Here is a 288,358-nt window from a genome sequence, read left to right on the forward strand (position 1 = left end):
CACCCCAAGGAATATCCCTATATCTAAATTTAACGGATCACCTCTTCTACGGAGTTGGCCGTTATTTTTGTTTTTGTAACATATTTGAGGCAATAATTAATCTTTTGCCTCCCAAAGAAGATCTTCAGAAGAATGTGGAATTATCTGTTGTACTTATTTACAGGAGGAAATTTGTCACATCACGGCTCAGCAGGATCTCTAATAATATTTTGGATGAGGGAACATGTATCCTAACCTAGATAAATGAAAGACCAAAAGCTCTCATATACACCTAATTCCGAGCTGTGTAAGTTGCAGGAACAGAGCAATCTCCATCTCTGGTATTGGGCCCACCAATGTACACTAATTCTACAAAAGAAGGTAAGAGTTAATCTTCTGCCTCGACCTACCATGATAAGCCGTGACAAGTGTTGGAAGTCTCACTGTGAACGACTGTCATCGAAAGTTAGCACATATTAATTAAAGTGTGGGCACTAAACCCCTTTCATGCCTGTGGCAGATAATATACCATCATTTTGAGTGCATTTGACAGTAGAAATTTCAGAAAACGCTGCTGCCTTGGAGAGGTGACCTATAAATGTGTTAAGTTTTCCACCATAGGTGTGTGGGAGAGCCTCGATCTACGTCAATTTCCACCAGAAAAACTCTACAGTGGCCTATTGGCCTAGTTTCTCCCAACTTCATTCAAGATATTTCCACTAAAGTTGTGGGGTCCGCTTAACAAGTCACTTTTCATGCCGACCAGGTTTCTAAAGCATGAAATAGCTGAACTTGTAAAATAGCCAACTTGATTCCAAATTGAAGATTCAGCTATCGCGTGCGCCATGGGACATGCCAAACTATTTGCATTACCCATAAAAATGTATTTAAAAGAGGTCGGATATCTTATTATTAGTGAGCGCAGGCTTATGTTAACTAATAACTGTGAGAATAAAGAAACGTCCAAAGTAGAAGATATCTCCATCAGTAATTAACTGATTGCAGATGCTGCTCACTAACGATGCAACTATTACACTACAAAAGCAAAAGCTTTCGAAAATAAACATGCTGACTTTGCCCAAATTGCAGAATGTTAGCACAAATGTACAGAAGCATGTTCATATTGTGACATTCATAAACATTTTGTATTCTGTTTGGCTTGCTTTATTTCTATTCAGCATGTTTTGAAGTATATTGGTCAAATCCTTTCTACCTTGTAATATGGAATGTGCCCTTGTGCAAATTTGATAAATTATCTTTTGTTCTTTATTAGTTTTGTGCTCAGATCTAATAATTTAAATAACTTCATTGTATGCAAGATTGTTTTTGAGCAGCACCTTGTGAAACAGTAAGTGCAGAATACAAGAAACTATCGACTTCTGGGTTGTATAATGTAGACCGTGCCTGGATCTGTTAAAGAGAAACACTGACTGGAGCAAATTGATGCTTCCGTAGTTTTGCTGTGTTGGTCACGTTCTCAAACACTGAAGTAATACATATATTTCTCTTTCTTATTTTAAACCACTTTGCTAGAACTAATATGTTTTTTTGGATGTGGTTTTGTAGTAAATAAAATGAATACGTTGTTGTATAGTACTGCTACAGTCCAATCATAACTGGCCAGCTGATTCTTCCTCCTAAATTCCATCCATGTTCTTGACATCCGGTAATGGGAACCACCTAGTTTTTGCTATTCACAATATCACGCACTCATTGAACTAAGAAGAATAGACACTAAAGTAATTCCTTAAAGCATGGAGAACCTGTTTCTCATCACTTCTAAATATAACTACACAGGATATAAAAACAGCAAGAAGGCACATTAGTTAGTTAGGCGGAGTTTATATATCCCATGGCTACCCAACGGTGGGTGTCTCGGTACTGAAGAAACCCACATAATTATTGATAAGCATTAATCTAGATATGTTTTAAGTAACTTTCTAAGGGTTGACTCTGACTGTTCCTGCCTAATATGTTGGGGAAGCTCATGCCATTACTTTGGGGCCAAGTATTTAAAGGAGCTGACTCCTCGTCTCACTCTAATGAACCTGGTAACTGTGAGCAGGTATTGACCCTGAGATCGTAATGCCTGTTTCGGATTATAGGGAAAAAGCATTCATTGGATCGGCCATGGTCATTTAGTCTGTCACGATTTATGAATTAGGCATACGGTCTTTAAATAAATCCTTTTCTGAACTGGCAGTCAGTGCAGGGCGGCTAGAGCAGGGGCTGCTGAAGCACCTTTTGAGATTTTACAGAGTGTGCGTCCACCAGCGTTTTGAATTATGACGTACTTAGACTGCCTAGCTAAAGAAAGTTACCATAGTCCAGACACGAGGTGATAAGAGATTGAACTACAACTCTACGCAAAGTGCCTGGAAGCCAACAGAGAAATCTTCTTAATACACGCAAGAGTCCAAAGCAAGTTCCTGCTAATCTACTACCTTGTATTTCCATTGTGAGCTTTTCATCAATCCAAAATCCTAGAATCTTTGCAGTTACTAACAGGATGGTTTAAAATGTAATTTAAAATGTAATCACCATAAAATCTACTTCTATGCCTACATTAGGAGAGCACTGGAAGTAGAACAACTTGCATTCTAGAGTTTCTTAGGTTACGAAATGCACTGCATAACTTGTTGACAGCAAAAGCTGTCATTATCAGTAGAGGCATGAAGGCCGTATCCCCTGTGAAGGGCAAACACATGCTGCAGTAGCCGTCTAACCCCCAGGAGTCAGCTTTTATCAGCATTAAATGAGATTCAGCATCTTTGAAGCTCTCTAGCAGTAGGCGAGACGATCTCTGGCAGAATCTTGTGCAATAATACAGGTGATGGACTTCTCCTGACAAGTGGTCAAGTGACAGTCCTTATATACTTAATCTTATCAGGTTTTAACTTTAACATACGTTCAGGAGTGTCTGACATAGATCTTGTGCATTCAAGTGAACGTTCCAAATATTTCCATATGAATATAAGGTTCAGGGACATCATTTTAGACTACACTATTTTGGCTATCTGTCTGTATTTGTTCCTGTTTGAACTTGACATGGGGATAAGTAGACACTTTTCCCAGACTGATATTGTATCAGGTATCATAGCTGTGCCCTTAGCCGAATTACTTGACACTCACATTTCTTAGAAAGGTAAGGTCAGGCAGCATCTGCAACAGTGGCAGACATGTTGATATAGGAATATGGGGAATCCTGTTGCCAAAGATTGTGTCTGGGTCCACTCAAAATGGAGTTGGACCTCATGAGCTTTGCATCAAGATGGCATAGTGAGAAAAAGAATGGTGGGTTGAAAGGCTACTCCTAGAAATTGACAATGGTTAGACCTAATGCAACCATTCCTCCCATCACCTTTTGTGTATTTGTTGTCACACACATCAGGTAACCTCCTAAATTTACCTTTTACCTTCACCATTGAGGTACCGCTAAATGTCATTGTTAGAAATGGGGTCTTTGGTTGGCAGTCGGGCTACCTAGTTTAGAAGCAAGGACCTTCACTCTAGTCAGGGTAAAAGAGAATCACACCCAGCTAACCCCTGCTTACCCCCTTGGTAGCTTGGCATGAACAGTAGGCTTAACTTCAGAGTACTAGGTGTAAAGTATTTGTACCAACACACACAGTAACTTAATGAAAAGTCTACAAAATGACAGAACACAGGTTTAGAAAAATAGAAAATATTTATCTAAACAAAACAGACCAAAACGACAAAAATCCACAATACACAAGTCTTCAATTAAAAAGCAAAGAGTCTTCATGTAATTTTAAACACAACGCTAATGCTGTTAGCGTGAAAATGTACCTTGGGTGCGTCAAACATAACCCTGCATGGGCGAGTGTGTGTCAAAAAGGGTTTGCGATGAATCGAAATTACTTATGAGTGAGACCTTGTCTCAATTCTCCTTTAGTCGGGATGGCGTGCATCATTTCGTCGATCCGGTCAGCACTCTCGGGTCAGGGCAGGCCTTGCGCCATTTTTACATGCCCAGCGGTGTTTGCGTAGGATATCCAGCCTCACGATGATCCGAAAACCACATAGCGCAGGTTGCGATCTTACCAGCCTCCATCAGCAATGCTGCACACCAGGCATCAATCTTCTGCTCGCGTTGCAGGCGAGCATCGATTTTCAGCCGCATGGCAGTCGGTGCATGGATTTTTCACTCTTGGGCTGCCAACTTCTCCTTTCAGGGTCCCAGGAACTGGATGGGCACCACTTGGCCCAGTAGGAGTCTCAGCAGAGGCTCCAGGTGCTGGCAGAGAGAACTCGTTGCTGTCCCTGAGACTTCAAACAACAGGAGGCAAGCTCTAAATCAAGCCCCTGGAGAGTTCTTCACAAGAAGGAGGGCGAACAAAGTCCAGTCTTTGTCCTCTAGCACAGGCAGAAGCAGCAACTGCAAGATAGCTCCACAAATCACAGTCACAGGCAGGGCAGCTCTTCAGCTCTTCTCCAGGCAGAAGTTTCTCTTGGTTTACAGAAGTGTTCTGAGGTCTGTGGTTTTGGGTGCCCTTTTTATACCCATTTTGCCCTTTGAAGTACGCCTACTTCAAAGAAAAGTCTCTCTTGTTTGTGAAAACCTGCCTTGCCCAGGCCAGGCCCCAGACACATACCAGGGGGTTGGAGACTGCATTGTGTGAGGGCAGGCACTGCCCTTTCAGGTGTGAGTGGCCACTCCTCCCCTCCCTCCTAGCTCAGATGGCTCATCAGGAAATGCAGACTGCACACCAGCTCCCTTTGTGTCACTCTCTAGTGAGAGGTGCAACCAGCCCAACTGTCAAACTGACCCAGACAGGGAATCCACAAACAGGCAGAGTCACAGAAATGGTTTCAGCAAGAAAATGCTCACTTTCTAAAAGTGGCATTTTCAAACACACAATCTTAAAATCAACTTTACTAAAAGATGTATTTTAAAATTGAGAGCTCAGAGACCCCAAACTCTACATGTCTATCTGCTCCCAAAGGGAATCTACACTTTAATCAGATTTAAAGGTAGCCCCCATGTTAACCTATGAGAGGGACAGGCCTTGCAACAGTGAAAAACGAATTTAGCAATATTTTTACTGTCAGGACATATAAACACATGACTATGGTGGTCATTAAAACCCTGGCGGTCAGTGTTAAACCCCCACCCTCACCCACTACAACACACACGCAAATACATCATGATACATCACAGTTACACCCCCCAACCCCCCCTGGAAGAATGCAAGGATAAAAGGAAATGAGTCGAAAAATTGTGATATATTCAATTACATACATCCAAAATATTTACAAATATATACATTTATACTATATACAATTAAATACACCAAGAACACACGTCCAAGGGAGTCCACCATCATAGTCCGTGGGTAACTGTGCCCAAAAGGAATGGGCGAGGCCCACACAAGATACCCGAACAAGACGGAGAGAACACTGCAGGGGCATCAGATAGAAATAAAACAGGCACCTCAGGGGGAAGGGAAAGGGTGGGCACCTCAGCCGGTTGAATGCTCGATGCCAAATCCACGAGGGGGTCCCATGCCCACTGTTCAATCCTAGGGAGTGCAAAGCCACAGTCTCTCAAGTCTCTATAGTGGGTGGTTTGCCCACTGACATATCCTGGGGATTGCAAAGCCACAGTCTCTCAAGTCTCTACAGTGGGTGGGTTGCCCACTGTTCATTCCTGGGGAGTGCAAAGGCACAGTCTTTCAAGTCTCTACAGTGGTTGATTTGCCCAATGCTATATCCAGGGGAGTGCAAAGCCACAGTCTCTCAAGTCTCTACAGTGGGTAGTTTGCCCACTGATATATCCTGAGGAGTGCAAAGCCACAGTCTCTGAAGTCTCTACAGTGGGTGGGTTGCCCACTGCTTTATCCTGGGGAGTGCAAAGCCACAGTCTCTCAAGTGGATGTCAATATCCACTGGTTCTGGAGGGAGCTTAGTGCCCAGAGTGCTTCCTCCTGCCAAGGACAGTGGTAGTGGATAACAGTCTCCACTGGTGCTGGAGGGGTCTTTGTGCCCAGAGTGCTTCATCCTGCCAAGGACTGAGGTAGTGGATGTCAATCTCCACTGGTTCTGGAGGGGGCTTTGTGCCCAGAGTGCTTCATCCTGCCAAGGACTGAGGTAGTGGATGTGATACTCCACTGGTTTTGGAGGGGGCTTTGTGCCCAGAGTGCTTCATCCTGCCAAGGACTGAGGTAGTGGATGACAGTCTCCACTGGTTCTGGAGGGGGCTTTGTGCCCAGAGTGCTTCATTCTGCTCGTGGCGGCCTCAGTAGCGTCAGAGCTTTTGGCGCTCATGGGCCTGCGGTGCTTGTGGAGGCGGTGCCCTTGGCAGCGGTGCTTGTGGTGGCGGTGTCCTTGGCAGCGGTTCAGCTGCTGGCGGTCCAGTCTGTGGCAGTGCGGCTGCTGGTGGTCGCCTCCTGGGCAACGGGGCTGCTGCTGGCGGTCCAGTCTGGGGCACTGGGGCTGCTGGCGGTCACCTTCTGGGCAGCGGGGATGCTGCTGGCAGTCCTGTCTGGGGCAGTGTGGCTGCTGGCGGTCACCTCCTGGGCAGCGGGGCTGCTGCTGGCAGTCCTGTCTGGGGCAGTGTGGCTGCTGGCGGTCGCCTCCTGGGCAATGGGGCTGCTGCTGGCGGTCCTGTCTGGGGTAGTGTGGCTGCTGGCAGTCACCTCCTGGGCAGCGGGGCTGATGGCGGTCTTCTCCGCCGTGCTGATCTTCCCAGACTTGCCGGTTTTCTTGTGCCCCTTCCCCACCTTGGAAGGTGTTGCAGCTGACTCCACAATCCCAACTGTACCCCTGGGAGCGGCTTTGGTGGCTGGGGTCCTCTCCCGCCGGGCACTGGGCAACTTTTGATGCTTGACAGGTGGGGGACTGTCAGTGCTGTGGCTCCTTGCCACACTGCCTGCCCTGCTGCCTGGTGCAGTCCATAATCCGGTGTCTACTGGCACCACTGGTCCCGCCGATGTTGTGGCTGAGGTGCTAGGTTGGGACCTGAAGAGTCGGGCCCTAGGAGACTTATGGGGTGGGGGAGGTGAGGGAAAGAGGTCAAGGGTGGCCAGGAAAAGTTTCTTAGGAACACTGGGACGGGTAGATGGAGGGGGTTTAAGAGTGGAGGAAGAGCTAGTGGTCTTAGGAGGTGTACGTTTGCTGACTTTGGGTGAAGGTGCATGGGCTGGAGGTTGTCGTGAGGTGGATGGCTTTTGGGTGGGTGTGTGGCTGTGTTTGTGTACCTTGGGAGGTGGCCTCACAGACACACTGGGAGAGGACACAGGGGATGTGTGAATGGTAGTGGGGGTGGTGACTGCACATGAGTGGGGTGCGGTGGTGGGTGTGCTGGTGATGTACGTAGTGGCTGAAGATGTAGTGCATGCAGGTGTGAGTGGAGACGAAACAGGGAGGGATGAGGGAGACGAGGAGGAGGGGGACACAGTGGAGGCAGTGGATGTTGGTATGTCTGCATGTGTGTGATGCTTGCGTGAGTGCCTGTGGGATGTGTGGTGCTTATGTTTGCCTGAGCTTCCTTTGTGTGTTGAGGTGTGTGCATGCTGGTCTGATGGTGTGCTTGGGATAGGCTGAGGTACAGGGGTGTGGGTCTGGGTGGAGGAAGTTGGAGGGAGGAGGCTAGAGACAGGGACAATGGCTGCCATCAGTGCTGAGGCCAGAGTCTGAAAAGCTTGCTGAAGGGCTGCCTGACCAGAATGAATGCCCTCCAAGAATGCATTGGTTTGTTGCAACTGCCTCTCTACACCCTGGATGGCATTCAAAATGGTAGACTGCCCAACAGTGAGGGACCTGAGGAGGTCAATGGCCTCCTCACTGAGGGCAGCAGGGGTGACAGGGGCAGGGGCTGAGGTGCCTGGGGCAAAGGTGATACCCACCCTCCTGGGTGAGCGGGCACGGGGCAAAGGCTGAGGGGCTGCTGGGAGGGCAGTGCTGGAGGGGGGGTGGCGGAATGCTGGGGGCACAGATGGGCCCACCACCGCAAGGGAGCTCCCATTAGAGGAAGAGTCCGTATCACTGGTGGCAGCTCCTGTACCCGCCGTGGAGCTCCCCTCGTCCTCCGTCCCACTGGTAAATTCGGAGTCCATAGTCTCGCCCTCCAGGGCCATCTGGGATGCATCTCCCTCCTGCTCCGGTGCCACTGCTCCTCCGCCTGATGAGGCTAATGCACACAAGTACAGGGAGACCACAAAAAGGGGTGGGGAAGACAGAAGAAAGACATGTTGAGTGCATACAATACCGCTACTGTTGGCGGACACGACAGACACAGAAGCCCCCTGCACTAAGCCATGCACTTGGGGTCCACTATTCAATCCCTGGGACATGGCTTACAAGGCTATGGCCGATTTCTGCATACATGGATGTCACAGGAGCCTGTCTAGGTGTAGTTGGCACTGTACCCAGGTGGGGTGGGGTGCCACAGGGTCTGCCTGAATAAGGGGACTTAACTAGCAAACTCACCCTGGCCTATGGGAACCCACAGACCACCCTCCCACCCAGACACCTACAATGCGCGCTGAATCAGCTGAATGAAAGTGTACTCACCCCCTTGTTGCTGCTGTGATTCCCCCAAGCGCCCATCCAACTCCGGGTACGCCACCGCCAGGATCCTGAACATCAGGGGGGTCATGGTAGACGGGCACCCCTCCCATGTTGGGAGGCCATCCACAGCTGGATCTCCGATGTCTTCTTGGTCCAGCAGCGAATGTCCTCCCATCTTTTCCGGCAGTGGGTGCTCCATCTGTGGTAGACCCCCATGGTCCGGACGTCCTTAGCGATGGCACGCCAAATATCCTTCTTCTGGTGGGCGCTGACCTACAGGAATGGTACAGGGGAAAAAGAGAAGTTATTACCAACTGCACCGTCACAGTCATTGGCCCGCATCCCTACCCTTGCCATGTGGCATATGCACTCACCGTCGTTTCATGCACGCCTCATTCTCCACCCCATCTTTCATCCACACCACTCCACACAGGCATTGCCCATACAGCATGCTCCCAGTGTACTTACCTGTTTGTCTGGAGGACTGTAGTGTAGCGTGTACTGGGGGAGGACCCCATCCACGAGTTTCTCCAACTCCTCCGTGCTGAAGGCAATAGGCCTTTCCCCAGACGCACGAGCCATTGTCTCTTCCAGACTGAGGTCACAGCAGCACTTGTTATGTAGGTCCCCTCCTGTCGAAGATCAGGTATCGAGTGATTGAACAGATAGAAAATGTTAGTCACGTCCGCGGCAGTGCGTACCGTCAGTGCCGGCGTACATCATCATTGGCTCCTGGGACCCATAGGGTCCAATGTTAACCAATGTAGAATAGCGTTGCAGTCTTCGACCGCCTACCGCAACGGTGTACAACGCCAGCGCAGTTACCTCATATCCCATTGTCCCTTTTTACAGGTCAGGCAGCTGCCATTTCAGAGGCCCACATGGCCTTATTTTTAACTGCGTCACACATACCTAGGCCTTGACTCAACACTCATACAGGCAAATTTCGGTTTATGAATAGTTTTCTGAGTAAGCTGTGTTTACGTACCTCAGAGTTGGTTGACTCTGTGCTCGCTGTTCCCCTCCATAGGCACCATCCGCTGGGGCATGTGAGGAGATGGCAGCATCCTCCGGTGTACAGACTGCTGGTGGACCTGTCGACAATGGAGGAAAGACATGTGATCATCACCTATAGGCTTGATCGTGCCACAATCCTGGAACTGTGTGCCCAGTTGGAGCCAGACCTTATGTCAGCTATCCGCCATCCCACAGGAATCCCCCTCAAGTGCAGGTGCTGTCAGTACTCCATTTCCTTGCAAGTGGGTCATTTCCAACAACAGTGACAATAGCATCAGGGATGTCCCAGCCTATGTTTTCCATCGTGTTGTCCAGAGTGTTGTCTGCTCTGCTGAAACACATGCGGAGCTACATCGTTTTCCCTCAGGTGGAGGATTTGCTCACAGTGAAAGGTGACTTCTATGCCCTGGGACATATCCCCAACATCACAGGTCCCATTAATGGGACACAGGTGGCCCCCGCAGGAGTGAACAGGTGTACAGAAACCGGAAGAGTTACCATTCGATGAGTGTGCAGATGGTGTGTTTGGCAGACCAGTACATCTCCCATGTTAATGCCAAATTCTCTGGCTCAGTGCATGATGCTTACATCCTGCGGAATAGCAGCATCCCTTATGTGATGGGGCAACTCCAGAGGCACCGTGTGTGGCTAATAGGTGAGCACCTGGAACTAAATCAGTGGGAATAGTTGTTTGGGGATTTCTCTAAGAGTTAGTGTGTCTAACAGTTGTCCCTCGCCATTTGCAGGTGACTCTGGTTACCCCAACCTGTCATGGCTACTGACCCCAGTGAGGATCCCCAGGACAAGGGCAGAGGGATGCTACAATGAGGCCCATGGGCGAACTAGGAGGATTATAGAGCGGACCTCCGGCCTCCGGGAAATGTGGTTCCCTATTCTACTCAGCAAAGAAGGTGTGCTAGATCATCATGGCCTGCTGTATGCTTCACAACTTGGCTTTGCGACGACAGGTGCCTTTTCTGCAGGAGGATGGTCCAGATAGAGGTGTTGTGGCAGCTGTGGAGCCTGTGGACAGTGAAGACGAGGAAGCAGAAGAAGAGGACATCGACAACAGGAACTCGGTGATCCTGCAATACTTCCAGTGAGACACAGGTAAGAAGACAAACCTGCCTGCTACATGTACCTTAACACTACTACCTCTCTACTGTCTGTCCTTTTCACCCAGTGTATGGTCACTGAGTTTTCACTTACCCTTACGATTTCACAGATGTGGGTCCCACTGTGTGACATCTGCTTTGTTTCCTCATGGACTAGAGCTGTGTGACATAGGTATGTTGACATTACATTTGAAAGAGCATTTTGTCACTGTAATTGCTAATACACTAATTCGAAATCACAGACAGATTGTTTTGTGCTTTAAGGGTTTTTATCTAAGTGCTCAATATTGGAGGGGGTTGTAAAATGGTGAGGGGTGATGGTGGAGTAATGTCCATGGCAGAGTCCAAGCTATTAGTCTCACAGGTGCATTGTCCAAAGGGGCATAGGAAGTGGAGCTGGGGCAGTTTGAGGATGGACAGGATGGCAAGGTGGGACAGAAGGATGACAATCAGGGTGGTCTCATTTCTTGGCAGGGGTCTTGGCATCGTTCTCTGTCTTTGTCCTGGATCTCAGGGACCGTTTGAAGGGTGGTTCTCCATCTGCAGGGGGGTGGGGTGATGGTGTGGTGGTCCTGTGACGGTGCCTCCTGTCCACTAGCGCCGGCGGAGGTGGTTAGAAGTTCATCGTCCAGGCTAGTGTCAGGGGCCCCTTGTTGTGCCACAGTGTCCCTCCTGGTGTTAAGAACTTCCTTCAGCACCCCTACAATGGTGCCCAGGGTGGAATTGATGGACTTCAGTTCCTCCCTGAAGCCCAAATACTGTTCCTCCTGCAGCCGCTTGGCCTCCTGAAACTTGGCCAGTACCGTTACCATCGTCTCCTGGGAATGATGGTAGACTCCCATGATGTTGGAGAGGGCCTCTTGGAGAGTGGGTTCCCTGGGCCTGTAATCCCTCTGTCACAGAGCAGCCCTCCCAGTTCCCCTGTTTCCCTGGGCCTCTGTCCCCTGAACCGTGTGCCCACTGCCACTGCCCCCAGGTCCCTGTTGTTGTTGAGATGGTGGGTTAGCCTGGGTTCCCTGTAGTGGTGGACACACTGCTGATTGACGTGTCCTGGGGAGAGAGGTATGGGCCCGCTGGGTGGGTGCTGTGCTGGTGTTTCCAGAGGGGGGAAGCTCTGTGGTGGCCTGTGACTGTGTCAGGGGAACAGACTGTCCCGAGGTCCCAGATGGGCCGGGCTGGTCATCTAGATTCAGTCGGACAGAGCTGCTGTCATCACTGTGGGCCTCTTCTGTTGGTGGTGTGGACATGTCTAGACCCTCCTGTCCGGTGACGTTGGGTAGGGGTCCTGCAGGGGTGTAAAAGCATGATTATTGCATCTGTGTGTGCCATGGTGTGCAATGGGTGGGTGACCGTGTACCCCAGTACTTGCATTCCTGTGTGGGACCTTGTGTGATGATGGTTTAGGGGGGTGTATGGGTATGTGCAGTTGCCATGCTTTGGTGATGGGTGTTCATGCTTTGTTGTTGCATGCAGGGCTTGGTGTTGGGATGGGTGGTTTGTGATATTGGGACATTTGTGAGGAGTTGGAGTGATGGGGGTGAGGGTGGGGGTAAGTGATGGCATGCAGGTAGGGTGGGGGATATAGTATTAAAGATTTGACTTACCAGAGTCCATTCCTCCAGCTACTCCTGTGAGGCCCTCAGGATGCAGAATAGCCAAGACTTGTGGGGGTCCACCGCCAGTCCTCTGAACCGCAAGGTGGTGTCTTGAGACCAGGGAACGCACCTTCCCTCGTAGGTCATTCCACCTCTTCCTGATGTCATCCCTATTTCTTGGGTGCTGTCCCACTGCATTGACCCATTCAACTATTCTTCGCCATAGCTCCATCTTCCTAGCTATGGATGTGTGCTGCATCTGTGCTCCGAATAGCTGTGGCTCTACCCGGATGATTTCCTCCACCATGACCCTGAGCTCCTCCTCAGAAAACCGGGGTGCCTTTGCCGTGCCATGGGGTGGTGTGGGTGATATGTGGGTTGGTGTGTGTTGTGATGTGTGGGGTGATATTTAGTGGTGTGTTGTGTGAGGTGCGTGGATGTTATGTGGGTGATGGTGTTGAGTGCCTGCGGATGCTTGTTTGTAGATTGCGGTGACTCTCTCTGGCCTTCTTTCGGAATTTTGGGTAGTAGGGTTTTGTGGGTGATGTGGGTGTGTGTTTTATATTGTATTGGGTGTGTGGGAGTGGTGTGTGTATGTGTATCAGGTGTGTGTATTTCAAATTGTCCAATGTGGTAGTGTTTTGTAAATGTGTGTGTATTTTGAGCGCGGCGGTGTGTACCGCCGATGGAATACTGCGGTTGAAAGACCGCCGCGTGGATTCGTGGGTCGTGATAGTGTGGGCATATTCCTGTTGGCGTGATGGTGGAGGTTTTGTTTTTGCCAGTTTATCACTGACCTTTGGTGTGGCGGACTTGTATGGGTGTCTTAAATTTGGCGGATTCTGAGCTGTGGGTCATAATGACCGTGGCTGAATTCCGCGGCCGTGGCAGTATGTTGGAGGTCTTCTGCACGGCGGTAAGTGGATTTTACAGCCAATGTTGTAATGACCCCCTATATGTTCTACCTTAACCACATATTGCACCCTGCCATGGGGGCTACCTAGGGACTACCTTAGGGGTGTCTTACATTTAGGAAAATTGAAGTTTTAGGCCTGGCAAGTGGGTTCACTGGGGGTTGGGAATATTTGGGATTCAGTTTGGGACCCTTTAGAGAACTCCCCCTGTTTACCCTTAACCCCCCTTTCTTCTGAGAGGGACCCTGCCTACCCTTGGCATGGTCTCCCCCATACCTCTTTTGGACCCTGGTGTTCTCCCAGTTGTCCGCTTCTTGTGCAAGCTTCCTGGTATTAGTCAGCTTGCTGTCAATCAGGTGCTGGCGCAGCTCTGGAAAACATAAACTGTATAATTGCTCCCAAGCAATCAGGTTGTAAAGCCCCTCATACGTAGTTACCTTACTGCCCTTCACCCAACCATCCAGTGACCTGCAATAAGAATCAACACATTTTAACCATGTTTGAGATTGCTTCTTCTTATACGACCTAAACTTGTCCTTATACTTCACAGGGGTGAGACCACATCTTGTGAGTAGGGCATCCATCATGATAGTGTAGGTGAGATTCTGAGCATCCCCTAAGACTGCCAGTGTATCCCTCCCCTCTACATAAAAGGGCTTCACACACCCGTCCCCCAATGAGCTTCAGGACCAGATTCATGTGGAAAGCAGCCTCATACCCCCTAAACCATAAGTATATGTTGTCCTCTGTTTTGTAATCCTTCACAAGATCTTTAGGAATGTGGACCCTCCTCTCAGTCTGCATTGTGATGTGGCTGCCACCATCCCTACTAGACTGGATCCTCTGATCCAGCTCCCTTAAGCTAAGCTCATGAGCCAACAACAACATTTTCTCCTCTATGGCCATCCTCATTTTCTCCAACTCCCTCTGGTGCTCCCTCTCCGCCTGTCTGTCCTGCAATGCTTCAGGGGTCAGACTCTTAGATGAGACACTGCTACTTGCCCTAGAGACCTTCTCCCTGGACATAACAGGCCCCCCACAATACCGTTGTGTATGGAAGCTCTTCCTCCTCCTCGTCCTCCTCCTCTGTGTACCCATCTGTGCACTTGGCTGCCACCCAGGCCCTCAGCGCCTTTTGCAGCTCTTCCTTCTTGGATGAGCTCTTAATGGGACAGTCAAAACTTTTACAGAACTGCTTTAACTGAGCCTTTGTATAGTTCTCTAATTTCTCTAGGTCAAAAGCAACTTCAACTGATGCATCTCCAGATTGAGACATGATGAAAAGTCAACAAAAGGTCAAAATTCCAAAAGGCAGACAACAAGTTCTCAATGAAGTTCAGAAGTCAATCAAAGATTACCACAAAAATGGATGTAGGGAAAAATCTAAGAAAAAGAGAAAAAAACAATAATCACAAGACAAGTATATTGTGGTCACGTAGTGGTCTGCACTCAGAACAGTAGTGTACACTTAATCACTGGATGTCAAGTACAAATACAAGTCCAATCCCAACCGCTGATCACCAATGTTAGAAATGAGGTCTTTGGTTGGCAGTCAGGTTACCCCCTGTCCAAGCAAGGACCCTCACTCTAGTCAGGGTAAAAGAGAATCACCCTCAGCTAACCCCTGCTTACCCCCTTGACAGCTTGGCACGAGCAGTAGGCTTACCTTCAGAGTGCTAGGTGTAAAGTATTTGTACCAAAACACACAGTAACTTAAAGAAAACACTAAAAAAAAGACACAACACAGGTTTAGAAAAATAGAAAATATTTATCTAACAAAACAAGACCAAAACGACAAAAATCACAATACACAAGTCATCAATTAAAAAGCTAAAAGAGTCCTCACGTAATTTTAAACACAACGCTAATGCTGTTAGTCATTTCTTCTCTCCATAGGAGAGTGATGCGTCGATCCGCTCAGCACTCTCAGGTCCGGGCAGCAGTGTTTGCATCGGAAATCCAGCCACACTATGATCCGAAAACCACGTGGCACGGGTTACGATGTCACCAGCCTCCGTCAGGGAAGCTGCACATTGTTTCTATAGCCACGGGCATCGATCTTCCGGTTGTGTTGCAGGCGAGTGTAGATTTTCAGCCACGAAGCTGGTGGCGCGTCAATTTTTCAGCAACAGATCGGAGTTGCGTCGATCTTTTCGGTGCATGGATTTCTCATTCTTGGGCTGCCAGCTTCTTCTTTCAGGGTCCCAGGAACTGGATGGGCACCACTTGGCAGAGTAGGAGTCTCAGCAGAGGCTCCAGGTGCTGGCACAGAGAACTCCTTGCTGTCCCTGAGACTTCAACCAACAGGTTGCAAGCTCTAACTCAAGCCCTTGGAGATTTCTTCACAAGATGGAAGGCACACAAAGTCCAGTCTTTGCACTCTTATTCTGGCAGAAGCAGCACTACAGGAAAGCTCCACAAAGCACAGTCACAGGCAGGGCAGCCCTTCTTCCTCAGCTCTTCAGCTCTTCTCCAGGCAGAGGTTCCTCTTGGTTTCCAGAAGTGTTCTAAAGTCTGTGGTTTTGGGTGCCCTTCTTATACCCATTTTCCCTTTGAAGTGGACCTACTTCAAAGAAAAGACTCTCTTTTTTTTAAAAACCTGCCATGCCCAGACCATGCCCCAGACACACGCCAGGGGGTAGGAGACTGCACTGTGTGAAGGCAGGCACAGCCCTTTCAGGTGTGAGTCACCACTCCTTCCGTCCCTCCTAGCACAGATGGCTCATCAGGAAATGCAGACTACACCTCAGCTCCCTTTGTGTCACTGTCTAGTGTGAGGTGCAACCAGCCCAACTGTCAAACTGACCCAGACAGGGAGTCCACAAACAGGCAGAGTCACAGAAATGGTATAAGCAAGAAAATGGTCACTGTCTAAAAGTGACACTTTCAAACACACAATCTTAAAATCAACTTTACTACAAGATGTATTTTTAAATTGTGAGCCAAGAGACCCCAAACTCCACATTTCTTATCAATCCCAAAGGGAATCTACACTCAGATTTAAAGGTAATGTTAACCTATGAGAGGGACAGGCCTTGTAATAGTGAAAAACAAATTTAGCAATATTTCACTGTCAGGACATATAAACACATTACTATGGGGGTCATTCTGACCCCGGCGGGTGGGGGGCGCCGCCCGCCGGACGGAGACCGCCAAAAGACCGTACCGCGGTCAAATGACCGCAGCGGTCATTTTGACTTTCCCGCTGGGCAGGCGGGCGACCGCCAAAAGGCCACCCGCCCGCCCAGTGGGAAAGCCCCAGCAACGATGAAGCCGGCTCCGAACGGAGCCGGCGGAGTTGCTGGTGTGCGACGGGTGCAGTGGCACCCGTCGCGATTTTCAGTGTCTGCTTTGCAGACACTGAAAATCTTAATGGGGCCCCACGACACCCGTTCCCGCCAGCCTCTTCCTGGCGGTGTAAACCACCAGGAACAGGCTGGCGGGAAGGGGGTCGGAATCCCCATGGCGGCGCTGCTTGCAGCGCCGCCGTGGAGGATTCCCTGGAGCAGGGGAAAACCGCCAGTTTCCCTTTTCTGACCACGGCTTTACCGCCACGGTCAGAATTGCCCCTGAAGCACAGCCAGCCTGTTGGCGGTGCTTCCTCTGTCCCCGGCCCTGGCGATCCATGACCGCCAGGGTCGGAATGACCCCCTATATCTCCTACCTTACCCATACACTGACCCTGCCCTTGGGTCTACCTAGGGCCTACCTTAGGGGTGTCTTACATTTAGGAAAATTGAAGTTTTAGGCCTGGCAAGTGGGTACACTTGCAAAGTCGAATTTAGAGTTAAAACTGCACACAGAGCCACTGCAGTGGCAGGTCTGAGACATGATTACAGAGCTACTAATGTGGGTGGCACAACCAGTGCTGGAGGCCCACTAATAGCATTTGATTTACAGGCCCTGGACGTCTCTAGTGCACTTCACTAGGTACTTCCTAATAAATCAAATATGCCAATAATGGATAAACCATTTACATACACATTTTGTATAGGAGCACTTGCACTTTAGCACTGGTTAGCAGTGATAAAGTGCACAGAGTAACAAAAATAGCAAAAAGAGAGTCCAGCACACATCAACCACCTGGGAAACAGAGGCAAAAAGTTTAGCGAGACCACGCGAAGGATGAAAACAAGTAAACCCTGAAACCTAACACCATACCCCATAACACAAGAAAGTAACTACTGGTAACACAAGTCAGGGCTACTTGTTTTGTCAGTATGGCACCAAAATAGATAAAGTCAACATTTTAAAGTCAAAACTAAACACAATAAACATTAAAATATGTCAGGTGGTACCAATTTTTACTAAAATTCAATATGTGCAATAATTCTCTGATAATGCTGGTATTATTAATCAGAAGTTACATAATCAGTATTGTGCAGGGTATGAGACTTTATGAAGTCATAACATTTTCTGTAGAGAAGCACAGTGACTAGAAACAAAAGAGCCTGCACCCCAGATCCAAATACCTAAAAGTCTTATGTCCAAGAGTGCATGAAAGAACACTAAATTATTCTGGGCTCACTGTTTTCGAAGCACCAAAATGTAATAGACCTTTCTGGGTAGGACTCTTTCACTTGATGTTCCCCCAAAACTAGTTATGATACTTTGTGGTGCTCCTGCCCCTTTGAAGTCACCATATAAACATGCACATTTTTGCAGCAATGAATTATGGCACCTGACTTAGCTACGGCTATTCTTTATTTATTGTTTTCTTTTTAGCAGCCCAACACCACAAACATTATTTTTTTCAAAAGTGTTCTTGTGCACAGCTTTTACATTTTTGGTTCTGGCACCCCTTCCTCTTATTTGGGACACCAGGGTTGCAGCGGGAACAGTGACTGTGCAGGAGCTGAAGCCACTGCAAACAGGCAGTTCCTTGCCTGGCCAGCACAGCTCAGTGAGTGCAGGAGTAAGAGATGTCACACTTTAATATCCTGTCTGCATGTACACAAGCTGGGTCTGCTGTGTGGGGTGGCATGGTGAATCGAAAGAGAGCTTGCAGAGGTTTGTGATACACCCAAGGCAATGGCGTCCTGCAAAAAGATCAATAGGATGGAGCTCTAGGCACTTTAAATGACTGCATCAATGCCTGGGACCCAACTCTCTCCAACTGTATTAATCATAAGAGTAGGTTGGACACCAAGCATCCCTGAGGGGTATTAATTAGGATTTGTGGAAACTTTTAGCAAGCATAGGGTCACTGTTGGCCCGTCCATCAATTATCCCAATTTGGGGAACCAACAAAGGGTGATTTCTCTTGCTACATTTGAATGTTTTGCATGATGTTTTCTGCTTAGAAACTCTAGCGGAATGCTCCAGCCACACGGAATTGATTGTAGGCTTTCTGATCTCAAAATGTTTTAGAACATTTAGGGCCTGTTTCCCCACTGCTCTGATTAAGTACAGCTTAGGGTTTGCCCTCTTGCCCTTTAGATCTTCACAGCATGTTGGTAAGACATCTCCTGCAGCTCCAGCACAAAGCTACCTCTCACTAGCAGCAGTTTCTCCCCCATATGCAGGGATTTTAAGTGAAGGTGGAAAGCTGTAAAAAACTGCATACCTTTTTCCAAGCCAATTAAACATCATAATGTCACCCTGTCCCATCCCTCCTGCACAGTATCTTGGTACTTTTCAAGATGGCAACTTTAAAGGGCCAGTGGTCACAACAACTTGAAATACTTTAAGCTCTAATAGAGCAGCAGCTTAGTCTCTTATCTCCAAAACTGCAAAGAGAGCACCTTCTGTCAGTGGTGCCAGAGGTCTGGCTACCTCCCTTAGTTTTGCAGGACATGCCCAGGTTTGTCAGTCAGTGTGAATGTCATTAACGTGTAAAGATTCTGCTCCCATCCCCTTCCTTGCCTAGGAACATTATAATCCTCACTAGCTGGGCTGTTGTATGAGGAAAGCTTAGATCTACTTGCTGGGCAGCAAAGTATTTAACTTGGCCCAGCAGGGAAGTTCAAAAGCCCAGATCTAACTGAGACTTTATTTGAAGTGATATGACCACACTCAAGGAACGTGAAAAAGTAAAAATATGGCCAAATTAATAATATGTGTGCATTCAGGATTTTTTGTATTGAGGGAAGCACTTCACTCTTGGTCCAACCAAATAAAAAGTAGTTATGTTGATGCACCTTTTCCCTACAGTGTCAAAGCAGTAAAAATCTACAAATTTTCACTAAAAATCTCAGACTCAAACTATATTCAAGAAGAATGGGAATAATTTGTTTTTTATAACTCAAATATATCAATGACTTACACAGGCTACAGACAATTAATTAAATACCACCTTCGCAACAGGCATGCTGTGCACAGATATTGAGCTGAGTTAGACAGTCACCCCACTTGCTGTCCCTCACATGTTTGCCTAAGCTTATGTCCATGTGATCCTGTTGAACCAAATGAGAGCCTCTTGTCCCACCTGCATAGCAGTAGACCTTAGTTTAAAAGGCATGCACTGTCGGTTTAGCTCTCAAATCCATATTACCAAACGTTACACTTAGTGAGACTCACAGGTTCAAAACAATTTTTTACAAATATTTACTGTTAAGTACCATAAATGGGACTTAACTCAACTGTTAATTACAAATCAGAGAGATGTCAGAAGCTGTTTCAAAACAAATATTTTGCACCATGTTCTGAAGAAAGTATTCTGCTCATGGTGCAATTAATGTGCATAGCTGGATCTTTTAGAACTTATTTCACAAGCTGCTACTCTCTCAGAATGTGCCATAGGCACCTCTCTGATGGAATGTCAGGTAGAATGACGGTAGAAAGCACTTAGGCATACAATTTCCAAGTTGCTGCACCTTAGTTTCCACTAGGCCTGGTGGCTATTTAAAACACCACAAGACAAACCAAACTCCTAATTTTTTGTTCTGCAATCCAGAGGAAGGTCAAAGAGCTCAGAGTAAGGCAACTTAAGTTAGATTACATAAACACAGCAACAATAACAATACTAGTGATAGTGTCATTTTAAAAAGGTAACTTGTCTATGCCTAAGGAGGGCAAAATAGTTTGTCATATTTACTGTTAAGATTTGTCCTTCATGGACCAGGTTATTGCATATGCAGCAAAGAGTACCATTATGTGTACGTTGAGTGAAGCTTGGAAACGGCTGACAGCAAGCAAGTAGAAATTGAACTTCTTTGTACTTATTTGTTGCAATTGGGTTCCGTCCATTCAGCACGCCTAGATTTGTTTACTTTTTGGATCATCCAGTTTGGACTTTTTTCTGTGGATGAGTCTCACTACATGTGTCTCTACCACAGTAATCAATGGCAAATAGACTGTGGGGGTTTACCAACACTGTCTGCCTTGTACGATACAGCCGCTGAGATGCAGCAAGCTGGTTACACGTGAACATGTGAACATGTGTACACACGTGTGTGCAAATGTGTGCAGGCTGCAGGTGGGAGACTACTGTCATCCGCAGCCCAGTAATTGTGCACAGGTAGCCTGGCACAGTGGGGACTCCTCAGGATTAGATATTGGCCTGAAGTAGGTTTTATAATGTTAGTACACACTAATTGGGAAAGTTTACTGCTTTGTCTGTAGTTACACTTTTGTATACACATAAAGAGAGAACTGCCATAGAGTGCAGTTTCACTTCCCTTTGGGCTACAGAGACCGACGATGTATCAAAATGGAGTGTAACCTGTGTAGGAAAATCAAATCCGCAAGTTCCACTTAGATATATGCAATTTATGAGTCATTCAGACTTGTCCTATTTGTTTGGCTCAGCTCAGGATCAGAGCCCAAGTCTTTTGTCATCCTGCTGTGCCAAGTTAATTACATTTCTCTCCAGCAACAGGAACAAACACCTCCGCATAAAAGGGCAAAAGGGAGAAATACACAGTGCTTCACTCAGCTCCTTTCGAAGAAAGGGGTGGGAATGAAGGATCTGCATCAATCAATCATCTGTCACACTGTACAATGGATGGGCCTGCCCAAGCCCACTGTACAAAGGATGGAGGCCAGACCTCTGGGGCAAACATGGAAGGGGCCACTTTTGAAGAATTAGTGAGAAATTCCTTGGTAGCGATGTCAGCGAGGGGCAGAGCTGAGACCTTCAGGAGCAGGCGTGACCAGTGACCCCTGGATGACAACATTTTGCGCTGTCCCAGCATGCTCTGCAGGAGGGCTGGGACAGGGGTCGAGAGGTGATGTTCCACCCGAGGATTGGCCAGGGCTAGAACCTCTCTCTCTCCTTTAAAAACTCTTGCACAAGGGGGGTTATCTTGATTTTTTATTTCTCTGCACTGCACTGAGCGGGGCAGCCACTGCAAAAGGCTTCTGGAACGAGCTGGGAGAAATAACGCTACCATATACGGATGGCGCACACAGAGGTGCAGTACACATGGAAACCAGTGCGGTAGTGTGGGATGGGCTCCCTCGACTGCCCCAATGAATGGAGGCATGGGGATGACCAGGTTGGACCTGGCACCATCCAGCAAAAAAAAGGAAAAAGATATATTGAATTTTTCAGAGGAGGCTTCTTTATTAATCCTGCTGTATTTATTACATTACCAGAAAAGCACAACCTAAAATCTGAAAACATGTGAGACAGTAGAAGACAAGGCTAAGTCATTGTATAAATATTGTGAATCCTTGACAAATTTTCAAAAGTATAGGCTTTCTTTATTTTGCATTCTGGTCGGAATGTGATTAATAACTTCAAAAGGGATATTGATACTAACTTCATAAATCTACTCTGGTTAGGACAAAACACATCTCTGAGAGGATTACTGTAATCTCTTAATAGCTATGGCACAAGCGTCATTCCCCCCTGGAGAACTGCATGTTGAGTTCAAACATGACCACAATCTTAAAGTAAAGAAGACAACACCATAACGTTTTCATCCTCATTTTAATGATAGCAAAAATGTAATGAACAATGAGGTACCAAGATCATTCAGCTAGGTTAAATGAAAGCAGATATATGAATTTTTAAAGTGTTAAGTTAAAAGCACTATTCAAAGGTCGCTGTTTGTTGCTGACCAGGACTGAGATGTGATTTCAGACCGACAGTGATGAAGAGAAGATTGAATATACCAATATGGTCATCTTGGTCAAAGTTTTTACCTTTGATCTTAGGCTCTAGATTGAAAGTCAAAATCTTTCAGTGGTTCAAGGTCCAAGGAAATGGCAGTGAGAGTTCCTTGAAGTTGGATACATTGTTGTCAAGCTCCCCTGAAGCTAGTTGAAGCTATTGGTTTTACCAGCAAAAGCGCTGAGTAGATTTCTATCCACCAAGGTTATTTTGGTTGGATGCATAGAGTTGCCACCCGGCCCAGTCCAAGGTTTTCAGCGAATCAAACCTTCTTAGTGGGAAGAACCTGTTTTTGTTGCCCACCAGGGACGTGATTTCCTTGGGCAACTCCAAGCACAAATGACTAAGAGGCATATTTATGAGCCCATAGTGCCACCGGATTGTCAGTTTTTATGAAGCTATTGTGGCACAATGCCCTGCGCCGTATTTAGAAGGTGGCGTTAACCCCACCTTGTAAATACGAACTCTTCACACGCAGCCCTTTGCGTGGAAGGAGTGTGCAATGGGTGTTGCTGTGGGCGTGCCACAGCAACACCCAATGCATTTTGATGATGTCTCAAATTTACGTTTTTTTGTAAACCTGAGGCAGCGCCAAAATCTAACGAAACCCCAGGGGTGGCATTAGCAAGGCACATTGAGGAGGAATACTTTTATTCCTGATCTTTTTTTGCTTTTTCTATGTGTGCTGCATTCTGCAACACAGACATCATTGCACAATGGTGCAAGGATACCTGTGTTGGCACTAGGCAGTTCAATTTAGCGCCAGAGCATGGGACAACACAGGGGTGCTCTGGATTTAATTAAATATGGAGCATCTCTGTATTGAGAAAATGACGTAGCGTGGCACTGCCAATTTAGGCACAGAGTCGCTCTCCGTCTTTTCCCTTCAAATATGGGCCTAAGTTCTCACTTTTTTCAAAGTGCTGGAAAAGCTTTTTGACCGTGGATCCCCTAGCTTTCCAGAGCAGACTTCTAGGCAGTAGGATTGTCTCCAGCCAGGTCTGCTGCGGGACCCAGTGTTGTGTGACACTTTTGGAGTCAGGAGTACGTCAACTTTATTTTTTTTAAAGCAGTCAAACAGGATGTCAACCACTTGACCCTTTGAGATCAATTCCAGTCCGTGAGTGCCAGCAGAACGAATGAATCTCAGATATGTGAGTGAGCTCTGTGAGAAAGTCATACTTTTGGCCCTGATCATCCCCAAATTTGTGGCTGATACTGATGGTTACTAGGTCTGACTGTGCCCTGGGCACTGCTAACCAGTCACAGAAGCTAGTGCTCTGTTTAAAATTTAAATGATATATGCAACTTAGGCATAATTATAATTGAATCTGACAACCAATCTGTAAGTCACTACTATATGGTAGGGCATGTAGGTTTAGGGACCCCACAGTAGTTAGGGCACCTATGGGTGCACTGCTGTGGGACCTTGTGTCATTTTAAAGCTAGGTGCCCTACGGGTTGGATGGAGTGTAAATATAAGCATGAATTTTATAAAATATGTTTTATAAGCCCAGGTGTGGGAAAAACAGCCAATTTAGTTCTTCCCCATTGTAGTTCTTTAGCTCCATAGACTAACTTTGAGATGCTTTATTTAAAAATAATAAAGTCTCATTTCCGCTAGAAAAGAGCTAACAATGTCATGTTTTATATCGAATTAAAAGTTAGAATAAATCCCAAAACCTTCCAATGTTGGATTCATTATAACTAATACAGGGACATGGTTTTACCACTCTTTCTGAAAGTTACCAAAATCAGCCCTATTGTGCCCTTTCTTGATTGGTAGATATCTGGCAGCCTGAACTGAGCTACCTTAATGAGGTGTGAAGTGATCTGGGCTGAAACAAAGGAAGCATCTAGTGGGAGGAGAACTGCTGCAGCAGCTGGCAGAACGGGAAGAAGGGTAGAGTGGACAAGCCATTTTTGAAAGGAGAGAAAACCACCCAAGACAGAAACTAGACCTCCCTCATTTTCTGCTCTCCCAGCCTGATGGGAGTCCCAGTAATTAGATTAAGAGAGGGACTGGAAGGGGTGTGTTAATGCAACTTAGCCACACCAGTGGGTGGGCTCAGCCAGATGAATCCATTTTGGATTTTTAAAGAATGTTGTTTTGTGGGATTTATTTTTGCTACACTTTGCAGGAAGTAGTCACCCCAGAGTGTGGTACCCTATTCCCCATTGGCAGAGGTTCCCCACTGCTTGCCAACCCAGGAGCAAAGTTAAATATGGTGGAGCTGCCAAGCAATTCATATTCCTGCTGGAAGAAAACATTGGAGAAAAAGGACTGCCCTTCTGCACCCCTGTTCTGCACCTGAAGGACTGCACCCACAAGGAGTGCACCAGCTGCACAAACCAGGCTTCACCAAGAAAATTACTTTGGCTTGCTTCTATAGAACCAGGAGTGGACTCCCTGTAAGCAACCTGTACAAAGGCACTAACCTTAGTCCCCTGCAAGAAGTCCTGCAAGAGGAGCCCAGCTGACCAGCCTCCAGTGGCCATTTGAGGATTCTGATGAGGCGCATTGTGGAAATTGTAGTCCCACGTTTCAAGGAGCAACTCAGAGCCTTTGAAACCTTTGATCAAGTTTGTGTTAGAAATTGGGTCTCTAGCTGGCAAAGGTATACACCAAATGTCCAAGTAGCGACCACAATCCTTGTCAGGGTACACAACCTAAATTATCCTGTGCTCATCCTCTGGTAGTTCTCTACAGATCAGACAGGCTTAACTTAGAAGGCAATGTGTGAAGTATTGTGCAATACCTCATAGAGTAACACAGTGAAAACACCACAAAAGGTACACCACACCAGTTTAGGAAACTAGATAGTATTTATCTGAATAAAATAAGAGCAAAACAACAAAAATCCAATATGCACAATTCAAGATATCACTTTTTAAATGTTTAAATGTGTCTCAATCCTTAAAAATCCGTGGTTGTATCCTTTTTACACACAGTACCTGGGATGTGTCAAAAAAAATGATGCATGTGGGTCACAGAGGGGGAGATGTTTTGAAAAATAAGGCGCTGGATCAGATTTTCTGGTACAGAAGCGTTGTTTCTTTCCACGCTCCAAGGTCATGCGTCAATTTCCAGGAGAACAGTCTTGGTCCCTCACTGTAATGCAGGGATATGTTGATACCCAGGGATGATGTGTTGAAACTCCTTGGCTCTCTGGTAAGAAGGAGCAGGTGCTGTTTCAATCAGGTAGGTGATGTGGTGATTTGTCAGGCAGGCACTGTGTCGATTTCTCCAGGCATGTCGTTGATTTTCTGACTCACAGGGATATTCTTCTGTCTTTGTGGCCCTGAGACTTCAGAACAGGAGGCAAGCTCAATCCAAGCCCTTGACGAGCACTTGTGGGGAAGGCATAGTCCTTCTAGTCAGGGGACAGCATGCAGCAGGGCAGCAAACAGTACAGCAGTCCTTCCAACAAATCAGTCCAGAAGAGTCCTTTTGGCAGCCAGGCAGTGCCTTTGACAGAGTTCAGTTGAAGATCCAGAAGTGTCTGATTTTGGAGGTTCAGAGACCCAGTATATATTCTCAAAAATGCATTTGAAGTGTGGGAAACTTCAAAGAGTTGTTTTAAAGTGCACAAGGTCCCCTTTAAATCCGGCCCTGTCTTGCCAGGATGCCTGTTTGAGGTTATCAGTCCTTTGTGTGGGGTCAGGCCAATGGGCTTTGAAGTGCATGTGAGAGCCCCTCCACCTCTCCTGCCCAGGGAGACCCATTCAATATGCAGATGAATTCAGATGTGGCTGAGCGTCCTGTGTTCATGGCTGTGTGGGTGTAATGCACAAGGGGAGCTGTCAGCCAGCACTGTCAAGATGTGGATAGGAGACAGGCTGTAAGACACAGATGGCGGTAAATGCAGTGAAATGCCCATTTTCTAAAAGTGGCATTTCTAAAATCGTAATATTACATCCAACTTCACCAGTAAGTAGGATTTTCTAAGTGTTTTTTAAAAGTGGCATTTCTAAAATAGTAATATTAAATCCATCTTCACCACAAAGTAGGAATTTCTACTATCACTTTGGCCATACTAAACATGAGAGGGCTACTCCTTCAGGATCAGAATCTACCACTTAAAAGTATATAATTGCAGTTCTAATGCTTGCCTATAAGGGGACCAGGCCTCATAGGGCTGGAGTTTTTCACTACCAGAATATGTAAAACACATAAGTACATGTCCTGCCTTTTAATTACATATCACCCTGCCTTAGGGGTTACGTATTGCCTACCTTAGGGGTGACTGATATGTAGAAAAAGGTGAGTTTAAGGCTTCCCAGGAAGGGTTCACACAATGTCAGACCTGCATACCTCAACAACCGCCTCTTCTTCTATACCCCCTCCAGACACCTTCGCTCAGCGCAACTGGCCCTCTCCACCATCCCCAGGATCCAGATGAACACGGCAGGAGGAATATCCTTCTCCTTCCTCACCGCACAGACCTGGAACATGATGCAGCTCTACCTCAGGCAGTCCTCATTGCCGGCTCAGTTCAGGAAGGACCTCAAGACCTGGCACAAGAATGGCGGAAATCCAGCTGTGGCCATGTGGCCATACCGGCAGATGGCGTTAAAGTGGCTCTGCTGCCACCAGCAGCGCCACTCCAGTAGACCGCCGCCAGCCATAATATGACCAATAATATGGCCTGGCGGTGTTCTGCTGGTGGGTGCTGCTGGTGGCAGCAGTCCCCGTCCCATCTCCTGCCGGAGGACCCCCTGGTTCCAGGTAAGTCGGGTCTCTGACAGGGGAGGGGGGTGTTGTGTGTGTGTGCATGTATGTGTGTGTGGGAATGTGGGTGTGTGTTGCGTGTTGAATGCGTGTGTGCATGCATGGAGGTGTGAGTGTGTGCATGTTATGATATGTGAATGCGTGTCTGCGTGTCTGTGTGAAAGTGTGTGCGGATGTGTGTGTGAATGGATGTATGCATGCGTGGAAGCATGTGGGAATGGGTGTGTGTATGCGTGTGTGTGTGTGAAGGGGGTTGTGACTGTATGGGGGTGGGGGGCTTTGGAGAGGTCAGGGTGGGGGGCACCTGGAGAGGAAGGGGTGGAGACCCCTATCGGTGACAGGGAAGGAATTCCCTGTTACTGATATGGCCTACCACCATGGTTTTCGTGGCGTTACGAACACAATGGAAACCATGGCGGTAGGCGGGGTCCTAATCCTGCATGTGAAATAGTCTGGAATATCTCCAGCCCGGCGGCTGTTACCACCATGGTGGTCGGAGTGGTACATCGCCATATTTGAGCCGACCGCCGGGGTCGTAATGACCTCCTTAATCTTTCAAAAATCTTATCTCCTGTTCCCTATTATTGGATTTTTATTGTTTTTGGTGTTTTACTTATTTACTGTTTTGTTGATATTAAATGCTACTAAATTAATCCTAACTGCTCGAAGCCAAGCTACCAAGGGTTGAGCTAGGATTAATTTACTGAGACCTTGACTGGACCTATTGGGGGTTTGTGGTCTGTTGCTAAGTGTAGGAATTTACCTGCCCTTGCCAAGGGGGCATGGTTAGCTGCCAAAGATGTCAGACTCTTAGGGGAGAGTGCTCCAGACTCAGGCCCCAAATATCTGTGCAATACCCCTGACTTTCTCTCCATCCGACCCTGTGGAGCGTGGGGACAGATCCCTGCACTGCCTGTCCCCCAAGGGTGGTTGCAGGGAGCTGCTATTCCGGGCATCCGGACCTGACAGACAAGCGGTGCCATTGAGGCCTAGGGTATCCTGATGCCCTGCAACCCGGGAGTGGCAGAAAGAGGTGTCATTGTGACACAGACCAGAGCGAGCAGTCGATGCCAGTGGGATATCACTGTATTGAATGCTTTACCGCTCTAACTGCTGGGGATCGGGCACACCTGATGAGTACCTTGGAGAAGCAGTGGATACTGCATGCCACAGGGGCCTCTGTCCTCCCCCTTCCCCTGTGATCGGTATGGGGGAGCTGCGGAGAGATGGAATGTCAACCTGGAGAGGGGGCAAGCGGTGCTTCAGAGAGCAGCCTAGCGCAGCATGGAGGCCTTGGGCCACGACAGACTGCAGCTCTGGCTGGCGCGGCCTCAGGGCTACGCTGGCTGTCAGTTCACCTTTTCAGCATTGCTTGAGGAAGGAAGCCTCAAGTCAGCACGGACTGCTGCAGAGGACCCTGGGGTGAGTGAAGCATCAGCCTGCGCACAACCGGGAACAATGAGCACCCCTCTGCCCCCACAATAAATTGATTTGCGTAGTGGGACAGGTGGAAGACTGACTATTCTCTTCCCCTGTTCCTATCTTTGAATTCTGCCATGGCTGGCATGAATGGATTGGGGATTGGAGGAGTACACCTGACTCCCCCCCACTGTTTTTTTAAAGACTTGCACAACCCTTGGCACGGACACCACCAGAGGGTCTCTTTCACCAAAAAAACAATGTTAATGAAGTAGGGGAAAGGATACCGGGCTGGGTCCTGGTGGGGGCCATGGACTGAGGCCCGCGCGGGAGCCTGGCCAACTTGCAAGGACTTGGTAGAATGAGACCCCCGCTGCATCGGCAAGTGAAGCACTGGGATCAACAGCTGGGGCTGGGCGACCGAGGCTGAGGCGATGTGGTCAGAAGTCTTCCTCCGTGGCCTGATGAGGCCGGGTGCTGCGGACGCAGCATAGCGCAGGTGGATCGCGCCATGAGACTCTGCAGGGGTGACTGCTGTTTTTTCTTACCTTCCTCATTAGCGCAATCAGACCAACAACATGGGGTGGAGAAAATCATTAGCAAATGCCAAAAAGTCCCTGTTAAGCACCCATTTTACCTTCTCGGAGGGCTTGTTACCCCAGCGCCAGAGGGCTGTATCCCCCTTCTGACATTAACCACAAATAAATAAACTAGACCTTATACTGCAGGAAATCCGTGAATCGAGGATCTCACTTGAGGTGGGAGCAGTCACAGCACATATGACTTTACTAAAAGATGACCAACACAAACTCTCCGAGAGTGTCAAGTCAACTGAGCACCAATTGGCAGCTATCACCCCGGTGCAGTCCAAGCATGTAGAGTGGATAACGCGCCTGCAGCATCAGGTGGAATACCTCCAGGATCGGGTAGAAGACGCTGAAGGACAGTCCTGCAGGAACAATATTCGTATTATAGGTGTGCTGGAGGGTACGGAGTGCCCCAACCCCACACAGTTTATTGAGAACTAGCTCAAATCATTATTGGTGCCATTGGGACTTTCACCTCTGTTTATTGTGGAGAGAGCCCACAAGTTCCTACGAGGAGACCACTGCCGGGGGCCAATGGTCACCAGGCTCCTGAATTTAATATATATATATATATACATATATATATATATATATATATATATATATATATATATATATATATATATATATATATATGTTAGACTTTTCATCCTTGGTGTGGTCTCCCTCAACTTTTTTCCTGTTTCCCAGGTTGTTGATGTGTGCTAGGCTCTGATTTTGTGGTTTCTGTTAGTCTGGGCACTTTACCACTGCTAAAGTTCTCCTTTACAAAATGTCTACGTAATTGGCTTATCCATGAGTGGCATATTTGATGTATTAGTAAGTCCCTAGTACAGTGCACTAGAGATGCCAAGGGCCTGTAAATCAAATGCTACTAGTGGGCCTGCAGCACTGGTTGTGCCACCCACACAAGTAGCTCTGTAATCATGTCTCAGACCTGCAGTGTCATGTGTGTAGTTTTTAACTGTAAATTCGACTTGGCAAGGGTACCCACTTGCCAGGCCTAAACCTATCATTTTCGTACATGTAAGACACCCCTAAGGTAGGCCTGAGTTAGCCTCAAGGGCAGGGTGCAGTGCATGGCTAAGGTAGGACATATGGTAGTGTGTTTTATATGTCCTAACAGTGAAATATTGATACATTTGTTTTCACTGTTGCAAGGCCTGTCCCTCTCATAGGTTAACATGGAGGCTACCCTTAAATCTGTTTAAAGGGTAGATTCCCTTTGGGAGCGGATGCGCATGTGGAGTTTGAGGACTCTGAGCTCACAATTTAAAAATACATCTTTTAGTAAAGTTGTTTTTAAGATTGTGTGTTTGAAAATGACACTTTTAGAAAGTGAACATTTTCTTATTATACCATTTCTGTGACTTTGCCTGTCTGTGGATTCCCTGTCTGGGTCAGTTTTACAGTTGGGATGGTTGCACCTCACACTAGACAGTGACACAAAGGGAGATAGGGTGAAGCCTGCATTTCCTAATGAGCAATCTGTGCTAGGAGGGAGGGGAGGAGTGGTCACTCACACCTGAAAGGGCTGTGCCTGCCCTCACACAATGCAGTCTCTAACCCCCTGGTGTGTGTTTGGGGCCTGGCATGGGCAAGGCAGAATTTCACTTTCAAGAGAGATTTTGCTTTTAAGTAGACCTACTACAAAGGAGAAATTGGGTATAAAAAGGGCACCAAAACCACAGACTTTAGAACACTTCTGGAAAGCAAGAGGAACCTCTGACTGGAGAAGAGCTGAAGAGCTGGGGAAGAAGAGCTGCCCTGCCTGTGACTGTGCTTTGTAGAGCTATCCTGCAGTAGCTGCGTCTGCCAGAGTAAGAGGGCAAAGGCTGGACTTTGTGTGCCTTCCATCTTGTGAAGATTTCCAAGGGCTTGATTTAGAGCTTGCCTCCTGTTGTTTGAAGTCTCAGGGACAGCAAAGACTTCTCTCTGCTAGCACCTGGAGTCTCTGGAGAGACTCGTACTCTGCCCTGTGGTACCCATCCAGTTCCTAGGACCCTGAAAGTAGAAGCTGGCAGCCTAAGAGGAAGAAATCCACGCACAGAACGCCATGCGGGGAAAAGATTGACAAGGCTCCGATCTTCGGCTGATTTGCGGCTGAAAATTGACGCTCGCCTGTAACGCGACCAAAGAATCGACGCACAGAGCTGGAGAAAAAACACGCAGCATCGCTGATGGAGGCTGGTGAGATTGCAACCAGCGCTGCCTGGTTTTCAGATCATTGTGCAGCTGGATTTCTGATGCAAGTACTGCTGGGCGTGTATATACAACACAAGTCCTGCCCAGGCCTGAGAGTGCTGACCAGATCGACGCATCGCTCTCCTGTGTGGCTTGACCCTACGGAAGGAGAAACAACGCAACGTCTCGCTGATGAGTGGAATTGACGCATTGCAAGCCCTTTTTGACACACACACTCGCCCATGCGGGGTTATATATATATATATATAGAGAGAGAGAGAGAGACTGTGACACACTTTTACGCCTGGCATGGAAAAAATCACACCTCCCAGAGGCTAACTCCTGGGTGTCTTTATTTCCAGACTGCACTCTGGAGGAACAGCGTAGATGCTTTGGGCACCAAGATTTCAAAAAATTACTCCGAGCTTGCAGTCTGAAGTACGCCTTACTGTTTCCTGACAGAATGAAAATTATCAACAACCAGAAGTCCTTGTTTTTTGATATGCTTGAAAAGGCCTGTTCTGGTGGACTTGCTTTGCAAAAAAAATCATCTTTATTCAGGTCACTCAAAACCTTCTGGAAGCTCAGAATGCAGCGAACACAGGTGAATCAGAATTGGACTGCACCTACACTGCATCAGGCCCTGGAGGCACACAGTAAGCAATCCGCTCAGGCTTTCCCAGAAACCCATCATTTCGAGCTCTTCAAATGACGGAGGTTTGGAATCTGACTCAGGTGGGAGTATGGCTCTGTTCTCTCCCATTACTCCGCAACTATCACATGAGCAGATAGCTGAAGGAGGCTAAGGGCATCATTATGACACTGACGGTCAGGGGACCGCCACGCCGGCGATGGTGGTAGTACCATCGCCAGGCTGGCGGTAATGACCGCCAAATTATGACCATGGCGGTGATACATCTCATAGACAGCCAATGTACCACCCCAACCGCCAGTGCGATACGGCCAATGACCCCGGTGGTAGCCACCTCTCGGGCTGGAGGCAGACAAGGATCCGCCCACCATATTATGACATAGCAGATCGCCAGAATTAGCATTAGCATCGCCACCAAAAGCCCGGTGGAAACACATCATATAAAAGGAGACACTTACCTCCAGGGACACAGAGGAGTCTGCGGCCGCCATGGAACTCAAACTGGAAGTCTTCTCGATGCTGTACCAACGCCGGTGAAGACGACGACGGTGAGTACAGCTGCCTAGCACACAGGGGAGGGAGGGGAGAGTGACACACAAACACATGAAACACACATGCCACACACCCAGAGCAATCTCCGGAGTAAATCAACAGCAACATAACCCAGGAGCAAAGAAAGCCAGGACAAATACCTGTTGTCCAACCACTGTAATTAGGTGGGAACAGCGACCTCAATGGTTAAAATCAAATCAAATCAAATCATTAACATTTATAAAGTGCGCTTCTCACCCGTGCGGGTCTCAAGGCGCTAGGGGAAAGGGGGGGTTACTGCTGCTCGAAAAGCCAGGTTTTTAGGAGTCTCCGGAATGCGGAGTGGTCCTGGGTGGCCCTGAGGCTGGAGGGGAGGGAGTTCCAGGTCTTGGCTGCCAGGAAGGAGAAAGACCTCCCACCCGCCGTGGAGCAGCGGATGCGAGGGACGGCAGCGAGCGCGAGGCCAGAGGAACGGAGGAGGCGGGTGGGGGCGTAGAAGCTGAGGCGTCGGTTGAGGTATTCCGGTGCCTTGTTGTGGAGGGCTTTGTGTGCGTGGGTGAGAAGTCGAAAGGTGATCCTTTTGCTGACTGGGAGCCAATGCAGGTGTCTCAGGTGTGCGGAGATGTGGCTGTTGCGGGGTACGTCGAGGATGAGGCGGGCCGAGGCGTTTTGAATGCGTTGCAGGCGATTTTGGAGTTTGGCAGTGGTCCCAGCGTAGAGGGTGTTGCCGTAGTCCAGTGATATATACATATGTACAGAATGGCTCATTGGCCAGTCAAAAGTTATTAAAGGCCACAGGGCAACGTCCAAGGCCCATCTTGACTCCTGACAGCCTATGCACTCCACTGGGCAGGGGCATCATGTAAATGACAGGCAGGCACCTCAAGGGGCAGGGAGAGTGGGAGGGGGTGTTTTTTTTCTTGGGATGGGAGTCCTTGGGCTTGGGTTTGGGAGTGGGTGGGTCCTTGCCATTCTGGGTAAGGGATAGAGGAGTGGCCTTGGGATGGGGTGCTGGAGTGCCACTTTGTTCCCCTTAGTGGCGGGGGAACTCTTAGGGGGAGGAACAGGAGTTGAATGGGAGCTGGAGGGACAGGGTTGGGGTGACTTTCCTCTTACGGGCAGGATAAGGGGTGGGGTAGGGAAGAGGTCAAGGCGAGAAAGGAAAAGTTTCATAGAACCAGTGATGCGGGGTGTGGGAGGATGAATGGGAGTGGAGGTAGAAGGAGAGGTTGGAGGAGGAGGAGGTGTGCTGGACTTGGGGGCAGGTGCATGGACAGTGTGCATTTGTGAAGTGGATGGCTGTTGGGTGTCTGAGTGGGAGAGTTTATGTGTCTTTGGAGGGTTGCAGACAGGGTGGGGGAGTACAAATACGACGTGTGGATGTATGTTGTAGTGGTGTCTGAAAGTGAGGTGGGTGTGCTGCATGAGGTGGTGATGGTAGTGGTGGTGACTGCGCATGTGGTATGTGGGGTGCATGTCTGTATGTCTGCTGTTGTGGTGACTGTGGTCAAGGCTGTACAGTTGGCAGGTTCTGGGACTGATGATCCAGTGCATGCAGGTGTGAGTGCTGATGTGATTGTGAGGTAGGAGGTGGAGGGGGAGACAGTGGAGGCAGAGGCTGTTACTGTATGTGCACCTGGGTGTTGGCTGTGTGTGTGCTTGTGAGTGAAGTGTGGTGCCTGTGTTTGTCTGTGGGAGTCATGTCTGTTGTTCTGTGTTCGTGCTTGTCAGATTGTGTGCATGGGATGGGTTGGGGGAGAGGGCTATGGATCTGGGAACAGGTAGTTGGAGTGGGGACGGAAGAAACAGGGACACTGGCTGCCGTCAAAGAGTAGGCCAGAGCCTGAAATGATCTCTGTAGGACCACCAAGCCACTGTGATTACCCTCCAGGTAGGCATTGCATTGCTGCATCTGGGATGCTAGCCCCTGGATGGCATTCACTATGGTTGACTGCCCTACAGAGATGGATCTCAGGAGGTCAATAACCTCCTGACTAAGGGCAGCAGGGGTGACTGGGGCAGGGCCTGAGATGCCTGGGACAAAGGAGACGCCCACCCTCCTGGAGGAGCGGGCAGGGGCAACTGGGTGAGGGGTTACTGGGAGAGCAGAGCTGGTACGGGGTGGCGGAAGATCTTGTAGCTAGGGTGATCCCAGACGGGTCCACCACCACCAGGGAGCTTCCATCCGGGGAGGAATTAGAGACTGTAGTTGTTGCTCCAGGCCTCCCCCGTGGTGCTCCCCTCACCCTCCAAACCACTGGTCTTCTCGGCATCAGTTGACTCTGCCTCCTGGGTTCCGTGGGCTGCAGCTCCCTCACTCACCGGTGCCCCTGCTCCTTCGCCAGATGATGCTGAAGCACACATGGACAGGATGGCAAAAGGAGGGAGGGTGGGGAAGAAAGAGAGGGAGCACAGGGTCAATCACAGCACCAACAGCACAGATGGAATACACATCACAATCACTCCCTGGGACTTAGATTGGGCTGTATAGACCACTGTGAAAATCCATTGCCTAGGTACTACAGCAGCAAGAACCCCAACTGCACACCTACTGGAACCAACTAAGCCCTGTCTGCCATGGTATGCTGGCTACCTAGCAATACCAAAAATGCATACCACCCTACATAGCTAAGCAGGACCACTCAGGAATTGCTAAACTGGCATATTCGGGAATCCACTGATTAGAACCATGCCCCCAAAACCCATGGCAGGCAACATATACAAAATACCACTCAGTCAGTACTCACCCCCTTGTGACTGTTGTGCTGCCCTCAAACGCCCATCCAACTCAGGATTGGCCACCTCCAGTAAGCTGTCAATTAGGGAGGTCAGGCACTGATGGGCACCCCTCCCTCATATGGAGGCCGTCCCCAGCTGGGCCTCCACGGTTTTTCAGGCCCAGCCTCTCAGGTCCTTCCACAGTTTCCTGCAGTGGGTGCTCTGCCAGCTATGGACCCACAGGGTCCGCACGTCCTTGGGGATGACATGCCACAACCCCTTCTTCTGATGGGTGCTGACCTGCAGAGGTAACACAGACAGAAGGGCACCATGAACCATAGAATCAAGCCTGTCACACAAATAGCTTACACACTGCATTTGCCCCTCATCAAGCTCACACATGACCCGTACCTCTGCATTCAAATTGCCTGCAGCCATACCCCCAATTGACACACTGCTAGCACACACATACATCTACATGTAGCCAAGTTGCATGCAATGTACCCATGATGTACTCACCTGTTGGTCTGGAGGCCCACACAACTGCTCATACAGGGGTAGGACCCCAGCCATGAGCTTCTCCAGCTCCTCCGACGTGAAGGCTGGGGCCCTTTCTCTTGTAGAATGGGCCATGGCAGATTCCAGACACAGGTCAGATCAGCATTGATTGGAAAGCCAGGAAGCAAGTGAAGTGGTAGAAAGAAAATGGCGGTCAAATCTGCGGCGGTGAACACCATCACCGCCTGGGTTGATCATCATTGGTTCCTGTACTCCATAGAGCACATGTTAGCCAATGAGGAAAAGAACGGCCGTACAGACTGCCTTCCGCCATAATGCCTAACCCCGGCAGAGTGAGGTCACTTCCACCTGTCCCTGCATACAGGACAGCCAGTAGCCATTTCCTGCGGCTAGTACTCATGTTCTGAATTTATATGTGCATCGTTGGTGTTCACTGTATACACCTAGACAATTCTAGTGTCCTACATGCATACATGCTCTCTTTACTATGGTGTTGTGTGTCCATAGGTCCTGTTGTTACACCCATTTTACTTTTGGCTCACTTAGATACCAACCACTGTGGAGGAAGAGGAGGAGGAGGCAAGCACCCATGTACAGGCACCTTGTGGACTTGGTTACACTCGAGGACCGACACATCATACTCACCTATCATCTGGACAGGGCCACAATCACACAGCTGTGTGCACAATTGGGCCCTGATTTGCTACCTCCTATCCATAGCACCACAGTAATTCCCCCTCTTGTGCAGGTACTGTCAGTGGTCCATTTCCTCGCTACTGGTTCTTTCCAGGTGACTGTGGGCTTGGCGGCAGGAATGTCACAGCCAGTGTTCTTGATTGTGCTTGGAAGGGTTTTGGCTACCTTGCTCAAATACATGAGCAGCTACATTGCATTCCCCCAGGTTGATGATTTGCCCACTGTGAAGGGTGGATTCTATGCAATGGGACACATACAACATGTGATTGGGGCCATTGATGGTACCCATTTTGCCTTAGTCCTTCCCAGGGCAATGAGCAGGTGTACAGGAATAGTAAGAGTTTCCACTCTTTCAATGTCCAGATGGTGTGCCTTGCGTACCAGTATATCTCCCACGTCACTGCCAAAATTCCTGGATATGTGCAAGCTGCCTATGTCTTGAGAAATAGCAGCATCCCACAGGTGATGGCACGACTAAAGAGGCACAGATTGTGGCTTGTAGGTGAGCTTGAGTCCCCACCAAATGTATGTCAGTGTGTGTCTACTGGAGTCATATCCCATGGCTAATGTGTGTCTCTCACTTCTTCCAGGTGACTCTGGCTACCCAAACCTGTCCTGGCTCTTGACCCCTGTTGGGAATCTGAGAACAGGGGCTGAAAATCCGTAAAATGATGCACATGGGCATACCAGGAGGATTGTGGAACGCACTTTCGGTCTCCTGAAAGCCAGGTTCAAGTGCCTCCATTTAACAGGTGGATCCCTATGCTACTCCCCTGAGAAGTTCTGCCAGATTGTGGTGGTCTGCTGCATGCTGGACAATTTGGCCCTCAGACGCCATGTGTTGGCTGGCTGCTGGGGTGCTTGAGTCTGAGGGTGGGCCCTGTGGTAGACTGGCTGTGGGATGTGGTAGCTAACTGACCTGTGGTCCCAAATTGGCCAGGGGGTCTATCCAGATCAAGACCTCCAGAGTTGCTGTCATCACTGAGGGCTTCTGTTGGGGGACTGGGTTGCTGTGACACCTCCTTGCTGCTGACATTGACTGGGGCACCTGTGGGGATGTAAGTGATTTGTTATGGTAATTGTCAGTCACATATTCCACATTCCTACCTTTCCCAATGATTTTGGTGTTATCCTCACACCTTTGGTTGCGTATGGTGATGGACTGTGGGATTTGTAGTTCTACATGCTGGCCATGCATGCAGAGCTGGGAGGGATGTGCTTGCAGTGGGTATGGCTGGCAAAGGTAGACATTTAAGTGTGGTAATTGGGGTAGTGCAATGTGTGTGATGGAGTGGGGTGAAGGGAGTCAGGGTGAGGGGGTGACATGGCATGCAGGTATGGGTGGTGGTAGGTTGGTAATGGTTACTCACCAGTGTTCAGTCCTCCCGCTACTCAAGTGAGGCCCTCAGGATGCAGTATTGACAAGACTTGCTCCTCCCATACCGTCAACTGTGGGTGAGGAGGTGGGGGTCCACCGCCAGTCCTCCTGATGGCGAGCTGGTGCCGTGCTGCAATGGAACGCACCTTCACCCATAGATCATTCTACCTCTTCCAAATGTCGCCCTTGTGCTTGGGTCTTGTCCCATGCCATTCACCCTGTCCACGATCATCCGCCATAGCTCCATCTTCCTGGCAATGGAGATCTGCTGTACCTTTGCTCCAAATAGCTGTGGCTCTAGCCTAACTATTTCCTCCACCATCACCTGCAACTCCTCATCAGTGAAACAGGGGTGCCTTTGTGGGGACATTGGTTTTGTGTGGTGTGTGTGTGTTGCACAGAGTGTGTTGAGTGATGTGGTGGGGTGTGTGGTGACAGATGAATGGGTGGTTGTGGTCTGTGTGCAGTTATCTCTGGGATTGGCCTGGCAAGGTATAGCAGTCTTCTTGTGTTTGCAAAGGATTGTGGGTGATGTGGAGGTGGGTTTTATCATGCTGTTGGTGGGAGTGTGTGGTGAGTGTATTTGTGTCATGTTCCCCCAAGTCTCCCGATAAAAATGATACCTCACTTGTGTGGGTAGGCCTAGCGCCCGTGACAGGAAATGCCCCAAAACACAACGTGGACACATCACATTTTTTTAAAGAAAACAGAGGTGTTTTTTGCAAAGTGCCTACCTGTAGATTTTGGCCTCTAGCTCAGCCGGCTCCTAGGGAAACCTACCACACCTGTGCATTTTTAAAAACTAGAGACCTAGGGGAATCCAAGATGGGGTGACTTGTGCAGCTCTGACCAGGTTTTGTTACCCAGAATCCTTTGCAAACCTAAAAATTTGGCAAAAAAAAATAAGTTTTCCTCACATTTCGGTTACAGAAAGTTCTGGAATCAGAGAGGAGCCACAAATTGTCTTCCACCCAGCGTTCCGCAAAGTCTCCCGATAAAAATGATTCCTCTCTTGTGTGGGTAGGCCTAGCGCCCATGACAGGAAATGCCCCAAAACACAACGTGGACACATCACATTTTTTTAAAGAAAACAGAGGTGTTTTTTGCAAAGTGCCTACCTGTAGATTTTGGCCTCTAGCTCAGCCGGCTCCTAGGGAAACCTACCAAACCTGTGCATTTTTAAAAACTAGAGACCTAGGGGAATCCAAGATGGGGTGACTTGTGCAGCTCTGACCAGGTTTTGTTACCCAGAATCCTTTGCAAACCTAAAAATTTGGCAAAAAAAAATACGTTTTCCTCACATTTCGGTGACAGAAAGTTCTGGAATCGGAGAGGAGCCACAAATTTTCTTCCACCCAGCGTTCCGCAAAGTCTCCCGATAAAAATGATTCCTCACTTGTGTGGGTAGGCCTAGCGCCCATGACAGGAAATGCCCCAAAACACAACTTGGACACATCACATTTTTTGAAAGAAAACAGAGGTGTTTTTTGCAAAGTGCCTACCTGTAGATTTTGGCCTCTAGCTCAGCCGGCACCTAGGGAAACCTACCAAACCTGTACATTTTTAAAAACTAGAGACCTAGGGAAATCCAAGATGTGGTGACTTGTGGGGCTCTGACCAGGTTCTGTTACCCAGAATCCTTTGCAAACCACACAATTTGGCTAAAAAACATGTTTTCCTCACATTTCGGTGACAGAAAGTTCTGGAATCTGAGAGGAGCCACAAATGTCCTTGCACCCAGCGTTCCCCCAAGTCTCCCGATAAAAATGATACCTCACTTGTGTGGGTAGGCCGGCGCCCGTGACTGGAAATGCCCCACAACACAACGTGGACACATCACATTTTTTGAAAGAAAACAGAGGTGTTTTTTGCAAAGTGCCTACCTGTAGATTTTGGCCTCTAGCTCAGCCGGCACCTAGGGAAACCTACCAAACCTGTAAATTTTTGAAAACTAGAGACCTAGGGAAATCCAAGATGTGGTGACTTGTGGGGCTCTGACCAGGTTCTGTTACCCAGAATCCTTTGCAAACCACACAATTTGGCTAAAAAACATGTTTTCCTCACATTTCGGTGACAGAAAGTTCTGGAATCTGAGAGGAGCCACAAATGTCCTTGCACCCAGCGTTCCCCCAAGTCTCCCGATAAAAATGATACCTCACTTGTGTGGGTAGGCCGGCGCCCGTGACTGGAAATGCCCCACAACACAACGTGGACACATCACATTTTTTGAAAGAAAACAGAGGTGTTTTTTGCAAAGTGCCTACCTGTAGATTTTGGCCTCTAGCTCAGCCGGCACCTGGGGTAACCTACCAAACCTGTGCCTTTTTGAAAACTAGAGACCTAGGGGAATCCAAGATGGGGTGACTTGTGGGGCTCTGACCAGGTTCTGTTACCCAGAATCCTTTGCAAACCTCAAAATTTGGCTAAAAAAACACGTTTTCCTTACATTTCGCTGACAGAAAGTTCTGGAATCTGAGAGGAGCAACAAATTTCCTTCCACCCAGCGTTCCCCCAAGTCTCCCGATAAAAATGATACCTCACTTGTGTGGGTAGGCCTAGCGCCTGTGACAGGAAATGCCCCAAAACACAACGTGGACACATCACATTTTTTGAAAGAAAACAGAGGTGCTTTTTCCAAGTGCCTACCTATAGATTTTGGCCTCTAGCTCAGCCGCCACCTAGGGTAATCTACCAAACCTGTGCATATTTGAAAACTAGAGACCTAGGGGAATCCAAGATGGGGTGACTTGTGGGGCTCTGGCCAGGTTCTGTTACCCAGAATCCTTTGCAAACCTCAAAATTTGGCTAAAAAAACACATTTCGGTGACAGAAAGTTCTGGAATCGGAGAGGAGCCACAAATTTCCTTCCACCCAGCGTTCCGCCAAGTTTCCTGATAAAAATGCTACCTCACTTGTGTGGGTAGGCCTAGCGCCCGTGACAGGAAATGCCCCAAAACACAACGTGGACACGTCAAATTGTTTGACAGAAAACAGAGGTGTTTTTTGCAAAGTGCCTACCTGTAGGTTTTGACCTCTAGCTCAGCCGGCACCTAGGGAAAGCTACCAAACCTGTGCATTTTTGTAAACTAGAGACCTAGGGGAATCCAAGATGGGGTGACTTGTGGGGCTCTGACCAGGTTCTGTTACCCAGAATCCTTTGCAAACCTCAAAATTTGGCTAAAAAAACAAATGTTCCACTCATTTCGATGACAGAAAGTTCTGGAATCTGAGAGAAGCCACAAATTTCCTTCCAACCAGCCTTCCCTCAAGTCTCCCGATAAAAATGCTACCTCACTTGTGTGGGTAGGCCTAGCGCCCACGAAAGGAAATGGCCCAAAACACAATGTGGACACATCACATTTTTTTACAGAAAACAGTGCCTACCCGTGGATTTTGGCCTCTAGCTCAGCCAGTACCTGGGGAAACCTAGCAAACCAGTGCATTTTTTAAAACTAGAAACCTAGGGGAATCCAAGATGGGGTGACTTGTGGGGCTCTGACCAGGTTCTGTTACCCAGAATCCTTTGCAAACCTCAAAATGTGGCTAACAAAACACGTTTTCCTCTCATTTCGGTGACAGAAAGCTCTAGAATCTGAGAGGAGCCACAAATTTCCTTCCACCCAGCGTTCCCCCAAGTCTCCCGATAAAAATTGTACCTCACTTGTGTGGGTAGGCCTTGCGCCCACGAAAGGAAATGGCCTAAAACACAACATGGACACATCACATTTTTTCACAGAAAACAGAGGTGTTTTTTGCAAAGTGCCTACCTGTGGATTTTGGCCTCTAGCTCAGCTGGCCCAAGGGGGCCAGAAATGGCCTAAAATAAATTTGCCCCCCAACCCCTCCCCGGGATCGACCCTTGCCTACGGGGTCGCTCCCCCTGCGTGACATTGGGGCAAAAAAAAAATCCCAGGTGCCTAGTGGTTTCTGCCCCCCTTTGGGGCAAATTGGCGAAGCAAAAATCAGCCGATATGCCCCCAAAGGGGGCAGAAATGGCCTAAATACAATTTTCCCCTCCAGGGGAGCGACCCTTGTCCAAGGGGTCGCTCCCCATCTGTAAAAAATAAAAAAAGAAAATCCCCGGTGCCTAGTGGTTTCTGCCCCCTGGGGCAGATCGGCCTAATCAAAATAGGCTGATCTGCCCCCCAGGGGGGCAGAAATGGCCTAAAATAAATTTGCCCCCCCCGGGGAACGACCCTTGCCTAAGGGGTCGCTCCCCTTGCGTGAAATTCACGTAAAAAAAAAAAACTCCCTGGTGTCTAGTGGTTTCTGTCCCCCTTGGGGACAGATTGGCCTCATAAAAATAGGCCAATCTGCCCCCACGGGGGCAGAAATGGCCTAAATATAATTTGCCCCCTAGGGGAGCGACCTTGCCTAAGGGGTCGCTCCCCACGTCCTAAAAAACAGACCAAAACAAAAAGGAAAAAAAGAAAAAAATGATCCCTGGTGCCTAGAGGTTTCTGCCCCCCCCAGGGGGCAGATCGGCCTAATAATAGGCCGATCTGCCTCCTGGGGGGGGCAGAAAAGGCCTTCCAAAAAAATGCCCCCGCCTGGAAGCGACCCTTGCCCAAGGGGTCGCTCCCTTATGCCACTTTCAGAAATAAAAAATATAATCCCTGGTGTCTAGTGGGCGTTTTGATAGCCGAATTGCTTTCAATCCGGCTGCCAAAACGCAGACAGAGACTTCAATGGGAAGGAAATAGCTTTCCTTCCCTTTGAAGTTTCTCTCGGCCTCCCCCACGTGATCGGAAGAGAAATGCAAAGCATTTCTCTTCTGATCGCACTGGAAGCTGAGCTTCCAGAGCGATGGGAGGAGGCCCTGTGATAAATCAGCGCGCGATCGTGCGGTGACGTCACAGGGGGGGTGGGGGGTGGGGGTTGGAAGGAGAAGGGCTTCCCCTTCCATCCCTGCCTTGGTGGGGTGGGTGGGGTGCACATGGGGGGAGCGCTAGCGCTCCCCCCAGTTCCCGGGTTTAGGACGAGGTGACCTCGTTCAAGGCACCCTAGGGGTTAATGTGCATAAATCCTGCGCCTTCTTTTTTCCCCAGTAAAAGAGCAATCCACATTGCATTTCCTCAGGTTGCGCCAAATACGTTTAAATACTTGGGCGGGTACAAATATTTTGAGAACCCATGGATTTGCTGGAGGGAAACCTAATGCATTCCATTAGTTTTCTAAAAGCGCACGTAGTCTATTGGACAACCTTGCCGCTGTTGATGGCAGGACGTGTGTCCATAGCTAAGATGCTTATGCTGCCACAGCTCCTTTATTTCTTTACAAACCTCCAAGTGATATGGCTGCTGTAGAATTCTGGATGTTAAACAGCATGCTGGGGAAATTGATCTGGGGGCCAGGGCACCATAGAATTAGCCTCCCTAGGCTGCAACTACCATCGAACAATGGAGGACTAAGCGCTCTCGATTTTAAAGTTTATTGCCTGGTGGTACAGCTGCAGTGATTATCTTATTGGTTGGCTAGGCAATCCTCTTGGAGACAGACTATACGGTATCACAGCTGCCTAGGGAAAACTGCATTGTCTGTTATGCCTGGGGAGTGAATGGCCCGCAATCCGCCCATGCTATTGCGAGTGGCCATAACTTATTAGAGAATGTCACTAAAATACACCGATCCTATGCTCCTTTATGCCTCCTTGAGAGGCCTTCCAATGGCACTCAGAACGCTGACAAAGCAACATCTAGCTGCTTGGGGCAGGGACGATGAATTAACCCTAGGGGACTTCTGTCATGATGAGACGCTGATGCCCCATGTGGACATTGTGAGGGCTCACAAGCTTCCCTCCTCCCTCTTCCTACTGCATGCGAGCATAGTTCACTATGTATGTATGTTTTTTGCTCTACATGGTAGCGAACCCCCTACTCAAGACCTGTTGAACACACACTGCACATAATGGGGAATGGTAGACACTTTCACCCTCATTATGTCCTTGGTGGTCTTTTTGCAAGACCTCCAAAGCCACGGGTGCCAGAAGACCACCAGTGCTGGCGGTCTTCCGCCCACCATATTATGAGTACTACAAGATTTGTGGCACATTTTGGGCTAAAATACTTCAGTAGTCGTGCTGGCAGGCGGAGGCGCTAGGGCGGTACCACCACCGGCCCCGCCCCACCAAAACGACTCCACTAGCCATAATATGACCTGTAATATGGCTTGGCGGTGTCCTGATGGCAGACACTGCCAGAGGAGGAAGCACTCGTTCCCTTCCAGACGCCCTCCTCCCCAGTCCAGGTAAGTCGGATGTAAGACAGGGGATGTGGAAGGGTGGGTGGTGTTGTGTGTGCATGTGCGAATCGGTGTAGTCTGCGTGTGTACATGTATGTGTGTATGCCTGGTTGAATGGATGTATGGGAGTGAATGCATGTATGTCAGTGTTGATGAATGAGTGTGTGCTTGCAGGGGGGCTGTACCTGGAGGAGGGGCGTGGGAGGGGGGTTGGAGGGTGTGACCTGGCATCCTTCAGGTGGTCACCCCTAACTTTTTTCCTGCCTCCTTCCACTTTTTGACACTGTTTTTGCTTGTTTTAGGGCTCTGCGCACTTTACCACTGCTAACCAGTGCAAAAGTGCATATGCTCACTCCCTTAAAACATGGTAACATTAGTTCATACCCAATTGGCATATTTGATCTACTGGTAATTCCCAAGTAAAGTGCACTACATGTTCCCAGGGCCTATAGCTTGAATGCCACTAGTGGGCATGCAGCACTGGTTGTGCCACCCACATAAGTAGCCCCTTAACCATGTCTCAGGTCTGCCATTGCAAGACCAGTGCGTGCAGATTCACTGCCACTTTGACTTGGCATTTAAAAGTACTTGCCTTCCCTTAAACTCTCCTTTTTCTACACATGTGACCACTAAAGGAAGGCCCTAGGTACCCAGAGGGCAGGGTGCTGTGTAGGTAACAGGCAGGGCACACATCTGTGTGTCTTCTAGGTCCTCGTATTGAAAAAACCCTAAATTCATTTTTCACTGCTGTGAGGTCTGCTCCTTTCTTAGGCTAACATTAGGGATACCCTCATAAACTGTGTGAGTGGTAGATTCAGATTAGAAAGGGGTAAACAGGTCACATATGGAGTGGCCAGAATGGTAATACAAAATCCTGCTGACTGGTGAAGTTGGATTTTAAATTACTATTTTAGAAATGCTACTTTTAGAAAGTGAGCATTTCTCTGCACTTAAATCCTTCTGTGCCTTACAGCCTGTCTCCAATCCACATCGGGGCTGGGCTGGTTGACAGTTCCCTTGTGCACTTCATACAGACAACTACAAACACAGGATGCTTGGTCACACTTGCACACATCTGCATAATGAATGGGTCTTCCTGGGCTGGAAGGGTGGAGGACACATTTCAAAGGACAGTGGCCTGCCCTGACCACAAAGGACTGCCAACCCCCTACTGGGATCCTGGCAGACAGGGTTGTACTGAAAGGGTACCTTGTGCACTTCAAAACCACTCTTTAAAGTCTCCCCCACTTTTGACAAAACCAGGTACTTTGTGCTTGCAAGAGACAATTGTTGCTTTTAAGAACTTAAGACTCGTGTTATCATTACGAAAGTGATATTTCAACTTGTGATTATCAGATCTTGATAGTTTTGACCTTAATTTAATCAAATAAATATCCTATATTTTTCTAAACCTGTGTGGTGTCTTTTTGTGGTATTCTCACTGTGCTATTGCATGATTTATTGTACAAATACTTTGAACATTGCCTTCTAAGTTAAGCCTGACTGCTCAGTGCCAAGCTATCAGAGGGTTGGCACAGATTAATTTGGATTGTGTGTAATTTACCCTGACTAGGATTGTTATCCCTATTTGGATAAGGGTGTATACCTCTGCCAACTAGAGATCCCATTTCTAACAGTGGTGATCAGCGGTGAGGATAGAACTTGTATTTGTGTTCTAACATTCAATAACTACATGTACACTACCTACCCACAGTTGAAGGTCAACTTGATTTTTTGTCTTTTTCTGCAATTTCGTTTTTCTGCTTGCCAGTTTAATCAAATCTTCATACAACATGTCTCTGGCTGGATCTCAAGAAAGAGATGGAGAGTTTGACCTAGCCAAGCTGGAGTCATTCACTATCAGCCAGATGAAAGGGTTCTGCAAGGGGATGGGAGTACCTCCCAGGGGTGCTTCCAGGAACCAGGGAGGAGGAGTACCAAAAGGCGATGAGGGCCTGGGAAGTAGCCTGTTAACAAGAGAATGTTGAGATTGAAGAGCCAGAGGATGGCCCCTCAGAGGATTTTCCACCAGGAGTGGGGAATGTTACCCCTGGAACTGCGCCCGCTGGTAAACCAGGGAGCAGAGTCTCTAGCCATGGCCTGACTGAAGAGGAAAGGTGGGAGGAGAGAGAATTCCATCTGCAATTGGCAAGATTAAGGTTAGAGGAAAAAAAGCAGAAAGAGAAGCAGAAGCCAAACAAGCTGAAGCTGAACGGGCTTTGGGTGAGAAGAAACTTCTGTTTACTCATGAACTGAGTCTCAAAGAGCTGGATATCAAGGCTAGGCAGTCTGAGTCCAGCAGTGATGGTGGCAGCATACATGCAAGACCTACTGGGGACAAGAAGGTTTGTATACCCAAAAATCTGGTGCCAAGTTATGTCACATTAGATCTACAGGATCAGATCACATACTCACACATGAAAACTGCTTTGTTTGCCAAGTTTGGGCTCACCCCTGAGAAGTGCCGTCAGAGGTTCAGAGACAGCAACAAGCTCTCCACACAAACTTGGGTAGACTTTTTTGGTTTGTCAAGTAAGCCACTGAATGGATGGGTGTGGGGCAGTAATGTAGATGACTATTTGGGATTGTATAATTTGATCCTGAGAGAGCGTATGCTCAGTGCTTGCTTTACAGAGTTGCTCCAGCACCTATTTGACAGTAAGCTGACTGACCCTAGGAAGCTTGCTGAGGAGGCGGAACTCTGGGCTAGCACCAGAGTGTCCAAAACGGGATCTGGGGGGATACCTACAAAGGTGGTCAGGGTTCCCATCAGAGGAAAGAGGGGGGAGAAAAACTTAAAAATAAGGAGTTCTCAAAGGGGCCTCAAAACAATTCCCATGGGGGTGGTGGTAACAAGTCCAAACCTGATTCTGAAAAAAGGACAAGGTTCTTTGATAGAAAGGAAAGTTTGTACTCAAATGCTTCGAGTGCACCAAGTCTGGTCACAACAAGGGTGACTCCCCGTGTCCAATGCGGGCACAGCATACCATTACAGGGCAGAACCTTGGGTTGGCTAGCGTAGCGCTCAGGGAGGAGGTAGTCCCAAATAATTTTGGGAAACGGATAAAGGCAACCCTAGTGTCCCTAGGAGACAAGGGAATGGTGCCAAAAGCCCACCTGCCTGCCAATGCTTCCAAGTATAGGCAGTAGGTCACCATTAATGGGCAAAAGGTGGAGGCTCTGCATGACACAGGAGCCAGCATGACTACTGTCAGGAGTCAGCTGGGGTCAGCAGAGCAGGTCATCCCCAATGCATTCCACCAGGCAATAGTCCTCCTTGTCACCGGTAGCCTTTCTGCCAGGATTTTTGTGGATGTGCTACCGTTGTAGAAACCTTGGTGGAAAGGCGGCTCCTAATACTGCAGACGGTCTTCTGTGGACCACCAGGTCAGAGATGCTCGTCTCCGGCCCAGCTGGTCCGACCACATCATAATGTGACATTCTTCACCGCCAGCCCATTGGCGGTAATACCGCCACTGTTCCCTTACTTGTCAGTAGACTGCCAGGGTCATATTGAGGGCCTTAGTCTGCTGGCTCTATCGAGGGATTCAGACACAGACTGGGGCACCCATTCATTCCCTTAAAACTAGATGTACGTATGTATGTATGTCGTATTTATAAAGTGCATTCCGACTCACGAAGAGCATCGAATCGCCAATGTAGAAGGTGAGAGATGAGGGAAAAAGCAAGATCCAAGGAACCCATCCAAAAACAACAGATAATAGAAAGGAGGAAAATTACTGTACGAACCGGAGTCCAAAGTAGATGCTATCTGGGGAAGAGCCATGTTTTAACCAGTTTCCTGAACCTTAGGTAACAGGGTTCTTGCCTGATATTCAAGGGAAGCGAGTTCCAACCTTTGGCAGCAGCCACGGTGAAAGTTTTATCCCCCCATTTGGCTTTATAAGTACGGGGGACCTGAATGCGATAGGCTTTGGAAGACCTCAGGTTTCTCTTAGGAGCATGCCAGCAGAGCCTGGTGATGAGGTAGCGAGGACTAATCTCGTGAGTAGCTTTATACATTAAACAGAGCGATTTGAAAGTGATACGCTGAGCCACCGGAAGCCAGTGTAATTGTTTAAGGCTCTCTCTGACTGATACCCACCGGGGGAGGTTGAGAACCACTCTAGCAGCTGCGTTCTGAACCAATTGCAGTTTATTAATCAAGGCCTTATACACATAAGGAATAAGGCATTGCAACAATCTACATTAGACATCACCAATGCTAAAATAGCAGAGACTCTTCATTCATGCTGGAGATAAGGAAAACTTTTCCTGAGCATTTTAATGAACCAGAGACATGTCTTTAAGGTGTGGTTTATCTTACTTTTAAAGGATAAGCGATCGTCAAAGAGAATGCCCAAATTCCTACTGACAGTGGTGAGAACAGGAAGCATGCCACAATCTGAAGGCCACCAGCGTGAGCTCCATAACTATTTTCCTGATCCAAAACAGAGAATTTCGTTTTTGATGGCATTCATTTTAAGCCAGTTGTTCTTCATCCAATTACTAACTGCTTGCATACAGTTATTGAACCTGTCTGCAACCTCCTCCCAAGGCTTTTTTATTGGGATGATAAGCTGAGTATGGGAGCAAGAGTTAAACCTTCAGTTTTCACGCCAAGACTGGGCTCGGCTGCTGCAATTCCCTAGAGAGGTTACCCTGATTCCGATCAGGTAGCTACAACTGTCTCATCTAGAGGATACTGTTTTTAGGGAATAGTTGGCTGCAGCTATTGATTCATACTTTAATAACAATGACGGCATAGCTTCATCTCCTCTGATAGAGTGGGATGCTTTCAAAGTATTCTTTAGAGGTGCCTCAATAGTGTGGGGGCATGACAGGAGATCAATCGGGAGTTTACACAATTGGAGGGTAGGTTGGATATCCTGGAGGCCACAGCGTCTGAGTCCATAGAGGCCTTGTCTAGATTACAAGAGGCCTGCATAACACGTACAGAACTTTTGGAACACCTCTGAGTCATTGATTATCAAGCCTACACACATACCCCACATTCGAAATCAGGGGTCCTATTGGAATGCATTATTTGTCGTCCTCCCGCCTCTACTCCGATCCTCTCCATTATTAGCCCATCACAGGAGATGTTCCAAACATAGCCTTTCAAGGCTATTATGCTGAATTGTTTACAGCCTCACATCCTCCGGACCCAGTAGAAGTAGAAATGTTTTTGGACTAGGTCTGGCTGCCTAGGATAACAGTAGCGGTCAGGGTGGCTCCGGAAGCTCCTATCACAACTACTGAAATCTGGGGCACTATAAACGATCTAGCTAAAAATAAGACCCCTGGATCCAACGGGTTACCCACTGAGTTTTACCGGCATTTATAGCAAAACTGGCCTCTAGAGTGGAGAAACTCTATGACACACTGCTTGCCACTGTTGTGCTACCCCAAACTACCAGAAAGGCAATAGTTACTTTATTACTAAAACCTAGTAAACCCACAATAGATCTCTCTTCATATAGACCCCTGTCCATTCTTAATAGTAAATATAAAATTCTAAGCAAAATAATGGCCTGTAGATAGCTCCCCTTTCTTCCATGCCTGTTGCATGCTGATCAGTGTGGCTTTGTCCCGCAACGCAGTAAGTCATTGAATATATGCCGGCTTTTTAGTGTGATGGAGGCTACATGTCCAACCTGTCCACATGCAGGCTGCATCTCCCTAGATATATTTCAAGCCTTTGATACCCTTGGATAGGACTTCATTTTAGCAGCGTTGACTCAACATGAAATACCCCAGAATTACATACAATGGATACGCCTGATTTACGCACAACCTATGGCGAGGGCCAAAAGTAGAGCCCTTATTTCACACTCCTTTAATATATACCATGGAACCAGGCAGGGCTGGCCGCTTTTTCCGCTATTGTTTGTCCTAGTGATAGAACCCTTAGCACTCCATCTCAGAATGAGCTCACCAAAGTGGGGCATCTATATAGGCCACAGGATGCATGCTATACCCTATATGTGGATGATATCATACTGAATGTTAGGGAACTCCGCCTGGGGCTGGATGAGATCACACAGAACGTGGGTGCTTTTAGTAGCCTGGCTGGACTACATATTAATGTGCATAAATCCTGCGCCTTCTTTTTTCCCCAGTAAAAGAGCAATCCACATTGCATTTCCTCAGGTCACGCCAAATACATTTAAATACTTGGGGGGGTACAAATATTTTGAGAACCCATGGATTTGCTGGAGGGAAACCTAATGCATTCCATTAGTTCTCTAAAAGCGCAAGTCGTCTATTGGACAACCTTGCCGCTGTTGATGGCAGGACGTCTGTCCATAGTTAAGATGCTTATGCTGCCACAGCTCCTTTATTTCTTTACAAACCTTCAAGTGATAGTGCTGCTGTAGAATTCTGGGTGTTAAACTGCATGCTGGGAAAATTGATCTGGGGGCCAGGGCGCTGTAGAATTAGCCTCCCTAGGCTGCAACTAACATTGAACAATGGAGGACTAAGCTCTCTCGATTTTAAAGTGTATTGCCTGGTGGTACAGCTGCAGTGGCTATCTTATTGGTTGGCTGGGCAATCCTCTTGGAGACTGACTATACAGTATCACAGCTGGCCTAGGGAAAACTGCATGGTCTGTTATGCCTGGGGAGTGAATGGCCCACAATGCGCCCATTCTATTGCGAGTGGCCATAACTTATTAGAGAATGTCAGTAAAATACACTGATCCTATGCTCCTTTATACCTCTAGTGCCTCCTTGAGAGGCCTTCCAATGGCACTCAGAACGCTGACAAAGCAACGTCTAGATGATTGGGACAGGGACGATGAATTAACACTAGGAGACTTGTTTCATTATGGGACGCTGATGCCCCATGTGAACTTTGTGAGGGCTCACGAGCTTCCCTCCTCCCTCTTCCTACGGCATGCGAGCATAGTTCACTATGTATGTATGTTTTTTGCTCCAGATGGTAGGGACCCCCTACTCAAGAACTGATGAACACACACTGCACATAACGGGGAATGGTAGACACTTTCACCCTCATTATGTCCTTGGTGGTGTTTTTGCAAGACAGCCAATGCCACGGGTGCCAGAAGCCCACCAGTGCTGGCGGTCTTCTGCCCACCATATTATGAGTACTACAAGATTTCCGGCACATTTTGGGCTGAAATACAGCAGTAGTCGTGCTGGCAGGCGGAGGCGTTGGGGCGGTACCACCACCTGCCCCGCCCCACCAAAACGACTCCGCTAGCCATATTATGACCTGTAATGTGGGTTGGTGGTGTCCTGATGGCGGGACACTGCCAGAGGAGGAAGCACTCGTTCCCTGCCAGACGACCTCCTCCCCGGAACAGGTAAGTCGAATGTCTGACAGGGGATGTGGGAGGGTGGGTGGTGTTGTGTGTGCGTTTGCGAATCGGTGTTGTCTGCATGTGTGCATGTATGTGTGTATGCCTGGTTGAATGGATGCATGGGAGTGAATGCACGTATATCAGTGTTGATGAATGAGTGTGTGCGGGGTGTGTGTGGGTGTCTGTGTGCGTGTGCATGTATGCGGGAAGAGGGATGGGGCACTGTACTTGCAGGGGGGCTGTACCTGGAGGAGGGGTGTGGGAGGGGGGTTGGAGGGTGTGACCTGACAGCCTTAAGGTGGTCACCCCTAACTTTTTGCCTGCCTCTCTCCACTTCTTGACACTGTTTTTGCTGGTTTTAGGGCTTTGCACACTTTACCAGGCCTAACCAGTGCAAAAGTGCATATGCTCACTCCCTTAAAACATGGTAACATTAGTTCATACCCAATTGGCATATTTGATCTACTGGTAATTCCCTAGTAAAGTGCACTACATGTGCCCAGGGCCTATAGATTGAATGCCACTAGTGGGCATGCAGCACTGGTTGTGCCACCCACATAAGTAGCCCCTTAACCATGTCTCAGGTCTGCCATTGCATGACCAGTGTGTGCAGTTTCTCTGCCACTTTGACTTGGCATTTAAAAGTACTTGCCAAGCATTAAACTCTCCTTTTTCTACACATGTGACCACTAAGGTAGGCCCTAGGTAACCCAGAGGGCAGGGTGCTGTGTAGGTAATAGGCAGGACATATATCTGTGTGTCTTCTAGGTCCTCGTATTGGAAAACCCCTAAATTCATTTTTCACTGCTGTGAGGTCTGCTCTTTCTTAGGCTAACATTAGGGCTACCCTCATAAACTGTGAAACTGTGTGAGTGGTAGACACTTCTTGGGGAGGAATCTCTGCACCAGACCCTGCAACCTGCCAGGAGAATCTGCCTGGCTGCCCAAACGACTGCTTTGCTGTGACGGGCTGCTACCTTGCTGTTGCCCTGCTGCCTTGCTGGCCTCTGGCTCTGCTGAGAAGTGCTCTCCAAGGGCTTGGATTCAGCGTGCCTCCTGTTTCCTGAAGTCTAAAGGCCAAAAAGACTTCATCTTCGCAAATAAACTCCTTGTGCGGCGATAATCGATGTACAGCCTGTCAGAATCTATGCAGAGCTTGTCCAGTGGTGAGAAAATCACTGCATCTCCAAACCGGAACTACACAACCCCACTCCCCGAGTGGAGATCGACAAAGCCCCAATGTTTCGACCGGAACTTCGATGCACAGTCCACCAGATCTACGCATCGCCGAACCTGGATGATGCAGCCCGACTTCCTGTAAGAGGAATCAACACAGCAGCTGCTGTGCAGCAGAAATCCTGCGGCATCACCCGCCAGATCGACTCAACAGCTGTGACTTCGCCTGCACGCCCTGGATTTCCACGCATCATCCCTGGCCATCAAAAGGCCCCGCATCACAAAGAGTATTCAAGCCTGTGTGCTGGAAATCAATGCAAAGCGCTTGCCGCATGGAAAATAATTGACCCATCATCTGTGTGCACCTGGAAAACCTACTCACACCTACTGTTTTCCACGCATCTCCTCTGCTGCAGTTCTTTTGGATGTAATTGTGACGCAACCAGGTACTTTGTGCTTGCAAGAGACAATTGTTGCTTTTAAGAACTTAAGACTCGTTTTATCATTACGAAAGTGATATTTCAACTTGTGAATATCAGATCGTGATCATTTTGACCTTAATTTAATCAAATAAATAACCCATATTTTTCTTAACCTGTGTGGTGTCTTTTTTTGGTGTTCTCACTGTGTTATTGCATGATTTATTGTACAAATACTTTACACATTGCCTTCTAAGTTAAGTCTGACTGCTCAGTGCCAAGCTATCAGAGGGTCGGCACAGATTAATTTGGATTGTGTGTAATTTACGCTGACTAGGATTGTTATCCCTATTTGGACAAGGGTGTACACCTCTGCCAACTAGAGATCAGATTTCTAACATGGTGATCAGCGGTGAGGATAGGACTTGTATTTGTGTTGTAACATTCAATAGCTACGTGTACACTACCTACCCACAGTTGAAGGTCAACTTGATTTTTTTCTTTTTCTGCAATTTGGTTTTTCTGCTTGCCAGTTTAATCAAATCTTCATACAACATGTCTCTGGCTGGATCTCAAGCAGGAGTTGGAGAGTTTGACCTAGCCAAGCACCTCCCAGGGGTGCTTCCAGGAACCAGGGAGGAGGAGTACCAAGTCGATGAGGGCCTGGGAAGTAGCCTGTTCACAAGAGAATGTTGAGATTGAGGAGCCAGAGGATGGCCCCTCAGAGGATTTGCCACCAGGAGTGGGGAATGTTACCCCTGGAACTGCGCCCCCTGGTAAACCAGGGAGCAGAGTCTCTAGCCATGGCCTGACTGCAGAGGAAAGGAGGGAGGAGAGAGAACTGTAACTGCAATTGGCAAGATTAAGGCTGGAGGAAAAAAAAGCAGAAAGAGAAGCAGAAGCCAAACAAGCTGAAGCTGAACGGGCTTTGGGTGAGAAGAAACTTCTGTTGACTCATGAACGGAGTCTCAAAGAGATGGATATCAAGGCTAGGCAGTCTAAGTCCAGCAGTGTTGGTGGCAGCATACATGCAAGACCTACTGGGGACAAGAAGGTTCGTATACCCAAAAATCTGGTGCCAAGTTATGTGGTGGGAGACGACATTGATAAGTGGTTGGCTGATTATGAAGTTGCACTAAGGGCTCATGGGGTTCCTGAAGAGCAATAGGGGGCGGGCTTGTGGAGATATGTACCAGTTGTTGGGAGGGACTCACTTCTCACATTAGATCTAAAGGATCGGAGCACATACTCACACATGAAAACTGCTTTGTTTGCCAAGTGTGGGCTCACCCCTGAGAAGTACCATCAGAGGTTCAGAGATAGCAACAAGCTCTCCACACAAACTTGGGTAGACTTTTTTGGTTTGTCACGTAAGCCACTGAATGGATGGGTGTGGGGCAGTAAAGTAGATGACTATGTGGGATTGTATAATTTGATCCTGAGAGAGCGTATGCTCAGTGTTGGCTTTACAGAGTTGCGCCAGCACCTATTTGACAGTAAGCTGACTGACCCTAGGAAGCTTGCTGAGGAGGCGGAACTCTGGGCTAGCACCAGAGTGTCCAAAACGGGATCTGGGGGGATACCCACAAAAGTGGTCAGGGTTCCCATCAGAGGAAAGAGGGGGGAGAAAAACTTAAAAATAAGGAGTTCTCAAAGGGCCCTCTAAACAATTCCCATGGGGGTGGTGGTAACCAGTCCAAACCTGATTCTGAAAAAAGGACAGGGTTTTTTGATAGAAAGGAAAGTTTGTACCCAAATGCTTAGAGTGCACCAAGTCTGGTCACAACAAGGGTGACTCCCCGTGTCTAATGCGGGCCAGCATACCATTACAGGGCAGAACCCTGGGTTGGCTAGTGTAGCGCTCAGGGAGGAGGTAGTCCCAGATAGTTTTGGGAAACGGATAGAGGTAACCCTAGTGTCCCTGGGAGAAGAGCGAATGGTGCCAAAAGCCCACCTGCCTGCCAAGGCTTACAATTATAGGCAGTGGGTCACCATTAATTAGCAAAAGGTAGAGGCTCTGCATGACACATGGAGCCATCATGACTACTGTCAGGAGTCAGCTGGGGTCAGCAGAGCAGGTCATCACAATGCATTCCACCAGGCAATAGTCCTCCTTGTCACCGGTAGCCTCTCTGCCAGGATTTTTGTGGTTGTGCTACCGTTGCAGAAACCTTGGTGGAAAGGTGGCTCCTAATACTGCAGATGGTCTTCTGTGGACCACCGGGTCAGAGATGCTCGTCTCCGGCCCAGCTGGTCCGACCACACTCATAATGTGACATTCTTCACCGCTAGCCCATTGGCGCTAATATCGTCACTGTGGCCTTGCTTGTCAGTAGAATGCCAAGGTCATATTGAGGGCCTTAGTCTGCTGGCTCTATCGAAGGATTCAGACACAGACTGAGGCACCCATTCATTCCCTTAAAACTAGATGTATGTGTGTCGTATTTATAAAGCGCATTCCGACTCACGAAGAGCATCGAAGTGCTAATGTAGAAGGTGAGAAAGGAGGGAAAAAGCAAGATCCAAGGAACCCATCCAAAAACAACAGATAATAGAAAGGAGGAAAATTACTTAACTGTACGAACCTGAGTCCAAAGTAGATGCTATCGGGGAAAGAGCCATGTTTTAACCAGTTTCCTGAACCTTAGGTAACAGGGTTCTTGCCTGATATTCAAGGGAAGCAAGTTCCAACCTTTTGCAGCAGCCACGGTGAAATCTTTATCCCCCCATTTGGCTTTATAAGTACGGGGGACCTGAATTCGATAGGCTTTGGAAGACCTCAGGTTTCTCTTAGGAGCATGCCAGCAGAGCCTGGTGGTAAGGTAGCGAAGATCAATCCCATGAGTAGCTTTATACCTTAAACAGAACGATTTGAAAGTGATACGCTGAGCCACCGGAAGCCAGTGTAATTGTTTAAGGCTCTCTCTGACTGATACCCATCGTGGGAGGTTGAGAATCGCTCTAGCGGCTGCGTTCTGAACCAATTGCAGTTTATTAATCAAGGCCTTATACACATAAGGAATAAGGCACTGCAACAATCTACATTAGACATCACCAATGCTAAAATAGCAGAGACTCTTCATTCATGCTGGAGATAAGGAAAACTTTTCCTGAGCATTTTAATGAACCAGAGACATGTCTTTAAGGTGTGGTTTATCTGACTTTTAAAGGATAAGCGATCGTCTAAGAGAATGCCCAAATTCCTACTGACAGTGGTGAGAACAGGAAGAGTGCCACAATCTGAAGGACACCAGCTTGAGCTTCATAACTCTTTTCCTGATCCAAACCAGTGAATTTCGGTTTTGATGGTATTCATTTTAAGCCAGTTGGTCTTCATCCAGTTACTAACTGCTTGCATACAGTTATTGAACCTGTCTGCAACCTCCTCCCAAGGCTTTTTTATTGGGATGATAAGCTGAGTATGGGAGCGAGAGTTAAACCTTAAGTTTTCACGCCAAGATTGGGCTTGACTGCTGCAATTCCCTAGAGAGGTTTCACAGAATGCAAGCTTTAACTTATACAGTTTCATATACTTTACAGAGCGTACATGACACCACATCAACTCAATACAATATTCACCATTACTACACTGCTCTGCCCCTGATTTAAAAGACAGGATGCTATTTTAATGCACATGCTATGGGCCTGCCCCAGGCTCATCCCAAATTGGAGAGACATAGCTGCAGTATTGAAATTTCATAATGGAATGCCCCAGAACAATGTCTTTTGGGGCCACACCCTACGGCCAGGGACCCCAAGGTGGTGTTTAGGTGTGCCAATAGTGGCCTGTTACTGGCAAAGCAATTGTTGAAAAGAAACTGGAACTCTCCGAGGGCTCCCCAGTTATCAACATGGCAGGAGGGGTAAAGCACTGGGGTCTGGCTAAAATTATGGCACTGCGTAGAGAGGAAAACAGGGGCCTCCCTGGCGCCCTATCTCCATGGCATGAGATTTGCTTTTGGAAGCCTTTAAGACATGTGATTCAGATTCTGACACAGAAACTTATGCACCTCCTGGGCTATCGCTAGGCAGTGCTGAAGCCCTACCCTATTCTCAGGCTCTGATGAAGTTTGTATCTGCATATGTATCACACTGCAGTCTCCCGCTTCCATCTCTGAACAGTACCATAGTTAATGCACTATGTTTCTTTTGGTGACAAGTTTTCAAAGTACAATGGGGAAGGGAGAGTTCCAAGTTTCAATCAGGAATTTTAACGTAATATGTAATGTACCAACACTATGCAAAATGTTATTTAATGTTTAATGGAACATTTTGACTACTATGTACCTTAAGGATGATCATCTTACTGTAGTGATAATACAAAAATCCTAAGTGTAAAACCATCTTTCAAGCTCAATAAAACTTAATAAAATAAAATAACTGCCCTTACCAATAATGCACTTTCCAACATTTTTGGTTTTGAGTGAAGCAAGTTAAACAATGTGAACAAAGAGATGGTGGCAGCAACATAGAGGTTCAGGTGTCCTGGGGTGGTGGGTGGGCCCCAAACTACCCAGGGGGGCTGTTCCTATTTATAAAAAGGGGGATGACATATACAAGTGGCTGACAGTCTTTGAGAAGGCTCTCATGATGAGGAGGGTTAGACCTCAGTACTGGGGTTCACTCCTATGGGAGGTGATCCCAGTATCTGGGAGGGATAGGGTTCTGACCCTAGGTGAAGATGCAACAGAGTCCTATCCCAATATGAAGAAGTGCCTCATCCAAAAGTTTGGTCTCACCACAGAGCAGTACAGGATAAAGCTTAGGAACAACCAGAACGTCAATACCAGTCCGTGGTTGACTTTGTGGACATCTCAGTTAAGGCACTAGAGTGCTGGATACAGAGTAACAAACTAAGTACTCATGAGGGGCTATACAATTATATCATGAGGGAGCACATATTGACCAATTGTATCTCCTAGAAGTTACGTCAGTATCTAGTGGACTCTAAGCTGTCCAGAGAGGAAACTGATTAGTGGTTGAGAATCAGATTATCAAGTCCCAGGAGGAGCACTTGAGGGGGAGGCGGGGTCAGGTCCACAGAAGCCTAAGGCAGGAGATGGCAAGCACACCACAAAGACTCCCTCTGTACCCAAGAACCCTAAGAAGGAGGACAGTAAATCCCACACCCGCTCTGACAAGCAGAGGCGGTGGGGCAGGATTATAAAAGCTCTTGGATAACAGAGCCTGCTTTGACTGTCAGCAGACAGGTCACTTAAGGGGAGATGTAGCCTGTTCCAAGAAGGTGGTTAGCACTGGGCCTCACTCCTCTGATGATGAGGTCCTCATACCATTGGGCTGAGACACAGGTCCAGATGGTAAGCTGGTGACTCCCTGAGGGTGGGAGTAGGCATTTTCACCCCATTGAAGTGAATGGGATCCCTGTCACTGGCCTAAGAGACACATGTGCCACTCACACCATGATGAGTGACCAGTTGGTGTCACCAGATATGTATGTCCCAGGGGAGACAAAAAAAGTCAGGTTAGCAACAGGTGAGGTCACCGCCAAACCTGTAGCCATAGTGCCCCTTGAGAGGGAGGGTACCCTAGACTGGCATAAGGTTGTAGTCAGTGCTGACCTCCCCTTAGATTGTATCATGGGCAATGACCACCCAGAATTTGATTCTAGATGCGGCAGTGACCCAGGGTGCCCCCCCCTAAACCAAAGTCCTGGGGAGCCTGTCCTTGCAGTTAGGAGACAGGGATCCCCAAGAAAAGGGAAAAAGAAGAGGAAGGACAGGCCACTTTTAAAGAGAGGTCCAGTGAACTCAAGGCTTCTGTCCCCGTTGGGGGGCATAATTGGCACTGGTAATGCCTCACTTGACACCAAGGAAGCCCTGAGTAGTCAGGAAACTGTCAAGATGGGAGAGTGGAGGAAGAATGTCTGCCACATGATATGGTAACCCCCACTCTAAACAGCAAGAGAGGTGCCAGGATCCCACAGTTACCCCTAAAGCAGCTCAGCCACCTGTCAGTGGAGAGTTTAAGGTATGTTATGGATTCTGATAGCTGTCAGTAGCCTCTGGGTTCTGGCCTTCATGGCAGCACTGCACTTGGCATGGGAGGCTGATCCCATGGCCAAAAGCAAAGAAGGCCTCCTGACCCTGTTTGCCATGGTGGGGTTGTTCAAGTGCTGGGTAACCTCTGTGGGTAAACTAGGTGTTGCCCTAGCAAAGTTAGGGATGGGGGCACCTCACTACCCAAGCTAGCAGAGAGAGGGGAGGAAGATCAGTTTAAAATGGGTCCCTTTACTGTTGGGATGGGTTTACTTCCCCGATGGAGTGACCTTGACAGGAGGATGTAAGGCAGAATAGGTAAGGCAAAAGGACAGCCAGTTTTCATCACTGTCTTCCATTCAGCTGAGTCTCCTGTGTGTGTTGGCTGAGGGAAATGGCTGTCTGTGAAAACTGGGCTGATTGCAGAAGCCCCCTCTCTTTTGTGGCCCCATTTGTCACTCATATTGGTGCTTTTTATACTCTGATGGTGCCTCGAGCACTGCTAAACAGTCCCAGGACCTGTGCTCTGATTAAAATGGTATATGCAAATTAAGTTAATTATAATTGGCTGTACCAACCTACCTATAAGTCCCTACCATATGGTAGGGTATGCAGGTTCAGGGACCCCAGCATAGGTAGCACACCCATAGGGGCACTGCTGTGGTGCCTAGTGTTGTTTTAAAAGAAGGCCTGCCATGCTGCTGGCTTTGGAGTTAAAGTTAACCCCAAATTCTACTTTGGAACTAAAAGTACTACCAAAGTCCTAATTTATCTTATTTTTACAGATAAGTCACGCCTAGGGGTATGCCCTGAGTGCCCCCAGGGTTGGGTGCAGTTTAACTATAAGCAGGGAATTTATAAAATATGTTTTATAATCCCTGGTGAGGGAACAATGGCTAAATTCATGTTTCCCCATTGTAGTGAATGGCTGTATAGGTTAAGATGGAGAGACTTTGGCCCTCATTACGACCCTGTCGGTGAGTGATAACGTGGCAGTAATACCGCCAACAGGCTGGCGGTAATTAACGCCAAATTGTGACCATGGCGGTGATAACTCCCATAGACAGCCAATGTACCACACATACGGCAAAGACAGAACCATCCCTCACCACGGTAGTAGCCACCAACACCCAGGAGGGAGACAAAGTACCACCCACCATATTAAGACACTGCAAACCACCACCTGTTCCGGGCGGTACCAATGCCATCAAAAGCCTTGCGGAAACACATCACTGAAGAGAACTGACTCACAATCGGATACACAGGGAAGAAGAACGCTGCCACGGAACCCGAACTGCAAGCTTTTCCGATGATCTACGTTATGCTTCACCTGGAACACCAATGCCGACGATGACGATGACGGTGAGTACAGCCGCCTAGCACACAAGGGAGGGAGGGAGGGAGGAAAATGAGAGTGACACACACACGCATGACATACACCCGATACACACACACCATACACACAACCAGCTGCACATGAAAAACTATTTGCCTCCGATACATAAGGCAAGTACAACAGGAATGGATGAAAGTGATTGTATTCAACTCAACATCTAAAAAATGATTGATTTGTCAATTAAAGAGATATGTACACAAAGGGACACTGCCCCGTCCAATGTTTAAAGGGCCCACATGGCCACAGATCACAGTCTAAGGCCCAACTCGAATCCTGACTTCATCCGGATATAACTCTGCAGGGGCATCAGTTTGCAAGTGGACAGGCACGTCAGGGGGAGGGGGGCACTTCAGCCAGATGCGGGAACAAGCCCACTGGTTCTGGATGGTGCTCCATGTCCATTGCTCTGTCCTGGGGAGGGCAAGGCCACAGTCTCTCAGGTGGGTAACTTCCCCACTGGTTCTGGATGGGGCAACATGCCCATTGCTTGTCCTGGGTAGTGCAAGCCAGAGTCTCTCAGGTGGGTGACTTCCCCACTGGTTCTGGAGGGGGACCCTCCTACAGCAGCCCCTGGAGGGTGGCCTACATGACATCTGCTGGTGGTGATGACTGAAGTGTGGTGGCGGATGGAGGTGCGTTATGGGCAGCCTCTGCAGTTGGTGGTGGCTGCAGTGCAGTGGTGGATGGAGGTGCCCCCTGTACAGCCTCTGCTGGTGGTGAGGGCTGAACTGTGGTGCTGGATGGAGGTGCTCCTGGGCAGCCTCTGCAGCTGGTGATCGCTGCACTTCATCAGCTGGTGGTGGGGGCCTGTGACTGCTGGTGGTGGTGTCACCCTGACAGCCTCCGCTGCAGAAGAGGGCTTTGTCTCCTCCATTACATGGGGGGTGGAATCCTTACCCTTCCTTGCAGGGGTGGATGGCTTCTTCTCCTTCTTGGATGGAGGTGCAGATTCCTTCCCCTTCTTGCCTGGAGGTGCAGGCTCCTTCCCCTTCTTGGATGTAGGTGCAGGCTCCTTCCCCTTCTTGCTTGGAGGTGCAGGCTCCTTCCCCTTCTTGCCTGGACATGTGGTATCCTTACCACCACGAGTTGGTGGTGCCACTGTTGTCCCAGTGGACTGTTTGGCTGAGGTGCTGGACTTGGTCTTTGGTACCCTGCTCATACAGGCAGGACAGGGGAGAGGGAGGGAAGAGGTCAGCTAATGGAAGCCTGAGCCAGACTGCCTAGATGAGGTGTGAAGTGGCCTAGGCTGAAACTAACCATCTGGTGGAAGGAGATCTGCCTCAGCAGAAGGTAGAACAGGATGGGTAGAGAGAAGCCCAACTGGACTGCAAAGGAGGAATGGACATTTGGGACAGCAACTTGACGTCCCCCATTTCCTGCAAACCCAGACAATCAGGTGCACTCTGATCAGATTAATAGAGGGCTGGAAAGTGGTGGTTTAAGGAAAACTTAGCCACACAAGTGTGTGGGCTCAGCCAGATCTAAACTCTAAGAGTGAGTTTTTGCCATCTTGGATTTTGGAGGAATGTTACCCCCTAGGAGTGATTTTTGCCACACTTCCCAGGAAGTGGTCACTCAAGAGGGTGGTGGCTTGAACGAGATTGGACGGAGGCACCCCCCTGCTTGCCATCCCAGGAGTAAGTATCAATATGGCAGAGCTGCCCCACACTTCAGATCCCTACTGGAACACGACAAGAAGAAGGACTGCCCTGCTGGATCCTTGCCTGCACCTGGACACTGCACTCAGAAGGACAAACCAGCTCCAAACTTTGGGCTTCACCAAGAAAAGGACTTTGGGTTGTTTCTACTTCTCCAAAAAGGGACTCCCTGTAAGCTACAGGTAGAAAAGAGTTGACCAGAGTCTCTTGCTCTAAGCCCTGCAAAAATAGACCAGCTGCCTAGTGACCAGTGGTCATTTAAGGATTTGAACCAGGTGCATTCTGGGAGATGAACTCCTAACCCCCAATGAACAACTCAGAGCTTCTGGAACCATGGTGTGAATTGTAGACATGTGAAGGACACTAAAAGTATTTCTGTAAGAAAATCCAGTTTGGAAAAATTTGATGCAGCTTTCAAAAAAAGTTTCATGAGCCGACCGACCCGACGTTGTGAGTCAAGCTAGCTGACGTCAACCGCGACCCCGCCTGACCTGCCAGTTCGCCCTACTACAAAGCTCTGGAGACCCAGACTCCAGAATTTGACCTGGGGCTGGTGGAAAGGTAATCTGATGACATTGCATCCAAATCGGCTTGCTGTGGAGGGTTGTCCGACATCAGTGAAGAAAAGCTCCATAAAAGTTCCTAAGTCTGAAGGTAAAAGTTTGACCGAAACCTCCCACGCAGTGTATCCGAGTAGGGCTCCCGCAATGCCGGCTTCAACTTTCGACTTTGTCCCGAACGAAGATATCCGTTCTGAAAAAGTTTCTTCTAAGTCCAAGCATAGAACACTTGACCAAGACCTCTCACGACGCGTATCTGAAGAGGGCTCCAGTGAGGTCGGCCTCAAATTGTGACTTCATCCCAGTCGGTGAGAAATCTTCAAATTATTTTCCAAATGTGAAAGTAAAACTTCAGCGAGGCCTCCCGCGCAGTGTAGCCGAGCATGCCTCCATCGCGTTTGGCCTCAACTTTTGATTTTGCTCAGGTTGAGTGCAACCAGATGCCCAGAAGGCGCTTTTGATTTTTAAACACTAGAAAACATTTAGGCCCAGATGTATGCTATGTTGTTTTGCGACTCGCAATTTGCAATTTTTTTGGGAATCGCAAATTGCTAGTCGCAATACAAAATGTACAACAGTAGAAAGCATACTATTTGTGATTCCCAAGGGTGTCGCACATGACCTACTTCATCAATATTCTTGAGTTATGTCGTAATTTGAGCCCCCATTGGGAATAGCCACAATCACAGGGATGGTGGCCTGCTGGGGACAGTCGACCACCATGTCTGTGACTGCTTTTAAATCAAGCTTTATTTTTAATGCAGCCCGTTTCCTCAAAGGAAGATGGGATGCATTTCAAACAAAAAAATGAAATGTTTTCTTTTCAGTTTTTCAGAGTAGGCAGTGGTAAGGGGGACCACTACCTGCTCAGAAAAAATATTTGTGCTTCCATTAGTAGTAACTGTGAATATTTTGCGACCACATTCACATTCATATCTCTGGTTCCCTTTATTGGATTTTTGTCATTTTGGTGTCATTTGAAAGATAAAAATATGATCTATGTTTAGAAATTGGTGTTGGATTTTTATTGTGTTTGGTATTTTACTTATTTACTGTTTTGTTGATATTAAATGCTTTGCACACCTGTCTCCTAAGTTAGTCCTAACAGCTTGTTGCCAAGATACCTAGGGTTGAGCCAAGATTAATTTATTGAGACTTTGACTGGACTTAGTATTTATTTTGTGCCTATTACTAAGTGTAGGTACTTACCTGCCCTTACCAATAATCCACTTTTCAACAGGTATTAGCCAATGTTACCATGCTTTAGGGAGAGAGTGCATGCACTGGTTAGCAGTGTTACAGTGCCCAGAGTCTTAAAGACAACAAAAGGAAGTTCCGAAAAAGAGGAAAAGAGGAGGACGAGGAAGGCAAAATGTTTTGGGTGACCCCTCAGAGAGGGCCATTTTCCAACACAACCCCTTCCAGCCTAAAGCCAGGGTAGACTAATCAACACCTTGATGGACTTCTGAGCTTAGGGCTATGGAACGTGGACAACGACCCACTACTGCAGGGGTACTTGCCCATTCTGTGCCTTTCTGAACTCAGTTGGATCCCTCTGTCTTTACACTCCGGGGCCACTGAACTTACCCATAGGGATCCTTTCTCCTCATCTGTGGACCCCATCTGTGAAGCACCTAACCTTTGTTTGCTCACAGATGCATCCCAGTAGGCAGACAGTACAACCATGGCCAACAAAGTGATGTGTCCCATTCCACTCCTTGGGTCTGACTTCTGTCCCCAACCACAGAAACCAACAGAGGCCACTGACAGCTGTCAAAGTCAAGAGCCAGGTCCCAGGCCATCCACTGCTAAGTGGAGGGCCTAAGTGGGGCGATTGGGTAAGCTTCTCCTCCAGCCTTGGGGCTGGCAGGGAGATCCCAATGGGCTCCTGAGGTTTCCCTGACCTCTGAGGCATCTCAGAGTTGGAGGCAGTAGTTTGAGAGGTTTTGCACCACTTCTCCACTCTACCTCACATCAGTTCAGGGGTGGTATCCTGACACAGGCCAATCAACCCAAGGTCTGTGCCCTGAGGCTGAACTGGGGGCAAGGGTGAGTCCTCTCTCTCCTTGCCCCTATATCTGGGCTATCATACCCTCCTCTGGGAAATGGCACTTCCAGACAACTGAACCATCAGGGTGTCCTTAGGGGTCTCCCATTCCAGTTCTCCTGACGCCGGGGTTAACTCATTCCCCAGAATGTAGTTTATGGGCATCTGGGGGCTAACTATTACCCTTCTCTGGGTCACCTCCCCAACCCACTCCAGAGATACCAGGGCCATAGGGTGGGAAAAAACCTCCCTATGGGCTGGAGTCCCCCTACATACCTGGCCAGCGTACTGCTCCGGGGAAACTAGTCTCTCTAGCATCATGGTGTGACTAGTCAAGGTGTCCCTCAGAGTACTGACTGGGACCCCATTCACTTCCACCTGGTGAAAGTGATGGCTTCCACCCTCAGGGATCACCAGCTGACCCTCTGAGTCTATCTCCCAACTGAGGGAGATTATGGCATGGTCTGTGACCTTCCCCTGGAGACTACTTTTCCCTAAGGCTGCATTGGCAACCCCTGTAGAGGTCCCACCAGTGGATGGTTTCTTTTGATAGTCAGAGCCCCCTGCCTGTGTCTTAGCTGGGAGCACTCAAAGAAGTGGGGTTGGAAATGTGGTGCCACCGACCACCAGAACCACCACCCTGTTTCTCAGAGGGGGAGATGTGAACCCTCTTACTCTGGGACTTGTCTGGGCCATCTTTAACCTCCCAACACTCTGCTAGGGGGAACCTGAAGCACCGTCCATGGAATCACTCCCAGGTACCTTATTGGACATTTTTGTGCTAGCCCAGAGGTCCGCCTCCTCATCAAGCTTCCAGGGATCAGTCAGCTTACTGTCAATTAGGTGCTGGTACAATTCTGTAAAGCAAATACTGAGCATGTGTTCTTTCAGGATTAAGTTGTACAACCCAACATAGGCCCTCATTATGACACTGGTGGTATTTTCAGAAGAACGTTGTGGTGACAGTCACCAAAAGACTGCAGCGGAGGCTGCAATCCACCCTCTAGATAATGGCTCACAAACACAAAACTGCCAGAAAGCAGCCAAAACAACAATTCGCCAGACCTAACGAAAACAGCAGGTCCCACTACCCTCCCTGCCAGACCTGCAACACACCAACCTCCAAATAATGACCCACGAATCACCACAACGGTCACTCAATGGCAGTTACCCATTGGTGGTGCGGACCGGAGGGGTCGATTGAACCATTCCGCACCAACAGAAGACATCAGCTAGTTTAAAAAACCTGCACCTGATACCTATACACACACCGTACACACCCACCAACAGCACTATAAAACGCATCCCCACACAACCCACAATCATTTATAAATGCAAAAACCTAGCTACACGTTTCCAGCCCAAACATTTTCAGAACTGCACACACAAACCACAACCACCTATACACTTGTCATGCATCACACACCACACACCATACCTCAACACCTAACACACAACAACTCTGGACACAATCACTACTCCACAGTATCCCACATACACACACACCCTGCATCCTGACAAAACATTCCCCCCTCTGCACAACACACACACTACACCCACTACACAATAGGCATGTCCCTACAAAAGAACCTCCATTTCACTGATAAGGAGTTGCGGGTGATGGCTGATGAAATCGTAAGAGTTGAGTCACAGCTGTTCAGTGCACAGGTCCAGCAGATATCCATTGCCAGGAAGATGGAGCTGTGGCAGAGGATCGTGGACAAGGTGAACTCTGTGGGAACCTATCCATGCACAAGGGATGACATAAGAAAGAGATGTAATGACCTATAGGGGAAGGTGCGTGCAATGGCATCCAGGTACCACATTGCCGTCATGGAGCCTGGGGGTGGACCCCCTACCTCCTCCCCCACAGTTGGCAACATGGGAGGAGAAAGTCACGGCTATCCTGCATCCAGACAGAGGGTCTCACTGGAATCACTGGAGGGCTGGACACTAGTAAGCCACCATTACTACCCCACCACCACCGATACCTGCATGGCATGTCACCCCATCACCCTGACTCCCTTTACCCCAATACATCTCAAACAGAGAGCCACTCCCATAACCACCCTCAACTGTGTATCCCTGCATGCCCTACCCACTGCAAGTACACCCCTCTAAACTCAGCATGCACACACAACAGTAATGCACTGGCAGCATGTAGCACTACCAATCCCACAATCCATCACCATACACAAACCAAAGGTGGAAGAACAACACCCATCCCATAGGGAAAGCCAGAGATGCTGAATATGTAACTGACAATGACTGTAACAAATCTCATACATGTCCAAAGGTACCCCAGCCAATGTCATCATCCAGCATGTGCCATGTCAGCCCAGACCTCCACCAGAAGAAGGCTGCAGTGATGACAGCAACTTTGGATGTCTGGATCTGGATGACCTTCCTGGACCATCTGGGACCACTGGTCAGTCAAACACCACAACAAAACCCAGCCCAACACAGGGCACCCCACATCAGGCTCCAATACCACAGAAGCCACCCAATGTCCCAAACCTCTGTCCCCAGGACACGTCAATCAACAGTGTGCCCACCTGCACAGGGACCCAAGTCGACACCATACAGGCAACACAATGAAGGTCCTGGTGTGAGTGGGTGTGGGCACAGAGTTCACGGGGCACTGGCATAGGGGACCAGGACCAGTGGGAGGATACCTGTGTGCCAAGGGGAGGGCCAAACCAGGCACTCCTGTATATCCTAGGAGTGTACTAGAAATACCAGGACAGGATGGACCAGGTACTTACCATCTTGCAGGAGAACCAAAGGCTGCAGGGGGAACACCACCAGGAGGTCATGTAGCAGTTGCAGTCCGTAAATGCCAACATGGCCTCCATTGCAGGGGTGCTGAGTAATATGACTACCTTCATGCATGAGTACACAACACACCAGCGGGCCCCTTCCACTAGCCAGTGTACTGAGCAGCCCTTCACATCTGCTGCAGCTAATGGACAGGAGGACCTGCCACAGAATTCAAAGGCCACCAACACCCCTCCCCCTGCAGCAGAAGAACCACCCTGCAAACATTCCCTGTGACCCAGACAGACACCAGAGACTGTAGTCAAGACCCAAACCACTGCCAGGATGTGAACCCCTCCTAAAAGTCTCCTTTGTGTGACACTGAGACACCTTGTTTACTTTTGACTGCCATTGTTCCTTTTCCTATGGCCCCATGGATACTGAACCTGTGCTACAAACCAACTGGGACACTACAATGAAGATTTTGTCCAGCATGACCCCACTCTATTGAACTATCCCTTCCTTTATGTCAATTCAATAAACACACTTAAACACAACTGAAGGTTTTGCGCTTTAATTACAATATGCAATGTCTTGATCCATCCAATGGACAGTCAGTTTGGGGTACCCTTAACCAGTGTGAGAGTATACCACAAGTCACCATCTACCAATTTGTGTGAAAGCAATCTGTAGGCATCCTATGAGTTCACAGTAGTGACTACACCAGCATCTGCAAAAAGGGAAATCATGAGTGACATTTAAATGAGAAGTAAAGAAAGTAGAGCAACATGAGCCCTTGTAACATAACAAACTACATTTAGCTGGTCACTTCAACTCAGAAATTTGCACAGCAATTGACTCCAACCACCACATGTGAGGATACACAACTCATTTCAGGCCCTCACACAAGATACCACAGTAGTAGTTATGCCATGTTGTCAGTATGCCAATCCCTCCACTGACCACGTAGTATGGGCCACACTGTCAGGGAAATAGAAGTCACAGAGCAGTTGTGTAAGCACATTGTAACTCGCATAACATTCCCAGCAAGAAATGTTAAGTACTGTATAGAATGAGGACACAGTTTGCAGTGGGCATGTATTTGAAAATGCTAAACTACTGATTCATTGCATGGGCTGAATGAGCTTGATTACTATCACCAAAACACTGGCACGACTGACACAGATGGAACAGTGTCAGGTCACATAATGTACATATTTGTTCTTGACTCAATACAACAGCCACACGGTACTTAATTGTAATGGAGGTATGAACAGAAGTACAGTCTTACCTGAATGTCATTGGAAGTACTGCTGTATCAGACGTGTTCTGTTGGCCACATCCTCCTCCTCTATATCCTCATCACTGTCTTCAGTGTCCTCTGCTTCCATAGGTGCAGTGTCTCCCCCTTCCTCCTGCAGAAATAGCACATGGCATCTGAGGGCCAAATTGTGCAGCATGCAGCAGGCCACCACTGTCTGTCAGGCATTCCCAGGGGCCTAGAGTAGGGATACACTAGAAATATGGAAGCACGTGATCCTGGCTTTCAGTAGCCCAAAAGTCCTTTTGATTACTTTTCTGGTCTGACCATGTGCTTCATTGTAATGATTCTCTGGCCCTGTCCTCGGATTCCTCACTGGTGTCAACAGCCAAGATAGGTTTGGGTAGCCGGAGTCACCAGGAAGTAGTGAGAGACACACATTACTCATGTACAATAGCACAGGGGACAACTCCAGGTGGCATTCAGTGACATACAGTGTGTGAAACTTCAAGCTCACCTATGAGCCAGACTCTATCTCTCTGTACTTGTGCCATCATCTGTCAGACGCTGTTGTTCCTCAATACATAGGCATCATGCACATGTCCTGGAAACATGGCAGTAGCATGGGAAATGTACTGATCAGCAAGGCACACCATCAGGACATTTATTGATTGGTAATTTTTTCTGCACACCTGCTCATTTGTCCTGGGAGGGATCAAGGCAATGTGGGTCTCGTCAATGGTCCCAATCACATATGGAATGTGTCCCATTGGGTAGAATGCAGCCTTCACAGTGGGCAATTCATCACTGTTGGGGAATATGAAATAGCTACTCATGTGTCTCAGCAAGGCAGCTAAAACTCTACTCAGCACATTGGAAAACATTGGCTGTGACATACCTGCAGCCAAGACAACAGTCACCTGGCCAGGAAGTAGAGCACTGACAGCGCCTTTACTAAAGGGGTATTGCTGTAGGACTACGAATAGCAGGAATGAGATCTGGCTCAAAATGTTGACACAGTTCATTGATTGTGGCCCTGTCCAGACCATAGGTGAGTATAATATGGCGTTCCTCCAGTGTAGCCAAGTCAACTAGGGTGCATGCCTCCTCCTCTTCCACAGTGGTTGGTATCTAAATAAACCAAACATCAGAAATGTGTGACAACAGGAAGGATAGACACACAACATCACAGTATACAGAGCAGTGTCATCCAATTCACACATCAAATTAATGTAATTTGCACTGGTATCCTCTACATGCAAACTGACTTCTTCAAAAATACATACTATTCATTTGCTATTGTGTCTCACAGATGTAGGTGGAGTCGGTGTCGTGATTTGTAACATCCCATTTTACATGTTCTGTCAACTACTTATCTGCAAGCAGTGCACTGATATGAGATCAAATTTGAGTGCCAGTGTCTACAACCAAACCAAAGTATGTAGCAGATTGGAATTGCCTTCGTGTATACCATTGGTACCTATGACCGTCATGAGTACCAGCATCAGGAAATGGCAACCGCCTGTCCTGCATGCAGGAACAGGTGAAAGTGACCTCACTCTGTTGGCGTTTGGCATCATGGTGGACGGCAGTCTGTACTGCAGTGCAACTCCTCATTGGTTAACATGGAAGTCTATGGAGCACATGGGCCACTGATAATTATCACCGGCGGTGACAGTGTTCACCAGTGTGGACATGTCCGCCATTTTCTGAATCCCATTACACTTGATTCCTGACTCTCACCAATTGGAGGACATTGCAGCCTCCACCACAGACCACAGACCCGTGGCAGTGAGGACCCCCAATACCGCCCCCCAGCCCAGGCTGCTGGCATTGGTCAGGAGGACCAGAGGTGTCAGAGACCAAAGAGGAAAACCATGGTCTAGGGAAGGAGGATGCAACCACCAGAGGAGATCCTGACGAATAGGAGTGGAAACAAGAATGAGAGCCTCCAAGTTGTCGCCAGCCGGAGTCCAATGAAACAGGATATGGTGAACCACGGGCCCAAATGAAGGCGAGTCCATGGACTATCCAAAGTCGCCGCCTGAAAAAGGAAAAAGGAGGTAGCACCAAAACATCCAACAACTTTGACAAGCAAGACAATGGTAAGGAAGGGGGAGAAACTCAGTAAACAAGCCCAACTTACCACCAGACCTTGAAGACCCAGCCACTCTCTCGCAGAAGCGGACTGAACCTACAGAAGGCACCGAAGAAACTGACGGAGTAGGGCACACCCACTCTCTCTATCAAAAAAGACACCAATATACTCCAGACGCTGAGAGGGAGTCAGACAAGACTTGGAGGGAAGCACCAAGAAACCGAAATCCCCCAACATGGAGACAGTGGAGGATGTGTCCACCAGAGATTGGTTCAGAGAGGGCGCATGGATCAGAAGGTTGTTGTTGAGGTACGGGTGGACCAGAACAGCCCTGGAATGCAGGAAACCCATCAAAGGGGCCAGAACCTTGGTGAAAATTCTGGGGGAGGACTTGAGTCCAAAAGGGAGTTCTAAAGCCAACAAAAAGGCGGTCAAAAAAGAGAAAGCAGAAGGCAAAAGATTTGGGTGAACCCTCGAGAGAGGGCCTTTTTCCAACAACACTTCAAGGACCCAAAAAGCACTTCTGGAAGAGGATCCAGAAGTTTGGAGCAACTTTGGGAAAAAGCTCCATAAGGTGACTGACCTGTTGACATCCAACTGTGACCCGGACTGAATTTCAGGTTCGTACTGCTGAAGCTCGGGAGCTTTTCCCCATCAACAAGACTCCCAGGAGTTCACTGGGACCTCACGTTGAGCCAAGCCGCCTACATTGTATCGTAAACCAGTCTGAAGAGGATCCTTGACCGATGATGAGAGTAAAACTTTAAAAAAGAGACTATGGCCCTCATTTCAACTTTGGCGGGCGGCAAGCGCCGTCCGCCAAGTTGAATCCGCTGTGCGTCTGCCAGTGCGGCCGCACTCCCGCCAATGCGGCCGCACTCCAGCAGTGGCTATTTGGAGATCCCCGGTGGCCCGGCGGGTGGAAACCTAGTTTCCGTCTGCCGGCCCAGCGGGGATCTCGGCCGCAACACGAGAGCCAGCTCCAAATGGAGCCGGTGGTGTTGTGGCGGTGCAAGGGGTGCAGATGCATCCGTTGCGTTTTTCACTTTCTGCCATGCAGACAGTGAAAAGCTCCATGGGGCCGTGGCAGGGGGCCCCTGCGACTCCCCTTTCCGCCAGCCTTTTCATGGCGGTTCATACCGCCATGAAAAGGCTGGTGGGAGGAGGACTCATAATCCACTGGGCAGCGCTTCAAGCAGCGCTGCCCTGGGGGATTACAACCGCTGGGACCAATGTGGCGGGAAACCGCCGCTCACGGTGGTGCGACCGCGGCACTTCCGCCGCGGTCATAATCCCATGGAAGCACAGCCAGCCTGTTGGTGGTGCTTCCGTCAAAACAGCCCCGGCGGTCTTTTACCGCCAGGGTTGCAATGAGGGCCTATGTTCAAAGGTTACATTTTGACCGAGGCCTACTGCTCAGTGTATCCGACTTGGGCTCCTTTGCAGTTGGCCTCAACCTTTGACTATGCCCTGGTTAAGTGCGACCAGATGTCCGCAATTGGTGCTTTTGCTTTTAGGCACTAGAAAGCACATTTTTACCTTTAATCTTTAAAAAATCATTTTTCCGGTTCCCTACATTGGATTTTTGTCATTTTGGTGCCATTTTAACCCCTTCGCTGCCAGGCCTTTTCCCCCTCCTGTGCCAGGCCTTTTTTTGCCTATTTGGAATAGTTCTCCCTTAGGCCCTCATAACTTTTTCTCCACATAAGGTACCCCTGCCAAATTTGCATCCTTTTTTCCCAACATCCTAGGGATTTTAGAGGTACCCAGAATTTGTGGGTTCCCCTAAAGGAGGCCAAGAAATTAGCCAAAATGCAGTGAAAATGTTTTTTTTTTTTAAACAAATGGGAAAAAGGGGCTGCAGAAGAAGGCTTGTGTTTTTTTCCCTGAAAATGGCATCAACAAAGGGTTTGCGGTGCTAAAATCACCAGCGTCCCAGCTTTTAGGAACAGGCAGACTCGAATCAGAAAACCCAATTTTTCAGCACAATTTTGGCATTTTACTGGGACATACCCCATTTTAACGATTTTTTGTGCTTTCATCCTCCTTCCAGTCAGTGACAGAAATGGGCATTAAACCAATGCTGGATCCCACGTTTTCGGTGACAGAAAGTTCTGAAATCTGAGAGGAGCCACAAACATTTCTGAAAAGTAGACAAAATTCTGAATTCAGCAAGGGGTAATTTGTGTAGATCCTACAAGGGTTTCCTACAAAAAATAACAACTGAAATAAAAAAAATATTGAAATTGAGGTAAAAAAAACAGCAATTCTTCTCTAAGTTTTACTCTGTAACTTTTTCCTGCAATGTCAAATTTGTGAAAGCAATATACTGTTACGTGTGCTGGACTCTTCTGGTTGCGGGGGTATATATGGCTTGTAGGTTCATCAAGAACCCTAGGTACCCAGAGCCAATAAATGAGCTGCACCCTGCATTGGTTTTCATTCTATACCGGGTAAACAGCAATTCATTTGCTGAAATATAAAGAGTGAAAAATAGCTATCAAGAAAACCTTTCTATTTCCAAAATGGGCACAAGATAAGGTGTTGAGGAGCAGTGCACATCTCTGAATTCTGGGGTGCGCATACTAGCATGTGAATTACAGGGCATTTCTCAAATAGACGTCTTTTTTACACACTCTTTTATATTTGGAAGGCAAAAATGTAGATAAAGACAAGGGGAAATAACAATTGTTTTGCTATTCCATGTTCCCCCAAGTCACCCGATAAAAATGGTACCTTACTTGCGTGGGTAGGCCTCATGCTTGCGACAGGAAATGCCCCAAAACACAACGTGGACACATCACATTTTTCTACAGAAAACAGAGGTGTTTTTTGCAAAGTGCCTACCTGTAGATTTTGGCCTCTAGCTCAGCCGGCACCTAGGGAAACCAACCAAACCTGTGCATTATTGCAAACTAGAGACCTAGGGGAATCCAAGATGGGGTGACTTGTGGGGCTCTCCCAAGGTTCTGTTACCCAGAATCTGTTGCAAACCTCAAAAAATGGCTAAAAAAACACGTTTTCGGTGACAGAAAGTTCTGGAATCTGAGAGGAGCCACAAATTTCCTTCCACCCGACGTTTCCCCAAGTCTCCCGATAAAAATGATACCTCACTTGCGTGGGTAGGCCTAGTGCCCGCGACAGGAAATGCCCCAAAACACAATGTGTACATATTACATTTTTTTTTAAAAAACAGAGGTGTTTTTTGCAAAGTGCCTACCTGTAGATTTTGGCCTCCAGCTCAGCCGGCACCTAGGGAAACCTACCAAACCTGTGCATTTTTGAAAACTAGAGACCTAGAGGAATTCAAGATGGGGTGACTTGTGGGGCTCTCACCAGGTCTGTTACCCAGAATCCTTTTCAAACCTCAAAATTTGGCTAAAAAACACTTTTTCCTCACATTTCGGTCACAGAAAGGTCTGGAATCTGAGAGGAGCCACAAATTTCCTTCCACCCAGCGTTCCCCCAAGTCTCCCAATAAAAATGATACCTCACTTGTGTGGGTAGGCTTAGCGCCTGTGACAGGAAATGCCCCAAAACACAACGTGTACCCATCTCATTTTTCTACAGAAAACAGAGGTGTTTTTTACAAAGTGCCTACCTGTAGACTTTGGCCTCTAGCTCAGCCGGCACCTAGGGAAACCTACCAAACCTGTGCATTTGTAAAAACTAGAGACCTAGGGGAATCCAATATGGGGTGACTTGTGGGACTCTCACCAGGTTCTGTTACCCAGAATCCTTTGCAAACCTCAAAATTTGGCTGAAGAAACACCTTTTCCTCACATTTCCGTAACAGAAAGTTCTGGAATCTGAGAGGAGGGACAAATTTTCTTCCACCCAGCGTTCGGCCAAGTCTTCTGATAAAAATGATACCTCACTTGTGTGGGTGGGCCAGGTGCCTGCAACGGAAAAAGGCCACAAACTTGTAGAGATTATGGGGATAGCACAGCGAGTTGATAAGCACATATTCTTCTTTTATACATCTTTAGGCTGACTCTGCTTTGGGGACCCACACAAGTGAGGTGTCATTTTACTTGGGAGACTGAGGGGAACGCTGGGTAGTAGGAATTTTGTGCTGGAGCAGTGATCGTACGAAGAAAAGTCAGGAAAATATACATTTTAAAACAAATTTTGAGGTTTGCAGAGGGGTCTGGGTAAGAAAATGTTGGGGGATCCACACAAGCCACACCTTCCTTGACTCCTTGGGGTTTCTAGTTTAAAAAAATGTCTGGGTTTGGTAGGTTTCCCTACATGAAGGCTGCACCCAAGACCAAAAACATAGGTGCCCCCTGCCCCCCAAACACAGGTAGATTTGTAATATATCATTTTGATGTGTCCACATACGTCTGTGATGTGCCAAACACTAAAATTGTGAAAAGAAACACACTTAGGTTATGTGAAAAAGACCCCTCACCCATCAACCAAGTTGGTGGCATGCTTTATCATCGGGGTCCCATCTGAGACACCTAGCGTGTCACAAGTGTGCTGCGATGCCTGATTACAGCGAAGCAGGTTTTTTAATTTTTACCACACATACTGGTTGGATTTGGCACGAGGGTGAGTGATAGTTCAGTAGACAAAAGTGAAATACACTGTTAATAACTGAAAGGCCAAAAAACTGAACCAATGACTCAGCTCGTGAGCTGTAAAGCCACGGCAAGGCACCAACCGCTTTACAGTCCTTTCACACACCTTTCATACATGACATGCACAAGAACATTCACACCGCCAGCCCCCAGCACATTACAACACTTGCATCAACAGACAGCGCCAGTCAAGGGCCCATCACTTTCATACGCCCACATGCCTGATACAGCAACCACACCAGCTGATGAGTGTGTGGACTGCCGTTTGGCTGGCACCGCTAGCCAAGCGCCACCCCACGCACACCGCCAGCCAAGTGCCACCCCAAGCACACCGCCAGTCAAGCACCACCCCACGCAAACCGCCAGCCAAGAGCCACCCCACGCACACCGCCAGCCAAGCGCCACCCCACGCACACTGCCATGACTTGTTTTTTTTTGTTTATTAATAAAAAAGAAACCACTAACTAATTATAAAATAAGTACAAAATTACAAACACAAAACCTCTAACTAAATACATGACAATAATGCCAACTGTGAAACTGAACATACTGTATGAAAATATAAAATAGGCAGTTTACGCTCACTGTATTTCCCAAAAGGTTTTCCTGGTGTGGTAACTTCTAAAACAGCCGGGCACACACAGCCCAGGCTTTGAAGGGCAATCGGGGCAGTACATCCGGCTCTCCCTCCGTATTTCTCTCTGGGCACATACTCTACATTTCTTTGTGGGCAAGTCTTTTTTGGGAGTGGGAGAAATGTGATCTGGAAAGAACCGATCTTTCAATCTAGCCACATCCTCCACCACTTCTACTCTAGAAACTCTTGCCTGTTCCACCACAATAAGGCTCTCTATCACTGACTCCTGAAATTTAACAAATGTCATCCTTGACTCAGGTGATCAATCCCTGAACACAATAAAAGCATTAAAAGTTGCCAAATGAAATAAATCTAGGGCCAACCTTTTATACCACACGTAAAACTTACGAAGAACTGTGTAAGGTTTGAACCTCTGATCTACTCTATCAACACCACCCATGTGCCTATTGTAGTCCAAAATGCACGCAGGTTTGCGCACTTCCGCAACCTGACCCCAAACAGTCACAGAGGAAGTACTCTCATCATGCATGGTAGATAACATGTACACATCCCTCCTGCCTGAAAATTTCAGAGCGAGCAGCTCATTATTCCGCAAGGCACTGCAATCTCCCCTCTAAAGTTTTTTACAGACAAGCTCCCCTGGATAGCCTTTCCGGTTAGGACGGATTGTGCCACAAGCAACAGTGTCCACTCTAAACAACTCCTTGAACAACTGCACTCCAGTGTAGAAATTATCTACGTACAAATGGTGACCTTTGTTAAACAGTCGTCTACCAAGTTCCCACTCAATTTTTTCGCTAACTCCAAAAGTGGCCGGACAACCAGGAGGGTCAATACTGGAATCCCTACCAGTGCAGACCTGGAAATTATACACATATCCTGTACTGCTTTCTGACAGCATATACAATTTAATCCCATACCGTGCCCTCTTAATAGGAATGTGCTGCTTAAAAACTAAACGCCCCTTGAAAAGGACCAAAGACTCGTCCACACTTATCTCTTTGCCTGGAACATAGACCTCTGAAAACCGAGCTACAAAATGATCAAGGACAGGCCTAATCTTAAAAAGACGGTCACAATCAGGGTGATCTCGTGGCAAGGCTAAAGCACTGTCTCAAAATGCACCATACGAATAAGAAGCAAATAGCGATTACGTGTCATAGTTGCAGGAAATATAGCCGTTGCCATCAAGGGACTAGTAGACCAATAACAAGCCAGTGACGGCTTCCTGATCAACCCCATCAAAAAAGTCAAACCTAAAAACTTTTTCATCTCTTCCAGATATGTGGGAACCCACTGAGTAGCTCCAGACTGAGGCCTAAGTCTGGCAGCGTTGTCCCTCAAATATTGCTCTGCATACAAATTAGTCTGCTCCACAATCTCTTCCAACAATACATCGTCCATAAACAAGTGAAAGAAATGGACAGGCAAAAAGTTTTCCGTATTGACTATACACCCTGGGAGACCAGTAAATGCAGGTAACTGTGGCTGCTCCATGTTTGGGACAATCCAAGTGTCAGGTCTTCTAATGGGAAACCCTTCAGCCCCATGCTGCTGCACTCTTGGCACATCAATGTCCTCCTCTAAAACAGGCCCTTTATCTGCACTGAGAGTAGCTTCCTCATCAGAAGAATACTCTCTGACAGAATCTCTCACTTCCTCCTCTTCCTCAGATGCAGAGTCAGTCTCGTAATCATGGTCTGAAGATGACTCAAAGAGCATGCCAACAACCTGCTGAGCGGTCACTCTGCGGCTAGCCATGATCCTCACTAACAACAAATGGATTGCCAACAACAACTGGCACTAAAATAAGTAATAAACAAAGTGTAGCTTTATCACAAAGAGTTATTTACAAAAAATGTATCCCACTCACTTGCCTGAAAAAGCTACTCACCAGCAACTACTCTGCACAGACACAGCAATCACCAATGATATCCCACTAAAAAGAAAAAAGTAAATTAGACATATGACAACACAAATATCATTTTGCTCAAATCTAAGGACAATTTCACACACAATACTGCATTTAGTACACCACCTACAAACATGTCATTCATGCATATCAACAATACTCCTTTGGAGTAAATTGCTTTCACTTACCTAAAACATGCAACTATGCAAACCGCAGGACAACTACTGCCAAAACAGCAAGGATCCACAGCAAAAGCTTTGAACTAGAACTAAAAGAAGAAATAAACTGCTATACTCACAAATACAAATACTTCGCCAGTTGACAAACACCCTGCCACCAAAAACTTAGAAATTGTCCCTGGTGCCTAAGTGGCTTCTGCCCCACTAGGAGGCAGATCAGCCTAAAAAAAATAGGCTGATCTGCCCACAAGTGGGGCAGAAATGGCCAACAGCTCTGTACCCTGTTTGGGGGGGACGGCCCTTGCCAAAGGGAGTAAATGGGGGTACCCCAGCACAAAAAAAACAAAGGGAAGCAAAAAACAATCTCTGACATCTTGGTGCCTTCTGCCCCCCTAAAAAGAATAGGCTGATCTGCCTCCAAGGTGGGCAGAAATGGCCATCACTAACGTGCCCCCATTGGAGGGTGACCATTGCCAAATGATCCACCCCCCACCACAAAAAACACACACACACACACACAGGATCCCTGGTGCCTAAGTGGATTGTGCCCCCCGGGGGGCAGATGGGCGTAAATTTTTTTTGCCCGATCTGCCCCCAAGGGGGGCAGAAATGGCCAACAGCTCTGTGCCCCCTTTGGGGGGTGACCCTTGCCAAAGGGTGCAAAAGTGGGCACCCCCAGTGCTAAACCAAAAAAGGGGGGAAAAAAATCCCTGCCGTATTGGTGGTCTCTGCCCTCCTTAGCGGCAGATGGGCCTACAAAAATAGGCCCATATGCCCCCAGGGGGGCAGAGATGGCCAATACAAAATTTCCCCCCTTTTGGGGGGTGACCCTTTTCCAAGGGGTGCCCCCAAACACACAAAACACACACACACCACACAATCCCTGGTGCCTAGTGGGTTTCGACCCCCCCGGGGGCCAGATCGGCCAAAAACATGCCCGATCTAGCCACAGGGGGGCGAAACATATAAAAAATGATTGCCCCAGGGGCAGCGACCCTTGCTTAAGGGGTCGCTGTCCAAAAACATAAAGAAAATAAATTCCCTGGTGTCTTGTGGTTTACGGCCCCCGGGGAGGGCGAAATAGGAAAAAAATAGCCCCCAATGGGACCGACCCTTGCCCAAGGGGTCGCTCCCCTAAATCCCATTAGAAAGAATCCCTGGTGCCTAGTGGGGATTCCTGCTCCACGATCGCGGGTCCCGCCCGCGATCGTGGAGCAGGAATCCACTGAAAACAGGCACAGGGGGAAGGAAAAACCCTTTCCTTTCCCCTGTGTCTGTTTCCCCCCCCCCCAAAACCCCCAAAAAGGGAAGGACACACCTATTTAGAGTCATCTCCCTCGACGCGCTGGAAGCAAATGGCTTCCAGCACGTCCTCGGCAATACTTGATGACGTTGGCGCGCGATGTGAGTGCGCTGACGTCATCAGACTGCTGGGGGGGGTCGGGTGGAAGGGGAAGGGGAAGGGATTTTTCTGGCTTAACGGCAACTTATAAATATGTTCCCTTCACAAGTAGCCCTTTGTGTGGAAAGGGCGTGCAATGGGTGTTGCTGTGAGCGTGCCACAGCAGTACCCATTGCATTTTAATGCTTCCTCAGATTTCCGAGCTTTTGTAAACCTGAGGCAACGCCAAAATCTAACACCACCCCAGTAGTGGTTTTAGCAAGGCACAACGAGGAGAAATGCTTTTATTTCTCCTCGTTTTTTGCTCTTTCCACGTGTGCTGCATTCTTAGAAAGAGCAAAATGCCAGACATGATTGTTTATGTGCAGGAGGGTGTCCCTTCCTGCACATGAACAATCATTTCAAAATAACGCTTTGGCACTTCTGTGTGTGCTGCATTCTGCGCCATTAGTGATTGCTTATGTGCAGGAAGGGACACCCTGCACGATGGTGCAAGGATGCCTGTTTTGTCACTAGGCAGCTCAATTTAGTGCCAGCGCAGGAGACAACACAGGGTTGTGCTATATTATATTAAATATGGCGCATCCCTGCATTGTGACAATGATGGAGCGCAGTGCTTCCAATTTTGGCACAGCGTCACGCTCCATCATTTTCTGTTAAATATGAGACTAAATGCTTTACACACCTGTCTACAAAGTTAAGCGTAACTGTTTGTGGGCCAAGCTGCCAAGGGTTGAGCAACTTTGCTGAGACCTTGACTGACAACCTTCCTAATATGCCACTTTCTAACAAGCTCCCTTCTTCAGCAGGAGTCAGGAGTCTTATTCCTGCACTTGGTGTTTTTCCAGTTACAGGAATGTTCTGAGGAAGTGGTGGTTGTGGTGATAGAGTTATTTTGTGCACTAGCAACTAATTACAGAAATTCTCCACCCAACCCAAACAATTTTTTTCACATTTCCTGCCTTCTCTTGCAGCCTTTCCTCTTTGATTTACTATAAAATGTCACCCGAGTACCTTTTGCAGAAGTTAGCTACTAATAGAGAGGCCTGTTTTCAACTTCTTAGCTACTCTCCTATCTTAGCTCTCCTCCCATCTGATAGGAAACTGGCTTGCTCCCTTACTATGACTGGAGACTGGCTGTCTGGGAAGGTCCTGGATATGAATAGGAGAAGCACTATCAACTGACTACTGAAATTCTACCACCTATGCCAAACTATTATTCTCACATTCTCCACCTTCTCTTGCAGCATTTCCTCTTTGATTCACAGTACAAGGTCACCTGAGTACCCTTGGAAGAACTTAGCTGCCGACAGGCATGCCTGTTTTCAGCTCCTTAGCTACTCTCCTTTCTAGATGACCTGCCCTCCCATCTGATAGGAAACTGGCCCGCTCCCTTAATGTCACTGGAGCCTGGCTGTCTAGCATGGTCGTGGATATGAATAGGAGAAGCACTTCCAGGAGTCTTGAAGTCCAAATAGGTAGTGCAAAAAACAGCTTTTTCTGTCAAGTGTTCCTGCCCATTCCCATAGACCTATTCATAGCTACATAGTTAGAGGTTACAACCCATCTGCTTTTCCTGCCTTCCGAGGCAGGCTATTGCCCTCTGAACCAGGATGGTTAGGTAATGATGATTTTATTAGATGGTAAAAATTAAGTATGAAATAGTTTGAAAGCATTTTTTAACATTTCCCAAGTTTAGATAGGAATACTGGTTGTAATCCAATCAGGGAAAAGCCGATTGCCCTCATTACAACCCTGGCGGTAAATCCTGCTTTCCGCTGAGCAGAAGACCGCCAACATACTGCAGCGGCCGTGGAATTCCGCTACAGGTATTACGACCCACAGCTCGGAATCTGCCACAATACAGACACCCTTACAAGTCTGCCACACCAAAGGTCAGTGATAAACTGGCGATAACAAAACCGACACCGTCACGCCAACAGGAATACGCCCAGAGTATCACGACCCACGAATCAATGCGTCGGTCTTTCAACCGCGGTATTCCACTGGCGGTACACACCGCCGCGCTCAAAATACACACACACTTACAAAACATAACCACATTGGACAATTCGAAATACACACACCTGATACACATACACACACCACTCCCACACACCCAATCCAATATAAAACACACACCCACATCACCCACAAACCCTTACTACCAAATTTTTGAAAGAAGGCCAGAGAGAGACACTACCTAAAACAACACCAGCACCCACAGACACACAACACCATCACTTACACAACATCCACGCACCTCAAACAACACACACCAACACATCCTCTCACACATCACAACCAACACCACCTCACACATCACCCACACCACATCATGGCACCTCAACGACACCCCAGGTTTTCTGAGGAGGAGCTCAGTGTCATGGTGGAGGAAATCATCCGGGTAGAGTCACAGCTATTGGGATCACAGGTGCAGCAGACATCCATTGCTAGGAAGATGGAGCTATGGCAGAGAATCGTCGACAGGGTCAACGCAGTGGGACAGCATCCAAGAACACTGGATGACATCAGGAAGAGGTGGAACGACCTACGGGGGAAGGTACGTTCCGTGGTATCCAGACACCAGATTGCCGTACAGAGGACTGGCGGTGGATCCCCACCTCCTCCCCCACAACTAACAACATGGGAGGAGCAAGTCTTGGCAATTATGCATCCTGAGTGCCTCGCAGGAGTAGCAGGAGGACTGTACTCTGGTAAGACATATCTTTACTACTTTATCCCCGCACCCCACCTGCAAGCCATCACATACCCCCACCCTTACCCTCACACCCATCACCCCAACAACCCACAGATACCCCACTAACACAACCCATACATCCTAATACCAAGCCCTGCATGTAACACCAATGCGTGGACACCCATCACCAAAGCATGTCCACTACAGAAACTCACCCATGCCCCAAAATCACCAATCACACAAGGACCAAGCCAATAAAGCAAGCACAGGAGTAGAGGGTCACTCACCCATTGCACAAGATGGCACACACAGATACAATAACTATGCATTTACACCACAACAGGACCCATACCCAACGTCACCGGACAGGAGGTGCAAGCAACATCCAGTCCCCCCACAGAAGAGACCCCAGTGATGACAGCAGCTCGGCACGCCTGGATCAAGATGACCAGAGCGGCCCTTCAGGGACCTTGGGACAGTCGGTTCCCCTGACACAGTCACAAACCACCACAGAGCCTCCCCCCTCAGGAAACACCAGCACAGCACCCACCCAGCGGGCCCATAACTCTGTCGCCAGGACACGTCAATCAGCAGTGTGTCCACCACTACAGGGAACCCAGGCAAACCCACAAACACAGGACGGTCAGGGACCTGAGGGCAGTGGGTACAGGGTTCAGGAGACAGAGGCACAGGATAATAGGGAAGCTGGGAGGACTGCTGTACGACAGGGGAAAGACAGGCCCACGGAACCCACTCTCCACGAGGCACTCTCCAACATCATGGGAGCTTACCACCATTCCCAGGAGACCATGGGCACGGTACTGGCCAAGTTTCAGGAGACCCAGCGGCTGCAGGAGGAACACTACCTGGGGATCAGGGAGGACTTGAAGTGCATCAACACCACCCTGGTCACCATTGCAGGGGTGCTGGCAGACCTTGTCAACACCATGAGGGACACAGTGGCACACCAACAGGCCCCTGACACTAGCCTGGATGATGAACAGCCCTCCACCTCCGCCGGCGCTAGTGGCAGGAGGCACCACCACAGGAACAACAGGACACCAGCACCCCACCCCCTGCAGATGGAGAACCACCCCACAAACGGTCCCTGAGATCCAGGAACAAGACAGAGAACATTGCCTAGACCCCTACCAGGATATAAGACTCTCCTGAATGTCACCCTTCTGTCCCACTATGTAACCCTGCCCATCCTTAAACTGCCATTGCTCCACTTCCTATGCCCCTTTGGACAATGCACCTGTGAAACAAATAGACTGGACTCTGCCATGGACATACCTCCACCATCACCCCAGCCCATTTTACAACCCCCTCCACTTATTTGCACGGGAATAAACACACTTCAATCACAAAACAATCTGGAGTCAGTCTATGCTTTCACAAATGTGTAATTGCAATAGCAATGGAACATAGCAATGTCAATTTACTTGTTCACATACCAATGTAACACAGCTGTTGGCCAGGAGTAAACATAGCAGAGGGCACAAAGTGGGACCCAGATCTATGAAATGGAAAGTCAAAGTGACAAGTCAGTGTCCATACACTGAGTGAAAATGACAGACTTATGCTAGCTCCAACAATAGTATGAGATGTGGGAAGCAGTAACATCTTCTTACCTGTGTCTCACTGGAAGTATTGCATGATGATGTTGTTTCGGTTGTCCATATCCTCTTCTTCTGCCTCCTCTTCTTCACTGTCCACAGGCTCCGCAGCTGCCACAAGGCCACCATCCGGCCCATCCTCCTGCAGAAAAGGCACCTGGCGTCGCAAAGCCAGGTTGTGCAGCATACAGCAGGCCACGATTATCTGGAACACCTTCTTTGCTGAGTAGCATAGGGAACCACATGTCAGATGGAGGCACCGGAATCTGGCCTTCAGGAGGCTGAAGGTGCGTTCGATTATCCTCCTAGTTCGCCATATGCCTCATCGAATTGTTCCTCTGCCCTTGTCCTGGGATTCCTCACTGGGGTCAGCAACCATGACAGGTTGTGGTAACCAGAGTCACCTGCAAATATCGAGGGACAACTGTTAGACACACACTAACCCTTAGGGACAACCCCAGACACCTATGTCAACTGTATTGGGACCTTGGCCTCAACTATTAGCCACACACAGTGCCTCTGGAGTTGCCCCATCACATAAGGGATGCTGCTATTTCTCAAAATGTAAGCATCATGCACAGAGCCAGGATACTTGGCATTGACATGGGAGATGTACTAGTCTGCCCAACACAGCATCTGCACATTATCGAATGGTAGCTCTTCCGGTTTCTGTACACCTGTTCTTTCCTACAAATGCCACATGTGTACCATCAAAGGCACCAATGATGTTGGGGATATGTCCTAGGGCATAGAACTCACCTTTCACTGTGGGCAAATCCTCCACCTGAGGGAAAATGATGTAGCTGCGCATGTGTTTCAGCAGGGCAGATAACACTCTGGACAACACGTTAGAGAACATTGTCTGGAACATCCCTGATGCCATGGCCACTGTTGTTTGAAAAGACCCATTGGCCAGGAAATGGAGTACAGACAGGACCTGCACTAGAGGGGGTATCACTGTTGGATGGCGGATAGCTGACATCAGGTCAGGCTCCAACTGGGCACATAGTTCCTGGATTGTTGCACGATCGAGGTTGTATGTGATAATGATGTGTCTCTCTTCTATTGTCGACAGGTCCACCAGGGGTCTGTACACTGGAGGATGCCACCATCTCATCACCTGCCCTAGCAGACGTGCCCTATGGAGGAGAACAGCGAGCAGAGAGTCATCCAACACTGAGGTATCACAATGTATTATTTGCAGAAACGTTAGTAATCCGCTATGTGCTGGTATCTGTCTGTATTCCCAGCCCAGATAGGTATGACGCAGTTTATTTCCATGCCATGTGGCCCCCTGAAATGGCGGCTGCCTGACCTGTAAGGTGGGACAGGGGGATATGAGGTAACTGTGCTGGCGTTGTACACTGTCGCAGTGAGCGGTCAACGACCGCGGCGCAATTCTGCATTGGTTAACATTGGGCCCTATGGATTTCAGGAGCCAATGACGATGTACGCCGGTGGTGACGGTACGCACTGTCGCAGACGTGACCGCCATTTTCTGTCTGTTCACTCACTTGATACCTGACCTTCAACAGGAGAGGACCTACACTGCAAGTGCTGCTGTGACCTGTGTCTGGAAACAACGATGGCTACAGTGTCTGGTGAAAGGGCCCCTGCCTTCACTTCGGAGGAGTTGGAGAAACTAGTGGTTGGGGTCCTCCCCCAGTACACGCAACTGTACGGTCCTCCAGACAAACAGGTGAGTACACTGTGATCATGCTGCATGGGCAATGCCTGCTTTGAGTGGTGTGGATGGAAGAAAAATGGGTGGGCCGAGGCCTGCATGTGCGGATGGTGAGTGTATGTGCGTCAGGGCATGGGTGGGAACTGGTGGGCAATGAGTATGACGGTCCAGAGGGGTGACTAATTTCCTTTCCCCTGTACCATTCCTCTAGGTCAGCGCCCACCAGGAAGAAGGGTATTTGGTGTGCCATTGTCAAGGATGTCCGGACCCTGGGGGTCTACCATAGACAGAGCACCCACTGCCGTAAAAGATGGGAGGACCTGCGCTGCAGGAGCAAGAAGATGGCAGAGGCCCAGCTGGTGATTGCCTCCCAACGTGGAAGGGGTGCCGGTCGCACCATGACCCTCCTGATGTCCCGGATCCTGGCGGTGGCGTATCCGGAGTTGGATGGGCACTTGAGGGAATCACAGCAGCCACAAGGGGGTGAGTACACTCTCCTTCAGCTGACTCTGCACGCATAACAAGGTGTCTGGGTGGGGGAGGTGGGCAGTGGGATTCCCTAGGCCAGGGCGAACTTAGTAGGCAAGGTCCCTTGTGAGGCAGGCTATGTGGCACCCCAACCACACTAGTGGTAAGAGCCATCTACACCTAGTCAGGCTCCTGTGACTTCCAGGTGTGCAGCAATTGGGCTTAGGCCTCGTACCCCATGGGCATGTGAAATTTCTAGGAACTGTTAGTGCATGGCGTAGTGCAGAGGGCTGCTCCCTGTGTGTTGTGTCTGCCAATGGTAGTGGTGTTGCATGCACTGAACATGTTTTTCTTTTGTCTCCCCCCCCCTTTTTGTGGTCTCCCTGTTCTTGTGTGCAATAGCATCATCAGGCGGAGCAGTGGCACCGGAGCAGGAGGGAGCTGCAACCTACTTGGCCCTGGAGGGTGAAGCAATGGAGTCTGTAGCCACCAGTGGGACGGAGGGCGAGGGGAGCTCCAGGGTGGGGACAGGAGCATACACCAGTGACAGCGACTCCTCCTCTGATGGGAGCTCCCTTGCGGTTGCGGGCACATCTGTGCCCACCGCATCAACAGGTATAGCAGCCACCCCCCTAACAGCACCGCCCTCCCAGCAGCCCCTCAGCGTGTGTCCCATGCCCGCTCACCCAGGAGGGTGGACCTCTCCTTCGCCCCAGGCACCTCAGGCCCTGCCCCAGTCAGCCCTGCTGCCCTCGGTGAGGAGGCTATTGGCCTCCTGAGATCTCTCACTGTTGGGCAATCTACCATTTTGAATGCCATCCAGGGTGTTGAGAGGCATTTGCAACTAATAAATGCATACATTGGGGGCATTCATTCTGGGCAGGCGGCCCAACAGAGAGCATTTCAGGCTCTGGCCTCAGCACTGATGGCAGCCATTGTCCCTGTGTCCAGCCTCCCCCCTCCAACTTCCTCCACCCAGACCCAATCCCCTGTACATAAGCCTATCCCAACTGCACCATCAGACCAGCATGCACCCACATCAACACACAAGAGTGGCTCATGCAAACATAAGCACCACACATCCCACAGGCACTCACACAAGCACCATCCCCATGCAGACACACCAACATCAACTGTCTCCACTGTGTCCCCCCTCCATGTCCTCCTCCTCCTTCCCTGTCTCGTTTCCACTCACACCTGCATGCACTACATCCTCAGCCAATACCTCCATCACCAGCACACCCATCACCACACACCACTCATGTGCAATCACCACCCTCACTACCATTCACATATCCCCTGTGTCCTCTCCCAGTGTGTCTGTGAGCCCTCCTCCCAAACTACACAAACGCAGGCACACACCCACCCAACAGCCATCCACCTCACATCAGCCTCCGGCCCATGCACCTTCACCAAAATTCAGCAGACGTACATCTCCTTCAACCACTACCTCTTCCTCCACTCCCAAACCCCCTCCATCTTCTTGTCCTAGTGTGTCTAAAAAACTTTTCTTTGAAAACTTTGACCTCTTCCCTTCACCTTCCCCCGTCCTTCCCCTAGGGCCAGGCTTTCCAGGTCCCAGCCCAGCACCTCTGCCACCAAATCCTCAGGCACAGTGGTGCCAGGAACTGCGGGGTCATTGAGTGCGCCACCCATCAGGGCTGCCAGTGTGCCATGTAGTGAGGGCAAGGACATTCCGCCACCTGCCAAGGTGAAAAAGGTGCCCACATCTCGGAGGCAGAAGCCGAAACAACCAGCCACCAAGGCCTCAGCAAAAATAAAAGGGGAAAGTGGCAAGACAACTGCAGCACCATCAAAGATGGGGAAGATCCAAAAGCAGAAGAGCAGGTCAGGAGAGGGCATGGTGGCACCAACTGAGGGCCCAGTGTCACACCTCTATCCACGACCACACCAACCTGTACGGCGATGAACACTGCTAGCTGCCTCGCCACCACAACCGCCACCTGCACCACCAGCGACACGTCTACAGCCTCAGCGACAGTCCCCAGTCTCTTCCCCAGTGGGGAGCCATCCTAGGCTGCAGGAGATGTCCTGCTGTGTCCCTCAGCAGGTGCTGACCCATGCACCGCTGCCATAACCACCGCCACAGACACCGCCGCAAGCACCGCCGCCACAGACACCGCCACAAGCACCGCCACCAGCCCCGCAATGGGCTTGGACAGTGGCACCACCGCTGACATGGCTACCATCCCCAGTGGCCAGTTGTCTGATGCTGGAGGAGAGTTCCTGAACCCTGGGCAGCTTCCATGAGGCATGACTTTCATCACTTTTTGCACCTGCAGGTGGAAGGCGAAGCCACAGCAGTGTGGGGTATGTCTCTGCCTCCATGGTGTATCATGCCAGTACCTGTACCTCAGCAATCTTGTGGCACACACACCCAGGTAAGGGAATTGTACCGGCCACACAGCACGTCGAGCACTCTGGGCACGAAGCCCCCTCCAGAACCAGTGGAGAGATACATCCACTACCTCAGTCCTTGGCAGGATGAAGCACTCTGGGCACAAAGCCCCCTCCAGAGATACATCCACTACCTCAGTCCTTGGCAGGATGAAGCACTCTGGGCAAAAAGCCCCCTCCAGAACCAGTGGAGACTGTTATCCATTTGAAAGACTGTGGCTTTTCACTCCCCAGGACCAATCAGTGGGCAAACCACACACTGGAAAGACTTGAGAGACTGTGGCTTTGCACTTCCCAGGATACAGCAATGGGCATGGAGCCCTATCGTGCAGCAGTGGCGTTGTGATTTCATCTGGCTGAGGTGTCCCTCCTGCCCCTCCCCCTGAGGTGCCTGTATATTTTCGTTGTGATGCCCCAGCTGTGTTCTCTCCGTTTCGAGTCAGGTATCATATGTGGGCTTCGCCCATGCATTTTGGGCCCAGTGGTCCACGGACAATGATTGGCACACTATCCTGACTTGTGTAGCTGGTGTACATATTTGTATATACTGAATTTTGAATCTGATTTTTCATGATTACAATCATTACAATAATTTCCTTTTGTCCTTGTGTTCTTCCAGGGAGTGGGGTGGTGTATATGTAATGTTGCTGCACGTATTTGTGTGTATGTTGTGTGGGTGAGGGTGGGGGTATTGCGTGTTGCGTGTGTGTGTCACTCTCTTCCCCCGTGTTGTAGGTGCAGTACTCACCGTGGTCGCCGCCGCCGCCGTTCATACTCCTGGTAGAGGAGAAGATACACCAGTACGGGCAGTACGTGTAACTCGGGCTCCATGGCGTCCTGGTTCCTCTTTGGGTGTTGAGAGGTGAGTGTTTTCCCTCCTGTGTACTGTTTCCGCCGTGCTTTTGATCACGTTGGCACCGCCCGGAAAAGGTGGCGGATAGGAGTCCTGAAATACAATGGGAGGTACTTTGTCTTCCGCCTGACTGTTGGCAGTGACTGCCGCTATGTTTGTTTCTACCGCCGTGGCGGTCTGAGTGTTAAAGTGGCTGTCATTGTTGGCGGTTTCCGCTATGGTCTTGATTCAATTTTTTTCTGCCGGCCTGTTGGTGGTATTACCGCCGCTTTAACACCAACCACCATGGTTGTAATGAGGGCCGATGTATTCTTCCATATGGGCATAAAAGGCATACTTTAGGTTTTGTCTTATAACTATGTAAAAATAGGCTTCTCCTACATAGCAAAGGCATTTTCCTTGCCCTGTGTTCCTGCCGTTATATGAAAAATAGATCTCATGAACAATACAATCTTTACATATACAGCTAAATCACTATGAGCGTTGAATGCAATGAAAAGAATGTTTAGATACTGATAGAGTTGCCCCTTTATACACTGATAACTACATTGCTAAGGTGATTCGTGGTACCTCACTTTTTACTATTACAACTTCTACACTAATAAAATCCTAAACAGAACTCCCTAGACAATTTGGAAAAAGCTAAATAATGCATCTATGCACTGCCCACCTGCCATAATTATGACTGCAGGTCTGGGATGTTGCTTGAATCATTCATGAAGATAAAAAGCTTTTTATCAGCCACACTGTCAAATCGTGCTCACAACACTGGATGGTGCTGGGCATAGAGACAGCATTAGAGCACAGTGAAAAAGAGCTGAAAGAAACTGCAGAATAGGAATAGGAATTTCTTGACATCGATAGTGTGGCTGAAGCAAAAACAGCTTTAGAAAAATTAAACAAAATGATTGTGGATTTCAGTGCACTAAAACTGAAGAAAAAAGGATATTACATTTCTAAAGAAATTAGGAACTTAGCTAAATAAAAAGCTTATCCCTAGCTGCAAGACTCTTAGAACACACAGAAACAGCCATACGACAAATCACACAAGTAGGGAAGAGACAAGAACCAAAGAAATAGTCTCATTCTCTGAGTCCTCTGCTGGGTCTGACAACTCTGATCCACAGGAACAATCTATTGCTCATAACATTTTTGTTCACAGACCTGCAGGGTAAGGGGTGGAAAGGGAAACAATGGAATCAGAACCCAGGACACCCTAAAACCCAATTGATGTATTACAGGTGGGGCGTGGAAGGACCATGAAAATAATTCCCAATATCAACAAAAACACAGTAATTAACCTGACCATTCCAATTTTCAGTCTGCCAAACATAATTTCTAATCACACAGGATCTTCCTCTTAAGTACTGGTTTTCCTACGTGCGCGCTTAAAAACATTTTTTTTTCATTTACAAACAGAACTGCAAAGATTTATATGTAGGCTAAGATTGAAATGTTTTTGAACAATGAGCTGAATTATTCTAGCTTCTTGACCACCTAAAATAGTAAGTCATTCACCCCCTACAATAGTAACTTATGTTAACATAGACCTTTGAACGACTTAAAGAACTATGATGCAATTGTTATCAATGGTCATCAGACAAAGTAGGTGGGATTGTGGTGCAGGATTGTGAAGACTATGACTCAAAAATTCGCAGACAATTGAATAACATAGATTATTGTCAAACTTCCACACAATCATTAACCTGCAATTAGAGTAAAGCTTCTTAGACTTTTCATATGAAACAAAGAAGGGTTCCATACTTGGCATTAATTAAATTTTCTACATAAAAAATGCCCAAGGACACTGCTATTCTATACTTTGCCTAAAATACATATGGAAACCCACAGTCACCAGGAATATTGATAATTTTGGGATGTGGTTTGTTACTTGAACTTTTGGGTGAATATATCAATATCTTTATCGAAGTTTTTGTACCACAGACTAAATATATGTAAGAGATTGCACATTTATGATTAACCTTCTGAGTGTATGGACTTTAAGCCCTCTTTGGACCTGTTGGTAACACTAGACATAGAAGCTTTGAATAACAACATAACTCAAAAGGAAAGCATTGAGCTCATTAAACTGGTTCTTCAAAAACAACCTACCACCTTTCAAGTACCAACCATATTTATTATAGGACTTCTAAATGTTCTTCTGACATCTAACAATGTTGTGGTATATACAAATGAGCCATCTCTGCTTCAACCTGGTGATTTTTTATGTTGATGCCTTTGAGCAAACATTTGAACTCCATGAGAATAATACATACAAAGCATCCATAAAATGCTGGAAGACATAGATAGATGATAAATTTATGATCAAGACTAACTCCAAATTGAGCTCAGGAATGTCTGTTGAATAGCGCACCAAGGATAACCTAAGGTTCACTTATTAAGGTAAACATGACTGCATACCATTTTCAGACTTATTGATTCAATTTGATAACAATAAACTTAGTACATCCCTTTTTTGTCAACCAGTGGCACTCTTCTGCAGTATCAAGCCCTTCACTTGCATGTGTTGACGGATGGCCTAACATATTGGCAGTTCCTCAGATTATGTCTCAGTTGCGCCCACAAAGCTGACGATTTTAGTAAAGCCAATATATTACTGCTAGAAAGACAGTCTCCACAAAATGTGGACAGAATACCTACGAACAGAACCTGGTTCTGTCCCAGAGAGGAAATCCAACAACCAAGGGATAAACAATCCTCACACAAACGTGTGTTTCGCCACATTCTGTTACAACAAAAATAGCTTGCTTAAGTCATTGAAGAAACACTGGCATATTCTTAAGCACATGAATGCCTCTTTTGGTCTACTTATTTTTGCATACAAAAGGAACAAAAACATTAGAGATCACTTAGAGTTAGCATCACCATTAAAAATAGTTGGGGCATGGCACCAGTACTAGGCCACTATAAATGTGGGGATTTTGTGGTATACCAATTCACCTTTAACACTAAGCATTTCATTCATGGCAACGTACAGACAGAATTTAAGTGCCTTGACAACTGCAACTCCACAAATGTAGTTTATTGCATCTGTGGTCATTGCAATCTTATTTATAGGACAAAAAGTGCAACAACTGAATACAGGAATTGCGCAACAGTGACTGTATAAGATACAAAGGGGCAGATTTATGGAAAGCGGTGCTGCACCCAGTGCAGTGCTTCTTTTCATGTGCCCCTTAGCGCCCTTCTACCGCCACCATGTGTGCACTGTAATTAAAATACGGCACACCATGGCTCAGGGTTGGAGGCAATAGCGTAATTTTATGTGACGCTATTGATGTACTATGCAGGTGTAGTGCCAAAATGTGGGCGCTACTCCTGCAGAGTACATAGGGGCCCATTCTGAATAATGGTATGCCCCCTTTTAATGCCTGCTCTGAGCAGGCGGTAAAAGTGCCAAAAAAATGGCGCAAGGAAATCTCATAGATTTCCTTTCGCCATTTTTTTAGCCCCCCTAATGGGGTAACGCCCTTCTTGCATACATTATGCCTGGCACAGGCATAATGTGGGGCAAGGGTTTAGAAAGTGGTGCAATGCAAGCATTGCACCACTTTGTAAACATGGTGCATGTGAAATTCCACCTTAACGCCACATTTGTGTTGTAATAATTGCCGCAAATGTGGCGAAACATAGTGCTAGGGGCTTCTAAATATGCCCAAAAGTACCTAATACTGCGTTGGTTTCACTTCATCAACCACAACCACTCAGTGGATGAAATTAGAAGGCAGATGATTGACATGGCAGTACCACTACTCTCACACAGTACAGAAGGACTGAACACCAAGGAAGAATTTCAGACTTCCATATCACAAATAGATGGATAAAAGTCCTATTTTGCGGCATCCACTATCTACAATACTGCAGATATTGATTATGAGACTAGTTTTATGTGTGTTGTACTGACATACACCTTGCGTACATAATCCTTGCCTACGTACATACTTACTTTTCGTGTTCAAAAGTTATTTAAATACATGCTTGCAAGATATATATGTTGTTCTGATTATGCATAGTAAGTAACCCAGGTTTTGTCTTGAACACACTTTTCTCTATTATGTCCTTTAGGCTTGTTGCACATACTGCACAAATGTTTCGAAGTGTAGATTTACGATAGTTTCAATAAAAATGTATTTTAAAATTAATTTATTAGCATATATATATATTTTTTTATTTATTTGTTATTTACTTTTCAATATTTATATTTTGAAAATTTGCCCCAGATTATGTGCTAGTGACACTGGAACCAGAGGTCCACACCTTTGCCAATTCCCATTTTTTGACTCTGGCTGACGTTATTTCCATTATGCTTTGTGACTCCATCCACATCCCGATATCGAGCTGAAACACTTCTGTGATTTTCTCCTTGTTCTCACCAGAATGAGGTACCTTTTCTGAAATACTATTGCATTCTTTTGCACAAGCCACCATCCTTAAAATGGGTGTGCTTGTATCCTTCAGAACAGTGATGGGTTTTTTGCTGCACTGATCCGTCAATGCCTCTCATTACAAGAGCCCCCAGTGCTTAATTTGAGCCAGTGGTTTCTGGCACTGGCACTTATTTTTGAGGGCCGGAACTTATACTTGTGCCTCAAGTATTTACGATGAGCAACAAACACATATGGGCAAGACGGAGGTAAAGAAAAATGAAAAAGCGTCACAAAGGGAGTAAGCAGAAAGCTGCAGGAGTGAGCTGAAGGGGTAGGGAGTGGCTGTAAATATATTAAAGAGGCCTGAGTCGGCTTCAGGATTATGCTGCCTCAGTATTCTGTGCTCGCACATTTAATTGCATGTATTATTTAATGTAATTTAATGTATTTCAGAGGAGAGCTTTGGGCACCAGCACATTTTTATTTATAACTAAGCACTGGAGATCCCACACACTGGGGTCATCCTTCAGATTTCTGATCCCCCTTATTTACCATTTATTGCTCATTAAGTAGCGAGTTCCATGTCCCTTAGTTCCACACAGTTCCTGACATGACATTGTTTGGACAAACACAGGTGAGAACAAACTATGTGCATATTTATGCAACAAACAAAGGTGATTTCTTGATACGTATTGACATTTGCCTTATTTCCTTATTACTGCTACTACTTCACTGTATGCCTGAGTCTAACTTTTTGTACACTGAAGTGATCCACTCTGGTGACTCATTGCATGCTGTATTATGGAGCCTTGCAGTCTAGGCCTCAGAAGAAAAACTATGGGCCAGATTTACAAGAAACTGGCACAGAGCTGTGCTGCGCCAAAATTGTCAGTGATGCACCAGTTTTGAAATGCAGGGATGTGCCGTATTTACTAGAATACAGCACACCCCTGCATTTCCCCCTGCTCTGGTGCTAAATTAAGCAGCCTGCGCCAATGTAGGCATCCTTGCTCCATAGTACAATGGTGTCTCTGTTGAGGGGTGTGATAGTTTATGTGCAGGAAGGTGTGCCTTCCTGCACATAAACAGTCATCCATGTCTGGGGCAACGTCAAAACCAATGGGTGTTGCGGTGGAACTCCCGCTAGAATTCCTACTACAACGCCCATTGCACACCACCCTGATGAAGAAAACTGCGTCAGATGGGCCCATATTTACAAGGAGGCTTAAAGCCACAAAAAGTGGCATTACACCTCTTTGTAAATATGGAGAAGTGGTTAGTGCCACCGGAGCATCGCAAAAAGTGACGCTCCGGTGGCGCTACAGTCTTTTAAATCTGGCCCTATGTTCCTTCACTCCTTAATATTGTGATTTTTTCTGCATATCTTCTCATCTCTGCCTTGTAATATTCTGTAGGCATCCTCCAGGTATACTTATGTCCCAATAAGACCTCCGTATAAGGTGTGGAGGTGAAACAGTGTGAAATTTTCTATATAAGCAAACCTGTTGCCATCCTGGGATTTACGTGGACACAGGCAAGTGTGGGCCTTTTATATGAATTAGGAATACTTTGTTTGTTTTCAACACACACCTATTTACTCAAACTCACTAAGCTGTGTTTCTGGTTCTTCCACTAGGTTAACTTTACACTTATGGTTTCACATTATTTTAATATCTGTGAATAAACCATATTTTGCTATTAGAAACTGAAAACTGTTTCCATTACATTCATTGCTCACAGTAATTTTGATGTATATGTAAAGATATTATTGTTAAGGAGACCCAGGCTAACACATTTTTTTTATAGCTAAATACTCAGTTTCACATAGACATTTGATTTGTTTATGAATATGTTAATGCAGGACATATCGATTGCAACCCAGTCAGAGTGCACTAGTGTTACTGGAAGACACATACTTTTCTTTTGTCCTATGTTTGGGCTGTGTAAATACACACTGGAGCCCAGATATGACATAACCTTCCACACAATAAGTGCATTTTAGTTGTCCTTTACAGTGGACTTACAGTAAAGTTGAACAGGACAAAAAAGAGTTTCAATGAAGAGTGCATATTTTAGGGGGAAGCATATTCACTTTCCTGCTGTTCAACAGTGGTAACGTTTGCAAAGTCATAAAGCCAACTGTACCAGACAAGAAAAAACTAGGGGGACCAGGACAAAAACTTAGGGCATGTGTCACACGACAGTGGAATGCACGACAGGTGCTGCTGCATCCGCCGCACTGCCACATTGCCGAAGGCTCGATTACAAGCCGGCTGCAATGTTAAGGTCCTGAAACTCTGTTTCTGCCCACCGGCCCTGCGGTGAACTCCAAAGAGGGCCGGCTGTGTTTGGACCACACAGGAAGTCTCTTGGCATTGTGAGTTTGGTGGGCTGCCTCCACTGCCCTCCAACTCATAATGAGGGCCTTAATCTTTACAAGTTCATAACTCAGGTTCCCTTTATTGGATTTTTGGCATTTTTGTGTCTTCTTAAAGATACAAATATTTTCTATTTTTATAAATTGGTGTTGGATTTTTATTGTGTTCTGTGTTCTATGTATTTACTGTTCAGTTGATATCAAGGGGCATATTTATACTTTTTTTCGCCTGATTTGCATAATTTTTTTAACAGAAATTCAGTGCAAAACTAACTCCACATTTATACTTTGACGCTAGACCCGTCTAGCGCCAAATTTATAAAGTTAAAGTCCTTTTTTGGATGTGGAAACCTACTTTGCATCAATGAAATGCAAAATAGGCGTTCCCATGCAAAAAAATGACTCTATGACCTTAGCGCCATATTTATCCACCGTGCTAAAATCACGCACAGGAGGGAGGAGGGGTCAAAAGCTTTGCACCATTTTTTAATGCCTGGTTCAGGGCAGGTGTTAGGGAACCTGAGGGCCTATTTCCATGGTGTTCCACCATGGAATAAGCCCACTGGTGCCCTCCCCATGCCCCAGGGACACCCCCACGCACACCAGAGGGACAGCGGAGGATGGGGAACCGCATCCAAGGTAAGTATAGGTAACTACAAGTACTTTTTTTTTTTAAGTGCCATTGGGGGCCCTGAAATGGGCCCCCTACATTGCACTTGGTGCAATGGCCATGCCCAGGGGACCCTGGTCCCCTGTGCTGGCCATTGGGGTGGTGGGGATGACTCCTGTCTTTTCTAAGACAGAAGCCATGTGGTATGGATGGTTTTGTATCAGAAAATAACTCTAGGCAGGCTAGAGTCATTTTTTTTTACTCTATCCTGCCTAGGGTCATTTTTTGGTGCAAAACTCCCTTCTTCCATACCGCCAGCCCCACCTGACTAACGTCATTTTTATTACGCTAGCCTACCCTTTGCACCGGCTTGAACCATTCCATAAATATGGTGCCCGGGTGGTGCACAGAAATGGTGCAAGTCTGTGCTAAACTTTTTGGTGCAAATCTGCGTTAGTGCAATGCAGTATAAATCAGGGCCTAAATGCTTTACACACCTGTCTCCTCATTTAAGCCTAACTGCTCGTTGACAAGCTAGCAAGGGTTAAGCCAGGAATAATTTATTGAGATCTTGACTGGACCTAGTCGGGGCTTGTGGCCTACTGCTAAGTGTAGGTACTTACCAGCCCTTACCAATAATCCACTTTCCAACAGATTAACTGAAAGCTTTACCAGAAGTTACTTCCTTCTTACTTCATAAAAGTAGACCATTATGGAAAATAAATATAATACACGCATTCAAGCACAAAACAGTGTAGCAACTTCCCCCTGATATTAAAAATCACAAACATTATAATTAAAAAGAAAAAAGAAAGGAGAAAACCCCAACAAGCAGAAAGAAGCGATAAAAGGCCTCTGAATAATTATAATACCCATCATCAACACTTTACCAATGACAGGCAGTACAAGTGGCACCTTCCTCTCATGTATTAGAGTTTGAGAGGGGTACGCTCCAGGTAAAACTCAAATGAAATTGTCCTGTATTCTAGTTAGTATTCTGCTCCATCATCTAATTTGCCAGAGTGATCAGTCTAGCAATCTTAGTGCATTTTTCAAAAGGCCTTGGTAGCTTGGCACAAGCAGTCAGGCTTATCTCATGGGCAATGTGTAAAGTATTTGTACCAGCACACACAGTAACACAGTGAAAACACCAGACCAGTTAGAAAAATAGCCAATATTTATCTAAATCAAAAAAGACCAAAACAACAAAAATTATACATACAGAAGCAAAGATATGAATTTTTAAAGTAAAAAGAGTCTTAATCCATAGAAATCAATGGATATGTTGTTTTAGTAGAAAATTATTGGTATGCGTCAAAAATAAAGCCTTACAGGTGAGCGTGCATCGGAAAAGCAAGTGATGCATCGATTCCTTACTCGCAAGTGCGGCCGTGCGTCAAATCTTTCTCCAACGGGCAAGCGATGCGACGGTTCTTTCCATGCAGGGAAGAGATGCGTCGACTGCTGGACAAGCAGCCTCAGGTCCGTGTGATGATGTTGCAGGTTTTGACACCCAGGGATGATGCTTGAAAAATCCGGATGCACGGCAGCGATGAATCTGCACTGATGATACGTCGATTTGGCCGGTGATGCATCCATTTTTCAGCCATGGTGGGGGCGCTGTTGATTTTTCTATCGCTCGGCTCTGATGCGTGGATTTTCACCCTAGGTTCACCAGCTTCTTCTTTAAAGGGCCCAGGGACTGGATGTGACACCACTTAGCAGGGTAGGAGAGCCCAGATGCTGGCAGATGAAGTCTTGGATGGCCCTGAGACTTTAGAACAGGGGGTAAGCTCAGTCCAAGCCCTTGGTGAATCTTCACAAGCAGGATACACAGCATAGTCTAGTCTTAGTCCTCTATGAAGCAGAAGCAGCAACTGCAGGCCAACCCAGCAAAGCACACACAGCAAAGGGGCAGTACTCCTTCTCCAACTCTTCACCTCTTCTCCTTGTCAGAGGTTCCTCTTGATCCAGAAGTATTCTAAAAGTCTGGGGTCTTGGGTCCACTACTTGTACTCATTTCTGCCTTTCAAGTAGGCAAACTTCAAAAGAAAGTCTTTGTTGTTCACAAGATCCTGCCTTGCCCACGCCTGGCCCCAGATACACTCCAGGGGGTTGGAACCTGCATTGTGGGAGGACAGAAACAGCCCTTTCCGGTACAGGTGTCCGCTCCTTCCTCCCCACTCTAGCCCAGGAGACTCATTGTGATGTGCATGACATACTTCAGCTCCCTTTGTGTCACTGTCTAGAGGGAATTCACAAACAGTCCAACTGTTAGTCTGACCCAGATGTGCATTCTACAGGCAGAAAGAGGCGCAGAATGATTAAGCAATAAAATGCCCACTTTCTAAAAGTGGCATTTTCAAATAGACAATCTAAAAACCAACTCTACCAAAAGAAGTATTTTTAAATTGTGAGTTCAGAGAGTCCAAACTCCAGATCTCCATCTGCTCCTAATGGGAAACTGCACGTAATTTTTTTTTAAAGGCAGTCCCCATGTTAACCTATCGGAGAGTCTGGCCTTGCAATAGTGAAAAATGAATTTGGCAGTATTTCACTATCAGGATATGTACAACACCCCAGTACATGTCCTACCTTTTAAATACACTGCACCCTGCCCATGGGCTACCTAGCACCTACCTTAGAGTTGACCTACATGTAGTAAAAAGGATGGTTTTGGTCTGACAAATGGGTACACTTGCCAGGTCAAGTTGGCAGTACAGAATGCAGACTCAGATACTGCAGTGGCAGATCTGAGACATGTTTACAGGGCTACTCATGCGAGTGGCACAATCAGTGCTGCAGGCCCACTAGTAGTATTTCATTTACAGGCCCTGGGCACCTCTAGTGCACTTTACTAGGGACTTACTAGTAAATCAATGATGCCATTCATGGATAATCAATCATAAACGCACTTTACACAGGGAGCACTTGCACTTTAGCGCTGTTCAGCAGTGGTAAAGTGCCCAGAGTACCAAAAAAACAGCAAAAACAAAGACCAGCACACAGTCAAAAATATAGGAAGCAGAGGTAAAAAAACAGGGGAGACCACACCAAGGATGCCATGTGTAACAAGCACAACCTATTTTTCCTAATCAGACTTTAACCTAGACGATGATTGAAAAGGACACAAAGGGAGTAACGGATGAGAAAGAGAAAGACATAAAAACAGAAACAAAGGGAGGAAACAGGGATGAAACACAGTATTCAAGAGTGATATAAAAGGGCAGAGAGTTAGCGCAAGGTGGTGGAATAAAGAAGCCTGAGGTGGAATCATGACTGTCCAGCCTTGGTATTCTGCAAAGCAGACACTTGTTAGCATGGGCTCCTGAGCAAAAAGTTGAGCCCTGGCATTTACTATTTTACAAATGAAGCACTGTTTAACACTATTAAATTTTCTGCATAAACAGCTCTTGACTTGCCCTAGCATTATTGGCCCTACCTTAAAAATATATTTTTCTGGTTTCTAAAATATGCCATTTTCAAAGGTTGTTAAGATTCTCGATCTTCCCCTTGCCTTGTTCAACCTTTTCCTGCCCTATGATCAAGAGGCCTGATTGTTGCCTGAATGTTTGTTAGGGTCAAAATGAAGCAACCTTTTTGTAATAATGAAAGTGCCTCTTAAACCATTTTGACTCATTGTTTAAACCCTTCGCTGGTCCCCTCACTTTCTTGGTTACTCAGACATTGTTTGCACTTATCACTTATATATCATCAAGCACTACCTTGTAAAATAAGGCAACTTTATGCCAATTTGTTTTCATGGATCTACCAAACAATAAATAAATAGAAAAAAATTGTGATGAGTGAACCTGAATAAAATATGCAATAAAAAATGAAATCGACACTGAAGCATACATATCTCTTAACAAAGGAGTAGCCAGGAAAATAAAATACCCCTCTTGGAACCAAAGCTCTTATGGCACCAATCAAGCAAGCATTTGAGCCTCAATCTCCCTAGAAGAGCTCGCTTTTCTCTTTTATCCAAGCACCTATCCATTCATCCTTTCATCTTCCATCTATCCATTGATATTCATCATTTTACCTTTACATTCTACCATCCATTCATTCATTCATCAAGTGTAGCAAAAATCAATCCCAGGGAGCAACATTCTTCAAAAATCCAGGATGGAAAAAATTCAATCTTAGAGTTTAGATCTGGCTGAGTCCACCCACTGGTGCTGCTAAGTTTCCCATAACACAACCCTTTCTAGACCTCTCTTAATCTAATCAGGGGGCACTGGGTGTTTGGGTTTGCAGGAAATGGGGGAGGGACAGTTGCTGTCCCACATGTCCTTCTCTCCTTTGAAGTCCAGTTTGGCTGCTCTCCCTTCATCCTGTTCGACCATCTGCAGAGGCAGCTCTCCTCCCACCAGATACTTCCTTTGTTTCAGCCCGGGCCACTTCACACCTCATCAAGGCATCCTGGCTCAGGCTACCAGAGGCTGACCAATCAGAGAATCGAAAACTCTTTCCTGATACACCTTATGTTAGATTCAACAGTAGCAAGTTGTTGGATTTATCATAACTTTTAATTTGATACTAAACTTGCTATATTTAACTCCTTCCTATGGAAAATAAGATTTTATTATTTTTAAATAAAGTCTCTCAATGTTAACCTTTGGCCTCATTCACTACAATGAGAAAAAAACAAATGTGGCTATTTTTCCCTCACCCGGGCTTATAAAACATATTTTATAAAGTCCCTGCTTATAGTTACACTGCACCCGAACCCGGGGGCACTTAGGGCATACCTTAGGGATGCCATATATAAAGATTAGGTAGCTAAGGACTATGGAAGTACTTTTGATTCCAAAGTCGCATTCGGGGTTAACTTTAACTCAAAAGCAGGCCTGCCTTTAAAATGACACTGGGCACCACAGCAGTGCACTTATGGGTGTACTGTCTATGCTGGGTTTCCTAAACCTATATGCCCTACCATATACTAGGGACGTATAGGTAGATTGGTACAGCCAATCATAATCAGCCTTTTTTGCATATTTCCTTTTAAACAGAGCACTGGCCCAGGGACTGGTAGCAGTGCCCAGGGCACAGTCAGAGTCAGTAACCACCAGTATCAATCAAAAGGTTTGTGGGAGACCAGGGGAGAAAAAGGAGGACTTTCCTACATAATCATACAATACAAATGTTTTACTTCTTCTAGAATGCATAGACATGCAGTTTTCTTGGTAAAACTATATGGTGCACAAACAGTGATGCGTGGAAATCTGGTTTCAGTAAATATTTATTATTTGCACCAAGTAAAGGGTCTTGATTTGCTCCTAATAAAATTCTTGCTTCCATCAGAATTACAAGAAAAATGTGCTTTGTGCTTTCCTAAATGCTGATATATTTTGAAAATGTGTACAGTTCATTTACAGTTATTTAAATGTTTGTTATTAGAAATAAAAACTGACTTCCTACAGCCTGTCCTTTCCCTTCCTATACCCCAGTAAGATTGTTAATGAGGTCCCTTTTACCAACTCCTCTCACATTGCAGTTGGCAAAATAACGCAGTTTCCAAATAAGCAGGGATTTGTCAGAAGGCACAGTCAGACATTTGACCCTTGTCTTTGAACACCCAGCAAATTTGACATAATAAAAACCAAAATCCAAAGGCATATTTATTGCTTATTTATCTTTTGAACATCAGCATGGTTATTTTTGGGGTGCTACTACAGCCCCTGCATTCCTACTTCTAACACAGATTGTTCTGGTAGCCTCACCGGCAACACCAGCTCAAATTAAGTGCTGGTGTAGTAATTTGTAAATTCAAAAGCTCAACCAGGTGACACCTGACATACAGAAAACGTCTATAATATTTAGTAGACAAATTGAAATTGTGGGTATAAGCACAGAGAAGCTGCTGTAGTTCAGAAGCAGAGAGATAGGTGAGTATAAGTTCAAAAAATATTTGGCGACAAATGCTCGAGAGTGTAGACAAAGGAAAAATATAGGATGAAAGCAGTGTATTGTTTTATAGACCAAACTGTAAGTAGCAAAACATCGGAGCTCACAAGAGTAAACAGGGTGGAGGCACAAATGTGATCAATCATGCAACAGACAAACAACAGGTCAGTGTAGAAGAATATAGAGTGTCCTAAGAGGACATAAAGGTGATGGGATGCTTTGGGGTGGCGGGTGAAAGAAGAATAAAGCACTAATAAGGTGTAAGGCTATGCACATGAGCCACGCAGTTCTTGAAAAGTGAGTGATAACTAGAAGACATTCAAGATGAAAACAGCAGGAGTAATGTAGTGTTATTTTTGGAAGTTATCAGCTTGCATTCGCTACAAAAGAAGCAGCATAGCAGCCATTTTTTACGTAATGCTTGGGTCATCTGAAGTACAGAGAGGAGATCAGTTGTGGGGGATTCACGGTGTGTTTCTTTCCATGAGAAGTACTGAGGGAAGCTACAAAATGAGCCAGTAATTTATAATTCAGAGGCATTTAAATAAAGAGAGGTGGTCAATTCAGAAGCATCAGTCACAAAGCAAACCAGATCGACTTAAACTTAGATGCTCAATATGAAACACTATGGTGCTGATTTATACTTTTGACACTAAATTGCGCTAACGCAGTTTAGCGTCAAAAAGTATACCACCAGCTAGAGCCATCCGAAGACGCCGGCCGGGCATCATAGTTGAGGCATGACTTTAGCCGGCGGTAAGGCCCGGTTAGCATCAAAATATTTGATGCTAACCGGGTGGGGGAGGTGTAGGGAAAACTGGAGGTTGTGCATCAAAGAATGGCGCTAGTCAGGTTAGAGTCAAGAAAATGACTCTAACCTGATTAGCGTCATATTTCAGGGCACAACCCCCATGGACATGACTCCTGTCTAAGTAACGGCAGGAGTCATGCCCCCAACCCAATGGCCATGCCCAGGGGACATATGTCCTATGGGCGTGGCAATTGGGCACAGTGCCATATAGAGGGGCCGAAGTTAGGTCCCCCTATGGCACTACAAAAAAAAAAAAAAACTCACCTCTACTTACCTCTACTTACCTGGGATGGCGTCCCGCCATCCTAAGGTATCTTCCTGGTGTGGGTGGTGGTGGGTGGGGTGTCGGTGGGGCCAGGGTAGGGCACCTGGGGGCTCTTTCCATGGTCTCTGACCATAGAAATATTCCCACAGGTCCCCTAATGCCTGCCCATACCCAGGTGTTAAATAATGGCGTTAAGCAAGCTTAGCACCATTATTTAAGGCCCCCATCCCCCTGTGCATGATTTTAGCATGGGGATAAATATGCCACAAACGCTATAATGTTTCTGCACTGGAATGCCTACCTCGCATCTCATTGAAGCAAGGTACGTTTCCGCATCGAGAAAATGGCGTTAACTCCATAACTTTACAAAGTATTAATATGGAGTCAGGTTTGCGCTGAATTAGCGTTCGAAAATGCTGCTAATTTGGCGCAAACCGAGTATAAATATGCCCCTATGTTTACTGGGAAATGAGACTAGGGGCACACGCTTACTGTTTCATTAGAAGTACATAACTCTCTTTTTTCTTAGACATTATTTTTCTTTACTTTAGAAGTGCTTCAATTAAAGCTTGACTGTTCAAGGATCAACTATAAATAAACATATTCTCAAATTATAGACACAAGTTTCATAAGTAAAAACGCAATTGAGGCTTACATGATATATAGTTGTGCTAAAACAAATTTCCAAGTATTATTTTTTATATGATGACTTCCAATTTATTTTTCATAGGTCTTTCCTGTAAAATGCAATATTTTTTAATTATTGTTATTTACCAGCTGTTAGAAAAGGGGTCTTTGGGTGGCAGTAAGGTTACCCCCGTCCAAGCAAGGACCCTCACTCTAGTCAGGGGGAAGGAGAATCACCCTCAGTTAACCCCGCTCACCCTCTTGGTAGCTTGGCACGAGCAGGCAGGCTTAACTTCAAAAGCAAGGTGTAAAGTATTTGTACCAACACACACAGTAACTCAGTGAAAACACTACAACATGACACAGCACAGGTCTAGAAAAATAAATATTATTTATCTAAACAAAACAAGACCAAAACGACAAAGCTCCAACATACACAAGTCAAGTTATAAATTTTCAAAGCAAAAGAGTATTAAATCCTTTAGAAAACAGTGAGAATGTTGTTAGCGTACAAACGTACCTGGTTAGCATAAAAAATAAAGCCGCACTGGCGAGCATGCATCAGAAAAGGCCAGACATGTGTCAATTTGTCACTCGCAATCGAGAATGTGCGTCGTTCCTCCTCCAGTCGGATCAGCATGCGTCATTTCTTCTCTCCTGCAAAAGAGCGATGCATCGATTCCGGACGGGCACCTCGGACCCGTGTAGGCTTTGCTTTGCATTGATTTTCTGCGTCCAATGATGTTGCATCGAAATCCAGTTGCACGGTGTCAGGAAACCACAATGCGTGGGAGTTTGCATTGTTAACAGCAGCTGCTGCGGGTGTTGTGTGTCATTTCTCCAGCTGTGTTGCGTTGATCTCCCAGCCGCGATGCAGGTGAAGCATTGATCTTAGCCGCAAGGCCGGCGGAGCACCGTTTTTCAGCCATGAGGCGGGTGGTGCATCAAAGGTTTCCCCGCACACCAGATTTTGCATGGATTTCTGTCTTTTTCCACCAGCTGCACCTTTCAAAGGCCCAGAGGCAGGTTAGGAAACCACTTGGCAGGCTGGACTCTCAGCAGAAAGCCCAAGTTTTGGCAGGGAGAAGTCTTTGTTGTCCCTGAGACTTCAACAACAGGAGGCAAGCTCAGTTCAAGCCGTTGGAGATTCTTCACCAGTGGGAAGTCACACAAAATGCAGCCTTCGTCCTCTTGCAGGCAACTACTGCAGGCCAACCCAGCAAAGCACAGTCACAGGCAAAGGGGCAGTACTTCTCCTCCAGCTCTTCTGCTCTTCTCCTTGGGAGAGGTTCCTCTTGGTTCCAGAAGTAATCTGATTTTCATGGGTTCTGGGTGCTCTTCATATGCCCCTTTCTGCCTTTGAAGTAGGCCTACTTCAAGGAGAAGTCTCTGCTGTTTTTAAGATCCTGTCTTGCTCAGGCCAGGCCCCAGACACACACCAGGGGGTGGGAAACTGCATTGTGTGAGGGCAGGTACAGCCCTTTCAAGTGTAAGTGACCACTCCTCCCCTCCCCTCAGCCAAGATGGCCCATCAGGATATACAGGCTACATCCCAGTTCCCTTTGTCTCACTGTCTAGAGGAGAGATGCAAACAGCCCAACTCTCAAACTGACCAAGACCGGGAATCCACAAACAAGCAGAGTCACAGAATGGTTTAAGCAAGAAAATGACTACTTTCTAAAAGTGGCATTTTCAAACACACAGTCTAAAAACCAACTTTACTAAAATATGCATTTTTAAATTGTGAGTTCAGAGACCCCAAACTCCTGTTGTCTCCCTGCTCCCAAAGGGAATCTGAGCTTTAATAGTATTTAAAAGGCAGCCCCCGTGTTAACCTATGAGAGAGATAGGCCTTGAAACAGTGAAAAACGAATTTGGCAGTATTTCACTGTCACCTAGGGCCTACCTTAGGGGTGCCTTACATGTATTAAAAGGGAAGGTTTAGGCCTGGCAAGTGGGTATGTTTGCCAACTCGAATTGGCAGTTTAAAACTGTATTCACAGACACTGCAGTGGCAGGTCTTATCCATGTTAACAGGGCTACTAATGTGGGTGGCACAACCAGTGCTTCAGGCTCACTAGCATCATTTGATTTACAGGCCCTGGGCCCCTCTAGTGCATGTTACTAGGGACTTACTAGTGAAACAAATATGCCAATCATGGATAAGCCAATTTACAAAACACTTTACACAGAGAGCATATACCTTTAGCACTGGTTAGCAATGGTAAAGAGTCCAGAGTCCTAAAGCCAACAACAACAGGTCAGAAAAAATAGGAGGAAGGAGGCAAAAAGATTGGAGATGACCCTGCAAAAGGGAAAAAGTCCAGCACCAGCTAACATTGTTCATGTACAATTAAAGACGGACATAGAATCGTAAAAATTGCATTTGTCATTTCTATATTTCTATATTTCTATCTTCTGTAGCTTTCTATAATTTAAATGTGCTTTATGTGCCCTAAATAAAAAAAGCATAAACAATGGACATGGCAACAAAAGTTTCCTGCATCCTCTTTAATTAAATTTAGAGTCCACGATTTATGAACATTTTTAACGAGCCACAGGCAGTAGAAATATACCACAGCCTACATGTGCAAGTTTTACAACTTTTGAGAAACTTTAATCTAATGTAACTAGATTGGAGGATTTGATTTTGTGAAGAAACTTTTCAGCTCTGTTACGACAAAACTAGCTAAGATTAATGAATGTCTAGTAAATCTGTCTAATTTGCATAAATCCTGAAAACATATTTATATAAAGTTAACCAGGGGCGGCTCCTCTGCAGTGGGAGAGGAGCGTCGCCCCTGCCAGCAGCAAGAGCTGCAAAACTTTTATAGTAAAAACATAATAAACTATGTTTTTTGTGTCTTTACTATAAAAGTGGGTGGGGCCACAGGCGTGATGGGGATAGAGCGAGAGTGCAAAGCACTCCCCCTCAGTGTGCATGCATGTTTAGCCGGCGGCCTCAGGCCGGCCAAGCATACGTGCACACCAGGCTCTCTCCATCCCGTCACTGTGTTGCTGGGTTGGAGATAGCAGGCAGAGGCTCCCAATCTGCATGGTAGCACCCTGGCTGGGCACTCTGTCCAATCGTATGGCTGCTTTCATGCTGCCAGCAGCATGAAAAAAGCAGTATGACTGGATGCAGGGCAGCTGGGAGCCTGTGTCTGCAATGACGGAGCAGAGCAGAGCAGATGGGGCAGCACGGAGTGGAAAAAATGTATATATATTTTTTTTTATTATTATTATTTTTTTGGGGATCCCCTCCACCCTCCCTTCTGCATGCCATGGTGCCCTTCCCCTTTTTACCTCACGCGAGCCATGCCTGAGGTTACCTCTAGTACTCACATGGAACACAATATATTACAGCACTGTCCAGCAAACACTGCACACAAGCATGGCCAATGGCCTCAGGGGGGGTATAGGAAACAGCCAAGGTTCTGTCAACAAGGAGTGTGAATGCTTTTCGAAACATGGTCTGGAATATTTCTACTCCTGCTGCCGAATTCCTGCAATTGCCACCTGGAGCAACTCCTTAAGTGATCAGTCTTAAAGATGTCCCCTCATTATGCTCCCTTCACTGTTTAAGAATGAGGTCACTCACCGGTTGTACAAGCAGCTTGGTAACGTGTGCCATAGGTTAATGAAAATATAATGACAAGAAAAGTATTGTGGTTGGGTATGTAAACAGGGGACATTTTGAGATATTTAAAGTATTTTACCCCCTTGTGTAGCAAAATGAAGGCACTTCCATTTGGGCTCTTTCATAGACCTCTTGTCTATATCCTCCCATTTATAGAACATAAGGTGGGATTTCATCCCAACATTCCCACTCATACAATGTGTCAACGCACAACAGATTAATGCCACATGATTCATTATATCAGATAGACTGATTTAATAATGTCATGATTCATAAAGAGCTACTTCCATGTAAGCAGGGTCAATTATCCCTGCTATCTACTTCATGTCCTACTGTAAGCATTGTTGAAATAGAGCATACTAATGATATAATGAATGGTGAGGGGGAAAGGTCAAGGAAGGGTATGGTTACATTTATGTCATTGAATATTGCTGGGCTGAAAAAGTACACTAGTCAACCCAGTCTAGATTAGCTATGTTAAACATTACAATTGAATTAGTTTGCAACTAGCTTGAATACTTAACACTCATCATATTGATGGACATATTTTCCATTTCACACAAGCAATTAGATCTAATTCTGGGTGAGCTAAGGGTGGGCTGATAAATTTGATATCTTTGTTACTACCCTATAAAGTAGTGCAGACCTGAATAGACTCACCCCATTTTCAAATGTTATGGTTAAAGGGTAGAGGTTGGAAGCAAATTCTAGGGACAAATTCCCATAACAATGTCTTCAGTAAACCGAACCTGGAACACATAATCAATAGAGGAAACAATATAGAAAATCCTTAGAGGCATGACATGAATTAAATAATGGTAATAATCAATGCTATGGGCAGGTGATGTTTAATGTTCATCTTTGTCAGGTATCTGTTGACACTGCCTGTGGGATACAATGACCACACTGTGAAGACACATCACATTTCAGACACAATCGGCTTAAATGGCATGTCAATGACATATAATATGTCCTTTACCTTTGCTTTTTGCTCACATGCCTCCATTGTAGTGCATACTTCCACTGGGAGAGGTTTAAACTACAATATTGATTTTCTACTGCTGATTGATGACATTAAGCAGGTGATCTCCAGTTTTGTGGTCCTCAAAATAATTTCTGATCACAACCCACGTGTGCTAACCTTTCAATTTGGGAAAGACCATTTATGCCCCTCCTGGGAGAACCTTACAAATCGAAGCTAATAACAATTAAGAAAAAATTCTCAAATAGGAGCGGGTTAATCCTAGTCTTTTGATAATTCATAATTCATAAAGACAAAAATGCCTGACTTTTTATATAATTCAGATATTTTTGCAGCTCCATCTTTAATATTGAAATCATTTGATTCTCTAGGTGGGACTATAAAATATACTACATTTAAAGGTTGGTTTTATTAACTCATGTTCACATCATGGGCCTCAATTCACCAAAATGCTACGGATAGCAGAAGTGACATCACTTGTACCTTGACCTCCACTTTCACTCACAGATACACACTTACACATAAACTCACACATGCACACACACTCTCACATAAACACACTCTCTCCCACACGCATGCCCACAACATACATTTAAAAGCCTGTTGACTTACCTCAGCTGCCATGGGAGGGCATATTCATATTTTTTTATACTAACAGTGAATAATATTTTATTAATCACTATTAGTGTAATAACAAATTGACAAAAAAAGAGAGAGCGGAGCCGCAACTGACATCCATAAGGAAGAGCTTCCACTGTTTTCCTAAAACTGAATTTGCCACCTCTGAAGACAGGAGTCACAAAGACAGTACCAGGGGTCGCAAAGGGCAAGACAAGGGTCGCAGCTACGACCCCTAGCAACCCCTAAATGACATCCATGGTTCACATGTGCATTCAAATTTGATGGTCACTTTGAATAACAAACAATAAAATATCGAAAATGATAGATGTGATAGATTCAACTATAAAAAGGCCTTCAGATATAGGTAACACAATATCAAACAGCAAGCATGGAAAAATCACTGGGTAGTGAGTATCAATAAAGACAGTTGCACATTCTAGAAGGTTATCAATTTATAGTTTTTCAAAGACACATGCAAGTACAAAAATGGGTGTCTCATCATGACAAAATGTATTCCTCCTTTAATTATGGGAAAGTAGGGGGCATATTTAAGAGAAGTGGTGCTGCACCCAGTGCAGCACCACTTTCTTTGCGCCCCTTAGTGCCCCTCCTACTGCCACCATGTGTGTGCCGTATTTAAAATACAGCACACCATGGCGCAAGGTAGGGGGCGATAGCATCAGAATTTTTTACACTATTGATGTAATGTTCAGGATTAGCGCCTGAATTTTGGACCCAGGCTCAGTCCAAACCCGGGTTGCATGGTGAGTAAAAGAACAATGGATTAAACCCAGATCTGTGCCTGGGGGTGAGTGGTGAAAAAGTTTCAGCACTCCGTCCATCATCCTTTTGTTTTGCTAAAGTTGCCCTAAGTGGGAAGGGTATGCCCAGAGATGGGTCCCTTGCTCACTGTGCCACTGGAGTCAAGCTAGCCTGGCTGATGAAGAGTGATATCCTGAAACCGTTCCAGGGTGCTTGTTTCCGGTCCATGAAGGACTTGGCCTGCCAGTTTGGGCTGGACTGTTCCCATGCGTCCAAACTGGGGTGGCATGGGGAGAAAAAAAACAATGGATTCAACCCAGATCTGTGCCTGGGGGTGATTGATGGAAAAGTTCAGCACTCCATCTATCAGCCTTTTGTGTTGCTAAAATTGCCCTAAGTGGGAAGGGTGTGCCCAGATGTGAGTCCCTTGCTCACTGTGCCACTGGATTCAAACTAGCCTGGCTGATGAAGAGTGATACTCTAAAACTGGTTCCAGGATGCTTGTTTCCAGTCCAGGGAGGACCTGACCTGGCAGTTCAGATGGGACTGTTCCCATGGTGAACAGGGTCAAGACTGATTTTCACAGGGCTGGGTTCAAACTGGGTGGCACGGTGAACAAAAGAACGATGGATGAAACCCAGATCTGTGACTGGGGGTGAGGGGTTGAAAAGTTTCAGCACTCTGTATATCATCCTGTATATTTGAAGCAAAGTAGGCAACCTCTCTTATACCATCAGTTGTTACCCTCACACTACGTTTGTAGAAGAAGATTTTTTTTATAAAGTGTTATCTTTGCTCGGAAAACACTATAAAAATCTCATATAGGAGATGAGAGTTTGACTAAATTACATGTACATAAAGTTCATAATGAACTCTATAAATGTTATCTTTTCATAATATTGTTTGAAACAAACTGTCTTTTTATTGTAATGCATGATTATAGTTGATATGTTAACCGAATAAAGGGGGGATTGACTGAATGACTGAATAAACTGTCCTAGAAACTCGAGCTTGGTTCAGCTTTCCAGGGATACCACTGTAAATAGTTGTGCATTCCAAAAGGAATGCCCTCGTTGCTAGGAGGGTAGATTTACTATTTTTTTGTGAACTGCCTCATAGGAGTTGAAACATTCATTTCATTCTTAGCTATGTGGTATTTTCTTTTAAACCAACACGTATTTCACACCAAGATTAAACTATAAACCCAATTTTACATCTGTCCATATACGTCTGTTTCATGGGAAAAGGAGACAGAGCGCCTGTGCTAAGCCTAACAACATTTCTACTGCTGATGGTTACTAAACCATATATGCCTTACTTTGGTGTTGACCAGGACTAGTAATGCATGCACCATTTTTAATTCGTACGTGTATTGTGCATTCATGGAATGTGTTGTAAAACATTGGGCTATGAATTGTGTTCATTAGCCTACTCTGTCTGCTACATTTGATTAAATATATATGAAATTGAACTATTTATCTCATGTTCATAATAATAAAGCATTTCACATTGCCTAAATGTAACGGAGATCAAAATCTTAGGCGGGTCACATTTGCGGGGATGAGTCAAAATCAACATTTAAAGCTGTGTGCAAACTTTACACTGAAACAGAGGTGTTTATCCTCAGAACTTTCACCAGCTTATTCCTCTGGAAAACTTCAGGAGTTCACGTTTTACAGCTTGTTAGAAATGGGGTTTTTGGTTGGCAGTCAGGTTACCCTCTGTCCAAGCAAGAACCCTCACTCTAGTCAGGGTAAGTCACACACAATCCAAAATTAGCCTGTGCCCACCCTCTGGCAGCTTGGCACGAGCAGTCAGGCTTAACTTAGAAGGCAATGTGTAAAGTATTTGTGCAATAAATCATACAATAACACCATATAACACCACAAAAATACACCACACAGTGTTTAGAAAAATATATAATATTTATCTGGATAATTGCAGGTCAAAATGAATAAAGATGCAATGTGAAATTGTAGAGATATCACTGAAAAGTGATATGAAGTGTCTTAAGTCTTTAAAAAGGAAACAAAGGCGGTCATTCTGACCCTGGCGGTCAAAGACCGCCAGGGCGGAGGACCGCGGGAGCACCGCCGACAGGCCGGCGGTGCTCCAATGGGGATTCCGACCGCGGCGGTAAAGCCGCGGTCGGACCGGCACCACTGGCGGGCTCCCGGCAGTGTACCGCCGCCCCATTGAATCCTCCAAGGCGGCGCAGCTTGCTGCGCCGCCGAGGGGATTCCGACCCCCCCTACCGCCATCCAGATCCCGGCGGTCCGACCGCCGGGATCCGGATGGCGGTAGGGGGGGTCGCGGGGCCCCTGGGGGCCCCTGCAGTGCCCATGCCACTGGCATGGGCATTGCAGGGGCCCCCGTAAGAGGGCCCCTAAATGTATTTCAAATACGCGACGGGTGCAACTGCACCCGTCGCACAGCTTCCACTCCGCCGGCTCGATTCCGAGCCGGCTTCATCGTGGAAGCCTCTTTCCCGCTGGGCTGGCGGGCGGTCTGAAGGCGACCGCCCGCCAGCCCAGCGGGAAAGTCAGAATTACCGCCGCGGTCTTTCGACCGCGGAACGGTAACCTGACGGCGGGACTTTGGCGGGCGGCCTCCGCCGCCCGCCAAGGTCAGAATGAGGGCCAAAGTCTCTTTCAAGCACAAAGTACCTGGTTTGGAGTGGAAAATCTCCGCAAAGGGCCACAGAAGAAGAGTTACGTGGAAAAATGGTGTGTGCATCGATTTCTCCCCAGCACACACGGACTTGCGTCGTTATTTTTCACGCGGGGAAGTCGTGCGTCGTTTTCCGGCAATCGGACAGTCTCTTTCTGTGGGTCGCAGGATTACCAGATGACCCGGGGTCTGTGCGTGGATTCTCCTGCTTGTTTTCCAGCTGCACGTCGTTCCACGGGGCTGTGCGTCGAAGTTTCGCTCTCACGTCAGCCGTCGCGTCAATTTCCCCTCTGGAAGTCGGGCGGCGTTGTCCTTGCGAGGCCGTGCGTCGAAGTTCCGGTCGCCCCGAAGGCGTCGCGTCGATCAGCGTCGGTGTGCGGCGATTTTCTCGCCGTGGAGCAAGCTGTGCGTCAAAATTTTCGGCGCACGAAGAGTCCAAATGAAAAAGAGAAGCCTTTTTGGTCCTGAGACTTCAGGGAACAGGAGGCAAGCTCTATCCAAGCCCTTGGAGAGCACTTTCACAGCCAGACAAGAGTTCAGCAAGGCAGCAGTCCTTTGTAGAAAGCAGTCAAGTGAGTCCTTTAGGCAGCCAGGCAGTTCTTCTTGGCAGGATGCAGGTTCTGGTTCAGGTTCCTTCTCCAGCAAGTGTCTGATGAGGTAGGGCAGAGGCCCTGTTTTATACCCAAATGTGCCTTTGATGTGGGGGAGACTTCAAAGAGTGGCTAAGAAGTGCACCAGGTCCTCTTTCAGTTCAATCCTGTCTGCCATGGTCCCAGTAGGGGGTGTGGCAGTCCTTTGTGGGAGAGCAGGCCCTCCACCCTCCCAGCCCAGGAAGACTCATTCAAAATGCAGATGTATGCAAGTGAGGCTGAGTACCCTGTGTTTGGGGTGTGTCTGAGTGAATGCACAAGGAGCTGTCAACTAAGCCCAGCCAGACGTGGATTGTAAGGCACAGAAAGATTTAAGTGCAAAGAAATGCTCACTTTCTAAAAGTGGCATTTCAAGAATAGTAATATTAAATCCAACTTCACCAGTCAGCAGGATTTGGTACTACCATTCTGGCCATACTAAATATGACCTTCCTACTCCTTTCAGATCAGCAGCTACCACTTCAATACTGTATGAGGGCAGCCCCAATGTTAGCCTATGAAGGAAGCAGGCCTCACAGTAGTGCAACACAAATTTAGGAGTTTTACACTACCAGGACATGTAAACTACACAGGTACATGTCCTGCCTTTCACCCACACAGCACCCTGCTCTAGGGTTTACCTAGGGCACACAGTAGGGGTGACTTATATGTGGAGAAAGGGGAGGTTTAAGCTTGGCAAGTACTTTTAAATGCCAAGTCAAGGTAACAGTGAAACTGCACACACAGGCCTTGCAATGGGAGGCCTGAGACAAGGTAAAGGGGCTACTTGAGTAGGTGGAACAACCAGTGCTGCAGGCCCACTAGTAGCATTTAATCTACAGGCCCTAGGCACATATAGTGCACATTACTAGGGACTTATAAGTAAATTAAATAGTCCAATCAGGTATGATCCAAGGTTATCATGTTTAAAGGGAGAGAGCATATGCACTTTTGCACTGGTTAGCAGTGATACAGTGTGCAGAGTCTAAAAGCCAGCAAAAACAGTGTCTAAAAAGTGGAGGGAGGCAGGCAAAAAGTTAGGGGTGACCACCCTAGGGCTGTCAGGTCTAACACAGCTCATAATGTGAGAAAATGTGTGGCAGTAGCACATTATCCCCTTTTCTGACAAACACACCCTCCCAACATTACCACACTCATATACCCGCCAACACTGATTGCCAGTTCTAAATGTCTGACTTCAAATAAATGAAGCTCTGTGTCTGTGACTGTGACTCCGTCTGCCTTTGTCATTTCTATGATCTGATCTTTGAAGAGTCCTGGTGCCACATATTACCATTAATAATGTTTGTAGAGATCTGTGCTCCTGAAGATGCTTAACCATGGATGTTTTGGAGTGGTATTTATTTCTTGGAGGCATGGAAGACCATTTTCATGTGCCGCTGTTTATTTTTTGTTAATGTCTTATATCTTTTTTTTTTTCCCGTCTGGTTCCATGATGTGCTTTGTGGTTGCAGTTACTTCCTGGTCATTTCTATTGTGATAGCCAGAACTTACAGTTGTCTGTTCCTGACCTCTATTGTGGGAGTCACCGGCTATATCGATATGGGAATACACAGTGGGCGAGTCTACAGTTTTTTTGGTCATTGAAAGTTTTTTGCTACTCCTCACTCTCAGTGTCCAATTCTGAATTGGGGCTGCACGACTTTGGTGTATTTGGAACAATTGGCGAATTCAGTCCATCAATGACGTCCTCTCATGGATGGGGTTATTGGTGCTGGCGACATGAGTATGCTAAACATGATGGAGTTCATGTGTGTGGCTTTCTTTATATGGTTGTGATATATGGAAGAGATATTGATTTGCAGTCTGAGTCATACATCAGTCAGAATCTTACTTCCGAGTCAAAGCCCAGTGGTCGACTGTTTAAATACTGGCATGTGAAAGCGTGAAATCGAGTAAGCAATCCTGTTAGGATTCATTTGGGAAATGCTTCCATCTATGTTGGCTCTTCTTGAACCGGCTGTATTGTATTGGGATGGTTTTGTGGTTTGTGAATGTGTAGGTTAAATGCTGTGCTATGTTCATTTTTATGTTACTTTTGTTACTTTGTTCTGTAAAACGTCTGCATTTGTATAGAAGTTGTTTGCTGAAGCTTCACCTGACAGATACAATGTTCATATCGGTGTAGCAGATAGGTGATGATCATAAGTTATACACTTTCAGAAGATATTAATGTGACGGGTTACCAGGCATTTGTACAGTGCCCCCCTAATGTGTGGTCTGGGGCTGGTGCCATTATAAGCATTGTCTTTGCTTTTAACCTGCTGCTCGTGTTTGTGTGTACGTTTGCGTGTGTGTATGTGTGTGTGTGTGTGTAGGGGTGTGTTGTGTGGGGTGTGAGTGGGTTGTGGCTTATGTGTTTGATTTTGCAGTGGTTGGACATGTATATATCAAAGAGAAACTGTAACTTGAATGCCGGGGCATCCTATTTCAAAGTGACTTTGCAATCTCTTTCTGATGTGCAATGAAATGTGCAATGAAATTTGACAATTGTATTTCCTGGTGTTTCTGTAGTTTTTTGATACTCTATGTGGCAACTTTTATGCGGGGATCCTAATGTATGCTGGGGGTTGAATGCCTGTAACATTTTTATTATTATTCCTTTTGTTTCGCTGACTTGTCAGCATCAGCACTTTGATTTTGTGTTCTTTGCTTGTGCGATGCATTCTTTGTACTATATGCTTTGACTTAATTCTCCATCTGTTCGCTGATTGATATAAGCGGCAATCTTATCTGTAGTTTGTTTAGAATGAAATATATGGTTTAGTAACTGAGCCTGGAGTTCAATCTAAACCATTTTATACTCTAAAGTACGTAAACTCTAGGAAACCTAAATGCATATGTTCATGTTTAGACCATTTATTTAGCATAAATGGAGGTGTAGTATGCCCATAGAATGTGGACCATTCAGTGGGCAAGACCTACCTCTTTGGTTTAGGTGCTGCACCTCCTACTGATGAGGGCCCGAGTCGCCTTAAACCCCACTGGGTGCATCTTTCAGTCTCATTCGTATGGGGGATACCTAAGCAAAACAAATTAAGCCCTTTGACACAACCAGTATCTAATGCTGAATCAGAGTACCTTGTCTAAAGACATAGGTGGTCATTACGACCTTGGCGGTATAAGGTGCTTACTGCCGTGCAGAAGACCGCCAATACACCGCCGCGGCCGCGGTAGACCGCCACAGCTATTATGACACACATCTCGGAATCCGCCGAAATTCAGACACCCACACAACACCGCCACACCAAAGGTCAGCGATAAACATGCGGAAACAAATCCTTCACCTCCACGCCAACAGAAACACGCCCATGCTATTACGACCCACGAATCCACACGGCGGTCTTTCAACCACGGTATTCCATTGGCGGTACACACCGGCGCGCTCAAAATACCCACACATATACAAAACACCGCCACATTGGACAATTACAAATACACACACCTGATACACATACAAACACCACTCCCACACACCCAATACAATATAAAACACACACCCACATCACACACAAACCCTTACAACCACAATTTCTGAGAGAAGGCCAGAGAGAGACAGCACAGAATAGAGAACCCCATCACACAGAGGCACACTACACCATCACCCACACAACACCCACGCACAAAACACCACATACCACTACACTCACCACACTCATCAACACATACACCACCCCACACATCACACACACCACCCCATGGCACGCCAAAGACACCCCCGCTTCTCCGAGGAGGAGCTCAGGGTCATGGTGGAGGAAATCCTACGGGTAGAGCCACAGCTATTTGGCTCACAGGTACAGCACAATAGCCAGGAAGATGGAGCTATGGCAAAGAATAGTCGACAGGGTCAATGCTGTGGGACAGCACCCAAGAAATAGGGAGGACATCAGGAAGAGGTGGAACGACCTATGGGGGAAGGTGCGTTCCAGGGTATCCAGGCACAACAGCGCGGTACAGCGGACTGGCGGCGGACCCCCACCTCCTCCCCCACAACTAACAACATGGGAGGAGCAAGTCTTGTCCATCTTGCATCCTGAGGGCCTCGCAGGAGTCGTTGGAGGAACGGACACTGGTAAGTCAAATTTCAACTATCATATCCCCTACCCTACCTGCATGCTATCACACACCCCCACCCTCACACCCTCCCCTATCACTCCAAATCCTCACCTATCTACCCATGACACCAACCACCCATCCCAACCCCAAAACCTGCATGACCTAACTAAGCATGGATACCCATCACTAAAGCATGTCCACTGCACAGACCCACAACACCTCCCAACTATCACCACACAAGCCCCCACACAGGAATGCCTGCACTGGGGTACACGCACACCCAAACATTGCACATCATGAAACACACACATGCAATAATCATGTACTCATACCCCCGCAGGAACCCGAAGGAACGTCACCACACCAGAGGGTCCAGACAACACCACTCCACCCCCAGAAGAGGCCGACAGTGACGACAGCAGCTCTGCCCCACTGGATCTTGATGACCAGCCCGGACCATCGTGGGCCTCAGGACAGTCGGTTCCCCTTGCCCAGCCACAGCCCAACACCGAACTGCCACCCTCTGTGAACACTAGCACAGCACCCACCCAGCGGGCCCAAACCTCCCTACCCAGGACAGGTCAATCAGCGGTGTGTCCACCACTACAGGGCACCCAGGCTAACCCACCACCCCAACAACAACAGGGACCTGGGGGCAGTGGTAGTGGGCACACGGTCCAGGGGACGGAGGCACAGGAACACAGGGGAACTGGGAGGGCTGCTGTGCGACAGAGGGAGGACAGGCCAAGGGAACCTACTCTCAATGAGGCCCTCTCCTCCATCATGGGAGCATACCACCACTCCCAGGAGACGATGGCAACGGTATTGGCCAAGTTGCAGGAGACCCTGCGTCTGCAGGAGGAACAGTATTTGGGGTTCAGGGAGGAGCTCAGGACCATCTGCTCCGTCCTGGGCACCATTGAGGGGTGCTGACGGACATTCAAAGAACCTTGAGGGACACCGTGGCACTCCCAGGGGCCCCTGACACTAGCCATGACGATGAAATGCCCACCACCTCCGCCGGCGCTAGTGTACAGGAGGCACCGCCACAGGACCAACACACCAGCACCCCATCCCCTTCAGACGGACCACCACCACACAAGCGGGCCCTGAGATCCAGGAACAGGACAGAGCAAGATGGCAAGACCCCCGCCAGGAAATAAGACCACCCTGATCGTCCTCCCACTGTCCCACTTTGTTACCCTGTCCAAATCGGAACTGCCCCAGCTCCACTTCCAATGGCCAGATGTGCAATGTACCTGTGAGACTAATAGACTGGACTCTGCCATGGACATTCCTCCACCATCACTCATCCCCATTTCACAACCCCCCTTCATTGTTATGCACTTAAATAAACACCCTTGAAACACTAATAAAACTGGAGTCAGTCAAGGATTGTGAACTTTGTATTGTCAATTACAGTGCTAAAAAAGGTTACCCATTGGAAGGCCAACACACCAATGTCACACATCACAAGTCTATCAAGGGTGCAAGCTGTTGACACGTAGGTTACCACAATAGTGAAACTGAAATGGAAGGGGACAACTCAGTTAACAAATAGGGAGTGAAATGTAGGTACAGGATAGAGGTAGACGTGTGAAAGTTAATAATATGTGAAACATGAAAATGTACTCACCTGTGTCTCACTGAAAATATTGCTGTATGACTGACTCCCTGTTGTCGTTTTCATCTTCATCAGCTTCATCCTCATCACTGTCCACAGGCTCCACAGGCTCCCCCACTGCAACAACACCGTCATCTGGATCATCCTCCTGCAGAAAAGGCACCTGTCATCGCAATGCCAAGTTATGGAGCATGGAGCAGGCGATGATGATGTCGCACACCTTCTTCGGTGAGTAGAATAGGGATCCACCAGTCATATGAGGGCACCTGAACCTGGCCTTAAGAAGGCCGAAGGTGCATTCGATTACCCTCCTAGTCCGCCCATGGGCATCATTGTACTGTTCCTCTGCCCTGGTCCTGGGATTCCTCACTGGGGTCAGTAGCCATGACAGGTTGGGGTAACCAGAGTCACCAATTAGCCACACATGGTGTCTCTGAAGTAGTTCCATCACGTAAGGGATGCTGCTATTTCGCATGATGTACGCGTCATGCACTGACCCAGGGAACTTGCCATTTACATGGGAGATGTACTGGTCAGCCAAACAGACCACCTGGACATTCATGGAATGATAACTTTTTCTGTTCCTGTACACCTGTTCACTCGTGTTGGGGGGGACCAAAGCAACATGTGTCCCATCAATTGCACCAATGATGTTGGGAATATGTCCAAGCGCATAGAAATCACCCTTCACTGTAGCCAAATCGCCCACCTCAGGGAAAACAATGTAGCTCCGCATGTATTTCAGCAGGGCAGACAACACTCTGGACAACACCTTGGAAAACATAGGCTGAGACATCCCTGATGAAATGGCCACTGTTGTTTGAAATGACCCACTTGCCAAAAAATGGAGTACTGACAGAACCTGCACTAGAGGGGGGATCCCTGTGGGTTAGCGGATGGGTGAAATCAGGTCTGGGTCCAGCTGGGCACACAGTTCCTGTATAGTGGCTCTGTCAAGCCTGTATGTCAGTATGACATGTCTTTCTTCCATTGTCGACAGGTCCACCAGCGGTCTGTACACAGGAAGATTCCTCCATCTCCTCGCAAGTCTCAGCGGACGGTGCCTAGGAAGGACAACATGGAGCACAGAGTCAATCAACCCGCAGGTACGTTCCCACAACTTGCACAGTACACGATTCTCAATGCATTGAATGGCTTGTATGAGTGTTGATGCAAGGCCTAGGCATGTGTGAAACAGTAGAAATTAAGATATGGGGGCCCTTGAAATGGCGGCTGTCTGACCTGTGAAGTGCAACAGTGGGATGTGAGGTCAATGCGCTGGCGTGGCACACCGTGGCGGTAGGCGGTCGAAGACCGCGGCGCAAAGCCGCATTGGTTAACATTGAACCCTATGGGTTTCAGGAGCCAATGACGATGTGCGCCGGCGGTCGCGGTACGCTCCGCCGCGGGCGTGACCGCCATTTTCTATCTGCTTAATCACTCGATACCTGATCATCCACAGGAGAGGACTTATACTGCAAGTGCTGCTGTGACCTCGGTCTGGAAGAGACAATGGCTGCTGCGACTGGGGAAAGGGCCCCTGCCTTCACTTCTGAAGAATTGGAGAAACTCGTGGATGGGGTCCTCCCCCAGTATGCGCTACTCTATGGTCCTCCAGACCAACAGGTAAGTACACTGGGACCATGCTTTGTGGTCAATGCCTGGGTTGAGTGGGGTGAATGAAAGATGGTGGGGAGGGGAGCGAATGAGGCATGGATCAAACGACAGATGAGAGCATGTGCCACGTGGCAAGGGTGGGGATGGGGGGCCACTCACATCGAGCATGCAGAAGGTAATGATTTTTATTTTTCTCCCCCTGTACATGTCACATAGGTCAGCGCCCATCAGAAAATCGACATTTGGCGTGCCATCGCCAAGGACGTCCGGACCCTGGGGGTCCACAACAGATGGGGCACCCACTGCCGGAAGAGGTGGGAGGACATCCGCCGCAGGAGCAGGAAGACCGCGGAGGCTCTGCTGGGGATGGCCTCCCAACGTAGGAGGGGTGCCAGTCGTACCTTGACCCCCCTGATGTTCCGGATCCAGGCGGTGGCCTACCCCGATTTGGATGGGCGCGTGAGGACATCACAGCAGACACAAGGGGGTGAGTACAAGCACATTCTGCTGATTTTGCGCACATTGGAGGTGTCTGGGTGGGGGAGGAGGGCTGTGGGTATCCCTAGGCCAGGGCGATTTCTGTAGGCTAGGCCCCTCCGTTAGGCATGGCCCTGTGCCCCCGCCCCCCACCTCTGTAGGTTGCCTAGTACAGCTATTCATGGCCCTGTGTCACCTATGTGTGGAGTTGTCATCCATAGGCTTGTAGGCCATGTCCCACGGATTGAGTAGTGTACCCCAAGTGCGCGGCGTAGTGCAGGGGGCTTCTGTGTCTGTCCTCTCCGCCAACGGTGTCGCCAATGCATGCACTCAACATGTCTTTGTTTCTCCACCCCCCACCATTTTTTGGTGGTCTTCCTGTTCATGTGTGCATTAGCATCATCAGGCGGAGGAGAAGTGGCATCGGAGCACGAGGGAGCTGCATCTCACATGGCCATGCAGGGGCCATGCAACTGACTCAGATTTCACCAGTGAGACGGAGGGCGAGGGGAGCTCCACAGCGGGGACACATGATGACACCAGCGACTCAGACACGTCCTCAGAAGGGAGCTCCCTTGTGGTAGCGGCAACATCCGTGCCCACCGCAACAACAGGTACAGCCGCCACCCAGCGCACCAGCTCTGCCCTCCCAGCAGCCCCTCAGCCTTCACCCTGTGCCCGCTCACCCAAGAAGGTGGGCATCTCCTTCGCCCCAGGCACCTCAGGCCCTGCCCCAGTTACCCCTGCTGCCCTCAGTGAGGAGGTCATTGACCTCCTGAGGACGCTCATTGTTGGGCAGTCTACCCTTTTGAATGCCATCCAGGGTGTAGAAAGGGAGGTGCACTGGAGTAATGCATACCTGGAAGGCATTCATTCGGGTCAGGCTGCTCATCAGCGATCGTTCAACGCTCTGGCCTCAGCACTGACGGCAGCCATTGTCCCTGTCGCCTGCCTCCCTCCTTCAACTTCCTCAACCCAGTCCCTCTCCCCTGTACCTCTGCCTATCCCAGACACACCTACAGACCAGCCTGCACACAGCTCAACACCCAAGGGAAGCTCATCCAGACATAAGCACCACACATCACACAAGCATTCACCCAAGCAACATCCACATGCCTCCTCTGTGCCCCCTCCTCCTTGTCTCCCTCCTCCCCCCCTGTGACGTCTCCACTCACACTTGCATGCACCACATCTTCAGCCACTACGTCCATCACCAGCACACCCACCAGAACACTCCGCACACGTGCAGTCACCACCCCCACTACCATTTACACGTCCCCTGTGTCCTCTCCCAGTGTGTCTGTCACCCCCTCTTCCAAACCACACAAACGCAGTCAGCCACCCACCCAACAGCCATCCACCTCAGGACAGCCTCCAGCACAAGCACCTGCACCCACAGACACCAGACTTCACTCTCCTACAACCACATCCTCTTCCTCCACTCCCATACCCACTGCAACTACCCGTCCCTGTCTTTCTAAATTGATTTTCCTTTCCAACCTTGACCTCTTTCCAACAACTGACCCACCCCCTCCATCTCTTAAGACTCCAATCAGCACCTCAGCCACCACAATACCTGGACCTACAAAGACAATAGTCCAAGGATTTTGGAGTCCACCACCTTCAAGGCCAGCTACTTCTGCCAGGAGTAAAGAGACGGCCAGCCCACCCCCAGAAAAAAAGCCAAGAAAGCCAGTGCCCGGCGTGACAGGCCAAAGACAGCAGGCTCCAAAAGCACTACCCTGGCACCGTCAGGGAGTGGGGTGCCACCTGGCACACTGCCAAAGGGAGGAAAGGGCCACAGACGAGCAGGGAAGGGTGGCAAGGGCAGCACGCCCGACAAGTCCGGCAGCAGGCGAGCTGCCCAGGAGGGCCCCACCAGCCCCATTCCAGGTGTGCAGGATGACACCCACGGGCCCGGGACGGCAGCACAGGAGAGCCCCGCAAGCGAGAAGACAGATGTGCACGAAGGGCCCGGCAGCCACATGTCAGGTGGCGAGTGAAATCCATGTAATGGCCGGATCTGGTGACCTGGACACATATGTCAAGCACCGCTGAACAGGGCCCTTCAAGTCAAGCACCGCTGAACAGGGCCCTTCAAGTCAAGAACCGCTGAAAAGGGCCCTTACCGTCAAGAACCGCTGAACAGGGCCCTTCAAGTCAAGCACCGCTGAACAGGGCACCGCCGTCTCAAGAACCGCTGAACAGGGCCCTTCATCTCAAGCACCGCTCCGCTGAGCCCTTCATGTCAAGCACTGCTCCGCTGGGCCCTTCATGTCAAGCACCGCTCCGCTGGGCACCGCCGTCTCTGCACCGCTCCGCTGGGCACTTCATCTCAAGCACCGCTCCGCTGGGCCCTTCATCTCAAGCACCGCTCCGCTGAGCACCGCTGTCTCTGCACCGCTCCGCTGGGCCCTTCATCTCAAGCACCGCTCCGCTGGGCCCTTCATCTCAAGCACCGCTCCGCTGGGCACTGCCGTCTCTGCACCGCTCCGCTGGGCCCTTCATGTCAAGCACCGCTCCGCTGGGCACCGCCGTCTCTGCATCGCTCCGCTGGGCCCTTCAACTCAAGCACCGCTCTGCTGGGCACCGCCGTCTCTGCACTGCTCCGCTGGGCCCTTCATCTCAAGCACCGCTCCGCTGGGCCCTTCATCTCAAGCACCGCTCCGCTGGGCCCTTCAACTCAAGCACCGCTCCGCTGGGCACCGCCGTCTCTGCACCGCTCCGCTGGGCACCGGCGTCTCAAGCACCGCTGGCCCATTGGCAGTAGGGGCAGGCCCGCATCTGTGTCGGGCAGGGCTGCACGAAGCACTCTGGGCACCATGCCTCCTCCAGAACCAGTGGAGTTTGTAATCCACTTGTGAGACTGTGGCTTTGCACTCCCCAGGATGGCACAGTGGGCAATCCACCCACTGTAGAGACTTGTGAGACTGTGGCTTTGCACTCCCCACGATGGCACAGTGGGCAATCCACCCACTGTAGAGACTTGTGAGACTGTGGCTTTGCACTCCCCAGGATGGCACAGTGGGCAATCCACCCACTGTAGAGACTTGTGAGACTGTGGCTTTGCACTCCCCAGGATGGCACAGTGGGCAATCTACCCACTGTAGAGACTTGAGAGACTGTGGCTTTGCACTCCCCAGGATGGCACAGTGGGCAATCCACCCACTGTAGAGACTTGTGAGACTGTGGCTTTGTGCTCCCCAGGATTGAACAGTGGCCATGGAGGCCCCTCGTGGATCTGGCGTCGTGGACTCATCTGGCTGAGGTGCCCCCCCTTCCCTTCCCCCTGAGGTGCCTGTAGTTTTGCTATCTGATGCCCCTGCAGTGTTCTCTCCATTGGAGTCCGGTATCCTGTGTGGGCTTTGCCCATGTGTTTAGGCCCATTGGCCCATGAACAATGGCTGATACCCAATTTGGACAGGACAATTTACATATGTATATATAGTTATAGATTTTTGATATATTTTCTTACTTAGCCGTACAATATACTTCAAATTTCATGATCATTTTATTTTGTCTTTGCATTCTTCCGGGGGGTTTGAGGGTGTCACTCTGAGTTGTTGCTCTGCATTGATGTGTATGTAGTTGTGGGTGAGAGTGAGGGTGGGTGTGTCGCGTATGTGTGTCCCCGTAATTTTTTGCCTCCCCTGTGTCATAGGTGCAGTACTCACCGTTGTCTTCTGCGCCGGCGTTCGTGCTCCTGGTAGAGGAGCAGGAAGACAATGGCTGGTAGGATGTGTAGTTCGGGTTCCATGCTGTCCAGATTCCTCATGGAGTGTGTGGAGGTGAGCGTTTTCCGTTCGTAATGGCTGTTTCCGCCGTGTTTTTATTGGCTGGGCTACCGCCCCGGAAAAGGTGGCGGATTGGTGGGTTGTGATAGGGTGGGCGGTACATTGTCTCCCGCCTGTCTGTTGACGGTGACCGCTGCGCTGTTTGTTTGTCCCGCCGTGGCGGTCGGAGTGTTAAAGTGGCGGTCTCTGTTGGCGGTTTCTGCCAGGGTCAGAATTCCATTTTTTTTACCGCCTGCCTGTTGGCGGGTTGGCCGCCGCTTTAACACCGACCGCCAGGGTTGGAATGACCCCCTGTATGTCTTGTATGGGATTACATAATCTCAATGTGCCATGGAATTACTTACTGGTGAAGTAAATGTACTATAGTAAGTAATGAAGCCACGTGTATCCACTGAATTAAGTACACAGTCATCGCCAGACTGTGATTTGAAGACTATCTCTGACAAAGCAGATGTGCCTGTGTGTGTGGGTGTGTGTATACATACATGAATAATTAGTGTTTTATCAAAGAAATATTGTTTTATTCCACATCCCATTCTATCTGATTTTTCACTTACTGTAGCATTTTGCTATGTGCATCTCATATTCTGGACTCCTTCCTTTGATTCTGATATGTGGGGCAAGTAAAGTTCAAAGACCATGAAAAATGAACCAAAGAGAAAAGCAACCAGAACATAATACCATCTGAAAAAAGTAATTTAAGTTAAGAGAGACAGAAATAATGTGGATAAAAAAGGCCAGTCCTGAAGGTAGTGTGACATTTGAAATAACCTTTTGAATTATTTGATTTTTTTGTATTACCATTTCAGGGAATGCACTGTTGAGTTCTGAAAAGAAATTCATAACTTTGCTTTCTTGCCTATCTTAGGGCACAATGTAGAACACAATTTCAGGTTGAATCTCATCAAGCGGCATATAGTAAACAATCAGTATCCTGGCCCCTCCTCCCGCGCAGTTCCATACTAAGTCATTTGTACATGCGAGATGTTTTTTCCTTGCTGTAAATGAGAAACTTTCTGCATGGATACCTTGAATTGCTTTCGTTAATAGTAACTCAAGCATGGAACTGACAGAACGAGATTTGCAGGTTATAACTCTATCACACCAACCTCGTTTGTTCAGTGATTTATGAATATTTCAACGAAAGGACAGTAGGAAATCTCCACCGCAGAACAGTATTGGCGACGTTATATTTGTTCCCAAATACATTTTCCTTTTTTTAGTTTCTATTACAAATGACATATCGTATATATTGGATGACAAGATGTAGTAATTTTCTTTTTATGTATTTGTTCACATTCCACATTCCAAAATCTAAAACAACCCAGGCTGATATTAATTTTGGTATACTAGAGTCCAAATGTGGCAGTCAAAAAATCTTTTGTGATGCAAAATCCTACTGGGTTGAATATAAAATAAATTTGATTATAACTGCAACCACTCCATCTGTCTTTGAGGAGAGAAGTATATTGCTGACCCTCCAGCTGCTTGATTATGATCCTTCTCCCTCGGGAATTCATCGAGTCTGTGTTATTGTTTGTCTGCTGCATTTCTAAAAGGGATTGCAACAATACTGTTTGCTAATTTTCCTGGACTGAAACTATTGTGCCTGTTCCTTGTCCCCGAACTCCTGGTGTCCTTTTTATTTCCAAGGGCTTCCTCTGTATTGTCTTGTATTGTCTTGTATAGAAGTTGTTTACTGAAGCTTCACCTGACACACAATGTTCGTATCGGTGTAGCAGATAGGTGATGATCATAAGTTATACACAGTCAGAAGATATTAATGTGACGGGTTACCAGGCATTTGGCAGTGTCCCCCTAATGTGTGGTCTGGGGCTGGTGCCATTATGAGCATTGCCTTTGCTTTTAACCTGCTGCTCGTGTGTGTGTGTGTGTGTGTGTAGGGGTGTGTTGTGTGGGGTGTGAGTGGGTTGTGGTTGGGTGTGAGTGGGTTGTGGTCAAATAACCGTTCTGCCCCTTTGCATCCGTCTTAATACAGTCCCTCAACCAGTGCCGGCCATCTTTTGTGATGGGGCAAACAAGAAGAAAGGAGACAATGTATGAATTTGATGATGGAGCTCCTCTATGACAGTTCCCTTCTTTTTGGAACCAAATGAGTATGTGTTAGGATTTGCCTGGTTGAGTACTAAAGATAATACAGCAGCAATATCCACTAATTCCTCATGCTTGCTTTTAGTGTGAGTGCTCCTGCTTGTCAGTGTGATTACCGCAACCTCCTTCCCTTGTTTGTGATATGGCAGCCTTGTTGGCACTTATGTCATGAGATGCTCTAGCTGGAATACAGAAGAGGGCCCCTAGTATTATTGGCAGTAGGCGTAAACTGGGGAAACAGTGCATTACAAAAAACAAACGGAGCCACCCCTCATTTCACTCTGCTATGCAATATCTTAAAATTTTTATTTCGAGCCCCAAAAATTGGATACATAACATATCTTTATTACACAATATGTCATATTTACTACTCATTCATTATCTGCTCGCTTAAGATGTGCCTACTATACTCAATGCAAAATTGTATATATTTTTCGACTTGGTTATCCAAATATTACATTAATTTACTGGTTGCACCCCCTCCCCAACAAAACACAAACATACATACCCATTTAGTGCTTCAACTCACTCAACATATCAATCACTCTCAGCCATACTGCTCTCATACCAAACCCAAATCCTATGAATTATTCCAATCACTCAAGCACCGATCTAGCTACCCCTCTTTGTTGTGAAATTATCTAACCAACAGTCATATTTTGTGGCATCATGTTCTATTGTAATACTTTTTTATCTTCTAAATGCTATGCCTTCGATATTGTTCAAATTAATGTATAACAATTTCTATTCACAAAATAGAACTCATTACAACAGGACATGTAGCCATCTCAACTCAACAGTTGCAGTAGTTTATTGACCCTTAGTCCATCTCACAATTGCACCTTAATATGTAACAATTTCTATTCACAATATAGAACCCATTTCAGCGAGTCATATAGCCCTCTCAATTCAAATACAGGTGCAGCAGTTTGGTGATCATCTCACAATAGCGCCAGCACAAGTTTCATCAAGGTGCTCAACACCAAAACAGGGTGTGGGGGGGAGTTTACTTGAAACCAAAATATCCACAAACAATATAACAGTGCACTATGAAGCAGAACATAGGGCTTGAGCGGAGAAAGATTTTTCAAAAAATGAGCACATGGGTTTAAAACATCATTTTTGTGACAACCACGGTCGCCCAACGGTTACGCAAAAGCGGCGCAAACTTACTAAATACAATTCTATTTTGTAACTTTACGCCAACTTTGCTTCAAATAATTCCGCATATGCTGTGCTAAAAAAGTAGAAATATAGACCTTACTGTCTCCAAAATGTAAACACTACTACAAGTTGATGCATAGACAAAGACGGAAACACCTCAAAGAAAACCATGATTGGTTGGTATATAAGGAAAGGTCTCCAGGTACTAGAGGGATGTCCCTTAAAATATAATCTGAATCCTTCCCTAAAAGTGTTTTACCAGCATCTGAGGACCCAAACTACAAACAGTAAACTGCTGATAAGTTTACCAGCAGCATCTAATCTTCCAGACTCAACAAGGAGAGTAACACAAACCTCCATAAAATCCACTAGCATACTTACTTTCTAGGATTATCTTTAGGCAGAGCTGCTTTAGGGATGTAAGCAATAACACAGGCTAACTAAACATAGACTGGAAAATAAAATAAACATAAAATCAGGAATAGTAGAAAAAGAAAGAAGAAACATACTAAACTTGGCACTTGTATAGCGCACTACTCACCCGTTAGGGTCTCAAGGCGATGTACACATTCCGGTGTGCAACCCCTCCTGGCTTTTCCCGGTGAGGCGCCCACTCCTGGACAGCCCCAAGGTGAAGCCAGGCATCCAAGCACTGTCAAGGCCGTTGTGGAGATTAAGCAAGCTATAGCCCAGAGTTACACAGTGGGACCCAATAATTAGATAAGGCACCTAGTCGAGAATTATCTGGTCCAAGGGAATTGAGCCCAAGACACGCAGAGGTGGGAATTGAATGCTGGTCCCAGGCCAGATCTCTACTCGAGGGTCTGTCGCTATAACCATTGTGCCACACTCCTCCACAAGAAACTACTGATACTCAGTCAACATCATTATCCAAGCCAACTGGGGATTAACCAATGAAGTATGTAACAAAAACTGCTACAGCCAATGTGCCGCCAATTGGGAGGAATCTTAAGATAACAAAGCATACAATGAACACCAAGAGGGGCCAAACTACTTCCATGTGTACTAGGGGAAAGAAATATAAAAACTAGGAACACAGCTGCCCCTAATGGGAAATCACCATTCACAATCCACAATTGGGAGGAGAAGAAACATGAAAGGGCCAGATTAGATCAACAAAACAGTATCAATAACTAAAATCCTACAAATAACCTACTTCAAATTATCAAATTTTCCCCCTGGGATAAGCTCATTAAGCCCATGTCTGCCTGTATCAAGGGTAAACATCCACTTCTCTTCTCCTATGGATTTTTATCTCATCTTGTCCTTTCACCATGCTCACCATCTCCAAAATTATTGCAAATGAGATATTGTTCTGTATGTTCCATTTTTGTCCAATGTTCCACTAGTGTTGCTCCCATTTGGTGGCCGCTCAGTTTGCTTTTTGCAATTCAAAGAGATACTCTCACTCCTCTTTTAAGTCCTCTGCCCACACTCCCCATTCTCGCATTTCTCTTCTGTTTAAAGACATATTTTTGTGATTTGGATTCAAATCAAGAAAGTGGAGTATGGAGGCTAGCGTTCATCTTGTAAATTGCAAAAATTTCACAATGGCAACCAACAGATGTTATGGAAAGAGTAGTCTGAATCATTGTCCGACAAAATTGAAGAGTATTGCATATTCTGCTCGTCCCCAAGTTGGATGACCTAGAATCCAACCAGCCCTACCCATTCACTGGGACTCATAACTATGTTGAGTCACTCCCCTTCACAACTCCTTGAACCTACATCACTATCAGCAACCTAACATGCAGTTACATGGAGTGCTCCAGGAGTGAAAACCTGCTGGCACCCTCAGTAATACTTATGCAAACTCTACTTTAATGAATCACACAGCACATTGCTTAAACTGTGAAATCAGAGAAGGCCTCCTTGACACCATTCTAACCTCGAGAGAACTGTGCCTATCAACAAAGCGTTCAATGGTTCAATAAAGACCTATCCACACCTGGAATAAAATGGGTGAAAAGCAATAAAGAGATGGACAAAAGGCAATGTGAAAGACAAATTACAATATACATGAAACCCTATCATGCCTCTTGTCTAGCTAACTCAAATTGTCAGACGAAATAACTCTTTGGATCCCTATCAACGTTCTGCAACCCAGAAGCAACTGCAGCCAAAAAATCCATCTCAGCACAATTAGGAGATAACTTTGAAAAAATTGGCAATCTTGAATCAAACAATGATGGATCTTTGACCATACCGGACACATCCCACTGTTGACTCTCTCCTAACACTGCCTTCAACACCATAATTTAATTCATACTAGCTTAGACTGAGTTCCTAGATATGTTTACCACCAGAAACAAATCAGGGGCACTGAATAATCAATATCCATTTAGCAATCTTCAAAATAATCCTTTCTTTTTCCATATTCTCATTAATGTGACATACTATTTTTTACACTATCTTCTTTGAGTGAATTTATTCAGATGAAATACAATAGCAAACTCTTTAAAAAGCATGCTTGAACCAAATAAACCAGATTACTCTGTATAAGACAAACTAACTGTTCCTGCCTTAACTAATTGCTAGACAATTTATAGCAGACCATACCCATACATTAATATCCTGCGAGCAGATAGCTAGGTCCCCCTATTTCAACTGCATGCAATTCAGTCTTAGCCTCTCTTTCTACAAAAGAGGTCGTAATTACTCCAATCTTTTTCGACATCAACTTCAACATCAACTTCAGGCCAGTGCCGTTTCTTATCAGGCTTACATAACTATCAATACACATATCACAGAGTTTGAAAAAGCATGAATTACTTTGAAACACAGACTTCAGAGCCTTACCTTTATTTAGATAAGCATAATTCATCTTTAACTGAGGATCTCTAAGACACTAGGGGGGTCATTACAACCCTGGCGGACGGTGTTAAAGCTGCGGTAATACCGCAAACAGGCCGGTGGACAAAAAAAGGGAATTACGACCCTGGCGGAAACCGCCAACTAAGACAGCCACTTTAACACACCGCCCGCCACGGCGGTACAGACAAACAGCACGACGGACACCGCCAACAGACAGGCGGAAGACAATGTACCGCCCACACTATCACAACACACCAATCCGCCACCTTTTCCGGGGCGGAATCACCGTGGATAAAAACACGGCGGAAACAGCTTTTGCAATGGGAAAACGCTCACCTCAACACATCCCACGAGGAACGAGGACACCATGTAGCCGGAACTTCAAATACCCCCAGCCCTTGCATTCCTGCTGATCTACGACCAACAGCAACGAAGGCGCAGAACTTACCGGTGAGTAGTGCACGTACGACGCGGGGGAGGTGGGAGGCAAAAGTTATGGGGACACCCACCAAACACCCCCACCCCCACCCTCGCATATCACAACATACACACCAATGCAGTAACAAAAATCACAGTAACAACCCACAATCCCCCCGGAAGAATGGAAACACAAAGCGAATGGCGGTCAAATTTTGTATTGTGCCAATATACTACTCATAAAAAAATATACTGATATATATCACGAAATCTGTCAAAAATAAATGTACAATACAAGAAGTAGTGCACATATGTACACAACAATGTCCGTGCACAAACAGTCCAAAAATGCATGGGCGAGGCCCACAATAGATACCTGACCAAAATCCGAGAGGACACTGCCGGGGCATCAGATAGAAACAATACAGGCACCTCAGGGGTAAGGGAAGGGGGGGCACCTCAGCCACATGAATGCGAGCCAGATCCACGACGGGGCTCCATGCCCATTGATGTATCCTGGGGAGTGCAAAGCCACAGTCTCTCAAGTCTTTACAGTGGGTGGGTTGCCCACTGTGCCATCCTGGGGAGTGCAAAGCCACAGTCTCTCAAGTCTTTACAGTGGGTGGTTTGCCCACTGTACCATCCTGGGGAGTGTAAAGCCACAGTCTCTCAAGTCTCTACAGTGGGTGGTTTGCCCACTGTGCCATCCTGGGGAGTGCAAAGCCACATCTTCGCAACTAGATGCAGTTCTCTACTGGTACTGGGTGGGACTGGTGCCCAGACTGGATGAGTCTCCCCGTGAAAGTACATGTCCTGTCACTGTCCCAGCTGCACATGGGAGAACGATGCCTGATGGGCCGGACTATTCATACCCACACGGTCTGTGGCCTGTTCAGCGGTCTTCACCATGGCAGTCTTTGCCCTGTTCAGCGGTGCTTTGCCATGGCGGGCTTTGCCCTGTTCAGCTGTGCTTTGCCATGGCAGTCTTTGGCCTGTTCAGCGGTGCTTTGCCATGGCGGTCTTGGCCTTGTTCAGCGGTCTTCACCATGGCGGTCTTTGCACTGTTCAGCGGTGCTTTGCTATGGCAGTCTTTGCCCTGTTCAGCGGTGCTTTGCCATGGCAGTCTTTGGCCTGTTCAGCGGTGCTTTGCCATGGCGGTCTTGGCCTTGTTCAGCGGTCTTCACCATGGCGGTCTTTGCCCTGTTCAGCGGTGCTTTGACATGGCAGTCTTTGGCCTGTTCAGCGGTGTTTTGCCATGGCGATCTTGGCCTTGTTCAGCGGTCTTCACCATGGCGGTCTTTGCCCTGTTCAGCGGTGCTTTGCCATGGCAGTCTTTGGCCTGTTCATTGGTGCTTTGCCATGGCAGTCTTTGGCCTGTTCAGCGGTGCTTTGACATGGCAGTCTTTGGCCTGTTCAGCAGTGCTTTGACATGGCGGTCTTGGCCTTGTTCAGCGGTCTTCACCATGGCGGTCTTTGCCCTGTTCAGCGGTGCTTTGCCATGGCAGTCTTTGGCCTGTTCAGCGGTGCTTTGCCATGGCAGTCTTTGGCCTGTTCAGCGGTGCTTTGACATGGCAGTCTTTGGCCTGTTCAGCGGTGCTTTTTACATGGCGGTTCTGGTACGGATATTGGTGTGTGGCATGACAAACTCCACACTGGACGTTGGTGTGTGGCATGACGATCTCCACACTGGACATTGGTGTGTGGCATGAAGATCTCCACACTGGACATTGGTGTGTGGCATGACCAACTCCATACTGGACGTTGGTGTGTGGCATGACCAACTCCATACTGGACGTTGGTGTGTGGCATGACGAACTCCATACTGGACGTTGGTGTGTGGCATGACGAACTCCACACTGGACATTGGTGTGTGGCATGACGATCTCCACACTGGACATTGGTGTCTGGCATGACGATCTCCACACTGGACGTTGGTGTGTGGCATGACGAACTCCATACTGGACGTTGGTGTGTGGCATGACGAACTCCATACTGGACGTTGGTGTGTGGCTTGACGTTCCATCATTGCCCAGCGGGGCTGTGGGATCCTGGTCCCTCCTGGACACTGACTCCGGCGGTGGCGGTGGTCTCCTGACCAGTGACGATACTTTGGCCCTTCTGGGCTATGACTCTGGCGGTGGTTTCTGGACCAGTAACGATACTTGGGCCCTCCTGGGCTATGACTCTGGCGGTGGTTTCTGGACCAGTAACAATACTTGGGCCCTCCTGGGCTGTGACTCTGGCGGTGGTTTCTGGACCAGTAACGATACTTGGGCCCTCCTGGGCTATGACTCTGGCGGTGGTTTCTGGACCAGTAACGACGGTGCTGGCGGTTGTGTTTGGACCGCCAGAAATGATGGTGCACTTCTCCGCCGTGACACTCACAACAGCTTGGGGAGACTTCCTCAGGACCTTCCCCACCTTCTTTGGAGTTACAGATGACTCACCAATCGCCTTCGATCCCATTTCACTTTTTGTCCCACCAGGAGCCTTGACACGGTCCCGTCGTCCACTCTCCAATTTCAGAGCCTTTACAGGGGGTGGGCTGACAGTGCCTTGGCTCCGGGTCCTACTGCCTGCCCTGGTGGACGGGGCACTCCAAAAACCTGGTACACGCACCACTGGTACTGGAGGCTTTTTGGCTGAGGCGCTACGACGGAACTGATGAACTGGAGGGGGCGGTGGGGGCAAAAAGGACAATTTCACAGAGGGCCAGTTTCTGACGGACACTGGGATGGGTAGCTAGAGGGGGTCTGGGAGTGGAGGAAAAGGAGGTGGTTGTAGGAGGTGTCACTTTAGGTGTTTTGGGTGCAGGTGCAGGTACTGGAGGCTGTCGTGAGGTAGATGGATGTTGGGTGAGTGATTGCCGGCGTTTGGGTACCTTGGGAGGGGGCGTCACAGACACACTGGGAGAGGACACAGGGGACGTGTATATGGCAGTGGAGGTGGTGAGTGCAGGTGAGCGGCTTGTGGTGCTGGGTGTCCTGGTGCGAGTCCTAGTGCCTGTAGATGTGGTGCATGCAGGTGTGTGTGTAGACGAGACTGGGAGGGAGGAGGGAGAAGAGGAGGAGGGGGACACAGTGGAGACAGTGGATGTTGCTGTGTCTGTATGGGTGTGATGCTTGTGTGAGTGCCTGTGGTGTGTGTGGTGCCTATGTTTGCTTGAGCTACTTGTGTGTGTTGACTTGTGTGCATGCTGGTCTGTAGGTGTGCTTGGGATGGGCTGGGGTACAGGGGATTGGGTCTGGGTGGAGGAAGTTGGAGGGGGGAGGCTAGACACAGAGACAATCGCTGCCATCAGTGCTGAGGCCAGAGATTGCAGGGTTCGCTGAAGGACAGCCTGACCAGAAGGAATGCCTTCCAGGGATGCATTACCGTGTTGCAACTCTCATTCTACAGCCTGGATGGCATTCACAATGTTAGACTGCCCAACAGTGAGTGACCTGAGGAGGTCAATGGCCTCCTCACTGAGGGCAGCAGGGGTGACAGGGACAGGGCCTGAGGTGCCTGGGGCGAAGGTGATGCCCACCCTCCTGGGTGAGCGGGCACGGGGCGAACGCTGAGGGGCTGCTGGGAGGGCGGTGCTGATAGGGGAGGTGGCGGCTGTACCTGTAGAAGTGGGGCGCACAGATGGTGCCACCACCACAGGGGAGCTCCCATTGGCGGACAAGTCCGTGTCGCTGTTTGGTGATCCTGTGGCCGACGTGAAGCTCCCCTCGCTCTCCGTCCCACTGGTGCATTCCGAGTCTGTGGTGTGGCCCTCCATGGCCATGTGGGATGCAGCTCCCTTGTGCTCCTGTGCCACTGTACCTCCGCCTGTTGATGCTGATGTACAGAAGGACAGGGAGAGCAGGAAAAGGGGGGAGACAGAAGAAAGAGAGTTTTAGTGCATGGCATACCGCTACCGTTGGCGGACAAGACAAACGCAGCAGCCCCCTGCATTACACCGTGCTCCTGCCCTCTGCATATGCAATTTCTGGGATATGGCCTTCATGGCAATGGTAGAAATCTGCCCACATGAATGGCAAAGGGGCAACTATACATCAATTTGGCTTATTTTAGAGCTGGTGTAGAGTGCCACATGGCCTACATAACGTAGGGGCCTTGCCTACCTAACTCGCCCTGGCCTAGGGACACCCACAGCCCACCACCCCCACCCAGACAGCTCCACTGCACGCAAAGTCCATAGGCTGAGGTTGTACTCACCCCCTTGTGTCTGCTGTGATGTCCTTAAGCGCCCATCCAACTCCGGGTAGGCCACCGCCAGGATCCTGAACATCAGGGGGGTCATGGTGTGACGGGCACCCCCCCACGTTGGGAGGCCATCCCCAGCTGAGCCTCTGCCGTCTTCTTGCTGCAGCAGCGAATGTCCTCCCATCTCTTCCGGCAGTGGGTGCCCCGTCTCTGGTGGGACCTCCTTGGCGATGGCACGCCAAATGTCCCTCTTCTGGTGGGCGCTGACCTACATGACATGCAGAAGGAAAGAGCAACAGTCATTACCTACTGCACCATCGTTGTAATTGGCCCCCTCCCAAATCTATCCCTGTGGCCCATTCATCCACATGCATGACTGTTCTATGTACTCTGCCCCCTTCCCTCATCCACCCAGCCCTCTCCACCCAGGCCTAGCCCATCCAAAGTGCTCCCTGTGTACTAACCTGTTGGTCAGGAGGACTGTAGAGTAGCGTGTACTGGGGGAGGACCCCATCCACAAGTTTCTCCAACTCCTGTGCAGTGAAGGTAGGGGCCCTTTCCCCAGACGCAGCAGCCATCGTTGCTTCCAGACCGATGTCACAGCAGCACTAGCAGTGTAGGTCCTCTCCTGTCGAAGGTCAGGTATCTAGTGATTGAACAGATAGAAAATGGTGGTGACGTCCGCGGCGGTGACGTCCGCGGCGGTGCGCATCATCACCGCCAGCGCACCTGTTCATTGGCTCCTGGGACCCATAGGGTCCACTGTTAACCAATGCAGCATTGCGCTGCGCTCTACGACCGCCTACCGCGACGGTGTCCAACGCCAGCGCAGTTTAGAGGTCAGGCAGCCGCCATTTCAGGGGCCCATATGGCTTCAATTACTACTGCGTCACACATACCGAGGCCTACACTCAAAACCTTTCCCGGATGGGTTAATTGTCTGTTGTAGTCTTGTGTGTAACTGTGGGTACATACCTGGAGGAATGCTGACAGTTTCTTCGCTGTTGTCCTTCTTAGGCACCGTCAGATGGGACATATTGGAAGATGGCGGAATCCTCTGGTGTACCGACCGCTGGTGGACCTGTTGACAATGGAAGAGCGACATGTCATCGTGACCTATAGGTTTGACCGTGCCACTATCCAGGAACTATGTACCCAGTTGGAGCCAGACCTGATGTCACCAATCCGCCATCCGACTGGAATCCCCCCTCTAGTGCAGGTGCTGTCAGTACTCCATTTCCTTGCAAGTGGGTCATTTCAGACAACAGTGGCCATGGCATCAGGGATGTCCCAGCCTATGTTTTCCAACGTCTTGTCCAGAGTGTTGTTTGCCCTGCTGAAACATGTAAGGAGATACATTATTTTCCCTGAGGTGGCGGATTTGCCTACTGTTAAAGGTGAATTCTATGCCCTTGGACATATCCCCAACGTCATAGGTGCCATTGATGGGACCCATGTAGCTCTGGTCCCCCCCGCAGGAATGAACAGGTGTACAGGAACAGGAAGAATTATCGTTCTATGAATGTCCAGATGGTCTGTTTGGCAGACCAGTACATCTCCCAGGTTAATGCTATGTTCCCTGGCTCAGTGCATGACGCCTACATCCTGCAGAATAGCAGCATCCCTGATATGATGGGTGATCTCCAGAGGCACTGTGTATGGCTATTGGGGGACTCTGGTTACCCCAACCTGTCCTGGCTACTGACCCCAGTGAGGAATCCCAGGACCAGGGCAGAGGAACCCTACAATGAGGCCCATGGGCGGACTAGGAGGGTGATCGAGCGGACCTTCGGCCTCCTTAAGGCCAGGTTCAGGTGCCTCCATATGACAGGTGGATCCCTATTCTACTCAGCGAAGAAGGTGTGCGACATCATCATCGCCTGCTCCATGCTCCATAACTTGGCATTGCGACGCCAGGTGCCTTTTCTGCAGGAGGATGATCCAGATGACGGTGTTGTAGCAGCTGTGGAGCCTGTGGAGCCTGTGGACAGTGATGAGGATGAAGCTGATGAAGAAGAAAACGACAACAGGGAGTCAGTCATACAGCAATATTTTCAGTGAGACACAGGTGAGTACAATTTCATGTATCACATAATATTAAATTTCACACATCTACCTCTATCCTGTACCTACATTTCACTCCCTATTTGTTAACTGAGTTGTCCCCTTCCATTTCAGTTTCAGTAATGTGGTAACCTACGTGTCAACAGCTTGCACCCCTGAAAGGCTTGTGATGTGTGACATTGGTATGTTGGCCTTCCAATGGGTAACCTTTTTTAACACTGTAATTGACAATACAAAGTTCACAATCATTGACTGACTCCAATATTATTGAGGTTTCAAGGGTGTTTATTGAAGTGCATAAAAATGTAGGCTGGTTGTGAAATGGGGATAGGTCATGATGGAAGAATGTCCATGGCAGAGTCCAGTCTATTAGTCTCACTGGTACATTGCACATCTGGCCATTGAAAGTGGAGCTGGGGCTGTTCCAATGTGGACAGGGTAACAAAGTGGGACAGTGGGGGGACAATCAGAGTAGTCTTATTTCCTGGCGGGGGTCTTGCCATTTTGCTCTGTCCTGTTCCTGGATCTCAGGGACCGCTTTCGTGGTGCTTCTCCATCTGCAGGGGGTGGGGTGCTGGTGTGTTGGTCCTGTGGCGGGGTCGTCCTGTCCACTAGCGCCGGCAGAGGTGGTGGGCAGTTCGTCGTCCATGCTAGTGTCAGGGGCCCCTTGGAGTGCCACGGTGTCCCTCAAGGTCATTTGAATGTCCGTCAGCACCGCTACGATGGTGTCCAGGGCGGAGCCGATGGTCCTGAGCTCCTCCCTGAACCCCAAATACTGCTCCTCCTGCAGACGCAGGGTCTCCTGCAACTTGCCCAGGACCGTTGCCATCGTCTCCTGGGAGTGGTGGTATGCTCCCATGATGGAGGAGAGGGCCTCGTTGAGAGTAGGTTCCCTTGGCCTGTCCTCCCTCTGTCGCACAGCAGCCCTCCCAGTTCCCCTGTGTTCCTGTGCCTCCGTCCCCTGGACCGTGTGCCCACTACCACTGCCCCCAGGTCCCTGTTGTTGTTGGGGTGTTGGGTTAGCCTGGGTGCCTTGTAGTGGTGGACACACCGCTGATTGACCTGTCCTGGGTAGGGAGGTATGGGCCCGCTGGGTGGGTGCTGTGCTGGTGTTACCAGAGGGTGGCAGCTCGGTGTTGGGCTGTGCCTGTGCGAGGGGAACCGACTGTCCTGATGCCCACGATGGTCCGGGCTGGTCATCAGGATCCAGTAGGGCAGAGCTGCTGTCGTCACTGTGGGCCACTTCTGGGGGTGGAGTGGTGTTGTCTGGACCCTCTGGTGTGGTGACATAGCTTCGGGTTCCTGCGGGGGTATAAGTACATGATTATTGCATGTGTGTGTTTCATGGTGTGCAATGTTTGGGTGTGCGTGTACCGCAGTGCAAGCATTCCTGTGTGGGAGCTTGTGTGGTGATGGTTGGGGGGTGTTGTGGGTCTGTGCAGTGGGCATGCTTTAGTGATGGAAATCCATGCTTAGTTAGGTCATGCAGGTTTTGGGTTTGGGATGGGTGGTTGGTGTCATGGGTATATAGTTGAGGATTTGGAGTGATAGGGGAGGGTGTGAGGGTGGGGGTGTGTGATAGCATGCAGGTAGGGTGGGGGATATGATAGTTGAAATTTGACTTACCAGTGTCCGTTCCTCCAACGACTCCTGCGAGGCCCTCAGGATGCAAGATGGACAAGACTTGCTCCTCCCATGTTGTTAGTTGTGGGGGCGGAGGTGGGGGTCCGCCGCCAGTCCGCTGCACCGCGATGTTGTGCCTGGATACCGTGGAACGCACCTTCCCCCGTAGGTCGTTCCACCTCTTCCTGATGTCCTCCCTATTACTTGGGTGCTGTCCCACAGCGTTGACCCTGTCGACTATTCTTTGCCATAGCTCCATCTTCCTGGCCATTGATGTGTACTGTACCTGTGATCCAAATAGCTGTGGCTTTACCCTGATGATTTCCTCCACCATGACCCTGAGCTCCTCCTCGGAGAAGCGGGGGTGTCTTTTGGCGTGACATGGGGTGTTGTGTGTGATGTGTGGGGTGGTGTATGTGTTGATGAGTGTGGTGAGTGTAGTGGTATGTGGTGTTTTGGGCGTGGATGTTGTGTGGGTGATGGTGTAGTGTGCCTCTGTGTGATGGTATTCTCTATTCTGTGATGTCTCTCTCTGGCCTTCTCTCAGAAATTGTGGTCGTAGGGGTTTGTGTGTGATGTGGGTGTGTGTTTTATATTGTATTGGGTGTGTGGGAGTGGTGTGTGTATGTGTATCAGGTGTGTGTATTTGTAATTGTCCAATGTGGCGGTGTTTTGGAGCTGTGTGTGTATTTTGAGCGCGGCGGTGTGTACCGCCAATGGAATACCACGGTTGAAAGACCGCCACGTGGATTTGTGGGTCGTAATAGAATGGCCGTGTTTCTGTTGGCGTGGATGTGGAGGATTTGTTTCCGCATATTTATCGCTGACCTTTGGTGTGGCGGGATTGTGTGGGTGTCTGAATTTCGGCGGATTCCGTGATGTGTGTCATAATAGCTGTGGCGGTCTCCCGCTGCCGTGGCGGTGTATTAGCGGTCTTTTGCACAACGGTAAGCGGCTTTTACTGCCAATGTTGTAATGACCACCAAAACGTTGGCAACTTAATGGCATTCAGAGAATGGTAACCAGTCCTCTCTCGCAACCACAGTAAAACATGTTGTAGTTATCTTGAAAATGTATCTCAAGTCATATACCAACATGATCATAAATAATTCTCACTAAATCACAAGATCATGTCAGACTGACCATAGGCACCACACAAGGCTTTCAGCACTGGCCACCCTGCAACACCTGGAAATGAATACATTGTTATTCAGATAAAAATGTGTCCATTCCTTCCATAATGAAGTGGCTCAAATATAGTTTGGCAGGCAACCCACTAGCTGGTGGCATAGGGCCTAGTCCTCTGGCCCCAGCCAGAGTACCACTTGCTACATTGTAAGATCTGCATCTGCCTGTGTGGAATCTCTGTTCATAGAGTGCATCTGTTAGCATGGAGGATGCATTTTAGGCACAGCTGAATGCCTTGCCATCAATCATTGGGTGCAGTTGACTCTGCATTAACTTCTGTTTAGCAGGATAAAACTCCAAAGGTGGGGCTTTCTTAAAAAAACACAATTAAAATGCTTCTCATGAAAAATAAATGATTTTGTGTGTATGTGTCATTTGATGCCTTACACTGTAGACCAAGGGAAGAAAATGCAACAGTAGCAATATCATCAATAAGTTTATAATTATTTCTGGAATGGGCACCAGGTCAAGGGTTTCCAATAACATAATCAACTGAGGTTATGCTGTCAGAACCCAGTGGTTCCACTGAATCTAAATGACACAAGAGAACTGCATGTTTGGTGTCCAGGTGCTCCACTAAACTTTTAAAAGACCCTCTGACTGGCAACTCAAAAATGCACAGAAATGAGGTACCAGTCTCCAGGAAATCCCCAATGTTTGATGCTTAGGAACTTAATCAAGCCCATAAACCTCTTCACAAGCACCTAGCTTTTTGCAAAACAGCTTTTATGGAAACAAGCATGTAGGAGACCGGTTCTCATTTCATCCTCCTGAATTTTCAGCTTTCTGACTACCTGGTTTAGGATGTTTGCTGTTAGAGAGTCTCACGAATTCAGACTACTCAGTCATGGTAAATTTTGTGGAAATGGACTAGGAGCGTTAACTGCTAGAGCCTGATTCACAAAGGTAAACCTAGACGTTTGGTCTAAACTTAAAGCAAACATTTAAGTTTACGACTTTGGGCACTAACAAAGAACATTTACGAGTACTACGTTTAGGTCTGCAAATGCCCTGATATAGTACTGGTAAATGCATTAAACCGTATTAGCAAAATCTGTACCACTGTACATGTTCACCATATATGGGCCTAGATATAGAGGTCAGTTATTCATTTAAAAATTGAAACACGCACCTCAAGTGGAGATCCAATGTCACTTTTGTGAGAACTCTACTTCTAGTGGCGCTTTGAGAATTGCCATATTTACCTGGCTTAGCCATAATTTGATTACAGATCTCTGCCCATTCACTGGGCCAAGTTAATTTCTCTTCTAGCCAGCAGGAGGATCAGAGGCCTCTCCACAATAGAGTCATTTGACATTGCTTGATCCAGTACCTGGGAACAGAAGGGGTGGGTCAGAAATCCGCATTTGTTCAATAACTGTTCACACTGTACCTGGCCTTGGCTAGCCCATGCACACAGAAACAAAGGAGGGCAGTCAGACTTATGGAGTCAAATGAAGAAGGGTTTCCTTTTGACATTTTGGTAGCTGGTGAGCGGGAAGCTTTGCCATTTGAGGTGGGGCTCCAGCTCCCAGGGAAGATCTTTCCTTAGATTGCTTCAAGCTCTCAGAATGCAGTGCAAGAGAGTTTGGGTAGGAGTAGAGTGAGGATGTGGCACCCCAGGATTTGGCAGAGGTTCCTGCCTTTGTAACTGTCCACCTCCACTGAAAATCTCCTGCACAAGGGAGCGGCATTTGAGAATAGACTGGCTGTGGGACTGTAACACCAATACATTAATGGAACAGTAGAGGGAATGGACCACCTACTGGAACTTGAAGATCACCCCTGAGACTACTGTGGACCGACCCCTGACTCTGCTGCTGACACACAGGCTCCCTGTAATAAGACCAGGGAGTGTGGCCTGGAGTTTGCTCTACTTGTTAGCTTTACAGGGTCTGTGGAAGATGCCCCCCAAGCAGGACCAAGTAGTAGTAATCCAGGCAGAGGACAGGACTGGTTAAGGAGACTTTAAAATCAAACTCACCAACAAAAAGGCCCTAAAGGGCCTAAGAAGGCAAACCCACAAATGTTGGTCTCTTTGGGGACCATGCAGCAAACAGATTGAGTAGTTCTCTGCTACTAAGAGATTAAATTCCCCTAGGGATGGGTAAGCCCCTGGGGGTTTGGTGCATCCTCATTTTCATTTGTTTCTAGTGGGGAGGGGGAATGCATAGTATCTCCTTCTTGAGAATATCTAGGGCCTTTTGGACTCCATACCCTAAGAAAGAAAGATCCACAGGATCTGCAGGGTGTCTGGTGGACAGGTATACCCAATACCAAGACTCCTACCCGCATCTAGCATGGTGGGAAACACAATGGATCCTGCTCCCTCACATGCTGACACCAGCGGGAGGGTAGGAAAAATGAAACCAGCTCCTGTGAGGCATACTAAATGACTTTAAGATCCTTGAGGCTTTTGCAGCAGGAAATGGAAAGAGCAGTGCAAGGCCACTTTAGAAAAAGAACAAAAGGAAATGCATTGTTCTTGAAAGCAACAAAGAGGTCCATTAAATATTTACGAGCCTCATCAGCTGGGACCTAGGAGCACAATAAGCCCCTGGCATGGCCCTGAAATTTGTATATTCTTCTGTGTGCTGCCCTAGAAAGGCCAGGGGCACCACCAACATGTTGAAAAAGTGTTTGGAGTGCATCCGCCCCAAAAAAGTTGTTCCAGAAAAAAATCTCTAAAGGGGTTACATTAGTCTCCCTGAGAGAAGGTACTTATTATTTCAACATGTATGATAAAATATTGAGAACAGCAATATTGACTAACATGAATATTGTGTCAAAAATTTGAATGTAAAAAACAAACATATTGATTAAAAAATATTGTGAACAGTATATCACCAAAAAAAGATAAGAAGATATTTGTTATAAATATCGACGTACAGATAGCTTATTGAAAATATTAAATTAGTAAACAATAATATAATTTAAAATGGTTCTAATAAGGCATTTTGAGGGTTAGATATCATGATAGAATTTAGTGGTGCATTTGTATTAAAGGCACCAAGGGCTCAGCAACCTCCACCCGTGTCTATCCAATGCATTTCAACGTTCTTAAGAGGGCCACTTTTATATGAAGGTCTTTCTCAGGGTGAAAGAAGTAATTTATTTTCATGTGACACTACAAAACGACCAAAAGGACACTTTGTCAGAAAAACCCATAAAGAACTCATTTGTGAAGGTTGTAGGAATTGGCTGGTCAATATAGTTACATAGCACACATTGTCTATAGGGAACTTGAGGGCTCAAAAATTCTTAACATAGGAACCTTCTTATACTTATGCATATCAATTCAAAATGAGCAGACCTAGACAGTTGGAAAAGTCCAAACACATCAAGCAAATTAGGTTTAGATAAAACCATGTTTTTATCTTTTATAAAAGGTCTTGCAAAGAGCTAGTAAATGTGAATGGCAGCAATAACACCACAAGGGCTTCTACTGCCTCTTCATTGGGGGCAGTAAAGTGTGCTCATGGGTGACATTTCCTATTTAAAATTAGGTTTTCTGACCTATTGAAATAATCATTTTGATGTATCTGTCGAACTGGGTTCCAACTGCTGCTGTCAGGATAACTAGGCCTAATGTCATGTTTTTACTGACACTGTAGTGGATGACATTATAGATGCTGCAGTCCACAGGTGGCATTTAATTTTCAGGCCCTGGGTACATATTTTAAACCATATACTAGGGACCTATAAACAAGGTAAATAAGTTGATTAAGTATAAGTCAATTTAAGCATGTTTAAAGAGGAGAACAGTGTTGTATTTTATTATATTAGTATTTTGTTGCGCGAGTTTCCTTCATTGAACTTGCGGTATAATAAGAATGTTAGTGTCATGAGGTCATGGGGTTCGTATTCCGTTAAAGGAGATTGTCAAAGGAGGTTGTGCTATGCCGTTTGACTGCAATAAATCTTCGTATCACAACACGGAAGTGTTAGTGCGTTACTACACATTTGACGATGAGTTTAAAGAGGTTCACCTGCCATCTACCTACTGAAAACTGACGCACAAGCGCAGTGAAACTTCTTTTGACACCCACGGCATTCGGAGTTACGGCGAGTATTGGTATGCAGGCCTGTATACTACGTTCTCTTCTGGCACTTTGCTACAATTTAGTTTTGGTGGACCTGCTTCTTTCCACTGTGTGTGGTGTGCGTTATAAAGACGCCTAATTAATACTGCTGTAACTGACATTGCCTTTGCATGTGCAACGTCTCGAGTGCCTCAGTGTCAACGTCTCCAGTGTTAACAGGCAACGGGTTTTCATGCGCATTTCATTGAGTGTGTTATACTTGGAAACTGAGCACATCGCTTTTGCCGTACGGTCACACGGGAACATGACGCTGTGTTGTTGACGGAGTGTTGTTCTGTTTATTTTTTCTACTCTAGTGCATGCCTGTCAGGATATTATGTAATGCCAGGACATGTTACTGGTGAAATTGTGGACTACGGATTCGATACAAGGCGTGCAAGGAGGATTTCTTATTTTTATTTTTGCACTGCACATTCAACATAGTGCGTTTCTACTGCTTCAAACTAATTTGTGGGGGCAGTTATTTTATTGTGGCTAATTATCATAATCTTGCAAGAAGTTAAGGTAGCCTCAGTGTTTTACATCCATATGGAAACGAACTGAGGATAAGACTACTGTTTTTGTTTATTTGGAAGTTTAAACGCTCATTCTGGTGTAGCAAGGGTAAAGCTTAAAAGACATAATTCAATTTAAGCCTCCTGCTAAATTTCTTCAGAATAAGAGTGATCAACCTTTGCTTTGGACTAGATGGAAGGAAGAATTTGTTACTAATTTAAAGGCAATTGATGAGGAAGGGATGTCTCAGGAAAGAAATAAAAATATTCTGTTGCATTGTCTTGGTTCGGAAGGACAAATGATTTTTGCAACTTTACCCCAAATCACAGTTCAGGAGGATGAAATTGATGTGTTTGATGACGCCTTGAATAAGTTAGAGAATAGGTTTCTGTTAGAAATTGAGTCTTTGGTTGACAGTCAGGTTACCCCCTGTTCAAGCAAGGACCCTCACTCTAGTTAGGATAAAAGAGAATCACCCTCAGCCAACCCCTGCTTACCCCCTTGGTAGCTTGGCAGAGCAGTAGGCTTAACCTCAGAGTGCTGGGCGTAAAGTATTTGTACCAACACACACAGTAACTCAATGAAAACACTACAAAATGACACAACACCAGTTTAGAAAAATAGGAAATATTTATCTAGACAAAACAAGACCAAAACGACAAAAATCCAACATACACAAGTCAAGTTATGATTTTTAAAAGGTTTAAAATAAAAAGAGTCTTTAGGTAGTTGTAACAACACACTAGCGCTGCTAGCGTGAAAATGTACCTGGTTTGCGGCAAAAATAACCCCGCACGGGCGGTGTGCGTCGAAAATAACCCGGCACGGGTATATGCGTCGAAAACAGCTCGGCTCGGCGAGGCGCGTCGAAAAAGCCAGCCACGCGACGGTCCGAAGTCCCGCGGCGCTGGTTGCGATCTCTCAGCCTTCGTCAGCGATGCTGCGCGTCGTTTCTCCTGCTCCGGGCGTCGATTCTCCGGTCGCGTTTCCAGCGGCGTCGTTTCTCAGCTGCGGAGCCGGCGTCGCGTCGTTTTCTCAGCCGCGATCGGATTCGCGTCGATCTTTTCTCCGCACGGTGCTCGGTGCGTGTATTTTTGTCCTTAGGCTGCCAGCCTCTCCTTTCAGGGTCCCAGGAACTGGAAGGGCACCACAGAGCAGAGTAGGGGTCTCTCCAGAGACTCCAGGTGCTGGCAGGAAGAAGTCTTTGCTATCCCTGAGACTTCAACAACAGGAGGCAAGCTCTACATCAAGCCCTTGGAGATTTCTTCTTCAAGATGGAAGGCACACAAAGTCCAGTCTTTGCCCTCTTACTCAGGCAGAAGCAGCACTGCAGGAAAGCTCCACAAAGCACAGTCACAGGCAGGGCAGCACTTGTTCCTCAGCGATCAGCTCTTCTCCAGGCAGAGGTTCCCCTTGATTCCAGAAGTGTTTCTAAAGTTTGTAAGTTTGGGTGCCCTTCTTATACCCATTTTAGTCTTTGAAGTCACCTTCCTTCAAAGGGGACTCACACCTTCTTGTGAAATCCTGCCTTGCCCAGGCAAGGCCTCAGACACACACCAGGGGGCTGGAGACAGCATTGTCAGAGGCAGGCACAGTCCTTTCAGATGAGAGTGACCACTCCACCCCTCCCTCCTAGCAGAGATGGCTAATCAGGAAATGCAGATCACACCCCAGCTCCCTTTGTGTCACTGTCTGGTGTGAGGTGAAAAACAACCCAACTGTCAAACTGACCCAGACAGGGAATCCACAAACAAGGCAGAGTCACAGAATGGTTTAAGCAAGAAAATGCTCACTTTCTAAAAGTGGCATTTTCAAACGCACAATCTCAAAATCAACTTTACTAAAAGATGTATTTTTAAATTGTGAGTTCAGGGATCCCAAACTCCACCTGTCCATCTACTCTCTAGGGGAATCTACACTTTAATCATATTTAAAGGTAACCCCCATATTATCCTATGAGAGAGAGACAGACCTTGCAACAGTGAAAACGAAATTGGCAGTATTTCACTGTCAGGACATATAAACCACATTACTATATGTCCTACCTTATCCATACACTGCACCCTGCCCTTGGGGCTACCTAGGGCATACCTTAGGGGTGCCTTACATGTAAGGAAAGGGAAGGTTTAGGCCTGGCAAGTGGGTACACTTGCCAAGTCGAATTTACAGTGTAAAAATACACATACAGACACTGCAGTGGCAGGTCTGAGACATGATTACAGAGCTACTTATGTGGGTGGCACAACCAGTGCTGCAGGCCCACTAGTAGCATTTGATTTACAGGCCCTGGCACCTCTAGTGCACATTACTAGGGACTTACTAGTAATTCAAATATGCCAATCATGGATGAACCACTTACATATAATTTAAACAGGAGCACTTGCACTTTAGCACTGGTTAGCAGTGGTAAAGTGCCCAGAGTAACAAAAACAGCAAAATCAGAGTCCAGCACACATCAACAACCTGGGGAACAGAGGCAAAAAGTTAAGGGAGACCACGCCAAGGATGAAAAGTCTAACACGTGTCCCCCCCAGCTAAAAGTGGGGAGCAACTACCCAACCTCATGGGAGTTCTCATCACTAAGGCGGAAGAACCTGGACAGACCATCAGCATTGGCGTGTTCTGTACCGGGTCGATGTTCCACCGTAAAGTCCATCCCCTGTAGGGAAATGGACCACCTCAACAGTTTTGGGTTCTCACCCCTCATCTGCATTAACCATCTGAGGGGTCTGTGGTCGGTCTGAACTCGGAAGTGAGTCCCAAACAAGTAGGGTCTTAGCTTCTTCAGTGCCCAGACCACAGCAAACGCTTCACGTTCTATGGCACTCCACCTACGTTCCCTGGGTAGTAACCTCCTGCTAATGAAGGCTACGGGTTGATCTAGGCCCTCTTCATTCAGCTGTGAGAGTACTGCTCCAATACCATGCTCTGAGGCGTCTGTCTGTACAACAAACTCCGTGGAGTAGTCAGGTGCCTTCAGCACAGGTGCTGTGCACATGGCAGCCTTCAGGGCATCAAAAGCGTTCTGGCAAGCCTCTGTCCAGATCACTTTCTTGGGTTGCTTCTTAGAAGTCAACTCAGTTAAGGGGGTAACAATGGTACCATATCCCTTAACGAACCTCCTATAGTATCCTGTGAGACCTAAAAAGGCTCTCACTTCAGTCTGGGTCTTGGGAGGCTCCCAAGCCAGAATCGTGTCAATCTTAGGCTGTAGGGGTGCCACCTGGCCACTCCCCACCTGGTGTCCTAAGTACACAACAGAACCCTGCCCTATTTGGCACTTGCTCGCCTTAATAGTGAGGCCTGCCTTCTGCAGGGCCTCTAACACTCTCCAGAGGTGTTGCAGGTGTTCCTCCCATGTGGAACTAAACACAGCAATGTCATCCAGGTAGGCGGCACTGAACTCATCCAGTCCTGCCAACACCTGGTTGACCAACCTCTGAAAGGTGGCAGGGGCATTCTTCATCCCAAAGGGCATCACATTGAAGTGGAAGTGCCCATCGGGGGTAGAGAATGCTGACCTCTCCTTTGCCCCTTCAGTTAAGGCAATCTGCCAGTACCCAGATGTTAAATCAAACGTACTGAGGTACTTGGCAGCTCCTAACCGATCAATGAGCTCATCAGCTCGGGGGATGGAGTGTGCGTCAGTCTTGCTGACCGCATTGAGACCCCGGTAGTCCACACAGAACCTAAGTTCTGGAGTGGCGCCAGGAGCAGTAGCCTTTGGGACCAAGACCACTGGGCTGGCCCAAGGACTGCTGGAGTGCTCAATAACCCTTAGGGCTAACATTTTGGAGACTTCCTCCTTAATGCAAGCCCTCACCCTGTCAGTCACCCTGTAGACCTTATGTTTAACAGGTGTACTGTCCCCAGTGTCCACATCATGTGTGCACAGGTGTGTGACTCCTGGGATCAGGGAAAACAGTGAGGCGAACTGTCCCAGCACGTGGCGACAGTCCCTCTGCTGTTCCTCAGTCAGGGAGGGGGAGAGGATCACTCCCTCCACAGACCCATCTTTCTCTCCTGCAGACAGGAGGTCAGGAAGAGGCTCACTCTCTTCCTCCACCCCGTCATCTGTCGCTAGGAGCATGGATAGCTCAGTTCGCTCAAAGTGGGGTTTGAGGCGGTTGACATGTAGGACCCTCAAGGGGTTCCTGGGGGATTGCAAGTCTACCAGATAGGTGACCTCGCTCTTTCTTTCCACCACCTCAAAAGGCCCAGTCCACTTATCTTGGAGAGCCCTAGGCTCCACTGGTGCCATGACCCACACTTTTTGTCCAGGCTGAAACTCAACCAGAGTGGCATTCTGGTCGTACCACCGTTTCATGTCCTCCTGGCTTGCTTCCAGGTTCTCCTGAGCAAGACTCCTGAAGCGGGCAGTCTGGTTTCTTAGTGCCAGCATGTAGCTAAATACATCCTGGGGTGGTTTACTAGGAGCTTTCTCCAAAGCCTCCTTCACCAGACTGAGCGGTCCCCTCACAGGGTGGCCATAGATGAGCTCAAAGGGGCTAAAGCCAAGTCCCTTTTGAGGCACCTCCCTGTAAGCGAACAGAAGGCATGGCAAGAGGACGTCCCACTTACGCCTCAAGGGCTCTGACAGGCCCTGAATCATGCCTTTCAAGGTGCGGTTGAATCTCTCAATCAGACCATTACTTTGGGGGTGGTAAGGGGTGGTGAACTTGTAGGTTACCCCACACACCTTCCACAGAGACTTCATATAAGTGGATATGAAGTTTGTACCCCTATCAGATACTACCTCCTTGGGGAACCCCATTCGGGTAAAAACCCCCATCAAGGCACGTCCCACCACGGGGGCGGTGACCGTCCTTAGAGGAATAGCTTCTGGGTACCGTGTGGCATGGTCCACCAAGACCAGGATGAACCTGTTGCCCATGGCTGTCTTGGGATCCAGAGGCCCCACAATGTCAATTCCTACCCTTTCAAAGGGAGTACTGACTACCGGTAAAGGTTGGAGGGGAGCTTTGCATTTCCCCCCACTCTTGCCACTTGCCTGACAAGTCTGACAAGATCTACAATAAGCAGCTGACTGCTTGTTCATCAAGGGCCAGTAAAAGTGGGAGACAAGCCTCTTATAGGTCTTGTCCTGCCCTAGATGTCCTGCCAAAGGCACATCATGAGCCAAACCCAGTAGGAAGGTCCTGAAGCCCTGGGGTACCACCAGCATACGAGCTGACCCCGGCTCAGGAACCTTAGGCTCACTATACAGGAGGCCATCCTCCCAATAAATCAGGTGAGTACCTGGCGCCCCGCCAGCCGCCTGGGCTGCAGCCTGCTGCCGCAGTCCCTCAAGAGTAGGGCATTCCTTCTGCGCTGTGCAGAATACTTCCCTGGTGGGTCCCCCTTCCTGCTGCCACTGCGACAGCTCAGGGACCTCCCCCAGTTCAGCCACCTGTTCCCCTGTAGGTTCCGGGGCATCACCCTCAGGCTCTGCCTCCTCCCGGACCGTGGGAACTTCTGGGGCGGGTTTCCCGCGCCTCCTGCCTTTCCTCTTCTTGGCGGTCCCCTGGGCCACTGTTTCAGGCTCCAGGGGCTCTTGACTACCCTGATTGGCTGCCATAGACCGGGTGGATACGCATACCCACCCAGGCAGACCCAACATCTCCAAGTGAGACCTGTGTTCCACCTCCTTCCAAGGGGAATCCTCCAGGTCGTTGCCTAGCAAACAATCAACAGGCATGGTTGGACTCACAGCTACTTTCCAGGAACCTGAGACCCCCCCCCATTCAAAGGGAACCTGCGCCACTCTGCAGAGGCGCTCAGAATTGTCTACTGCCACTACTTGGTGAAGTACCCGGGGATCAATCTGCTCTTCAGACACCAGGTGACTCCTCACTGTAGTCACACTGGCTCCTGTGTCTCTTAGAGCCTCCACCCTCTGTCCATTGATGGTCACCCATTGCCTGTACTTCTTAGTGTTATCAGGCACTAGGTTTCTCTGGACCATCTCACTGTCCCCTAGTGAGACAAGGGTCATTTCTGCTGGTTCCCACCCACCTGAAACCAACTCCTCCCCAAGCGCTACACTGGCCAAACCCTGGGACGGTGCACCAGTGGGTGCCGGTGTACTTTTGGGGCATTTGGGGTCCCCCCTCACATGACCCACCTGGTCACATGAATAGCACTTACGTAGGGGACCACCTGCCATTGGCTTCCCTTTGGAGAACCATGGCCTCTTTTCACTGGGGGGTTGGGAATCCTTACCCTGGGAATCAGTTTGGGGCCCTTTAGAGAACTCATCCTGTTTGCCCTTACCCCCCCCTTTCTTCTGAGAGGGACCCTGCCCACCCTTGGCGTGGTCTCCCCCATACCTCTTCTGGACCCTGGTGCTCTCCCAGCGGTCCGCTTCCTGTGCAAGCTTCCTGGGGTCAGTCAGCTTGCTGTCAATGAGGTGCTGGCGCAGCTCTGGAAAACATAAACTGTACAAGTGCTCCCAAGCAATTAAATTGTAAAGCCCCTCATACGTGTTTACCTTACTGCCCTTCACCCAACCATCCAGTGACCTGCAACAAGAATCAACACATTCCAACCATGTTTGGGATTCCTTTCTCTTGTAGGATCTAAACTTCTCTTTGTACTGCTCAGGGGTGAGACCATACCTGGTAAGTAAGGCCTCCTTCATGGCAGGGTAGGTGAGACTCTGAGCATCCCCTAAGGCCGTCAGTGTGTCCCTCCCCTCTGCCTCAAAATGCTTCCACAGGGCTGCCCCCCAATGAGCTTCAGGGACCAGGTTCATGTGGAGAGCTGACTCATAACCCTTGAACCACAAGTAGATATCATCCTCCCTTTTATAATCCCTCACAAGGTCTTTTGGGATGTGTACCCTTCTCTCAGGCTGCACTGTAGAATTGCTGCCACCATCCCTACTGGACTGGCTTCTATGATCTATCTCTTTCAAGCTAAGCTCATGAGCCATTGTTATCTTCTTCTCCTCAAGGGCTAGCCTTCTCTGCTCCAATTGGTACTCCCTTTCTGCCTGTCTGTCCTGTAACTCTTCAGGTGTCAGACCCTTGGAGGATACACTGCTACTTGCCCTAGAGATTCTCCCCTGAGACATAGCAGGCCCACCCACTACATCAGTGTGAGTGACTTGCAACTCCTCTTCCCCCTCTGGCTCCTCATCTGTGTGCCCCTCAGCTGCTTTGGCTGTCACCCAGGCCCTCAGCGCCTTTTGCAGCTCATCCTTCTTGGATGAGCTCTCAATGGGACAGCCAACATTCCTACAAAACTGCTTCAACTGAGCCACCTTGTAGCTCTCCAATTTCTCCAAATCAAAAGCAGTTTCAGCTAGGGCATCTCCAGACTGAGACATGATGAGAGGTTAAAAAAAAAATATGCACAGTTCCAAAAACAGAAAAGCAAGTTCTCAAATGAAGTTTCAGCAAAGTCAATCCCGGGATCAGCGAAAAAAAAGAAACTAAATGCAGAGAAAAACAGTCCAAGTAAAAACAAAAATCACAAGACTAGTAGTATGTGGTCACGTAGTGGTCTGAGATCAAAACAGTAGTGTACACTTAATTACTGTATGTCAAGTACAAATACAAGTCCAAATCCCGACCGCTGGTCACCAATGTTAGAAATGGAGTCTTTGGTTGACAGTCAGGTTACCCCCTGTTCAAGCAAGGACCCTCACTCTAGTTAGGATAAAAGAGAATCACCCTCAGCCAACCCCTGCTTACCCCCTTGGTAGCTTGGCAGAGCAGTAGGCTTAACCTCAGAGTGCTGGGCGTAAAGTATTTGTACCAACACACACAGTAACTCAATGAAAACACTACAAAATGACACAACACCAGTTTAGAAAAATAGGAAATATTTATCTAGACAAAACAAGACCAAAACGACAAAAATCCAACATACACAAGTCAAGTTATGATTTTTAAAAGGTTTAAAATAAAAAGAGTCTTTAGGTAGTTGTAACAACACACTAGCGCTGCTAGCGTGAAAATGTACCTGGTTTGCGGCAAAAATAACCCCGCACGGGCGGTGTGCGTCGAAAATAACCCGGCACGGGTATATGCGTCGAAAACAGCTCGGCTCGGCGAGGCGCGTCGAAAAAGCCAGCCACGCGACGGTCCGAAGTCCCGCGGCGCTGGTTGCGATCTCTCAGCCTTCGTCAGCGATGCTGCGCGTCGTTTCTCCTGCTCCGGGCGTCGATTCTCCGGTCGCGTTTCCAGCGGCGTCGTTTCTCAGCTGCGGAGCCGGCGTCGCGTCGTTTTCTCAGCCGCGATCGGATTCGCGTCGATCTTTTCTCCGCACGGTGCTCGGTGCGTGTATTTTTGTCCTTAGGCTGCCAGCCTCTCCTTTCAGGGTCCCAGGAACTGGAAGGGCACCACAGAGCAGAGTAGGGGTCTCTCCAGAGACTCCAGGTGCTGGCAGGAAGAAGTCTTTGCTATCCCTGAGACTTCAACAACAGGAGGCAAGCTCTACATCAAGCCCTTGGAGATTTCTTCTTCAAGATGGAAGGCACACAAAGTCCAGTCTTTGCCCTCTTACTCAGGCAGAAGCAGCACTGCAGGAAAGCTCCACAAAGCACAGTCACAGGCAGGGCAGCACTTGTTCCTCAGCGATCAGCTCTTCTCCAGGCAGAGGTTCCCCTTGATTCCAGAAGTGTTTCTAAAGTTTGTAAGTTTGGGTGCCCTTCTTATACCCATTTTAGTCTTTGAAGTCACCTTCCTTCAAAGGGGACTCACACCTTCTTGTGAAATCCTGCCTTGCCCAGGCAAGGCCTCAGACACACACCAGGGGGCTGGAGACAGCATTGTCAGAGGCAGGCACAGTCCTTTCAGATGAGAGTGACCACTCCACCCCTCCCTCCTAGCAGAGATGGCTAATCAGGAAATGCAGATCACACCCCAGCTCCCTTTGTGTCACTGTCTGGTGTGAGGTGAAAAACAACCCAACTGTCAAACTGACCCAGACAGGGAATCCACAAACAAGGCAGAGTCACAGAATGGTTTAAACAAGAAAATGCTCACTTTCTAAAAGTGGCATTTTCAAACGCACAATCTCAAAATCAACTTTACTAAAAGATGTATTTTTAAATTGTGAGTTCAGGGATCCCAAACTCCACCTGTCCATCTACTCTCTAGGGGAATCTACACTTTAATCATATTTAAAGGTAACCCCCATATTATCCTATGAGAGAGAGACAGACCTTGCAACAGTGAAAACGAAATTGGCAGTATTTCACTGTCAGGACATATAAACCACATTACTATATGTCCTACCTTATCCATACACTGCACCCTGCCCTTGGGGCTACCTAGGGGTGCCTTACATGTAAGGAAAGGGAAGGTTTAGGCCTGGCAAGTGGGTACACTTGCCAAGTCGAATTTACAGTGTAAAAATACACATACAGACACTGCAGTGGCAGGTCTGAGACATGATTACAGAGCTACTTATGTGGGTGGCACAACCAGTGCTGCAGGCCCACTAGTAGCATTTGATTTACAGGCCCTGGCACCTCTAGTGCACATTACTAGGGACTTACTAGTAATTCAAATATGCCAATCATGGATGAACCACTTACATATAATTTAAACAGGAGCACTTGCACTTTAGCACTGGTTAGCAGTGGTAAAGTGCCCAGAGTAACAAAAACAGCAAAATCAGAGTCCAGCACACATCAACAACCTGGGGAACAGAGGCAAAAAGTTAAGGGAGACCACGCCAAGGATGAAAAGTCTAACAGTTTCCTAGTATTGCGTTAAATAGATCTAGATTTTACACAAGATCACAACAGTCTGGGGAAACCTTTGTTGAGTTTCTCACGGCGTTAAGAGGATTATCAATGCACTGCAATTTTGGTCACATCACTGATGAGATGATTTGTGATCAAATAATTGTTTATGTTAGGAGTAAACAGGAGCAATTGTGGGTGATGGGGGACCCGAAATTGCAAGATGTGATTAACACAGCGAAAGCTTTAGAGCAATCAGAGAAATGGATCAAAACTGTACAAAGCAGCAAGAAGAGCAAGAATTTGGAGCTTGAAGTGGTGGTAGCTGAGGGACAAAGGGCCATATTTATACTCCGTTTGCGCCGAAATTGCGTCGTTTTTTTTGACGCAATTTCGACGCAAAACTAACGCCAACTAACGCCATTTATACTATGGCGTTAGAGGCGAATAGCGCCAAAGTTCCCGGAATGTGCGTCATTTTTTAGCGTGAACCCCTTCCTTGCGTTAATGATATGCAAGGGAGGCGTTCCCGTCTAAAAAATGACTCCCAGGCCTTTACGTGGTATTTATACTCCCGGGCAAAAGAGACGCCCGGGAGTGGGCGTGGCTAAAAACGGCGCATTTGCGCCGCTTTTTAACGCCTGGGTCAGGCATGGCGTTAAGGGACAAGTGGGCTCAAAATGAGCCCAGAGTGCCCTCCCCTGCCCCCAGGGACCCCCCCTGCCACCCTTGCCCACCCCAGGAGGACACCCAAGGCTGGAGGGACCCACCCCAGGGACATTCAGGTAAGTTCAGGTAAGTTTTTTTTTTTTTTTTTTTTTAATAATATTTTTTGGCATAGGGGGGCCTGATTTGTGCCCCCCTACATGCCACTATGCCCAATGACCATGCCCAGGGGACAGAAGTCCCCTGGGCATGGCCATTGGGCAAGGGGGCATGACTCCTATCTTTACAATGATAGGAGTCATGTTGATGGGGGATGGGCGTCGTTAAAAAATGGCGCAAGTCGGGTTAAGACGATTTTTTCGACGTAACCTGACTTGCCCCATTTTAAGACGCCCATGCGCCATTTTCCCCCTACGCCGGCGCTGTCTGGTCTACGTGGTTTTTTCCCACGCAAACCAGGCAGCGCCGGTCTGATTGCGCCGTCTAACGCCATTCCATAAATACGGCGCCCGCATGGCGCTTCAGAATGGCGTTAGACGGCGCAAAACTTTTTGACGCTAAACTGCGTTAGCGCAGTTTAGCGTCAAAAAGTATAAATATGGGCCAAAATGTTTTGCGTAACTATGCTGGCACCAAGAGTGCTTCAATCAACAAGAAAGAAGATAAATTTGGGAGGAATTAACATTCTAGTTGTTATAGATGTGGGAGTTTGAATCATTTTGCAAAGTCAATACAATGCCCCGCATTGGCAAAAGAATGTAAAAAATGTAGTAAAATGGGGCATTTTGCAAGGGTGTGTAAGGAGTTTAAAAAAACAGCAATCTTAGTAAGAAAAAGGTTTCGTACCTTTGTGAAGAAGGTGAAAGAGGAGTTGTGTTGTCACTCACCCATGGGGAAGGAGATGATGTAAATGAAGTTGTAAAACAACCCAAATGCTGTGTGAGTGTTGAAGGAAAGGATATTGAAGTAATGTCTGACTCCGGGTCGCCTTGGACTATTATTACCAATGAATATTTTGAGGAAAAGTTAGGTGATGTATGGAAATTACCTGATTTGAGGGCCCCGATATTGTAGCAGAGAGTTTTGATGGGACGGTACTGGATATTAAAGGGTTTGTGGAGACAGTAATTCAATTTAAAGAGAGGTCTGCCTTCATTAAGCTGTATGTGGCTCAGAAGGGAGTGAATGTTTTGGGCTGGAGATATCAGGTCAAGTTGGTAATAATTTTAAACCTGAGATCTTCTGAACCGGTGATGTCAATTGGAGATTGCTATGAAGGGGACTGGATTGTGTCCAGATTTCCACAAGTAGTTACTAAGAAATTGGGTAAATTAATGAATTACAGGCACAGGGTCAGATTGAAAGAAAATGTTAAGCCTGTAACTCAGAAGTTGAGAAATGTTCCCATTCTGGTGCATGGGGAGTTGAAGGAAGCTTTGGCCGAGATGGTTAAAGATGGGGTCATCGAGGAGGTTGAGTCTTCTGAGTGAGTTTCTCCCATAGTGTTGGCTCGTAAACCAGATAAGTCTTTGAGGTTGTGTGTGGATTTGAGGGTGTTGAATTCCAATATCATTATAAATTGCCACCCCATACCGAACATTAATCAGATGGTTAGCTTGTTAGATGGAGCAAAGTTTTTCTCCACGTTAGACCTAAGGTCAGTATACCATCAGATAGAGCTTACAGAAGATTCCAGACACTTTACAGCTTTTATTACCATAGGGGTTGTATCAATTTAAGCATATGCCTTTTGGTTTAGCTTCGGCAGCATCTGTATTTCACATATCAATGTTCAATTTGTTCAAAGGTATGGAAGATTTTGTGAAATGTTTCCAGGAAGATGTTTTGGAGTTTTCGAAAAATGAGGTGGAACACAAGGAGCATTTGTTGAAAGTGTGTGATAAGTTCAGAGTGAATGGATTAACTTTAAAAGTGGAAAAGTGTCAATTCTTTCCTATATCTGTGGACTACCAGGGTCACACTGTGTCAGGGGAGGGTGTGGTTCCCAATAAATCGCTTGTTGATGCAATTTTGACTGCACCTTCTCCTGATGATTGAGAAAAATGTTTATCTTTCGCAGAGTTATGTGAATACTATAGTTAATGTATTGAAAATTTTGCTACAAAGATGGAACCGTTGAGGGAACTAACAAGAAAAGATGCTGATTTTGTGTGGTCTGAAAAACAGAGTCACATTTGATGTCATTAAGAAGGAAATCGCAAATGCTCCTACGCTTAAACCGTTTAATGTGAAGGCACAATGTGTTGTTACCGTAGATGTGAGCATGTATGGACTTGGGGGAGTGTTATCTCAGAAGTATGGCAAGGATGTGTGGAATGTTACGTTTGCTTCATGGACATTAACTGATACAGAAATAAGGTATGCTGTTATTGAGAGGGCATTGTTGGCGTGTGTGTGGGGAATTGACCATTTCAGGAACTACATTTGGGGGTTGCGCTTTGTCCTCCGAACAGATCACAAACCTTTAATGGGGATTGTATCTCCGGGTGGGGGTTGAAATTTGACTGCTCGTATAGCAAGATTACTCTCTAGATTGCAAGAGTATTCTTTCTGTGTGGAATATGTGCCTGGAAAGAATAATAGTGTGGCTGATTGCTTGTCTCGTCTTCCTCAGTCTGACGCAAGTGAGAGATATAAGTGTTGTGCAGTATATTTGGATTTTGTGGCCATGGTGTTGGATTTCATTTCTCATGATTTTAAAATGATTGATGAGAAGGAATGGAAAGAAAGTGATCGAGAAGATTCAGTTCTACAGATGGTAAAAGGGTATGTTCTTTAGGGTTGGCCTGGGAAGGAGAAACTTTTAGTAGAACGTGCACCTTTCTTTAGTGTGAAAGACAAGCTTGAAATAGAAAATTCTTTATTGTTTAAGAGGGGCAAGTGTGTTCCCCCAAGGAGTATGCGGAGTATGCGTAGTGTCATCTTGGATTTGGCTCATTAGGGTCACTCAGGAATGTCCTCAATGAAAAGACTTATACTGACATGTTTTTGGTGGACAGGTATGGATACAATGTCAGAAAAGAAGGTCAAGTGATGTGATGTGTGTGTTAACGCTGAAAAAATGCTAAGCACAGTTCCGGCTCCTTTATGTCCTGCGATATGGCCTGACTCTCCGTGGCAGAAGTTGGGATTTGACATCTCAGGTAATTTCCATTTCTTGCCGGTGGAGGCTAGATATGCCTTAGTGCTGATTGATTATTATTCCAAGTGGCCTGAGGTTAAACTTGTGTCCCAAGTTACATCTAGTGTTATTATAGAATTTTTCAAAGAATTGTTTTCCAAGGAAGGATATCCTCAAACCGCGATTTCTGACAATTGTGTATATTTGGTTTCTATGGAAATGCATGATTTTTTAAATACAGTAACATTAAGCATGTGACTACATCTTTGTGTGAACCACAGGAGAATGGACAGGTTGAGAGATTTAATCATGTTTTGAAGGATTGTATTGGTTGGGCAAGAGGTTTTGGTGGGCTTTGGAAGGAGAAGTTGAGAGAGAAGTTTTGGTATTACTACATTACTCCACTTAGTACCACTGGGGTGAGTCCTTTCAAATTACTAAGAGGTAGAGAACCGGTTTCTAAACTGTGTTCATGGTGGTCAAAAAGGAAGCACATAAACGTGTGTGAAGGCATTAGTGTGGATGAGGTTTTGGAATAATGTGAGGAAGAGACAAGAGAAGTATAAAGAGTGGTATGACAATAAATGAAGGGTAAATGAACCTTCATTCAGAGTAGGGGATTGTGTCAGAGTGAAGAAGCCTGGGTTTGTAAGGAAAGAGTTGTCAAGGTTTGGTAAACCATTGAGAGTTGGGAAAGTATTTAATAAGTCTGTAGTTACACAGGATTGAAACGTTTGGAATGTGAAAAGATTGGCTAAGTGTCAGAATGCTCAGAGTGATGAACGCATGGGGGAAAGTGGTGATTTTGTGCTGTTGGGTAAAGGTTGGATGGAAGAAGATGTGGAGTTTGTTTGTGAAAGTTCTGGTGTTGAGAATGAAGGTTTGGGTGTTGAGACTTCTGGTGTTGGGTTGATGGTGTGTTGACACCTACAACACCTACAAGAGGGTTTTGGAGTGTTCCTGTGAGTAGCCAGGAAGAAACATTAAGACAAGCATCTATTGCATGGAGAGTTAAATCTGGAGCTCGTATGAGTGCATCCAAGTTTGGCACTTTCCTCCTAATTAGCAGGTGAAAGAGTGCTCAGAGTTCTGAATCCAGCATAAAAAAGGCATGGGCATCATAAAGCAAGGGACCTTAGAGCACTGTAAGGGATTAGGAGGACTAAACAAAAGTAACCACTAACATTCAGTTTTGTACATGTGGTAACTCTGTTAAAAATGTGCAGTTATCTACCCTGGGATGCACCTTTCTAATGTAATTCAACTGGGCAAAGTGGTCCTCTAAAGGTGTAATTTCTTTGGCGACAGAAACTACAATGGGTATATCAGTTCTTTCAGGCCTTACAAATTGAATTTTAAATCACACTATGACAACACTGGAGATGTTTTTTTCTAGGACATGATTTTGGTGCAGTATCACAGACAGCTTGATCTCATGTGCCAATATATTATATTTAGTTCAATGCAATGGACATGTCGGCTACATCACACACCTAGGAACAAGTTGTATGAATATTCACATGGGTTAAACTTAGAATATGTGCACATGATATGACTAGTATTTTCTACTGTAAAAGGTCATGCATTTTCACTTGCACATATGAAGATATATATTGATTTTTAGCCCTAACAGTTAAAAACATTAGTAAACTTTAATAACATGTAAATTAACCATTCACCATTCCCCTATTAGGAATATAAATATTAGGTGCTTCTTGCGCTTCTTTTGTTCACTAGTCACTGGAAGACTTTAGTAATAACACCTTACTAGGAGCTCTGAAGATTGTCTGGGTATTAAGGGCCAGATGCAGGAAACACTTTGCGACTCACAAACTGCAAAATTTGCCGTTTGCGTCTCGCAAATGCGTGTTTCCAATGCAGAAATGCATTTTGCGAGTCGGGACCGACTCGCAAAATGCATTTCCGAATCGCAAATAGGAAGGGGTGTTCCCTTCCTATTTGCGATTCCCAGTGGTATGCAATACCATTTGCGACCGCATATGCGGTCGCAATTGGTGTCGCAGTTACCATCCACTTGAAGTGGATGGTAACCCACTCGCAAATTGGAAGGGGTCCCCATGGGACCCCTTCCCCTTTGTGAATGGACCACAAATTATTTTTTCAGGGCAGGTAGTGGTCCAAGGGACCACTACCTGCCCTGAAAAAATACCGAAACAAAAGGTTTCGGATTTTTTTTTAAGTGCAGCTTGTTTTCCTTTAAGGAAAACGGGCTACACTTAAAAAAAAAAAAAACTGCTTTATTTATAAGCAGTCACGAACATGGAGGTCTGCTGACTACAGCAGGCCTCCATGTTTGCGAGTGCCCATAGTCGGTATGGGGCCGCAATTTGCGACCCACCTCATTAATGTTAATGAGGTGGGTCTTTGCGACCCCATACCGACTCACAGACGGTGTCTGAGACACCGTTCTGCATACCAATTTGCGAGTTGCAAATTGCGAGTCGGAAGGACTCGCAATTTGCAACTCGCAAATTGGATTTTTGCTACATCTGGCCCTAAGTCTCGAGAATCTTATGAGAAACTTTTTGGGTCGAAAATGTGGATTTTAAATTTGACCATTCTAGTTGATTTCAGGACAGAAAACCAAAAGCAATTCAAGTTTTTGAGTGGTTTGCTATGTTGAGCAGGTCCAGTTGTATTCAAAAAGCTAAGTTCTTCAGATAGAGTCATTTCAATTTCAAGGGTATTACAGTTGACAATTCACAAAAGACGACAAGAGAGAGTAATCCAGCAAATCCAACATCAGAATACAGCTGACCTGTGTTTCGTCAAAAGACAACTCTTTCACAGCTAATCCAGTGAATAAACAATTGTATCGAGAACAGAAAATGAGTATCGGATTTGGCAAATATAAATACTTATTTGAGCACTCAAATGGCAAAATCCAATTCATAGAATTGGGAATCATGGAAGAGTTTCCTCATAAATTGTGTTGCGCACATAAATGTTCTCAATAAGACTGAGGGGCAGATTTATGGAAAGTGGCACTGCACTGAGTGCAGCCCCACTTTCCCTGCACCCCTTAGCACCCCCATAGTGCCACCATGTGACGCCGTATTTAAAATATTGTGCACTATAGTGCAGGGTAAGGGGCATTAGCATAATTTATCATGACGCTATTGATGTACTCTGCAGAAGTAGCACCAAATTAGCGGCACTACTCCTGCAGAGCATATAGGGCCCCATTCTAAAGATTGGAAGGCCCCTTTTAATGCCTGCTCTTGAGCAGGCTTTAGAAAGAGCCGTTAAAAATGGTTTGAGGAAATCTCATAGATTTCCTTGCGCCATTTTTCAGGCTCCCGTAAAGGGGGGATGCCAGCTTTGCATACATTATGCCTGACGCAGGCCTAATGTAGCTGTTAGACTTTTCATCCTTGGGGTGGTCTCCCTTAACTTTTTGCCTCTGTTTCCCAGGTTGTTGATGTATGCTGGACTCTGTTTTGCTGTTTTTGTTACTCTGGGTACTTTACCACTGCTAACTAGTGCTAAAGTGCAAGCGCTCCTATACAAAATCTAAATGTAATTGGTTTATCCATGATTGGCATATGTGATTTACTTGGAAGTCCCTAGTAAAGTGCACTAGAGGTGCCCAGGGCCTGGAAACCAAACGCTACTAGTGGGCCTGCTACTGCAATGCCTGTGTGTGCAGTTTCAAACTGTAAATTTGACTTGGCAAGTGTACCCACTTGCCAGGCCTAAACCTTCCCTTTTCTTTTCTTACATGTAAGACACCCCTAAGGTAGGCCCTAGGTAGCCCCAAGGGCAGGGTGCAGTGTATGGTTAAGGTAGGACATATAGCAATGTGTTTTATATGTCCTAACAATGAAATACTACTAAATTCATTTTTCACTGTTGCAAGGCCTGTCCCTCTCATAGGTTAACATGGGGGCTACCTTTAAATATGATTAAAGTGTAGATTCCCTTTGGGAGCGGATAGACGTGTTGAGTTTGAGGGACTCTGAGCTCACGATTTAAAAATATATCTTTTAGTAAAGTTGAATTTAAGATTGTGTGTTTGAAAATGCCACTTTTAGAAAGTGGGCATTTTCTTGCTTAAGCCATTTTTGTGACTCTGCCTTTTTGTGGATTCCTTGTCTGGGTCAGTTTGATAGTTGGTCTGGTTGCATCTCTCACTAGATAGTGACACAAAGGGAGCTGGGGTGTAGTCTGCATTTCCTGATGAGCCATCTGTGCTAGAAGGGAGGGGAGGGGGAATCACTGACACCTGAAAGGGCTGTTCCTGACCTCACACAATGCAGTCTCCAACCCCCTGGTGTGTGTCGGGGGCCTGGCCTGGGCAAGGCAGGATTTCACAAACAAGAGGGACTTTTCTTTGAAGTAGGCCTACTTCAAAAGGCAAAATGGGTATAAGAAGGGCATCCAAAACCACAGACTTTAGAACACTTCTGGAAACCAAGCAGAACGTCTGCCTGGAGAAGAGCTGAAGAGCTGAGGAAGAAGAACTGCCCTGCCTGTGACTGTGCTTTGTTGAGCTATCCTGCAGTTGCTGCTTCTGCCTATGCTCGAGGACAAAGACTGGACTTTGTGTGCCTTCCTTCTTGGGAAGAGCTCTCCAAGGGCTTGATTTAGAGCTTGCCTCCTGTTGTTTGAAGTCCCAGGGAGAGTAAAGACTTCTCTCTGCCAGCACCTGGAGCCTCTGCTGAGACTCTGACTCTGCCAAGTGGTGCCCATCCAGTTCCTGGGGCCCTGAAAGGAGAAGCGAGCAGGACAAGAGTGAGAAATCCACACACAGACCACCGTGCGGGGAAAAGATCGTTGCAACTCCGATTCGCGGGTGAAAACTCAATGCGCCGATGGCTTTCCGATGAAAACACCACTAGGCATGTAAAAATGATGCAAGGCCTTCAGAAGAAGAAATGACGCACACCTACCCGACTGAAGGAGAAATGATGCAAGGTCTCGCTCGTGGGTGATATCGATGCATCGCAAGCCCTTTTTGATGCAACCTCGCCCGTGCAGGGTTATTTTTGATGCGCCCAGGGTACATTTTCATGCTAACAGCGTTAGCATCCTGTTTAAAATTACATGGCGACTTTTTTTTAAATTTCTATTGATAACTTGATTTGTGTATTGTGGATTTTTGTCGTTTTGGTCTTGTTTTGTTTAGATAAATATTTTCTATTATTCTAAACCTGTGTTGTGTCATTTTGTAGTGCTTTAGACTGAGTTCCTGTGTGTGTTGGTCCAAAAACTTTACACCTAGCACTCCAAAGTTAGGCCGGCCTGGAAATAGGCCCACAGGTCCCCTAACGCCTGCCCTGACCCAGGCGTGAAATAATGGCGCTAAGCAAGCTTAGCGCATTTATTTAAGGCCTCCTTACCCCGTGCTTGATATTAGCATGGGGATAAATATGGCGCCAAGGCCATATCGTCATTTTTTGCACTGGAACACCTACCTTGCATCTCATTCACGCAAGGTAGTTTCCGGCAAGCAAAAAATGACTTTTTCTCCAAAATGTTTGCGCTAGACTGGTCTAGCGCCAAAATATAAATATGGAGTTAGATTTGCACCGAATTTGCATTAAACAATGATGCAAATTCGGTGCAAAGCAAGTATAAGTCTGGGCCTGAGCTTCTACGGGGCGACTACTCACAGCTAAATTCTTGGGGACACTCCATATTGAGTCCACTTATAAACATTGGTGAACATCTGCAAGGTTCAAGTTTATAACAGACACCGCCATACCCAGAAAGTCCATATATAAATCAGTCTTTCAGTTATAAACAGTTACGAAATGATCCTTTATTAGAAGACATTAGCATATGTCCACCGAGTGATAAACGTTCCTTAACCACAGCCATCGTACTCAGTTGGATGAACATCTTTGCATAAGCAAGCCAACATGTGTTTCATCACAACAAGTGACTTTTTCAAGGCTCAAAAGAAAGGCGCTGTCCGGAAAGTACCAACTGTATGTAGAAAGAAAATAGAATATGCTTCAGAAATAATGGTTATGAGTAACTCTTTCATGGTAGTCACAAGGAAGAAAAGTGGCAGTTATGTGAGACCATGATAAGTCTCAAATCTCGGAGAACAAGCCGAGGAAAGTGCCGGCGTGGAGACGAGTAAGAGAGGTCAAGTTTTGCTGTTGTCTAACAATCTTTTTCAGGCGGTTTCCCACCCCAAAAAATAGTCATACATTTACTAATGCCAAGTGTTAGACCTGACAGCCTTAGGGTAGTCACCCCTAACTTTTTGCCTGCCTCCCTCCATTTTTTTGGACACTGTTTTTGCTGGTTTATAGACTCTGCGCACTTTACCACTGCTAACCAGTGCTAAAGTGCATATGCTCTCTCCCTTAAAACATGGTAACCTGGAATCATACCTGATTGGACTACTAATTTACTTATAAGTCCCTAGTAAGGTGCACTTTATGTGCATAGGGCTGGTAAATTAAATGCTACTAGTGGGCCTGCAGCACTGGTTGTGCCACCCACTTAAGTAGCCCCGTTTTCCTTGTCTCAGGCCTGCCATTGCAAGGCCTGTGTGTGCAGTTTCACTGCCACCTCGACTTGGCATTTAAAAGTACTTGCCAAGCCTAGAACTCCCCTTTTTCTACATATAAGTCACCCTTAAGGTGTGCCCTAGGTAGCCCCTAGGGCAGGGTGCTGTGTAGGTAAAAGGCAGGACATGTACCTGTGTAGTTATATGTCCTGGTAGTGTAAAACTCCTAAATTCGTTTTCACACTACTGAGAGGCCTGCTCCCTTCATAGGCTAACATTAGGGCTGCCCTCATACACTGTTGAAGTGGCAGCTGCTGATCTGAAAGGAGCAGGGAGGTCATATTTAGTATGGCCAGAATGGTAATACAAAGTCCTACTGACTGGTGAAGTCGGATTTGATATTACTATTCTAGAAATGCCACTTTTAGAAAGTGAGCATTTCTTTGCACTTAAATCCTTCTGTGCCTTACAATCCACGTCTGGCTGGGCTTGGTTGACAGCTCCTTGTGCATTCACTCAGACACACCCCAAACACAGGGTACTCAGCCTCACTTGCATACATCTGCATTTTGAATGGGTCTTCCTGGGCTGGGAGGGTGGAGGGCCTGCTCTCACACAAAGGACTGCCACACCCCCTACTGGGACCCTGGCAGACAGGAGTAAACTGAAAGGGGACCTGGTGCACTTCTTAGCCACTCTTTGAAGTCTCCCCCACTTCAAAGGCACATTTGGGTATAAAACAGGGCCTCTGCCCTACTTCATTAGACACTTGCTGGAGAAGAAACCTGAACCAGAAACTACATCCTGCCAAGAAGAACTGCCTGGCTGCTCAAAGGACTCACCTGTCTGCTTTCTACAAAGGACTGCTGCCTTGCTGTTGCCCTGCTGTCTTGCTGAACTCTTGTCTGGCTGTGAAAGTGCTCTCCAAGGGCTTGGATAGAGCTTGCCTCCTGTTCCTTGAAGTCTCAGGACCAAAAAGACTTCTTCCTTTCACTTGGACGCTCCGTGCGCCGAAAATTTCGACGCACAGCTTGTTTCGCGGCGAGAAAAACGCCGCACATCGACGCTGATCGACGCGACGCCCTCGGGACGATCGAGACTTCGACGCACAACCTCGCAAGGACAAAGCCGCCCGACTTTCCAAGAGAAATCGACGCAACGCCTACCGTGAGCGCGAAACTTTGACGCACGGCCTCGCAAGGACAACGCCGCCCGACTTCCAAGGAGAAATCGATGCGACGCCTGCCGTGAGACCAAAATTTCGACGCACGGCCTCGCAAGGACAACGCCGCCCGACTTCCAAGGAGAAATCGACGCGACGCCTACCGTGAGATCGAAACTTCGACGCGCAGCCCCGCAGAACGACGCGCAGCCGGAAAACAAGCAGGAGAATCCACGCACAGACCCGCGACATCTGGTAATCCCCGCGACCCACAAAAAGAGACTGTCTGCGCACCGGAAAACGACGCCCGACTTCCCCGCGTGGAAAAGAACGACGCAAGTCTGTGTGTGCTGAGGAGAAATCGACGCACACACCCCTTTTTCCGCGCATCTCTTCTCCTGTGGCCCTCTGAGGAGATTTCCCACCAGAAACCAGGTACTCTGTGCTTGAAAGACACTTTATTGCTTTTTAAAGACTTAAGACACTCTATATCACTTCCCTGTGATATTTCTACAATTTTCCATTGCAACTTTATTCTTTTTGACCTACAATTATCCTGATAAATATTATATATTTTTCTAAACACTGTGTGGTGTATTTTTGTGGTGCTATATGGTGGTATTGTATGATTTATTGCACAAGTACTTTACACATTGCCTTCTAAGTTAAGCCTGACTGCTCGTGCCAAGCTACCAGAGGGTGGGCACAGGATAATCTTGGATAGTGTGTGACTTACCCTGACTAGAGTGAGGGCTTTTGCTTGGACAGAGGGTAACCTGACTGCCAACCAAAAACCCCATTTCTAACATTGGTGATCAGCGGTGAGGATAGGACTTGTATTTGTGCAGTGACATACAGTAGCTAAGTATTTCACTACCTACCCACAGTTGAAGGTCAACTTGGTTTTTATCTTTTTTTGAAAATCCGTTTTTTCCTGACAATTTTCAAAAACTAAATCCTCACTCAACATGTCTCTGACTGGGTCTCAGACAGGGGACTTTGACCTAGTCCAGTTGGATACATACACGGTCAAACAACTAAGAGGATTCTGCAGGGCATTAAGGGTACCCACCCAAGGGGCCTCCAGAAAGGAGGACTTTCAAGTGGCGCTGAGGGCCTGGGCAGAAGCCCATTTCGAGGATGATGAGGAAGGGGAGCCAGAAAATGGCCCCTCAGAAGGATTTTCACTATCTATGGATGGTGTTACCACTGCAATTGTGCACCCTTCCAGACCAGGGAGCAGTGTCTCCATGCAAAGCCTAACCGCAGAGGAAAGGAGAGAGGAAAGGGAGTTCCAATTGCAAATGGCAAAACTGAAAATTGAGGCGCAACAGGAGGAGAGGAGGGCAGAAAGAGAAGCCAAACAAGCTGAGGCTGAAAGAGCAGCCAAACAGATTGAAGCTGAAAGGACAGCCAAACAGATTCAAGCAGAAGCTGAAAGGGCAGCCAAACAAGCAGAAGCTGAAAGAGCAGCCAAACAAGTGGAAGCTGAAAGAGCTTTGGCTGAAAAGAAACTATTGTTGGCTCATGAACTGAGTCTCAAGGAGCTGGAGATCAAGGCAAGACAGTCTGAATCCAGCAATAATGGTGGCAGCATACAGACAGGACCTGCTGGAGAAAGGAAGGTTCGTATACCCAAAAATGTGGTGCCCAGTTTTGTGGTGGGAGATGACATAGATAAATGGTTAGCTGCTTATGAAGTTGCACTAAGGGCTCATAAGGTTCCTGAAGGGCAATGGGGGGTAGCTATGTGGGGTATGTGCCGCCATTGGGGAGGGACACACTTCTCACATTGGATCCACCGGATCAAAACACATACCCACTCCAGAAAGCCACTTTACTTGCCAAGTTTGGGCTGACCCCTGAGGGATACCGTCAGAGGTTCAGGGACAGCACCAAACAAACCACACAAACATGGGTAGATTTCTTTGATTTCTCTAGTAAGGCACTGAATGGATGGGTGCGGGGCAACAAAGTAGCAGATTATAAAGGTTTATATGACTTGATCCTGAGAGAGCATATGCTTAATGTTACTTATACAGATTTGCGCCAGCACCTAGTGGATAGTAAGCTGACTGATCCCAGGAAGCTTGCTGAGGAGGCGGACCTCTGGGTTAGCACCAGAGTGTCCAAAAAGGTACCTGGGGGGGACTCCCACAAAGGTGGTCAGGGTTCCCAACAGAAGAAAGAGGGGGGAGATAAACTTACAGATAAGGAACTCTCTAAAGGCCCCCAAAAGAATTCCCAGGGAGGGGGTGGCAACCCTTCCTTTTCCAAATTTGGGAAAAAGCCAGGGACATTTGACAAGTCAGGAAAATCTAGCCCCAAATGCATGGAGTGTTACCAATATGGTCACTACAAAGGCGATCCACAGTGCCCCAAGAGGGCACCGTCCACTACCGAACAGGCACCTGGGTTGACTAGTGTAGCACTCGGGGGGGAGATGGACCCAACTAGCTTTGGGGAGCAGGTAGAGATTTCCCTAGTGTCCCTGGGAGAAGGAGAAATGGTGCCCAAGGCCCACATGCCCAGAAATACTTCCAAGTACCGGCAGTGGGTCACCATTGATGGGCAGAGGGTGGAGGCTCTGCGTGACACAGGAGCCAGTATGACTACTATCAAGAGTCAGCTGGTGTCAGCAGAGCAGATAGTACCTAATACATTCCACCAGGTCAGAGTCGCTGACAATCGCGAGAGTCACCTACCGGTGGCTCTGGTTCCCTTTGAGTGGGGGGGGGGTCTTTGGTACTCTGAAAGTAGCTGTGAGTCCTGCCATGCCTGTAGATTGTCTGTTAGGCAATGACCTTGAGCACACTGCTTGGAAAGAAGTGGAGCTCAGGTCTCACCTGGAGATGTTAGGGTTACCTGAGTGGGTCTGCATGACCACACGGTCCATGGCTGACCGAGAGGGAAGTCAAGGGCATCTGGAGCCTGGAACGATGGCCCAGAGAGCTGCCAGGAGGAGGGACCAGGGGTGCGGGAAACCGGCCCCAGCTGTTCCCACAGTGGCTGACGGGGCTCCTGAGGAGGAGGCTTCCGAGCCAACTGGGGAAGACATTGCCGCCCTAGGTGACTTACCTGAGCTTGCTGGCTGGCAAGTGGAGGGTGGACCCACCAGGGAGGAATTCTGCAAGGCGCAGAAAGAATGTCCCACTCTAGAAGGTTTGAGGAAACAAGCCTCAAACCAGGCAGCCGGCGACGCCTCTGGCGATCACCACCTATATTGGGAGAATGATCTCCTCTACAGTGAGCCTAAGGTTCCGGGCTTTGGGGCAGCACGTGTGCTGGTGGTCCCCCAATGTTACCGACCTTCCTACTGGGTCTGGCTCACGACATTCCCCTGGCAGGACATTTGGGGCAGGGCAAGACCTTTAACAGGCTTGTCACCCACTTTTATTGGCCCAAAATGAGGACACACTCAGACAAGTTCTGCAGATCCTGTCCTACCTGCCAGGCCAGTGGTAAAGCAGGAAAAAGGGTTAAAACCCCCCTGATTCCACTTCCGGTCGTTGGCACCCCCTTTGAAAGGGTGGGCATCGACATTGTTGGTCCCTTGGACCCCAAAACTGCCTTAGGCAACAGGTTCATCCTGGTTTTGGTGGACCATGCCACCCGTTACCCAGAGGCAATCCCTCTGAGGACAGTAACTGCACCGGTGGTGGCCAGAACCCTGATGGGGATATTTACCTGTGTGGGATTCCCCAAGGAAATAGTGTCTGACAGAGGCACTAACTTCATGTCTGCATACATGAAGTCTCTGTGGGATGCGTGTGGTGTAACTTACAAGTTCACCACACCCTATCACCCCCAGTCGAATGGTCTTCTGGAGAGATTCAACAAGACCCTGAAAGGCATGATTGGTGGCCTCCCTGAGGCCATGAGGCGTAAGTGGGACGTCCTCTTACCATGCCTTCTCTTTGCTTACAGAGAGGTCCCCCAGAGAGGGGTAGGGTTCAGTCCCTTTGAACTTCTCTATGGGTACCCTGTCAGGGGACCCTTAAGCATTGTCCAGGAGGGATTGGAGAAAGCTCCAAAGACACCCCCTCAGGATGTGGTCAGCTATATGTTGGCCCTCCGCAACCAGATGACCCGCTTCTGGAAAGAAGCCCAAGATAACCTTGAGGCCAGTCAAGAGGTGATGAAACAATGGTATGACCAGAAGGCCACCCTGGTAGAGTTTCAACCTGGAGACAAAGTGTGGGTAATGGAGCCAGTAGAGCCCAGAGCTCTCCAGGACCGCTGGTCTGGCCCATTTGAAATAAAGGAGCGGAAAGGGGAGGCCACTTACCTAGTGGACCTCAAAACCCCTAGGAATCCCCTAAGGGTGCTCCATGTGAACCGACTAAAAGCTCATTTCGAGAGGTCGGAGATCAACATGCTTCTGGTCACAGATGAAGGAACGGAAGAGGAGAGTGAACCTCTCCCCGACCTCCTCTCTGCCCAAGAAGGTGATGGGTCAGTAAGCGGGGTCATTCTGTCTGACTCCCTGACTCTAAATCAGAAAGGAGACTGTTATGAGCTGTTGGAGCAGTTCTCCCCCCTGTTCTCCCTTACTCCTGGGCTGACCCACCTCTGTGTTCATGATATTGACACCGGTGACAGTCTCCCTGTGAAAAACAAAATTTACAGGTTGTCGGATAAGGTGAAGGCCAGCCTCAAGGAAGAGGTCTCCAAGATGTTGACTCTAGGGGTCATTGAGAAATCCAGTAGTCCCTCGGCCAGCCCAGTGGTATTGGTCCCTAAGGCTACTGCCCCAGGTGCGAAGCCAGAACTCCGGTTCTGTGTGGACTACCGGGGTCTCAACTCAGTCACCCGGACTGATGCTCACCCCATCCCCCGAGCTGATGAGCTCGTGGACAGGCTAGGCGCTGCCAAGTTCCTGAGTACGTTTGATCTTACTTCAGGGTACTGGCAGATCGGCCTAACTGAGGGGGCCAAGGAAAGATCCGCATTTTCAACCCCGGATGGCCATTACCAGTTCCGGGTGATGCCGTTTGGGTTGAAAAATGCCCCCGCTACCTTCCAACGGTTGGTTAACGGGGTCCTAGCTGGCAAGGATGCCTTCTGTGCAGCCTACCTGGATGACATAGCTGTCTACAGTTCCAGCTGGGAGGAACACCTGCTTCACCTCAAGGAGGTGCTTCAGGCCCTGCAACAGGCAGGCCTGACCATCAAGGCCAGTAAGTGCCAGATTGGGCAGGGTTCCGTGGTGTACTTAGGACACCTAGTGGGTGGTGGCAAGGTGCAGCCACTCCAGGCCAAGATTGAAACTATCAAGGCCTGGCAACCACCCCGAACACAGACGGAGGTGAGAGCCTTTCTAGGCCTCACAGGATACTACCGCCGATTTGTCAAGGGCTATGGTACCATTGTAACACCCTTGACAGAACTCACTTCCAAGAAGCAACCTAGGTTGGTGAATTGGACAGAGGCTTGTCAGAAAGCCTTTGACGCCCTGAAGGAAGCCATGTGCACGGCCCCCGTACTCATGGCCCCTGACTACTCCCAGGAATTTATCGTGCAGACAGACGCTTCAGAGCATGGCATAGGGGCAGTCCTAGCACAGCTGAATGAGGAGGGCAGAGATCAACCGGTAGTCTTTATTAGCAGAAGGCTATTACCACGGGAACAGAGGTGTAGTGCTATTGAACGAGAAGCTTTTGCTGTGGTCTGGGCACTGAAGAAGCTAAGACCCTACCTGTTTGGGACTCACTTCCGGGTTCAGACAGACCACAGACCCCTCAGATGGCTCATGCAGATGAGGGGTGAGAATCCAAAACTCTTGAGGTGGTCCATTTCCCTACAGGGGATGGACTTTACGGTGCAACATCGCCCAGGGGTTGACCACGCCAATGCTGATGGTCTCTCCAGGTACTTCCGCCTTAGCGATGAGAGCTCCCAGGAGGTCGGGTAGCTCTCCCCACTTTCAGCTGGGGGGGACACATGTTAGACCTGACAGCCTTAGGGTAGTCACCCCTAACTTTTTGCCTGCCTCCCTCCATTTTTTTGGACACTGTTTTTGCTGGTTTATAGACTCTGCGCACTTTACCACTGCTAACCAGTGCTAAAGTGCATATGCTCTCTCCCTTAAAACATGGTAACCTGGAATCATACCTGATTGGACTACTAATTTACTTATAAGTCCCTAGTAAGGTGCACTTTATGTGCATAGGGCTGGTAAATTAAATGCTACTAGTGGGCCTGCAGCACTGGTTGTGCCACCCACTTAAGTAGCCCCGTTTTCCTTGTCTCAGGCCTGCCATTGCAAGGCCTGTGTGTGCAGTTTCACTGCCACCTCGACTTGGCATTTAAAAGTACTTGCCAAGCCTAGAACTCCCCTTTTTCTACATATAAGTCACCCTTAAGGTGTGCCCTAGGTAGCCCCTAGGGCAGGGTGCTGTGTAGGTAAAAGGCAGGACATGTACCTGTGTAGTTATATGTCCTGGTAGTGTAAAACTCCTAAATTCGTTTTCACACTACTGAGAGGCCTGCTCCCTTCATAGGCTAACATTAGGGCTGCCCTCATACACTGTTGAAGTGGCAGCTGCTGATCTGAAAGGAGCAGGGAGGTCATATTTAGTATGGCCAGAATGGTAATACAAAGTCCTACTGACTGGTGAAGTCGGATTTGATATTACTATTCTAGAAATGCCACTTTTAGAAAGTGAGCATTTCTTTGCACTTAAATCCTTCTGTGCCTTACAATCCACGTCTGGCTGGGCTTGGTTGACAGCTCCTTGTGCATTCACTCAGACACACCCCAAACACAGGGTACTCAGCCTCACTTGCATACATCTGCATTTTGAATGGGTCTTCCTGGGCTGGGAGGGTGGAGGGCCTGCTCTCACACAAAGGACTGCCACACCCCCTACTGGGACCCTGGCAGACAGGAGTAAACTGAAAGGGGACCTGGTGCACTTCTTAGCCACTCTTTGAAGTCTCCCCCACTTCAAAGGCACATTTGGGTATAAAACAGGGCCTCTGCCCTACTTCATTAGACACTTGCTGGAGAAGAAACCTGAACCAGAAACTACATCCTGCCAAGAAGAACTGCCTGGCTGCTCAAAGGACTCACCTGTCTGCTTTCTACAAAGGACTGCTGCCTTGCTGTTGCCCTGCTGTCTTGCTGAACTCTTGTCTGGCTGTGAAAGTGCTCTCCAAGGGCTTGGATAGAGCTTGCCTCCTGTTCCTTGAAGTCTCAGGACCAAAAAGACTTCTTCCTTTCACTTGGACGCTCCGTGCGCCGAAAATTTCGACGCACAGCTTGTTTCGCGGCGAGAAAAACGCCGCACATCGACGCTGATCGACGCGACGCCCTCGGGACGATCGAGACTTCGACGCACAACCTCGCAAGGACAAAGCCGCCCGACTTTCCAGGAGAAATCGACGCGACGCCTACCGTGAGCGCGAAACTTTGACGCACGGCCTCGCAAGGACAACGCCGCCCGACTTCCAAGGAGAAATCGATGCGACGCCTGCCGTGAGACCAAAATTTCGACGCACGGCCTCGCAAGGACAACGCCGCCCGACTTCCAAGGAGAAATCGACGCGACGCCTACCATGAGATCGAAACTTCGACGCGCAGCCCCGCAGAACGACGCGCAGCCGGAAAACAAGCAGGAGAATCCACGCACAGACCCGGGACATCTGGTAATCCTCGCGACCCACAAAAAGAGACTGTCTGCGCGCCGGAAAACGACGCCCGACTTCCCCGTGTGGAAAAGAACGACGCAAGTCTGTGTGTGCTGAGGAGAAATCGACGCACACACCCCTTTTTCCGCGCATCTCTTCTCCTGTGGCCCTCTGAGGAGATTTCCCACCAGAAACCAGGTACTCTGTGCTTGAAAGACACTTTATTGCTTTTTAAAGACTTAAGACACTCTATATCACTTCCCTGTGATATTTCTACAATTTTCCATTGCAACTTTATTCTTTTTGACCTACAATTATCCTGATAAATATTATATATTTTTCTAAACACTGTGTGGTGTATTTTTGTGGTGCTATATGGTGGTATTGTATGATTTATTGCACAAGTACTTTACACATTGCCTTCTAAGTTAAGCCTGACTGCTCGTGCCAAGCTACCAGAGGGTGGGCACAGGATAATCTTGGATAGTGTGTGACTTACCCTGACTAGAGTGAGGGCTTTTGCTTGGACAGAGGGTAACCTGACTGCCAACCAAAAACCCCATTTCTAACACCAAGGGAAGAGGTAAAGCCATTTTCAGGGTGGGAACAGGGAGAGAACGTTGCCAGAATTGAAGGGGGTGAAAGGGAATAAGTTTCTTCATGCGCACAATTATTTTCTTAGACGATGACAAGAATAAAGTTACACATCACAAATACCCTTTGCAGCGCATGCTAGCAATTAAAAATGTGAACCTGCACATTTTCCGTTTGCTAATAGTTACAGATTCAGCTGGGGTGGTGGCCAGTCACAGAAGCTGCCACATCCCTGCAAGGTCCGCGAGGACGCGCGGCCAGTGTCATCATCACCTGAATTATCATGTCTGGAGTTTGAGGACTTGTTTATACAATACCCTGAGACAACAGGAAACACAGTTCCCCAGAGTGATGTCTTCACCAGTATACAAATCCAGTCAACTTAAAAAGAGGCCGTTTGCTGTTTTGTCTACATTATTTTCAGAGGTGCTTTCTCTCAGCAGTTTGGTATTGTTTTCTTCTTCTCCCTCGGCTTTATGCAACTCACTGCCAGGTAACACTTAGGCGTGACAGTCTGAGCTCTATAAGTAATGAATTCATACGTCTTAATTATGGTCTATGTATCCACTCTCTTGCGTGGTACTAGTTATTCTGTTACCTACTAACATACGCAGACTTGGTGGCTTCCTCTCCCTCGTCCTCTCTCTTTCAAGCCAAGTTCTGAAATTTCTTGTTAATTTGCATGGATGTTCAGAACTAACTCTTCCTAAACATAATTTTTGTACGGTAAATACAGTGAGCAAAAGTGAGTTATACCAGAAAGGCAGTAAATTTATAATAATCTGATGACTTCGTACCCGCATTGTGTTTAATGATGCAAATTACATTTTCAGCCAATAAACAAAAGCTCGCAACTGTTAATATTTGAAATGTATTTTTGTGTGTATGAAATTGTACCTACCAAGCAAAGTGTTAAAATTAAACAATTTTCTAGCATTATGTACAACGCATAACGTGAAGGAAATCACTTTTTATATTAAGTCGAAATTGATGCCCATTAATCGCTGTTAACATGTATGAATTGCAAATTGCTGCTTTGCAAAACGTTTGCACTTCTGGCACAAATATAGCATCTTTAGCAGTGCATTTTCCCATAATGTAAAGGAAGTCAGTCCTCACCATTTTGTCTGAGCTGCCGTATACAAATTGCTACTGCTAATCTAAGCAGATTGACGAGGAGTGCAAACACCAGATAGTGTAGCTTCGCAATGATTTTTTACCGCACAACACTAGCTGTCATATTTTCCATTTGGTTTGCTCTATCACATTTTGTGACTGACTGGGATCTTAGGACAGCTTTCTAAGAGCGAGAATGCAATTTATATCAAATCCAAATATGCATAAATGTTTCCTGAGCAATTCCTGCCAACACCGTAATGTGCCGAGTAACCGTGTAGACAGAAACTCAATTTTGCATGCTCGTGCCACAAATTTCAATGATAGTCTAGCTGGTAAAACATGTCTGAACTTTCACCGTCATTTGTTCAAATGCTTGTTGAGATCGAGCGAAAGGCAAATAGCAATTTCTAGATACTTTTTACAAAGTTTTATTTGTACTTCTAACATTACTGTCACTTCAACTAGTTTGCGGCAGGTCAATGTGTGTGAATATGCGTCCATTATTTACGTTAATGGCATTACTCCTAGTCCTACTCCCTCGCCTTCCTTTAAACCAATGAGGCTCCCTGCCTTTCCATAGACCCCTCTCTTCCCCTTAAAAACACCCTCCACCCCACCACCTCCTGTACAAAAACAAGCCCAAGTAGCAACTTAGGTGGTCCGTACCGGGAGGGCGGGAGGGAACGGAAAGGAAGGCAAGGGAGTAAGACTAGGAGTAATGCCATTAACGTAAGTAATGGACGCATTACCTCCCGTCCCTCCCTCGCCTTCCTTTAAACCAATGAGACATAGCAAGAGGAAACAGGAGATAGACACTGAGTTGCAACAAGTTTAATCACAACCAACAAAGACCAGCGAAAAACCACCCCCCTATTACATAGAGGACAAGACACGGTGACCCAATACCAACTCCAAACTGCCCAAGTCCGCCAGTCTGTAATGACGAACAAAGGTCGAAAGTGAGGCCCAAGTAGCGGCCCTGAAAATTTCCACCACAGAAGCGCCCTGAAGCTCTGCCACCGTCGCAGCCATACCCCTGGTAGAACGGGCCTGAATCCCTTGGGGTGGAACCACCCGTTGTAAAGAATAAGCCATCAGAATCAGCGAGCGAACCCACCAACTCAAGGAAGCCGTGGACGGCTTTTCCTCTTTCCGAGCCGGACCGAAATTCACAAATAGAGAATCACCCTTACGGAAAGGAGCAACCACCCTTAGATACTCCAACAAGGCCCGACGCACATCTAAAGAATGCAACCGAACCTCCTCATCCGAGGAAGGATCTGGACAAAACGAAGGAAGGATAACCTCCTAGCAAGCATTGACAGACGAATTCACTTTGGGAACAAACGAAGGAACCGGGACAAGCACCACTCGATCCGGAAAAACCATATAAAAAGGAAAAGAGCAGGCCAAGGCCCCCAATTCCCCTAAACGGCGTGCCGAAGTAATGGCCACCAGAAAAAAAGTTTTCAAAGAAAGATGACGCAAGTCACAGGCACCCAGAGGTTCAAAGGGAGAAACAGTCAAAGCATCCAATACCAACGAAAGATCCCAGGAAGGAAAAGACCGCACCGGACGAGGAAACAAGTTAAGAAGACCCTGGAAAAATCGAGGCATCAAATGACCCTCATCAGCCAGATTATGCCATGGACCCCTAAAAGCCTGAATCGCCGCCCACTGCACCCTTAGAGAAGCCACAGACAAACCCAACTGGGCTCCATCCTGTAAAAACTGCATCACATCAAAAAGAGAAGCAGACGTAGGATCCAACCTATGTCTGAAACACCAAGAAGAAAAAACTTTCCACTGCTGACCATAAGACAGCAAAGTGGAATGCCGTCCGGAAGCCAGTAAAGTAGAACTCAAAGCTACTGGCACCCGCAAACCCGTCAGACCCCTACGTTCAACTTCCAGGCCATCAAGTGCAACCGTCTCAATGACCCCATTGAGAGGCAAGGAAACTCCAGAGGTGACAGACAGAGAGGAAGAGTCCACACGTGACCCGAAGCCATCAACTGAAGCAACGGAAACCAATTTGCCCTCAGCCAATGGGGTGCAATCAAGAGAACCCTGGCCTTCAGAAGACATACCCTCACCAGAAACGCACGGAGCAACTGGAAAGGCGGGAAAGCGTACAAAAGACCCTGAAGCCAAGGACACGACATCCTGTCCACCGCCCAAGCCTGAGGACAACGAAACAGGGAGCAAAAGCGACTGAGTTGCGCATTCTCTGGAGACGCAAACACATCCACCACAGGAAGACCCCACAGGTGAACCAGATGATGAAACAGAGACCACCAGAGGGAGAAAAGCTGAGATGAAGGAATTACTCTGCTCAGAAAATCCGCCCGAACATTGACCACCCCCCGAATGTAGGTGGCACGCAGGGAAAGAACCCATTCCTGTGCCCAAACAAAAATCTTCCTGGCAAGGCGGAACAGTGCCCACAACCTGGTCCCCCCCGCCGGTTCACGTAAGCTTTGGTCACCAAGTTGTCTGTCCGAATAAGAACCTATAAACCTTTCTGGGAGTCCTGAAAATGAAGCAGAGCTAGAAGCACCACCTTCAACTCCCGCCAATTAGAGGAACGTCGGGCTTCCAGAGGCAACCAAAACCCCTGGACCTGAGCCGACCCCATCCAAGCCCCCCAACCTGAGAGGCTGGCATCAGTCGTCACTACCACCGGGAGAGGCAGGAGATAAAAACACTCCTAGACGAAGATGGGCTGGCACCAGCCACCAACCCAACTCCCTGCGAACCAACCCCGACACCAGAATCCGTGCCCGAAGAGAACTCGACCCCGGAGACCAATGAACAAGGAACCAGTTTACCAGGCAAAGAAGATGGAACCGTGCCCAGGGTACTAGAAAAATCACCAACGCCAAATGACCCTGCAGACGCAACCACTGAAGGGCACTGGGAGCAGGCTGCAACAAGATCAACCTCACCAGAGGCTGGAGGCCCATTAACCGCTTCTCCGACACAGTCACCAAGCCTTGAAGAGTCAGAAACCGAGCTTCGAGAAAAACTAGATCCTGGGAAGGAACCAAATCTGACTTCCCCCAGTTGACCAAAAAAATGTGGTTTTGCAGGACCAACAGAACCCGGGCCACATGCCTCCGCAACAGCCCCTGAGAAGACGCTTGGATTAGAATATTGTGCATAAACACCCCTTTGGAATGTAGAAGAGCCACCAGAGGGGTCAGCACCTTGGTGAAAATGCGGGGAGAGGACTTGAGACTGAAAGGTAGCACACAAAACTGAAAATGGTCCAGGCCCACCGCAAAGCGTAGGAATCGCTGAGAAGACCGAGCCACTGGAACATGCAGGTAAGCATCCTGCAGATCCAGAGATGCCAGGAAATCCCCCGGACTGACCAGAGGAAATATTGTCTGAATGGACAGCATACGGAAATGCACAGTCCTGATCCAGGAATTCACCCCTTTTAGATTGAGGACAGGCCGAAAAACCCCTGACACCTTTGGAACCAGAAACAAGATGGAATAAGTGCCCAGACCGCCCTCCCCCATAGGAACCTGGGAGATGGCCCTCTTGAGAAGCAAGTCCTGGACCCCATCCAACAACGCCTGTCTCTGGGCCCCGTCCGCAGGCAGAGAAGTGGGACGTCCCCCGGAATCTGGAGGCACCACTTCGAAATCTATGGAGTAGCCATTGTCCACAACGTCCAGCACCCAACGATCGCTGATACTCTCCTGCCACATGGAAAGAAAGTGCCTCAGCTGTCCCCTAACCGGCCCTATGCCAGGCCCACAATGATTGTCAGGACCCCTTCCTGAATCCACTCCGGCTCGAAGGTGCAGACTTCTTAGGAGAAAAACGGGGTTGAAAACGACGTTTCCTGAAATAAAAAGATTAGGAATCCATTTTGGGAGAGGAGCGCAAATGCTTCCTCCAACCCTTGCCAGAAGAAGAAACACCATTGTAAGGGACGGCGTGTTTCCTCTCCTTAAAGGCCTTAGAAAGCATGGAAGGCAACTGATCACCAAATAAAGAACGCCCCTCAAAAAGCAGTCTCAGGAGAGCCTATTTCTCCCCAGGATCTGCCTTCCACATCCTCAACCAGAGGGACCTACGAGCCCCAATCAAAGCTCCCGATGCCAGAGCCGAAGTACGGACCACATCAGAAGACATGTTCACCAGCAACCTGGCCAGCTGCTCCATAACAGCCAGAAGTTCTGAGCACTTCGAACCTTCTTGAACAGCCACCGCCAGCTTGTCAAAATCCTGAACCAAAGATTGTGCAGAATAAGCAGAAAAAATACCCGCTCTGAGGGCCAAATTCTCTGCCGCAAATGCCTTTTTAAGGCCAGAATCCACCTTACGGTCAGTGGCATCAGCAGGCACACAATCCTCCAGATTGACCGCCGTCTTGCAAATCAGAGTCGCCAAAATGGAATCTAGTCTAACTCAGGGTGGCAACACATCTTCCCCTTCCAGCAAGTACAGTTTCTGAAGGAACCGTGGAACCTGAGACTTGTCCACATCCTTCCACTCGCGGAATACCATATCCTTCACAGGGCCCTGAAAAGGCATGGCAAACCTCGAAGGTGTTTGATACTGAGGGAACAAGTGCAAGTCCGTCCCTGTAGGTTGAAAAACAGGAAAGCCTAAATTGTCCCGAACATGAGACATCACCTCCCACATCTCTTCCCTGGAGACATATTTCCCACCAGAAGAAGTAGACGGTGCATCATCATCATCACAATAAGAGGAACCTTCTGCACCCCAGGAGGATGGGTAGTCGAAGAACGTCCAGGCCTGGCCACCCCTGCTGGGAGAGCACGAGACACAGCCACCTCAATCATGTCCTGTACCTCTTCTCTGGACATGAGAGGTGTAGAAGCCCCCACCTGCCCTTGGTGACCCCCAGGAGTGGAGAGGGGAACCTCAACATCCTCCCCTGACAAAGAGGAAGAGGAAACAATCCTTCGTCTCTTAGCAGGAACCTTCGGCATCATACAAACAAGAAATGCAAGCCAGAGGACCCCGACCCCCTTAAATAAAGGAGAAAGTCCTCCCCCTAAAAAAAAATAACAGCAAATGAAAAGGCAGAAACAATTAGCCCAAACAATGAAAAACGCGGGCAGATCGCCCGTCCTACCGCAGAAAACGCCGAAAAAACACAACCGGCACATCAGCTCGTCCCTGCGAGCTGAAGATCCAGAAGTTGTAGCCCCAGCCGCAAAGAGCCGACCGACCTCATCAGCCGACTCCCAGGACGCGTCTTCAAGGCAGCCACGCCCCCCTCCCGAAGATGCGACTGCCAGGAACCCTCCCCGAGGGGCTCCGCGCCTCGAGGAGAGTAAAGTCGATAACCCTCCTGCCCCGCCGTGGAGGAAGAAGAAGGTAAGTCTAGCGGGGCTAGACAAAAAAGAACAGGAGGTGGTGGGGGTGGGGCGGGGTTTAAGGGGAAGGGAGGGGTCTATGGGGAGGCAGGGAGCCTCATTGGTTTAAAGTAGGCAAGGGAGGGACGGGAGGTAATGCATAAGTTCTCTTTTGTACAGTGCATACGGTCTCTGTCTTCCTAGAGAGCATGACACATTGAAGCAAATGGTCAAGAGGAAAATTGCGCCGAACAGGCGGAATGTCTGCCAGTCATTTACAATTGTTGGTAGCAGGTTAATGGTATATTGTTGGGTAAGTGGAAGTATTTTTAAAAATCTCTTTCTCTGAATGGTAAGAAAATTGGGTTGGTTGGTGAGGTAGAATGTGAACTATACCAAAACAGTGCCTGAAAAACCTACGCATGCTTTCAGGTTGTTGATCGGAGCTGGATGGTCGACTCTGTGGGAGGGTTCAGAGAGGTCAAGCGCAACCAGAACGTAGGGGTCCTTCTTATCATTGAAGAGGAGCGCAATGCTGACTGCTTGACGCTTAGCTGTCTCAGTGTTGCAGCACGTCCTGAAGACTGATCGTCATAGGAGCATGGGGTAATTTTTCTTGTCTTTGAGAAGCATTGACAATGTGGAGAATGGCTGTGAGTCTCTCCTTGGAGAGATTTGATGTCAGAAGATGGACGGATGTTGTCTTTTTATGAGGTTTCCTTTCCTTTAGAGAGTTCAGGTACTGTAGTGATCAAGATGCAAGATTGGAGTGAAGGAGATCCATTTTGTTGTGAGGTAATGGAGGGGATGGCTAGAAGGGAGGGGGCTGAAGAGGTGACAATGATGTTAAATCTGATGTGTTAAAGTGAGTCACAAAGAGGTTGGTGGCAAAACTGCTGTTGATTGAAGCAGGGCCTATGGGTTCTGAAGGGGATTAATACAGTGTTGTGCAGCTTTGATGATGGTTTTGCTTCTGTTTGTTGCCTCACAGATTGTAGTCTTGTAGTAGAAGCTTTAGTTGTGAGGATAATGTATGTGTAATCAGAGCGAAGTGTTTCGAGTAGGACTACTTCATCTTGAGGTTTTGATTAGTTTAATCACTTTTCTTGTTTTCGTATGAGCTGGCTATTTCCTTTAGGCACTTCAGTGTACCAAGGTGCTGATGGCTTTGACTTTTGTGTGGTTTTGTATATGTCAAAAAAGACTTTTGACATCTGTGGTGAGCTGGAAAAATTCTGACGGGCTTTTTCCAGATTAATGTGTTTGATAAAGATTATTTTCCCTTTTTCCAGTTGCTCTTAATATTGAGGTTTAGTATATTTGACTAGTTGAGTGTCTGGCAGTGGATATTAGGAGACACTGAGTTCACTGAGGATGAGGTCCACAGATTTGTCTTTGAAGTGGGTCAGGGCATGTGATCCTTATGAGTTCAGGAAGACTTGGTGGGTTAGATCCACGCCTACTTGTTACTGTTCAACTAGTTACTTCAGGAAAAAGGCTTCCTATATTTTGTAATTGTAATTGTAATTTATTTAAATGCGTAAGTAATAAAAACCAATGCATCGTACATACGTTTTGAGGTACATACATTTTTAGGAAACTCCCCATTCCAGTCTAAAAATTTACTTTTTGTTTTTACGTACAGTCCAGCATCTCTATCCGTAACTTTCCTAGTGTATATTACATGGGAAAGATAATGTTGTTTAATGTTTGTTGCTGGTAATGACCTCCTATTTAGAGGTGAGCATATTATTGTCTGACAATTTTGTTATAAATTACATCATTTAACAGTACCCTCGTCTTTATACATGTGATCCGAGTACGCTATAACAGTAATTCTTAAAAAGTAGGTGCTAAAAAAAATATTTTCATATTTACTATACGAGCCCATGAGCCAGCATGTACTTATGTTATATTTTTACTGATTTTGAACTAGTAGTAGTTTTTTTATATCAACTGTAAAAATGTTGTAAATTTTGCATTCAAGACAAAGTCAGAAGTTTTAAAGCAGGCAATCACCGCTTGTCTACAGGATTGTATCCCCCTTTGGTTGAATGCTGTCTTTAATCGAAATTTTTGTTCATTTCATAGGTTGTTACAGATACAGATCAGGTGAATTATATCTTCCAGTCCATATCTGCACAGCCTACACTTAGGAATTGTTACGGTGCATTCCCATGGGGGTCGATGGACATCGCCAGGAATAATGTCAAAGCAATGTCTGATGAAGGAATCCTTGTCTGCTTTTGACCACCCAGCCTCCAGATAAGGATGATATTTCAGCAGTTTGGACTCATTTATTACCATCCAAGAGTGTGATCTGGTAGCTAGTAAGCTCTTATCCATAATTACTGATCTTTTCTTCACTGTTTGGTTTAAGATTGTTTTTTAATGCGTACTATTTGAGTCCCATAATTCCCATACTTCCAAGACCTCTAGGGCCTGATCTAAATACAGTCTTGACTTCACTTTAGGATTTGAGCTAATCTACTTCCAAAGTGCCTTCTTTTGTTGACTGTAAATGTTTCCAGGTTTTGATGTAACTGGATTGCCTAGCTAGGCACTGGTTTAAATATCCAAACTCCAGCCTAATTTGTGCTTGGTAGGTGTACCCTGGTAACTGGAATAGAGACCTTAGTGCTTTTCCTGTGATTCTGTTTAGGGTGATTGCATCTTGTCCACACAGTGCTTCACTGCCATATCCTAGAGTCTAATTCAGTTTAGCTGCGACGACTTGCAGCAAGGGACGATAGCTAGGGCCATTGAGCACCTTTCTCAGGGTGCGAAAGGCAAGCAGTAGAACATTTCCTTTTCTGTATACTTCCTGCCTCTGAGGGAGAAATGACCCCCATTCATCAAATAGTATGCCCAGGTATCTATATTGATTTACTTGTTCCAATTCTCCTTTTTGTGTGTACCATTTTTTAGCTCTGGAGATTTTATTACTAATTTCTATCACTTTGTTTTTTTTCTGATTGATTTCCATTCCAATTTGCTCAGCATATTCCGATAACTTGACGATAAGCCGTCGTAGTCCTACTTTAGTTTGACTCAGAAGTACTACATCGTCGTCGTATACCAAATTGGAAGTAAGCATGTCACCAACTTAGGAGAGTGCGCATTCACCTTATTTAGCTGTATGGTCAGATCTGACAGAAAAAGATTAAAAAGAAACGGTGCCAGCACACAGCCCTGTTTCAGACCTTGTTTTGTCTCAATTTCCCTGGAAAGGAAAAATCTGTCTCCTATCTTAACTCTAATCCATGTATCTGTGTATAACTACTGAATAGTTTTTAGCAGATTCTCTGGTATTCCCCAGGAGGCAAATTTTTCCCACAGAAGACATTGTTGTACCAAATCAAAAGCTGATTTGAAATTTACAAAGCACAGATACAGAGGTTGGTTCTTTTGTTTGCATTTGTCAATGATGACGGAGAGAGTTAGTATATTTGTGGCAGTGCCGGGGCCCTTTGCAAAGCCTGTCTGATTGGGGGGAATAATGCTGTTCTCCGTTGCCCACCTGAGACTATGCTTCAGTAGTAGCCCAGCATAGTATTTGGCCTCGACTTCCGTTAAGGTAATCAATCGATAATTCTCGGGATGAAATTTACATCCTCCTTTAAATATTGGGTGGATTATTGCCCCCTCCAAGATTTTGGAATGGTACCTAATTCTATGAAGTTGTTATAAGTCAAGATCAGCTTTTCTCCCCAAAAGTCTGGATTCATTTTGAAAAGTGCATTTGGGATCCGATTTAGACCTGGGGCACCTCCACTTTTGCTTTTCTTTATTAAATTTACAAGTTCTGATGTTGTGAATGTTAATTTTTCAGATTCTTTTTGGACAGTAGGGGGCTTTAATATAACTTCTTTTGGATTTAAGGCATTTGTTGTCTTGTCTAGGTTTTTGATTGTTTCCTTATTCCGCCAAAATTATGAATTAAATAAGCATACCATATGGATTCTGAAATATTGGAGCTATTGAGGGTCATTGGAGCTTTATTCAAGACATTTACCATTTTCCAAAATCCCTGCGCATTTTGATTTTTTGCTTAGGAATAAAGCCTTTGCCCAAAAATCATGATTCTTCTGTCTTTTATGATCCCATATTTGTTTCCGATAGTTATTGTTTAATAAGCAATCGGTTGGATTTATTTTATATAATTTTAGGAGCCTATATCGTTGTCTTCTTAATTTAATCATGTGTGCTGAAATTTTTATATTCTTGGTTGTTTTCGCTTTCCCCTGATTTAGGTAGTTGTTTTGTGGTCTATCTGTGAGCAGACCAGCTGCGAATCTGTCCAGGAAACTCGACCAGATACTTATATACTAGTTGTATTGTTATAGCTAAGGTCTATTATCGCCATTGACCATTCTCCAATGGATTCCAGTGTTTCTTTCATTCCAAGTTTTTTGTAGTTTGTTGTAGTGACATCCCTTGGTGCAGTTGGTGCAGAATTAAATATGGGGAAGCCACATTCAATCTCCAAGCATTGTTGAGCATGATCACTTTTATCAGATTTTATGATGTAGTTCTTAGTAATTAAAGTAAGTAGAAATAAAGAGGTCACAGTATAGTCAATTGTTGCTTGAGTTCCAGTGACATAGCAGGTGGTTGCCGGCGGGATATCCTGACATTCTGACATTCTAAGAAATAGTCTGCACGTCTCAGTGCGTGTTTTCTGTGAATGTTGGAGACACAGCATGCCACGTTTGTCGGCAATCCTATCTGACTGTAGCCTTGGAGAGAGCACAGAGTATCTGCTAAGAACATAGGCCCTCATTACAACCTTGGCGGTAAATGCCACCTACCGGCATGCTGATGGGCGCCAACATGCCGTGACCGCTGTAGTATACTGCTACAGTTATTATGACCCACACAGAGAAATCAACCACTATAAAGACACCCACACAAGTCACCCAGACTAAAGGTCAGTGATAAAATGGAGGTACCAAAACCCACACCGTTAGGCCAACAGGAATACGGCCACAGTATAAGGGCCCATGAATCATCGCGGTGGTCTTTCAACCGCGGTAAACCATCTGCGGTACACACCGCCGCGCTCAAAATATACACACACTTACAAAACTACATCACATTGGACAATTCAAACTACACACACCTGACACACATACACCCACCACACCCACACACTCAGACCACTATGAAACACATACCCACATTACCCACAACCCTTTCAATGAAAAAAAAAGATTGCGAACAAAGAGAGAGACAAGCCAGGAGCACCAACTCAATCTGAGCCACAGAACACCGTCACCCATATACCATCCACGTACCTCACAGCACACACCCCAACACATCACCCCACATATCACCCCACACATCCTCAATCATACCACTCACATTACATCCATGGCACCCCAAAGACACCCCAGGTTTTAAGAGGAGGAGCTAAGGGTCATGGTAGAGGAAATCATCCGGGTAGAGCCACAGCTATTCGGATCACAGGTGCAGAAGACATCCATTGCGAGGAAGATGGAGCTATGGCAGAGAATAGTGGACAGGGTCAACGCTGTGGGACAGCACCCAAGAACAAGGGATGACATCAGGAAGATGCGAAACGACCTACAGGGAAAGGTGCGTTCCATGGTTGCAAGACACCAGGTAGCCGTACAGAGGACTGGCGGTGGACCCCTACCTCCTCCCCCACAACTAACAACATGGGAGGAGCAAGTCTTGGCAATAATGCATCCTGAGGGCCTGCTAGGAGTAGCTGGAGGGCTGGACTCTGGTAAGTCGAATCTTTACTACTATATCCCCCACCCTACCTGCATACTAGCACAAACTCCTACCTGTACCCTCACCCCATCACTCCACCACCTCACAAATACCCTACTATCACAACCCACCCATCCCAATACCAAGGCGTGCATGCAACACCTATGCATGGACACCCATCACAGACTTGCATGGACACCCCTCACTAAAGCATGCCCATTAGAGAGAATCACCTAGCCCACAAAATCACCACGCACACAAGGCAAAGCTGACTGGGCAATCACAACCATACAGGGAAGCACACCCATGCACAAGATCGCACACACAGATACAATAACACTGCATTTTCATCCCCACAGGACCCCCACTCAATGTCACTGGAGAGGAGGTGCACCAACATCCAGTCCCCCCACAGAAGAGGCCCACAGTGATGACAGCAGCTCTGCACGCTTGGATCACGATGACCAACCTGGCCCATCAGGGACCTCTGAACAGTCAGTTACCCTGCCACAGTCCCATACCACCACAGACCCCCCCCCCATTAGGAAACACCAGCACAGCATCCACCCAGCAGGCCCATGCCACTGTCCCCAGGACAAGTCAATCAGCAGTGTGTCCACCACTACAGGGACCCCAGGCAACCCCACAAACCCAAGAAAATCAGGGACCTGGGGTCAGTGGCCGGGGGCACACGGTTCAGGGGACAGAGGCATAGGACAGCAGGGAAGCTGGGAGGACTGCTGTGCAACAGTGGGAGGACAGGCCCAGGGAACCCACTCTCCACGAGGCATTCACCAACATCGTGGGAGCATACCACCATTCCCAGGAGACCATGGGCCAGATACTGGCCAATTTGCAGGAGACCCAGCAGCTGCAGGAGGGACAGTACCTGGGGATCAGGGAGGACCTCAAAGACATCCACTCCATCCTGGTCACCATTGCAGGGGTGCTGGCTGACATGGCCAACATCATGAGTGAGGCAGCGGCACAGCAACGGGCCCCTGACACTACCACACTGATGAACAGCCCTCCACCTCCGCCGGCGCTAGTGGACAGGAGACCCCGCCACTTGAACAACAGGCCACGAGCACCCCACCCCCTGCAGAAGGGGAACCGCCCCGAAAATGGTCCCTGTGATCCAGGCAGAAGCCAGAGAACATTGTCAAGACCCCCACCAGGAAATAAGACTCTCCTGATTGTCACCCTTCTGTCCCACTCTGCCACCCTGTCTACCTTGAACTGACATTCCTCCCCTTCCTATGCCACATTGGACAATGCACCTGTGATACAAAGAGACTGGACTCTACCCTGGACTTTCCGCAACCGTCAACAACGCCCATTGAATATCCCCCTCTACTTATTAGCACTTAAATAAACACGCTTGCAACAAATACAAATCTGGAGTCTGTTAATTGATTGAAATATGTATTAGTACAAAATTCTGAAAACATTGCAAATCTTATGTACAGTAATTTATACATTGGTATGACCTGTAGTGGGCAGCAGCAAACATACCAGGAGCCAGAGTGGGGCACATAGATCTGAAAATAGAGATGCCAAAGGGTACAGTAAGTGGACATAGGCATGGGGAAATCATGCTGCCAAGTACAATGTCCAACAGAAAACTGAAAAGAAAATTGAAGTTACAGTGTCTTACCTGTGTGTCACTGGAAGTACTGCTGTATGATATTACTTCTGTTGTCCACATCTTCTTCCTCTGCCTCCTCTTCCTCACTGACCACAGGCTCCACCGCTGCCACAAGACCATCTCCAGACTCATTCTCCTACAGAAAAGGCACATAGCGTCTCAAGACCAGGTTGTGCAACATGCAACATGCAATGATGATCTGACACACCTTCTTGGGTGAGTAGTACAGGGATTCACCTGGCAGATAGAGGCACCGGAACATGGCCATCAGGAGGCCGAAGGTTCTCTCGATAATCCTCCTTGTTCGCCCATGTGCCTCATTGAAACGTCCCTCTGCCCTTGTCCTGGGATTCCTCACTGGGGTCAGTAGCCATGAGAGGTTGAGGTAAACAGAGTCACCTGCAAATATCGGGGGACAACTATTAGACACACACTAACCCTTAGGGACAACCCCATACCCAGACACCAACATATACTGGGTGGGGACCTTGGGCTCACCTATTAGCCACACCCGGTGCCACTGGAGTTGAGCCATCACATATGGGATGCTGATATTCCTCAAGATAAAGGGGTCATGCACAGAGCCAGGATACTTGGCATTCACATCATCTGCACATTCATAGAATGATAGCTTTTTCTACTCTTGAACACCTGTTCATTTCTCGGGGGGGCAAATGCTATATGTGTACCATCAATGGCACCAATAATGTTGGGAATATGTCCCAGGGCATAAAAGTCAGTTTTCTCTGTGGCCAAATCCTCCACCTGGGGGAATACGATGTAGCTGCGCATGTGTTTCATCAAGGCAGACAACACTCTGGTCAACACGTTGGAGAACATTGGCTGAGACATCCCTGATGCCATGGCTGCTGCTGTTTGGAAGGAAGCACTTGCCGGGAAATGGAGCACTGACAGGACCTGCACTAGAGATTGTGGGCTGTCGGATAGCTGACATCAAGTCTGGCTCCAATTCGGCATGCAGTTCTTGGATTGTGGCCAGATCAAGTCTGTATATTAGGATAATGTGTCTGTCCTCCATTGTCACAAGGTCCACCAGGGGTCTGTACACTGGAGGATGTCTCCATCTTATATTTATCCTCAGCGGTTGAAGCCTAGGGAGGAAAACAGTGATCAGAGGGTCATAATCACACATCAATTGCACTAATGATGCACACCTTCATTTACAGAACCAGTATGTGAATCCGAGAGTCAGTTGATGTGCCAATTTCTGCTGTGATGCAATTAGGTGCCATTGCCTGTGCCACCCTGAAATGGCGGCTGCCTGACCTGTGAGGAGGGACAAGTGGAAATTAGGTAATTCCGCTGGTGTAGGGTGCTGTTGCGGTAGGCTGTCGATGACCACTGCACAACTTTGCATTGTTTATCATTGGGCCCTATGGGTTTCAGGAGCCAATGGGGATGTATGCCAGCGGTGACGGCACGCACCACCACGGACGTGACCACCATTTTCTCTCTGTTCACTCACTTGCTACCTGACCTTCAACAGAAGAGGACCTACACTGCAAGTGCTGCTGTGACCTGTGTCTGGAAGCGACAATGGCTCATGTGTCTAGGGAAAGGGCCCCTGCCTTCACTTCCGAGGAGTTGGAGAGACTGGTGGATGGGGTCCTACCCCAGTACACTTTACTCTATGGTCCTCCAGACAAACAGGTGTGCATGATGCGTGGGTCATGAATGTATGGAGTGCTGTGTGTGTAAGCCACATGTAGGGGGGCTGAGGTGTCCTGGGCAGAGTGCTGCACGTATGTTGGTCACTGTATGTGCCTTAGTGGTTGGAGGGATATGGTGGGCCATGAGTGTGACGGTCCGGACAGTATTACTAATCCCTTTTCTGCTGTATTTTTCCAGCAGGTCAGCACCCATCAGAATAAGGGTATTTGGCATGCCATTGCCAAGGAGGTGTGGACCCTGGGTGTCTTTGACAGGCAGAGCACCCACTGCCGCAAATGGTGGGAGGACCTGCGCCGCTGGGCAAAGAAGACGGCGGAGGCTAAGCTGGGTGCTTGCCTCCCAACGAAGAAGAGGTGCCCTTCGTACCCTGACCCCCTGATGTTCTGCATCCTGGCAATGGCCTATTCGGAGTTGGATGGGCGCTTGAGGGCATCACAGAAGCCACAAGGGGGTGAGTACAAATTCAGATTCATGAGTTGGTACGCGTTAAGTTTTTACCTGGGTGGGCGATGTGGACTGTGGGTGCCCCTAGGCCACAGCGAACATTGCAGGGTAGGTCCCTTGTTGGGCAGGCTCTGAAGCACTCCAAACCCAATAGTGTTAATGGGCATCTACTACTGGGCAGGGTCCTGTGGGTTTTAGGTGTGCAGCTGATGGCGTTATGCCATGTCCCCCATGGGCTGCTGACTAGCATTGTAACTGGTAGTGCATGGCCTAGTGCATAGGGCAGCTCCCTGTGAATTGTGTACGCCAACAGTAGTGTTGTTGCTGGCATTGACCAAGTATATCCTCTGTCTCTCCCCCCCTCTTTTGTTTTGTCACCCTGTCCTTGTGTGCATTAGCATCATCTGGCAGAGGAGCAGAGGCACCAGCTACGGAGGGAGCTGCATCCCACATGGGCCTGGAGGCCGAATCCACCGAGGGTGAGGGCACCAGTGGGACGGAAGGTGATGGGAGCACCACCACGTAGACAGGAGGAGAAACTACAGACAGCGACTCCTCCTCCGATGGAAGCTCCCTGGCGGTGGCGGACACCTCTGTGCCCACCCCAACAACAGGTACAGCCGCCACACCCCTACCATCACCCCCCTGTTAGAAGCCCCTCAGTGCGTTTCCCGTGACCGCTCCCCCAGGAGGGTGGGCATCTCCTTCGCCCCAGGCACCTCAGGCCCTGCCCCAGTCAGCCCTGCTGCCCTCAGTGAGGAGGCTATTGACCTCCTGAGATCCCTAAATGTTGGGCAGTCAACCATTCTGAATGCCATCCAGGGTGCCGAGAGGCATTGCAACAAACAAATGCATACCTGGAGGGCATTCACTCTGGTGTGGTGTCCCAACAGAGAACATTTCAGGCTCTGGCCTCCACACTGATGGCAGCCATTGTCCCTGTCTCTAGCCTCTCAACCCCAGCCTATCCCAAGCACACCTTCAGACCAGCATTCACCCAAATCAACACAAAAAAGTGGTTCAGGCAAACACCAGCACCACAATTCATCTCACAGGCACTCACACAAGCACCATCCCCATGCAGACAAACCAACATCCACTGCCTCCACTGTGTCCCCCTCCTCCTCGTCGTCCACCTCCCTCCCAGTAGCGTCTCCACTCACACCTGCATGCACTACATCCTCATCCACTACCTCCATCACCAGCACGCCCATCACTGCTCACCCCTCATTGGCAGTCACCACCCCCACATCCATGCACATACATGCACACGTCCCCTGTGTCCTCTCCCAGTGTGTCTGTGACCCCTCCTCCCAAAGTACACAAACACAAGCAAACACCCACCCAACAGCCATACACCTCACAACAGCATCCAGCTCATGCATCTGCACCCAAACACAGCAGACTGACACCTCGTACAACCACTCCCTCTTCCTCCACTCCCAAACCTTCACCCTATTCCCACCCAAATGTCTCTAAGAAGCTTTTCCTAGCCAACATTGACCTGTTCCCTACCCCTCCCCCCCATCCTTCCCCTCTGGACAGGGTGGCCAAAACCCAGCCCAGCACCTCAGCCACCAAGTCTACGTCCGCTGTGGTTCCTGCAGCTGTGAGAGGCTCAAAGGGTGCACCTGTCAGGCCAGCCAGTGTGCCACCAACCCCTGCCAAGGCAAAGAACATTCTGCCACCTGGCAAGGTGAAGAAGGGGACAGCATCCAGTAAGGGGAAGGAACCAAAACCACACAGCAAGGCCACCTGAAAGACTCCAGCTGCCAGACCCAAGGTGACACCACCATCTGCCAAGTGTAGAAAGGGGCACAAAACATCAGCCAAGGCACATCAGCCGTCCGAGCCTGCATGTGAAGGACTGGTGGCTACCAGCTCAACTGCAAACACCGCCACCTGCACCGCTGAAAGTGGCACCACTGCCAGCAGCAGCCCCAGTGGGCAGCCATCTGAGGCTGCAAGAGAAGGGCTGGAGCCTCCCCCCACCACTGAAAGCACAGGCACCTCCACCGCGGCCAGCACCACCAACTGCACCACCGCAAGCACCGCCAGCTGCACTGCTGAAAGTGGCACTACTGACAGCAACAGCAGCCCCAGTGGGCAGCTGTCCGAGGCTGCAGTAGAAGGGCTGGAGCCTCCCCCCACCGCTGGCAGTACCCCCACCAGCACCGCCACTACCACCTCTGTGCAGTGGAGAAAGGCATCCACTCACCGCATCCTTCCCAGGATGAAGCACACTGGGCACAAAGCCCCCTCCAGAACCGGTGGAGAAAGGCATCCACTCACTCTATCCTTGGCAGGATGAAGCACACTGGGCACAATGCCCCCTCCAGAACCAGTTGAAGAAGCCACCCACTTGAGAGACGGTGGCCTTGCACTCCTCAAGACCAACCAGTGGGCAAACCACCCACTTGAGAGACTGTGGACCTGAACTCCCCAGGACCAAGCAGTGGGAAAACCACCCACTTGAGAGACTGTGGCCTTGCACTCCCCAGGACCAAGCAGTGGGCAAACCACCCACTTGAGAGACTGTGACCTTGCACTCCCAGGACCAAGCAGTGGGCAAGCCACCCACTTGAGAGACTGTGGCCTTGCACTCCCCAGGACCAAGCAGTGGGCAAACCACCCACTTGAGAGACTGTGACCTTGCACTCCCCAGGAAATCGCTGTGGGCATGGAGCCCCCTCCAGCAGCAGTGACATTGTACCATCTTCCGGCTGAGGTGCCCCCCCTTCCCTGTCCCCCTGAGGTGCCTGTGTGTTTTTGACCTGATGCCCCTTCAGTGTTCTCTCCATTTTGAGGCAGGAGTCAAGTGTCGGCGTATTTCTCTAGAATTCTAATATTACACTAATTTGACTCAATTCCTCTTGTCATTGAGTTATTCCAGAGGATTGTGGGGTGTATATGTAATGTTATTGCATGTGTTTGTGTGTATGGTGTTGGGGGTGGGGATGTTGCGTGTTGTGTGTGTGTGTGTCACTCTCTTTTTTCTCTTCTCTCCCCTGTCTGCTAGGTGCTGTACTCACCGTGGTTGTCATCGCCGCCGTTGGTGCTCCTGATATATGAGAAGATACAACAGCATGGGCAGAACGTGCAGCTTGGGCTCCATGGCGTCCAGGTTCTTTGTTGAGTGTCGAGAGGTGAGTGGTTTCCCTTCCAAGTACTGTGTCTGCCGTGCTTTTTATGGCATTGGTTCCACCCCGGAAAAGCTGGCGGATGGGCAGGTTGTAATGGGGTGGGCGGTACATTGTCTTCCGCCTGTTTGTTGGCGGGTTACCACTGCGGTGTTTGTTGCTATCGTCGTGGCAGTCGGAGTGTTGAAGTGGCTGTATGTGTTGGCGGTTTCCGCCGTGGTCATGATCCCATTTTTTTTACCGACAGCCTATTGGTGGCATTACCGCTGTTTTAATACCGACCACCAGGGTTGTAATGAGGGCCATAATGTTTACCTAGCTGAAAGGACAATGTGATAGAGAATAATAAAACAGCACCGTAGAAGTGGCTATTGCTGAAAAAATTAAACCATGCTAAAGCAAATTTATCTAGGTGAAAGTGCACAGCTGCAGGACTAGTTAGCTAAAATAACTTGTATAAAATATGGCTAAAATAGCTAAACAACAGGTTCAAAGTGAGGGATACCTGTTCTGTCAATTATGTTTCTGATCAGGGTGCCAGCCAACTAGCCCTTGCAGTCACTCTATTGATCCTGGGTACCAGATGCAGGTTCAGTTTGTCACTCAGGCAGCAGTGCAGAATAGAAGAGCAGCAGAGTGGCAGTAATTTTAAGTAGGTGAGGTTTCTAGAGGCTCCTACTCTCTGAGGTTTCAGGCATCCCATTTACCCTTCCATGGCCCCAGCTTGTCATGGACCACAAAAGACTAGTGACAACTCCTTCTTGTGAGTGATTAGGTAGAGGTTTTGTGATGTACAAGTGAAGTAGATGACAGTTCCTTCCCTTAAGTCAGAGAGCCTATCCTGCCAACACTTAGCTTCCTTTTGTATCACTGTTTGGGAGCAATCCATAAAGACCAACTGCCAGCCACACTGAGTCCTGTGACCCAGAAACAGGCTGGAGGCCCCAAATGGTTAGGACAAGAAAATTTCAACTTTCTAAAAAGTGACATTTTCAGAATTGTGACTAAAAATCAGACTTTACCAGCAAAGAGGGTTTTTAATTACAATTGTTTTGATACCTGCTCCCTATTGAAAGGTGCTACCTACTAAATGTAATCCTATCTTATCAGATACATAAGATTAAGACATGCAATGTAATGGGGCAAGCCAATGTTTTCTAATGGCAGCGGTCAGCCTTACACTATTGAAAAAACGTATGTGGGAGATTTTCAATAACAGAGCATGTAAACTTTAAAGTACACATCCATCATTTAAAGTACACTAAACCCTGCCCTCTAGGCTAATCTGGGCCTACTGTAAGGTGGCTTATTTGTATTAAAATTGAAGTTTAATTTGCTGGGTCCAAATGGCAGTTTAAAACTGCTCACAGAGGCTGCAATCGCAGGCCTGTGACAAGTTTAAAGGGCAACTTGAGTGGATGGCACAATCATTGCTGCAAGCTCACAAGTAGCATTTAATTGACAGGCTCTGGGTAGATGCTTTACTGTGGATTTACATGCAAATGCAATGTACAGATTGGGTGCAAGCCAATTCTACCATATTTAAAGGAATGAACACAACCACTTTAGTACTGGTTAGCAGTGGTAAAGTGTGCACAGTCATAAAAGAGTGTGTTCATAAGACAGGAGGGTGAAGGTAAACAGTTGGGAGATGACCTTGCAGAAGGGGTCAAGTCCAACAGTAAATGATCCAAGCTATTTGTATGTCTATGTATATCAGCATAATCCCATTTTACATATATTTGAGATTTCTCTCAAACACCATGTTGGAGATGGCCCTTCTTAGGGGATTTCCCTGATTTTTGTTTTGCTTTTTCCTCCCTTTTGCTGGCTTTCTTTGTGTGGCCTTATGACTCTGGGCACTTTCCCACTGTACTGCAGTGGTAAAGTGTGTGTGCCCTGCCTACGCCTGCTAGGAGGGGGCACTTATGTGCTCGGTTCAGGTGCTGTACCCCGGAGTGCCCTGTACTAATATACACCACAAGCTCTGGGCAGGTACTCCCCTGGCTACTAGTGGCATGATGCACTGGGTGTGCCACTCACTAGAACAGCCTGTGTAGCATGTATCAATCCTGTGGAGGTGTGGTTGTGCTTGGACTGGCACCACTAACTTCAACAGCAATCCCGAGGGGACATTCCACTACCCCCAGAGTACCCCCTAAAGGGAGGGTGGATGGTAGACCAACGGCTCGGCAGGCACACATTTGTAAGGGAAGATCCTCCACACAGGTTCCTTCCTTAAAGGAGTCAGATCTTTGCATAGGTTTTTGTTGAACCCTACACAGTGGCCTTAGAGATCTGTGGCCTTTCCCACTGTAAATACAGTTTGGAGGTGGGCATGCCTCCCTACATATATGGGTAACTGGTACTTGCCAGTGTGTGCGCAGGTGACCACTGGTGCACCAAATGTGCTGTGTGAACTTGCCCCTGTGGCTTGTTTAATTAGGTATCTAACCTATCATAGCAGACCTAGATGTGCGCAATAGCACTTGTAGAAGGCCTGTACATGTGCAGTACCACCTGGAGGGGTTTAAATATGTTTCCATCATGTCGTAGCAGGCCTAGGGGTGCACAGTAGCATCTATGGTGCTTTAAAACATGTATCCTATCTGCCTGTGTGCGCACTTGCAGCTATGCTGATTTTAACCACGTGTCCAGCCTGTCAATGCAGTCTTGTTTGTGCACAAGGGCATGTATGCCCAGATAGAGAAGAATACCCCTGTGTGTTTTCAGTGCATAGGAGATCTGGTCTCCCCATAGGTTAACGTAGGGGAAGTGTTACAATTACTGCTATCTGCAGCAGTGAATTGCAGCAGAGAAGCCTCGTATTGTTTGCCATCATTGGATTTGTTCTGATAAACCCCTTTCTATGGTAAAGGTGGATTTGCCAATAATCATGGAGAAAGGCTACTTCTAGAAAGTGGACATTTCTCTGCCCTAAAACACTTTGGGGGTCATTCCGACCCCGGCGGGCGGGGGGCGCCGCCCGCCGGGCGAAGAGATCGCCAGAAGACCGCACCGCGGTCAAATGACTGCGGCGGTCATTCTGACTTTCCCGCTGGGTGGGCAGGCGACCGCCAAAAGGCCGCACGCCCGCCCAGCGGGAAAGCCCCAGCAACGATGAAGCCGGCTCCGAATGGAGCCGGCGGAGTTGCTGGTGTGCGACGGGTGCAGTGGCACCCGTCGCGATTTTCAGTGTCTGCTTTGCAGACACTGAAAATCTGAATGGGGCCCTGGTAGGGGGCCCCTGCAGTGCCAGTGGCATGGGCACTGCAGGGGCCCCCAGGGGCCCCACGACACCCATTCCCGCCAGCCTCTTCCTGGCGGTGTAAACCGCCAGGAACAGGCTGGCGGGAAGGGAGTCGGAATCCCCATGGCGGCACTGCTTGCAGCGCCGCCGTGGAGGATTCTCTGGGGCAGGGGAAAACCGTCGGGAAACCGCCGGTTCCCCTTTTCTGACCGCGGCGGTCAGAATTGCCCCTGAAGCACCGCCAGCCTGTTGGCGGTGCTTCCTCCAGCCCCGCCAGGGTCGGAATGACCCCCTTTGTGTGTCTTTCAATACAACTGTGCATTCCCAGGGACAGCTATAAAACTAGGGCACACACTGGTACATAGGCATTTGCCATTTGTGGGCCTGGCTGGATAGATTAGAGCAAGAGTTTCTGACAATTGGCCTCTCAGAGCCAGAGGAAGGCTGTACTAAAGATTAAGATCTGCATTCCACAGCCCCATGGCAGACAGGACTGAACTTTAGGGGAAACATCTGTTTTTCAAAGGGGAACCCTCTGAACCTCCCCCAACTTCAAAGGTACACTAAAGTATAGATACTGGTGCCACATTGCAGCAAAGGAGACACACTGCAGGAATGTGGGACAGAGGCCCTGGACCACATGGTGCATACTACTCGAAGAATTTGTTGTGTACATGGAGTAATTATTGCCCTAGGAAGGAACTGCACACCCTTCCTTCATTGTTACTAGCATGGGCAAACTGGTTGCTGCTGTGTGGCACCCTGAAGTGTGCTCTCCAAGTGCTTGTTGACTTGCCCCTTGTTCTCTTGTGGAAGTCTGAGGGACATCAAAGGCTTCCGCAAGGGACCTACACCTTCTACCGGTGTCATCTGGAGAGCGGTGCCCTCTTAGGTGCCTACATTGTCACATGGTAGCAGTGGGGTGAGTGTGGAACTAACTATTTCACCATTGAAGGTGTTTGGCCCTTCATTGTGTGGCCACGACATGCATAAGTGTCTTGTTGGTAGTGAGCGGATTCACCGGTCGTGGGCCCTGAGTGGCCTGCTTTTGTTGAGGGTTTCTCTCGTGCAACACCTTACTGTATGCTCATTCAGTGCACTCTTCAATTTGCTGGTTGAGACTCTCAGAGGTGGAGGCATACCCGGAGCAGTGCCGCATTCTGACTCATGAGGTAGAGCTGAATATGCATCTCTGTGTTGTGTGTGACCGGATTTGTCTGGTGACATCACGTCATTGCGGACTAGACATTGTGCCTCATTCCAGGGAGGTTCAGGATTGATTACTCTTTGTGTGCAATCCGAATTGTCTGGTTCGACTCAAGTCATCATGCACCAGATGTTGTGCCTCATTCCAGGATGGTACAGCATTAGTAACTCTTGGTACACAACTGGGACTGTCTGGGGTGACTAAAGTCAATGCACCCCACAAGCTTTGCCCCCTACCAGGGGATTGTGGAATTGGTAACTATTTGTGCACGGGAGTGCCTGGTTCGGCTGGGTACCACTATGAACAGTGTGTGCCCCAAAGAGACCCTCGTGTGTGCTTGGCAGACTGGGGCCCACACCAGAATTTAAGTTCCCGAGTGATGACCAAACCTCCCTTTGTCGACTGTTGCCTGATCAGCTGTCCTCTCTTTCTCCCCCCCACCTTTGCCCAGGATCCTAAATAAGTTTACCTCAGTCATCGAGCAGCCTAGGAACTGGGGAAAGGGTGCTTTCATCTCCAGCTTATGGGACGGTGTGTAGTAGGAACTAGTTGTAGGGTGGAGGAAGGTTTGGATCCAGTAGTGTCTGCGAGCACAGTGACCACTAACCTGCAGGATATCAGTGCACTGCATTAGGGTGCTAGGAGTGAATGTGTGTGAGTGTGTGTTATACTAGCCTGCCTGATATTGATGGCATCGCATGGCAGTAAGAAGTGAGTAAGTGGGAGTGTTTGCTGGTGATTGACTACACTATACAGCAGTGTAGCCATGTACATTGTTTCTTTGTCAGGCTATCAGGGTTGACAATGGGTTTTACCTGTTCCGCTGAGCTATTTAAAAGAGTGCGACAATTCTCTTTATGGACACATTGGTTCTATCGTTGTGAACCCTATAACTGTGTGATATTGAAATCGGGAAATTGCTAGGGAGAGTCTCATGCTGGTGACAATTTTGGCACTGCATGAGGGTGCTGGAGGGAAAGTATTATTTTTCCCACGTGTACATATTGCTAATGTCATTTTAACTCTAATTGGGCCTAGAACTGCAAGGGATAATTCTAAATGTGGGGCCACGACATGCATGTGTCTTGTTGGCAGTGAGCGGATTCACCGGTCGTGGGCCTTAAGTGGCCTGCTTTTGTTGAGGGTTTCTCTTGTGCAACACCTGACTGTATGCTCATTCAGTGCACTCTTCTATTTGCTGGTTGAGACTCTCAGAGGTGGAGGCATACCCGGAGCAGTGCCCGCATTCTAACTCATGAGGTAGCGCTGAATATGCATTTCTGTGTTGTGTGTGACCGGATTTGTCTGGTGCGCCTCAAGTCATCGCGCACCAGACATTGTGCCTCATTCCAGGGAGGTTCAGGATTGATTACTCTTTGTGTGCAATCCGAATTGTCTGGTTCGACTCAAGTAATCATGCACCAGATGTTGTGCCTCATTCCAGGATGGTACAGCATTAGTAACTCTTGGTACACAACTGGGACTGTCTGGGGTGACTAAAGTCAATGCACCCTACAAGCTTTGCCCCCTCCCAGGGGAGTGTGGAATTGGTAACTATTTGTGCACGGGAGTGCCTGGTTCGGCTGGGTGCCACTATGAACAGTGTGTGCCCCAAAGAGACCCTCGCGTGAGCTTGGCAGACTGGGGCCGACACCAGAATTTAAGTTCCCGAGTGATGACCAAACCTCCCTTTGTCGACTGTTGCCTGATCAGCTGTCCACTCTTTCTCCCCCCCACCTTTGCCCAGGATCCTAAATAAGTTTACCTCAGTCATTGAGCAGCCTAGGATCTGGGGAAAGGGTGCTTTCATCTCCAGCTAATGGGACGGTGTGTAGTAGGAACTAGTTGTAGGGTGGAGGAAGGTTTGGATCCAGTGGTGTCTGCGAGCACAGTGACCACTAACCTGCAGGATATCAGTGCACTGCATTAGGGTGCTAGGAGTGAATGTGTGTGACTGTGTGTTATACTAGCCTGCCTGATATTGGCGGCATCGCATGGCAGTAAGAAGTGAGTGAGTGGGAGTGTTTGCTGGTGATTGACTACACTATACAGCAGTGTTACCATGTACATTGTTTCTTTGTCAGGCTATCAGGGTTGACAGTGGGTTTTACCTGTTCCGCTGAGCTATTTAAAAGAGTGCGGCAATTCTCTTTATGGACACAGTGCTTCTTTCGTTGTGAAACCTAAAACTGTGTGATATTGAAATGGGGAAATTGCTAGGGAGAGTCTCATGCTGGTGACAATTTTGGCACTGCATGAGGGTGTTGGAGGGAAAGTATTATTTTTGTCCCACGTGTACATATTGCTAATGTCATTTTAACTCTAATTGGGCCTAGAACTGCAAGGGATAATTCTAAATGTGTTTTATGCCCAGATTTACATGGTATTCATGTTGGGTTAACTAATGTGTGTGCTGAATACAAATGCATTTACATACACCTCGTGTGCAGCATCTTTTGTGATGCTCAGTATATTTGTCCCAATAATGGATGTTTCTTATTTTATATTTTTATTACAGTTATAATGCAAAAGATAATTTAATTGAGCTTATCAACTGTTCATTATGTTTTATTTATCATTACACTTCTAGGCAATGTTTCCACCTCTGGCTTCTCTCAACAAGAAAACTTCACTAAAATTAGTAAAGCCTCCTATGTTAGCACTTAATACAGTAATAAAAACCTATGTAGACAGTTTTACCTTGCTAATCTCTTTTGCTTCACAGTACTCCATATATTTCAGGTGGTTTAGCATGTCAGTGTCTTTAGTCCTCTTTTCTTTATATCTTGTATAACAATTGCTTCCCAAGTATGCTTTAAGTGGTCACTTTTGAAGCCAGAATGCAACTCAATTCTGAGGCACTTCATGTTGTGTCCGTTGTTAACACAAAACATTTTTTCATCAGAGCAACAGATGTTAAAGAACTCTAGCAAAATCTAGCACCTCTGAAATGTTATTGTTTTTTGTTGCAAATTCTTGCATGAAGACTGCTCATTAGTTTGAGTAATTATGCTCTGTTTAATATTCCAGTATCAAGTTTAGTATTTCTTCTTTTACTTATTTTTTTCATTTTGAACATATTTCATCTTCAGTCTGTTTTAATAACATTCTCATCTTACATTTTGTTGTTTCAAAAAAGTTCCTCTTGTGCTGTCATCATTGAAATTATCTACTATAGGAATGTTTATTGTAAATCCTCATCGGGTACATTGGGCATCCAAATAACTCTTGAAAGTAGTCACTTGCCTTGGCAGTGAATCCCTTATTGACAATAATTTAGGCTAATAAATAATTCCCTGTAGCCTTTCACTAGGTTTAGTGGCTTGCATTTGTTGAGCTTGAGGCTCCCAAATTGATGAAATAATGTATCAGCTAATTCTTTAGATTTGTTCATATGGTTCCCCATTGCAGTTTAAAACAGTTACTCTACTCTCAATTCAATATAAAAAACATTTAAAAAAGGTGAACATCTTGAAACATATCATTTCAATTACTGGATTACATAAAAGTTACAAAGCTTCTCTTGTTGAGCCAAATCTGTGTTTTAAAAACAATGGTTTGAACAGGCGACAGTGATTAATATTCAATGTGGGGCACACAAAAGAGCATGCTCAGAGGTTTCTATAGAGTCCCTTCAGAGTTTACACTATATATACACTCCAGAGCCATGCTCAGCCCTGCTCCGGTAATAATATTTAATGGTAAAATATTAATTCAAAACAGTACAAAATTATTACCTCCAACTTCCATTTTCCCCTGCATGAAATCATATTTTGTGTTCTTGAGGTAATCCTGATACAATGTTTAAAAGAATTCTTTAGTGCAAAGCAGGACAATGTTGTAAGCCCAACACTGCTCAGAACAAAGTGCTTGAGTGCTTAGTTAAAAATCCTTTATACAAAGTGTTAGCAGTCCTGCATTGGCCAAATACTTCTAAACAAGGTAACCTTCTACAGGAACAGTTTTTGCTGGGCAAAGCCTGTGGCCCCAATGATGTATGGCTGACAGCCCATTAATATGCATATTTAGGTGCCCCATTAGAACTTTTATGAAATATGTCCACTCGATTTTAAGAGAATATTTCAATATTTTATATTTATGACTTCAATGGTGTGATAAGAGTGCGTTTGTATGTGCCATCACTTTAGCTGAAAAATAAGAAATTTGTTATTTCGCAACGGGGGTTGGCAGAGAATATTTTGTCCCAAAAAGTTGACATATTAACAAATTCCAACGCCTGTCTTCCTAAGCGCAATTGAAAATGTCTCGGCTTTCTATGTTCCTTAACCTTAAATATCATCCATTTACTCCTATTGTTACTAATATTTAAATAATGGCTATCAGCGAATCTCTGTAGACAGTCCAACCATCTCCGTAGGCACTTGGAGTTAGGTCCAAAATCACAATATCATCTGCATAAATCTATGAAGCTATACTGCGGTGACCTAACTTCTGGACATACCCTCCCAATCAGACCAAATCCCATTTGTGAGTCATAGATATATAGGGGAAATATTAAGGGAACTAACAATCAACCTTGTTTATGACCATTATTCTTCAGTGTTTTATTTGATAACCCATAGTAGGAAGTTGGCTCGTATGCACTATTTCAAAGTAAGGAATAGTATGCACAGAGTCCAAGGGTTCCCCTTAGAGGTAAGATAGTGGCAAAAAGAGATAATACTAATGCTCTATTTTGTGGTAGTGTGGTCGAGCAGTAGGCTTATCAAAGGAGTAGTGTTAAGCATTTGTTGTACATACACACAGGCAATAAATGAGGAACACACACTCAGAGAAAAAATCCAGGCCAAAAGGTTTTGTTATAGAAAAATATATTTTCTTAGTTTATTTTAAGAACCACAGGTTCAAATTCTACATGTAATATCTCATTTGAAAGGTATTGCAGGTAAGTACTTTAGCAACTTTGAATAATCACAATAGCATATATACTTTTTACATAAACACATTTAGCTGTTTTAAAAGTGGACACAGTGCAATTTTCACAGTTCCTGGGGGAGGTAAAGTAATGTTAGTTCTTGCAGGTAAGTAAACCACCTACGGGGTTCAAATTGGGGTCCAAGGTAGCCCACCGTTGGGGGTTCAGAGCAACCCCAAAGTCATCACACCAGCAGCTCAGGGCCGGTCAGGTGCAGAGTTCAAAGTGGTGCCCAAAACACACAGGCTTCAATGGAGAAGGGGGTGCCCAGGTTCCAGTCTTCCAGCAGGTAAGTACCCGCGTCTTCGGAGGGCAGACCAGGGGGGTTTTGTAGGGCACCGGGGGGGACACAAGTCCACACAAAAAGTACACCCTCAGCAGCGCGGGGGCGGCCGGGTGCAGTGTGCAAACAAGCGTCAGGTTCGCAATAGGATTCAATGGGAGACCAAGGGGTCTCTTCAGCGGTGCAGGCAGGCAAGGGGGGGGCTCCTCGGGGTAGCCACCACCTGGGCAAGGGAGAGGGCCTCCTGGGGGTCACTCCTGCACTGAAGTTCCGATCCTTCAGGTGCTGGGGGCTGCGGGTGCAGGGTCTTTTCCAGCCGTCGGGATTTTAGAGTCAGGCAGTCGCGGTCGGGGGGAGCCTCGGGATTCCCTTTGCAGGCGTCGCTGTGGGGACTCAGGGGGGACAACTTTGGTTACTCACAGTCTCGGAGTCGCCGGAGGGTCCTCCCTGAAGTGTTGTTTCTCCACCAGTCGAGTCGGGGTCGCCGGGTGCAGTGTTGCAAGTCTCACGCTTCTTGCGGGGATTGAAGGGGTCTTTAAATCTGCTCCTCTGGATACAAAGTTGCAGTCTTTGTTGAACAGGGCCGCTGTTCTCGGGAGTTTCTTGGTCTCTTGGAAGCAGGGCAGTCCTCTGAGGATTCAGAGGTTGCTGGTCCTGGGGAAAGCGTCGCTGGAGCAGTTTTCTTTGGAAGGCAGGAGACAGGCCGGTAGGACTGGGGGCCAAAGCAGTTGGTGTCTTCTTTCTTCTTCTGCAGGGGTTTTTCAGCTCAGCAGTCCTCTTCTTCTGTAAGTTGCAGGAATCTGAGTTCCTAGGTTCTGGGGAGCCCTTAAATACTAAATTTAAGGGCGTGTTTAGGTCTGGGGGGTTAGTAGCCAATGGCTACTAGCCCTGAGGGTGGGTACACCCTCTTTGTGCCCCCTCCCTGAGTGGAGGGGGGCACATCCCTAATCCTATTGGGGGAATCCTCCATCTGCAAGATGGAGGATTTCTAAAAGTTAGAGTCACTTCAGCTCAGGACACCTTAGGGGCTGTCCTGACTGGCCAGTGACTCCTCCTTGTTATTCTCATTACCTCCTCCGGCCTTGCCGCCAAAAGTGGGGCCGTGGCCGGAGGGGGCGGGCAACTCCACTAGCTGGAGTGCCCTGCGGTGCTGGAACAAAGGGGTGAGCCTTTGAGGCTCACCGCCAGGTGTTACAGCTCCTGCCTGGGGGAGGTGATAGCATGTCCACCCAGTGCAGGCTTTGTTACTGGCCACAGAGTGACAAAGGCACTCTCCCCATGTGGCCAGCAACATGTCTCGAGTGTGGCAGGCTGCTAGAACCAGTCAGCCTACACGGGTAGTTGGTTTAGGTTTCAGGGGGCACCTCTAAGGTGCCCTCTGGGGTGTATTTAACAATATAATGTACACTGGCATCAGTGTGCATTTATTGTGCTGAGAAGTTTGATACCAAACTTCCCAGTTTTCAGTGTAGCCATTATGGTGCTGTGGAGTCCGTGTTTGACAGACTCCCAGACCATATACTCTTATGGCTATCCTGCACTTACAATGTCTAAGGTTTGGCTTAGACACTGTAGGGGCACAGTGCTCATGCACTGGTGCCCTCACCTATGGTATAGTGCACCCTGCCTTAGGGCTGTAAGGCCTACTAGAGGGGTGATGGTCTATACTGCATAGGCATTGTGAGGTTGGCATGGCACCCTGAGGGGAGTGCCATGTCGACTTACTCGTTTTGTTCTCACCAGCACACACAAGCTGGCAAGCAGTGTGTCTGTGCTAAGTGTGGGGTCCCCAGGGTGGCATTAGATATGCTGCAGCCCTTAGAGACCTTCCCTGGCATCAGGGCCCTTGGTACCAGGGGTACCAGTTACAAGGGACTTACCTGGATGCCAGGGTGTGCCAATTGTGGAATCAAAAGTACAGGTTAGGGAAAGAACACTGGTGCTGGGGCCTGGTTAGCAGGCCTCAGCACACTTTCAATTCAAAACATAGCATCAGCAAAGGCAAAACGTCAGGGGGTAACCATGCCAAGGAGGCATTTCCTTACACAACCCTCCCCCCAAACGAAAGAGGATGAGACTAACCTTTCCCAAGAGAGTCTTCATTTTCTAAGTGGAAGAACCTGGAAAGGCCATCTGCATTGGCATGGGCAGTCCCAGGTCTGTGTTCCACTATAAAGTCCATTACCTGTAGGGAGATGGACCACCTCAACAGTTTTGGATTTTCACCTTTCATTTGCATCAGCCATCTGAGAGGTCTGTGGTCAGTTTGAATTAAGAAGTGAGTACCAAAGAGGTATGGTCTCAGCTTCCTAAGGGACCAAACCACAGCAAAGGCCCCCCTCTCAATGGCACTCCAACGCTGCTCCCTGGGGAGTAACCTCCTGCTAATGAAAGCAACAGGCTGGTCAAGGCCATCATCATTTGTTTGGGACAAAACTGCCCCTGTCCCATGTTCAGAGGCATCTGTCTGCACAATGAACTGCTTGGAGTAATTTGGAGCTTTTAGAACTGGTGCTGTGCACATTGCTTGTTTCAGGGTGTCAAAGGCCTGTTGGCATTCTACAGTCCAGTTCACTTTCTTGGGCATTTTCTTGGAGGTGAGTTCTGTGAGGGCTGTCACAATGGGTCCATATCCCTTCACAAACCTCCTATAGTACCCAGTCAAGCCAAGGAATGCCCTGACTTGAGTCTGGGTTTTTGGAGCTGCCCAGTCCAGAATAGTCTGGGTCTTAGGCTGGAGTGGCTGAACTTGGCCTCCACCTACAAGGTGTCCCAAGTAAACCACAGTTCCCTGCCCTATCTGGCATTTGGATGCCTTGATATTGAGGCCTGCAGATTGCAGAGCCTTCAAAACCTTCTTCAGGTGGACCAGGTGATCCTGCCAGTTGGAGCTAAAGACAGCAATATCGTCAAGATAAGCTGCACTAAAGGACTCCAAGCCAGCAAGGACTTGATTCACCAACCTTTGGAAGGTGACAGGGGCATTCTTTAAACCAAAGGGCATAACAGTGAACTGATAATGCGCATCAGGTGTGGAGGATGCTGTCTTTTCTTTTGCTCCAGGTGCCATTTTGATTTGCCAGTACCCTGCTGTTAAGTCAAAGGTGCTTAAGAATTTGGCAGCACCTAATTTGTCTATCAATTCATCAGCTCTAGGAATGGGATGGGCATCTGTCTTGGTGACAGAATTAAGTCCTCTGTAGTCCACACAAAACCTCATCTTTCTCTTTCCATCTTTGATGTGAGGTTTGGGGACTAAGACCACTGGGCTAGCCCAGGGGCTGTCAGAGTGCTCAATTACTCCCAATTCCAGCATCTTGTGGACTTCCACCTTGATGCTTTCCTTAACTTGGTCAGACTGCCTGAATATTTTGTTTTTGACAGGCATGCTGTCTCCTATGTCCACATCATGGGTACACAGGTGTGTCTGACCAGGGGTTAGGGAAAAGAGCTCAGCAAACTGTTGCAGGACCTTCCTACAGTCCGATTGCTGTTGGCCAGAGAGGGTGTCTGAATAGATCACTCCATCTACTGAGCCATCATTAGGGTTTGATGATAGAAGATCAGGGAGAGGCTCACTCACAGCTTCCTGATCCTCATCTGTTACCATCAACAGATTCACATCAGCCCTGTCATGCAAGAGCTTAAGGCGGTTCACATGGATCACCCTCTTGGGGCCCCTGCTAGTGCCCAGGTCCACCAGGTAGGTGACCTGACTCTTCCTCTCTAGCACTGGGTAAGGGCCACTCCACTTGTCCTGAAGTGCCCTGGGAGCCATAGGCTCCAAAACCCAGACTTTCTTCCCTGGTTGAAATTCAACCAGTGCAGCCTTTTGGTCATACCAAAACTTCTGGAGCTGTTGGCTGGCCTCAAGGTTTTTACTTGCCTTTTCCATGTACTCTGCCATCCTTGAGCGAAGGCCAAGTACATAGTCCACTATGTCTTGTTTAGGCTCATGAAGAGGTCTCTCCCAGCCTCCTTTCACAAGAGCTAGTGGTCCCCTTTCAGGGTGGCCAAACAGAAGTTCAAAGGGTGAGAATCCTACTCCCTTCTGAGGCACCTCTCTGTAAGCGAAGAGCAGACATGGCAAGAGGACATCCCATCTCCTTTTGAGTTTTTCTGGGAGCCCCATGATCATGCCCTTTAATGTCTTGTTGAATCTCTCAACAAGGCCATTAGTTTGTGGATGATAGGGTGTAGTGAATTTATAAGTCACTCCACACTCATTCCACATGTGTTTCAGGTATGCTGACATGAAGTTGGTACCTCTGTCAGACACCACCTCCTCAGGGAAGCCCACTCTGGTAAATATACCAATGAGGGCCTTGGCTACTGCAGGGGCAGCAGTCGACCTAAGGGGAATAGCTTCAGGACACCTAGTAGCATGATCCACTACTACTAGGATGTACATATTTCCTGAGGCTGTGGGAGGTTCAAGTGGACCCACTATGTCCACACCCACTCTTTCAAAGGGGACCCCCACCACTGGAAGTGGAATGACGGGGGCCTTTGGATGTCCACCTGTCTTGCCACTGGCTTGACAGGTGGTACAGGAGACACAAAACTCCTTAACTTTCTGGGACATGTTGGGCCAGTAGAAGTGGTTGACTAGTCTCTCCCACGTCTTGGTTTGTCCCAAATGCCCAGCAAGGGGAATATCATGGGCTAAGGTCAGAATGAGCTCTCTGAACTCCTGAGGCACTACCACTCTCCTAGTGGCACCAGGTTTGGGATCTCTTGCCTCAGTGTACAGGAGCCCATCTTCCCAATAGACCCTATGTGTTCCAGTTTTCTTGCCATTGGACTCTTCAGCAGCGTGCTGCCTAAGGCCTTCAAGAGAGGGACAGGTTTCTTGCCCCTTACGGAACTGCTCCCTTGAGGGTCCCCCTGGGCCTAAGAGCTCAACCTGATAAGGTTCTAACTCCATAGGCTCAGTTCCCTCAGAGGGCAGAACTTCTTCCTGAGAAGAGAGGTTCTCTTTTTGGTGTTGTGTTGCAGCTGGTTTCCCAGCTGACTTTCCTTTTCTCTTGGTAGGCTGTGCCCTTTTTCCAGACTCCAGCTCTACTTTTTCACCCTGAGCCTTGCACTGTGCCCTTGTCTTGACACACACCAGTTCAGGGATACCCAGCATGGCTGCATGGGTTTTCAGTTCTACCTCAGCCCATGCTGAGGACTCCAGGTCATTTCCAAGCAAACAGTCTACTGGGATATTTGAGGAGACCACCACCTGTTTCAGGCCATTGACCCCTCCCCACTCTAAAGTTACCATAGCCATGGGATGTACTTTAGTCTGATTGTCAGCGTTGGTGACTGGATAAGTTTGTCCAGACAAGTATTGACCAGGGGAAACCAGTTTCTCTGTCACCATGGTGACACTGGCACCTGTATCCCTCAGGCCTTCTACACTTGTCCCATTAATTAAGAGCTGCTGCCTGTATTTTTGCATGTTAGGAGGCCAGGCAGCCAGTGTGGCTAAATCCACCCCACCCTCAGAGACTAATGTAGCTTCAGTGTGACACCTGATTTGCTCTGGGCACACTGTTGATCCCACTTGGAGACTGGCCATTCCAGTTTTAGCTGGAGTGGAGTTAGAAGTGGTACTTTTCTTGGGACAGGCCTTGTCTCCAGTTTGGTGTCCAGGCTGATTACAGCTACGACACCAGGCCTTTTTGGGATCAAAGTTTTTATACCATTGTACCCAAAATTGTCTTGTGAAGAGGCTCGGGCCCACCCTCCTGTGCAGGTTTTTGGGGGCCTGTAGAAGACTCTTTACTATTTTTGTTTTTGGATGTCTCAACACTCTTCCCCTGGGGAGGCTTTGTGACCCCTTTCTTTTGGTCACCCCCTATGGAAGTCTTGGTCACCCTAGTCTTGACCCAATGGTCCGCCTTCTTTCCCAATTCTTGGGGAGAAATTGGTCCTAGGTCTACCAGATGCTGATGCAGTTTGTCTTTGAAACAATTACTTAACAGGTGTTCTTTCACAAATAAATTGTACAGCCCATCATAATTACTTACACCACTGCCTTGAATCCAACCATCCAGTGTTTTTACTGAGTAGTCTACAAAATCAACCCAGGTCTGGCTCGAGGATTTGTGAGCCCCCCTGAATCTAATTCTATACTCCTCAGTGGAGAATCAAAAGCCCTCAATCAGGGTTCCCTTCATGAGGTCATAAGATTCTGCATCTTTTCCAGAGAGTGTGAGGAGTCTATCCCTACACTTTCCAGTGAACATTTCCCAAAGGAGAGCACCCCAGTGAGATTTGTTCACTTTTCTGGTTACACAAGCCCTCTCAAAAGCTGTGAACCATTTGGTGATGTCATCACCATCTTCATATTTAGTTACAATCCCTTTAGGGATTTTCAACATGTCAGGAGAATCTCTGACCCTAGTTATGTTGCTGCCACCATTGATGGGTCCTAGGCCCATCTCTTGTCTTTCCCTTTCTATGGCTAGGATCTGTCTTTCCAAAGCCAATCTTTTGGCCATCCTGGCTAACAGGAGGTCATCTTCACTGAGGCTATCCTCAGTGATTCCAGAGGTGCTGGCCCCTCCTGTGAGGGAAGCAGCATCTCTGACTATTATGTTTGGAGTCAGGGATTGAGAGTCCCTGATCTCCCTAATTAGGACTGGAAGGGGGGAATTCTCCTCCAAGTCACTATCCTCCTCTGGGTTGTCATCCTCAGAGGGGTTGGCCTTTTCAAACCCTGCCAAAAGCTCCTGGAGCTGTATTTTGGAAGGTCTGGGGCCCATTGTTATTTTCTTTATTTTACAGCGTGACCTTAGCTCCCTCATCTTAAGATGGTGGTAAGGGGTGATGTCGAGTTCCATCACATTCACATCTGTACTAGACATTATGGGGCATATTTATACTCTGTGCCAGAATTGCGTCGTTTTTTTTGACGCAATTCCGACGCAAAACTAACTCCATATTTATACTTTGGCGTTAGACACGTCTAGCGCCAAAGTCCATGGAGTTTGCGTAATTTTTTAGCGTGGACACCTACTTTGCGTTAATGATATGCAAGGTAGGCGTTCCCGTCCAAAAAATTGACTCCGAGGCATGTGCGCCGTATTTACACTCTCGGGCAAAATTCACGCCCGGGAGTGGGCGGGTCAAAAAAAATGACGTCCGGCCGCTTTTGCGCCGTTTTTTAGCGCCTGGTCAGGGCAGGTGTTAAGGGACCTGTGGGCTCGGAAGGAGCCCAGAGGTGCCCTCCCAAGCCCCCAGGGACACCCCCTGCCACCGTTGCCCACCCCAGGAGGACACCCAAGGCTGGAGGGACCCATCCCAGGGACATTAAGGTAAGTTCAGGTAAGTTTTTATTTTTTATTTTTTTGTGGCATAGGGGGGGCTGATTTGTGCCCCCCTACATGCCACTATGCCCAATGACCATGCCCAGGGGACATAAGTCCCCTGGGCATGGCCATTGGGCAAGGGGGCATGACTCCTGTCTTTGCTAAGACAGGAGTCATTTCAATGGGGGTTGGGAGTCGAAAAAAATGGCGCAAATCGGGTTGAGGCGAAAAATTTGCCTCAGCCTGACTTGCCCCATTTTTTGGCGCCCAAGCTGCATATCCCCCTACGCCGGAGCTGCCTGGTGTACGTCGTTTTTTTTCACGCACACCAGGCAGCGCCGGCGGCTAATGCCGGCTAACGTCATTGAATAAATACGGCGCCCGCATGGCGCTTCAGAATGGCGTTAGCCGGTGCTAATTTTTTTGACGCAAAACTGCGTTACCGCAGTTTTGCGTCAAAAAGTATAAATATGGCCCTATGCTTCTAAAAGTTGGAATACTTTTTAAGAATCTAAAACTAGTTCTAGAATCTAATTCAAACTTTCACAAACTTTTAAACTCTAAAAGAAATGCTAACAGGGACTAACACAAGGCCCTAGCAGGACTTTTAAGAATTTGGAAAAATAGCTCAAATTGCAAAAATCTATTTCTAATGACAATTTTGGGACTTTGTCGTGTGATCAGGTATTGGCTGAGTAGTCCAGCAAATGCAAAGTCTTGTACCCCACCGCTTCTCCACCAATGTAGGAAGTTGGCTCTGTATGCACTATTTCAAAGTAAGGAATAGTATACACAGAGTCCAAGGGTTCCCCTTAGAGGTAAGATAGTGGCAAAAAGAGATAATACTAATGCTCTATTTTGTGGTAGTGTGGTCGAGCAGTAGGCTTATCAAAGGAGTAGTGTTAAGCATTTGTTGTACATACACACAGGCAATAAATGAGGAACACACACTCAGAGACAAATCCAGGCCAATAGGTTTTGTTATAGAAAAATATATTTTCTTAATTTATTTTAAGAACCACAGGTTCAAATTCTACATGTAATATCTCATTTGAAAGGTATTGCAGGTAAGTACTTTAGGAACTTTGAATAATCACAATAGCATATATACTTTTTACATAAAACACATTTAGCTGTTTTAAAAGTGGACACAGTGCAATTTTCACAGTTCCTGGGGGATGTAAAGTAATGTTAGTTCTTGCAGGTAAGTAAACCACCTACTGGGTTCAAATTGGGGTCCAAGGTAGCCCACCGTTGAGGGTTCAGAGTAACCCCAAAGTCACCACACCAGCAGCTCAGGGCCGGTCAGGTGCAGAGTTCAAAGTGGTGCCCAAAACACATAGGCTTCAATGGAGAAGGGGGTGCCCCGGTTCCAGTCTGCCAGCAGGTAAGTACCCGCGTTTTCGGAGGGCAGACCAGGGGGGTTTTGTAGGGCACCGGGGGGGGACACAAGTCCACACAAAAAGTACACCCTCAGCAGCGCGGGGGCGGCCGGGTGCAGTGTGCAAACAAGTGTCGGGTTCGCAATAGGATTCAATGGGAGACCAAGGGGTCTCTTCAGCGGTGCAGGCAGGCAAGGGGGGGCTCCTCGTGGTAGCCACCACCAGGGCAAGGGAGAGGGCCTCCTGGGGGTCACTCCTGCACTGAAGTTCCGATCCTTCAGGTGCTGGGGGCTGCGGGTGCAGGGTCTTTTCCAGCCGTCGGGATTTTAGAGTCAGGCAGTCGCGGTCAGGGGGAGCCTCAGGATTCCCTCTGCAGGCGTCGCTGTGGGGGCTCAGGGGGGACAACTTTGTTTACTCACAGTCTCGGAGTCGCCGGAGGGTCCTCCCTGAGGTGTTGTTTCTCCACCAGTCGGGGTCGCCGGGGGAGTGTTGCAAGTCTCACGCTTCTTGCGGGGATTGCAGGGGTCTTTAAATCTGCTCCTCTGGATACAAAGTTGCAGTCTTTGTTGAACAGGGCCGCTGTTCTCAGGAGTTTCTTGGTCTCTTGGAAGCAGGGCAGTCCTCTGAGGATTCAGAGGTCGCTGGTCCTGGGGAAAGCGTCGCTGGAGCAGTTTTCTTTGGAAGGCAGGAGACAGGCCGGTAGGACTGGGGCCAAAGCAGTTGGTGTCTTCTTTCTTCTTCTGCAGGGGTTTTTCAGCTCAGCAGTCCTCTTCTTCTGTAAGTTGCAGGAATCTGAGTTCCTAGGTTCTGGGGAGCCTTTAAATACTAAATTTAAGGGCGTGTTTAGGTCTGGGGGGTAAGTAGCCAATGGCTACTAGCCCTGAGGGTGGGTACACCGTCTTTGTGCCCCCTCCCTGAGGGGAGGGGGGCACATCCCTAATCCTATTGGGGGAATCCTCCATCTGCAAGATGGAGGATTTCTAAAAGTTAGAGTCACTTCAGCTCAGGACACCTTAGGGGCTGTCCTGACTGGCCAGTGACTCCTCCTTGTTATTCTCATTATCTCCTCCGGCCTTGCCGCCAAAAGTGGGGCCGTGGCCGGAGGGGGCGGGCAACTCCACTAGCTGGAGTGCCCTGCGGTGCTGGAACAAAGGGGGTGAGCCTTTGAGGCTCACCGCCAGGTGTTACAGCTCCTGCCTGGCGGAGGTGATAGCATCTCCACCCAGTGCAGGCTTTGTTACTGGCCACAGAGTGACAAAGGTACTCTCCCCATGTGGCCAGCAACATGTCTCGAGTGTGGCAGGCTGCTAGACCAGTCAGCCTACACGGGTAGTTGGTTTAGGTTTCAGGGGGCACCTCTAAGGTGCCCTCTGGGGTGTATTTTACAATAAAATGTACACTGGCATAAGTGTGCATTTATTGTGCTGAGAAGTTTGATACCAAACTTCCCAGTTTTCAGTGTAGCCATTATGGTGCTGTGGAGTCCGTGTTTGACAGACTCCCAGACCATATACTCTTATGGCTATCCTGCACTTACAATGTCTAAGGTTTGGCTTAGACACTGTAGGGGCACAGTGCTCCTGCACTGGTGCCCTCACCTATGGTATAGTGCACCCTGCCTTAGGGCTGTAAGGCCTACTAGAGGGGTGACTTATCTATACTGCATAGGCAGTGTGAGGTTGGCATGGCACCCTGAGGGGAGTGCTATGTCGACTTACTCGTTTTGTTCTCACCAGCACACACAAGCTGGCAAGCAGTGTGTCTGTGCTAAGTGAGGGGTCCCCAGGGTGGCATAAGATATGCTGCAGCCCTTAGAGACCTTCCCTGGCATCAGGGCCCTTAGTACCAGGGGTACAAGTTACAAGGGACTTACCTGGATGCCAGGGTGTGCCAATTGTGGAATCAAAAGTACAGGTTAGGGAAAGAACACTGGTGCTGGGGCCTGGTTAGCAGGCCTCAGCACACTTTCAATTCAAAACATAGCATCAGCAAAGGCAAAAAGTCAGGGGGTAACCATGCCAAGGAGGCATTTCCTTACACCCCCAAAGGAGTAAGTGGCATCTAGTGAATGTAGTAAAGTGCAATTCTAAGATGGTTGGGGATTTTTACATTTCTGAGCTTTTGCCACAAAGTGGGTCTATTTATGCAGGTAAAAGCTATAGAAATTCTATATGTGTGCATAAACTGGCATATTGTGTGACACCACATATTTTTTCAAGATCAATTGGAGGGGTGTGATATTATCTAAGGTTGAAATTATTAGATTTAAAATCAGCTGGCTCAAACAGTATGATATTATTAGAATCTACTCAATCTTGTAGATGATCTAAAAGGCTCTTAGCAAAAATGTTCCCTATGGAATCAATGAGTGTTATCTACCTATAATAATGAGGAAGGGCAGTTAAGCCCTTCTTATGTAGCAGTAAGATATTGCTACCCTTTTGGGAAGATGTAATTGTGCTGTACCGATTACAAAAATGAACTCCTTTGGTGATGAGGATGGAACGGTTCTGTCCTCAGCCACAGTGATAATTTGCTGAGGACATAACCGTTCCATCCTCTGCACACAACCAGGAAATCCCTCTGCTGTTTAAAGCTGAGAGATTTCCTTTTCTTATTGTTTTAGCCTCAAGAGCAAGGGAAGAGCTTTCCCTACTGTCTGTGGCATTTTTTTCACTGTAATGTAAATACTTTCATTGTTTTGGTGCTCACAGAGCTATCTCAGCCCCCAAGCGCTGAAGTACACAGGAGAGCTACTGTTGGAAAGGGGAGAATCTCCTCTTTCCAATGGTTTCTTTCCCAAGTGGATCCACCACACTAGACACTAGGGATGTGTTTTTGTCTCAAGGAGCAGCCCTTTATGCAAGAGCTGCTCCCCAGAATGGGAAGCACATTCTGGTAATTTGTTTCCTGCCACTGGGGATGTTTGTCCTTATTTTTAGCCCATTCTGCCCTCAGGGGGGCAGAATGCCACTAGAAAACAGGGATGTTAAACAAACATATGTTGGTGAGTGCCCCCAGGCGACGGTCACTACCCATATGGGAGCATTATTTTGGCCATTTTCTGCCCCCGGCGGCAGATTTACCCTATTTTTAGGTCGATCTGCCCCCCGGGATGGGTGCAGAAAATCACTAGACATCAGGCATGACTCTTTCTTTTTTTACTTGTAGGGGTGCCCAGCATGGGCATTGGCACGGCCATGCCCCCACTCCCCATATAACATAAACAGTCTTTCTGCTCCACATAGGGGGGCAGAAAGCACACTTGATACCTGGGATTACTTTTTTGTTTTTGTAGGGGTCACAGGCTGTATAGTATAGATATCATGAACACAACAGGTATGGAGGGAACGAGAAAAGGAAAAACCTTCAGATACAACCTCTTTTGTTGTAATCCGATCAGTATGCTCTGCAATAATTCATCAAAAATGTCACTTTGAAACCAATGTTGGGGCTTTCTTCCTGTACTTTCTGCTCCCCTATGGACTAAAACATTTGATCCCAATAGCATGCAAGAGGATATTTGATTTTTTTTTGTGTGTGTAGTTTTTACAAATTAGGCCAGGAGAGTTTGGCGGACTTCGAGTATCATCCCACTTGCAATGGTGAACAGCTGCTATTTTTGGTCATGGGTAGGCTGCCACCTGGAGATACCCACCAGGCCCAGACAGTTCTGAAAGCTAAGCATCTGGGTGAGTTCAGGGTGGTGTGATTCGCATCCATCCCACACCATTTTGTTGTACAAAATGCCCCGCAAACCTCGATTGTTGACTAAAACACACTTTTTTCCTTGCATTTCTGTGATTGAAGCTTCTGAAATCCCCAGGATTCCACAGAATTCCTACCACCCAGTATTTCCCCACTTCTGTCAATAAAAATGCTGTGCCACTTGTGTGGTGGGCCTAGTGCCAGTGACAGGAATGGATCCAGGTAAATGTCAATAGGAATCCCATGCCAAGGCTCCGATTGCCCTTGGTTTGATAAGTTCCTGTCACTGGCACTACGTCCAGTAACACAAGTGGCACAGCTTTTCCATTGCCATATGTTGGACAATGTTGGGTGGTAGGATGTTTAGGTACTCCTGCAGATTCCAGAAGTTTCCATTGCAGAATTGTAAGGAAAATGTGTGATTCCATGCAAAGTTTGAGGCTTTAAGGGCACTGTGGGTAAAAAACCTCAGGGGATCCATTTAAGTCACCATATCCTGGAGTCCCCTAGGTGTCTAGGTTTCAAAAAAGTAAATATTTGCTAGGTTTCCCTAGTGCTGGCTAGAAACGGGTCAGTTTTGTGTGGAAAAATGTGATGTATCCATGCTGTGTTTTGGGACATTTTCTGTCACGAGCACCAGGCCTACCCACATAAGTGAGGTACCATTTGTATTGGGAGACTTAGGGGAACCCAGAATAGTAGAACAAGTGTCATTACCAATTGTTTTTCTCTGCATTTGTAACTTCTAAATGTAAGACTGTGTAAAAAAGAAATACATTTGAGAAATAACCTCTAATTCATATGGTAGTATGGGTACCTACACATTCTAAGATGTGTGAATAACCCCTGCTTCTAAACTCCATGTTTTGTGCCCATTTCAGAAATAGTTTTCTTTGATACCTATTTTTCATTATTTATATTTTACCATATGAATTACTCTACACCCAGTATACAATGAAAACCCATTGCAAGGTGCAGCTAAGTCATTGGCTCTGGGTACCTCAAGTTCTTCGAAACCCACAAATCCTATATAGCCCCGCAACCAGAAGGGTCTAGCACATGTAATGGTATATAGCTTTTGTGAATCGACCATTGTGATGAGAAGTCACAAATGTCTGTCTTCTCCTACAAATATTAAATATTTTGTTTTTTCAGCACTTGGTTTCTTTGGGAAAGTGACCAAATGCTGAATTCAGAATTTTGCCTAGTTTTTGGAAATGCACAGCTTTCCAGGATCCACCGTGGGTTTCAGACCTGTTTCCACCACAAAAAATAGGGAAAATGGGCTATCAGCCAGTAAAATGCCAAACTTGTGTTAGAAAATTTGGTTTTCTAAATCAAGTCTGCCTGTTCCTGAAATCTGGGAAGATGGTGATTTTAGCACCACAATTCTTTTGTTGATGCCATTTGAAGACAAAAACAACAGACACTTTCTTCAGCAGCACTTGTTTCACATTTTTGCCAAAACCCCTAAAATGTAGCTATATTTTTCTCAGTCTCCTCTGGGGGAATCCACAAAGTCTTATATGTTGACAGTGCTCCAAAATTGTTGGTGAGTTAGACAAGTAAGTAGTTCTCTGTTTTGTTGTGAATGGAAACATGAGAGTACTGGTAGATGTATCTTCTGTGAGTATTGTGATTAGGTAATGTATACAAGATGCTAGAAATGGTGTTTCTGGTTGCCAAAGTCATGCACCATGAGCAAGCAGGCACCACAATACTAGTCATGGTAAATCACAAACACACCCTAAATTAACCTGTGCTCATCCTTTGGTAGCTTGACAGAGAGCAGGGAACCTTAACTTAAGAGGCAATGTGTAAACTTTTTGTGCAATGCTTGAAACAGAAAAAATAGGAAAACACCCCACAGAAAATAGCATACCTCGTTAGAGAAATTAAATGTAATTTAATAAATGAGTCAAGACCAAAATTACAAAAATCCAAGAAGTAGAACTTGAGTTATGAATTTTTAAATGATAAAATGTAAAGAAGTGTTTATTATCAAAAAGCACCAACCAACTGAGGCTATCTGATTGCATCAGACTGGGACGAAATCAAAAGTTCAGGCTGACCGTGATGGAGTGTGAGTCAGTTACAGGGACCCAGATGGGCTTGCTGAACCAAAGTACCCTAAATTAAGCCCTGGTGCAATTATAATTTTGCTCACAGAGTTGGCAGAGTTTGGTAACTCCGCGCTACGTATGTAACTCGGAGTTCCCACTAAATTCCACCATCAGGTGTGTGACAGAATAATTATCCCGCTGGCATGCCCAAGACTTGTGTTAGCATGCACAGTAAGATTTTTCACAACTAGCACACGTGTGAGATAGCCACCGGCTAGTGCGGCATCTGGGTGCCACATAGCTTTCCAGCACCATTTTTGGGACTTTGGAGAGCATGAGGGGCAGCAGCTGCTTCTCAAGCAGATTCTCTACTCATGAAGCAGCTATATCAACTCACAAAATATTTTCTAGTCAATATTCTACTGCAAGATGCAGTTCAGGTTGTTTTTCATTGTGAAAAGCATTTTTCAACAGGAAGGAAGTACCCCAGACACTCCAGCTACCTCTTCCTGGCCAGAAGACTCTTCCAGTGCTTTGTCCACCTCCTGGTCAATTTTTGTTAGAATTTTGAGGTGTTAAGATCACTCTCTTTGTCTTCAATTCCTGCTGCATGTATACCATTGGATTTTATGGACCTTGCTTTTGTGACATCACAAGTAAGTTCAAAAACATTTATATAAGGGTGTAATGTGTTTGATAGTGGGCATGACACAGTATTTATTTGTACTTTTATTTAATTTTTACATTTGATTGTGGTTGTGGTGGGTGGCCTGGAGTTGCAGTAGTTGCCTATTTTTTTGCATTTAAATTGTTATCTTTTGTAAGGGAAAAGGTTTGCACAGTTCAGTATACATTTACACTATTATATTATTTTACAATGTGGACCATTCAGGTAGTAATAGTCATTGGGTACATGACACAACTGTGTCTGTGATCTATGTTGTTTAAAAAAATCATTTAGATCAGGGGTGGCATTGGATTAAATTCAAATTGTGTGTGTTTGTTTCTTTTGTATTTCACTTTTTTCTTCAAAAATGTATTTTGATGGGGTGATATTTGATGTTTTAGGAGGATGTGTGTTGTTGTAAAAATGTTATAGCTCACTTAATTTTCATGTTTGACATTTCTGAATTAATGGTTACGTTTCTTTCATTCTTTATCATACCTCCTTTGTCTTACCTGGGTGTGTGTGTTTTCTGTTGCCCACCATTTGTCTTTGTTTTCCATGCCATATGGCTGGGGGCCATTTTGTGTAAGGCAGTGTGCATAGGCCTGCATGTGTTCTTTGATGTCCATGCTTCCTTGCTTGTTGTTTGACCATGTGGCCGGAGGTTATTTTTTTTAGATAACCAGTATGAATTTGCCATATTCCTGCATGTGTTCTTTGTTGTTTTTTCCTCCTTGATTGCTGTTGTAGTATGACCATGTGACCCGCAGCCATTTTGGGTAGCTAGTCATTGTGCTTTTTCCATAGACCTTGATGTGTTCCTTGTTTTTCAGTCCTCCTTGCTTGCTCTTGTTGTTGTTTGACCATGTGACTGGTGGCCATTGTATGTAGCCATTCGCAGTGCTTTTACCATAGGCCTGCATGTGTTCTTTGCTGTCCAGGCCTCCTTGCTTGCTTGTTGTTGTTATTTGACTATGTCGTTGGCAGCTATTTTGTGTAGTCAATCCGTGTGCTTTTGCATGTGTACGTGTGCATGTGTTCTTTGCTGTCCAGACCTCCTTGCTTGCTGTGGTTGTTGTTGTGTGACCATGTGCTCAGCAGCCATTTTGTGTGGTCAGTCAGTGTGATTTGCATGTGTGCATGTGCTCATTGTTTTCCTACTTGCTTGTTGTTGTTGTTTGACCATGTGGCCAGAGGCCATTTTCAGGCAGCCATCTGGTTTTGTTTTCCCTACACCTCTTTGCCTGCTAATGGATTTCTCATAGTCTCTAGTGATAGCTGACGGATAAACAAAGGGAATAATTTTAACAGGCATAATGCCACCTTTGAAGCCATGAAATATATATACATAAATGACTTGGGCCAAAAATTTGCCACATGCCAAAAATGGGTTTTTAAATGTTTTGGTAGGCTTGGGCAGAACTTAGGAAAGAAATTAATAATGGGGTGAAATATTAGTAGGAGGTGACTGAGTGGGCACTAGGAAACACACCTCGTTTTCAGTTCGTAAATGCATTGAAAACTTTTGTAATGCTGCATTAACTGAATCAGATGCACATCATTACTGCAGTGTCAAATTGAACCATGCTGTAGTTGGGTCACAGGTGGTGAAATACAATGGGCAGGGAGTTGATGATGATTGGTTGGATATTTACCTTGCTTAACAAACACAGTGTACTTAATTTGTCAATCAGTAAGCATTATAACCACTCTTCCCTGCCACCACTGAGATGCCTTCCCCTCCTAACTCCTGGGCTTCCTCCTTCACACTGGCACTGCCCCTACTGGCCCCTCCTCTGGAGCTTTCTGGGGCTAGAAAATAAATTACATAGTTTGAATACCAATCTTGCCTCCTGAGTAATTATTATTATTATTTTTGAACAAAGTCCAGCAGCAATACCTCACTACAGTTCGGTTAGCATTCTCCTATCAAAACTATCACTTTGGGAGGTTTGTTGGTTGACATGGTAGAAAAGCCATCTAATCAAGCCAACAAAAAGTTTTCATGGAGGGTCAGAGCTATGATGACTCTGAGGGCCTGATTTAGATCTTGGCGGTACCTGTCTTGCTGCCAATTTTCCGTCTGATTCCCCGTCCATCGACATGGTGGTCTGCTTACCGTCTTTAGATGTTGGTGATTCCCTAGACAAAAGACAGCAGATGAAAAGCCATTGCAGCCAGGAATTAGCATCATGCGTGATTCTCACCCCGTTTACCGCAGAACCAATAATGATGCGCATTCCCGCCAACATATCTGTGGCGGCTGAGTTTTGAATGAAACTTGACTTTTTTCCACTTTTCTCATTTCCTGCCACCATGAATATGATCATACAAGTATTCAGGGGTCGCTCCTCCATAAGGGTAGAAGAGCGTCACCCCCCTCCCCGCCAGCAGCTACCGCTGCAAAACCTTTCAAAGAAAAGGATAATAAACATAGGATATATTATCCTTTTCTTTGAAAGGGGCAGGGCCACGGGGTGACCTGCACCGAGGGGAGAATGCACAGCACTCCCCCTCAATACGCATGTATGTTTGCTTGGCCATCTCAGGCCGGCCAAACACATATGAGCACAGGGCTCTCTCCAGTTGCTGGGCTGGTGAAAGCCTACACAGGCTCCCAGCCTGCCTGTGAGCGCCCAGCCAGGCCACAAACAGCCATTCCTGACACTGCTTTGAGCAGCATCAGGATTGGCTGCAGGGCAGGCTGGGAGCCTGTGCCTGTGTGCAGCGACGACGCAGGAGAGAGAAGCAGCACGTAGCGGAGGGGATGCATTTTTCAAATTTTCTTTGAATAAATCTAAATGTATTAATCCCTCCGTGTGCTGCCCCACCCCAAGGTATGCCCACGAGCAGCGACTGCAAGTACTACCTTTGCTGCTGCTACTGGACAAGATGAAAATCAATCCTGTTGTCACCGGAACATAAGGTAAGTACATTTTACATGTCATCCTCTGAATTGTCACTGTATATCAGCAGTGGAGTTGAGCATGTTTAACAAATACGTGCAAGCCATAGCAAACCACTTGCAATGCATATGTAGGTAATGTTGTAGTTTGAAAAATGTTTAAAAACATACCTCATGATAATAGTAACACCCATCAATCAACTACTAACTGCTTTCATGGCAATGGGCACCCACACAAAAAAGTCACTGCAATTCCAATGCAAAATTTGTCCATACAGGTGTGTGCAATAATGAGAACCATAAGATGTCATTTGACTGTAAAGTGGCAATTTCCCTGTGTAATGCATATATATATATTTTTGACACATCATGTTAAAATAAACACACAGACATTCTCCAGGCACAATAACAGAAACACAAATAATTTTGGTGTACGTTTTTAGTAACAAACTGAATGCTTGCATCAAAATTAACATACCATAACATATGTTCAACAATAATGCATTCATTAAAAAAATATCTTAAAAGGAAAACCTGTGCTTGTCACTGTCAAAAGTGCATGGCGTATTAACACTCCATTACTGCATTACATTAGTAGAAATAACATAATTGGCAAACAGTTGGTAACAATCCAAAAATAAGGCCTGAACAAAGGTATTCTCAAAGTAAACGTTTTTGATACAAATGAGAACTCTCTCATAAATCATATTTATTAAATTAAAAAAAACAAAGACTCAATGCCTCAATTTACCATGTCTTGGTTTTATGTCCAGAAGTTGCTGCCTATTTGCATTGCCAAAATCAACCTCCATTGGAAGGGGCATCTGTGGGGCAGAGAGCAAGCACCTCAATGATACTACTTTAGTGGGTCTGTGGGTTTGGGATGGGTGGATTTGGGTTTGGGAGGGGTGGGTTTAGATTTGGGAGGGATGGGTTTGGACTTGGAAAGGGTGGCTTTGGCTTTGGAAAGGGTAGGTTGGGATGTGGAAGGATGGTTGGGAGTGCCAAAAGGGTTCCAAGATGTTTTAGGGAGTGGTTTTTTGTTTTGGGGATGTGGTTTGGGATGAGGAAGGGGTCATTACCATGGCAAACATGAGGGCTTACTTAGGAGAAGAGGTAGGTTGTTCTGGAGTGATTTTGAGTTGGGAGGTAGAGGGAGTAGCAGCAACTGATGTTCACATTTCTGTTGATAGTGTGGGTGTCTGTGGATATGTGGTGTATTTTTTGGTTTGCATTTTTTACTGGGTGTCTGTTGTGTGGGTGGTGGTGGGCTTTTGTGTACAATTTGTGTGTATGTGGATGGTTCTGCTGTGGAGGTGCTATATGTGGTTGTGATGCTTGTGAATGTGCTAGAGCATGTGTTTGTCATGGCTGATGTGTTGTCTGTGGGTGTGGTGGTGTTGGTGGGTGTAGCTGTTTATGTTGTGGTGTTTGTGGGTGTTCTGTTGGTGGCTGTAGATAATTGTGTGTCACGGTGGGTGAAGTGTCTGCGAGTGTGCTGGTGGTGAGCGTGGATGTTTGTGTCATGGTGGTTGTGGTTTCTGTGGGTATGTTTGTGGTTGTAGTGGTGGGGTGTATGTGGATCTGCATGTGTGTGTGTGTGTGTCTGTTCCCTGCTGTGTTCATGTGGTGCTGCTTGTGTGTATTTGAGTGGGTAAATGTAAAGGAGTACGTGTGGTTTGGATAGAGTGGGAAGAGGGATTTTAGACAGGGAAGGGATGTGAGATTAGGCCCGAGGTTGGGGTGGGTAGGAGGCTGTGGTCACTGAGGAGGCCAGACCCTGGAATGATCGCTGTACACCAGACATTGCACTGTGAATGCCATCCAGGTAAGCTAGCAGAGGCTGTGGTCACTGAGGAGGCCAGACCCTGGAATGATCGCTGTACACCAGACATTGCACTGTGAATGCCATCCAGGTAAGCTAGCATCTGTGTCATCTGACCACTAAGCCCCTGGATCACATTCAGTACTGCAGTATGGCTTACAGCCAGCAATAGACAACAGGGGGTGGCTACAGCCAACTGGGGGGGAGCAAGAGGAAGGGTGGAGATGAAAACATGGGTTGCAGACACCAATTCTGGTGGGACTGTTACACTAGGGTCCACAACCACTATTGACTGGTTTTCTGCAGAAGCCTCTGAAGGTGATGATGAGTCGCTTGTGGCCTCCACTCAATTCCCCTCACCCTCTGTGGTACTGGTTCCCTCAGTGTTGTTGGTGGCTGCACCCGAACCACAGTGTCCAGCTCCTTCACTGCCAATGTGGCTGCTGTCCCCTTTGCTTTGCCCAGATGATGCTGAAAAGTTAGATACAACAGTTTGAGTGTTTGTATGTAAATACAATTGGAAATTAACTTTGCTCATAAAACATTTTCCAAGTCTCTATATTAAACCCGCTTCAAGGCTCTCATGCTTAGCCTCTTTATATTCAGTATCTCATGCATGTAGGGCGGAATTGCTCAAACCGTTTGCTCAAAGTTAAGAAATGCCCCATGCTAGCTCCCATATCATGTGCTGTTTGTCTCCACGTTTATTTCCCTGCATGACAAATGGCTTTGGCTGCATTAGTAAACGGATAGGCCTGGGTACATCCCTAAACCACTTCGGTACAGAGCAAAATCTTTTCAGCATTTCCAAAAGAGACATGTTTTAAGCCTGATATTGACTTATCAGGATGGGATACTCAAACATCTATATGTTGTAACCTTTCATCTGCAATTTTCCTTTTACGTATCACTTTTCACAACATTGTTGCTTTGTCATCTGGACATAACTCAGAACACATAAATTTCATATGGGGTACTTGCATCTCTGTTACCAATGTGGACACATTCCTGTCTGTCTCAATCAATAGAGTTTGGCATGACACAGACTGCCTTACATGCTCATTTGGGAAGGACTAAGGCTTCATGACAATTTGCTACTGTCTACATGAGATGATTTGAAGTTTGCTGTTGTAACATATTTCTAACATATTTCAGATAAGGAATGATGTCTGTGTACACATGTTTCCAGTCCTTTTGCTGCAGATGCTCATGATAATGTTATAATTGTATCAGCTTACCAAAGTAAAGTCAGAAATCTCAACTGCTTCACAAGTCCTTACTACACCATGTCACCAGTGATAGGGCCTATATTACTTCTTCACATCTGTGATGGAACATCACGCCTGACCCAATCCTCAAATGGGGCATGTTTGGTACAAATGTCCTGCATATCATGGATGAAATGGAGTTACCTCTTTGTCCCATGTAGCCATGTGTCTGCTCTAAACATTACTAGCCTTGTGAAAATAAATCAAGTGATATACTTTAGAACAAACCAATACGCGCAACACAGCATCTGACACTGTCTATAAAACATACACCTCCATAAATCTTCATGCACGGTGGATGGTTGTCAATAGTCATGTTGATGCCAAACCGCATTGCTATAAAGAAACAGGGTTAAACAACAGGATTAGCTACATACAATAACTCACCTTCTTGATGCTGCTATTAGGCCCTCAACTGAACATCAAGTTCCGGGTAGGCCACCACAATGATGTGGGCCATTAGGGAGGTCAGGCTTCAGTGCACACGCTTGCCTAATTGGGAGGCCTGGCTGAGCTGGACGTCTGCTGACTTCCTGGTCCTGCCTCAGAGGTCCTCCCACCTCTGCCTGCAGTTCAAGCGGTGCCTCTTACAGACTACCAGGGTCTGCAGCATCTTTGTAATGTCCTTCCAGAAATCACGCTTCTGATGGGCAGTGACCTTAATTGAATAGAATAAATAACAACAAAAGAGGTTTTGAGTGAATTGGTTTCTCTGTAGTGCTGTGACACACTTTTGTAACTGTCCCAGAACAGACAGTACAGATTATGGGCCTCATTCTGACCCTGGCGGTTGAAAACCGCCAGGGCAGAGTGCTGCGGAAGCACCGCCAACAGGCTGGCGGTGCTTCATGGGCAATTCTGACCGCGGCGGTAAAGCCGCGGTCAGAAGAGGGCAACCGGATGTTTCCCGCCGGTTTACCCCTGCCCCAAAGAATCCTCCATGGCGGCGCTGCTCGCAGCACCGCCATGGGGATTCCGACCCCCTTCCCGCCATCCTGGTCCTGGCGGTAAAAACTGCCAGGAACAGGATGGCGGGAACGGGTGTCGTGGGGCCCCTCCGGGACCCTGCACTGCCCATGCCACAGGCATGGGCAGTGCAGGGGCCCCCTAACAGGGCCCCATAATGATTTTCAGTGTCTGCCTAGCAGACACTGAAAATCGCGACGGGTGCTACTGCACCCGTCGCACCCCTTCAACTCCGCCGGCTCCATTCGGAGCCAGCTTCATTGTTGAAGGGGCTTTCCCGCTGGGCCGGCGGGCGGCCTTCTGGCGGTCGCCCGCCGGCCCAGCGGGAAAGTCAGAATGACCGCCGCAGTCATTTGACCGCGGTACGGTCTTCTGGCAGTTCCCGCCAGGCGGGCGGCTTCCGCCGCCCGCCGGGGTCCGAATGAGGCCCTATATGTAAACATTTCAAAGATCCTAAGAAACACTAATTTGCAGTGATCTGTGGAGTAACCTCAACAATGTTTTCCTCATGTTACCAATACAGGACACGACCACCATATAACCAAGGATAGGTCACCTTTCATGTAGTGAGACCCACTCCAGATTAGTCCAACTCACTGTGAGCTACTGAAGGCTAAACAACCTGTACTTTACTTGCACATAACCACATACACAGCTACATTTTCTTCATGCCTAACCTTCTAAGGGTCAGATACCATGGTTTGTACTACATGCAGTGGGGGTATTATGAGGGTGCTGACATATGTCAGTAAAGCATGGTTTTGGGTAATGGATTAACAAGTGTGTATAGTCATAGAAAATACTTGATTGGCCGACAGAAAGCCTTTATCATTTAGGCTGGTATCACAGGAAAGACCTTTCCCCATTATGTGGCACCATGAAATGTTTTACAGATACTCCTATTCCAAAATATGGGATGTACATTCACTGGGCGGAACAGCATCAGATAAGTCCATACCCTTAGCAATTCTTCTTGCACTTTATATTCCTATAATTTCAACATTGGCTGTATGTTTCTACTTAAAATAATGGTACAATGCCCACTACCCAATGGAAGATAGGTACCTGTAGTTGGTCTAATTAAACCTGGGACTGTCAGTAACATGCTCTGCAAACTCAGCTAATTCTTTCAGGTGACCTTTAATTCCAATGCACCGACATTTCTAACATTCTCAAACAACATCCCAAACCCAGCTAAATCATCCAGTTCACTATGCTCCAATAATGGGACACATTACCCTGTGTACAAAGGAGGGACAAGTTAAGTTGTAAAACATTTTCTACTCAAACATGTACCTGTTCCTCTGGCTTTCCATGCAGCTGGCTGTCAATGGACATGACGTCAATGGTGAGGATCTTCAGCTCCACAGGGAGTAAGGCGGGGGCCCTGTCACCTGCTTTGCCCAGCATCCTGGTTCCTAGAGGTCAGTAACAGCAGCAAAAGTCAAGGAGGTGTTGTTGGTTGCAGTGTTAGTAGGCAGTTGAGCTTTTATCCAGATGCTTCACACAAGTATGACGGATGAAGCCATTGGCTTTAGTGCATAGCCGTCAAAAGGTTAGCCTATGGCAGTGTCCATCTTGAAGTGTTCCACCTACTGCATGGTCCACCAATGGCCGTCGGATAGCTAATGTCCTGACGGCAAGGACAGGCACCCTCTACTTTAGGATGTGTAGCTGTTTATTATTAAATTGTTTGTGCATCATCCACACTCACAATAGTAGCTACTTTGTATTCAAAATGCAAAATATGATTGATAAAAAAGTGAACCATTACTATGTTTTACATCAGTAGTGCTGTGGTGTATGTTATACTTCCATTAACGGTAATTGTAAGAAAAAATAAATTACAAAAATCAATGTGCAAGTAATACATTTCAAAAATATTATTCACATATTCTTTGTAAAAATGGAAAACGTAAAAACATTTCAATTTGAAGTATCAAAAATGTTTGAAAATTATCAAAACATACATGACACAATAAGATCACTAAACTAATCAAGAAATACAATGTGTGTTGATTGTGAAAGATTTGTGTGAAAATATTAATTTATTTGTTTTGCTTACTTGCAGACATGAATTCTTGAATGGGTAAAAGAAGGCATCCTCAAGTCTTCAGAGCATTTACAGGATTTGACCAATGTGAACGGAGAATTTTATGATTTGGGTGGCTTACCACATGTGGTTAAAGCAATTGATGACACACATATTGCCTTGAAACCACCACACACCATGGAATAGGTCTAGCTCAATCAGAGGAACTTCCATTCCATCAGTGTTGAAGTTGTCTGTTTACCAGATTTATACATCTCAAGAGTGTGTGAACACTTTCCTGGGTCAACACATGACTCCTTTGTACTACGGAACAGCACCATATCCCTGCAAATATCACAACTTGGACCTGGGAGGGCCTGGCTTGTTGGTAAGTACAATATGACTTAAGAATAATTTGCTTTAATCCTAGTTTAGTAATATACAATGGCTTGATATGATTTTAATCTATCTATATATTGCTACCATGTAGGAGACTCAGCATATCTTAACCAACCATTGTTGTTGGCACCTCTGAAGAATCCGACAACGGCTTGGGAAGTCTACTTAAATGAGGACCCTGAAAGAACACAGAGCCCAACAAAGCTGGGTTTTGGCCTCCTGACAGCCAGATTTAGGTGTCTAGACAAAACCGGCAGAGCCCTCCTCTACTCACCAGATAAGGTGTGCCAAATCACAGTTGCCTGCTTCATGCTGCATGATATTTCCCTGTGACTGAACATACCAATGAGCGCAGAGAATGGAGACCATTAAAAGCCACTGTGTGAGGATGTTGAAATGCCCAATGAAGATGACCATAGTGAAGAGGAAAGAATTGGCCTACATCAATATGTGCTTGACGACTTTTGCCCTTGAGTGTAACTGCACCCTTACATATTGTCACATCTAATGTCAGGACAACTTGTGACATACTGAACACATAAGTCTGTGATGGTAATTAGGAAGTAATGGTCAGTTCAGTAAAGTCCAAGGCAAAGAGGTTTATGGATCAAAGTTTCCTACACTGACTACTGTATTATATTGAAATAGATTATCTTTGCTGGCGCTTAGTATGTGTGTCCTCCTAACTTATCACTTTAAACTAAGTATGTGAAATCATGTATTTTCCCTTGCTATTCTGTTTTAGGGTCCTTTGCCATGTCATTTTCATTAGGTCATTTCAGAGTTGTGACATTTGCATTGATATGTTGATGTTGGAAAGTACAAAGGGAACATGGGTTGATTCTGGGACAGACATCCACCTTGGATGGGCAGATCTTGTACAGAGACAACTTGCACTGTGAATGGATGTTTTTGAGATTGCATCAGACCTGTTTTTTGTGGATGTTGCCACCAAGGCAATATGTGCTGCTAAACCTGCTCCAACCACATGCATATGTGAAATCACATCATACTGGTCTCCCTTCACATTGGCTAACTCTTCAATTTGTGCACAGTGTACGAAGCTCTTGTTGTTTCTACTCATAGTTGTTTCTTCTCGTCGTTGAAAAACATTGTGGCATTGCACCAGATACTGCTACAGTGTCCTGAAATGGTCATGTGACCTAAATGTGTGTTACTGCCATGATGTAGACTATTGGTGTTATTGATGTAGGATTCCTATTGTGAGGGCAGGATGTCTGCCTCCAGGGAGGGTAATTAATCTATCGTAGTTTGCCTATTTAATGTGGTTTTATAAAATATTCCCTTTCATCCATGGTGTCAAGGTTCTGGAGTATCACCTTCTAGGTGGCACAGACTGTTCTACTTCTGCATGGTTTGTGAAAAGCATTTTTGATTTTTGTCACAGACTTCATATCAACAAATGTATGACACCAATAAATTGTGATTTTGATTTTTTATGTGTGAATTAGATGGTTAACACATTATCTATTTGTCATATCTAATTCTTCTTTGGAACTAACTGTTCAATAGATATAACTAAGTGACGGTGGGAAGAAGTTAGGACAAAGGAAATACTACAATAAGTACAACAACAGTCTTTGACAATGTGTCATTTGTTTTCATGACACAAATGAACTAAAAGTCTTTCAAATTAAAACCAATGAAAAATTAATGGTGGATAAAAGTATAGTAGTTGAGGCCAAATTGTTTGAAGTCCAAGGTACAAAACACAAATGTCTTCAAAAAAGATAAATGTGTCCCTGAAATAGTCCACCGAGTAAATGGTAGTCACACACTAGAGGAAATTAGGATCTACATCTCTTGGAGGTGACAGAGGCATGGGGTCGGTGGAGCAATATCCTGTTGTGGCAGGGTCTCCCTGCCAATGGATGACGTAGATGTATTTGATCTAGATGTAGAAGGACCACAGAGAGCAGTTGATGGTATGGGAAAAACCCTGCTCTTTTGGCGTTGTGAATCCATATTTCTAATTTGAGCTCCCTCTGTACCTGCTTAAGGTCCTGGAGCTCTGTTACAACCTGGCAGATCACATTTTGAGACTGTTGCAATGCTCCCAAGAGTCGGTCAATAGTGGTCTGGGTGACAATGATGCCAGTGGTCTCACTTTGCCGGGCCACATATTCCCTTCCATTACCTTTAAACCTACTACCCTGTGTCCTGGAGGTAGTGTGCCCCATCCCACTGGGTCCTGGCACAACCAGAGGTGGTGTTGTCTCAAACAGTAGCTAGGACTGAGGGGACACAAGACTGGTGAAATGTTCCTCTGTACACAGAGGGGAGGTATCCTGAGGCTGAGGTGTGGTTGCAGCTGGAATGGGAGGGGTAGGTGTGGGTCGAGTGCGACTCACTAGAGCTGTTTGACCAAACAGACCAGATTGACCGGGTCTCTCCCTGTCATCCGGACTTGCAGGAGTGGAGTCTTCACTGAAGGCTTGATCCTGGTCTGGATTGGAGGTGTCTTCCGTAGCAGACTGTGGTCCACTTGTTCTGGGTGTTGGACCTGAAAAGAATACAAACAATATGACATTAAAATCTGAATTGTACCTCAAATGAGTCTCAGCTACAAACTAGACAAACTAAAAATGTAAATTCTGATGAATAGAACGATCAGAGCTTTGTGTGATTTTCATTATTTTACACATGCAGGATGATTTACAAAGACGCAAACTCCAGTAATGACGATGAAGAGATGTTCTGAAATACAAAAAGTTATTTATGAAGTGTACACTACTTGTACCGGGCATTCACCCCAAAACAGTAGTGAGGAGATTTGAGTATTGAACCTTTCTAAGGCCTAGTAGGCTTAAAAAGTTTAGACAACCTGTAGGACACCTCAAAGGCAATAATGGCATTGGTCATCATATGGACACTGCAAAGTAAATTGTGTGTCAATACTACTTCTATTCAGCATGCCACATAACATGGTAGTGAATCTTGGATTAAACATACTATGAATTATGTGAGCAATAACATCAATGCAATGTAGTAAAAAGAAGGTGTCAACTTGCTTGATCAACACAACTGACATTTTCATACATAGCATGATATGATGAGTAACAAATGCACAACATTTTGACATGTGTGCATATATGGAAGTAAAGGGAGGTAGAGCAACAATACATTGCACTATTGTGTTGCAGATACAAAAACAGGGCATAGTGGGCATCATTGACAATACTTGTTAAAAAGTGAGATACACTTACCTATTTCAATGACGATAGTGGAGATGAACATACATTTACAACATGTACACATATATGGGTATAATGTGAATAGGTGAAAATGCCCCTTACAAGCAGTGTACCTTCAGGTGCAAATCAATGGAGTTTTGAACCCGTTGTTTTTGGAGTACAACAACATGCCTTCAGAGAAAGCAAGGGACTAGGCAAATGCAAGGGATGATCCAATAGGAACAATACACAATCTGACAAAACATATTGCTCATTGTTAATAAGAAATATACAACCATGATGCTAGTAATTGGGATGAAACAAGATCATTTGTGGACTGAAGTTTAGATATATTTGTTTTGATAAGGGTCTAGAAAAATTCTAAACAGCTAACTTAAGGGCAAGAATTCCATTTTTGATTGTTGAGATATTGCTAAGTGCAACTTACCAGTCTCCTCTCCACAAGTAATTTCTGTCACGCTTTCAGGATGTAGGATCTGCAAGACCCTCAACCCCAGGGATAGAGTTGTAATGGCGGGCTGGGTGAACCACCACCAGTCCTCTGTGCCTCCAGGTGATGCTTGGAGGACTTGGATCACAGTAATTTTATCCAAACCTCCTTTCAACATCTGGTTTTAAAATGCATTATTTTTTGGCAGAAAACCCAGTCTCACATTTTTGGTGGATAGGTTTTGCATAAAAAAAATGGGTAGTTAGATGGGAACACCCATGTAACACCCCCTTGGCACTAGGAAATGCAAAGCAGCACTTTGTGCTACTTTGCATTACTTTTAGTAATTTCCCAACTCAAAACAAGTTTTGCACTGGCAAGTAAATAATGCAAAAAACAAATTCTACCGGTTTGCGTCACTTTCATGATGCAAATCTATCACAAAATGTTTGCAGATCACCCCTATGGTATTTGCTGGCAAATGCAATGGGAACTCATACTTTCCTACCATGCTGACCTGTCATGAAAACTGCTGGTACACTGTATAAATGAATGAAAAGACAACAAAGGGAGGAACTATAGCTATCACCACTCTCTTGTTTTGAGTGTTTGAGAATGAGCAAGAAAGACTTCTAGTAGTGGGGAGAGGTAAAAGTTAGGGAATTAAGAAGAACAGGACTTACTGAGGCCAGCAGAACCATCAGCCATGGTGCTGGTGTTAGTTCCACCTGCTGCGGCACTGGTGGTGGCAGCCCTTTCACCCTGGTGTGATGCCCTCTTGCCCCTGGGTGCTCATGTAAGAAATAAAGAAGATAAAAAAATAGATTAGTGGTACAGTTAATCTCCCAAAAAATATTTTGACAGGCATACACAGTAGCATCGTACTTTTCTAAATCGGATTGCCTAATGCCATATTCCTCATTTCCTAAACCTAACCACATGTTGAACTACTAATGCATTGCAACAAATGATCTTTTCTTCTCCTTCTCCTTTGATAGGTCAACTCAGTCTCCCTTTTCAATGCATACTACACATCACTGAAAGATTGGGACTGTATAAGGCAACCTAAAGAAAGCTATAGAGAATGCTAACTCCCTGGTATACTACTATCCGTTTCTTAGTAACAGGGCAGAGGAACCTGCATCACTTATTAAATAATCAGCTCAAGCAAGTGCAGATGAATGCGAATAGGTAACGCAGAGTACCTGGGTAGCTCACGTTGGATCAGATATTATTCGTATTGTAAACTTAATTTATCTCTGAGTGTGAGCAGCATGCTATTTTGAAAAAGAAATATTGACATTCATTGAAAACAAAAAATAATTATTCACAGAGCCCTTCAACCTTGATACCCAGCAGGTCCTGTTCATGATGTATTAGGTCTGCCGAGGGGTATATAAGCTGCTGTGTGTACACTGTACCCTTGTGCTTTGGCACACACACAGGTGCACTCTCCCTCACAGCAACCCACGATCCCCCAGGACATACCCTATATGAGGCCTGCTAACTTCTGCCAGCATGCAGGGGAGGTGGAGCTGCACAAAAAAGATAAGAGGGGCCAACTTCACCCTGTAAAAATGGGACGGGACATACCCCTGAGTGACGCCGGTGACCACAAGGTGTGCGACTTGCAGCTGTTGCCTTACTAGTGCCGCTGATTGATGCCTGTTCGGCCATGCTGAAAGGTGACAAAAAAGAATTAGGACAAAAGCAAAGCAGCAAGGAAGAGCTAATGGAAGTGGAACATAAGGAAGGAAGTGAAAAAGGAAAAAAGTACAAAAAGTCACTAAAAAGTGAAAATAAAAGACAAACGTAAATTACACACACAAAAAGACATACACTGGTAAGAAAAAAGTCATTGAGGTATGGATGAGTAGGATGGAGGGGATTGACACAGATGACAGTAAATTGAGAGAAAGGCCCAGCACCATGGATAGAAGAGGAGAGAAATCAGTTAAAACAAAATGGCTATGCCAATGTGCACCACATAGTGCCATCTGTGATGATTTTTCATTTTCGAACACACAACTTGCCTGTAAAAGCAGACGAGTGGGTGGGCGAGCATTCTTCCACCAATTTGTGCAGTTCTGTTAAATCCTGTGGAGTTTTTTGGGGACTTCGTGGAATTCCACAGAGCAAAGCTCCACAAGTTCCTCCTATGCCCACCTTAAATCCTTATGCAGGAGCATTGCACTGGTTACAAACCATGCCATCAAGGAGAAGCATCGGTTTTCCCTATGCAATTGAGGAAATGCATTAAAGTTCCCCATGCAGCAGTGGCAATGTGTCTGAGCCGGAGGTGCGATAGAATTTGGGTGCAGGTGCCAGCTGTGTCAAAGTTGAGACGATGCAGTGATTTCAAAGAGCGCAGTAGCTGCAATGTGGAGTTTGCCGTTGTCATTGAGGCCGCTGTCGGCCGGAAAGCTGGAGACTTTCACCAAAGAAAAATACTGCAGTGCTGGTTTGGAAAGCAGTGCATCAGTTTTATCCATGCAATGGTGGAGTTACATTGGTTCTGTCCATACACAGCAGAGGTGTTGGGCTCCTGCTGGTGCAGCAACTGAAGATCTACCTCCAAGAGCCCAAGACTGGAATGGCACCCCTACACAGATCAGGCTCACAGTTGGCAGAGCCCAGTTGGGTGGGTTGGAAGTCCTTTATGTCCCTGAGACTTCAGTTCAGTAGACAAGTTGGCTGACAGTTGGAATCACTCTGGGTTCTGGATTGGAGAGATGCAGTTCAAGTCTTTCTCACCGAGGCAAGGAGGGTGGCAAGATACAGTTCAGCACAGTCAGGAAGCAGGTTTTCCAGAGCAGCAGTCCAGCAGAGTGGCAGTTCTTATAGCAGCACAGAAATCATTCTTCCTGGCAGGATAGCCACAGGTTGAGAAGTGTACTGAAGTAGTAGGGTCTGTGGTCCAGTTCTTATACTCAGTGGTGACCTTGAAGTATAGGGGATTTCAAAGAAGTCTTTGAAGTGCACAGAGGTTGTCCCTTCCTGTCTGGCTCCAGACTCACTACAGGGGGGTATGCAGTTATTTGATTTGTGTGGGGACAGGACACAGCCTATTCATCGGTAAGACAAGCACAGCTCCACCCCCCAACAACCCAGTTAATGGCCCATTGAGACTCATCAAGTCACACCTAAGTTCCCATTGTGTGTGGCTGTCTAGAGGAAATACACAAAGTCCAGCTGTCACCCACCTGAAATTTGTATTGGAGACAGACTGCAGTCACACAGGGCTAAAAGAGAAAAATCTCAACTTTCTAAAAGTGGTATTTTCAAAATTGTAACAATAAATTCAGCTTTACTATTAAAGATTATTTATCATTACAATTCCATAGGTGCTAAAAATGAAAGATATACCTCATCCTAATCAGGAATTACAGCATATTAAATGTAATTAGGAATCCCTAATTTTATCCTTTGAGAGGGGTAGGCCTCACAGTGCCGCAGGACCAGGACATGTAAAACTGAAAGTTATACGTCCTACCTTTTAACTAAATAGCATCTTTCCCTTTGGGCTATCTAACACCTTCCTTGGGGTGACATACATGTAGTAAAAGAAAAGTTTAAGATTTGCCATGGGGTTTTAAAATTTTGGCAGGAGCCAAGTCTTTGAGAAGTTGATGCAGCGGGTGGGAGTGCTGTTTGTTGTATGCTAGAGGGGAGCATTTGAGGGACAGAAAGAGGGCTTGTCAATGCTTGGATGAACATTTATTATTGCCCTTAGGATGTAGAAAGGTCAACACAGGGGTTTGTGACCAAGGTGGTGGCAGGGACTGATGTGCAGTCAGGAGTTCCACGTGGCTCGCCTGACCAATCTCATACTGGAGATCGGCAACCCCCTCCTGAATATTGCAGGGACAATCCGGGGGTCACCATGACAGCTGGGACTGGGCTGCATTATTGAGTGTAGGAGGCAGCAAGAAACTCATGGGGGCTTGGAAGATTCATCTACTTGACTGTGACTGGGGCCTCACATGCTCCTGTGATCCAGCAGCACTGAGGACTGGACAACCGCTCTGGTTGGAGATGCAGTATTGGGCACAGGTGGTGTCCCTTTTAATGTGCGTATGCACAGGTGAATTGCTGGGGGTTCCCACACCTTGGTGGTGATATCCTGTGTGGGGCCATCTCTAGGGGGCTGCTTACTCCTGCATCTGGCCAACATGGTCAGCACCTTTGCCATCACAATAGAAAAAAGTGGGGCACACATATATAAACAATTATCAATTGCAAAAGCATTTGTTCAGTCATAGAATAGTTCAATTCAAAAACCTCCTTGATACAGTAAATCACCAATACCAATTCCAAATATCCTAGTGTGATTATTTAATGCATCCGTAATAATTATGAATATCCGTAAATATGCTTGTAAGCGTTTTCTTTCTAATCGGTCAGCCTCTCATTCAGAACATACAGATATGCTGATCAAGATGATTGAGTTCATTTTGGATAATAATGTGTTTTTACATGAAGGTGTTTGGTATCGCCAGGCTCAGGGAGTAGCCATGGGATCCCGTTTTTCACCGTCATATGCAAACTTGTACATGTTTTTTTTTTTAACAACTTCATATTTGGAAAGACGGTACCCTCTATTAGATGAGTTTTGTAATTATCTTAATACCAATGACTTTAATATACAAATGACATATGAATCCAGTAAAAGCTCAATTTGTTTCTTGGATGTACAGCCTATGGCTAAGGATAGCACAATCCAAACAAGAAATTATCGCAAACCAACTGCATGTAATGCATTATTACATGCGGACAGCTGCCATCCTAAATCACCATTATCAGCTATACCGTTTGGTGAAATGATTAGGATAAAAAGAAACTGTAGTGAAACAGATGTATGTGAGAAGGAATTGAATAACTTGGAGCATAGATTTTTACAAAGAGGATACACTAAGAAAATTATATCGGCAGCTAGACGGAGACTAAATCAAGTATCTAGAAAATCATTAAGGGATAAATTACAAAATCAAAGATGTCAAACAGTAGATATATATAGATATATACAGATGATACTCTTTCTCGTATTATCCCCCGTAGACCAAAGATGATACACAAAAGAGGAAGAACAATAAGGGATATGGTTTGTTATAGTTACCTGCCCCTGGTGAGGGAAATATTACGACATGGCTACCTTCAAAACCCTGTGGCTTTTATAAATGTAGATGTTGTAATATGTGCAGCATAGCACAAAATATGACATTTAGTTCCAGTTTTAGTGACAGCAATACATATAAAATTGACACCTTTATCATATTTATCAATTGTAATACAAGATATGTTATTTATATTTTGCTATGTGAGTGTGGTAAAATATATTTAAAATATATGTAGGTAGCACAATTCGTACTCTCAAAGAGAAAATACAGGAACATATGTGATCACTGAGAGTTAATGATCCATTTTCTCCTGTAGTACGCCATATCAGTGAGGAACATCAGACAGCAGAGATTCCACTAATCAAATACATGGGGATTGCTCTGATCAAAAGCAACCCCAGGGCCGGTAATCACATGTTGGAATTAAGAAAGAATGAGGCTAAATGGATGATTAGAATAAAAGTAGTGGAGTTAGGCATGAATATAGATAATGAGATGTACCATATCTTGTAATTTTCTATATGGTAGTTGATTTTGGTATACAAATATATATGAAGAATTAATATGTGACAGATCGCCATACATTGTTACAGATTCATTAGTTTCTATGGAAGACATAGGCCCTCATTATGAACAGGGCGTTTTTCACCTCCGTGTTCAAGCTGGCGGTCTTTCTATTGACCACCAGACCCCCCGGGACCCCTGTCTTACAAATATTCTGCTGGGCCGGCGGGCGGAAACATTGTTTTCTCCCACCGGCCTGGCAAAACGCCTGTCCAGTACATTGCCGCCGGCTCCACATGGAGCCGTCATCAATGCCTCTGTGCGGCGGGTGCAGCTGCACCAGTCGTGCAGATCACTGCCCATAAATCGGGCAGTGACCTGCGCGACGGGGCAATGCACAGGGGCCCCTGCACTGCCCATGCCAAGTGCATGGGCAGTACAGTTGGGCCCCAAGGGGGGCCCCAGAGCACCCTTTCCTCCAGCTTTTCCCTGGTGGGTAAACCTGCCAGGGAAAAGCTGGGGGAATTGGGATTATTATCCAAGGGGCAGCAGCGCTGCCCTGTCGGATAATGATGGTGTCCACTGCCAGGCTGCCTAGCGAAGTCATCCTGGCAGTGGGTGAGGGCCGCCTTTGGCGGCCCTCCCTGGCTTCATTATGTGGAGGTGTGGGGCACCATGCCAGATGGCGGGATTTCCCACCACCGCCGGCATGGCGGCCCACACCACCAAGTTCATAATGAGGGCCATAATATCTAATGTGATTAGTGAAACATGATATGTTATATTTAGGTATCATAGAGGAAATATACTGTATTTCTATTATATACAGGTTTTGGACATTTATTTTCTGACCAACTAATTATTTATGGTAAGCTACACTTAATACAATCATAATATATATACCATTTATATGCGTGCGAGCACAAATGCATAATTGATGGCATAAAATATTAACATTCTGATGGCTACTAACCATCAACGACAATATACACTTGATACTATTATGATACGTAAACTCTCTACATATATGTGGGTATAGATGCACAATTGATGACATGAAATATTAACATCTTGCTGTCTTAGTATGTCGAGTCAGTTATAAATAGGTGACCGTTTGTGATCTTTCAATACTTTGGCATATTGCTGTAAAGTTTGATTTACAATGACAGAGAGAGATGTGACTTTTCAATGGTATAGATTGTATATGAGTGTCTAATAGGTACTGTTTTGAAGTTGCAGTTTGATCAATATGGGTACATACGATACTGCATTCATATAATGATTTATACGTTGATGGCTGTCACCTAGTTTCATTGTTCTTACGGGCAGATATTTAAATACATAATACGACGCAATATATATTGAAATGGTTTATTTAAAATGTTACTGCCAACATCAAAATATAGTTATATGAACACATTATAACATGGTAAATGCCTATGAGCTGTCTTGTACTAAAATATAGTTACATGAACATGTTACAAGATGGCGAACGCTTATGAACTGCTTCTGTACACCATTTTCACTTTATATTTAATATGTATGATGTCAGCTGATTGGGTAGACTTTTCTCAATACTTAGTTAGATGGGAGCAAACAAAATGTTTACCTGATGATTGGCGAGAACGTTGTTTGATAAGGACATTTTCCGTTTGGTTTGTAAAACCCAATTATGCATTTGTTTGAACTTGAAATATGATTATATGGATGCATATCACTCTGCGTTCATGTAACCAATTATACGTTTTAATAATATATTTACTTACATTGCCCTTGTGGTAAGATAATGAAATATATAATATTACACAATAAAGTTTGAAAGTGATTGTTTTGAAATACAATTATAACAATGAAAAATAGCTACATGAATACACTTTAAGATGACGACCGTACGTGAGCCGTTTTTACACTGCGTCTATAGTTACATAACACATGTATGGTGTGTGTTGATTGGATAGATGAGATTTTAAAACTTACTGAAGGGGCAAACAAAATGTTTGCCTGACAGTTGCTGCAACGCTGCTGTTAAGGGCTGTTTCCCATTCAATTTATGATTTTTTGCAACTCCATACAGGTAAGACGATCGGGTTACAAATGAAGACACACATATTTGTAGACTTAACATTTTGAGCGGTGTGTCAAAAAATTTATCAATGTGAGATTAACATGTCATGTAAAGGTGTTTTTGTTTGACCGTCATGTAAACAATACTCATAGGGTTTGAGCATTTATCTGGCTCGTAAGTTATATATATGTACGTGTACTGTGGATATGCACAGCCCATCTCTAAGTAAATATAATTTGAGAGTTTGGTAACTGAATAATTTTTTATAATAAAAAGTGTGCATAAAATACGGTGACTTTTTAATTTATCTGGTAAATATTTGCAACCAGATAAACATTCTCGTATTTCATTCACATTACTGCATCTAATCTACAATATGTTGCATCTTTATCTGTTTTTCGGACATGATAGCTAACTAATGTATGGGGAGATGAAGATATGGATATTCTACTGGATTATTCTTTAGATATATTATTAGTATAGATGTTTTACATCGATTATAAAAATATATTCCACAGATTAAGACGTAATTATAGATGAGAACAGTCATGAGGCTATGTTCTTGACTTTGGTAAGATATACAATGTTATTTATGTGGAGTTAACATCTGAGATGTGATAAATTTTCATTTTTCTTCAGTGACTGTGCTCTCAATATTATTATGAAGATTTTTGTTGATTGACATAAGGTAACTGTGGTTTTCTTTGGTAGTGCTGACAGTTTTTTTGCTTTGGATATAGGAATACCAATATTGGGTTGTTTGGTACAATACCAATCTAATTTCTTTCCTCTCTTATATTTTACTTTTTGAAATAAAGATAAGTTGATAATGGTTTATATGGAAAATTTGGATACATAGTAAGAAAATGTTTTATTTTGTCACTTCGCATCTGGTGAATGTAACATAACACTTATTAATTTCAGAAATTATGTGACGCAATTCTTGGTGCGTTCTTTCTTTTGAATGAGTATAGACCTCAAATATTTCAACATAAATTCACTTGCATGATTTATGCATGCCTCAATTATGTACTAATTGATATGTTTTTATTTAAATGGGTTTGTAATCAATTCTATGTTATAATACTAGTATCATATTTCATCAGCCCTGAAGAAGTCCTATGACAGGACGAAACACGTGTTGGCTACTTTCTTTAACTGTTTGGGTGGCAAAACATTTCCCTAATCGTTGGATTGAGATTCTAATATCCAACCGATATGGGCTGAGGATTCAATTTACAACTGTGACCTATATGAGTTTTGGACTGAAATCAATTATCAACCTTTCTTTTCATGAGAGCATACTGTTGGTGGTCATTTTCCTTAATCAACTGATTTGGATTAATAGTCACAACAAATGGACTGAACTATAATATTTGGTTGTGCAACATCATTTAAATAAATGCAATTTAATGTTCTATATTGAGGATTATTTGGTATAAGATTAAAAAGTATGTCTTAAGTCAAACATGTTTACGGGTATTCATAATTATTACGGATGCATTAAATAATCACACTAGGATACTTAGAATTGGTATTAATGATTTACTGTATTAAGGAGGTTTTTTAATTGAATTATTATGACTGAACAAATGCTTTTGCAATTAATAATTGTTTACACATGTGTGCCCCACTTTTTTCTATTCAGCAATATACTGGTCCTCTTTTAGGTTCCAGTTTACATACATTGGCAACAGGTGTGTATTTAGTGTTAGTAGCACCATATGTATCAATAATATTGTACTTTTTTAAACTGTAGGGATGTGCATCTAGGGTAGTCATTGTTGCCATGTTGGATATAATCCCTTTGCCGCCAGACCAGGGCTGATTGTGGGCCCTGGGTGCCAGCCTGCATTTTTTCCATCAGAGAGGATGGAGAGTGCTTCTTGCCTGAGGACAATGTGCTTGCTGTGGAGGGCACCCTTGCGTTTCTTATGGAGCCCCACATGGACTATTGCGATAGGGACTACCTGAATATTCTTCTAAAGCCTGCTAACTCTGCTGGTGGGGGGTGCATAAGTACTGTCTGGGGTACCTTCATGTGACATGCCTGGGGTTCTTTCTTGGCCCTTTCCCTTTGGGTGTGACCCACATGTCCCCACTTGCTTGGATTCCCCACTAGCCTGCTTTCTACCGTGTACTGGCGCATGCCTCCCCCATAGGTCATGCAGTTCTGTCTGAGAGAGTACCCTGACGGTGATGGGGGCTGTCTCACCCCCACTGATGCCTAGACAGCAGGAACCCTGGCCCCCACTGCTACCTCTGGCATGCCCTCATCTGCAAACAGAGTCAGCAAACGCTTAGGAGCCATTATGGATGTCAAGGTCACATTGGGCCCAAAACTGGACCCCTTGATGATTGAGATGAGCCTTTTTAGGGCCGATCTGGAAAGTTGGGAGACAGAGTGGATAGTCTGCGCATCGTGACCGTGCTAATGCAATCCCAACTGAAGACCCTCCAGGTAGAGGTGACATTGTTGCATGGTAGAGTGAAGGATTCAGAGAGCCGCTCGAGGTGCAACAACATCTACCCTCCTACAATTTTTAAACCTGGAAGGTGTGGGGGATGAGGATGCCCAGATGTGTTCATCAGTTACGAATTTCCGCCCTGTAGTGCTCTCTCCTGATTGGCCAGCCTCTGGCAGCCTGAGCCAGCCTACCTTAACCCCTCCATGCCTTGGTGCCCAGTATGAGCTGGTCTCGTCCTCAGCCACGGTTGCCATGTGCCGAGGACAAGACCAGTTCATCCTGCATCCCCCCATGAGATGGGCCCCCCTGCCCAACCCCTGCCCCCGCTGACGTCTGATGACGTCAGCGCGCAATCGCGCCCAGGGACCCAGAGAACAGGGAATATTTTTTTTTTTTAAAGAGGGTGGGGCATGGTCATACCCCCACCTCAAATAAATGGGGACAAGTTCCCACCGGTGGGCAGATGGGGCAATTACCCTTAATCCACTCTCTGGGGGAGCAGAAAGCCTACTAGATGCCAAGGAATTTAAAAAAAACAGTGGGGTAGTGGTTACCAACCTGTATGGGCATGGTTATGCACCCATCCCACCTGAAGGGGATAACAGTTCTTTCAGCTCTTCCCTGCACACTAAAACATCTTATCCCAATGACAAGCAAGAGGACATTTGGGGGCATATTTATACTCCGTTTGCGCCGAATTAGCGTCGTTTTTTTCGACGCAAATTCGGCGCAAAACTAACACCATATTTATACTTTGGCGTTAGACGCGTCTAGCGCCAAAGTATGAGGAAAGAGCGTCATTTTTTTGCGTGAACGCCTTCCTTGCGTTAATGACATGCAAGGTAGGCGTTCCCGTCTAAAAAAATGACTGCGCCGCAAATGCGTCGTATTTATACTCCCGGGCAAAAATCACACCCGGGAGTGGGAGGGCCAAAAAACCCCGCATTTGCGCCGGATTTTAGCGCCTGGGTCAGGGCAGGCGTTAAGGGACCTGTGGGCTCAAAATGAGCCCACAGCTGCCCTCCCATGCCCCCAGGGACCCACCCTGCCACCCTTGCCCACCCCAGGAGGACACCCAAGGCTGGAGGGACCCACCACAGGGACATTCAGGTAAGTTCAGGTAAGTATAATTTTTATTTTTTTGTATAATTTTTTTTGGCATAGGGGGGCCTGATTTGTGCCCCCCTACATGCCTCAATGCCCAATGACCATGCCCAGGGGACATAAGTCCCCTGGGCATGGCCATTGGGCAAGGGGGCATGACTCCTGTCTTTATTAAGACAGGAGTCATGTAAATGGCGTCTGGGCGTCGTTAAAAATGGCGCAAATCGGGTGGAGGCGATTTTTTGCGTCAACCTGACTTGCACCATTTTTAAGACGCCCTAGCGCCATTTTTCCCAACGCCGGCGCTGCCTGGTGTACGTGGTTTTTTTCCACGCACACCAGGCAGCGCCGGTCTGCTTGCGCCGGCTAACGCCATTCAATAAATACGGCGCCCGCATGGCGCTTCAGAATGGCGTTAGCCGGCGCAAAACCTTTTGACGCTAAACTGCGTTAGCGCAGTTTAGCATCAAAAAGTATAAATACGGGCCTTGATAATTTGGGGTTTTGGTTTTACATTTGGCCCATGAGAGCTTGTCTAACTCTCAAAATCGTCCCACTTGAAATGGTGAGGGCTGCACTTTTTGGACCTTGGGACGCTGCCATGTAGAAAAATCTATGAGACCTAGACACATCTGAAAACTAAACATCTGGGTGAGTTTAGAGTGGTGTGCTTCACATGCACTCCGCACCATTTTATTTCACACAATGTCCTGCAAACCTCCAACTTTGCTGGAAATTACACATTGTTCCCACATTTTTGTGATGGAACCTTCCGGAATCTGTAGGAATCCACAAAATTCCTACCACCCAGCATTGTCGCATCTATACTGATAAAAATTCTGCCCCACTTGTAAACCTAAAAACATTTTTTTTTCAAACTTCCCTTTTGTACCCGCTTTGGTTCCCCCTCATTTTTGACATGTTTTTGGCTTTTCCCTGGCACAGGCACTTGGCTCACCTCCACAAGTGACGTATCATTTTTACCAGGAGACTGAGAGTAATACTGGGTGTTAGGTAATTTGTGCTGGTGTGGTGATCCTACACAGAAATGTGGGAAAATTTGATTTATTAGCTAAATTTGAGGTTTGCTGAGGATTTGGGGTAAGAAAACACTGGGGGATCCAAGCAATGTTTGGGTTTGGTAGGTTTCCCTTTATGGCTGCTGAGACCAGGACCAAAAACGCTGGTGCCCTCCCATGCAAAAAAACAGGTAGTTTTGTATTTGATAATTTTCTTGTGTCCACATAGTGTTTTGGGGCATTTTGTTTCGCAAGCACTAGGCCTACCCACACAAGTGAGGTACCATTTTTATCAGGAGACTTGGGGTAATACTAGATGGAAGGAAATGTGTTGCTCCTCTCAGATTCCAGAACTTTTTGTCACCGAAATGTGAGGAAAAAGTGTTTTGTTGAGAAATATTGAGGTTTGCAAAGCATTCTGGGTAACAGAAGCTGGTGAGAGCCCAACAAGTCACCTCATCTTGAATTCCCTTAGCTGTCTAGTTTTCAAAAATGCACAGGTTTTGTAGGCTTTCCCAGGTGCAGTCTGAGCTAGATGCCAAAATCCACAGCTAGGTACTTTCCAAAAAACATGCCAGATTGCACTGTAAAAATGTGATGTGTCCATGTTGCGTTTCCTGTCGCCGGCATCAGGCCTACCCACACATGTGAGGTACCATTTGTATCAGGATACATCGGGGAACACACAATAGCAGAACAAGTGTTCTTGCCCCTTGTATTTCTCTACCTTTTTCCCTTCCAAATGTAAGACAGTGTGTAAAAAAGACATCTATTTGAGAAATGCCCTGTAATTCACATGCTAGTATGGGCACCCCGGAATTCAGAGATGTGTAAATACAACTGCTTCTCAACAACTTATCTTGTGCCCATTTTGGAAATACAAAGTTGCCTTGATACCTATTTTTCACTCTTTATATTTCACCAAATGAATTGCTGTATACCCGGTATACAATGAAAACCCATTGGAAAGTGCAGCTCCTTTATTAGCTCTGGGTATCTAGGGTTCTTGATGAACCTACAAGCCCTAAATATCCCCACAACCAGAAGAGTCCAATAGATATAACAGTATATTATCTTTAAAAATCTGACATCGCAGGGAAAAGTTACAGAGTAAAACATGGCTTTTTTAACCTCAATTTCAATTTTTCTTTATTTCAGCTGGTATTTTGTGTAGGAAATCCTTGTAGTATCTCCACAAATGACCCCTTGCTGAATTCAGAATTTTGAATGCATTTCAGAAATGTTTAGCTTTCCTGGATCCATCATTGGTTTCACACTTATTTTGTCACTAACTGGAAGGAGGCTAAACGCACAAAAAATAGTAAAAAGGGGCATGTCCCTGTAAAATGCCAAAATGGTGTTGAAATTTTTTATTTTATGATTCAAGTCTGCCTGTTCCTGAAAGCTGGGAAGATGGTGATTTGACCACTACAAACCCTTTGTTGATGCCATTCTCAAGGAGAAGAACACAAGCCTTCTCCTGCAGCCCTTTGTCCCATTTAAAAAAAAAAAAATCCCTGTATTTTGGCTAATTATTTGGTCTTCTCCAGGGGAACCCACAATCTCTGGGTACCTCTAGAATCCCTATGATGTTGGGAAAAAAGGACACAAATTTGGAATGGGTAGCTTATGTGGAAAAAACATAATGAGGGCCTAAGAGCAAACTGCCCCAAATAGCCAAAAAAGGCCTTGCATCTGAGGGGGAAAAGGCCTGACAGTGATGGGGTTAATGAGGTGTGAAGTGGTCAGGGCTGAAATAAAGGAAGTATCTGGTGGGTGGAGAACTGTTGCAGCAGATTGCAAAGCAGTATGGGGGAAATGTGGCCAAACCAGTCTTCAAAGGATGGAAAGCCACATGGGACAGAAACTGGACCTCCCTCATTTCCTGCTCCCCCAGATAGATGGGGGTCCCACTGATTAGATTAGGAGAAGGGCTGGAAGGGGTGTGTAAAGGGAAACTTAGCCACACAGGTGGTTGGCCAGATCTAACCTCTCAGGATGGATTTTTGTCATCTTGGAGTTTTAGAAATTTTTGCTAACTGGGATTGATTTTTGCTACACTTCACAGGAACTGGTCACCCCAGAGGTTTCCCATTTCAGGGGGAATGGTAATTATGGAAAAGTTGCCACACAATTCAGATCCCTGCTGGAAGAAGATACTGGAGATGAAGGAATGACCTGTTGGACACTGCACTCACAAGGACTGCAACAACTGCACACTTTGGGCTTCAATGAAAAAAATACTTTCCCTTGCTTCTGCACCTGCAGGAGTTGACTCCCTGTAAACTACAGGTACAAAGGAGCTGACCAGAGTCCCCTGCATCAAGTCCTGCAAGAAAAACCCAGCTGAACAGGGCCCAGTGGCTATTTTTGGATTCTGATCAGATGCATTCTTGGAACTTTACTTCCAACTTCCAAGGAACAACTCAGAGCTTCTGGAACTTTAGATCAAGTTTGTGGACACTTCAAGGAACCAAAAAATGAATTCTGGGAGAAGATCCAGAAGTTTGGAGAAGGTTAAAGTAACTTTGAAAAAATGGTCCATAAGTGGACCGACCCGACGTTGAGAGTCAAGCCGTCTACCTTCAACCATGACCCAGCCTGAATTTCAGCTTTATCCCGCTGAAAAGCTCCAGAGCCCCTGACTTCCAGGACTTGACTGGGAGCTTGCGGATGGGCAATTCGATGACGTTGCATCTAAATTGGCTTGCTGAGGAAGACCTCACGACGTAGAGAAAGAAAAACTCCAGAAACGTTTCTAAATGTGAAGGTAAAACTTTGACTGAAGCCTCCCGCTCAGTGTATTCGAGCAGGGCTCATTGCGGTCAGCCTCAACTTTTGACTTTGCCCCATTGAGTGACACCTGATGTCCCCAGTTGGTCCTTTTGGTTTTAAAGGCGCTAGAAAGCATTTTTTTAATTTAATCTTTAAAAATTCATATCTCCAGTTCCCTACATTGCATTTTTGTCATCTTGGTGTAATTTTAAAGATAATATTTTCTATTTTTATAAAATTGGTTTTGGATTTTTATTGTGTGTTGCATTTCACTTATTTACAGTTTTGATGATATTAAATGGTTTACACACCTGCCTCCTAAGTTAAGCCTTACTACTTATGGGCCAAGCTACCATGGGTTGAGCAAGGATTAATTTACTGAGACCTTGAGTGTACCTAGTGTGGGTTTGTGGCCTATTGCTACCTCTAGGTACCTAAATGCTCTTACTAATAATCCACTTTCCATCAATGGTGATTTACCTAAACGTGTTTCAACAATTCCAGCCTTTGATTACCGAATGTGGGTGAGCTGCAGTGTTGAGGGCACCAGATTTTTATACATTCTTTTTGCAAGTACATTGCAGGAGATCTAGAAGCTGGCTAGCAGAGTCATAGATGGGCCATACCTAATCTACCTCATGCAGGCTTCATTGAGAGCTCCTTGACAACCTCCCCGCCTGTGAGCACCTTGAGACCCTCACGGGTGAGTAGCTGCTCTCTACAAATACTGATTTATTGATTGATCGTTTATACATACTAAAAGTGATTACGTTTAACACTGGTAAATTGTCTCATAAAACCCCTAAAGTAAATGCACCTTTTGGTCGCAACTAACCCTATAAAATTGTTACCACTTTTTTCCCAGCACCTCTGCAGATTTAGGATCGAAGATCAAATATACTATCTAGAAGGAGGAACAAGGATATCACAAAGATTCTTAGTTTACTTATGTGGACACTGTTAGCGGATCCAGAGTGTTAGGGAACATCAGATATAGTGCATACACTGTATTTCTTCACAGTCGTATACACCATTAGTTACATTCTTAACACCATAGTTCAACAAGTGCAACCGGTAGGTGCTCAACAATTCGGCAAATTAATATTGAAAATTCACTTTGAGATTTTGCAGTAACCTGGGCCCCAGATTTGTGTGAAGGCGGGGTCATGAAGAGACATGCAAGGAATTATGGGGGTTGTGGCAGCAAGGGTTAAGTGAAGTAGTGACCCAAGTAATGTAACTGAAAAGAAAATGTTTTGTTAATCTATAGCTTCGACAATAGGGTTCACCATTAGTTATGTTACTTATAACACACAAGCATCCATTAGTGTAGCGAATCAGCACTCTTGGCATGAGTTACCTCCTCCCCGAGTGAGACTTCAACAGAAACCGCGTAGGACGGGATACCATCAGTGAGATTCAGAGGGATTCTTGGATGCAATTGCTCTACGCTGGAGGCTTGGTTGTAACAAGCCTACCCGTGGACGATTCAATGCAGCACCAGCAGGAAATTTCCTAAATGTTTTTATTTTTTATTTTTGTAAAAATGTTTTGCTTTCATTTTTCATAACAAACCAAATATTTCTCATTTGGCATCGCAAAGGTGAACACGGATTTTATCTACTTTTAATTAGTAATTATAAAACATGCCTCCTACGCATTCGTCAGGTTTTTTTGAGAAAGATTATTAAATGCATTTCCTGAAGCAACAAAGTCGATCAACTTGATTGCGACTTAATAAGTTTAGTCCTGAGAACCTTGAGGTATACTCAGCAGTCTATTTGGGACATTGCAGTGCTTTAATAGCCATCTCCTGTCTAAACTCTCCACACTATCCTATTTCAAGAAGCTAGAAATCTGTAACTGGAGCATGAGGAAGCCACAGCCCTAATGGCATTTATTCCAACCAGAGCTGATTAAAACTCAGTGGGAGCTGATAAAACATGTACGAGTCACACTGGGCAAACAGGTGCTCAGCCACATTACTACAACGAAAAGAAATTGAGAAGATGCAATTTTCTAAAATAGATCTCAACCTGATTTACCAAGGGAACTATCCAACAAAGCAATGCGACTGGCCTTTATCATAAATGCAGTTCAGTATCTTTTAGGCAATGCTTTCACCTAAAGCAGCTCTTCTTTCAGTACATATTTCCACCACGAAAATGAAAATGTAGTTAATCTTTTTTTTTGTTCACCTATTCCATTGCTTTTTAAATAAAGTTATTAAAAACACAGATTTACATGCACTATCAGGGGCATATTTACAACAGGTGAAGCAGGAATGCTCAGCAATTGACTCAGCATTTCTATCCTCTCCTTTTGCTCTGGTGCCCTTTTGGCTGCCTAGCACTGACACAGGCACCCTCACACCATGGTTGCATGGATTTCTGCATAGCGCACAGGATTGTTTCTGTGCAGGAAGGGACACCTTCCAAAACAAAAATAATCCATGGAGTCTTTCTCCTCTTTCTTCGTGTGCTGTAGAATACAGCACATATACAAAGAGGAAAAAACAAGGAGAAATAAATATATTTCTCCTTGTTGCCCCTTCCCTGGGGAGGCATAAGATTTTGATGCATTCTCTGGTCTTCAATGCCTTTTAAATCTGAGAATGTGTCTAAACCCATGGGTGTTGTGTGGGAAAACCCACTGCAAAGCCCATGGAAAGCCCCCTGACGCAGTGTAAGGCAATGTTGTGCTGCCATGAAAAGCCACACAAAGTGGCTTTGCGTGCCTTTGTAGATATAGACCTGAACTATGCCCATCTGATGCGTCACAAAAAGGGATGCACAGGCGGTGCATGGGGCTTTTTACAATCATATAATAAGCACCCTGAGGTGAAAAATAACAAAGTAACTGAGACAAAAGTGGCAAGGTGAGAATAAAAGGTTTAACACACAGTTCACCGGATCTTAAAGAATGTATGTCGGAACAACGCATGCTGGAACAACGCATGCCTGAACAACGAGGTCGGAACAACAACTGCGTTGTTACCACTAATTACATTACCACGATTGCCTTAACGATTTTGTAAAGGCATTCCTGGTAAAGGCATTAGTGATAGGCATGCATGGTTCCAGCATGCGTCCACCCTGGCCCCCAATCCCACCCCTAAAAATTACCATGACCCCCCCACCCCCTCCCCTAAAACCACACCAACCCCCCACCCTTGCCCCTAAAACTACCCCAACCCCCACCTCATCCCTAAAATTACTGTGACCCCCACCCTGCCCCTAAAACAACCCCAACCCCCACCCCATCCCTGAAACCTAAAGTACCCCAACCCCCACCCCTAAACCTAAAACCAACCACCCCACCCCTAAAACTACCCTGAGCTCCCCGCCCCGCCCCTAAAACCTAAACCCCCAAACCCCCCACCCCGCCCCTAATATTACCCGACCCCCAACCCACCCCTAAAACCTAAAACCACCCCAACTCCCACCCCTAAAACAACCCCAACCCCCACCCCATCCCTAAAACCTAAACTACCTCAACCCCCACCCCTAAAACCTAAAACCACCCCAACACCCCCACCCCGCCCCTAAAACCTAAACCCTCAACCCCTCCAACCCCCCCACCCCGCCCCTAAAATTACTGGACCCCCCAACCCACCCCTAAAACCTAAAACCACCCCAACCCCACCCCTAAAATTACTGCAACCCCTCACCCCGCCGCCAAAACCTAAAACCACCCCAACCCCCACCCCTAAAACCTAAACCACCCCAATCCCCCACCCCATCCCTAAAAACCTAAACGACCCCTCCCCTAAAACTACACCAACCCCCCCACCCTTGCCCCTAAAACTACCCCAACCCCTACCTCCCGACCCCCCACCCGCCCCTAAAACTAAAAATATCCCTCCCCAAACCTAAACCGCCCGACCACCACCCCTAAAACTAAAAATACCCCGACCCCCCACCCTCACCCCTAAAACTAAAAAAAAACCTGCCCCCCACCCTAGCCCCTAAAACTAAAAATACCCCTCACCTCCCTCCCCGCACCTAAACTGCCTCGATGCCCCATCCCCTAAATCTAAAACCCCAACCCCCCAACCCGCCCCAAAACTAAAACCCCAACCCCCCCACCCCGCCCCTAAAACTAGAAATACCCAGACCCCGCCCCTAAAACTAAAACCCCCCCACCCCGCCCCTAAAACTAAAAATACCCCACTCCCCCACTCCCACCCCTAAAACTAAAACCCCAACCCCCAACCCCTAGAACTAAAAATACCCCGACCCCCCACCCCCTCACCTAAAACTACAAGTATCCCTCCCTCTCCCACCACTAAACCTAAACCGCCCGATGCCCCCCTCCCCTAAATCTAAAACCCCAACCCCCCACTCCGCCCCTTAAACTAAACATACCCGACCCCTGCCCCTAAAACTAAAACCCAACCCCCGCCCCACCCCTAAAATAAACCCCAACCCCCACCCCGCCCCTAAAACTAAATATACCACGACCCCCCACCCCTAAAACTAAAACTCCAACCCCCACCCCCAAAACAAACCCCAACCCCCCACCCCACCCCAAAACTAAAAATACCCGACCACCACGGCCCCTAAAACAGCACCACTTACCTGACTCATTGGGTGGTCCTCCTCAGCCGACTCACTTGATTTTGTGCCTTAACCACGCATGTGCGTTGTTCAGCACATGCATGGTTAAGGCACAAAACAACGAAGTCGTGTTTAACGAAAGCGTTGTTCCGCTTTCGTTTTTCACGACTTCGTTGTTACGGAGTCGTCGTTCAGGGCGTTTCCCGATCTTAAAACATGAAATGATGGAGAAACATTCTATGGTTTTGAGCACATAATATATCAATCTTTTTTTGATTTCATTAATATAGGTATAATAAATGAATGTCAGGCTTTCACATCATACATTACAAAACATGAAACTCTTCCAATGTTGTCACTCTAAACGCACTCTAATGTTACCTTCAGCAGAGGGACTGGTATGCTTCCAAATAAACTGCCCACTTCAGTGGCACAATTTATACTAACTTTAAAGGGCATAATCTTGATAAGGATATTAATCCTAGCAGCAGTAGTAAAATAATACTGATGGTAAGATGCCATTCTCCTCCAAAGAAAAACTACCCCTTTAATAGGTAATAAAAAACTCTGCCAAGAACTCCACCATATTACTGTTGGGGGTAAAATGAACGTTGGCAGTAAATACAAAATGACCATATGTTTGTTTAAAATAATTATTCAGGTGTCAATTGAGAACTCAGGGGGTAACCCATCAAATAGTTGAGGTGGTGGAGGCCCCACATCTGCCAGCCTAGCTGCAGGACAATTGCCATATCAAAGATCCCAGCAGTCTTGCTCACCTTGCTGGCTGAGAATATTGTCACAGCATGTAGTGGTCACAAACAAGAAAATTGATCATGAGAAGCCCAGCCACGACTGGAGTATGCCTTCTGAAATACTGACGCTGAGAGCTCCTTACCTCGCTAAAGCAGAATGAGACAGTTGTGGTCCTTGAAACAACTCATTTTCTCTTTCTCTAAATTATATAGCAGAATCATGGTATTTAATGATGGAGGTTGACTGATTTTTGGAAGATGTGCTGCATCCACCAATCTCTCAATGTGTCACTTAAACCTTGCAAAAGTAGTAGTAGAAGATGAATTAAAGACCTAGGGGGTCATTCCGACCCTGGCGGTCCATGACCGGGCCGGGGACCACGGAAGCACCGCCAACAGGCTGGCGGTGCTTCCTGGGCCATTCTGACCGTGGCAGTAAAGCCGCCATGGGGATTCCGACCCCCTTCCCGCCAAAACCGCCAGGAACAGGATGGCGGGAACGGGTGTCGTGGGGCACCCTAACAGGGCCCCATAAAGATTTTCAGTGTCTGCTTTGCAGACACTGAAATCGCGACGGGTGCCACTGCACCCATCGCACCCCTACAACTCCGCCGGCTCCATTCGGAGCCGGCTTCATTGTTGAGGGGGGTTTCCCGCTGGGCCGGCGGGCGGCCTTCTGGCGGTCGCCCGCCGGCCCAGCAGGAAAGTTAGAATGGCCGCCGCGGTCTTTTGACCGCGGTGCAGTCATTCGGCGGTTCCCTCCAGGCGGGCAGCTCCCGCCGCCCGCCGGGGTCAGAATGACCCCCCTAGTTTGCCCCCACCCCTCAACACATACGCTCAGATGCATATCTGTGGCACAGTCAACTCAACCCACTAATTTTCCTTACTGACTAAAACTCCTAACCAAGGGATGTTAGTCAGGCTATTGAGAACTGTGAATATAATATATATGCAGTTTGTGGAAGTTAGTTAGGCTTGGCAAAGGGTTCAAGTCGCTCATATATGAGATGTCCAAAGTTATGGTATTGGCCATAATGGTTGTTAGATTCCAACAGGTGGTTATCAGAGTAACGCACAGTTGGAGAAACTTGAAACTGGATTTGTATTTGTGAACATGCGTAAACCCCAGGGATCAGTGCACCAAGAGGAAATGTCATATGCTGCATAGAAGACATATTGCTGAAGACAAACTTACGGTCAGAGCAAGGGGTGTGAAAATACTGTAGGTGATGGTTGAGTACTCAGCAATCAGGCAGGCAAGACCTCAAAGGTTTCATGATGCCCTTCCCTCATCAAGGGTAACAAATGGCATATTTCACTTGTTAGAAATTAGTTCACTAGTTGGAAGAGGTATGCACCCTGTCCAAGTAGGGGCCACATTCCTAATCAGGGTAAGTCAGCTACACAAGATAACTTAACTTGTATGCACACTCTGGTAATTTGGCACAGAGCAAGCACCCTTAACTTAGGAGACAATGTGTAGAGTATTTGTGCAACACTTAAAACCGATAAAACAGTTAAAACATTGCACAAAAATATTCCACACTAGGTAAGAAAAATAGAGCTTAAGTTAATGAATAAAACAAGAGCAAAATTTCAAGAATTCAATAAGTAGAAGTTGAGATTTCAATTTCAAAAATAATATCTCCAAATATAATACTTAAAAGCATAAAGCGCTAACTGGGGCTATCTGGTCACGCTTGACCAGAGTAAATCCAAATGTTCAGGGCAACTGCGATTTAGCGCAGGTTGGATAAAGGGACCAACCTTGTGCTGCTGAAAAAGTACCTTGTTGCGCAGTCGATGTGGCCAGATGTGTGGAGCAGAAGACGTAATGTGTCTGCTAATATCCAGCTGGATGTAGGCAATGTGTCAGTTTTGAGATGCACAAATCAATACGCAGCAACAGAGGCTTCCTCTTATGTAGGTGATGTGTCACCATTGGGCCGCGCAACCGGCGATGCGATGTCCTTGAAGTAGGCGATGCATCAGTGCTGAAGCAGATGCTTTGGTTTTGATCAGTGCAATGGCGTCAATGTACATATTCTGGTAGTTGCAGCACTTTATATCCACTTCCAATGGCTGCATTGACACTACTTTGTAGGGCAAGACTTGCAGCAAGAAGAAAAGTACTTGATTTCTCTGAGATTTCAGAACAGGAGGCAAGCAAGCAAGCCATTGCAGTCACTTTGGTTCTGGGGATGCAGAAATGCAGGGCCAGTGCTTCTCACTCCCGGGCAAGGAGGGCAGCAGACAGCAGGGCAGGCAGAGCAGAGCAGGAGTCCAGCAGAGTGACAGTCATTTCAACAGCACAGCAGCTCCTTCTTCCTGGCAGAATGTCTTCAGGCCCAAAAGTGTACTAAAGCAGTAGTGTCTGAGGTCCAGTACTTATACCAAGTTGTGCCTTTGAATGGGGGGCACTTCAAAGAGAGGCTTTTAAAGGGTATAGGGTCCCTATTTTTCCTGCCCTGACTCCAGACTCACTACAGGAGGTGTGCAGCCTCTTTGGTTGGGGAAGGGCATAACCTATTTAGATGTAAGTCTCAGCTCTTCCCTCCCAACCTGCCCAGGATGGCCCATCAGGATGTTGAATGTAGAATTACAATTTAAAATCCGACTTTACCATAGGTTGGTATTTTAAATTAGGATTCCAGAGACGCCAATCATGGTGGTACCATGTCTTCCCAAATGGGAATTACACTTATAAAATGTAATAAGGTAATCCCAATGTTAACCTTTGGGAGAGATAGACCTTGCACTAGTGAAAAAACAAATTAAAGAGGTTTTCCCTACCTGGACATGTAAAACTGAAAAGCACATGTTCATCTTTTTAAATACAATGCACCCTGTCCTTGGGGCTCTCCAGGGTCTAGCTTAGAAGTAATAAAAATGAAAGATTGCACCTGGCAAGACAATGACCTTGCCAGGTCAACATGGCAGTTTAGAACTGCACACACAGGCTCTGCAATTGCAGGACTGAGACAAGTTTAAAGGGGCTTTTGAAACAGGTGGCAAAATCAGTTCTGCAGGACCGCTAGTAGCATTTAACTTACAGGCCCTGGGCACATATAGTTCATATTACTAAGGACTTATAAGTGAATTAAGTATGCCAATGCTACCATATTATAAGTAGAGATCACATGCAGGTTAGCACTGGTTAGCAGTGGTAAAGTGCCCAGAGTCCTAGAGCCTGCAAAAATAAAATCAGCAAAACAAGAGGTCAGAAGGCAAAAAACGCCAGGGTAGACCAAGCCAAGGGTACCGGGTCTAACATTACTCAATTGACCTGTATGTATGTTTTATACCATACCACTTTTTTCATATGGACTACTTCTAAAAAGCATAGGTAACACACTCACCCTGGCAAACCTCAATCACACATCACTAGACAAACAAAGCAACTTTGTCAGGCATGTAGAGTTTCACTTTGCACCTGAACAGCAAATTGTTTTCAAACATAACACAAACACTCTAAAAGTTTTATTAAATGAAACTGGTGCTCCTCAATGAACATGGGCACCTGGGGTAGAGGATAAAAACTATGCTACAACCCGAAGACTAACTAACTGTCATTTTTTGTGGGACATCAGTGTATGCCTAGATAGATGTAGACTACAGATGCTGTGCCAAAAAAGTAATCTGCACATCTCTCTGTTGATACTGAAGTGGACTAATGAGGCTGGTCTGCCATCAGTGCAGATGTGCTGGTAGAAGCTACTGCAGAAGAGAAAGGCTCACCATGTTCCCCGCCGTCTGTCACATGGCATGGTTGATTGATTTAGAGCGCATTGACCAAATTCTATGGGCTTGAACACTTTTACCTCTTTCAACTATTCATAGACGGTGAAAGAAATATCCTCCAATTGATGTGATTAGATTTTTGCAGAATGGCTGTCTTTTCTGAATGGTATAAAACATGTTACCTCCATTTCACACATTACCGTAATAATTGAAAGGGAGATCTTCCACGAGTTGCGATTCAACCTTCAAAAACTATGCTAAATGCAATCATACCCATGAATTCTAACGGCCTATTGGGCGGAATGGGGGTGCAATGACTACCCACCAATGAAGTACAAAGCCAAAAGTCTCATTGTGCACTGTATTTACTCATATACATGCAACAGCTAACTTGCACTAGAATGGCTGCAAATCATTTTCTTAAAGGTCACAATATTTAACGTATAAATCTAGGTTACAATGAATAACACAATGTATAATTTAAACCCATAAAATCAAACCCCATCGGGTGCTGGTTTAATATGTTTCTCAGTTTAAATTAATGCATACACTAAATACTTGAATGAAAAAGCACATCACTCATTGAAAAATCCTGCAAATGCATTGACTTATAATTCAACATTTGGAACATTATGGGGCACCATGAAAGAATACTAATTTTGATGCGAAACTCATTACCGTGACAGCAAAATATAATTTCAGTATAGTTGAGAAAGGGAACAAAAGAAAGAAAATCGTGTGTGGGTAGATTAACAAGTTTGTTATTTTAACTATAATTAAAGCAAAAATGCAATGTAAGGAAAAGTACCATCATTTATGTACAATTCAAGGCCTTTAATTGTTCTTATAATTATTTTCCTTAAAGTTTGTCAACAGGCGTTTTAAAATTTGAATTGTTACTCCACACCCTTACAAGTCACTGTGTTAATCCACACTCCACAGCACACATTAGAAAATATTTATGATTTCTTGAGACATCGAGCCCTTTGGTACCATAATGTCCCACCTATAAATATGTTCCAATTTCACATTCATAAGTAAAACCTTTATATTTTGGAACACTTTCTGTCAGTTCCCACAGGTAAAAAGCTGCCTTCTGACATTATATAACGGAAAGGCTAGGAGGCTGAGTTTCGCTTGATTTTGATTTTGACATTGTATAATAATCCATAATGGCGCAGGCAGGCAACCAGAAGTGGGGAAACATTAAAGTATTCTACCCTTTCCTACGTGATTGATGGGACTACGAAGAAAACATATTAGTAGAGGTCTTTGGTAATTCTGGGCCACAAGACTTCTAGGTATGGGTGTATTTTAAATGGTGTTGAATGAATATTTGTGAAAATGGGGATCTGTCAAGAATGTGGAGGTGTCCTTAAACTTGGTAAACTACATCAGTGCTACAACCTAGAAACTACCACGATGTGCTGGTATACTTTAATATCTTACTATGACAGCATGCCTCAATAAATGTGAATGAAGCTAACAGTCAGAAAGCAGGCAAGATGGTGCCACAGTCCGAGACTGAGTAAGCAGTACTTGAGGCCATTGTGCCATGGGCCTTTCAGTGAAGGAAACAGTGGCAGCCATTACTGTGTCTCCTATTGATTTAGGCTAGACACACACTGAATATGCTATGTGCCATGGAGTAATGGCTTTGAATATTTCCAGTGAGCATGGACTCCCACTTATTTAGAGAGACGATGGCCATCATATATCTTCAGCTATGGCTTTCTTCATGGTTCTTGGCGTCCTTGTAAGACAATTGTGCTACAATGTTGCTACATGAACTTGGAACAAGCATTCACATGGAACTCATGTTGAAACACACAATAATATAAGGCAGGAATTCCTGCCAGGAGTCAGTCGAAATCAGAACATTTCTAGTAAGACAGAAGATATCTGTCATAAATCAATCTTTACACAGCATGTGCAAAACTACCAGTATGTCATTATAATGTACTATTCATCTGAATGGACATTTATTTGAATATACATACAACATGTAAAGATCAGAATTACGCAATCGGGTGAGTGGTGAAATAGTTTTTCAAGAAAGCCCCAAGTGAAAAAAAAAAAAAAACAGAAAAGACAGCCTATTATGTTACATACACAAAACAGCACTGGGTAAAAACCCCAGTGTATAGTATTGAAACAAAAGGTCTGGCTTGAGGTGGCGTCCAGGGTATTACGACCCTACATGGGGTGTGAGGGTCTCATCAGGACTGTAGATGACCTGGGGGACTAATGATACAGGCAGAAGTAGCATGTTGGGCACGGATACCAGGAAGGTTAAATGTAGACAATTTGAGGAATACATACTGGTTGTACAAGAAAGTGAGGCATTTTTGCAGACGCTGCTTCAAGACCACCATGATGGCTGCAAAGATGGGGCCTAAGAGAATACCAGTATGAGAATACATGCAGCATTAAATTACAGGCAGGATGCTAATGGCGCAATCTGGTGTATATGTGATAGGAAAGTTGCCTACCTAGCACCAGTATAAGTGGTGGAGGCACTGACCTAAACACAAGATTCACATTTGTGCAAGAGTGAAAAGTGAAGATAGTCATTGGATTTACCTATAGTTGTGGGTGACAATTAATAAAATATAAGGACTAAATCTGTCAATATTTTATTATAATGAATGTCAAGGGCATAAGGATGCCCTAGTGTGTGTTTACCCATGAGTATACAGCCCAATGAAGCCAGAGGCCACAGTATGGGAGCTGATCAGTCAATGGTATGTGGCAATGACAGCGATCTTCCAATTGAAGAATCTCCTCTCTTCAACTGAAGAAGTTCCACAGTGTCCTTTCTGGCGAACAATGGATATTGTGTGGCGCACCAAGCCGAGGATTGGCCCTCATAACATCCTTGTGCAAGAGGCTTGTCATATCAGTGGAGGTGTGGGTGCGTGGCTAACGGAGCATCTCTAGTGCTCGCGAGTATCCAACATTTATGTTGAAGCCCTGCTACTCTACCCCGTTGCTAGGGGAGACTGTTAGACACTGGTATCGAGAGTCTGGTGCACTCTCCAGCATGACAGCAGCATGAGTGTGATGGAGTTAATAAATATATAAAACATAAGCCTCTGGTCATCATTACTTTTAATACAATCAATGTAGTGATATGCAGAGAACACTGCTCTTGTACTTACTGCACCATAGGCATAATTACTCAGGTCCAGCGTATCTAGTTCATAAAAGATTGAATTAAGGACTTTTTTTTAACAGAGAAGATTCAAGATATCAAATGTGATTTAAAAACAAACTTTTATGTATTCTTAGTGTGTTTGTTTGAAATTTAGGGCCATTATGAACATGGTGTTAAACACCATCTTCTGCAGTGGTGACGATGAACAGAATACCGTCATTGGCGGTGAACAGAAACCCTCCATATAAAGATGCCAAAAACAGAACCATCCAAACCTTTTTTTACCACCAGCCAGTGGCAGGGCCTTGTCAGGAGAAAGGCTGCACATCTACCCCGCCACCACCGAGCACACAAATCCCCTGCCCTCCAAATAATGATGCACAAATCACTGCAGCGGTTAGTGGATGCTGAACGACCCATGGTGGTACAGACCGCCATGGCCAGCAATGGGACCCAACAGCAAGAAATGCACACATTGGCAAGTTTGAAACCCACACACCTGACACACATCCACAACACTATAAAACATTCACATACACACCCCACAATCCTTTGCATCGCCAATAGGAGAAGCCAGACTGACAGCACCACAAGCAGACGCTGAATGCAACAACACACAACTCACACACCCAACCACACAACAGCACCCTCACTAATATCCACACAACACACCACCCACAACACACACCATGGCACCCCCTAAGCACCCACGCTTCACAGAAAGGGAGTTAAGAACAATGGTGGACGAGATACTCAAGGTCGAGCCTCAAATGTTCGGTGCACAGGTCCAGCACACACCCATCGCCAGGAAGATGGAGTTATGGCAGACAATAGTGAACAAGGTCAACACAGTGGGAAACCATCCACACACAAGGGATGACATCTGCAAGAGATGGAACGACCTGCGTGGGAAGGTGAGGTCCATGGCATCAAGGCACTACATTGCGGTCCGGAAGACTGGGGGAGGACCCCCACCAACACCCCACTGACTACACCAACTGGGAGGAAAATGTACTGGCCATCCTGCACCCTGAGGGCCTCACAGGACTCACTGGAGGAATGGACTCGGGTAAGTCATCTACAATTATCCCACATCCACCACTCCTGTCATGCATGCACCACCTCACCACTTCAACTACCACCAGGACCACACCCCACCCTGGCCCCAGTCACTACATCCAGTCACCTTGCATGCCCACAAACCCACTAACAGGCTCACGTCCCTCCCCCTGTACACAGCCACCCACCCATGTAAGGTATCATAATGGCACTACACCACCTACAATGCACCTCCACATCCCATTCTAAATACAATGGCAACCTCACAAAAGGACCCTGTATGGCCCAACAGTGGAAAACATGCACAAAATAAGCCTGCCCTAAAAAAAAAACACCCGAATTTATAAATGTAACATACATGTCCATTCCCCCCCACAGGCACCACCACCCATACCACTCTGATGGAAAGGCCAAGGAGAGCCAGCGCCCCACATGGAGACAGAGGTACCAATCAGGACACTGGAGCGGGAACTCTGGACAGTGAGGAATACCTTGGCCCATCACACAGTCCGGGGCAGTCACCATCCAGCAGCCCCACCCAGGACACCACTGACAACCCTACCACCCAGCCACCAACATCAGCACATGGCAAACAACCCCACAACCTTGTATCCAGGCCACAGACTGGTGGGATACAAGTAGAGAGGCCACAGACTCCACGTACCTACAGGCAGGATGACGATGGCCCCAGTACAAGTGGTACCGTCAGACCTGTGCAGGGGACACAGGCACAGGGGGCTAGTCCCAATGGGAGGGCATCAGTGGCCCAGGGGGGAGGCCAAATGATAGATGCTACAGCCCAGGAGGTGATCTCCGAGATCCTGGGAGCATACCACCATACCCAGGACAGGATGGGCCAGATCGTGGCCACCCTGGAGCATAATGAAAGGCTGCAGATAGCACACCACCAAGAGGCCATAGAGCAGTGGAGACAGCTCAATGCCGCCATGGCCATTATTGCAGGGGTGCTGCTGCACCACTTCCCAACCCAGCCTGAGACCCCCACAAACAAGGAAGCCCCTACCACAGACCACGATACCGACCAACCATCAACATCAGCAACAGCAACTGGACTGGTACCACTGTCTAAGGACACACAGGAGACCAGCACCCCCTACCCGTACAGCCCAACACCAGATGCTCAAATGGTCCCTCAAACCCATATATGGCACTGGTACACCTGTCAAGACCAAAGCACTGTCAAAGAAGTGACTCTGACACAAACTGTCTCCCAAATGTGCCACTGAACCACCACCCTCACCCGCCAATAGCAACTCAATAACTAGTAAAGTACAGATTGACATATAACCACTTCCACCAATCGTTGAGAACATGTAGCCAGTATGGACGCCCACCATCAGTCCACTCCCATCACTGTAAAGAGCACCAATGCATCCCTGACCCCTATTAAAACACGTTTACACCAATTTCAATGTCCACTGTCATCATGTTGAATCAAATAGAAGTGTGAATGCATTTGCCAGTTATATTCAGTAATCAGACCTTTATTGCAGGAATTGCACCCCACGCACAATGGTGTGGAGTAAACAGAAATGTCTAACAAGTTGTTTATCATGTCACATGGCACTTGAAATTCATGTTACACTGTAAATGGCTACAGACCCCACACCCCTATAGAGAATGAGTCAGACTGACAGTATGCAGTACAGACAACATCATCAGCGAACAGTACCTCATAGTCACTGGAAGTATAGTTGGATCAGTTGGTTCCTGGAGTGTACATCGTCCCCCTCTTCATCATCACCATCACTCTCATCCCCTCTCAGGGGAAGCTGGTCTGGAAATACAGCACCCTCCTCCTCTAAGAGCGGGATAGATTTCCTCACAGCCACATTGTGCAGCATTCAGCAGGCCACCACTATTCTACACACCTTCTCAGGGCCATAGCACAGGGAACCCTCAGAGATATGAAGGCAACAGAATCTAGCCTTCAGGACACTTATAGTGCGCACAATCACCCTCCTAGTAGATCCATGGGCCTCATTGTAATTCCTCTCAGCATCTGTTCTAGGATTCCTCACTGGTGTCAGGAGCCGATGCATGTTTGGGTAGCCAGAATCACCTGCAAAAGTGGGCAAATCTTGACTGTAACTAACTACCCTCAGTTGCAGTCAGCCTGGCTGTCAGCTATGTACAGAAAAATTGTCAGACACAGTCACCTATGATCCATCCTCTGTCCCCTTGTAGTTGTTCAATCATGTGTGGCACACTGCTGTTCTGCAGTACAAATGAATCGTGGACTGATCCAGGGAACATGGCATTCCCATGTAGGTCTGCGGCACACACCAATTGAATGTTCATGGAGTGGAAGTTCTTTCTGTTTCTGTACACCTGTTCACTTACTCTTGGGGGGATGAGAGCTATGTGGGTGCCATCGATGGCACCTATCACATGAGGAATGCTGGCAAAGACATAAAAGTCTGACTTGTTGGTAGGTAGTTCAGCACTTTGGGGAAACCTCACATATGACTGCAGGTGTTGTACAAATGTTTCCAGGAATTTTGACAGGATAAGGCAAAACATTGGCTGTGATAACCCTGCACCCGTGCCCACTGTCACCTGAAATAAGCCTGTGGCCAGGAAATAGAGTACAGAGAATACTTGTACTTCAGTAGGGATGGCATGCTGATTCTGATTAGCCAGTCTCAGTACTGGATCTAGTAATGCACAAAGTTCATGAATAGTCGCACAAGTGAGTTTGTAATTGATAATGATGGGCCAGATGTAGCAACCGGTTTGCATGTCGCAAACTGCGAAAAACGCAGTTTGCGACATGCAAAACGGCCATCGCGATGCTCATCCTCAAATTGCGAGTCGGTACCGACTCACAATTTGAGGATGCGACTCGCAAATAGGAAGGGGTGTTCCCTTCCTATTTGCGACCGCATCGTCATGCTGAGTTGCTTTGTGACCGCGAATGCGGTCGCAAACCAACTCGCAGTTACCACCCACTTGAAGTGGGTGGTAACGCATTTGCAAACGGGAAGGGGTCCCCATGGGACCCCTTCCCCTTTGTGAATGTCGCTGAAAATATTTTTTCAGAGCAGGCAGTGGTCACAGATGGGGCCCTGCCTCGCCACATGGGTCTATACCTAGGAGGAGTGGAGAATACATGTGAGGGACATAAATTCATTAGCACAACATGTGTATTCAACACTGCTCTCAAACATTTAGGTGACACATAAGCATTGTAGGATGTTAAATTGGAGTAACATGTCCTTAGCTGATAAATCTGGACTGTGTGGTGAGTAAATACTCTTTTGGGCATGCGTTTGAGGGCTGTGGTCCATAGGGGCTCCATGGAGCCCATGACCAAATAATAACTGTGTAGTAGTTTGCAAAATGTCAGCCCCCTGTCATCCAGATATGTAGCAGTGGAAGTGACCCTGTACCGCTAGTGGTTCTCGTAATGGCGTAAGGCTGTGTTCACCGCCGTGCACCCATTCATTGGCTAACATGGTTGTCAATGGGGAATATGGGACTATCATTTCGTCACCCGAGGTTCTCTTGACTCCCGGATTCCGTGCATGCAAGTACTCCACTGAGTGTGCTTCTGTGTCCTGACTCTGGTCCTTGAAATGGCACGAGTCACAGGGGAAAGGACCCCGGTCTTCACTACAGAGGAGCTGGAGAAGCTGGTGGACGGGGTCCTACCCCTGTATGCCAAGTTATATGGTCGACCAGAGGTGCAGGTGAGTAGGCGGGTGGGGTGCATGGATGTGTGTGACGGTGGTGGATGTCTGTATGCATGTGTGCACATTTTGTAACTGCACAGCCATTTAATGCATGACATTCAGCGTGAGTGAGATGCTGGAATGCTGGTTTAGGTGTCTGTCACATAAGAGACGTATGGCCAGCGTTATCAAAGGTCCTTTTTCTGACTTCAGTGTTTATTTTCTGTGTGTCCCCTACAAGTCAGCGCCCATCAGAAGAGGGGACTCTGGCAGGCCATCACAAGGGAGGTGCAGACCCTGGGGGTCTACAATCGGTGGAGCACTCACTGCAGGAAGCGGTGGGAGGACCTGTGGTGCTGGACGAGGAAGACCTGCGAGGCCCAGCTGGTGAATTTCTCCCAACGAGGAAGGGGTACCTGTCGGGCCCTGACCCCCTAATGTGCCGCATTCTGGTGGTGGCATATCCATGCTTGGATGGGCGCTTGAAAGCTGCACAGCAGACACAAGGGGGTGAGCACCAAGACCATATAATGCCTCCTTGATGGATGTCTGAGGGTGCTGTAGTATGCATGCTGTCTAGTGGCAGGGACTCTCATTTAGCATTATAGGCCCCATGGGCAGTTAGATGATAAGGGGCAAGTCTGCAGTTCTTCAGGTCCTTCTGTAATGTGGAAGATGGTTGTATAATTGGGTTGTGGCCAATAGTCAGGGGCATGGCCCTGAGTATAGCTGCAGGTGCTGCATGTTGGTGTATCAGCTGGGTGAGAGTATGGGTGAACCAGATGTGTACATCCATTCAGATGTTAACATTCTCTCTCCTGTTTTGTCTCCCCACCCCTGTACTCTTGTGTTGTCTGTGTACATCAGCATCATCTGGCGAGGGAGCAGTGGTATCGGTGAGTGGGGATGCAGTGGCCCACGGTTTCAAGGAAGCAGAGTCTACTGACGCCAAGGGGACCAGTGGGTTGGAGGGCGAGGGGAGCACCATGGGGAAGCAAATACCATGATACCTCCTCTGATGGGAGCCCCTGGTGGTGGTGGACCCTAGTGGGCCCACCCAATCTTTGACATCTTCTGCCACCCTCCATACCATCACCGCCCTCCCAGTTGCTCCCCACCCAGTTGCCTGTGCCCGCTCACCCAGAAGGGTGGGCATCTACTTCGCCCCAGGCACCTCATCCCACGCCCCAGTCAGCCCTGCTGCCCTCACTGAGGAGGCTATTGACCTCATGAGGACCATCTCTGTAGGGCAGACAACCATTGTGAATGCCATCCACGGGCTAGCATCCCAGATGCAGCAGTGCAATGCATACCTGGAAGGCATTCACAGTTCCATGTCTGGCCTACAGAGATCTTTTCAGGCTCTGGCCTCCTCTTTGACGGCAGCCAGTGTCCCTGGTCTTTCCTTCCCCCCTCCAACCACTTCTACCCCTTCCAGCACCCCCCCTCCCTTCCCCATGCCAAGCACACATTCAGATTGCCAGGTACACACCTCAACACACAAGAAGCACACACAGAAACACAAGCACTACACTTCCCACAACAGGCATTCACACAGCCAACATACAAAGGCACACACAACAACATCTACTTCCCTCACTGTGTCCACCTCTTCCGCCTCCCTGTCTGTCACCTCTACATGCACACTCACAAGCACTGCACCCTCATTCACTGTTGCTGTCCCCATTGCAGTCACCAGAACATCAAACATCCAGTCATGCACCCCAGACACCACACCTGTACTCACCATTACGGCTTTGAGTAACACTTGCAGCACACTCACCAAACTTGCAGACACCCAGAAAACATCCATTTACACTGGCAGCCTGCCTTGTCCCACTGTGTCCACCCCCCTCCTCCCATTACACTCAGACATTCCCAGACACCCACCCAACACACATCCATCACACCTCAGCATACTGTACAGTCACCCGCATACATGTCACACACACCTACACCTGTTACAACCACTCCCTCTACCTCCACTCCCACACCTTCCCCCAGGTCCACCCCGACTGCTTCTAAGAAACTTTTCCTATCCTGAGTAGACCTTTTTGAACCCACTGGACCACCCCGTCTCATCCCTAAATGTGCCCACCTCCTTGCCCTGTCCACTCCTTCCATATCCAAGTCCAACCGTCCGCCCTTCCCATTCCTGTGCACCTTTCCCACTGAGCAAGAGGCCCCATCTGCCCCCCTGGTCCAAGCCCGCTCCCTCACCTTCCAAAGCAAAACCAAAGCCCCCTCCACCTCCCAAACGGAAGCCCAAGCCCCCCCAGACGTACGTCCCCACCCCTGCAACCCCCTCCCCCTGTTCCCTGAGGTGCCTGGCTGCCCCATTGATTTCCCTTTATGGTGGAGTACCATGTGCACATGTGGGAGTCAAGTCTGGGCCATTTGGGCCCATCAGCCTTTCTGATATGGACTGGCCAATGGCCTAACTTGGACAATCTGTTTCTCCTGGAGCTTTAATAAAGTTTGTGTGCCCAGTGTTGGTGTACTCTGGATCCATGGTTCCTCGTTTCATTGTGGGGGGTGTTGTGCACATGTGGGTACTTTGGGCAGGTTGTCTTGGGCTTTTGTTGGGTAAGTACCTCTTTCTCAGACGTGTATGCCTTATGATGTTGTGTTAGGTTGTCGGTGCGTTGTGGGGTGGAGTGGGTGGGAATGTCACTGTGCCCTTTCTTCCCTTGTTTAGTAGGTTGTGGTACTTACTGTTGTCATCTTCGTCGGGGGTCACGCTCACAGAGGTATATGGCAAAGAGCAGCACTGACATGATTTCCAACTTTCTCTCCATGTCTGCTTCGGCGTGTTGTGTGAGCCTCCGGTGAGTGTTTCCTTATATTTGGTTCATTTTTGCCTGGCTTTGAGTGGCGGTGGTTCCTGCCCCGGAAGTGAAGGCGGTCTTGTGCTTCATTATTTTTTGGGTAGGTAGGGCCTTTCTGTCGGCCTATGGCCGGACTCTTCCATCATTGTCGATACTCCTCTGCTAGCGGTGTGTGTTTTTCAAACTGCCTGTTTTTCATGTGCTTCATTATTTGGCAGCCCAGACCATCAGCGTGTTGGCGGCACTACCGCTGGCAGTGTGGTCTTTCCCTCTGTGTTCATAATGAGGGCCTCAGTGTCTGAAGTTTGCGGTCTGCTATGAGTTCCTGTGAAGGAACAGGATGGAGTCTTTAAAGCACATTTCTCATACATCAATATTAATTAATGTAGTTTACAAGTTATCGGATTTCCAGTCTATGTATGTGTTGATAAATGTAGGGAATTAAAGAATGTTATTGATACTCCTTATTCTCCATTTCTATAGACATTAAGAAGAACCTATATTTACTTTTCATAAAAGAGAGTATAGTCTCAGGTAGGTATTCTAAACATAGGGAGATTTGTATGTGTGCATATGTTCAGCAAGATATTTATGTTGTTTATGTTTTGTTTTACTTTCCTGAATTCCCAGTTCTCTCTCAAATCATGGTGAGATGGAATTACAGAGACATAGCTAAGGTATATCTCTTCACAATTACAGTTATGTTCAGTGTTACAATGACAAGTTATGTAAGTGATCTCTTTATCTTGTAGAGATCTACTACAATCTGCAAACCACCTTGACTCCACATAAGGGATGAGATAGAGAATGGAGCTGCAGACCTCTCTTTTTCTCTTATATTCCTCTCCTTTCCCTATTCCTACTTCTGGCCTTCCTGTTTTAGTTTATGCGGTCGAAGATGACTACATGGCAGAACGGAAAAGGAATGTTGCTTCTCTTGGATCTTGCACATAAGGTTGGCACAAATCTGACACAAACCCCAGGTGATGGAGAACATCACACCTAGGATCGGATAAGAGTTGTGTCACCTCAAACATAGCATGTGCTAGGTGAGAACCAGAGTAGTTAACTTTTAGATGCAGGAGGGTCTCTTATTCAGCTAAAGCAGCAATAACACTATACTTAGATACATATCTTTCTAATGTAATTTCACTACAAAGGGATGCAAGAGTTATGGGCACTGAATGAATGAAGCATGTTGTGATAATTGTGGAAGGTCCATTTACTGGGATGTAGAGAGCAGTAAACTATTGCATTAGTCACACATGACCATAGTGCATTTTGACATTAAACGGTATTATTTCGATAAGCTATTCTATGCGTTTTCCACTTTTATATTGTCACCTCCTGCATACATCTTGGCATTTGAAAAGGCTTAAAAGTAGATGAGAAATGATTTTATTATTAAAAAATATTTTTTGTGTTTAATGTATTTAGACACAGCTCAACTGTTCACAACGATTAATAAGCACAACGAAGAATATCAAAAACAAAATAAGAATGTTTCATATAAATGGGCAGCTCTTAGAAGAGCCATTGTCTTTGAAGGGACATATCAGTGTGGCTAACTAGGCATCCTGTCTGACAGCACTTTACATATTATACACAAAGATAACATTACTATTGTCAGAAAGATGAAACCTATTCCAGTTAAAAACATCTGGATTTTCAAATCATACTCTGTCAAGATGAATTAACACTGGGGCAAATTCACTCAATGTTTGGGTCGTGTTTCATAAATAAATAAATAGCCACTTCTAATTTTGTCCAATGCAAGAAAATATAAAGTATACAGAGACATATGATTTAAAGAATCCTTCATTACAAACCAAAGGTATGGACTTGAGATATATCCAAGATCATTAACGCCCACAAGTAAAATAATTCAATTAGGCTGATATGTGATGCTGGAACCTCCACTCTCCATCTCGCAACTCAAAAGCCAGAACGCGTTGCTTCAACTCCTGCACAAACAAAGTCTGTATAAGGCAAGCTTTACAGCATACTGCTGTGCCCAATTCACCAGGAATCTCCAGAACTCCACACAGCAGCCAAACTCCTGCAAGTCATTGTCACAACTCTAGAAATACAAGTGAAAAACGTATATACAAGAAAATAAAACATCCGCAGTCAGAAATAGAAGAAACCTAAAGGTTAAGGATCATCATGTAAATATACGAAGTGGTCCAATTACGAAACTTCCCAAATTATTTTGCAAATAAGCACTTTGGTTTTTCATAGTTTCAAGTAGGTGCTCTTAATAATTTTCAAAAGAGCAGAAACGAATTGTCTAATGTTCATGAACATGAAAAAATGAAGAAAAAAAAAAATAACTTAGGAGGAATGCAGCTCATGATTGCATTATAAATCATTTTAGTTATTTCTTTGAAAAGCAGCAACGTATTTGACTCATAAAAATATTTTTTCTTCCGACAGAGAGAAGAAAATTAACGGGCTTAACAGCTTGCCATTTTATGTTTTGTGAGACAATAACTTACTCTAGGTCATTCAGATTTCAATTTTGAATAAAATGTTAGGTTCAGCTATAATATAACAAGCAACAAGAACTGGAGAAGGAAAGGAGCAAACAACAACAGGGGGAAGCCGGCAGGTGCATGCAACCACAGGCAAGCAATGATGATTGGAGAATCAAGAAGAAAAAAAACATGAATCTGAGCGCATGCACTTGAATGACACATCTAAAGCAATTAATCAGTGCGTGGTCCTTGCTCCACTGAAGGGACATACTCACGAAGAGAAGGTAAAACCATTAAGCACTGACCAATAAGAAGCAAAAAAATCAGAGTGACTACAAATCCAAACAGTGGTAAGTAATGGGTGGGCTCTAAGCCCCCTTTAAGTTTAAGTTATCAAAACACCTTGCAAGTGACAGTGCATGTGCTGTTTCAGGCAAGACCTAAAAACGTGCGTACATCACACAGAAAAAGGTTTAAGCTCTTGAAACCTGATACACTTCTACTTACCATTAGGCGGCAGAGAACTGATGTGACCTAAGAGGTACCAGGTGGATAATATCGGTGAAAAGGTGGGTGAGTTGAAGTATACCCTGAACAGACATGTGGAAGTTGAGAATAGTGACCTGGCACTGAAAGGCATAAAGGATCTTTGCAGTGAGATGGATTAGGAGGCTCCAAGTTCGGGGAGGGGGTAGTGGGCTGTGCGTGAATGCTAATCATCGAGTAGCGTAGGTGCGGAAGGTAGCGCAAATTTGAGAAAGTCATTAGGTGTAGTTGATAAATTAGGTTATTCTCCTCTGATTTTAATTCACAAGCTGTGGAAAAGCCAAACCTCAATGCCGTTATTTCTTTAAAAAACAATAAACACTATTGAAAATAAAATCTAGCACCTTGAAATGTTCTAAGAGGTTGATGCTGATACAGAGAAAGTCATTAATTCCATTCGTAAGTCAACGGAAATGCTGTGAAGCAATAGGAATAACAAATTTGGGGTTGCAAACTGTAAAAGAAGAATAATTGAAAGTGTGTTTTACCTGATTTTAAGCATAGTTAGGAGAAAAAGCTTACTGCTTTTGACTTGTTTACATGTTTTCAGTCTGAATTATTCTGTTCTTTGTAGTGTAGCCAGAAGACGTATGATCATTTTGGCACTACTGATGTTTGCTCCACTTAGTTGAAACATTGATGCCGAGTGTGTACTTTCTTCAAATTTGTCATGTTTTGTTTTACGTTGAGCCTCAAGCAGGAAAGATTTTACACTTGCTCTCGACTTCTTAGATGGATTACATTGCAGGTCCTGTTTCTTTTGTTCAGTTTTTAGTTGTGTAATTTTTTTTATGGTCCTCCTGCCAAGTAAAGGCCCACATTGTAGGAGCTGCGAAAACTAGGAGCTTGCTGTTGAGCCAGGCGGCGGTGGATTTGAGTGAAAGGGGGCTTTCAATCCTTCTCAACTTAGAAAGGAGAAGATAAACTAAAGTTCATTTATTGGGCACGCAAAGACCAGAGGTGTCAAAATACCATACCGGTTAATATTTCCGACTCGAGAGCAATTTTAAAAGGGAAACCTCTTTAAATCTCTTAAACTGCTTACACTGTGCAATTCCAATATTTCTCAATTCCAACAGTGGGAGATTCTAGCATTTAAACCTTTAAACTTTGTACACTCCAAACCCTTCACCATGGAGATTACTTAAACCTCGACAGAGACGTTTTAGGGCCACCCTCACGCAATAAATTATGGGATCCATAATAGCCCTTACTTCAGTAGTTCTAAGTGTTGGTGAAGTACTAGGTCAGGCTATGTATCCAGCCACATCCTAAAGGGCCTTGTGCACTCCCACAACCTTTTCGTGGGAGGTTTATCCAATTCTTTGCACAGAAGCACCAATGAATGGAAGAGAGTAGGTCTTGGGTAGTCTTAACAGGCAAGTATGTGAACCTCATCCAAGCAGGTGCATGATAGTTTTCACTCTGTCTTAAAGCAGGGTCTTGACATGACCTTCGATGGTGTGCAGGACTCTGGGCCCTCATCATGCATGCAGGACTTGCATCTCATGTATTCTTCTCTAATAATTGCAGTCCTCATCCTATCCTGACTGGCCTCCACTGAGTGCCTCCATTACTCTGATGATTTTCTTTCCTTTCCTTTCTACTGCGCTGGTATTTGGTATCCTAGTGTCCGTTCGGATATCCAATTTTAAAAATCTACACATACAATGGGCAATTACATTTGCGTTGCTTCCTCTGCCACACTGCATGTATTTTATTGTGGTATTATGATTCATAGTGTAGTGAATCCAACTTTATTTTAATGGGATAACAGGAGTTAGCTTAGCATTTGGCTTGCAGACTCGTGCCCCCGTCACCTAGTGACTTTTAACCTACTTAGCTTGCTCTGTCTTAGCCCATTTAATTATTTATTTCTTCTAAAATGGCTGCCTTGTTTAGAGTTAGGCCACCTGTTATGAGTTACACTATCAGTGTCACCGCGCTAAGGCGTCAAGAACAAGCACCAAAGACAAACAAACAGTAAGTGCTCACACTTAGGGATTTTCCCTCTCTATACTTTCGAGAGGGGTTGTTTATATTAATTGCCGTCCCAAGCATGTCTGTTATCTATTGTTTGGGAACACACCTACGTCAGGGGTCCTTGAAGATCTGTATAAATATATCGCACTTTAGACAGATAATCAGAGGGATTCCGACCAGAGGGCATCGCCACCATCGCTGATATCGATGCTCCAGTCGTTTTGACGCTGACCCCGTCTTCGTGTCCTTACGGAGTCTGAGATAGAGACCTCATTTCAAGGTAACGAGGGTTGGGGGCTCCTTTCATGGACATGGCATTGGCAGATTAGGTTTAAGAAACCCAGCTCTACTTTAGGTAGGAGGTTAGGCCTTTCACGTAAGGGCATTAGGGCATATTACATCCCGTATGTCTTTTTTATGCATTGCAAGATAGTGGTTTTTTTTGTAATAATGACTCTCCTCTTCACAATTCTGTTACTTGCATTATTCATTATCCTAATCATTGCAGCCCATGCAACTTATTGCAAATTGCAGTTATGAAACTTTACTGCATCTTTGTCATTGCCTGCGTTTGTATGAGACATCTCCGTTTAACCACGACATTCCCTGAGATGTCTTACTCTCGAGTCCATGCGTAAAGGCTGCCACAAATCGCCTCTTACTATTGTGTTTCTGGTGAGGTGCTGCTAGTGAGCCGGTAAGGTTGGGACCACAGTTGCGACTTGTTGTAGGAAAAGACGAAGTCGACTACAAACAAAAGTACTGTCACCCTTTAACCAGCAGTCTTGCCTAGAGCAAGAGTCCAAACTACGACAATAGAGGTGGGATTTATGTTTAAGGAAAAAATATTACACCTGTATGCCTGACATACGGCGTGGGGGAGATAAGCTAACATGAGATCTCTAACACTACAAGTTATAGCACAGCTCTATGTTATTATAAAAGCCATCTAAGCTATTTTGTTTCGAATGGTGACAGATGGCAACCGTTGCCTAAGCAGACAAGCCTATTGCCCCTGAACATTGCTTAGGAGGAAAGTCTCAGACTGTGAGACACAGAATAAAAGTTGACAGATTATAGGGTGCATGGATTACTGCATATTGACTAATAAAGAAAGTTTTATAGAGGCTAAGTAATGTGCAGAGGCAAATAGTCTGAATTTTAAAGGCCGCTACAATGAGTCATGTCTTACAGAAATTAAGTCCAATCTTCAATTTTTCAAAGCCGCACAGGATTTAAAGATGATATGAGGAGGCTGATAAAACCAAGGATTGTGATCTGCAGTATATTTTACAGAAAATTGTCAGCTCAGTTGTTGTGAATTCAATAGATTCATCCTGATAGAAAGAAAGTCATACTCCAGGTATCATGCTATTACCGCACAATGTGCACCATTCAACTGTTCTAGTATATACTTAGGAGTCAGTTATTCCTATGGCTTACACATTGAATGAAGTAGTACTACAAGAGAAGGTCACAGCAAAATATGTGTGAATACTGCCCTATATCTTCATTATTAAACCATCTAATAGCTCAGTTCACTACAGTTCAATGCCATAACAATTCAGAAAAACTTTGGTTAAATGCTTACATATTTATGAACGATATACCAGATATACAACGATTGAGCCAAGTGTTTGAATCATTGTATTTATACACTAGTTGTCACAAAAAGCTAATATCTCAAGGTAGCCACTAGCTCTCATGAACCACTTCTCTAGGAAGCCTGGACCAATGCAGTGTGGAATGGGATGTATATCATAATATCAAGATCAATCATTTTGACCATATATCAACTCCACTATGGTAACTACCAACATATTTTCAAGAGCAGATGTACAGGGAAACATGAATTTACTTTTTGAATGGATCTGAGTATTACCATCAAAGCTGTCTAACAGACCTATTGCTATCAATGGACCAAATTAATTATTTTACAGTTTTATGTAGCGCAAACAAGAGTCAAACATGCTCTTACCTCATGCTGATTGCTGTTTGAATTTATACTACCACCTCCATCCTAGTGCTTGCAATGAAAGGCATCTTGGACTTATTTACAACTACTGCCCTCCCTGTTCAGTCCAGCTGGCTCCCTTACATATACCTTACCCTAACGTGGTAACACTGCATATTAGCATATTAAGCACCTTCTTCCCTTGCCAATACTACTTGTTTTGATTTGATGTGTGATTTATAAAGTGCTAGCTAATCCAGGAAAGTGGTGTTCTGGTGGAGAACAAAGTTTGCAAATACAGAAGGATTTCTGAGATCATTTTGAAAATACAAAGTGAGTATCTTGACATGAACCCAATTAAATAAGTATGTTAAACTCTGCAGGAGCATTTCAGTCTACCACCGAAGTGTGACACACTGGTAATATGCAGCTTATCAATTATGCATCCATAACAGTGACATTATCATGGGTGTGAGATAATGGGCTGTTAGTTGACTGGGGTGTGAGCTCTGGTCACGCAAAAACCACAATCCTTGTCAGAGTGAGGTGCAAGCCAACCCTAAATTAACCAGTGTTCAATCCCCTAGAAACTAGGTGCAGAACAGTCAGGCTTAACTTAGAAGCAATGTGTTAAGTATCTGTGCAACACTTTAAAGAGTATATATATACAAATAACAACAAAAGTTGTGGCTGTGTAGAAAACGGTGCGCACTTCCAGAAGGTAAGCTAACGTCTTGTTGCAAAGCCCATGGTGGTAAAGTCTATGATGGAGAAAGGAGTGCCCAAGTTGTTATGCACCCAGCCACAGGGAGCATGAACTGTCACATAGGGGAGGTCACAGTTATATAATGAAAGAAAGAGAACCACAGCACATCGCAGATGTGTGGAAGTTTCAATGTATTCTTCTATAATGTCTCAGGACAAATTTAACACCTGGCCCAATAAGACATTTTGAGCACGGTATCTGAAGGCCAATACAATTCTCATGTTCGGAAAACAACAGCCGACATGTGTTTCGTCAGAATTGACTTTTTCAAGGCTGTGAACATATACAGATGGAATGCGTCAATCACAAATATTGTTAGTGTATTCAAATATTATAATGCCTAGTAAGAATAAGTCTTATGAGTAAAGAGAGAGGCCCAATACCACAGACGGATGACATACCTTGTTTGTGCCGTGTGTATAAGAATGCCACTTTTGTGACACCTATGAGAATTGAAAACATTCACGTGATTGCTATATCAGTTGTCTTGACAAGAAAGTGCCAATGCCAACATGCAACAGTGAGCAAAACATAATCACAAAGAAGAAAAACCCTAGTGCATATCCTGTGTTAAGAATTAAAACCACAATCTGTATCAGGATGTGGTAATAGGAGAGAACATTTTGTGCTATCAAGAGAGACTCCATACGCATGCAGAAAAATGTAAGTAGAACAGAGCATACCTCCAAAACATGGAAGTGTCCAGTGGTATTCATGAGTTCCAATGGCCGCTAGTGTAATGAAGGGTAATATACCACGGGATGGAAGGAGTATCCGAAGACCATGATAAGCCTAAAGTGTGGAAAAAGGGAATCGTGCAGGAGTATGAAGAAGCAAATTTGAGCTTAAGGTCAGAAGAGCAGACGATTGGAGGACAGGGGCAATTGAATAAAACTAGGTCAGAAAACTGAAAAATACTAGTATAGGAATCAGTGACAGACATATCAGTCCCCCCTTTTGTGAGAAAATGTATTAATTTTCTCTTCCCTACTGATAGTTAAAAAACAGCAATATAGGAAAACAACTGTACCAATTGCTCAAATAAACTGTCTCCCTACTTGTTTAGCGCTGGATACTTCAAACGTATTCTATTGGACGTTTAGCCAGTACAAGAAGTTATTTATGTGCAATCTAGTGAATAGTTAATTGAGAATGGTAGGTTGTTGGATAAAATATAGCAGTGAATGGGGCAAGAAAGGCCCGCTCAGAAAAGCGTAGACCGTTACAAAAAGAGGTGTAAGTTATGAAAATGGTAAAGTAGCTGGAAGGCAAGTAAAAAACGATTTGCCCAACATTGACAATGGGATTTTTTTTAAAGAAAAAAAAAGCAGGAAAACAAAAAATATGAACGTGGCGCACGGTCGTTTGTGAACGTGTGTGCCGAAATGGAAATGACGTCAGAAACCGCTATAAAATATATAGCGTGTCTCCGAGCTCTAAAAGTCGGACAAAAGAGTACGTCCTACCTTCAACCAGCAACGGGAATGGTGACTGTCTGTTAACGGCGTTGCATATGAATTGTGCGCCGGTAACCAGCTGCTGTTTTATGTGTGGCTGGGAAATGGAAAGAGAGGACGGACTACGACAGAGCCAATTAAAGTGAGCGCCATGTTGGGAAGGAATGTAAATCTTAAGGAGCTTCAGGAAAGAAAATAGTGCGTGTGTCCCTAGTAAGGGTGACAGAGCCATGCAGATCTAAGAGAAAACTACACCACATACAAAATATGTGTGCTGAATAAATGCAACCGCATAAATGACAATATAAACATGGGCAGTCATTTTCATGAACCAACACAAGACAAATACGATTGTATAAGAACAATTGCAACATAATCATGGCATAAAAGACATCAATCAAAGGGCAAATTGACAATCATTTACATATTGGTTGAGAAACATATACAATAACATATGAGGAGTGAGATATGGTTAAGGCATAAAGAACATCATTCAAATGCCACAAGGATTTTGATGTAAAATGTGACAAATTGCAACAAGAAGGTCCAAACTTTTACATGCAAAACACAAATGTCATTGTGAAAATGATAATTCCACTGAAAATGTGTTATTGAGAAAGAATGGGCTATAGAAAGACATGTAGATCTTTGTCAGAATTGAGACCCTCCTCAACTGCCCGTAATTTAATGATCCATCTACTCTCAAGTTGTCTAAGCCGGAGAGTCTTATTACCACCCCTTGGGCAACTGCCTAGAGTAGCAATACCATGTGTACGTATACCCAGTCTTTCTTGCAACGGATGCTCTAGATTGTAATGTGATGCAAAGGGATAGTCATTGTTTTTATTTTTGATTGCCCTAATGTGTTCCTGTAATCTTTCTTTGAATGGTCTGATGGTACTATCAACATAGATCTTTTCACAGGTACAAATAATGCAGTATAAAATGACCTGGGTGCTGCAATTCATGAATTGTTTAATGGTATGTGTCATGCCTGTATTGTAAGAAAATTCCTTTGTTTTATCCAAGGTAAATTCGCATACATTGCAGTGACCACATTTGTAAAAACCCAAGGGTGGTGAGGGAAGCCACTTATCCTTTGTAGCTATTGGTAAGAAACTGTGAAACAATTGGTCCCTCAAAGTACGTCCCCTACGGTGAATCATATCCGGTTTGTTTTTTAGACCTTTTGATACCGTGCCCAAGATGTCTTATTGGGCCAGGTGTTAAATTCGTCCTGAGACATTACAGAATAATAAATTGAAACTTCCATACATCTGCGATGTACCGTGGTTCTCTTTCTTTCATTATATAACTGTGTCCTCCCCTAGGTGACAGTTCACGCACCCTGTGGCTGGGTGCATAACAACTTGGGCACTCCTTTCTCCATCATAGACTTTACCATCATGGACTTCGCAACAAGACGTTAGCTTACCTCCTGGAAGTGCGCACCTTTTTCTACACAGCCACAACTTTTGTTGTTATTTGTATATATATATACTTTGTGTACAGAGACGCACTCCAAGCTCTATGTTATTTGTCACACAGATTTAACATTATCTACTGTACTTTTTCATTTGCCTAATACATGGTTATCTGTTCGAAACTTTAAGATGTCGACCTTCAATGACAATAGAGATGCCCTACTAGAATAACTTTTTAATACTAACACAAATGCAGTTACTCTCGATCACATTAGCAACAAAAAAGAGGGACTAAAGATGAAATTTGTAAGATTGGAACAGATGAAAAAGCAGGAGCTCTCGAGGTGGTGGGATTTTACCATCCTAGAAAGATATATACAGATCAAACAAATTCCGAGGGGGCTTCGAGTTATGCTCTTCCCGTCATTTGGGGACCTCAACCCTACTTTATTACAAGAATGGGAAGAGCTATTGATAACTTCCTCCTTCGGAATTATGGATATACTGATTAGAGACGCTAAAGAAAAGAGAGAATGATTACTTACAGACATTGAGGTCCTAGAAAAAGAGATTCAGGACACAAATCTTAAGGAGGCAATAGGCAAAAATTACAACATCTTAAAAGATGCACTTCAGAAACACCAAGAATATATCAAGGAAAAGAAAATGCGCAAACTATGAAGCGATGCCAATGACTATGTCAAAGGCAGGGTTTTTACATATGCCCACAAGTGCTCTAATGTGGGTGGCACAACCAGTGCTGCAGGCCCACTAGTAGCATTTGGTTTCCAGACCCTGGGCAGCGCTAATGCACTTTGCAAGGAATGTACTAGTAAATCAAATATGCCAATCATGGATCAACCAATTACACAAACATGTTGTATAGGTGCACTTCCGTTTTAGCACTGGTTAGCAGTGGTAATGTGCCCAGAGTAACAAAAATAGCAAAAACAGAGTCCAGCACACATCAACAACCTGGGAAACAGAGGCAAAAAGCTAAGGGAGACCATGCCAAGGATGAAAAGTCTAACAGTAACTACAATGTTATCCTATGGGAGAGGTAGGCTTTGCAGTAGTGAAAAATGAATTGAATAGTTTTTCCACTACCAGGACATGTAAAGCTTAAACATGCATGTTCTACTGCACACACAGGCCTGAGACATGTTTAAAGTGCTACTTAAGTGGGTGGCACAATCAGAGCTGCATGCCCACTAGTAGCATTTAATTTAAAGGCCATGGGCACAGGGAGTGCCACTTTATTAAGATCTTGCAAGTAAATTAAATATGCCAAAAGCATAGTCAGCAAACAAGAGGGTTGAAGGCAAAAAGATAGTGGGAAAGCCACACCAAGGATACCAGGTCTAACAATGGGTAAAATAAATAAATGTGGGTATGTCACACCCAGATCATGCTATGATATTGTAAAACAAAAACACCACCTTACCCAATGTACATGAATTCTGAGTGCTTATCATAACTTCAGTTTGAAGCACGCACCTTGGTGCATTGCAAAGTGATATCCGTCTAATCACTCATAGGTTGCATTTTCACAGCTTACAAGATTATTCCCCAACAGGATTGTTATCAGTTTCCTTTACACATATTTCTTAATTGCTAGAGCATTTAGTCAGCCTTCTTCCAGACCTGTAAACACGTCCAGTATAGTGAGACATTACCAAGAGCCTAGCCAAGGCTTTGCATTAAGCAGGACATGCATTGGACCAGGCATTTAATAACTATGTGCACATTTCCGCCCGGAAATATTGAAGACTTGGCAGGCTGAACCAAGCTTAGGTCTTCTGAAATATTTCCAAACCTCATTAAAACAAGTACAATCTAGATCAAGTTCAATATTAAAATTATATCCATCCTTAACAAAAGATACTGTGAAATTAAGGAGACAAGATCTTTTTTGTCTTCTAATCACAATTGAGATGATCAGCTTGACAGCCGCAAAATCTAATGGCTCTAGTTCAAAGACCTAGGCCCAAACTTAGGAGGGCATAGCCCCTCCTTGCGCCACATTACTGTATTTTTTATGACGCTAATGTGGCTCAGTAAGGCCAAATTCATCTCACCATATTTACAAAGTGGTGCAATGCATGTATTGGGCCACTTTGTAACCCTTTGTGCCACATTATGCCTGTACCAGGCATAATGTATGCACAGGGGCATTCCCCCGTTAGGAGGACCACAACATTTGTGCAGTGGAATCTATGAGATTCACTGCACCATTATTTGCATCATTTATTAACACCTGCACAGAGCAGGTGTTAAAAAGAAGCACATCATCATTCATAATGGGCCTCCATGTAGTTTGCAGGATGAACACCAACATTTTTGGCGCTAATCCTGCAAAATACAACAATAGCATCAAAAATTTGACGCTACTGTCCCTAACCTGCGCCATGGTGCACTGTATGTTTAATACGGCACGCACACATAGTGGTGTTAGGGGAGCGCTAAGGAGCGCAGGAAAAGTGACACTGCATATAATGCAACTTTAATTTGGGCCCTAGTGTTTAAAAGTTTAGGTGTATCACACTTTGAAGGATAAGAGGCCACCATAAACTATTCCGAGGCTAAAAACGCAATAGGAGATGTATTTGCCATCCTAAAGGATACAAATACTACAGTAAAACCCTAACTGGGTCCTTTCAGAGAATTGAGGGTGAATAAACTTAAACATAACCATCACAAAAAGCTCCTGGAATCAATTGTTTGGCACATTCTGTGCTGGGAGCCCTGGAACTGGAGTTTGGAGGGCTAGTCATAGATACATGTGCCATTGTAGCTAGACGTTTGGTGTTATGGTTAACTTCCGAAGGTTGATGAAGATGCAAAGCACATGTTAATTACTTGAAACCTGTGGGTTGCTTGTGGGACCCATTCCATCTAAGGTTACTGTTAGACTTTGCCCTCTCTGCAGGGCCACCCCTAGACCTTTTGCCTTGAACCCTGGAGTTTTCTGAACCCATTCTGTTGACTTTTACTACTCTGTGCAGTTTATCACTGTGACCTAGTGCTAACGTGCTACTGCTATCTCCTTTAAACATGGTGAAATTGGCTTACACCCCCAATGGCACATTTTAGTTAATGTTGAAGTCCCTATTAAAGTGGTACTACATGTACAGAGACCCTGTAAATGAAATGTTATTAGTGTGACTGTAGCACTTATTGTGCTGTTCACTCAAGTAACCCTTTAACATGTCTCATGCCTCCCATTATAGCCTTGTGTGCAGTTTTAGGCTTCCATATTAACCTAGGAAAATGGGTGTATGCAGTTTTAAACCTCCATATTGACCTAGGAAAATAAATCTTTTTACCAGACCTAAAACCATCTTATTGGTACGTATAATGTATCCCTTTTGTAATCCCTGAATAACCCATAGGGTTGGGTGCAATATATTTAAAACTGGGACATGCACTTTTTACTTTCACATGTCCTGGTAGTAAAAAACTCTTAAATATATTTTTCACTATGGCAAGGCCTGCCTCTCCAAAAGGATAACATTGGGTTCATTTATTACATTTAGTAAGTGATAGAGTTTAATTGGGAGCAGGTAGGAATGTTGAGCATGGTGTTTACAGAATAGTAATTCAAAACCTGATTTTAAATCACAATTCTGAAAATATCACTATTAGAAAGTTGGTATTTCCTTGCCTAAACAATTTGGTACCTCTAGCCTGTATCACATGACTAGGTATAGCTGGCAGATGGACTTTGTGTATTACTCCCAGACAATGATACAAAGTGGGAATAGGTGATGGCAGGATGGACCATCTCTGGACCATCTCTGACTTGACTGAGAGGGAGGGGAATAGTGGAGCGGTTGCCTATCACACTGGACATCACAAAGACTCTGCCTCAGCATATTCACAAAGGGTTTCACATTAGTTTTATATGACCCCATACAAGCTGGGACCAAGGCATGGAAGCAAACATTTCCAGACACCTCTGCAGGGAGAGGACTCCAGTATATTCCCCCAATTCAAAGTGGGCAGCATGTTTAAATAATGTACCCTCAGGCCCAACTTTTCAGATCACTTCTGGACCTGGACTTCTGCTATGAAGAAGGATGATCCAGATTTAAAGTCTTCCCTACTGACTTGCTTGCTGACTAAGGACTGATTTGCTTCCCAAGGCCAGGTGTTGCTGCACCAGGACTCTTCTGCTGCTGTGAGTTGCCCACTGAACCAAGCCTGCCTGTGTGGACCAAGAGCTCCAGGAAATCTCTGAGGATCAGTTGGCTGCCCCGTCCATTCCATAGTGACTTACTAGACTTCTTCGATGTCAGGGCATCTCCTCACATTTCAACACAATGAAATGTAGCCCGCCCTTGAACCCAGCCCAGCGCGATGCAGCTTATTCTCAATATATCTGAACACAAGTCCTTGCAAGCACGACCAGCTTCTCTGATGCTGACCCAGCACAATGCACCTTGTACCTGTGCAGATGCATTGCAGCAAAAGCTCCACAAGCCCCACCAGTTTCCTTGACTGAAATTCCAGACCCTGCATCATAGCTGTTCGCTGGCGGCCATCGACTATGCGCTGATCAATGCATCTCAGCTCCCAACCTCGCATTGCAGTTCCTCGTTGACAGCTCATCAACACCGGCCCGGGTGTCTTGACGCAAGGACTTTGCATCTGGATCCCCAGGCCTAAAAGGTACTTTGCCAGCTGACTGAACTCAGTCCTGAATCTGGCCCGCGTTACATCAGTGACTTAGACCTGGTCAACCATGACCAGATAACCACAGTTGGCACTTTTTGGTTCGTAGGGCTTGATGTTCACAAAACATTTATAAATGCATGACTCTGGTGCTACTAATTGGATTTTTGTTGTTTTTGTGTTAACTAATTTATTAAATCTTACACTGTTTTTCTGAATTGGTATGATATTTTTCTTGCTTTATGTTTTCACTTTATCACTGTTACTGCATACATACTTTACACATTGACTCTAAGGTAAGTCTGACTGCTTTTGTGTCAAGCTACCAGAGGGGCAAGGGCAGGTTAATTTGGGGTTTGCCTATGTTTCACCATGACAAATACTGTGGTTGCTGCTAGAATGGGGTTCCCCCTCAATGAATGACCCAATTCCCTACAGTAACCAATACCTTTAACACCATTGTCCTGCAGTTACTATGAGAAATAAGGTATTTGCCCCACAAACCAATCAACCCTGGAAGTCTCCTGGAACCTTTATGGTTCCAGGAGACTTCCAGGCTGTTAAAACAATATTGAGTATTTCCCAGACGAATACATTTTTTTAACCCCAAGCATTGGTTAGTTATAGGGAGATAGCCAACATGCCCATCCTAGCAAAGATTGTTGAGTTGATAGTGATGTCCATTTAATGTAATCTTTATTTTGACCCTGAAGAGGAATTGAACTGCCCTGCTGGAATGTGAGTTACTGAGGCAGCTTATCCATAGTGGTGATTCTCAACTCCGGGACTGAAGTTGATACCACAACCATTCTGCCTTGTCAGAGAGCTTAAAAGCTATTTCTTGGGTTTCTTTATCCACTTTCTCCATTAAAGTCAGTGTTGATTTAGTTGAATCTTCACCTGTGCATTATCATGCTAGAACACACTGTTCTTCTTGCCACCCTTAGATAATTTTAAACTAACTCCATCAGTTATTTGTGCATGTCAGTTTAGCGTACAAGAACAGGCATCCTTTTTCATAGGTTTCTTCACCACTGCTGAAAGTTGCAAACGTTTTGTTGCACTCTAAATGACTCACTCTAAATTATTTAATCACACAAAGCCTTGTGTGTGATTGATTCAACCACGAGAGGAAGGGAGTGGGCATAGAAGTCTTGATATCCCTGCACAACCTCAAATATATGTTTGTGAATATAGACAAGTTTATACACGACCCAATCCTAGGCTACATGGGACCAGACATTTATTCCTAACAAGGACAGAGGTCAATCCTTTTACATGGTGGGAAGTGAAAGGGTCTTAAGGGAAATGTGCTTCTTCACATTAAAATTGCCTTGTGGAAAGGAAACAGTAAGCAAGTGCATTTGCACCTGCATGGCAGATTTTCACACAAATGTGTATATTTGCTGATGCGAAAACAGAATTTCATTTTTTTTCAGAACACATATGCAGACCTGAGACCATTGTAGGTTTAGAGGTGTGACCTGGTAATCCTTTGTAAGTTCCAAAAATGAGTTCAGTTATAACCTTATGAGGATTTAAACATTCAGATTAGACATTCTTATTTTTTGACAGTAAGGCCCTGTTGGAACTGGCCACCTTTCCCACAGATGTTTGCCTCCCTTTGGTAAACTTGATTTTGCCACCCATAGAACTGTGCAAACTTTACCTCTGCTAACCAGTGGGAAAGTGATTGTACTCTCCTCTGTAGACATACTTGAAGTATTGGCATATCCATACGTAAATCTCTAGAGTATGGTATCACTTGTACCCAAGGCCTGTATAATAAGTGCTGCTGGAGGTGTACAGCACTCATTGTGCCACTCCATTAAATAACAATATAAACATACTTCCAGATCTGACATTGCAGCCGGGGTGTGCAGTTTTAAACTGACATTTTAACTTGGCAAACACACCTTTTGCCACACCTAAACCTTACTTATAAATACATACAAGTCACCCTTAAGGTAGGCCTTAAAAGCCTGGAGGGTAAGGTGCATAGTATTTAAAAAAGTAGGAAATGTATATTTAAGGTTTTAAATGTTGTGGCAGAGAAATATCTCCCACGTTAAGGTTAACACTGTTTTACAGTATTACACTAACATAGCAATTCAACATCCAGTTTAACAGTCAAGTTGGATGTTATATTTTGGAAATTACACTTTTAGAAATCTGTTATTTTCCTGCCTAAAACAAAAGGCTTTCGTGCTAGTGTCCAGCTGTCACCTGACCCCTGATGGCTCCCCTGTGGTGAAATAATATTGCTCCCATATAGTGGACAAAGGACTCCAGGTGTTGGGAGGCTCCCTTCATAGGAGGGCCCAGGGGGCTTTGACCAGCTGTAGGAGGCTGGACTGGCTTGTAGTGAGTACCTAGGGGTACTTACACCTTGCACCAGGCCCAGTTATCCCTTATTAGTGTATAGGGTGTCTAGCAGCATAGGCTGATAGATAATGGTAGCTTAGCAGAGCAGCTTAGGCTGAACTAGGAGACGAGTGAAGCTCCTACAGTACCACTAGTGTCATATGCACAATATCATAAGAAAACACAATACACAGATATACTAAAAATAAAGGTACTTTATTTTTATGACAATATGCCAAAAGTATCTCAGTGAGTACCCTCAGTCTGAGGATAGCAAATATACACAAGATATATGTACACAATACCAAAATATGCAGTAATAGTATTGGAAAACAGTGCAAACAATGTATAGTTACAATAGGATGCAATGGAGACACATAGGGATAGGGGCAACACAAACCATATGCTCCAAAAGTGGAATGCGAACCACGAATGGACCCCAAACCTATATGACCTTGGAGAGGGTCGCTGGGACTATTAGAAAATGGTAAGGGTTAGAAAAATAGCCCACCCCAAGACCCTGAAAAGTGAGTGCAAAGTGCACTAAAGTTCCCCAAAGGACATAGAAGACGTGATAGGGGAATTCTGCAGGAAAGACACAAACCAGCAATGCAACAATGATGGATTTCCAGTCGAGGGTACCTGTGGAACAAGGGGACCAAGTCCAAACGTCACAAGCAAGTCGGAGATGGGCAGATGCCCAGGAAATGCCAGCTGTGGGTGCAAAGAAGCTGCTACTGGACAGTAGAAGCTTAGGTTTCTGCAGGAACGACAAGGGCTAGAGACTTCCCCTTTGGAGGACGGATCCCTCACGCCGTGGAGAGTCGTGCAGAAGTGTTTTCCCGCCAAAAGACCGCCAACAAGCCTTGCTAGCTGCAAATCGTGCTGTTAGTGTTTTTGGATGCTGCTGTGGCCCAGGAGGGACCAGGATGTCGCCAATTGCGTCAGGGGACAGAGGGGGTGTCGAGCAAGACAAGGAGCCCTCTCAGCAGCAAGCAACATCCGCATAAGTGCCAGAAACAGGCACTACGAGGATGCGTGAAATGGTGCTCACCCAAAGTTGCACAAAGGAGTCCCACGTCACCGGAGAACAACTTAGGAGGTCGTGCAATGCAGGTTAGAGTGCCGTGGACCCAGGCTGGAATGTGCACAAAGGATTTCCGCCGGAAGTGCACGGAGGCCGGAGTAGCTGCAAAAGTCGCGGTTCCCAGCAATGCAGTCTGGCGTGGGGAGGCAAGGACTTACCTCCACCAAACTTGGACTGAAGAGTCACTGGACTGTGGGAGTCACTTGGACAGAGTTGCTGGATTCAAGGGACCTCGCTCGTCGTGCTGAGAGGAGACCCAGGGGACCGGTGATGCAGTTCTTTGGTGCCTGCGGTTGCAGGGGGACGATTCCGTCGACCCACGGGAGATTTCTTCGGAGCTTCTAGTGCAGAGAGGAGGCAGACTACCCCCACAGCATGCACCACCAGGAAAACAGTCGAGAAGGCGGCAGGATCAGCGTTACAAAGTTGCAGTAGTCGTCTTTGCTACTATGTTGCAGTTTTGCAGGCTTCCAGCGCGGTCAGCAGTCGATTCCTTGGCAGAAGGTGAAGAGAGAGATGCAGAGGAACTCGGATGAGCTCTTGCATTCGTTATCTAAGGAATCCCAAGAGACAGAGACCCTAAATAGCCAGAAAAGAGGGTTTGGCTACCTAGGAGAGAGGATAGGCTAGCAACACCTGAAGGAGCCTATCAGAAGGAGTCTCTGACGTCACCTGATGGCACTGGCCACTCAGAGCAGTCCAGTGTGCCAGCAGCACCTCTGTTTCCAAGATGGCATAGGTCTGGAGCACACTGGAGGAGCTCTGGACACCTCCCAGGGGAGGTGCAGGTCAGGGGAGTGGTCACTCCCCTTTCCTTTGTCCAGTTTCGCGCCAGAGCAGGGCTAAGGGGTCCCTGAACCGGTGTAGACTGGCTTATGCAGAAATGGGCACCATGTGTGCCCATGAAAGCATTTCCAGAGGCTGGGGGAGGCTACTCCTCCCCTGCCTTCACACCATTTTCCAAAGGGAGAGGGTGTAACACCCTCTCTCAGAGGAAGTCCTTTGTTCTGCCATCCTGGGCCAGGCCTGGCTGGACCCCAGGAGGGCAGAAGCCTGTCTTGAGGGGTTGGCAGCAGCAGCAGCTGCAGTGAAACCCCGGTAAAGGCAGTTTGGCAGTACCAGGGTCTGTGCTACAGACCACTGGGATCATGGGATTGTGCAAACTATGCCAGGATGGCATAGAGGGGGCAATTCCATGATCATAGACATGTTACATGGCCATATTCAGAGTTACCATTGTGAAGCTACATATAGGTAGTGACCTATATGTAGTGCACACGTGTAATGGTGTCCCCGCACTCACAAAGTCCGGGTAATTGGCCCTGAACAATGTGGGGGCACCTTGGCTAGTGCCAGGGTGCCCTCACACTAAGTAACTTTGCACCTAACCTTTACCAGGTAAAGGTTAGACATATAGGTGACTTATAAGTTACTTAAGTGCAGTGTAAAATGGCTGTGAAATAACGTGGACATTATTTCACTCAGGCTGCAGTGGCAGGCCTGTGTAAGAATTGTCAGAGCTCCCTATGGGTGGCAAAAGAAATGCTGCAGCCCATAGGGATCTCCTGGAACCCCAATACCCTGGGTACCTTAGTACCATATACTAGGGAATTATAAGGGTGTTCCAGTAAGCCAATGTAAATTGGTAAAATTGGTCACTAGCCTGTTAGTGACAATTTGTACAGAGAGAGCATAACCACTGAGGTTCTGGATAGCAGAGCCTCAGTGAGACAGTTAGGCATCACACAAGGAACACATACCTATAGGTCACAAACTTATGAGCACTGGGGTCCTGACTAGCAGGGTCCCAGTGACACATAACAAACATACTGAAAACATAGGGTTTTCACTATGAGCACTGGGCCCTGGCTAGCAGGATCCCAGTGAGACAGTGAAAACACCCTGACATACACTCACAAACAGGCCAAAAGTGGGGGTAACAAGGCTAGAAAGAGGCTATTTTCTCACACCAGCCCCTTCCTGAGCTTCAAAAGATGCCTACCTTTTCACTGGCAAATGAAGCTCACACCTAGGCCTGCCTCTCCTTTGTCTCTCTAGTCAGGCTGCCACCAAACCTAATGGTGATAGAGGAACTGATGGGGCGAGTAAAGGCTTGCCCTTCGGAATGCAGCCTGAGTGTTTGCCAGTAGCTGAGATAAATTCAAGCATTCCATTCATCACCCTGTTGTTTCTGCAGATTTTACCCACAAACTGGCACTGGGCATAAAATGTGACCACAAAGGCCTCTCCTGAGAAGACTTCTTGTCCTGTGATGATCCAAACAAGGACTGCCCTGCTGTTAGAGACCTGAATTAAGACTGAACATGTTTGTCGTGAACCCAGGACCCTAGAAGTAACTTACGGATCTGTTGGCTGACTTCCTGTTTGAGCTAAAGGGACACAACAAGCATTCAGAGGCCCTTGCTTTGCAAATCTGCTACTGCTTAGATTACCATTACCAACTGAACCTGCTCTGGATCCTGCAACTGTCCTCTGTTGCAGTTTATTCTGGCCCAGAAATGATGCCACCTACATCCTGGACTGATAGCTATTGTTAGAGGGTAATCATGTCGCCCAAACTGCAAGAATTGGGACTCAGAAACTTTTTACCAACTTTCAGCCTGGAGAATCAATGGAGGCTGGGGTCTTCATCAAAGGGGAAACCATGAACACCAAACACAGGTTGGCCTCATCGTCATGGTCTGCCTCGCTGAATGAGATTAAACTCCCAGAAAAGATTCTTAGTCCAAATGTAGAGGGCTTAATCTGGACCATTTCTGAGCAATATCCAATCGACTTCAAGGCTTTCCCAGGCACGGACTTCGGGCTTCGCCCGCTCTTAGTTTTCCTGCCTTTTGCAATGACCACACCATGACACCGCTATTCAGCAAAAAGCCACCATCTGGCCCCACTTCAGATTCAACTTGCAGCTTGTCCTGCAGGCGACTCATTGAAACCACTTTTACTCCATAAACATTTCTAATTCAGAAGGTAAACTTTTTACCAGGACTAACCTGTTCCTTGTATCTGACTTGCAATCCATTGTGGTTGGCCTTAACCTCTGGCTTTGAACCGGTGTAGTGCAACCCAGTAATAATGGTTGGTATTTTGTGCTTTTTGGTGCTATTTTTAATTCAAACTTTAAAATTTCATGTCTCCAGTTGTACTTATTGAATTTTTGTTGTTTTGCTGTGATTTCATGTATTTAAATATTCTGCTTTTTCATAATAGTTTTTTTTCACTTTGGTCCTTTTTGAGGTCTGCATGCATACTTTACACATTGCTTCTACGTTAAGACTGCCAAGCTACCAGGGTGTTTAGCACAGGTTTAATTAGTGCCTTTAGTTGTTCAGACTGACAAGGATTATCATTATTATTT

The sequence above is a fragment of the Pleurodeles waltl genome, chromosome 1_2, assembly GCF_031143425.1.
Source record: "Pleurodeles waltl isolate 20211129_DDA chromosome 1_2, aPleWal1.hap1.20221129, whole genome shotgun sequence".
In the NCBI taxonomy this organism is placed as follows: domain Eukaryota; kingdom Metazoa; phylum Chordata; class Amphibia; order Caudata; family Salamandridae; genus Pleurodeles; species Pleurodeles waltl.